This window comes from Mobula hypostoma, chromosome 11 (assembly GCF_963921235.1).
Source record: "Mobula hypostoma chromosome 11, sMobHyp1.1, whole genome shotgun sequence".
NCBI lineage: Eukaryota > Metazoa > Chordata > Chondrichthyes > Myliobatiformes > Myliobatidae > Mobula > Mobula hypostoma.
Window position 1 is genome coordinate 9,169,714 of NC_086107.1, and position 288,358 is coordinate 9,458,071.

The window sequence follows — 288,358 nt, forward strand, 5'->3', positions numbered from 1 at the left end:
TCTACATCAGGTCTCACCGATATACAGGAAGCCACAATGGGAGCACTGGACACAGTATATGACCCTAATAGACTCACAGGTAAAGTGTCACCTCACCTGGAAGGACTGTTTGGGGCCCTGAATGGTAGTGAGGGAGGAGGTGTAGGGGTAGGTGTAGCACTTGTTCCGCTTGCAAGGATAAGTGCCTGGAGGGAGATCAGTGGGGTGGGATGAATGGACAAGGGAGTTGTGTTGGGAGTTTGTTTGGCACAGCCTCAGAAAGGACGTGCGTGATTGGACTGCAGCCTGTGTGGAGTGCCGGCTGGCAAAATTTATCTGTCATGTTCAGGCGCCATTGGCACCTCCCTGAGTGACTGTTTGACCATGTCAATGTGGATCTTGTAGGTCCTCTTCCATCCCCCCCCCACTTCCCACAGTTTCACCTACCTTCTTACCACGGTGGACTGCACGACCAGGTTGCCAGAGATCATCCATCTAGCATCGATGATGGCCGCAGATGTGGCTCAGACGTTCATCAGCATAAGGGTTGCTCAGTTTGGCACCCCATCTGATATTTCCTCTGACCACAGTTCTCAATTCATTTCAGACCTCTGGGCTGCGAGGGCCCAGAACCTCGGCATTAGGCTACATCACACCATGGTGAATTACCCACAGTCCAATGACCTATTCGAGAGGTTCCACTGCTGCTCAAAGGCTGCTCTGGGGGCTTCGCTGACCGCTGAGAAAAATGAATCTCACGGTTGTATATAGTGACATATATGTACTTTGATAATAAGTTTACTTCAAACTTTGAACTTTGAAAACATACACTCAACATTTTAGGAACATCTTCTTCCCCTCCACCATTAGATCCCTGAAAGACCCGTGAACCATGACCTCACTACTTGGCTTTCTTTTTGCAATACCTAATTGCTTTTTGTATTTCTTATTGTAACGTATCGGAATTCTCTTAAGTATTACACCGTATTTCTGCCGCAAAACAAGAGATTTCACAAAATATGTCAGTGATAATAAGCTGATTCGATTCTGATGAGGAAAAATGGTATTGGGAAGACAGATGTGGCAGGATTGTAGTCCTGAAACTGTGGAAGTCATTAAATAGATAGCCAGTATCTAGATATACTTAATGGTGTGCAAGAAGATGGCGTTATCCCCTTGACAGAAACTTGGCTTTAGACTGGGAATAAAGTACTCCTGGCAACTACATTTTCAGGAGAGAATCCAACAGTGAGAAGGAGCTAAATACGTCTTTATTAACAATGGAACTGCAGCGCAGCTAACTCACAGTACCAGAGATTTGGCCTCTCTCCTTACCTTGAGTACTGCCTGTGTAGATTTCCCACAGCCGCCCTGTGACAAAGTGGGTTTTCTCCAGGTGCTCTGGTTTATTTTTTAAAGTTTATTTAAATATACAGCATAACAGGCCCTACCAACCATGCCATGTTGCAATACACCTACGTGTCCAAATAACCTACTAACCTGCATATCTTCAGAATCAGGTTTAATAACACTGGCATATGTTGTGGAATTCGTTAACTTTGCGGCAGCAACACAATGCAATGCATGATAATATAGGGAAAAACTGTGAATTACAATATCTATATATATATATATATTCTTTTTTAAAAAATTAACTAAGTAGTGCAAAAACAGAAAATTAAAAGTAGTGAGGTAGTGTTCATGGGTTCAATGTCCATTCAGAAATTGGATGGCTGAGGGAAAGAACATAGAACATAGAATAGTACAGCACAGTACAGGCCCTTCGGCCCACAATGTTGTGCCGACCCTCAAACCCTGCCTTCCATATAACCCCCGCATCTTAAATTCCTCCATATGCCTGTCTAGTAGTCTCTTAAATTTCACTAGTGTATCTGCCTCCACCACTGACTCAGGCAGTGTATTCCACGCACCAACCACTCTCTGAGTAAAAAACCTTCCTCTAATATCCCCCTTGAACTTCCCACCCCTTACCTTAAAGCCATGTCCTCTTGTATTGAGCAGTGGTGCCCTGGGGAAGAGGCACTGGCTATCCACTCTATCTATTCCTCTTATTATCTTGTACACCTCTATCATGTCTCCTCTCATCCCCCTTCTCTCCAAAGAGTAAAGTCCTAGCTTCCTTAATCTCTGATCATAATGCATACTCTCTAAACCAGGCAGCATCCTGGTAAATCTCCTCTGTACCCTTTCCAATGTTTCCACATCCTTCCTATAGTGAAGCTGTTCCTGAATCATTGAGTGTGTGTCTTCAGGCTTCTGTACCTCCTTCCTGATTGTAACAATGAGAAGGGGGCATGTCCTGGGAGGTAGGGGTCTTTAATGTTAGGCGCCACCTTTCTGAGTCACTGCTCTTTGAAGATGTCTTGGTTACTATGGAGGCTAGTGCCTGAGATGGAGATGACTAATTTTACAACTTTCTGCAGCTTTCTTTAGTCCTGTGCTGCGGCACTGCCCTCCTTTACCAGACAGTGATACAGGCAATTAGAATGGTCCCCATAGCACATCTGTAGAAATTTTGAGTGTCTTAGGTGACATACCAAATCTCCTCAAACTCCTAACGAAATATAACCACTATCTTGCCTTCTTTATAGTTGTATCAATATGTTAGGACCGGGTTAGAGATATTAACACCCAAGTGTTGAAACTGCTCTTTCTCTCCACTTCTGATCCCTCTATGAGGATCGGTGTGTGTTCCCTCGTCTTAACCTTCCTGTAGTCCACAGTCAGCTCGTTGGCTTTACCAATGTAAGTGCAAGGTTGTTGTCGCGACACCACTCAGTTAGCTGGTCTATCACACTCCTGTACACCCTCTTGTCATGATCTGAAATTCTGCCAATAATGGTTATATCCTCAGCAAATTTATAGAGTGCATTTGAGCATGGCATCAGATGGGTGTAGAGACAGTAGAGCAGTGGGCCAAGCACACAACCCTGAGTTGTACCACTGTTGATTATCAGTGAGGTGGATATTTATTTCCAATTCGCACAGATTGTGGTCTCCCAGTTAGCGAGTCAAGGATCCAGTTGCAGAGGGAGGTACAGAGGTCCACGTACTGTAGCTTATCGATCAGGACTGTAGGAACAATGTTGTTAAATACTGAGCTATAGTAACTGAACAGAATCCTAACAATATCTGTATTTGTGTCTTTGGAATGTGGAAGGAAACTGGAGCACCCAGAAGAAACAGGTGCGGTCACAGGGAGAACGTACAAACTCCTTACAGAGAGTGCCAGGAATTGAACCCACATTGCTGGTGTTGTGATAGTGTTAGCTAACTGTCAGGCTACTGTGCTGATCAATAGTGCCGTTTCCTTCCACATCTCAGAGGCGTCCCTACTGGCAGGTTAATCGGCCCACTGTAAACTGCTCCTAATGTACAAGTGAGTGGTAGAAATGGGAAAGAAAGTGTAGAGACTGGTGAGAGAACGATGAGCATATGGGGAGATAAAGAAATGGGATTAGTGCAGGACTAGTGTAAATGGGCAGCTGATGCTCAGTTCAGACTCAATGGGCTGCCGGGCCTGTTCCTATGCTATGTCCTCCTATGGCTGACTGTGTGACAACTTCAGCAATAAAGGGAGGAAAATCCTTCTCGAAACAATCAGATTTCCAGCATCTGACAAATCTCTTCTGTTTAAGATTGCAGGGAAAACTCATTTACTCAGTGGCCACATTATTAGATACGCCTATAGACCGGCTCATTAATGCAAATAGCTCATCAGCCAATCATATGGCAGCAGCTTAATGCATAAAGGCCCGCAGATGTGGTCAAGAGGTTCAGTTGTTGTTTAGATCAGACATCATATCGGGGAAGAAATGTGATCTTAGTGACTTTGACCATAAAATGATTGCTGGTGCCAGACAGGGTGGTTTGCTATTACTACGTCGACTCAGGCCTAGGGGGCTGGCATCGGCATAAGGCAAGGGTGGTTTGAGTATCTCAGAAAATGCTGATCTCCTGGGATTTTCAGGTGCACAATATCAGGAGTTTACAGAAATTGGTGTGAAAAAAACAATCATCCGGTGGGTGAAAGCACCTTGTAAAGGCAGGAGGTCAGAGAAGAGTGGTTAGCGGAGTCAGTGTACCATACTCATATGGGGTGTAAGAGGTTGCAGCCCCTATTTGAGTATCTGAAGGGGCTGCTGCTCAAGTTCTGGTTGCACTTCAGCTCCGCGCTCCTCATATACGGGCCCCCGGTGCGGAAGGAGCGAGTCGCGAGGAGGATACCTGTATGCTGGTGGGCTTGCTCCTCGGCCTGGCCAAGGTTGTCATTCAGAGGTTTAGGCAGCAGAAAGTGGTGGGTTCTGCCAGGGCCGACTGCCTGCCCCTCCTCCGAGGATACGTTCATGCCCGGCTTGTTCTTGGAGAGGGAGAATGTGGGTCACAGTTAGTACAGTGGGGGATTTCTGGGAGCGGTGGGCCACCCAGGGGATTGACTGTTTTATTAGACAGTAGTAATCATATTTTGATTTGAATTTAGTCACTGTCTTGCAAATACTGAATGTTTGTACTTTGTGTATTTGTTGTGTAAATAAACTTTTATAGTTTTGTAAAAAGATGCTGTCAGGAAGTTAGCAGTAACTCAAGTAGCAGTGATGTCACAAAAGCATCTCAATGCACAGCATGTGAAACCTTGAAGTGGATGGGCTACAGCAGCAGATGATGACGAACATGCACTCAGTGGCCACTTTATTAGGTATAGGAGGTCCTTGGTAACGTGGCCACTGAATGTAGTTCACCAATGTCCATAAAACCAAAAGATATAGGAGCAGAATTAGGCCATTTGACCGGTCTAGTCTGCTCTGCCATTCCATCATGGCTGATTTATTATCCCTCTCAATCCCATTCTCCTGCCTTCTCCTCGTAACTGTTCTTCTGTCCTTCATGGAAGGAAATCTTCCTTCCTTGTGCTGTCCAGACTTACGTGGAACACGACCCGTTCCTTTTTGTATTTAATGTCTTCATTCACTACATTTACCTACTCCACTTGAGGAAGTGTTATAGCCCTTCCGGTAAAGGTAATCCCAAAGCATTGAAAGTTGCAGAATTTCAACAGCAGCATCAAAGGAACAGCAATATCTTTCCAAGTCAGTATGGACATAAGGAAAACCTAGTGGAAGTAGTCCCATGTGTCCACTGTCCTCTTTTGTTGGTTGGAAAGTGCAGCTGAAGAATACTTGGTGAGTAACTGGAATGTATGTTGTTGATAGCACGCATTGTTACCACGATAACCCGCTGGTGGAGGGAGGGAGTGATTAAGGCTCAACAGCTACAAAAGTCAAGTCTTTTCTCAGAGAAGGGCCCCAAAACTGCTCACAATAACCCAAGTGCGGTCTGACCAATGCCTTATAAAGCCTCAGCATATACAACTGGTGTTGTGAAGCACCGTAGGCCACTTGGGTGGGCGGAGAGGAAAATGTGTACAGCTCTTACCTTACAGGCAGCAAGAATTGTTTGTCAAAGAGTCATAAAAGCATCTTTCAGTCCAGATGAAGTGCCCCAACCCGAAACGCCAACTGTCCAGTTCCCTCTGCACAAGAATCATAGAGTACTCCAGCAAGAAGCAGGCCCTTGTGCGCATCTAGTCCATGCTGACCAGATCATCTGCCTAGCCCCATCTACCTGCACCTGGACCATAGCCCTCCATACCCCTCTCACCTTGTGTTGCAATTGAACCTACCTGTATCATTTCCGCTGGTAGCTCATTCCACGCGCACACCAGCCTCCCCCTCAGATGACCTTTAAATATTTCACCTTTCACCCTAAACCAGTGACCTTACAGCCTTGATGAAGGGTGTCGGCCTGAAATGTCAAGTGTTCATTCCCCTTCATAGATGCTGAGTTCCTCCAGCACTTTACGTGTGTTGCTCAGGATTTCCAGCATCTGCAGAATTCTTTTGTGCTTACCTTTAGTGCAAATCTCACCCAATCTGATGGGGAGAGGCCTGCATGCATTCACCCTACCTGTACCCCTCATAGTTTTGTTCACCTCTGTAAGATCTCCCTTCATTCTCCTGTTCTCCAACCTATTTAGGCTTTCCCTATAACTCCCACCTCAGGTTCTCAAGGTTGTCTGAGGTTAAAGTGTGACAGCCTAACTTTTTGAAGATAACATTTGTTTCTGAACAGTGAGATGAGGTGAAGGCCCTGCAGTTTGAGTATCTGATCTCAGGTACAGGTAACTGGCAGAACCGAGGGACTGCAGGAGCTGGGATCTGGCGCACAATGATTTACAGCGTTCAGCGTTCAATTCCCGCTGCTGCCTGTAAAAAGGTGTACAAGTTTAGCGAGGAGTGAGCTTGGTGTGTTAGCACTTGTGGGCTGCTCCTAGCACATCCCCAGACTGTTGGTTGTTGATACAAACGACACATTTCACTGTCTGCTTTGATGTTTGTGGCACAAAAATTGCTAATCTTTATCAGATCTTCCACACAACTGCTGTGAGAATGGTGACTTTTTTCCCTCTCTCTAATTAAGTCCTGATCAATTTTTTTTGACCCCGTAACGGATAGGTTAACGACATCTGTCAGTCAAGAGTCACTCTGTTCAGACCAAGCTCAGGAATGGGCTGTGCTATGTCAGTTCAGACACAATCCCAGGAGTCTGATTTAGTGCCTACCATCACTTTCTGTTTGCTTAACCAGGAGTTCTGTCAGGGTGAGCCTAATCCTTTAATGGTGCTTGATACTCACAGGAGGCATCTTCAGATATTCCGCTATTGTAAGTTGCCAAGTGTTCAGTCCACTTATGCTTTACTTTAACAATAAGCCGACACTAAGTATCATGCAGTTAAAAATGGTGTTTAATATTCAATCTAGTAGGCATTCTGCTCAGCAGGGACACTGATCAATTAATCATGTAGAATATATGGACAGCACATTGCTTTTCATTCCTCTGTCTCGGTTGAAGAGTTTTCACTAGAACATTAATCCCCAGCACAGGCTTATCTGGTTGGTGGATGCCTGCATTTGTACGGCCAGTTCATTAGGTTACACCTGTCTGGATTTATAGGAGCCCCGAACCAACTGACCTTCCAGTTCAGCAATGCCTGGAGTTCAGGAAGATCTCATCCCTCATTCACCTCATCCTTCCCCATGAGTAACTTCTGGCTAACAACACTCTGTGATCACAACTCCAACGTCTGGAGCATCATAGCGACTGACAAACAACCAATGTTCAAAAAAAAAACAAATCGTGCAAATAATAACCAAAAAAGTAAATAAAGAATACTGAGTTGTAGACTCTTTGAAAGTGAGTCTATAGGCAGCTCAAAGGCTCTGAGCCCCTATTTCCAAATGACATTCAAGGGAGACGCTGGACCCCTCAGGCCTAAATTGGCAAACAGAGCAATTCCCTCAAACCTACATTTTTACCTTCTTTCTTTTTCTCTCTCAAATGCCTGTTTATAGTCCACCATTGATTCCCCACCAGCTTACCTACACTAGAGTATTGGAATTGGTTTATGATTGTCACATGTACGAAGATACAGTGGAAGACTTGCCTTACGGATCAAATCAGTACACGATGCTTTGAGGTAGAACAAGGTAAAATGATAACAGCACACAGAAGAGGCTGCACAACGCTTTACAGTACCAGCGATCCGGGTTCAATTCCCGCCACTGTCTGTAGGAGTCTGTACGTTCTCCCCGCGTGGATTTCCTCCGGATGCTCCAGTTTCCTCCCACAGTCCAAAGACATGCGGGTTACTAGGTCAATTGGACATTGTAAGTTGTCCCACGATAAGGCCAGGGTTAAATCTGGAGTTGCTGGGCGGCGTGGCTCAGAAGGGCCAGAATGGCCTATTCTGCACTGAATCTCAATAAACAAATAAAATGCAACAGCTACAGAGAAAGTTCAGCACAAGTAAAGAATAATGTGCAAGAGCATAACGAGGTAGATCGTGAGATCGTGAGCCCATCTTATTGTACTAGGGAACCATTCAATAGGGTTAGACGGTGGGGTAGAAGCTGTCCTTGAGCCTGCTGGTACGTGCTTTCAGGCTCTTGTATCTTCTGTCTGATGGGAGAAGGGAGAAGGGAGAATGCCCAGGGTGGGTTTGATTAAGTTGGCTGCTTTACTGAGGCAGAGAGAAGAGTAGATTTAGGGGAGATTTGATAGAGGTATACTAGATAGGTTAAATGTATGCAGGCTTTTTCCACTGAGGTTGTTTGAGACTAGAACTAGAGGTCATGTATTAAGGGTGAAAGGTGAAATGTTCAAGGGGAACACAAGGGGGATGTTCTGCACTCAGAAGGTGGTGAGAAAATTTGGATAGGTTCATTGCTGAGAGGGGTATGGAGGGATATGGTCCAAGTACAGGTCGATGGGACAAGGCAGATTAGTAGCTCAGCACGGACTAGATGGGCCAAAGGACCTCTTTCTATGCTGTAGTGCTCTGTGACTCTTCTATAATAAATGGGACAGTGTTAAACATATGTGTGTTCTCAACGCTTCTGTTTGCTGCTTACTCCTTCGTTTTGTTTACACCGAGCCTAGCATTTGACCTCCAATGAGGTTTAATAACATCTTGGTTCTCTTGTCTTTCTGAACGCATCAAGAGAAAGTCCGATCAGCCTCTTGCTGATTAACAAGCTCTCACTAAAGGCACAGCTCCTCTTGAATGAACGCAGATGGCCTGGTGAAAAATGAACATCAACCACAGGCACCACTTGTATCGGGCCCAGAGTTCACAAGTGGCTAAAACTTTTATCATTCTTCCACAAAGAGAAAGTCTCCTGTTTCAACAGCATTTCACATAATGCACTAATGAATTTTTAACAACATTACAGGCCAGATGCATATTATAGTCTATTAGAGCAGCTGGCAAGTCTGAGCTTGGTACGGGGTTTACAGACAAGTTAAACTAAATCCACAGGGCTGCTTGAAGCACAAGGCATGTGCATCTTAATCCTGCACTCTGATACCTGGGCAAGGAAAGTCAGAAACAATTTAAATTAAGAAACACTTCTTCACACCCCAAATTCTGACAAAATGTCCATAATCAAAAAAATTTTTATTCTGATACAACACTGGAATTTTGAAAGATTCAGGATTCGACATGCACGCATTATGAGTTTCAGTATGGCACAAATAAAACTTAATTTAAGAATAAAGGAAAAGAAAGCCATTTAACACCTAAAACCCATTCCAACATTCAATAGGGTTATAGCTCATATGTTACTGCAGCATGTGAAGACAGACTCTGGCGGATTGAGCGGATGAGACCAATGGAAGGTCCAACGGTCAAGAAGGCGGTCTCTGCAGGCGTCGTGGAACGTGTAGAGCAGGACTAGACACAGAAGATGTCCTTGGACATCCACTGCACCTAGTCCCATCTCCAGCCATCTCAACTCTGTCTTGCCACTGGATCCAGATGGGAATTGGGACGAGAGAGTGAGGTCGACGCTGTGCAACTCTCCCTCACTTAAATCCAAATCACGTGCTAGTCTCGACACCATCATAATGGTGTCGAGGACCTCATCGACGTTGATGATGGATGAACACTAGCTCATATGTTAGCTCAGGTCCACTTTCCAGAATATTTCCTAATTCCTTTGTCTTGAATCAGCCTGTGTCTTGAACCTATCCAATGACCATAAGACCATAAGACCATAAGATGTAGGAGCAGAGTAGGGCCATTCAGCCCATTGAGCTGTCTCCGCATTCCATCATGGCTGACTTATTTTCCCTCTCAAACCCACTCTCCTGCCTTCTTCCCGTAACCTTTGATACACTGACTAATCAAGAACCTATCATTCTTATGACCCTTCGACACTAACTCTGGGCCCCAGCTGCTCAGATATCCTCAGCAGTGCTTCCTCCTTAACCACGCTAAGGCAGGAAGTAGCTACCTGGCCTCCCAACTCTCTTCCACCCGTCAATGAGAGAAGATTTAGCATAGAACATAGAAATCTACAGCACATTACAGGCCCTTCAGCCCACAATGTTGTGCCGACCATGTAACTACACTAGAAACTGCCTAGAATTTCCCTAGCACATAGCCCTCTATTTTTCTAAGCTCCAGGTACCTATCTAAGAGGCTTTTAAAATACCCTATTGTATCCGCTTCCACCACCGCTGCCAGCAGTGCATTCCACACACCCACCACTCTGTGTGAAAAACTTACCCTTGATATCCCTTCAGTACCTATTTCCAAGCACCCTAAAGCTATGCCCCCTCATGTTAGCCATTTCAGCCCTGGGAAAAAGCCTCTGGCTTTCCACATGATCAATACCCCTCATCAATTTATACACCTCTATCAGGACACCTCTTATCCTCCATCACCGCAAGGAGAAGAGGCCAAGTTCAATCAACCTATTCTCATAAGGGACACTCTTCAATCCTTGTAAATCTCCTCTGCACTCTCCCTATAGTACCCACATCCTTCCTGTACTGAGGTCAAAACTAGCCTCCTCGGCACTGAGGCTGACCACACATTTCGCCACGGTAAAGCAGAAAAGACTCCTCCCACTCCAGGCGTTTTCCCTACTCTCCTCCTCCCCCACCCCCCGCCAGAAGGCACAAAAGCCTGAAAGCATGTACCATTAGTCCTGCTGTGCAAAACTATTGAACAGACCTCCTGACCGCATAATCTAACTTGTCGTGGCCTTGCACCTATTGCCTGCCTGCGTTGCACTTTCTATCATAAGGTGGTGGCTGGGAACGGACCCAAGTGCAAGACACAGACACTGAAGTACTAGGGACAGGACTAGGATACAGGCTGAGGGCAAGGACATGGACACGAAAACCAGAAACCTGGAACCGGACTGGACAAGAGAGCTAGGAGCCCGGGCTCAGACTCCGAGCCAGAGACTGGACAAGGACCCAGTACCTGGGTCTTGGCTCTGGCTCGGAGCCCAGAACCAGGCAAAGACGAGGCTTGACAGGCAGGCAGGACGAGACTGAAGTCTTCAGGCTTGAGCCTAGAGGTGAGACTTGGCAGGAGGCAGGAGGCTGGAGTCTTCAGGCTTGAGGCTAGAGGCGAGGCTTGGCAGGAGGCTAGAGGCTAGAGGCGAGGCTAGGCAGGAGGCTGGAGTCTTCAGACTTGAGGCTAGGCAGGAGGCTGGAGTCTTCAGGCTTGAGGCTAGGCAGGGCACAGTTCTCCTGGGCAGGGCGCGGATCACCACCCGACGGAGGCATGGGACAGGAAGGGACAGAACCAACCGCAGGTAACGGCAATATAACCTGGCTTACCTGGGAGGAGGCAAGGGACAGGAAGGGAGCTAGGTACAGAGTGGCTCCAGGACAAGACTGCAAGACAAGGCAAGGCTTCAGGCAATGCAAGGCAAGACAGAACTTCAGGTGAGGCGAGAGTTACCGGCAAGACAAGGCAAGGCTTCTGGCAAAGCAAAGCGAGACGAGAACTTCAGGCAAGGCGAGAGTTACAGGCAAGACAAGGCAAGGCAAGGCTTCAGCCGAGGAAACAGAAGGCAGAGGAAGGGATACAAGGAGTAAGGACAAGAACAATCCAGCAGCCACACCTGGGTCTCTGCAGGTATTTATGTGGCCAGCCCCAACGAGCATCAGCTGCCTCAATTAGCTCAACAAGAACAGAAACAGGGTAGATAGGAAAACCTGGAGCAAGGGTTGATGGACCAGACCGTGAACCGGAATACAGACTTCACGGACCAGACCATGACACTTTCTCTGTAACTGTAACACTCTATTCTGCATCCTGCTATTGTTTTCCCTTGTATCTCCTCGATGCACTGATGTGGTGAAATGATCTGCATGGATGGCAAAAAAAACAAAGTTCTTCAGTCTATCTAAGTACACATGACAGTGATAAACCAACTTTCTATAAGACTGTGGTTGATGGGAAACTTTGTGTTCTCATGTTCCATGCTAATATTCTACCCACTTTCTTATCAAGTATCTGTTTCCATCACTTGGCCGAATTATAATAACTAATTTTGTAATTGATGAAATTGATGAAAAGGGCCAACCGAAAGCCCTGAATGACTACCGTCCAGTGGTCCTGAAATCACACATCAATAAGACCCTAGAGAGGCTGGTCCTGGCTCACCTCCGACCCCGGGTCCGATCAGCTCTCGATCCTCTGCAGTTTGCCGACCAGGAGCACATTGGAGTCGACGATGCTGTCATCTACCTGCTGAACAGAGCCTACTCCCATTTGGATGAGCGTGGTTTGTGATTTCTCAAGTGCCTCATTGTTGGGGGAAAAACTCCGTTAAATGCAGGTTGACACTTCTATTGTATCCTGGATGATGGACTACCTGACTGGCAGACCACAGTTTGTGCGGCTACAGAGCTGTGTGTTAGGAATGGTTATAAGCAGCACTGTCTCCCTTCCTGTTTACCCTGTATACCTTGGGCTTTAGATACAACACTGAGTCACGTCACCTGCAGAAATTCTCTGATGACTCAGCAATAGTTTGGTGTATGAAGGAAGGATGAGAGGATGAGGGCCCCGGTAAAGGACTTTGTCAAATGGTGCAAGCTAAATCATCTGCCCTTCATCACCAGTAAGACAAAGGAGATGCTGATGGACTTTGGGAAGACTAAGCCTGCACTGCTCTCTGTGACTATTGATGCTGAGGACATGGATGTGGTGAGAACCTACAAGTACCTGGGGGTGCAGCTGGGTGACAGACTTGAGTGGAGCACCAACACAGAGGCTGTGTACAAGAAGGGCCAGAATCCCCTCTACTTTCTGAGGAGACTGAGGTCCTTTGGAGTATGCAGGCCTCTCCTTCACATGTTCTACCAGTCTTGTTGTTGCCAGTACAATCTTCTATGCTGTGGTGTGCTGGGGCAATAGCATCAACATGGGTGATACCAACAGGCTCAATGAACTACTTAGAAAGGAGCCAAAAGAAAGCTTATGGGGTGTTAGCTTTCATAAGTCGAGGGATAGAGTTTAAGAGTCGCGATGTAATGATACAGCTCTATAAAACTCTGGTTAGGCCCACTCGGAGTACTGTGTCCAGTTCTGGTCACCTCACTATAGGAAGGATGTGGAAGCATTGGAAAGGGCACAGAGGAGATTTACCAGGATGCTGCCTGGTTTAGAGAGTATGCATTATGATCAGAGATTAAGGGAGCTAGGGCTTTACTCTTTGGAGAGAAGGAGGATGAGAGGAGACATGATAGAGGTATACAAGATATTAAGAGGAATAGATAGAGTGGATAGCCAGCGCCTCTTTCCCGGGGTACCACTGCTTAATACAAGGGGACATGGCTTTAAGGTAAGGGGTGGAAAGTTCAAGAGGGATATTAGAGGAAGGTTTTTTACTCAGAAAGTGGTTGGTGCGTGGAATACCCTGCCTGAGTCAGTGGTGGAGGCAGATACACTAGTGAAATTTAAGAGACTACTAGACAGGTATATGGAGGAATTTAAGGTGGGGGGGTTATATGGGAGGCAGGGTTTGACGGTCGGCACAACATTGTGGGTCGAAGGGCCTGTACTGTGCTGTACTATTCTATGTATGTTCTATGTTAAACTGGACACACTCGAGATTGTGGTAGATCAAAGGACCCTACGGAAAGTCCTGGGCAATTCTGGACAATTCTTCTCACCTTGGCTGAACAGAGGAGCTCTTTTAGTAATAGACTAAGACAACTGCACTGCTCCAAAGAGTGCTATACGAGGTCTTTCCTACCCTCTGCCATGGGGCTCTATAATGAGTCAACCTATAGCTGGGAAAGTGATGACCCCTCCTGTTTGAGGTAATTTTTTTTTTATTCCTTCTTGCTTCTCTTCTAATATTTGTATATCTATGCACTTGTAATGCTACCATGACACTGTTATTTCCTTTGGGATCAATAAAGAATCTATCATCATCAATATTCCAGGCAACCTGCCCCGCCTTAACATGGCTCATGTAAGGGAAAGTTTACTTGGACCCATTGCGTTTGGATGCAGGTATTGGGATCCATCATCATCATAATTATGTGCCATGTCGTATGACGATGGCGATCATGGTCTTCCCATGACCATGATTGCTCTTGGCAAGTTTTTCTACGGAAGTGGTTTGCCATTGCCTTCTTCTGGGCAGTATCTTTACAAGATGGGTGACCCCGGCCATTATCAATACTCTTCAGAGATTGTCTGCCTGGCATCAGTGGTCACATAACTAGGACTTGTGATATGCACCGCTGCTCATACGACCATCCACCATCTGCATCCATGGCTTCACGTGACCCTGATCGGGGGGCTAAGCAGGTGCTACACTTTTCCCAAGGGTGACCTGCAGGCTAGTGGAGGGAAAGAGTGCTTTACACCTCCTTTGGTAGAGACGTATCTCCACCCCACCAGCCAACTGGGATCCAGAAGAAATAATTGCTGGTGTTCCTCCTAAAAAAGGAGTTAAGAGGGTTTTGAAGAACTTCAGAGGGTGGTATGCAAATACTGTGTCCACTAGAGGAAGTGAAGCAGAAAAGGCAGTGATCATCAGAGTCTGTTAGGAAGGGTGATACCACACAATACCAGACTCAAACACAAGAGATTCTGCAGATACTGGAAATACTGAGCAACACGCACAAGATGATGGAGGAATGCATGAAAAGGAGCATTTTATGGAGCGTATTCGATCAGAAGCATTGTTTGTTTATTCTCCTCCATAGATGCTGTCCGACCGGCTGAGTTCCTCCAGCATTTTGTGTGTGTTGCATGCAGTACAAATGTATTGTATGCAACAATACGAAACCAGTCTCCACTTTCCACAGAGATCGCTCCCTCTGTGATTCCTTTGTCCATTCATCCCTCCCCAACAATCTCCCTCCTGGCACTTATCCCTGCATGCAACAGAAATGCTAACATTGCCCATTCACCTCCCCCCTCAGCCTCCATTCAGGACCCCAAACAGCCCTTCCAAGTGAAGCAACACTTCATCTGCAAATCTGTTGGGGTCGTCTGTTGCATCTATTGTGTCCAGTGCTTCTGATGAGGCCTCCTCTTCCTTGATGAGACCCAAGGTAAATTGGGGAACCACTTTATCAAGCATCTCCGCTGCACCTGCCAAAAGGAGAATTTCCCAATGGCCAACAATTTTAATTCTTATCCTGATTCAACAAACAGAATCAATAAACTCATTCATAAGGCCAGTGATGTTGTGGGGATGGAACTGGACTCTCTGATGGTGGTGTCTGAAAAGAGGATGCTGTCTAAGTTGCATGCCATCTTGGACAATGTCTCCCATCCACTACATAATGTACTGGTTGGGCACAGGAGTACATTCAGCCAGAGACTCATTCCACCGAGATGCAACACAGAGCGTCATAGGAAGTCATTCCTACCTGTGGCCATCAAACTTTACAACTCCTCCCTTGGAGGGTCAGATACCCTGAGCCAATAGGCTGGCCCTGGACTTACTTCCATCTGGCATAATTCACATATTATTATTTAATTATTTATGGTTTTATATTGCTATATTTATACTCTATTCTTGGTTAGTGTAACTGTAATGAAACCCAATTTCCCTCGGGATCAATAAAGTATGTCTATGTCTATGTCTATTCCCATTCCAACGTGTCAGACTATGGCCCCCTCTTCTGCTGTGACAAGGCCACTCTCAGGGTGGAGTAGCAACACTTCATATTCCACCTCGGTAGCCTCCAACCTAATGGCATGAACGTTGATTTCTCTTCCGGTAATTTTTTTTTTCTTTTCCCCTCCCTCTTCCCTCTCTATTCTTCAGTCTGGCTTCTTGCGTGTTCTCTTCACCTGCCAATCTCCTCCCCCTGGTGCTCCTCCTTCTTCCATTTCTCCCATGGTCCATCCACCTCTTCGATCAGATTCCTTTTTCTCCTGTCCTTTACCTTTCCCATCCACCTGGCTTCACCTATCACTTTCTAACTAGTGCTTCTTCCCCTCCACCCCACACCTTTTTTATTCTGGCATCTTCCCCTCTTCCTTTCCAGTCACTTCAGCCCACAATGTCAACAGTTTATTCATGTCCCGGACCTGCTGTGTCCATCCAGCATTTTGTGTGTGTTGCTCTGCGTTAGCAGCCTCCGCAGAATCACAATAAGAGTGTATCTCCGAAGGAAACTCACCAGGCTCCTGATGACCAAACCAGTTTTTATAGGTCATCCTGTACAGACGCAGTACAGCTTCGTACGGCAACTGCTCAGCCCAGGACCACAAGGAATCGCAGCGACTTGCGAGTCCACCAGTCCATCACGGAAACCAGCCACCCCTCTATAAACTCTACCTGTGACTTCTCGCTGCCTCAGTAAAGCAGCCTACGTAATCAAAGGCCCCGCCCACCCTGGGCATCTTCTCTTCCTCCCTTCAGACAGAAGATACAAAACCTTGAAATCCGGCTCAAGGGAAGCTTCTGTCCTGCTATTATAAGGCTCTTGAACACACTTCTTGTATGATGAAGATGAATTCTTGAACTCATCATCTACCTTGTCATGACCCTTGCACTTTGCTCTCTGCCTGCACTGCATTTTCTCTATAACTGTAAGTATAATGGTTCGTTCTGCTTTCTGTTATTGCTTTCCCCTTTATATTACCCAATGTATTTATGCTTTAAAATTACCTATATGGATGGCATGCAAAACAAAGTTCTTCACTGCCTCTCAGGACATGTGACAATAATAAGTCAATCACCAATTAGAGTCAAGGAGGAGAACATAGAGGACAAAAGTGAAGACTTTTTATCTGAACACACACAGCATTTGTAACAAGCTGGGACGGCTCGGTAGCGTAGTGGTTAGCACAACGCTTTACAAAGCTAGCAATCACTGACCAGGGTTCAATTCCCCTGCTGCCTGTAAGGGGTTTGACGTAATCACTATATACTTTATACTTTATACTTTATTGTTGCCAAACAATTAATACTAGAATGTATAATCATCACAGCGATATTTGATTCTGTGCTTCCCGCTTCCTGGATTACAAACCGATAGTAAATATTAAAAATTTAAATTATACATCATAAATAGAAAAATTAAAAATGGAAAGTAAGGTAGTGCAAAAAAAGCCGAGAGGCAGGTCTGGATATTTGGAGGGTACGGCCCAGATCCGGGTCAGGATCCATTCAGCAGTCTTATCACAGTTGGAAAGAAGCTGTTCCCAAATCTGTCCATACGGGTCTTCAAGCTCCTGAGCCTTCTCCTGGAGGGAAGAGGGATGAAAAGTGTGTTGGCTGGGTGAGTCGTGTCCTTGATTATCCTGGCAGCACTGCTCCGACAGCGTGCGGTGTAAAGTGAGTCCAAGGGCGGAAGATTGGTTTGTGTGATGTGCTGCGCCGTGTTCATGATCTTCTGCAGCTTCTTCCGGTCTCGGACAGGACAACTTCCATACCAGGTTGTGATGCACCCTAAAAGAATGCTTTCTACGGTGCATCTATAAAAATTAGTGAGGGTTTTAGGGGACAGGCCAAATTTCTTTCGTTTTCTCAGGAAGTAAAGGCGCTGGTGGGCCTTCTTGGCAGTGGACTCTGCTTGATTGGACCAAGTCAGGTCATTTGTGATATTGACCCCGAGGAACTTAAAGCTTTTGACCTGTTCCACTTGCATACCACCGATGTAAATTGGGTCGTGCGGTCCGCACAGTCCACAGATGTACAGGTTAGTAAGTTGTGGGCATGCAACATTGGTGCCGGAAGCGTGGTGACACTTGCTGGCTGCCCAACATAATCCTCACTGATTTTATTTGATGCAAACGAGGCATCTCACTATTATGTTTCGATGTTTTGATGTACATATAATAAATAGAGCAATTTTTTTTATAGCTCAGAGTATTAAGTGGAATTGATGTAATAACCTTTGATAGAGACACAAGGAGCAAGAAGTGACGAAAGAGTACAACAAGCTCCCACAACTGGGGCATTTACCAGAACAGCAACAGTTATTACCCTAAAACCATCAGGCTCACAAACACGGCATGGATAATTTCACATACCACAGCTCTGAACTGACTCCATAACCTACAGACTCACTTTTAAGTTCACTACAACTCACGTTCTCAATAAGTTTTTTTAATTATTTGCACAATTTGTCTTCTTTTGCATATTGATTGTTTGTCAGTCTTTGTTTATGCTCTTCATAAATTCTATGAGCCCTGAGGAAGGTTCTCGGCCTGAAATGTCAACTGTTTATTCCCCTCCATAGATGCTGCCTGACCTGCTGAGTTCCACCAACATTTCCAGCTTCTGCAGAATTTTTAATCTTCATAAATTCTAATGTATTTCTTTATTTTCCTGTGAATGCCCACAAGAAAACATATCAGGTAGTCAATATATGGTGATATATATCAATTTTGATAAGAAATTTGCTTTGAACTTTGATATAAAATATAAGATCCACAAATCATGTTTTTTAGTGTTATTTACTTTTTATTATTATTATAATTTTTGTTAATGCAGTTTGTTTTCTTTTGCAAATTGGTTGTTTGTCAGTCTTTGTTTATGTATGGTTTTTCAGAAATCCTATTGTATTTCATTATTTTCCTGTGAATGCCTGCAAGAAAATGTATCCCAAAGTAGTATATGGTGACATACTTGCACAATATGTTTACTTTGGCTTTGAAAATCAATTGTGGGAATGCTGGTTACAGAGGAAATATTGGCCAAGATTTGTTCTTCTTCCACAACAGAAGCAGAGTATCAAAGTTCAAAGTAAATTTATTTTTAAAGTATGTATGTGACACCATGTACTACCTTAAGATTCTTCTAGCAGGCATTTACAGAAAAATAAAGAAATACAATGGAATTTATGAAAAACTATAAATAACAAAGATGGACAAACAGCCAATGAGCAAAAGAAGACAAATTGTACAAATAGTATAAAAATGTATACCAGTAATATTGAGATGTAAAGTTCTTGAAAGTATTTCAGAAGGGAGGTCAGACAATACTCTTACTAATCCCACAGCTGACACTGTCAGCATACAACCCTCCTTCCGACAAGTAAACCACTTGTTCAAGTCTCAGGAGTGAGATTTGATCCCGCAGTCTCTGACTCAGAGGCAGGAATGGAAAGTAGTCGACATTAGCCAGCAGGCCCTGTGTTCCTGTAAGTAAGACATGGCTCCCTCCTCCTCCCCTTCCCAATGTTACAGCAAGTTAGCATATGCTACTTAAAGCAATAAGACTCTTCCACTGTGAGCAATGGTTTCCCCAGAAACATGACTGTTATAGCGATGAATAGTTGTAGCAGGAATGTATTCCAGCCTGTGAGATATTATTTCCAGTGGGATTTTGAGGCAAATTGTGACCATGATCAAGCATTTCCAGAATTATATATTATTTTTATTTCCCCTCTAACATGAGGATTGAAAAATCTTTCAGACCGGGAGGAGCTGAGAATGAGAACGTTTCTCATATCTCCTTATGATATAGTGATTATTCTGCCCATCAAGTCTAGACTGGCTCTCGGAGTCTTCCTTCAGTTACTTGTTACTCGTCACAAACAAGAGAAAATCTGCAGATACTTGAAATCCAGAGCAACACACACAAAATGCTGGAGGAACTCAGCAGGCCAGGTAGCATTTGTGGAAAAGAGTACAGCTGATATTTCAGGCCCAGACCCTTCAGCAGGACTTGGCCCAAAATGCTGACTGTACCAGACATCCCACCTCTCCCGGAAGTTCCGGGAGTCTCCTGCATATTAATAGTGGCTCCCTGATGCCCGCAAATTATATACAATATCACGGAAATCAATTTTTTTGAGAGCAAGTGAGAGAAAAGCGAGAGAGAGCGAGAAAGAAAGCAAGCCAGAGCACACGAGCGAGAGAGCGAGAGAGAGCGAGAAAGTGAGCGAGAACAAGCGAGCGAGAAAGCAAGTGAGACCGCGCAAGCGACCACGAGCGAGAGAGAGAGAAAGCGAGAGTGCGCCACTGCAGAGTGTTCCAAAAAAAATATAAAACGTACGTCACCCCAGACTACACTAAAGTGTACCCCTGCCTAATAGGGGTCAAAATAATGACAGTGTTGCTCGCTGCACTGTTTGCAACAGTGACTTTTCTATTGCCCATGGTGGGTTAAGACTGTAAAAGACATGTTGAGGTGAGTTTAACAGGTGTCGTTCGTTCATTAGCATAGCTAATGTTATTTAAACTAGCTGGCCAGCTGCTAAGGAGCTACTCTATTTCAAACGTCCCACCTCTCCCGGAAGTCTCCCGCAAATTGATGGTGCTACCTCTCTGAAATGAGTTTTTGCAGGGTGGGATGTCTGCTGTACTATTCCATTGATGCTACCTGGCTTGCTGAGTTCCTCCAGCATTTTGTGTGTGCTACTTGCTACTCATTTTGCCTTCAATTATTTGCAATGATGTAATGCCTTGGCTTTATAAGATCTTGGTAAAGACTGCACTAGGACAATGGTGAGCAGTCCTGGGCCCCATATCTTCAAAAGGGTGTGCTAGCATTGGAGAGGGTGCAGAGGAGGTTCACAAGAATGATTCCAGGATTAGTTCATGAGCCAGGGCCCTAAATTTGGGCCACTGGTACCATCTGGGGGGAATCATTCTTATAGTGATTTTTGGTGAGGTATACACCCCTAGTGCTAGAAAATATGTGATAGCATTGCAGCGGTGGTAGCTTCTTCAAATCATTCTTCGACCATGTGAACGACAAGGCCAGTGACTTGAACCAATAGAAGCTGAACAATCTGCTGCAAAGTCCACTCTTAGCTGAGCTGATAACTCAGTGGACAGACTTTCTGGAACACCTCTGTCACAACAATGGAGAGCGATCTGCATTATCAAAAAGTGATGAGAGATATCATACCTTGACATGGTAGAGAAGATAGTACTTGGGCTTCTGCGCACCTCTCGTGAGGAGGGCTGGGAGTTGCACCTCCATGCTGTAAGAACCCTGATCCCATGGTGCTTTGCCTATGATAAGATGAATTATGCCAGGTACCTGTCCCCTTACTTTGCTCAGATGATGAACCTCCCAGAGCAGAATCCTTCTGTGTATGAAGCCTTCAAGACAGCCCAATTCTCAGTGCAGCAGTCAAGTAACAACCCCTTTGGGCAGATCCCTGTGGACCAGGCTATTGAAGCCACAGTGAACAAAGACACACACAGACTCCTGAAGGCACATCACGGTTCAGCCTGAATGCTGGAGCTATCAAGCGTTACTACATAACAGCTGAGCACCGCAGTGCATTCCTGGGACAGTTAAGGGAGATGGTGCAAGGCAACAAATCAGAGCTTTGTCTTGTTGAGCTACAGCGGTCAAGAATCCAGAAAGATGAGGAAGCAGTTTCACCAGTGGTTAGCCTCATACATGAGTGGGACAACCCATTTGCAGAGAAGCGGGACCTCATTAGCATCTCTACGGCAAAGGCAGCCCCCAAGGTCATTGGCTCCATCCTGATGAAGGCATATGAGACTGGTGAGCAATGCAATTCAACCTTCAAGGATGAGAGACTAGAGGAAGACCCACCAGCAAAGAAATTCCATGACCCAATGAAAACCAACAAGCTGAAAACATTCAGTGATATGTGTAAGAAGAGAGAAGTGAAATCAAGTGGGAAGGCGATCATCTTGAAAGCAGACAGGTCTTTGTTTGGACGCATCATAGTGATGGCACAAGGGTGCAGTCTACGTATGGAGGATATCCTTTCTCATCCCCTTGGACCGTTGTCCTGGGTCCTGTCCACACCAGAAGGATTGCTGAGAAAGACAAATAAAGCTACTTTAGCCACAACCTTGCAGAAAAATGTAGCAGTAGAAGAGCAAAACGTTCACTCCCAAGATGTATATGTGTTGCAAATGGCCTCAGGTGTACTGACATGTGTAGACTGTGAGAACCAGGCATCCACCTCAGAGAGTGTGGAAAGTTCAGAATAAGATGTGGAAGACTTGGAAAATTATTATGATTATTATTAGGTTATGAAAGTATGGAAAGCAGTCTTTGATTAAATATATTCATTTTTACAACCAAATGGGGCCTAGGTTATGGCTGTGTGGAACCCCACATTTGAATTATTGTACGTACTGTGATTCTATATGCTATGACAAAAGCTTAAGATTATTTTGATTTGATACAACAATATGGAAAATATCATGACATTGATAAAACTCCAGAAATCTCTCCAAATGAGGGTTTTTACCTTTTGGGGGGTGGGGTAACACTTTCTGCTGTACTGATGTTAATATGGAATATATACAAAAAGTGATTATTTATTTGAAGTAATAAAGCTACCACTGATGCAATGCTATCACATATTTTCTAACTCTTGAGATGTATACCTTGCCAAAAATAACTATGAGCATTATTCCCCTCAGATGGTACCGACCAACCCTACTGGCTCACGGACTAGAATGAAAGGGTTAAAGTATGAGAAGTGTTTGGTGTTTGTGGGCCTGTACCCGCTGGGGGGGCGTGGGGCTGGATCCCATTGATTTACTTTTCTTCAGTTTTCTGTGTTTTCTTTCTATTTGCTCAATTTGTGTGTGGGCGATATGTTACAGTTTGTACCAGGGAGGGGTTGGGGATTTGGGATCTCCGTGTGGGAGATCTGGTAGTTTTTATGTGTGACAGGGGAGTTGGGTTTGACGCTATCGTTGCTGTTTTTTTTTTGCGAGGGAGGGGATTGGGGGTTTGGGGATTCTGATGTTGTAGGTGGGCAGTCTGTTAGTTTTCGTGTCAGATAGGGGGTTGGGTGTTTAGGGTTTGATGTTCCACCTGCCATTTTCTGTGTGAACGATCTGTTAGATTTTTGCGCAAGGGAGAGGTGGGGCTTTGGGGTTTGTGAGTTTTATTTCTTTCTCTTTTCCTTTTTTATGGGGGAAGGGTTGATGTTTCTTCTTTCAATAACTCCTATGGTTTTTCTAAATTTCATGGCTATCTCGAGAAGATGAATATCAGAGTTGTATTGTACATGCATACTTTGACAATAAAATGAATGTTTGAACCTTTAAATCTTTGAAACTTATTGAATATTGGAAGACCTAGATAGAGTGGACATGAAGAGGATGTTCCTTATTCTGAAGGAGTCCAGGACCAGAGGGCACAGCCTCAGAATAGAAGAATGCCCCTTTAGAACAGAGATGATGAGGAATTTCTTTTGCCGGGGGTGGTGAGTCTGTGGAATTCATTGCCACAGATGGTTGTGGAGGCCAGGTCATTGGGTATATTCAAAGTGAAGGTTGATAGGTTCTTGATTAGTAAGGGGATTAAAGGTTGCAGAGACAAGGCAGGAGAATGGAGTTGAGAGGGATAGTAAATGTCAGAGCAGATTCAATGGGCCAAATGGCCTAGTTCTGTTCCTACATCTTATAGTTTTATCGTTTTTTATATTAATGATGTGAAGATGTGGGGAAAAAAGTGAGGAAAAAAGGACCTCAAGCAGAATCAATTATTATCTGTGGTTCAATGGGAATCTACTGTGCAATGGAGTTCAAGTGAAGGAGAACACTTGCTCCATATGGAAGCCAACAGTTATTATCCTTCAACCATCAGGCTCCTGAACCAGCATGGATAACTTCACGCTCCTCAACTCTGAACTGATTTCACAACCTATCGACTCCCTTTCAACGAGTCTGCAGCTCATGTTCTCAGTATAATTTATTTGTTTATTTATTTATTTAATGACACAGAGGGAGAGTGACTAGGGGAGTAACGACAGAGGGAGAGTAACCAGGGGAGTACCGACAGAGGGAGAGTGACTAGGAGAGTTACAACACAGAGGGAGAGTGACTAGGGGAGTAATGACAGAGGGAGAGTAACCAGGAGAGTAACAATAGAAGGAGAGTTACAACAAAGAGGGAGAGTGACTAGGGGAGTAACAACAGAGGGAGAGTAACTAGGGGAATAACAATAGAGGGAGAGTGACTAGGAGAGTTACAACAAGGAGGGAGAGTAACTAGGGGAGTAATGACACACAGCAGCTGAGAGAAAGAGGTGGAGATTTGTTATGGCAGCTGAACTCTAAAGGAGGTACGGATGAAAAGAGAAGAGAAATAAAAGTGGGAGAAGAAATAGTGCCTGAACTGTAAGGTACGTTAAACTAAAATAGAAGGAAATGCTTGAAATACCCAGCAGGCCAGGGAGCGACTGTGGGGGAGAGAAGAACCAAGTTAACTTTCAGCTGGTGATTTTTCAGCACAGCCAGCCTATCCTGATATAAAACTGGAATGGCCAGTTATCTGAATTTTTAAATCCTGAGATGCCTTACGGAAAGGCATCCTGTTCCTTGATCTTACAATGTGGTTCATCAGAATAGTGTAGCAAGCCACATACAGAAAGTCCAAAGCAGCAGTGGGTGGTGGTGGGGGGAAGAATTAAAATGATGGACAACCAAAAGCTCAAGGCCAACCTTGCAGGTTGAATGGAAGTGTTCTCCAAAATAGTTCTCCAACCTGCATTTGGGTTCTCTGTAGTAGAGACCATAAAGTGGACGTTAAATCAAAGTTCAAGGTTCAAGTTTCAAGGTACATTTATTATCAAAGTATGCATGTAGAATACAACTCTGAGATTCATCTTCTCCAGATAGCCACGAAACAAAGAAAACTATGGAAGCCACCAAGAAAAACATCAACCCCCCCCCACCACACACAACCAAATTGTACAAATGGCAACGAACATCAAACCCACCACTCACAAAAAACAAATCGTGCAAACGGCAACAAGAACATCAACCCCTCCCCCCATGTGCAAAAAAAAAACAAATCTTGCAAATGGCAACCAGAAAAGATGGGTGAAAACACAGAATATAAACCACAAAAGGGAAAGAATCCAAGTGAACTGCAGTCCAATACATAAATCGCAGATCCAAAACTTCGATACCATCCTCCGACAACACTGAGGGGGAGAGAGAGAGAGACCAATCGAGCTCAGGGCCTTTCCCTCGGGAGCAGTGAGCAAGAGGCCGTCACACACAGACACTTTCTGGCAGCAGCGAGCGGGAGGCTGGTAGACAGTGCTGGACATTCGCTCACCTTTCACACTCGCCTTGATGTCTCAATCTTCCTCGACACTTCAATCATTGAGGGGTGGAGTCGATCATGGTCTTGCAGCCCATCCATAAACTTCTAGGTCTTGAGGCTACTCGACTCCCGGACTCTTCTCAAAGACAGAAAAGCACCAGGTCGCTCAATTGATCTTCCAACTGTAGAACACAGGCTCCAACTGTACTGGAAACACATTTAAAATAAAAAGAAGACATAAAAGGAGTGAAAGAAACAGTTTTGTAGACTATCACCTGAGGTAAAGTTGTTCGCTGGTGCCAACTTGGCCAGAAACCATTAAGTAACAAGAACACACGTACGGTTGCTAACTTGGAATCATACCAGGGTTACTGATAGAGGAGCGGGAAGAGGCACACGGATAGGTGCTACCATCCCTGCTGTGACATGGGGAGGTACCGAGAGAGTGGAGGAGACAGGAGAGCCAACTTTTAATGAGGTTATGTGAACACAAGAGATTCTGCACGTACTTGAAATCGAGAGCAGCGCACACAAAAAAATGCTGAGAACGCAGCAGGTCAGTCAGCATCAATGGAGAGGAATAAACAGTCGACATTTCGAGCTAAGACCCTCCCACAGGACTGGAAAGGAAGGGAAGAGAAGCCCGAATAAGAAGGTGGGGGGAGGAGAAAGAGTACAGGTGACAGTGATAGGTGAGACCAGGTTAGGGGGAAGGTGTGTGGGTGGGAGGGGGTGATGAAGTAACAAGTGATTCTGTAATGCTGGAAAGGGATAGGTTTATGAGATATATCTGATAGATTCCCATAGTTATTATTATTCCTTCCCTGCATCTTGTATAAATGCCAGCCCCACCCCACTGCACCCCCCCCCATATGCCTATTGTGTCTGTTCCAATGAATGCAGCTACTTCCAATATGGCCTCCTTTGCCCTTACCTCTAGCCTTTCCCCCACAACAATGTATTTCCTGCTTCCCCTCCCTCTCCTCCCACGCAGAGCTAAGATGGGGGATCCAGCAGATCAACGGAGAGAAATAAAGAGTCACCATTTCAGACCGAAATTCTTCAACAGGACCCCGGCCCAAAACATCGACTCTTTATTCCCCTCCGTAGATGCTGCCCGACCTGCTGAGTTACTGCAGCATTTTGTGTGCATTGCTCTGGATTTCCAGCATCTGCAGAATCCTTTGTGTTAAGGATAGGAATCCCCGCCACCTTCTGGTCTCCGAGCCTCCACGTTCATAGAACATTGGGGCAGCATGGAAGAATAACAGCTAGCACAAGACTTTACAGCCACCAGCTGTAAGATTAGGGTTTAATTCCTGCCTCGGTCTTAAGGAGTCTGTACGTTCTCACCATGACTACATGAATTTCCTCCAGGTGCTCCAGTTTCCTCCCACATTCCAACGACATACGGGTTAAGGTTAGTGAGCTGTGGGCATGCTACGTTGGCTCTGGAAGGCTGGCAACAGTGCAGCACCGAAGTGGGAGATCTGGATTGAAGTTCTGGAGCTGCGATTTATGTATAGGTCTGCAGTTCACTTGGATACGATTTTTAACAGTAGATTAACTTCCAGTTCAAATTCAAATTGAATTTGCAACACCTCGTATACCGTCTAGGTGGTCTCCAGCCCCTTGGTATGAACATTGAATTCTCCAACTTCCAGTAATTCCCTCCCCCTCACTTCCCCCATCCCAGTTTCACTCTGCCCCCTCCCCCAGCTGCCTACTACCTCCCTCATGGTTCTGCCTTCTTAAACTACCCATTGTGTTTTCCCCTATTCTTTCTTCACCTTTCCTGCCTATCACCTCCCTGCCTCCCCTCCCCCACCCCTTTATCTTTCCCCTTACTGGTTTTTCACCTGGAACCTACCAGCCTTCTCCTTCCCACTCTCCCCCCACCTTCTTTATAGGGCATCTGCCCCTTCCCCCTACAGTCCTGACGAAGGATTCCAGCCCGAAACGTTGACTGATCGTTTCCACAGATGCTGCCCGAGCTGCTGAGTTCTTCCAGCATGTTGTGAGTGTTGCTTTGACCCCAGCATCTGCAGATTATTTTGTGTTCAAATTCAAGTTTATTATCATTCAGCTATACACATGAATACAGCTAAACAAAGCATCGTTCCTCTGGGGGCCAAAGAACAAAGCACAGAACATATGGTCACACACAACACATTCTGTATGGTTACCATCCAGTGCCTACAGTCACAAAATAATATCAGCACAAGTCCCTGAGTGACAAGAACTGAAAATTGACAGGGTGACATGAAATGTGAGGTGCACGATTTTTGTAAACTATTATAATAAAGCAAACAGTCGTATAAATATGTAAAACAGCATGAAACGTCACAGGGAAGCAGCATCCAACATCAGGGACGCCCGCCACCCAGGCCATGCTCTCTTCTCACTGCTGTCATCAAGAAGGAGGTTCAGGAGCCTCAGGACTCACAACACCAGGCTCAAGAACAGTTACTACCCCCAATCACCAGGCTTTTGAACCAAAGGGGGTGACTTCACTCAACTTCACTTGCCACATCACGGAGCTGTTTCCGCCATCTATGGACTCACTTTCAAGGACTCTTCATCTCACATTCTCGATATTTATTGCTTATTTATTTTTTATTATCATTTCTTCTTTTAGCATTTGCACAGTTTGTTCTCTTCTGCACGCTGGTTGAAAGCCCAAGTTGGGTGGTCTTTCATTGATTCTATTACAGTTATTATTCTAAACAAATCTCAAGGTTATGTATCGCCTGGGTGTCTTTATACACCAGTCATTGAAAGTGGGCATGCAGGTACAGCAGGCGGTGAAAAAGGCGAATGGTATGCTGGCATTTATAGCAAGAGGATTCGAGTACAGGAGCAGGGAGGTACTACTGCAGTTGTACAAGGCCTTGGTGAGACCACACCTGGAGTATTGTGTGCAGTTTTGGTCCCCTAATCTGAGGAAAGACATCTTGCCATAGGGGGAGTACTAAGAAGGTTCACCAGATTGATTCCTGGGATGGCAGGACTTTCATATGAAGAAAGACTGGATGAACTAGGCTTAAACTTGTTGGAATTTCGAAGATTGAGGGGGGATCTTATTGAAACTTATAAAATCCTAAAGGGATTGGACAGACTAGATGCAGGAAGATTGTTCCTGATGTTGGGGAAGTCCAGAACGAGGGGTCACAGTTTGAGGATAAAGGGGAAGCCTTTTAGGACTGAAATGAGGAAAAACTTCTTCACACAGAGAGTGGTGAATCTGTGGAATTCTCTGCCACAGGAAACAGTTGAGGCCAGTTCATTGGCTATATTTAAGAGGGAGTTAGATATGGCCCTTGTGGCTAAAGGGATCGGGGGTATGGAGAGAAGGCTGGTACAGGGTTCTGAGTTGGATGATCAGCCATGATCATACTGAATGGCGGTGCAGGCTTGAAGGGCCGAATGGCCTACTCCTGCACCTATTTTCTGTTTCTATGTGACATATACAGGATGAACTTTGATAATAAAAGTTACTTTGAACAGTAGCAATAATAAATGAAACGTGTCTACTGCAGGATGAGATCGTGTCTGTGAGTTGGGGAGTGGAGGTGGTGGAGGGGCAGCAGGGCATTCAAATGGGGTGTATATGTGTGTTTGGTGGCGGCAGCATATTAACAAGTCGAACAGCCTGGGGCTAGAAGCTGTTACCCAGCCTGACTGGTCTGGATCTTAGCTTTATTTGTCCTAAGTACATCCAAATGCTCATCTGTCACCTTCTCTCCCCCACTACCTTTTTTATTCTGGCATCTTTCCCTTTCCTTTCCAGTCCTGAAGAAGGGTCTCGGCCTGAAAAATAAACTGCTTGTTCATTTCCACAGATGCTGCCTGGCCTGCTGAGTTCCTCCAGCATTTTGTGTGTGTTGCCTTGGATTTCCAGCATCTGCAGAATTTCATCATATGCATCAAATCAAATCAGCAAGAATTGTGCTGGGGGCAGCCCAGACTGGACAGGGTTAATTTCAAAGATGTAATGACAATTATACACCAAAGTAATAAATCCTTTTGGACTCCATATTGGCTGATATTAGACAATGGCAGTCAAAATCACTGGAGAGGGAAACATTGAGACATCTTTCTTTTTTAAAATGGAGATCATTAGATTAGGGGCTGAGAGAAGTGAGAGCCAAGATGGTCGGATTCCTCTCCAGGAAGCCTTATTGGAAGAAGAAGTGGAAAAGAGGATTCAAAAAAAAAAGTTACGGCTTTGGCTGTGGCCCAGTGGAGTTGTGATGCCAGAAGCTGACGCATTATTTCAAAAAATTGCATTTAGCTGCCTTGATGGTAAAGTTACGATCAAGGATAAAGTAGGCTTAAGTGATCAAGAATGCAGGCTGAAGCTTTGGAAGCTCTGAGCAGTCATGTAGGCCAAGACAAGGGGAGAATGTCATGGCATGAAACATAGCAGGATCATCATCACCATCTGCCCGTTTTGCCGCTAGCGTTTAGGGCAGCAAAGAAGGTCCTCCATCTCTGTATATCCTTGGTCAACTTCTCTATTCGCCCCAGGTGTGGTTGTCTTGGCCTTGGTGGTGTTCCGGGCTTCTTTCAGTGTGCCAGTAGCTTTGTCTCGGTTTTCACTATTGTCAGCCATGCAAGTCCAGGTGGAGATTCAAGAATATCGTCTCACACAGATATGAAAGGATTCTTCATTGCTATTTCCATAACAATATTTTTTGACTAGTTAGGGTTGTTAGCCCTGAGCGGAAACCCCAAACCTGGAGGACTGGTGGACCACTTTCAGTCTGGCCTCTACCCTTTGACTTGTTTGGCATGGGTGACCCTACCAAGAGCCTGACTCCGGCTAATGGAGCCTTCCGGGCCACAAGCTTCCAAGCCATGATGAGGCTGTGGTCCCCTTAGAGCAGGATATTATCTATGTTTTTTCTGGTATGAAAGCTTCACCGAGGATCAACACCTTATCATGGTGGAGAGGCTTTTGAGTATCTGGGATCCTGAGAAAGATGCCATAAGACATGGGAGCAGAATTATACCATTCAGCCATCATCTGCTCCACCATTCTATCTTGGCTGATTTATTATCCCTTTCAACCCTGTTCTCCAGGCTTCTCCCCATAACCTTTGACATCCTTACTAATCAAGAACCTATGAACCTCCACTCCAAGTATACGTAATGATTTGGCTTCCACAGTCACCTGTGGCAATACATTCCACAGATTGGGCACCCTACTGATGAAGAAATTCCTCCTCCTTTCTTTGAATTCTGAGGCTGTATCTTCTGGTTCCAGCCTTTCCCATTATTCTACTATTGGAAACCATCAACGAGATCTCCCCCCTTCCCCCAACTCAAACAGGTCCTTTGACCCAGTTGGCCTATGCCGACCAAGATTCCCATCTAAGCTGGTCCCATTTGCCGGTTTTTGGCCCATATGTCTGGAGATCACCTCCTGGTAGGGTTACAAGGTCTGGGGAGAGCAGGTCCAGGCAAAGGGCATCCAACCAAGACCCCAGTGGTGGATCTGGTGGAAGACGATGGCACGTCACAAAGGCAGTGAAGGCAGAGGAAAGTTGCAGCAGTGAAGGGTTCCCAGTTATCTTGCTCTCTATGCCACTGGACCTTGTCCCCATCCGGTCAAGGACTGTGTGGTCCTGGCCTGTACATCAGCCTCCCCACAAAAAAAAAGAACAAAGTCACGCAGAGGCGTCCTCCTTTAAGGGAATAACGCTTAGAAGAATATCATACTCAACTTGAGTGATTGCATTACTACTGCTGGTATGAATTGGGAAAGGTTTGTCCTGCATTTCTATTGTACACTCCAGCACTTTGGGCCATTTCAATTTCCTTTTTGAAGTGTTCTCACAGTGGTAATGTAGCAAATACAGCAGCTCATATATGCACAGGAAGCTCCTACAGACAGCGATGCAGCAACGATCAAATTATTTGAGGGATACACTCACTAGTCAACTTCTCTGCTTTATAATGGCGATTGGGCATCTTTACCATAACACGAAGGGGGCAGGTGGGACTTTGGTATCTGAAAGACAACATCTCCATCTGTGGAGCTGTTCCTCAGTACTGCTCCAGAATTTCAGCTCAGATTTTGTGGTTAGTTAACACACAAAATGCTGGAGGAACTCAGCAGGTCAGGCAGCATCTGTGGAGAAGGAATAGACAGTTGATGCTTTGGACCAAGATCCTTCATCATGGCCGGTAAGGAAGGGGGCAGAAGCCAGAATAAGAAGGTGGTGGGAGGGGAAAGGAGTACAAGCTGGCAGCTGATTGGTGAAACCAGGTGAGGGGGAGGGAAGCTGGGAGAGGGAGGATGGATGAGGTGAGAAGATTAGATTAGATTAGATTATGAGGACACTCAGTCCTCGTTTATTGTCATTTGGAAATGCATGCATTAAGAAATGATGCAATGTTCCTCCACAGTGATATCACAAAAAAACAAGACAAATCAAAGACTAGCACTGACAAGACCACATAATTATAACATATAGTTACAGCAGCGCAAAGCAACACCATAATTTGATAAAGAGCAGACCATGGGAATGGTAAAAAAAAAGTCTCAAAGTTCCGATCGACTCCCGATAGTCCCGATAGCAGGCGGCAAAAGGGAGAAACTCTTCCTGCCATAGACCTCCAGGCGCCAACAACTGCCAACTCTGAGTCCGTCCGAAAACTTTGAGCCTCCGATCAGCCCTTTGACACCGAGTACCGAGCACCATCTCTGCTGAGCGCTTCGACCCCTCCCTGGCCACCGAGCAGCAAGCAAAGCCGAGGACTCGGGGCCTTCTCCTCCGGAGATTCTGGATCACACAGTAGCTGCGGCAGGGAAAAGGGCATTTCAGAAGTTTCTCCAGATGTTCCTCCATTCTCTTACGTCTGTCTCCATCAAACCAGGATTGTGCACGGCACCCTAATTGACAGATTACAGATATCATTCACCGGAGTGGCCGCTGCGCGCTGCGTCGCACCGCCATCTTCTCCTCCTGGGAGGAGATCTGTAGAAGAGGTACAGGGCTGAAGAAGAAGGAATCTGATAGGAGAGGAAAGTGGATTATGGGAGAAAGGGAAGGAGGAAGGGCGCCAGTGGGAGATGACAGGCAGGTGAAAAGACAATATGGGTAAGAGTGGAGCCAGAATGGGGAATGGAAACAGAGAGAAGGGGAAGGGGGAGAAATTACTGGATGTTAGAGAAATCCATACTCATGTTGATAGGCTGAAGGTTAACCAGATGGCGTATGAAGCGTCTCTCCTCCAACTAGTGTTTCGAGTGGGATGAAGCCTCTGTCTCCTGACTCATGAACAAGGTCGTTTCCTACCAACATGCCCTCGAATTCTTTTTATAGCTGCGCAGAACAACCATTCTTGTGATCAGGAAATTTATACAGGACCTGAAAGCTTCATGCCACTTTAGTAAAACATAATCACCATCATTATGTGCCATAGACTTTTGCACAGTGCTGTACTACGTCGGGATTCACTCTCTTGCAGGCATTCACAGTAGATCAAAGAAATACAATACAATCTATGAAAAACTACACACAAAATAGACAAACAATGAACGTGCAAAAGAAGATGAAACACAAATACAAAAAAGAATAATAATAAATAATAGACAAATAAATAAATAAATACTAAGAACATGTAGAAACCTTAAAAATGAGTCCATAGGCTGTGTAATCAGTTTAGTGTTGGGGTGAGTGAGGTTATTTACACTGGTTCATAGAAAACATAGAAATATAGAAAATAGGTTCAGGAGTAGGCCATTCGGCCCTTCAAACCTGCACCACCATTCAGTATGATCATGGCTGATCATCCAACTCAGAACCCTGTACCAGCCTTCTCTCCATACCCCCTGATCCCTTTAGCCACAAGGGCCATATCTAACTCCCTCTTAAATATAGCCAATGAACTGGCCTCAACTGTTTCCTGTGGCAGAGAATTCCACAGATTCACCACTCTCTGTGTGAAGAAGTTTTTCCTAATCTCAGTCCTAAAAGGCTTCCCCTTTATCCTCAAACTGTGACCCCTCGTTCTGGACTTCCCCAACATTGGGAACAATCTTCCTGCATCTAGCCTGTCCAATCCCTTTAGGATTTTATAAGTTTCAACAAGATCCCCCCTCAATCTTCTAAATTCCAGAGAGTACGAGCCTAGTCGATCCAGTATTTCATCATATGAAAGTCCTGCCATCCCAGGAATCAATCTGGTGAACCTTCTTTGTACTCCCACTATGACAAGGATGTCTTTCCTCAGATTAGGGGACCAAAACTGCACACAATACTCCAGGTGTGGTCTCACCAAGGCCTTGTACAACTGCAGTAGTACCTCCCTGCTCCTGTACTCGTATCCTCTTGCTATGAATGCCAGCATACCATTCGCCTTTTTCACCGCCTGCTGTACCTGCATGCCCACTTTCAATGACTGGTGTATAATGACACCCAGGTCTCGTTGCACCTCCCCTTTTCCTAATCGGCCACCATTCAGATAATAATCTGTTTTCCTGTTTTTGCCACCAAAGTGGATAACCTCACATTTATCCACATTAAATTGCATCTGCTATGAATTTGCCCACTCACCTAACCTATCCAAGTCACCCTGCATCCTCTTAGCATCCTCCTCACAGCTAACACTGCCGCCCAGCTTCGTGTCATCCGCAGACTTGGAGATGCTGCATTTAATTCCCTCATCTAAGTCATTAATATATACTGTAAACAACTGGGGTCCCAGCACTGAGCCTTGCGGTACCCCACTAGTCACCGCCTGCCATTCTGGAAAGGTCCCGTTTATTCCCACTCTTTGCTTCCTGTCTGCCAACCAATTCTCTATCCACATCAATACCTTACCCCCAATACCGTGTGCTTTAAGTTTGCACACTAATCTCCTGTGTGGGACCTTGTCAAAAGCCTTTTGAAAATCCAAATATACCACATCCACGTTCTCCGCTATCCACTCTACTAGTTACATCCTCAAAAAATTCTATGAGATTCGTCAGACATGATTTTCCTTTCACAAATCCATACTGACTTTGTCCGATCATTTCACCGCTTTCCAAATGTGCTGTTATCACATCCTTGATAACTGACTCCAGCAGTTTCCCCACCACCGACGTTAGGCTAACCGGTCTATAATTCCCTGGTTTCTCTCTCCCTCCTTTTTTAAACCATACAGGGAGCAGCAGTTCTGTGGGTGAAAACACCTTGTTAATGAGAGAGGTCAGAGGAGAATGGCCAGACTGGTTCAAGCTAACAGGAAAGCGACAGAATCAGAATCAGGTTTAATATCACCACCATACATCATGAAATTTGTCAAACTTTGTGACACCAGTACAATGCAGTACACGATAACAGAAAGAAAAATACACGAATTTCAGTAAGTTATAAATTAAATAAGTCGTGCAAATAAAGAAATAAAAAAGTAGTGAGGTAGCGTTCATGGGTTCAATGTCCATTCAGAAATCGGATGGCAGAGGGGAAGAAGCTGTTCCTGAATCGCTGAGTGTGTGTCTTCAGGCTTCTGTACCTCCTTCCTGACGGTAACAGTGAGAAGAAGGCATGTCCTGGGTGGGGGCAGACCTTTACGATGGAAGCCGCCTTTTTGAGGCACTGCTTCTTGAAGATGACCTAGATACTACGGAGGCTAGTGCCCATGATGGAGCTGACTGATTTTAAATTTTACAGCTCTCTGCTGCTTACTTCAATCCTGTAAATATCTTCCCCTACCACCTTACCAGACGGTGATGCAGCCAGTTAGAATGCTCTCCATAGTATATCGGTAGAAATTTACGAGTGTTTTTGGTGAAATACCAAATCTGCTCAAACCCCTAATGAAATATAGCCACTGTCTTGCCTTCTTTATAACTGTATTGATGTGTTGGGTCCTCAGGGATATTGATACCCAGGAACTTGAAACGGTAACTCAAATAACCATGTTTTACAACAGAAGAGCATCTCTGAATGCACAACACACTGAACCTTCAAGTGGATGGACTACAACAGCAGAAGGCAACGAACATAGACATAGTGGTCACTTTATTAGGTACAGGAGGTACCTAATAAATTGGCCACTGAATGTATATCAAAGGTCTTATATCAAAGTTTGTTGAATGAATGCCTGTTATGGTGAGATGAAAACCTCCATTCCCTCCCACCACCAGCTTCCCCTTGTCTGCAGGAAGTGAAAGAACATCACCGCAGGGACCTTCTTTCTGCTTTGCGGCCAAGTAGATTTCCTTGCAAGGCGCCAATCTTCGTTCACTGTCGGTTTACCAGCAGATAATAAATCACTAGCAATTCCGTGCTAAATTAATTATAATCAATCACCTGACACAATGACTGTTTTCCAGTTTTCTCACAACTACAGGAGTCAAATATCTTAACACTTTCCTGTTGAAAAGTTTGGAACGGAAAACAAATGCAACGTTAGCATTCATTTTGAGAGGACTAGAAGCAAAGGACGTAATGCTGAGGCTTTTTCAGGCATTGGTCAGACCTCATTTGGGGTATTGTGAGTAGTTTTGGGCCCCTAAGAAGGGATGTGCTAGCATTGGTGAGGGTCCAGAGAAGGTTCACAAGGATTATCCCAGGAGTGAAAGCGTTAATGTATGAAGACCATTTGATGGCTTTGAGCCTGTACTCACAGGAGATTGAGCAAATGAGGGGAAACTTACTGAAACCTATCGAATATTGAAAGGCCTCAATAGAGTGGACGTCAAGAGGATGTTTCCACTAGTGGGAGAGTCTAGGTTTAGAGGGCACAGCCTCAGAATAGAAGGACATCCCTTTGGAACAGAGATGAGAAGGAATATCTTTAGTCAGAGAGTGGGGAATCTGTGGAATTCATTGCCGTTAAATACACCCAAGTCATTGGGTGTATTTAAAGCAGAGGTTCTTAGGTTCTTGATTAATAAGAGCATCAAAGGCTATGGGGAGAAGACAGGAGAATGGGGTTGAAAGGGGTAATAAACCAGCCAGGATAGAATGGCGGAGCAGACTCAAAGGGATGAATGGGCTCATTCTGCTCCTGTGTCTTATGGTCTTATGACTCAAACAAAAGTTCATTGTTTTGAATAGTGCAGGTGTAGAAATGGCCCTGGAATTATCACCGATGCATTGCAAGAGTTTCCTCCCAAAACCAACCACCAGAGGCATCTTGGAGAACATCACTGAGCATGCTAGTGCTTGAAGAAAGTTCAAAGTAATTTTATTATCAAAGTACAGAAGTCACCATGTACAGCCTTGAGATTAATTCTCCTGTGGGCATCCACAGTAGAACAAAGAAATCAATGAAAAAGTACACACAAAGTCTGACAGTCAATGTGTAAGAGAAGGAAGGCTGTGTAAATACAAAAAAAAAATATAAATAAATGATACTGAGAGCGTGTCTATTCTCCTTGAAAGTGAGTCCATAGGTTGCGGAATCAGTTCAGTGTTGAGATGGGTGAAGTTATCCAGGAGCCTGATGGATGTAGGGTAAAAACTGTTCCTGAACCCAGTGGTGTGAGAAACCCAAGACTTCATTCTCGATGGCAGCAGCAAGAGGAGAAGTCCTGGACGGCGGGTTCCTTGATGATGGATGCTGCTTTCTTGTGGCAGCGCTCAATGGTGGGAAGGGTTTTGCCTGTGACGGACTGGGCTGTAGCCAATACTTTTTACAGGCTTTTCATTTTCTGGGCATTGGTGTTTCCACACTAGGCTGTGATTCAACCAGTCAAGATACTCTCCACAGTGCAACTATAGAAGTTTTAGATACATACTAAATCTGCACAACCTTCTAAGGAAGTTGGAGTGCTGCTATGCTTTCATTATAACGGCACTTAGGAGTCCCAGGACAGATCTTCTGAAACGACAATGCCAAGGAATTTTAAGTTCTCCACCTCCAATCCACTAATGAGGACTGGCTCATGGATCCCTAGTTTCTACCACCTGAATTCAATAATCAGCTCTTAGCCTCTAGAATAATCACTAATCGATCGTAAGAGTTGCCTGCTAAAGTCAAGATCCAGGGGCATCTTGGAATAAATTGTTGGGCATATATGTGCTAGAAGACAGTCCCATCTTAAGGTGCTTGGAGTTTAAACTGGGGTTAGCAGAGTCCAATCACAAACAAGAGAAAATCTGCAGGTGCTGGAAATCCAAGCAACACGCGCACAAAATGCTGGAGGAACGCAGCAGGCCAGGCAGCATCTATGGAAAAAAGTAGAGTCGACATTTCGGGCCAAGACCCTTCGGACTAGCCTGCTGAGTTCCTGCAACATTTTGTGTGTGTTAACAGAGTCCACGCAGTTGAACGCAATGAGTCCATGAGCTCAGTCAGTGAACAGAAGAACATTGAGATAAGACTGTCAGAAGGCCATTTGGCCATTTTGTACCATTTGTCACCTTTTGCACATTAGTTGTCTGTCTGTCGTTGTGCTTGTTTATTTTACTGATTCTATTAAGAAATGATATTAAATCATTAGAAAGAGGTGACGTAGGATCAGAAGGTGCAGAACCTTTATGGGTTAAGCTAAGAAGTCGCAGGGGTAAAAGGACCTTGATGGCAGTTATATACAGGCCTTCTAACAGCTGCAGGGATGTGGACTACAAATTACAACTGGAAATAGAAAAGGCTTGTCAGAAGGGCAGTGTTATGATAATTGTGGGGGATTTTAACATGCTAGTGGATTGGGAGAATCAGGTCGGCACTGGATCTCAAGACAGAGAATTTGTAGAATGTCTACGAGATGGCTTTTTAGAACAGCTTGTTGTTGAGCCCACTAGGGGATCGGCTGTACTGGATTGGGTATTGTGTAATGAACCAGAGGTGATTAGAGAGGTTGAGGTGAAGGAACCCTTAGGAGACAGTGATCATAACATGATTGCGTTCACTGTGATATTTGAGAAAGAGAAGTCGAAATCTGATGTGTCGGTATTTCAGTGGAGTAAAGGAAATTATAGTGGCATGAGAGAGGAACTGGCCAAAGTTGACTGGAAAGGGACTCTGGCGGGAAAGACGGCAGAGCAGCAGTGGCTGGAGTTTATGCGAGAAGTGAAGAAGGTGCAAGACAGGTATATTCCAAAAAAGAAGAAATTTTCGAATGGAAAAAGAATGCAACCATGGCTGACAAGAGAAGTCAAAGCCAAAGTTAAAGCAAAGGAGAGGGCATACAAGGAAGCAAAAATTAGTGGGAAGACAGAGGATTGAGAAGTTTTTAAAAGCTTACAAAAGGAAACTAAGAAGTTCATTAAGAGGGAAAAGATGAACTATGAAAGAAAGCTAGCAAATAATATCAAAGAAGATACTAAAAGCTTTTTCAAGTATATAAAGAGTAAAAGACAGGTGAGCATAGATATAGGACCCATAGAAAATGATGCTGGAGAAATTGTAATGGGAGATAAGGAGATGGTGGAGGAACTGAACGAGTATTTGGCATCAGTCTTCACTGAGGAAGACATCAGCAGTATACCGGACATTCAAAGGTGTCAGAGAAGAGAAGTGTGCGCAGTCACAATTACGACAGAGAAAGTACTCAGGAAGCTGAATAGTTTAAGGGTAGATAAATCTCCTGGACCAGATGGAATGCACCCGCGTGTTCTGAAGGAAGTAGCTGTGGAGATTGCAGAGGTATTAGCAATAATCTTTCAAAAGTCAATAGATTCTGGCATGGTTCTGGAGGACTGGAAGATTGCAAATGTCATTCCGCTATTTAAGAAGGGGGCAAGGAAGCAAAAAGGAAATTATAGACCTGTTAGCTTGACATTGGTGGTTAGGAGGTTGTTGGAGTCAGTTGCCAAGGATGGGGTTACGGAGTACCTGGAGGTATATGACAAGATAGGCAGAAATCAACATGGTTTCCTTAAAGGAAAATTCTGCCTGACAAACCTATTGCAATTTTTTGAGGAAATTACCAGTAGGCTAGACAAGGGAGATGCAGTGGATGTTGTATATTTGGATTTTCAGAAGGCCTTTGACAAGGTGCCACACATGAGGCTGCTTAACAAGATAAGAGTCCATGGAATTACGGGAAAGTTACATAAGTGGATAGAGCGTTGGCTGATTGGCAGGAAACAGAGAGTGGGAATAAAGGGATCCTATTCTGGTTGGTTGCCGGTTACCAGTGGTGTTCCACAGGGATCAGTGTTGGGGCCGCTTCTTTTTACATTGTACATCAACGATTTGGATTATGGAATAAATGGCTTTGTGGCTAAGTTTGCTGGTGATACAAAGGTAGGTGAAGGGGCCGGTAGTGCTGAGGAAACAGAGAGTCTGCAGAGAGACTTGGATAGATTGGAAGAATGGGCAAAGAAGTGGCAAATGAAATACAATGTTAGAAAGTGTATGGTTATGCACTTTGGTTGAAAAAATAAATGGGCAGGCTATTATTTAAATGGGGAGAGAATTCAAAGTTCTGAGATGCAATGGGACTTGGGAATCCTCGTGCTGGATACCCTTAAGGTTAACTTCCAGGTTGAGTCAGTGGGGAAGAAGGCGAATCCAATGTTGGCATCCATTTCTAGAGGAATAGAGTATAGGAGCAGGGATATGATGTTGAGGCTCTATAAGGCACTGGTAAGATCTCACGTGGAGTACTGTGTGCAGTTTTGGGCTCCTTATTTAAGAAAGGATGTGCTGACATTGGAGAGGGTTCAGAGAAGATTCATTAGAATGATTCCAGGAATGAGAGGGTTAACATATGAGGAACGTTTGACTGCTCTTGGACTGTATTCCTTGGAGTTTAGAAGAATAAGGGGGGACCTCATAGAAACAATTAGAATGTTGAAAGGCATGGACAGAGTGGATGTGGCAAAGTTGTTTCCCATGGTGGGGGAGTCTAGTACGAGAGGGCATGACTTAAGGATTGAAGGGCGCCCATTCAGAACAGAGATGGAAAGAAATTTTTTTAGCCAGAGGGTGGTGAATCTGTGAAATTTGTTGCCACAGTCGGCAGTGGAGGTCAAGTCATTGCATGTATTTAAGGCAGAGATTGATAGGTATCTGAGTAGCCAGGGCATCAAAGGTTATGGTGAGAAGATGGGGGAGTGGGACTAAACGGGAGAATGGATCAGCTCATGATAAGATGGTGGAGCAGACTCGATGGGCCAAATGACCGACTTCTGCTCCTTTGTCTTATGGTCTTATTGTGTTTCTTTGTATCTACTGTGAATGCCAGCATGGGAATGAATCTCCAGGTAGTATATGGTGACATACTGTATCTGTACTTTGATAATAAATTTATTTTGAATTTTCAACTTTGAAAATCATCCATCACTGAATGACAGAGAGGTCTTGATGGGCTGAATGTTCTAATTCTACTTCAGTATCTTGTGATCATATTGTCATAACCTTGTGGGTTCCTCTGTGGAGGCAGTCTATGCTGCAGATACACACCTGTCTGGGTTGAAACCTGCAGGGCAGTTTGAGCATTGTACTCAGTTGTAGACCTGTCTCAGAGAAGATGTGTGGATGTAGTGCCAATGCAACTAAAATAGTAAATATATGAAATAGGGTAGAGGAGCAACACCTTTTATTCCTTTTGGGTAACCTCCAACCTGATGGCATGAATATCAATTTCTCCTTCTGGTAAAAACAATTTCCCTCCCTCTCTTTTCTTCTTCTACTCCCCTCTTACTTCTTCTCACCTACTTATCACCTCCCCCAGCGCCCCTCCTCCTTCCCTTTCTCCTATGGTCCACTCTCCTCTCCTAACAGATTCCTTCCCCTCCAGCCCTTTACCTTTCCCACCTACCTGGCTTCGCCTATCACCTTCCAGTTATCCTCCTTCTCCTCCCCCCACCTTTTTATTCTGGGGTCTTCCCCCTTCCTTTCCAGTCCTGATGAAGGGTCTCGGCCCGAAATGTTGACTGTTTATTCATTTCCACAGATGCTCGCTGACCTGCTGAGTTCCTCCAGCATCTTGTGGTTGTTGCTTTGGTAAATATATGAGGCTGGTATTCCTTAACATCTGATCTCATTGAGACACTTAAGGTGGTTAGTGAATTTGATAAGGTGGCAGGCGTAGTTACATACTGGTTAGCGTAACACTATTACAACACGATCTGCCGCTGTCTGTAAGGAGTTTGTACGTTCTTCCCATGACCCCATGGGTGTCCTCTGGGTCCTGCGGTTTCCTCCCATATTCCAAAGATGCACAGCGAGGGTTAGCCAACTGTGGCCATGCCATGCTGGCGCTGGAAGCATAGCAACACTTGCAGGCTGCCCCCAGCACATCCTCGGACTGTGTTAGTTGTTGACAGAAGCAAAACATTTCTCTGTGTGTTTGGATGTTTCAAAGTACATGCGACAAATAAAGCTAATCTCTTCATCTTCTTTAAACTTTCTGCTCTGGTGTGAGAGATCTGAACAAGACAGCGTAAAATTGAAACTCAACTACAATATTCAAGTTTTATTTTTTAATTTATTTATTTATTGAGATACAGTGCAGAATAGGCCTTTTCGGCTCTTCGAGCCACAGTGCCCAGCAAACCGCAATTTAACCCTAGCCTAATCACGGGGCAATTTACCAGTGTTTTATTTCACTGTGGGAGGAAACTGGAGCACCAGGAGGAAACCCACACATTCACAGGGAGAACAAATCCTTCACATGAAAAAACCCGGAACCTGACCGCGAAATGCAGAGAGGTTTTTGCTGGTAAAGGGTGTTAAGGTTTACATAACCAAGCAAAGTAGATGTGTTTTCAAATCTTAGCTTCATTTGTCAAAAGTACATTGAAACATTGAAACGTACAATGAGGCGACCAGCACAGTCTGAGGATGTGCTGGTGGCAGTCCACAAGTGTCACCACGCTTCTGGTGCCAAAATAGAGTGCTCACGACTTACTAACCCATGTGTGTTCAGAATGCAAGAGGAAACCGGAGCACTTGGAGGAATCTACGCAGTCACAAAAAGAGCGTACAAGCTCCTTACAGATAGTGGCGGGAACTGAATCGATCACTGATGCTATAAAGCATTCCGCTAACCCCTACGGTACCATGCTGCCCATGTTTGGGTACTAAACATACAAGATCAAACTGAATGGGAGAACAGATGAATAACTTAACCTTGCTGCTAATTTACATACTTATTCGTATACAGAAAGAGACCATTTGATCCATCAAGTCAATGCTAGCTCCCAATGGAGTACCCCACCAATACCGACCTTGTGCTTATTTCGTTGTAACTTGCATCTTATTTTCTGCCTCATGCCCTTTCAACCTTTTGTCATTTACCTACTCTAGAAGCAATATAAGCTTGGCAATTAACCTGCCCGTCTATCTTTGGCTGGGGCCTGGGAGGAAACAGGAGCACACAGCAAGGGAGAACATGCATATCTCTCACAGGTATCACCCGACATCGGAATCAAACGCTGACTGAAGAATAGATTGCCTAGAGCACTGTACAATTAGCAAAGGATTTTCTTATTTAGAGACACAGCATGGTAGGAGACGGTTCTGGCCTGACGATTACACCCATGTAACTAACTAACCTACTTACCCATATACCTTTGGACAGTGCGAGGAAACGGGAGCACCCGGAGGAAACTGGAGCACCTGGAGGAAACGGGAGCACCCGGAGGAATACCACAAAGTCACAGGGAGAATGTACAAACTCCTTACAGACGGTGGCAGGAATTGAACCCAGGCCGTCAGCACTCACCTGATCACTGCCATATTCTCTATAACGTTTTTATTTAAGAAGCAAGTTAAAAGACTGAGAACATTTTAAAATACGTGTTTGGTTTTCCTTAAGGTCTGATCTATTTGAGACACTTAAGGTGGTTAAAAAATTTGATGAAGTAAAGAGAGGCAGAAGGCATGGTGTGTACTGGTTAACTTTTTATTTAAAAAAAATTAAACTATTGGCAAAAAAATTTAAAGCGTTAAAAGAAAGTCAGTGAAGCACGTACCTTATTCCAGAGGCTGATCACCCCCATCCAAATAAATGGAGTCACGGTTCCTTGCTGGTGTGCACCCAAGGATGCAGACAAAGCTGTCAGTTTTCCAAGCCTCTATCTGCAGCACCTCTGGACAGCATTGAATTAGACCCAACGATCTCGTGCCTGCCTGTTGCTCCCAAGTGACCAGCTAACCTACTAACCGTTATGTTTTTGGACTGTGGGAGGAAAGCAGGGCAACCAGAGAACACCCACGCAGCCACGGGGAGAACGTACAAACTCCTCACACTGAGCGGCAGTATTCAACCCAGGTCACGGACGTTGTAAAAGTGTTACACTAACCACAACACCACTGTGTCACCCCTACTTAGAACACAGAACAGTACAATACAGGAACAGGCCCTTCAGCCCACAATGTTGTGATGAACCAATTAATTAATAATCAAATAATCAAACCAAAAAGTTTCCTCACAGGTAGATAGGATAGTTAAAGCTTATGTGGTGTTAGTTTTCATAGAGTTTAAGAGTCGCGAGGTAATGATGCAGCTCTATAAAACTCTGGTTAGGCCACACTTGGAGTACTGTGTCCAGTTCTGGTCGCCTCACTATGGGAAGGATGTGGAAGCATTGGAAAGGGTACAGAGGAGGCTTACCAGGATGCTGCCTGGTTTAGAGAGTATGCATTATGATCAGAGATTAAGGGAACCAGGGTTTTACTCTTTGGAGAGACGGAGGATGAGAGGAGACATGATAGAGGTGTACAAGATATTAAGAGGAATAGATAGAGTGGATAGCCAGTGCCTCTTCCCCAGGGCTGTTCAATACAAGGGGACATGGCTTTAAGTTAAGGGGTGGGAAGTTCAAGGGGGATATTAGAGGAAGGTTTTTTACTCAGAGAGTGGTTGGTGTGTGGAATGCACTGCCTGAGTCAGTGGTGGAGGCAGATACACTAGTGAAGGTTAAGAGACTACTAGACAGGTATATGGAGGAATTTAAGGTGGGGGGGGTATATGGGAGGCAGGGTTTGAGGGTCAGCACAACATTGTGGGCCGAAGGGCCTGTAATGTGCTGTACTATTCTATGTTCTAGCCAACTAAACTAATGACTTCTGCCTACACCAGGGATCCCTACCTTTTCAATGTCATGGACCCCTATCATTAACCAAGGGGTCCATGAACCCCCAAGCTGGGATCCCTGGCCTACACAATGTCCATATTTTCCTCTTTTCCTCACATTCATAAGCCCATCTAAATGTCTCAAAAATCCCCAATCAAAAATGCACAAAATAGTGATAAAAAAGGAGTAACCAGAAACATATACTGTGAACTGTAGAGTCCTCTAAAAACAAGTCCAATCCACAAATAGCACTGATCAAACCTTGCCCAAGATCTAAGACTTAAAAACATAGAAAACCTACAGCACAATACAGGCCCTTTGGCCCATAAAACAGTGCCAAACATGTCCTTATTTTAGAAATGACCTAGGGTTACCCATAGCCTTCTATTTTTCTGAGCTCCAAGTACCTATCCAGGAGTCTTTTAAAAGACCCTATCGTATCCACCTCCACCACCGTCACTGGCAGCTCATTCCACGCACTCACCACTCCCTGCGTAAAAAACTTACCCTGATATCTCTGCACCTTCCTTTGGCAGCAGTGAGCGAGAGGGAGAGGGAGACCACTCAAAAGCAGGCAGGTGATGCTGAACACCCGCTCACACCTTCCACTCTTAACCTTATTGATCTCAATCTTGCTAAGTGCTTTAATCAGCGAGTTGGTCGAGTTTTGGAACTCACCTTAGGTTCACACTCCACCATTTGGCTACGCACTTCATTCTCAACCATGCCGAATTCCCTGGGCAACAGTAAAAGCACTAGATTGTTCTGTCAGCCCAAAAACACATTAACAAAATGCAAATTACAGGCTCCAATCACACAAAATGAGTTTGAAGGGCATTTCAAAGATATTGATATCTAGCTAAGAATTTATGTTTTTAAAATTTAATTACTATTTTAATTGCCCTACGTGACCCCACCTCTAGCTAAGAATTTATACTGGAGAAAAGATATCTCCTGTGGAAATGACATTAGTAACAGTAAAATACAATGACAAACAAGCCACATAGGGCTTGTATGTGGTAAAAATAGCACTGAGGGGACATGATTGTCTGAGAAATTACAACTGGATTGGGGATCCATCCACCATTGCATGTCACATCCCTGCAATAGAGTCAACTGAAAGTAAATTAAGAAAGGTACTGAATGATTTCACAGTAGTGTTTAAGGATGGTATTGGAAAACTCAAACATACTGCATCAAGGGTAAAATAGTTTGAAATGAAAATGTCACACCCAAGTTTTACAAAGTTCACCTGGTTACTTACACCATCTGAAATAAAGTAGCCAGTGAGCTAGATTGCACGGAGGCTGGAGGAATTCTTTCCAGGGTTGAGTGGAACCCATGGGCAATGCCAGCAGTCCCAGTAGCCAAAACTCTGTCAGGATTTGTGGTAATTTTAAAGTCACCATCAACCCAGTACTGAAAGTAGATCAGTGCCCTTTGTCCAGGATAGAGGATACCTTTGCAGACCTTTATGGGGGCAAACACTTCAGCAAAGTGGACTTAGCTGAGGCCTACGTACAGACGGAGATGGAAGAAAAGTGCAAAGTGTTTCTCACCATAAACACTCATAACGGGTTTTATCACTATAATAGGCTTATTTTTGGAATAGCATCTACAGCTGCATTTTGATAGAAAGTTATGGGACGAGGTGTTGCAAGGCTCTCCAGGCACTTGGACGGCATCATTGTTGCTAGTGAGGATGACAACGAACATCTCCAAAATCTCAAGACAGTGTTGAAAAGATTAGAAGATTATGGGCTCAAAGCACAATGCAACAAATGTGAATTCTTTAAACCAAGCATCACTTACTGTGGTCACACCATTGAGGCACAGGGCTTCCACAAGTGTGCTGAGAAAATTCAAGCAGTGGTGGATACCTGAAAGCCAAAGTACGTGTCACGGTTGTGGTCCTTTTTTAGGATTTGTCAATTACTATAACGGGTTCCTGTCAAACCCCCTTATGCTACACCCCCTTGAAATAATTGCAACAGTTTGGGTAGAAATGGCAATGGTAAAAGCAGTGTAAGGTGGCTTTTGAAAAGATAAAGAAAATGGTGATGTCAGGCACTGTACTCACACATTATAATCCACATCATCTTGTAAAGTTTGCCAGGCACTGTTTGGGGTGTAAACATGTCCAGAGTCAACTCCAGAGTATCAGAACCACTTCCCATTGTTCCAGAGTCAACTCCTAAAACCACCACAGGGGCTCCAGAACCTGGGGTTGCTTCACTACAACTGCCTAGCAGAGTTACCTCTCTGGTCAGGAAAGATGTTCTCCCACAGGAGTAACAAATTCATCACAGTGATTAACTCTTTAGGTCTGAATGAGGCAATTAAAAATTTACTCTGCTATAGATGTTTTAATAGTAATTGAATTATATAGTATATTGTTTATATAGTTGAGATGCATTCTCTATTGAGTTGGAGTTTACGGCTAATCAGGGAAGAGGGTTGTGTATTTAATATTTTGGTAATATTTGAGTAATGTAAATATATTGCTTTATTAAGCATTCTTTGTTGTTTACACCATACATTGCAGGTTATATGTAAAAATATGTAAATAGCATACGTCATTACTCTACTATGTCATATGTATGTGCCTCGCTTAAAGTAAAAATGAAGTTAGACTCGCATTCTAGACTACCTTGTTTTTCTTCCAATTAGCTTTAATGTTTTTGGAGTTACAAAACATAACACCCACCACTTTCCATGCAAAACATTTGCCCCTCATATCTCTTTTGAACTTACCCCCTCTCACCTTAAAAACATAGCCTCTGGTATTAGACATCTCAACTCTTGGAAAAAGATACTGTCTGTCTACTTGGTCTGTGCCTCTCATAATCTTATAAACCTCTATCAGATCTCCCCTCAGTCTTCCCAGCTCCAGAGAATTCAACCCAGCTTTGTCCTTATTGCCTTTGACTCTGCCTTGTTTCTTTTATTATTTCAGAAATATGTCTTTAGTAGAAAAGCATTTTGGTGGATTCTGTGGTTGTGAATGGTTATATATAAATGCAAGTCTATTTCTTAAATATTGTCCATGTCCCGTTTCCTCACTTACCTTTGGCCACCATTATGAAGTGACATACGTTACGTAAGCGCGGGAGTTCCTGATGTGCAACGTTCATCGTCCAACTTTCCTAAAGAACAGGCAGTTCCGTTCTGTTGCAGATTCAGCCTGGGTGCAGCAAGCTGAACGCAGGAGATGGTGGCAATGGAGCTCAGCAATAATCAGTGCTTGTGTTAATTAGTTAAATAGAATACCATTCGGTTTAAAGACTGGCAGATGACTATAATCACTGCTAGATGGTCATTGCCTTCCCCCGTATGTGTCATTAAAGACCCACATCACCCAGAACATGCCCTCTTCTCATTGCTACCATCACGGAGGAGGCACTGGAGCCTGAAGACACTCAGTGTTTCAGGAGCAGTTCTTCCCTTCCGCCATCAGATTTCCGAATGGACAATGAACACCACTCAATATTCATCTTGCTCTTTTAGCACTATTTATTTAATTTAAAAAAATAAATTTCTTACTGTAATTTATAGGTTTTTAAAATTATTTTGTACTGCTACCACAAAACATTTCACGATATATGGCAGTGATATTAAACCTGATTCTGACTCATATGAAAACCTCCCTGGAGAACAAGGAGAGGGTATTGGGTGAGAAGCGTGTTGAGACACTGTTGACAGATTTTCAGTCTCATGCAAAGTAAAAGCAAAGAAGCCAAGCCTGTGACGTACCTAATTCTCCTGTTTATTCTCTACTTTTAATAACTCTCCCATTTTAGGCACAGCAATACATTATCAGATATATACATAATAATTTCCAACCGGTAATAGTAAATAAGTGAACAAAGAAATTTGGATACAGTACAATCATCACACTACAACATTTCTCTTCATATATACTTGAAGATTCTGAAAGTCATTAAGTTACTTTTTTTTAAAAGAGGTTAATGGTAGTTTGTGGCACAGCCTGCTTCTTTTATTGTTTGGTAACACAACAGCCACATCGCCAGCATGGCTTCTCATTATATAGTGTATAATTTCAAAGCAGAGTCCTTACAGAACACCGCTCGTCAACCTCTCTTATTGGATCTAGTCAAAACTCATCTCAAATGCGATTATCCCAGCTAAAATGAATCTACACAATAGATCAAACGTCCATCGGCAATGCCCGCTAGTTTTAACTTACATCCAGTGGCTACATGTTACATGGGATGGATTTGGGTTTCAGAGTTAAAAAGAGAAACAAAATACAGTAGTATTCAATTGTAACCGCTCCCTATATTTACAATATTTACAGAGAAGCAGAGTGGTGCGGCGCTGCACCACCGAAGCTCTATGTACAGTGTCTCGCTACTGGTTTCTGCAAACGACGGTCACGTGCTTCTTCTAACGCTCTCGTTGGCATGGAGTCCTTCAAAATCTCCCGAGTACAACTACACGTTACATTCCACAAGGTATTCCAGAAAGTGCGTGCTTTCTGAACGTCCTGTGAAGGCGTCGGGGGGTAGTGGAGAAGGGCGGGAACGTGGCGAGGTGGGGCACTCGGGAGGCCGGAGTGTCAGGCCGCTCAGCCTCCAACGGCAGATTCCACGCGGCAAACGGGAGGAAGGGGGCGCCCACCGGGATCCGGGCGTCGGTTCTGCCGCGTTAGCTGCTGAACATTTGAGAGTTGGCATTGGGGCTCGGGGGGCTCCGGGGGCTCGGGGGGCTCGGGGGGCTCGGGGGGGTGGGAGGGTTGGAGAGGAGAGGCCAGCAGTGCGCCGTCACCTTTCTGCGCGGTGGAGTCCCGGTCACCGCTCAGAGGGCGAGCTGTAGCTTGGTCAGGTTTCTCTGGTGCATGTTATGGTGGCGAACCAGCTCGTCGGACCTCGCAAACTTCTTCTGACAGTTCGGCCACCTACAGCTAAAGGGCTTTTCACCTGTTAAAAACAGCAGCTCCAATGAACTTTGAATATGTTGCCAACAAAGAAAATCTACAGTCATTGATTACGCCAAAGCATAATTTATTAAGGATTAGATTTATTAGAGTGTAGCTCCATTCTAGAATATTTTTCTCTGATTCAGAAAGGCAGGACTTTTTGAAGTTAGTCAATTTATGTGCTGCCTCTTGGGAGGTTGTCCCCACCCTCTCTGGATCTGTAACTTTTGACAAGGGGGAGGAAGAAAGAGATTCTGCAGATGTTGGAAATCTAGAGTAACACAGGCAAAATGGTGTAGGAACTCAGCATGTCAGGTAGCGTTTATGGAGAGGAATAAACAGGTGACATTTCAGGCTGAGGCCCTCCATCAGGACTGGAAAGAAAGGGGAAAGAAGCCAGAATCGTGTGGGGTGGGAGGAGGAGTACCGGCTGACAGGTGAGCGGGGAGGTAGGTGGGTGGTGATGAGTCAGCATAAGGGAGTGAGGTAGAACATCTGATTGAGTGATGCCTCACTAGCAACCTGGTGCTGAAGGTCACAACCACATCTGGACTATTGCGAGCAGTTTTGGGGCGCTCATCTAAGAAGGGATGTGATGACATTGGAGAGGTTCACGAGAATGATCCCAGAAATGAAAGGATTAGCGTATGAGGAGCATTTGATGGCTCTGGGCCTGCACTCACTGGAATTTAGAAGAATGGGACAGCAGGAACTCATTGAAACTTACCAAATATTGAAAGGCCTAGATAGAGTGGACAGAGGGAGGATGGTTCCAATAGTGCGAGAGTCTCGGAAGAGTACACATCCTCAGAACAGGAGGACATCCCTTTAGAACAGAAATGAGGAGGAATTTCTTTAGCCAGAGGATGGTGCATCTATGGAATTCATTGCCACAGCCAGCCATGGAGGCCAAGTCATTTAAAGCAGAGGTTGATAGGTTCCTGATTAGTGAAGGTTGCAACAGTTACAGGAACCAGGTTGGAGAATGGAGTTGAGAGGTAATATAAATCAGCCTTGATAGAATGGCAGAGCAGACTCGATGGGCCAAATGGCCTGATTCTGTTCCATGTTTTGTAGTCTTATGGTCAAAGATCACAGAGATATAGAGGGATGTGATGAGAACATGGGGGGAGGGGTGGGATTATAAAACACGGGAATTGTAAAATCAAAGTTCGAAGTAAATTTATTATCATAGTATTCATTTTCTTGTGGGCATTTACAGGTTTGATTACCTTAATCCAGAGGGGACTGGGAAGCAGAGGGTCGGTGAGCGAAGTTCATGAACTAGGATCAGGAGAGCAGAGAGTCGGAGAGATGCCAATTATGGAGTAGAGAATGTGGGAGTCAAGGCAGGGATAAGGTTTGGAAGTAGGAGTGGCACAAATAAGGTGTTTTAAACAGATAATGGCCCACTGATTACGCCTACACACAGAATTTTAAATTTTTGCATTATCTTGCCTACTCACTCTGCCCTCCAATCTAAACATATTCATCTAAGAGGGCCTGTTCTTGTAACTCAGAATTCTAGGTGCATGACTCACGCTTCCCCTTTCTCTAAACTACATTCAATGCTGTTTTTCAAGATAAACTCCTGGAAATGGGTGAGCATTGCACATTCAGCACACTAACAATCGAAACAAGGCTGGTATAGATTCCACAAATGCTAGAAATCCAGAGAAGCACACACAAAATGCGCCTCTCAAAGTGCAACCTCAAGTCCCTGTTGTGAGAGGTGGGAACGGGCAAAGCCAGCCAACAGGATTCTGGTGAAACTGCATAGGCCGCTCCCCTGGACAGTGGATGCAATGGATGACAAAAATGTTGATGAACACCAACCACGTCAACAATGTTGGACAATGGAGACAGGAGGTTATCAGTGACCTACGCTCCACTGGGAGCTGAGGGCCCAAGAAGCAGAAGAAGACATGCAAAATGCTAGAAGAACTCAGCAGGTCAGGCAGCATCTATGGAGAGGAATTAATTGCCAATGTTTCAGGCCGAGACCCTTCATCAGGACAGTAAAAGGCAGGGGGATGAAGCCAGAATAAGAAGGTGGGGGAAGGGAAAGAGGAGAAGCTGGTAGGTGATAGCTGAAATCAGGCAAGGAGGAAGGAGGGTGGGATGATGCAAAAAGCTGGGAGGTGATAGGTGGGAAAGGTAAAGGGCTGAACAAGAAAGAATCTGATAGGAAAAGAGAGTTGCCCATGAGAGAAAGGGAAGGAGGAGGGCACCAGTGGGAGGTGATGGACTGTTGAGGAGGAAGGAAGGGGTAAGAGGGAGCCCAGAATGGAAAAAAGAGAAGGGGGAGGGGAAAGAAATTACTGGAAGTTAGAGAAATCAAGTTCATGATATCAGGTTGGAGGCTACCCAGATGGAATACTGTATGTAGGAAGTTTGATTCGGTTCACTGAAGCAGAGTCAAGGTCTCAGGGAGGAGGTTGGAGAAATCTTTTGGGGTGGTACCAGGGGTGGGGAGCTTCACCTGGAAGAGCAGGGGGAGATTGTTATCAGAGCAGAGGTCATAAAGGCAGATTGGGTAGAGGTGCTCAAATAGCAAAGAGTTTTGACACATTGAGAATGGAGAAACTGAGTCAAGAGGCTGATTATCTGAGGTTGTCCACTTAAGGGAAGCCAATATAACATACTGAGATTCAAGAGACTGCAGATGCCGGAATCTGGAGCAACATACAATTTGCTGGAGGAACTCAGCAGGTCGAGTGGTATCTGAGCAGGAAAAGGAATTTTTACCATTTCATGTTGCATGCCAGTCTTCAACCCAGAATGTCGATGATGACGTTCTCTCCCACAGATGCTCCTCAGCCTGCAGAGTTCCTCCATTAAACTGTTTGCTGCTCAGTTTAAGGCACAGTGTCCCAGAGCCATGGAGCCACTCAGTAGGGAAACAGCCATTCGGCCCAACCTCTCCATGCTAACCAAGATGCCTACTTGAGCTAGTCCCATTGACACGGCACATAATGGTGATGATGATGCTGAAACTGTGGAATTCATTGCCACAGACTCCTGTGGCGGCCAAGTCATTGGGTATATTTAAAGTGGAGGGTGATAGATTCTTGATTAGTGAGAGTGTCAAAGGTCATGGGCAGCAGGCAGCAGAATGGAATTGAAAAGGATAATAAATCAGCCGTGATCAAATGGCGGACCAGACTCGATGGGCCAAATAACTTAATTCTGCTCCTATCTCTTAAGGTCTTATGTATGGCACATGAGCAGGTTGTGCCTATGCTCGCTATATCACAGGAGAAAGATGTGATCTTATTGAAAGAGAGGGATAATAAATTAGCCATGGTGGAGAAGATTCAATGGGCAAAGCGACCTAATTTTACTCCTATGTCTGAAGGTCATTTCTTTATATCTGAAAAAAAATCAAATCACTTCTACAAATGAAAAGTTTTATAGGAAGGCAGCTACTTCAACTTAATAAAAGCTTGAAAATTAAAATATTTCAGGTAGTGGGAAGTCATAACAGAAAACAGATCAGCCATGATGAAATGGGGGAGCAGACTCGATGGGCTAAATGGCCTGATTTTCCTCCTATATCTATGGTCTTATATGGGGACATATGTATACTTTGATGATAAATTTACTTTGAACTTTGAACTTTGTATTGAAGAGGGATGCAAAGTAGCATAGTGGTTAGTGTTACGCTTTACAGCGCCAGCAATTGGAAGATCAAGGTTCAATTCCCACCGTTGTCTGCAAGGAGTTTTGATGTTCTCTCCTTAGCCATAAAGAGTTCCTCTGGGTGTTCCGGTTTCCTCTCACATTCAAAAAAAGCTGTATGAATCATGCTGGAAGGTTGTGGGCTTGCTATTTGCCGCCAAAAGCATGGCCACACTGGACCGTGTTGGTCATCAACACAAATGATGCATTCATTTCAGGATATATTTCAATATATACATGACAAATAAAACTAATCTAATCTGTAATTGTTGGGGAATGGAGCATTAACCACATTAAGACACAGTTGTCAGATACTAATATGTCAGGAACAACATCAATCTCCTTCTCCTCTACACTAGGGTCTTGTCTCACTGTGGTGTTGAGACAAAAGAATGTCAGATCAAAGAAAAGCGCCACTTTTCCAAGACTATGGCTTCCTCTTGCACTAGAAAGAGAGTTATTCAGTTTCAGAGAGATACAGACACTCATGGAATGAGTGTTGAGTCATGTTAAGATGTGGGAGAAAATTTGACTGGATGGGTCATGTCCTTGTATAAGCTTAGTATTTCCTGGATAGTCTATTGTGCAACATCTTCAGGCAAGGAAATTATTGTAGGCAACATAAAGTTGGAACTTTATTCACTGGAGCATGGGAGAATGAGGTGAGGAGGAGGATCTTATGGAAGAGTTAAAAACATGAGAGTGTTTATAAGTGAATGTGCACTGTCTTTTTCCCAGGATTGGGGAATCAAGAACTAGGGGGAAATAGGTTTAGAGTGAGATTCAAAGTATATTTATTATCAATGTATGCAGTATACAACCCTGAGATTTGTCTTCCCCACAGACAGCCACGGAACAAAGAAGAACATTGAACCATATTCAAAGAAAAAAGAAGAAAAATCGGAGAGATTTAATAGGAATTTCAGAGGCAACATTTTCACCCAGTGGATGGTCAGAATATGGAAAGAGTTGCCAGAGGAAGTGATTGGGGAAGGCAGCATACTTATGTTACTTTAAGATACAACACGGTAAAAAACTCTTCCAGCCCAGTGATGCTGTGCTGCACAATTACACCCAAGTGACTAATTAACCTGTGAACCCTTATGCCTTTGGAATGTGGGAGGACCCCCATAGTCATGGGGTGAAATTACAAACTCCTTACGAACAGCGATGGAATTGAACCTGGGTCACTAGTGCTGTAATAGTGTTGTGCTATTGCTGTGCTACTCCACAGCTCTATTAAGATCAATTAAAATGAACTTGGACAGGGACATGAATGGGAAAGCCACAGTTAAGGCTAGGGGCCAAACACATGCATATGGGATTAGTGTAGATAGGAATCTTGTTCAGCGTGGACCAATTGGACTGAAAGACTTGTTTCTGGGTGTCAGGCGCTATGAATCTATGACACCATAACACTGTAATTCCACTGCCTGTTTGCCTAGATACTATTTTAAAATGGATTGGACCTCTATTAAAATGGAGTGAGGGAAATTAATATACATCTCAAGCTTTCTTACAAAGACAAGGATGTTGCCATGTCTTGAGAACGTGAGTTATAGGTTAGGACTTTACTCCCTTGAGCGTAGGGGAATGAGGGGAGTTTTAATGGAGGTATACAAACTTATGAGGGGTATAGATAGGGTAAAATTCAAACAGGCTTTTTCCACCAGAACCAGAGGTCATATGTTAAGGGTGAAAGGTGAACTGTCTAAGGGGAACTTGAGGAGGAGCTTCTTCATTCAGGGATGGTGAGAATATGGTATGATCTGCCAGTGGAAGTGGTAGATTCGAGTTCAATTTCAACAGTTAAGAGACATTTGGAGGTAGCGGGGTGGGAGTGGGATGGAGGGCTATGTTCTGGGTGCAGGTTGATGGGACTAGGCAGATTAATAGTTTAGACTAGATGGGCCAAAGAGCCTATTTCTGTGCTGTAGTGGTCTATGACTCTAAGACATGATTACAAGTAATATCCATTGATTTTCTTTTTAACTGTGTGTTACAGAAAGTTTGGGGAGAGATGGTGCAATATTTAACTATTTGGGTTAGCCAAATGCCCATGGAATTGGGTGCAATATTGGTGAATACATCCTGTCTGATACTGAGTTCAATGGAGATTAAAGTTGGTCTGAGTGTAAAATTGGTGTTGCATCTTTTCCCAACATTGAGTATGACATCCCAAGGACCCTGCTCCCTGTGTCTTAGGGCAACTATTATATTACTTTATGTTAGAAGATCATAGTCAGGCTGCCCATAAACCATGTAACTTTAAAAGTCCTGCTGTATACTCACTTTAGGTTTTACATATTAAACAAAAGCTAAATAATTTATACATGCTTACATTAAATCGCTGTCAAGAAAAAAGCAAGTCAAATTTACCATATTAAACAGATTTAATATTTTGCATTAATTAATGACGCAAGAGGCTAGAGCAGAATTTAACCCTTTGAGAACTATGTTACTTTAGAGTAAAAAAGCCAGAAGCACAATTTACTCGAAACAATGTTGAAATTCCCAGAAGAATTAGGAAAAAAATTAAAAATAACTTTCGATTCCTTAGATGAATTCTCGGAAGGTTGCAGATGGTGAGTAAGATTTCTTGGTAATCATGGGTGTTTCCAATAGGCCCTAGAAGTACGAAACCTACCTCCCATGGTCACTTGGAGATCCAGTAACCTGGATTAGGTTGGTCAGTTGTACTCTAGGGCACTGCCGGTGGGCTTCTTAATGGAGTTCAGTCCTACCATTTGGAGCTCAGAAACCTATCGTATATTGAAAGGCCTTGATAGAGTGGATGGAGAGGATGTTTCCTATAGTGGAGAATCGGCCAGAGGATACAACCTCAGAATACATGGAAGTCCCTTTACATTAGAGATGAGGAGGAGTTTCTTTAGCCAGGGGGTGGTGAATCTGTGGAATCCATTGCCACAGATGGCTGTGGAGGCTAAATCATTGGGTATATTTGAAGTGGAGGTTGATAGGTTCTTGATTAATAAGGGTACAAACGTCACAGGGAGAAGGCAGGAGAACGGGGTTGAGAGAGATATATCAGCCATGATGGAATAGCAGAGAAGACTCAATGGGCTGAATGGCCTAATTGTGTTCCTATGTCATATGGTCATGTGGTCATTTAATGCCATTTCTATAAAAATGCCAAGCACTACAGATGGGTAAAGGTGGAGAACTCCCACTGGGCACTGGGAAGAGGTTTACCCAGTATGTGGGGTGGGGTACTCAGGTGTCTTAACTACCACCTCCTTTCTACAGACTCAAAGGGATTCCCGAGTCTTTCAACATGCCAAGCATTTAGTTCCTTGATCTGTGGTAGGTAGAAAGTGTCCTTGCAGACAGAGATACATATTGACAGGGAGAGCTTCTATTACTTAGAAAATCAGTCCCCACACTCATTAGGGTAGTGGTGGGTCTGATCAACAGATGAGGTCAAGCATTATTATTATTTATAGTTTTTAAATTGGTTAGGGAACAGATTGCCATGTGCGGTATTTAGGACCAGAATCCTACAACTGACCTCTGTTCGAGGCCATGTTCTAGTCTTAGAATTTGACTTGGTTTCCAAAGGGTTTTCTACTGAGTGCACAGTTGAGGGAGATGTGGAGAGGGGCTAAATTGGGGTGAAGTGGGAGAGGGGCAGTCGGGAAGAGGTGTTGAAGAAAACCAAAACTAGCGCGTCTGTTTCAACCCCTGCTACATTCGGCCTTCCATGATGGCCCTTCATGGAGAGGCATTGATGGTGGTCATGGAGAAGGTGCAGCCCCAACCATCCTGCCCTCCCAGTTCAAGGAGGCTGCGTTTCGACCAGCAGCTCCTGCGGGGAAAATAGAGGGAATCAATTGGTGGTAAAACTCGAAAGAAACCTCACTAAAACCTTTTTTTTAAATTTAATAAGGTTAAACATTTTAGGTCCAAAATGAACATATAGTGCTCAAAGGGTTCAAGTATTACAAAAGCGGCAGACAAATATTAGCTGTTAAAACATTAAAGTCTGCGATTAAGAAAGTAAAAGTCAAAAAAAATTGTTTACGCACTTGTTTTACCTGTATGAGTTCGGGTGTGAGTCTTTAAGTGGTCAGAGCGAGAGAATTTACGCTGACAAGTTTTACACTGGAATGGCTTTACCCCTACAGGAGAACAAAGAGCAAAATGATTTGAATTAGGTCACCACAATCACACACAGACACACAGTATAAGAGGGTTTGCTGAATGTAGAGTCAATGCCAGTAACAGGCAGGTTCTCTATCAGAGTAAAGACACGATAATGTTCTTGAAGGAATTCAGCAAGTTAGACAGTATCTATGGAAGAGGGGAATAAACAGTTGACATTTTGGGCCAAGTCCTTTAATTAGGACTGGAAAGGAAGGGGAAATACTTCATCCCCTTGCCCACCTTTTATTTCAGTCCTAATGAAGGTTCTCGGCCCAAAATGTTGATTGGTTATTCCCCTCCATAGATGCTGCCTGGCCTGCTGTTCCTCTAGCATTTCATGTGTGTTGCTCAAGATTTCCAGCACCTGCAGAATCGCGTGCTTAGGATAGTGTTCTTGCACAAGAGTCTGGACACATACACTGCCATTGGTAACAAGTGCTCATGATCGTGCTATCATGCACCGCCCCTGGGAAGAACTATGGATTGAACTCCAGGATGACGTTGTTCACTGGTAAATTGGTTTCTTATTGCTACATGTGCCAAGGTACACTGAAATTTGTTGTTTTGCACGCCACGCATAGAGATCACTTCATTACAAGGGAAAACAATAACAGAATGCGGAATAAAGTGTTACAGTTACAGAGAAAGTGCAGTGTAGTCAGACAATAAGGTGCAAGGCCATAACATGGTAGATTGTGAAGTCAGGAGTCCATTTTATCATACTATGGGACTGTTCAATAATTTTATAACAGTGGGGCAGAAGTGTGGTGTGGTGAGCGTTGGCTCTCTGCATGACTCGGAGGGATTTCTGCCAGTTCCTGACTCATTCAGAGCTTACAGAAGGAAATGAATAGCAAAAAATCATGAGTGCATTAGCGCACAGTATGGGCCCTACGGCCCACGATGTTGTGCCAAACTTTTAACATCAATCAAACCCTTCTCTCCTCCATAAATCCTCCATTTCCCTATCATCCATGTTCCTATTAACAGTTTCTTGTGTCCCTAATTTATCTGCCTCGGCCCCCACCCTGGCAGACATTCCATGTACTCTCTGGTGTAGAAGACTTACCTCTGACATCCCCCCTATATTTTTCTCCAGCCACCTTAAAATTATGCCCCATTGAAATAGCCATTTCTGCCCTGAAAAAAAAAATCCCTGGCTATCTGCTCGATTTATACCTCCCATCATCTCGTACATCTCTGTCAAGTCACCTCTCATACTCCTTCACGCCAAACAGAAAAGACCTAGCTCGCTCAGTCTGTGGCAGCGTGTTCCTGAGCACGTATCAATTGCAGTGTCTGCCTGTGCCAGGACGGCGAATAATCAGACAGCTACACAAATAGGGATACGGGCCAAATGAGGACAAAAGGAGGATTAATTTAGATGAGCATATTGGCTGGCATGAGCTACTTAGGCAGGAGGACAGGTTTCCATGTTCTATTTACTCAATGACTCTCAAAGTTGAGGGAATGGGAATCAAAGTCTCTTTGGGGGGGGGCTTCTGCTGTTGCTTACATGGTGGGGGGGATTGGCGCTTCTGCTGGCATGAGTGGGAGGGGAGGGGGTTGATGTTTTTGCTACTGCTCGTACGAAGGGTGGGGGAAGGGGATTTCAGAGCTTCAATGTTTCTATCATTCATTCTTTGGAGTTTCTTGTTTTGTGGATGTCTGTGAAGAGTACAAATTTCAGGTTGTATCCTGTATACATTCTCTGATATTGAATGAGCCACTGAACCTTTGAAATAGGAAATGAATTCTGGGGTATTACATACATTTCTGGTCGCCGCATTATAGGAAGGATGTCGAGGCTTTGGAGAGGGTTCAGGTGAAGTTTACCAGGAAGCTGCCTGGATTAGAGGGCATGTGCTGTAAAAAGATATTGGAGAAACTTGGGTTGGTTTCTCTGGAGCAGCAGAGTCTGAGGAAAGATCTGATAGAGGGTTATAAGACTATGTGAGGTGTAGACAGAGTAGACAGACAGTATCTTTTCCCAGAGTTGAAAGGTCTAATGCCAGAACGCATTCATTTAAGGTGAGAGGGAGGAATTTCAAATGAGATGTGAGGGGCAAGTTTTTTTTACACGGAGAGTGGTGGGTGTCTGGAATACACTACCTGGGGTGGAGATAGAGGCAGAAACATTGGAGACTTTTAAGAGGTGTTTAGGTAGGCACATGAATGCGAGGAAAAACGGAAGGATACAGGCACACAATGTGCTGAAGGAGCTCCGCAGGTCGGACAGCATCTATGGATGGAAGTAGTCAACATTTCAGGCTGAGACTCTTCATCAGGACTGTTTATCACTCAAGATTTCCAGCATCTGCAGTACTGCAGTTAAATATTTCAAGCACAAAATCAGTGCACCGCAGGTAATAACAACAAATGTTTAAGAGCGCAAGATCGCACATCCACACGCTGCCAAAACCAATGCGAGACTGGCGGGAGTGAGACTGTGAGGCGGGCGCAGGTGACTTGTATTGGCGGGAAAGCGGTGCTTCTCGTCCCAACAGCCTTGCATAACTGTGAGTTTTGGACGCATATAAGGAGAAGTTGGTAGAAATAGGTTCGACGCATAACAATGAATCCGCATTGTCTGAAGACGCATATAATGAGCATAGGGTGTATCTCTTGTAGTCTATGGCAGGATACTGACATTATGTAGGCAGAAGAGATTAGTTCAGTTGGCCATTTGATTACTACTTTAATTGGTTCAACACAACATTGTGGGCTGAAAGGCCTTTTCTTGTGTTGTACTGTTCTATGTTCTAAAACAGTAAGTGTAGGAAACACTCAGTAGGTCAGGGAATATCCGTAAAAGAGAAAAAATTAATGTTCCCAGTTGTAGTCAGTTCCCCAGAGCTTAACATCCAGTAAGTACTGGAGGCTGCAACCGATTAGTCATCGGATGCTTCTCTTAGAACTTGTCCAGACAGTGGGCAGAGCAGATGCAGGGTGACATAACCTTAAGACCCTTCTCCATCTCGCTACTCTGACCATGGCTTCTTACACTGTTCCACAGAAGCCCAATTACCAGAATTGGCCTGAAACATTAACACTGTTCCTCTCTTCACAAACACTCAGTGGCCACTTCATAAAGTACACTTGTACACCTGCTGGTTAATGCAAACATCTAAACAGCCAATCATGTGGCAGCAACTCAATGTATAAAAGCATGCAGACTTGGCCAAGAGGTTCAGCTGTTGTTCAGACCAAACATCAGAGTGGGGAAGAAATGTGATCAAAGTAACTTTGACCATGGGATAATTATTGGTGCCAGACAGGGAGGTTGGAATATCTCAGAAACTGCTAATCTCCTGGGATTTTCATACACGGTCTCTAAAGTTTAAAGAGAATGGTGCTGAAAACAAAGAAAAAACACCAGCGAGTGGCTGTTCTGGGGGTGGAAATGCTTTGTTAATGAGAGAGGTCAGAGGAGAATGACCATACTTGTTCAAGCTGACAGGAAGGCAACAGTAACTCAGATAACCGTATGTTACAACACCGGTGTGCAGAACAGCATCTCTGAATGCATAACACGTCGAAAATTAATTGGATAGGCTACAGCAGCAGAAGACCATGAACATACACTCAGTGATCACTTTATTAGGTACAAGAAGTACACAATAAAATGGCCACTGAGTGTATATTGTCTGATTTGCTGAGATTTTCTGGCATTCTCTTTTCTCATTTCATTTAGAAGTTTGGTTTCCCTGTTATTGACAGCTGGTGAGTAGTACTAAACTGGCAGAAAGGGAGTCACAGTTATTCAGAACAGAAACAGTCATTTCAGCCCAACCCGTTCATGCCAACTATGACATCTATTTATTTAGCGATACAGTACTGTAACAGGCTCTTCTGGCCCAACGAGCCCATGCCGCCATTTATACCCAGGTGACCAATTAACCTATTAACCAATATCTTTGAATTGGTAGAAACCCGGAGCACTCAGAGAAAATCCACATAGTCATGCAGAGAACGTAAAACTCCATACAGTCAGTGGCTAGAATTGAACTCAGATCGCTGGCGCTGTAATAGAATTATGCTAACCGTTACACTAATGTGCCACTCCCGAGTATCTATCCCAGCTAATCAGATTTGTCTGTATTTAACCATATACCACCATACCTCTCCCATTCCCCTGCCTGCCTAAATGTCTTTCAAATGTTGTAATTGTGCCAGCCTGTACAGTGTCCATTGGCATCTCATTCCGTATACCCATCACCCTCTGTGTGAAACACTTGTCTCTCACATTCCTCTTAAATCTTTCCCCTCTTCCCCTTAGATACATGTTCTCCAGCTTTAGACTCCTCTACACAGGAAAAAGACTGAGACCGTCCACCTCATCTACACCCCTCATAATTTTATAAACCTCTACACGAACACTCCTCAGCCTCCTATAGTCCAGGGAAATCAGTTCCAGCCTATCCAGCTTCTCATTTTAACTCAAGCCCTCCAGTCCTGGTAACTTCCTCAAAAATCTTTCCTGCACCCTTCCCAGCTTAATGACATCTGACCAGCACTGTACAGAATACTCTACTCTATGTGGAGACCAGCACTGTGCACGATACAGGTGTGGAGATCAGCACTGTGAACAATACAGGTGTGGAGATCAGCACTGTGCGCAATACTCCAAGTGTGTTCTCACTATCTAATTATACTTGTAATCGTTGTTGCACAAAGTTGCAAACTCAGTCAGCTCCTTCACGGACACTAGCCTCCCCAGCAACTATGAAGGTCTTCAAATGGCGATGCCACGAAAGGAAGGCATCCATCAGTAGGGACTCCCATCATCCAGGACATATCCTCTTCTCATAGCTACCATCGGGGAGGAGTACAAGAGCCTGAAGAAACACACTCAACATTTTAGGAATTACTTTTCCCCCACCACCATCAGATTTATGAACAGATAATGAACCCATCAACACAATCTCACTACTTTTGATCCTTATTTCATATAAATAGATTGATAAATCGGTAGACAGATACTCCCAAGTCTAAATGGGAAACACCTGAGAAGGTCGTGGAGAATGACAGAGCTAAGATCCTTTGGGACTTCCAAATATAGACTGATAAGCAGGATTGGACAACCATCCAGACAAGGAACAGAAGAAAGAAATAGTAATAGACGTGGGAATCTAGAATATGAGAAGCTGGAGAAATGCCAGGGTTTGAAAGAGCAGGTAGAAATGACGTGGAAGGTTAAAGCCAGAGTAATCTCAGTGGTGATAGGAACACTTGGAGCTGTGACACCTGGACTGGGAGAGTGGCTCCAACAAATCCTGGAAACATTTGTGATCTCGGTCCAGAAGGGTGCACAAATAGGAACAGCAAGGATACTGCACCGTTCACTACTACCATCTGCCTGTCTCGACACTTTCAAGAATTATGTTCCTGCTCCCTAGGTCTCTCTGTTCTACAACAGTCTCCAGGGACCTACCATTTACTACGTAATCCCTGCCCCTGCAACACCGCATACTTGTCCAAGTTAAATTAATTCTAACGACGTTCCTACGCTTGCCTCTCCAGTTGATCTACACTGTAAGTGCTGGTTCCTCACAGCTCCTGGGAACGGGTGCTTCCTGTGTGCAGTTCGCATGACTGCTTTCCTCCCACATCCCAAAGGCACTCAGTGTAGCTTAGCGGCAAATCGAATGACAAGAGAGGTGTCCTGAAGAAGGGTGTCAGCCTGAGACGTTGACTCCGTTTCTCTCCACAGATGCTGCCTGACCTGTTGAGTTCCTCCAGCATTTTGTGTGCGCTGCTGTGGATTTCCAGCATCTGCAGAATCTGGTGAACGCAGCAGGCCAGGCAGCACCTCTAGGAAGAGGTACAGTCGACGTTTCGGGCCGAGACCCTTTGACGGCCCGAAACGTCGACTGTACCTCTTCCTAGAGATGCTGCCTGGCCCGCTGCGTTCACCAGCAACTTTGATGTGTGTTGCTTAAATTTCCAGCATCTGCAGAATTCCTCATGTTTACGTATCTGCAGAATCTCTTGTGTTGATGTGTACACGTGAAGTCACAGGGAGAAAGAGGGCAAAGAAAAGGGGGAAATGGGACTAATTGGATCATTTCCTGGGAATCAACACGACGGGCCAAATTTATTTTATTTATGGAGACACAGCGTGGAATAGGTCCTTCTGAAACTTCAAGCAATGCCAGCAAACAATCTCCTGATTTAATCCGAGCCTAGTCACAGGGTAATTTACAATGACTAATTACCCTACCATCCGGTACGTCTTAGGACTTTGGGAGGAAACAGGAGCACCCAGAGGAATCCCCCATGCAGTCATGGAGAGAATGTAGAAATTCCTTACAGACAGCGGCGGGAAATGATCCCAGGCCACTAGTACTGTAAAACATTGTGCAAACCACCATGCTGTTGTACCATCCCAACGCCTCCTGTTTTGTTGTTCTCACATATCGTGTATAATGGCAACATCACACCGCTTTGAGGTTCAGCTCCACTGAAGCCACAAAATAATTTCTAAGGAAGGCCATTCAGCCCATCATGTGTACAAGCCCATAGATACACCTGGAGAAAATCTGTTCAAGAGGGATCTGTTCTACATGAGAACAACTTCCGTTGTGCCGCAGAGAACACGCGGCAGGTGCGAGAGGAGAGGCTGAACAATCAAAAGACCCAACCACTGACCACAGACACCACTTAACCTTGCCCACACTGAACCAGAATAGGTGGATCCCGATCCGCCTCTGCAGCCACCTGAGGACTCACCTGTAGACAATCACTTTGGAAACCATCGTACTCGACTTGAGTGATTGCACTAGTACTATAATGTGTCTGCTGAAGTTTAATTTAAATGGAGAGATTTTAACCCACAACTCAGTAACTTAATCACCGCACTGCAAAATTGGCTTTCACCACCACATTACGCAATGCAGAGCACAGCACAGTTCTATCATTAAACAGCAAATGTATCTCCACAAACCTGGTGTAACTTTTAATGCAAACCTCTTCTTCTAGTTATTTACCCTTGTGTTTCTTTCCAAGTCTCCTTCCTTTCCTCTCCTCGCTCCAGATCATGTTTCTCTCAACATTAATTCTCTTGCCAATGATGCCTCTGGTAAATTTTTATTTCAGATTTGCAGCATCTGTAACACACTCAGTGACCATTTTATTAAGTTTCTCCTGTATCTTATAAAATGGCTTTTGAGTGTCTGCTCGTGGGCTTCTGCTGTGGCCCACCCAACGCTCAACGTGTTGTGTGTTCAGAGATGGCCTTCTGCACTTCGTTGTTGTAACACATGGCTATCTGAGTTACTATCGCCTTCCAGCTTGAACCAATCTGGCCATTCTCCTCTGACCTTTCTCATTAACAAGGCTTTTCACCCACAGAACTGCTGCTCACTGGATTTTTTTCACACCATTCTCTGTAAATTCTCAACACTGTTTGGCATGAAAATCCAAGCAGATCAGATGTTTCTGACATACTCAAACCACCCAGTCTGGCACCAACTATCATTCCACTGTCAAAGTCACTTAGATCTCATATCCTCCCCAATCTGATGTTTGGTCTGAACAACAACTGAACCTTTTGACCATGCCTGCGTGCTTTTATGCACTGAGTTACTGCCACATGATTGGCCGATTAGAGATTTGCGTTAACGAGCAGGTGTACAGGCAAACCTAATAAAATGGCCATTGAGAATATATAGCTTCTGCAAGTACCCTTATGGGTCTGTGTGACATGAACTGGTTTCAATGGTCTGATAGCCTAAAGAGGCATCTTGCAGAGTGAAAAACTGTCTCCTGAAGGAACTCTGTGGGTCAAGGAGCATCTGTGAAAGGGTGAAGGAATTGTAGATGTTTCAGGTGTAAAGTCCTGGTACAGGCAAAACGTCAATAGTTCCTTGCCCACTAAGTCCAGAACACTGTCTGTCCCCCCAGATTTCTCCATCTGCAGCCTCAGTTTTCCAGAATATTTTGTTTCCTCATTAACATCATTTCCAAAGTATGTGTTCTTCCCTCTCCTAATACTGTGGCAATTTCCTCTCTCCCTGTCATCTCCTCTGCATGTCAATGTAAGGGAGAACGAGTCATTACCCCGTACAACATCAAAAGAGGCTAGTCTGTGCCAGCCCTCAGAGTGACCCCATCAATCACATCCACCTGCTGATTTCTCTGAACCTTGTCCTCTCTCACGTGCATGTTTCCGCTTCCCGATTCTCCAGACACGCATCTACACATGTTCGCCTGTCGACATGTCTTTGGCAAGTGTGATGAAACGCAGAGGAAAGCCAAGAAATAAACACAAGAGTTTCTGTCAAATGCTGGAAATCCAGAGTAACACACGCAAAATGCTGGAGGAGCTCAGCAGGTCAGGCAGCGTCTATGGAGAGGAGTAAAGAGGTGATGTTTTGGGCCAAGACCATTTATTATGACCAAGTCGTCATAGGGAGAACATACAAGTCATTGCCTTCTTCTGAGCAGCATCTTTTCAAGACGGGTGACCCCAGCCATTATCAATACTCTTCAGAGAATGTCTGCCTGGCGTCAGTGGTCGCATAACCAGGACTTGTGATATGCTCATACGACCATCCACCACCTGCTCCCATGGCTTCACGTTGACCCTGATTGGGGGTGAAGCAGGTGCTACACCTTGCCCAAGGGTGACCTGCAGGCTAGTAGAGGGAAGGAGTGCCTTACACCTCCTTTGGCAGAGACATATCTCCATCCCTCCATCCTGGTAGCGCTTAGTTCAGTGTACGTAAAGACTTCAGTGCCAAGTAAATGTGAAAACTTTAGGAAGGGTACAGAGGAGGTTTACCAGGATGCTGCCTGGATTAAAGAGCATGTCTTATGAGAATGGGTTGAGTGATCTAGGGCTTTTCTCTGTGGATGAGAGGTGACTTGATAGGATGTATAATTTGATAAGAAGTGTAGACACACTTTTTCCCAGGGTGGAAATGGCTGATAATGCTGATTAGAAGAAAGTACAGGGAAGATATCAGAGGTAGTTTTTTTTACACAGAGGGAGGTGCATGGAGTGTTCTGCCAGAGGTGGTAGGGAGGCAGATACGATGGGAAAATTTAAAAGGCTCTTAGGTGGGCAAATGAATGAAAGAAAAATGAAGGAGGGAATGGTTTGATTGATCTCGGAGTGGGTTAAAAGTTCAGCACAACATTGTGGGCTGAAGGGCCTGTACGGTGCTGTACTGTTCCATATTCTATGTTCTTACCAGTGTGTCTTCGCTGGTGTCGCTTCAGCTGATCTGAACGGGAGAATCTTCGTCCACAGTCCTTGAAATCACACTGGTAAGGTTTCTCACCTAATCAGAGATAAACAAAGAGTGGTTACACTTCGTGTTGTTATCTGAGTGATGTGTTTAAACATGACTGATGATCACAGTGAATGGTGGTGCTGGCTCGAAGGGCTGAATGGCCTACTCCTGCACCTATTGCCTATTGTCTAGTGACTGAATGGTGAACTCTGTTTCTCTCCACAAAGCTGCCTCACTTACTAAGTGTTTTTCATAATTGTATTTCAGGTCATACTGCATGTCAGTGATAATAAAGCTGACTCTGATTTGAATTTCCAGCTCCTGTTACAATTTGTATTCGGGCTACTTAAAGTTTCTTCACTTCAAAGCTTATGATTGTAACGATAATTTAGTCAATTAGCAGAGTAAGTGTTAGAGAGAAAAGGCATTAAAAATTGGCATGACAAAGATTTAAAGGCACACAAGAGAGAGAAAAACTGTAGAGTTTTAAACAAATCAGTGAAATAGAGTTGTACAGAGGAGAAACAGGCCCTTCGGCCCATCTTGTCCATGCCGACTGTGACTCTAATCCCATTTGTCTGCATTTGTCCTCTATCCCTCTAGTCCTTTCCCATCCAAGTGCCTGTCCAAATGATTTTTACACATTGTAGACACTTCCTCTGGCAGCTCCTTTCATATACACACCACCCTCTGTGTGAAAAGCCTGCCCCTCAGATCTCCTCAAAACTCCTCTTCCTCACACTAAAACTATTCCCTCCAGTTGCAGACTCCCCAAAGCAAGGAAAATTATCTACCCTATGCATGCTCCTCATAATTTTACAAACCTATATCAGGTCACCCTTCGGGTTGGTTACTTAAAGTTGTTATACCTGGGGGATGAGGTGGGGATATTTCCCACTACCTATTAAATGCTCACAATGGTGTGCGTCTCAAATAGCTTCTGACAACTAAGTCAAGCTCCTGGCCTTCAGGTGTGACATAGCCACTAAACTCAGTGGATCCATTACTTCTGACAGGGGAAGGGCAAAGGCAGGTTACAGGCACCTTAAAACCAGTCACCTCAGATGGGGATTGTCAGCCAAGGTTGGCAGCTCAGCTAGGAGAAAGGAAACTCTGATCTCAAACCTCTGGTGCCTTGCAGATATACCCACTCATGGGAAGGAGTTGGGAGTGAACTCTGAGGCAAAACCTGGAGCAGGAGTCCCTAAGGCAGTGCCATGTAGAGTTCAATGCTGACTGGTAACTTCAGCGACACCTCTGGTGCCAAACTGTATTGGTCTCTGCCATTCCTCTGGATTCATCAGCGACGTGGAGAGGGGGAGCCTGCTGCACAGAAAACAGCTTGCTCTCCATATCGTACTGCCCTGGCTTGTATATCATGTAGACAACAAGGACACAACATCCATGGTTGACTCTGACCAACGAAGATCCTCAATAAGGTCACCCATCAACCTCCTGTGTTCCAGTGAGAATCAACCCAAATTATCCAATCTCTCTTTATAACTGCAGCTCTCTATTCCAGTCAATATCGTACCGAATCTCTTCTGCACTATTTCCAATGTCACCACATCCTTCCTGTAGTGTGCTGACCAGAACAGTATACAATACTCCAAATGCAGGCTGAAGAATACTTTGTACAGCTGCAACAAAATATCACAACTCCCAAAATGCCTCAGCCTATTTAGGGCAAACCACCTCACTATCCTATCGCCTGCGTCACCACTTTCAGGGAGCTATCAACATGTGCGCCAAGGTCCCCCTGGACATGAACTCTCCTGAGGTTCTGGCTATTGACTGCACAGTATTTAATATACCCAAATGCACTATGTCAATGTGCCACAGCAGAATGGGGGGGGGAGGGGGGTGAGTGGAGAGGTAGAGATGGTGGGGTTTGGGGGTGAGAGAAAGAAAGTTGAGAGAGAGAGAGAGTTGAGAGCTGATTGACAGAAAGAGTTAGAGAGAGAGACAGAGTAGAGAGAGTCAAGTGAGAGAGAGAGAGAGTTAAGTGAGAGAAAGATATGGGGGGAGAGGTTAAGCGAGAGTCAAGTGAGAGAGAGAGCTGAGAGAAAGTGAGTTGAGAGAGAGAGAGAGATGGTAGAGAGCTGGGACAGAGTTGTTGAGAGAAAGAGTTGAGTTGAGAGAGAGAGAGCTCAAAACACAGCCTTATGATTGGCTGCCAAGTGTTTCAATATTTACACTCTCTCTGTAGTTAGAAATTTTGCCTTCCTGTGATTAAAACCAATAACTAAGATAAATTATTTCAAGGTTATCTGATTAATTAAATAGACAATTAGTGACTAATTGAACACTATGTAAATATAAAATGAGATGAGGAGTATAACAGGCAGGTATACTGAGAGATAAGACCAGAAGACCATGAGATATAGGAGCAGAGTTAACCCATTTGGCCCATCTCTCTGCTCCGCCATTTCAACATGGCTGATCCAATTTTCCTCTCAGCCCCAATCTCCTGCCTTCTCACTGCATCCCTTCATGCCTGATCAGTCAAAAATCTATCAAACTCGTCTTAAATATACATAAAGACTTGATCTCCACAGATGCCTGTGGCAAAGAATTCCACAGATTCACCACCCTCTGGCTAAAGAAATTCCTCTTCATCTCCATTCTAAAAGGACACCCCTCTATTCTGAGGCTGTGTCCTGTGGTCTTAGACTCTCCCACCTTAGGAAACATCCTCTCCACATCCACTCTATCAAGGCCTTTCACCATTCGATAGGTTTCAATGAAGTCAACCCTCATTCTTCTGAATTCTAGTGAATACAGGCCCACAGCCATCAGACACTCTTCAGCTGACAAGCCATTCAATCCTGGAATCATTTTTGTGAACTTCCTTTGAACCCTCTCCAGTTTCAGCACATCCTTTCTAAGATAAGGGACCAAAACTGCTCACAATACTCCAAGTGAAGCCTCATCAGTGCTTTACAAAGTTTCAACATTACATCCTTGCTTTTATATTCTAGTCCTCTTGAAATGAGAACATTGCATTTGCCTTCCTCACCACAGACTCAACCTGTAAATTAACCTTTAGGGAATCCTGCACAAGGACTCCCAAGTCCTTTTGCATCTCAGTTTTTTTTGTATTTTCTCTCCATTTAGAAAATAGTGAACCATTTCACTTCTTCTACCAAAGTGCATGACCATATACTTCCTGACACCATATTTCATCTGCCATTTCTTTGCTCATTCTCCTAATCTGTCTAAATCCTTCTGTAGCCTCTCTACTTCCTCAAAACTACCTGCCCCTCCAGCTATCTTCATATCATCTGCAAACTTTGCAACAAAGTCATCAATTCCATCATCCAAACCATTGACATATAACGTAAAAAGAATTGGTCCCAACACAGACCCCTGTGGAACACCACTAGTCAACCACAGCCAGTCAGAAAAGACTCCCTTTATTCCCATTCTTTGCTTCTTCCCAGTCAGCCACTGCTTTATCCTTGCTAGAATTTTTCCTGTAATACCATCGGCTCACAGCTTGTTAAGCAGCCTCATGTGTGACACATCATTAAAGGCCTTCTGAAAATCCAAGTACATAGCATCAACCGATTCTCCTTTGTCCATCCTGCTTGTTAATTCTTCAAAGAATTCCAACAGATTTGTCAGACCGGATTTTCCCTTAAGGAAACCATGCTGACTACACCCTATTTTATCGTGTGCCTCCAAGTACCCTGGGACCTCATCTTTAATAATTGACTGCAACATCTTCCCTCCACTGAAGTCAGATTAACTGGTCTATAGCTCCCTTTCTTCTGCTTCTCTACCTTCTTGAAGAGTGGAGTGACGTTTGCAATTTTCCAGTCTTCCAGAACCATTCTAGATTCTAGTGACTCTTGAAAGATTATTATTAATGCCTCCATAATCTCTTCAGCCACGTCTTCCAGAACTCTGGAGTGTACACCGTCTGGTCTAGATGTTATCTACCTTGCAGTTTCCCAAGAACCTTCTGTCTAGTTGTAGTAACTTCACACATTTCATGCCCCCCTGACACCTGGAACTTCCAATATACTGCTAGTGTCTTCCACAGTGAAGACTGATGCAAAATACTTGTTCAGGTTGTCCACTATTTTGTTGTCCCTCTTCAGCATCATTTTCCAGCGGTCCAATATCCACTCTCGCTTCTCTTATACACTTAATGTATCTGAAGAAACTTTTGGTATCTATCCTCTTTAATATTATTGGCTAGCTTACTTTCATATTCCATCTTTATCTTCTTAATGACTTTTTTAGTTGCCTTTTGTTAATCTTTAAAAGCTTCCCACTAATTTTTGCTCTATTATATGCCCTCTCTTTGGCTTTTTTGTTGGCTTTGACTTCTCTTGTTTGCCATGGTTGTGTCATCATGATGGAGATGGAGAGGGAGTCGAGGATTATGGAGCAGAAACCAAGAGTTCTACTGTGCCTTAAGAACACAGAGAACAAGGCAGATGAGCAATGCGTTTCTCCTTCTGAGTTAGTGTGGAATTATGGTAATGATTTAATAAAGGGATAACATCTCCGTCACACTGTCAGTCAACACAGGTGCATCTCAAAGATGCATGCTTAGCCCACTGATCTACTTTCTCTACGCTCATGACTGTGTGGTTAGGCACAGCTCAAATGCCATTTATAAATCTGCCAATGAATAAATTTGCAGAATCTCAGATATTGAAATGAGGCATAAAGGAGTGAGATAGATCAGCAGATTAAGTGATGTTGCAACATCCTTGCACTCAACGTCAGCAAGACCTAGGAATTATTTGTGGACTTCAGGAAGGGCAAGTCCTCATTGAGGGGTCAGTGGTGGAAAAGGAGGGCACCTTCAAGTTACTGAGCATCATCATCTTGGAGGATGATGTATCCTGGGCCCTAAGTATTAATACACAAAGAGGGCACACTGCATATTGGAGTTTGAGGAGATTTTTAAAGTCACTAAAGACTCAAGCAAATTGCTATAGATAGACGGTGGAGAGCATTCTGAGTGGTTGTATCAGAAGTATGACTGGTATGGAGGCTGTAATGTGTAGGATTGTTAGTGGATTCAGAGAGTTGCAGACTGACAACCCTCCCCACTAACGATGACATCTGCAAAAGGTGATGCATCAAGAAGGCAGCCTCCATCATTAAGGACGCTCTCCATCCAGACATGTCCTCTTCGCGATACTACCATAAAGGAGGAGGTACAGGAGCCTGACGATAAACATTCAATGGTTCAAGAACAGTGTCTTCCCCCTCTACCATCAGATTTCTAAATGGTCCATGAACCATTAATATTACCTCAGCATGATTCTTTTGCACTTTATATTTACTGTGGACTTATTTTTGCAACTTATAGCAGTTTTTATGTCTTGTACAGTACGGTAGAATAGAACTGAACACTACAGTGTAACACAGGCCCTTCGGCCCATAGCATTATGTCAACCTTATTCGAGATTCAAGATTGTTTTATGTCATTTTCAGTACACAAGTGTAAAGGAGAATGAAATAATTGCACCTTGAATCTAGTACAACACAAAAAACACAATAAGATAAAGAACAAAATAGTAATAAAAACACAATAAATGTAAATCCATGATAGCTTATATACAATGATTAATTGTAGGTCCATAAAATGGTGCTAAGGCACAGGTGTGTCTGTAGATAACTAACAGGAAATGATAAAGTAGTGATGGTTGGTGTGGACGGGTGGGTTTGTGGGTGAGTGTGTTGCTCAGCCTTACTGCTTAGGGAAAGGAAATGTTTTTTTAGTCTGGTGGTCCTGGCGTAGATGCTACATATCCTCTTTCCAGATGAGAGTGGGACAAACAGTCCATGAGTGGGGAAGGGTGGATCCTTCATAATGTTACTGGCCCTTTTCCAGCACCTTTCTGTATATATGTCCTTTACGACGGGTGGCTGGTACCAGTGATGTGTTGGGAAGTTTTGACTACCTGTTGCAGAGTCTTAAAAACTTCTGCAGTTCAGTTTCTGTATCATGCAGTAACGTAGCTTGTTCCGATGCTCTCTACTGCACACCTGTAGTATGGTATGAGTTTAGACTACTCTAAAATCAATTTAACCCTTCACTCCAACATAGCCCTCCATTTTTCTATCATTTAGGTACTGCTTGAGTGGCAGGATGGAGGTACATCTCTACCAAAGGAGGTGTAAGGCACTTCCTCCTTCCACTACCCTGCTGGTTGTCCTTGGGCAAGGTGTAGCACCTGCGAGGTCACCCACTCAGGTTCACATGAAGCCATGTGAGCAGGTGGTGGATGGTCGTACGAGCAGCTGGTGCACATCACAAGTCCTAGTTATGCGACCACTGACGCCAAGCAGACAATCTCTGAAGAGTACTGATAATGGCTGGGGTCACCATCTTGTAAGGGCACTGCCCAGAAGAAGGCAATGGCAAACCGCTTCTTGTAGAAAATTTTGCCAAGAACAATCCTGGTCGTGGAGAGACCACGACCGCCTACGTCATATGATATGACACATCATGAATGAACGAGCAATGTATTGCTACATCAAGGCAACAAATTTCATAACATACGTCAGCGATAATAAATCTGATTCTGATTGAAGTTCAAGTTCATTGTCATCTATCTGTACACATATACAACCAAATGAAACAACGTTCTGACGTCCTTTTGTAGTTGGTGGATGGACATTTGAAGCCTGGAGTTAATGCAGCCTGTGGAAGGTTCAGGACATGGTCTGGGGGGCGGAGAGGGGACAACGACTGTGTAAAATGTCTCCAGCTTAACTTCAAGCCCAGAGTTTCCAAGCTAAGAGGGCAGCTGGAGTCACCTTACAACATCTGGATGGCTGAGGGGTCCCAAGAGGTGGCCACCACATTGACACAGAATAAACAGATGGCATTCCAGAAAAATCAGCAGAATTAGAGTTGGCTTTTTATTGCCACACGCACCCAGACACATACGTACATAGGGGTGTATGGGGTGTCCAGGGGAGGGGAAGCGCCTCTGGAGAAGGGGCTTGTCGTGTCCATTTCAGGGCAGCTCACTCACCGTTGGTCCCTACCGGACACTCAGCCCTCACTTGCCGCTCCAAGTAGCTGTTTGCTTGAGACTACGGCCGCAGCCTGGTACACCGCTTTGACAGGCAGGCTAAACCAGGCGGGGATAGCCGGCGGCCTCATACCCCGGTGAGATAGGGATATGTCTGTCCGAGCCAGGGAAGTCAGCTCTGGAGGACTGGGCGGATGAGATCTACAGTGAGATCCAACAGCCAGGAAGGCACTTCTGCAACACTCTGTTGAGAGCGAAGGACATGACAAGGCACAGAAGACGTCATGGTCATCCACCACAACCAAAAAATTCCCCAGTTTGTGATGCTTGCTTGTACCACTGGACCCGGACTCCGAGGTCAAGAGAACGGAACTGCGCCAGGGCAACAGCTTAAAAACTTTGAAAACTTTCCCGCACGGGTCTCCTGTCATCATCAGACACAATGGACGACCATTAAAAAAACCACAGATACAGTGAATAGCTTTTGGTTGCATGCCATGCAGTCAGGTCTTTCCATCGAGGACGTAAAATGGAAAATATGAACATAGTGTCATAGACACCATATTCTGCCAGCTTGTTCACTTTTCCACTACTCCTTTCTGCCCACTTCTTTTCCGGTCTTGATGAAGGGTCCTTGCCCAAAATGTCAACTGTTTATTCCCCTCCATTGATGCTGAGTTCTTCCGGCATCTTAATTTAGCACAGAGTGGGCTCTTCCAGCCCTTCGAGTTGCACTGGGCCACAACCCCCAAATTAACCCTCGCCTAATCACAGGACAATTTACAATGACCATTTAACCTACTAACCGGTACGTCTTTGGACTGTGGAAGGAAACCGGAGCACCCGGAGGAAACCCACGTGGTCACGGGAAGGTCGTACAGACTCCTAACAGGCAGCGGTGAGAATTAAATGCGGGTCGCTGGTACCGTAAAACATTGTGCTAACTATTATGCTACCGTACAACACACAGATTTTGTGTGTGCTCCACAGAATATGTTGTTATGAACAATGCAAGTCAATAAGTGAACTTCGTGCGCTACAACAAGGTAGATTGGGAGATTAAGAGTTCATCTTTTTAGCGTACAAGAGGTCCGTCTAAGAATCTGATAACAAGGGGGTAGAGGCTCTCCTTGAGCCTGGTTGGATGTGCTCTCGGGCTTTGTGTCCTCTGCCAATGGGAGGAGGAAGAAGAGAGAATGACCGGGGAGGGTGGGGTCTTTGATTATGTTGGCCGCTTTCCCGAGGCAGGGTGAAGCATAGACGGAGTCAGCGAAGGAGAGGATGTTTGCGAGTAATTTCAGGAGTTTTCAGAGGATATGCGGCTCCCGAGTTGATTCCGCACACTGAAACCTGTTGAAGGAGCTTAGTTCAAGAGTCTACACAAATAGGATGAGCAAGCGTTGTAGGATATTCCACAGTTTGGGAGCATACAAGTAACTCTGTAAGCTCCAGTGCCTCTCTGGTGCTGGAGTGAAGGTTGTCATACAGAGGGTGTGGAACATTCTGGAATGGGAAGAGACTGACTCTGTAGCTGTTACACTTTATTTTGCACTCTGTTCTTGTTTAACTTCAGTCACTGTTGTAATGTATTGATCAATGTGGACAGTATGCAAGAAAAGTTTTTCCATTTCCCCATTCCGGATCTCCTCTCACCTCTTCTCTTTTCCTCACCTGCCCATCACCTCCCTCTGATTCCCTTCCTCCTCTCTTCGACAGTCCACTGTCCTCTCCTAAGAGACTCTTTCTTCTTCAGCCCTTGACCTTTTCCACCTATTATCTCCCAGCTTCTCACTTCATCCCCCTCACCTGGCTTCACCATCACCAGCTTGTACAGCTTCTCTGCGCCCCCCCCCCCACCTTCTTATTCCGGCTTCTGCCCTCTTCCTTTCCAGTCCTGATGAAGGTTCTTGGCCCAAAACATCGACTGTTTATCTCCTTCCATAGATGCTGCCTGACCTGCTGAGAGTTACTCAAGTTTTCCACTGTACGTCAGTAGAGGTGACAATAATAAATCATGTTACCAATTTCCTATGTGAGCACTGAGCGACACGGACAGGGATGCCAGGTGAGAAGAGCAAAGCAAATGGTTTTAAAGGAGGAGGAAGGTTGTGGTGAGGAGAGGAAATTAAGGGAGGACGTTCCTGGATTGTGTCTGGCAACTGATGGCACGGACGGTGAACTGGATGATGAATGAACAATGAACAAGTGGCCAGGATATTGTGAATGCAGTTTTCACTTGGCTTTGGACAATTAACGATTACAGTATAACCACAATAATCTGACAGCTTGGGTGTCTTTGGTGACTTTTGGATGTTACTGTATTTAATATCCAAACACACTCTTATTTCACTTTTTTTTTACAGGTTACACAGTGATACACAGAACATGGAACGCTACAGCACAGTACAGGCCCTTTGGCCCATGATGTAGTGCCAAAATTTTAACCTACTCTAAGATCCATCTAACCCTTCCCTCCTATGTAGCCCTCCATTTTTCTGTCAGTCATGTGACTATCTAAGAGTGTCCTTAATGTATAGGCCTCTACCATCACTCCTGACAGGGTGTTCCAAGCCTTCACCACCCTGTCTAAACAAAAACTTACCTCTGACATCCCCCCTTATAATTTCTTCAAATCACCTTAAAAGTATGCTGCATCCTATTAGACATCTCCACCCTGGGACAAAGTCTCTGGCTGTCCACTCAATCTATGTCTCTTGCCTTCTTGTACACCTCTATCGAGTCACTACTCATCCTCCTTCACTCGCTCAACCTATCCTCATAAGACATGATCTCCAATGCAGGCAGCATCCTGGTAGATCTCCTCTGCACCCTCTCTGTTACTTCTACATCCTTTCCTTACTGAAGCAAACAGAACTGAACACAATACTTCAAGCGTGGTCTAACCAGAGCTTCAAAATTATCTCACAGCTCTTGAACTCAGTTCACCGACTTATGAAGGCCAACACACCATACGCCTTCTTAACCATTCGATCAACTTGCACGGCAACATTAAGGTGTGAATGGACATTGACTCTACACTGCTAAGAATCCCACAGTTAACCCTGTATTCTGCCTTCAAATTCAATTTGATATAACAAATTTTCCGGTGAACTAGTAAGTTTGATGGCAGTGGGAAATATACAAGCACTTGGGACTGCAGTCCCAGTTTGACCTCTGATTCTGTACTGGAATTGGAGTCTGGGATACTCCAATTCAGAATACAGGGACTGGAGTATTTCTGACTCCAATCCCAGTTCTAGCCACCCCTCATTACTCAGTCAGACCCAGGTCCATTCTACAGTCTGGATGTAAGTCCTTCACCTGAAACATCGACTGACCATTTCTCTCCTTTGATGATGCCTGTCCCCCTGAGATCCCCCAGCATTTTGTGTGCTGTTCCAGATTAAGTTTCACAGCCCACTGTACTCTGTACCCCCAAGCACATTCCGTATTAATGCCAGGTATCCAGGGCACTAGTGCAGTGTGTAACCTGTTATCAGTTCTGAAAATTCAGATCCGGATCATTGGACCTTGGGAAAGGATATGATTCCTACAAGTGTTGGAGAATGAGGGGAGATTTGATAGAGGTATACAAAATTATGAGGGGTATAGATAGGGTAAATGCAAGCAGGCTTTTTCCACTGATGTTGAGTGAGACTAGAACTAGAGGTCATAGGTTAAGGGTGAAAGGTGAAATACTTAAAGGGAACCTGAAGGAGAACCTCTTTGCTCAGAGAGTGGTGCGAGTGTGGAATGAGCTGCCAGACGAAGTGGTGAATGCGGGTTTGGCTGCAACAGTTAAGAGAAGCTTGGATGAGTAAATGGATGGGAGGGGTATGGTCCAATGGGACTTGGCAGAATGACAGCTCGACATGGATTAGCTGTGCCGAAAGGCCTGTTTCTGTGCGGTGGTGCCCTATGGCTCTATGACTCCCATTATCTCAGCCAGTCTAATGCTCAACCACCATTAGTACTGAAGGTCTAAGCATCAATCTAAATCCAGCTACAAGTGGGTTCTCACTGTGCTGTGTTGAACACAGAGCCTAGAACAGCACAGCAGAAGAACAGGCCCTTTGGCCCACAATGTTGTGCTGATCCAACTAAGCCAAAGATACCTAACTCCCTTTACCCACACATGCTCCCTATTCCTCCATTCTCTGCAAACTCACTTGCCTTCCTAAAACCCTCTTAAATGCTCCTCTTACACCTGCTCATCACCCCTTGTAGAGCATTCCAGGCACCCACCCCTCTCTGTAAGCAAAAACTGCTCTACTCATCTCCTTTGAACTTTCCCACTCTCTATTTAAATGCTTAGCAGTCTATCTATGACTTTCATCATTTAAAACCTTCTATTAGGTCTCCTCTCAGCTTCTGCTGCTCCAGAGAAAATGACCTAAGTTTGTCCAACTTTTCCTTATAGCTCATACCCTCAAATGAGCGTATAGCTCAAATGAGGAGAAGATGGCGGCGCGACGCAGCGCACAGCGGCCACTCCAGTGGTGATATCTGTTATCTGTCAAGTAGGGGGCCGTGCACAATCCTGATTTGATGGAGGCAGACATGAGAGCACGGAGGAACATCTGGTGAAACTTCTGAAATGCCTGTTTCGCTGCCGCTGCTACTGTGTGGTCCAGAATCTCCGGAAGGGAAGGCCCCGAGTCCTCGGCTTTGCTTGTTGCTCGGCGGCCGGGGTGCGGTCGAAGCGCTCAGCAGAGATGGTGCTCGGTGCTCGAAGTTTTCAGAGTCGGCTGTGGTCGGGTGCTTCCAGGGTGCTGCATCGGCAAGTTTGCGGCACTGGAGGTTCATGGCAGGGAGAGTTTCTCCCTTCTACGGTCTACGTGACATAATGGGTTTTCGGGACTTTGAGACTTCTTTTACCGTGCCCATGGTCTTTCTTTATCAAATTCCGGTATTGCTTTGCACTGTTGTAACTATACGTTATAATTATATGGTTTTTGTCAGTTTTAGTCTTGGTCTGTCCTGTGTTTCTGTGATATCATACTGGAGGAACATTGTATCATTTTTTAATGCATGTATTTCTAAATGACAATAAATGAGGACTGAGCGTCCTCATAATCTAATCTAATCTAATGCCCTCTAATCCAGGCAGCATTTTAGTAAACCTCTTCTGCACCCTTTCCAAAGCCTCCACATTGTTTCTGTAATGGGGCTTTCGGAACTGAATGCAATACAGATGTGGCCTGACCATTGGCTGCTAAAGTTCACGTATTACCACAGATGCTGCAGTTCAAAAGTACCTCAGTATTAGTAAAATGTTATAAGACTTCCTGAAGTCACAAATGGTAATATATAAATCACAAAGTCTACTCTGAGCTGCTTTGCCTTGCTTATTTCCCATTTTTATCTGTAATTTAGGTAATTTACAGCCCATAAAATTGAACTGAAGTGATCTCTTCAGATGTGTCGGCCTCTCAATGTCCACCGCATGCTATTGCTATCATTTCGCTTCCCCCCTCGCTCTGATCTGCCTGCACCTTCAGGCAGCCGCTGCTGGTCACCTCGCCTATTTCTCGCATCCACTTGGTGGCGTGTCAAAAGTCAAATGGCTGTATTTGCTTTATTGTAAAAACACGGAAGATCATACGGCCAAGCGAAAATGGCCGGGGCTCGGTGGGGTGGGGGTGGGGGTGGGGGGGTCGTTCGTGCAACATTTCAGAGTTGCTTCAGCTTAATTGATTTTGTGTCATCTACAGAAACTGTCAGAGGTGCTGAAAGTGGTCAATTACAGTTTGACCACAGAACCTCCTCCAGGGACTGCGGCTCTTTGCAAGTTAGTCCTTGACATATTAAAACAAATTCTGGTAGCACACTGCAGCGACAAAAAAAAAACCTTTGCTAATGTTCCTGCAATTAAAACAGTTTGAATTTTTCTACATATCTTTGATTCTCCAGCATTTTTATGAAGTCATATGTTTTAGATATTAGAATGAAGTAAAAGGCTATGGATTGAATTAAAACTTGGAAGATAATGTATGCTCTTTTTTTAAGCAATATTAAAGTGTTCATGTTTTAAAACATATGGCTTGGGCTGTGTCAGATGTTATGCTTGGCTATCGTAGGCAATATCTCAAGATGAACTGACATTTACCCACTGCTGTCTTCAGACTTTCACAGCACTGCCTTCAAGGTTCAGGTTTTCTGACGTGTTTTCACAGCAACTAAATGTCAATTGGAGGTCAATTTCACTCAAGCAAAATCCAGAAAGAAAACTTTCCACATACCCAGGTGGGATAGCTTTTGAGTGGGGCTGTACTCCTTCAGTACAAATAAATTAACTGGAAGATTCTTATTGGATGAGACGCATCAAGAGATATGGAGCTATGAAGAGCCGACGGGGCTGTGTAGAGATTGGCCGTGATCAAGTTGAGTGGCTCAATAGGCTTATTGACCTGGTGTCAAGTTCATAAAGTTTTCATTTTCCTATTGGTAATTTATTTTTTGATATGGACCCAGTACATAAAGGGGTATGAAATAGGATGACAAAATCTTAAGAAACAGATGTGTGTTGGCTTCATCCATAAAGAGGGGAAGTAAGCACATCCAAAATGCTGCCATCATCTCCAGTTCACAATAGCTGCTTCAAAGAAAATGTCTATGGGATCTTTCTGGAAGATTTATTTCTATTTTGTTTGGTCCCAATGCATCTCTGAAAACATCATCTGACAATCCTATGGAATTTTAACTGAAACTGCAGTCCCATCTGTGTCTACAATCCGGCAGAAGGATTTTTTGCTTCAGATGACAAATTACCCTTCCTTTCGACAGCCCGTCACTTGCAATCGTCCCCCGGTTCGTTCAGTATGGGTTTCCTCTGCCTTCAGGAGGAGGACGGAGAGCTGGTTGGGGTGAGATTTAGAGGAGCTGCTACTGCGAGTTGCAAAAATGTGGGCAGGGCTATTGAGGAAGGTGAACTCCAGGGTGGAGATGGAGTCCTCTGTTGTGGGGGCAGAACCTTAGATTGAAACATTCGGCCTTCAACCATTAGGAAACTAGTTAATCTTACGGCCTTCAACCATTAATCTAATGACTATAATGGGTTCCTCGTGAACCTGGGAGCATAGAAATGGGATCTGATTTTGGCCTCATCTTGTCCATTGATTCTCTCATATATCAGCTTTAGATGTACGTAGTGATTCAGCTTCCACAGCAGTCTGGCTCAGACATTTATAACCTTAGAGCACAGCAACAGACCCTTTGGCCCATCTAGTCCATGCTGAACTATTATTTTGCCAAGTCCTGTCGATCCGCAGTTGGACCATAGCCCTCCATACACCTCCCATTCAAGTACTTAACCAAACTTCACTTAAGTGTTGAAATGGAACCCACATCCACCACCTCTGCTGACAGCTCGTCCCACACTTACACCACTCTCTGGGAGAAGAAGCTCCCTCTCAGGTTCTCCTTTTACCTTTCACCTTTAACCTATGACCTCTAGTGTAACCGCAGGGCAAAAGTTACTGCTCTCCTTAGAATTAAATGACCATCCCCCCCAACTTGAAACTATGCCCCCTCGAGATGTAGATTACCCCATGCAAATGGAATCTTTCTCCCCATCACAGTAGTGTAGCATTTAGCATGACAGTATTACAGTTCAGAGCGTTGGGAGTCCAATACCAATGTCCTCTGTACGGAGACTGTATGCCCTCCCCGTGGAATGCATGTGTTTCCTCTGGGTGATCCGGTTTCCTCCCACAGTCCAAAGGCATACTGGTTGGTCGATTAATTGGTCGTTGTAAATTGTCCCGTGATTGAGCTAGGGGTTAAATCGGTGGGATGCTGGGTGATGCGACTTATAAGGCTGGAAGGGCCTATTCCGTGCTGTATCTCGAAACAAACAAATAAATAAACTCTCCTGTGGATGTGATACGTTGCATAAGCTCATCTCTCATTCTTCTAAACTCTCAGGAGCTTGAGCCCAATCTGCTTAATCTTTTCTTGTAAGTTCATTCCCTCATGGCTGGAATCAATCCAATAAATGTGCCTCCAAGGTAAGTACATCCTTCCTGAAATAAGGAGACACACTGTACCCCAGTATTCCAGATGTCCAACTAGAGTACTGAACAATTGTAGTGAAAAACGGCCTTTGTTTTCCACCATCTTTGCAGTGAAGGCCTTTATTCCACTGTCGTATCATTGAATGGAGAGGCCTACAAAAAGTAGTGGATACAGCCCACTCAGTCACTGGTAAAGCCCTCACCACCGTTGAGCACATCGACATGCAGCGCTGACACAGGAAAGGAATGCCCCACCATCCAGCTCAGGCTCTCTTTTCACTGCTGCCATCAGGAAGAAGCTCTAGGAGACTCAGGACTCACACCACCAGGTTCAGGAAAAGTCATGACCCCTCAACCATCAGGCTTCTGAACCAGAGGGGACAATTTCACTCAACTTCACTCACCCCATCACTGAATAGTTCCCACAACCGATGGACTCACCTTTAAGGACTCTTCATCTCGTGTTCTCGATACTCGTTGCTTATTTATTATAGTTATTTTGTTTGTTTTTCTTTTTGCATTGACACAATTTGTTGGCTTTCTGCACATTGGTTGTTTGTTTTGTTGAGTTGTCTTTCATTGATTCTATTATGTTTCTTTGTATTTACTGAGAATGCCCACAAGAATATACATCCCAGGGTGCTATATGGATACATAAATGTACTTCGAAATTAAATTGACTTTGAACTTTGTACTTGTGATCAACTTTGAGCCCTGTATCTAAGAAAGAATATGCGGGACTGCCGATGGTCCAGAAAAGGTTCACAAGAATGATCCCAGGAATGAAAGAGTTAATGTATGAGGACTGATTGATGTCTCTGGCCTGTACTCACTAGCGTGTAAAACAATGAGAGGGGATCTCATTAAAACCTATCAAATAATGAAAGTCCTCGATAGAGTGGACATGGAGAGGATGTTTCCATTAGTAGGAGATTCTAAGATGAGAGCACAGTCTCAGAATAAAGGGAGGCCACTTTAAAACAGTGAAGAGAAGGGATTTATTCAGCCAGAGGGTGGAGAATCTCTGGAATTTGTTGCCACATACGGCTTTGGAGGCCAAATCATTTGGGATGTTTAAGGCAGAGATTCATAAGCTCTTGAGTAACACATACAAAATGTAGGAGGAACTCAGCAGGTTAGGCAGCATCTATGCTGAGAAGTTTCAAGCTGAGACCCTTCATCAGGAGAAGAGTCAGGAGACCCCAAAACATCAACTGCTTATTCTTCTTCATAGATGCTGCCTGACCTGCTGAGTTCTTCCGGCATTTTGTGTGTGTTACTCTTGATTTCCAGCATCTGCAGAAACTCTTGTGTTTTTGATAGGCTCTCGATTGGTAAGGGCATTAAAGATTATGGGCAAAAGCAGGAGAATGGGGTTGAAGAAAAATATTCAGCCATGATTGAATGCCAGAGCACACTGGTCAGCCCAAACCTGCTACTATATCTTATGGTCTGACTTGGATTTTCTGTGGCAGCCATGGCATGGAAAGTGACTTGGGGCAAAATAATGTGGAAAAGGGGTAAATTAAATAGGTGTTATTCCCCCTTATAAATATTCCCATCAGCATGTAAAGGGTGCTCACAGGCGCTTCCATAGGGAAATGTAACGTCTCTGGGAACATCTGGTTCTTGCAACTTCAAAGTGGGTTGGGAGCTTGTGCATTGTGAGTACACTAAAGGTCTACATTAAATGGAAAAAGGAGTGCACTGCCCCACAAAGCCCACCCCCATCCCTAGTGAGGGCTCCTCCTGCACCGGCTGTGAAAAAATTGCAGTTCCACCATCAGCCATCCCAGAACCCACCAAGCCAGGTCATCCTCAATCCCTTGGGTCTGTCCGAGAAGAAGAAAGTGTAAACACAAGGGATTTTGCCATCTTGCTGAAGGGTTTCGGCCTGAAACGTCGGCTGTTTACTCTTTTCCATAGATGCTGCCTGGCCTGCTGAGTTCCTCCAGCATTTTGTGTGTGTTGCTTTGGATTTCCAGCATCTGCAGATCTTCTCTTGTTTGGGGTTCTGCAGACGCTGGAAATCCAGAGCAACACGCACAAGAAAGAAGAAAGGATAGACCTCATTACATAGTGATGCAGTTTCTACTTCCTGCCCTTCCACTCTGGGGCTTTAGTAAGCCACATCAGGCCTAAAAGAGTGACAGCCAGATGCCAGTCACTCTGTGTTGGGAGGTGTGGTAATCTGAAGATGATCTCAAAGGATCAGATATAGATTCATTCCACCGTTCCTGAAGTTGATCTAGGGGGAATTTTTATCAAGTTCTGTGTTGTTATTCATGTCCACGAGTGTGTCCCACAACACACTCTTTCATCATTTTCTGGAATCATTTTAACTTTGATCAGTTTTGCAATCACATCAAGCTCAGTTTACACCTATCTCCTCTGCAGTGACCTTGAAGCAAGCCTTGAGCACGGCTATAGAATGAGGGCCAAGACCTTGAGGTTAAAAAAAGGAAGAACAATTGTCAATCTCTGTGTGACATTTGTCCCTCTCATGTGACTAATATAGAAATAGTATTCTGTTCCATAGCCAATGCCAGTGGAAGGATATCAAATTTCCTTTGGAATTGCTTAAGATGCATATTTATCCTAATTTTTCAGCATGAACTTCCATCTAGCAGTAAAATTCCAATGGATTTCCTGAAAGCAAATAGTGGTGCCAAAATTTAGACTCAATATTTTGAATCATACAGCACACATAGAGGGACATTTCCCCCTCGTGCCTGTTGTAGCACCATGAAATTAAGATAATCAGAGATCACTTGCTTGTTGTTTTTCTCCAGCTCATTTTTAATATACTTCCTTTCCAGTGCTAAGCCGTTTTCGAAAGAAAAGACGCATTTTGATTTGTGTTTTTTTTTGTTTCTTGAACATGTCACAATGTAAAACATTTCTTTAAAAACAATCGTTAATCTCTCTTCTTTTGTCTTAAGTTAATGTGTTCTAGTTGTCTCCCTGACCAATAGTGTTACCACAGTTTGGTTTAGAGTCAGAAAGTCATAGAGAAGTACAGTACAGAACTGGCCCTTTGGCCCATCTAGTCCATGCCAAGCCATTTAAACTGCCTACTCCCATCAACCTGCCATAACCCTCCACACCCCTACCATCCATGTACCTATCCAAATGTCTGTTCATCGTTAAAATCGAGCTCGCATGCACCACTTGCACCAGCAGATCGTTCCACTCTGTCAGTGGAAGCTTTTGTCAAAGGTTTCTCATTAGATATTTTAAAAGGCAACGTCTACAGATAGAACACTGTACTGTATAATCATTTTAATGTTTCAACAGTACCCATCACATCAGTCTTAATGAGATACATTCTTTTTTGAGATAACTGGGGAATAATGCTAACAATCACAGAATCTTCGTAACCCAGAAGAATGTTAACCATGGAGAAAGCAGTTCACCACATCATCCCAACTATAGTATTTGCATGATTACTTTCTGTTTTAAAATAAAGAGAAAAATCAAAACATTTCTTTTGCAAAGGAGGAGGACCAATCGTCCTTCACTGTTAAAATTAAAAATAAACATTGGCTGGAGAATGGTCAAAAGTCACCAATAACTCAGGAGTGGAATGCAACTCTGTGACAGCTTCGAGAGGAAATGCCAGCAAAGTGTGGAAAAACATTCCCATAAAATCATCACTTTCTGGAACGGGTTGGGTCCAAACCTTCTGAGAGGATGGTGAAACATTTTGTTGATTGCATAATAATAGATAGACAAGAGGGAGGGCCCAATGATGTTAGAAGATCACAGTGCCCCAGAAGTGCAAAACTTCACAAATCAATCTCTCCTGAAAGCACTTTTTATTTAAATACACTATCAATTATCTTAAAAATGTTACCTCCTGTAACTAATAAAGTGGCTACTAAGCGTATGTTCCTGCCCTTCTGCGGCTGTAGTCCACCCATTTCAAAGTTCAACATGTTGTGCATTCAGAGATGTCCTTCTGCACACCACTGTTGCATCGCCTTCCTATCAGCTTGAACCAGTCTGGCCATTCTCCTCTGACCTCTCTCGTTAACGAGGTGTTTTTGCCCACAGAACGACCACTCACTGGATGTTGTTTGTTTCATGTACCATCCTCTGTCATCTCCAGAGACAGTTGTGCATGAGAAACCCAGGAGGCCAGCAGTTTCTGAGATACTGAAACCACCCCATCCGGAAGCAAGTCATTCCATGGTCAAAATCACTTATACACACATAAAAGTTGCTGGTGAACGCAGCAGGCCAGGCAGCATCTCTAGGAAGGGGTAGAGTCGACGTTTCAGGCCGAGACCCTTCGTCAGGTTGCGGCGTTCACTGCTTGCACTCTCACGCCCTCACACCCTCTCCATGAACTGTTTGTTCTTCTGCCATCAGGCAAACGTTACAGGAGCATCAAAACTAAAACCACAAGGCTACTAAACAGCTTCCTCCCACAGGCAGTCAGACTGCTAAATAGCTGCTCTACCTGACTCTGCTTTGGACACTTTTAACTTGCATTGGACACTTATAACTTGATTTTAACTGACATGTGGCTGTTGTGTTTTACTATTTATTGTTATGTTTATTATTTAGTGTTGCCTTTGTTATGTTATAATTGCGCTGCTCCTGGGGAACGCTGTCTCATTCTGCCCTGCAGAGCTGATGTATGGTTAGAATGACAATAAAGTTTTTTGAATCTCTCTGAAATTCCAGCATCTGCAGATTTCCTCGTGTTTGCATCAAAATCACTTCGATCACTTTTCTTCCCCCTCCTGTGGTTGGTCTGGACAGCAACTGAACCTCTTGGCCTTGTCTGTGTGCTTTTGTGCATTGAGTTGCTACCACGTGATTAACTGATTAGGTATTTGCATTAATGATCAGCTGAACAGGATACCTAATAAAGTGGCCACTGAGTGAACATCCAATAGAAAAACCTCTGCTTCACACAGCTCTGAAGTCTGAAACTAGAGGGCTAAGGTGAGAGGGGAAAGATTTGAGGGGCACTCTCTTTATATTTAAGTGGCAGGTTTTCCACACAGGGAGTGATGTGGGTATATTGAAGGAAGTTCTAGAAGTGATTACCACACTTGAAATACTGTGTATGGTTTTGGTGTCTTTAGTTAAGAATTGGAGTCAGTCAAGAAGAGATTTACTGGGCTAATTCCAAGGTTCCTTTACTACAGCTAAACTTGTCAGAAGTATGCACTTTGAAGTTTCAAGGAGTTATCTGGTTGAAGCATATAGATTCAGTCCCCTCTGAATGCAGCTGTGATATTGTCTCTGATTAGTAATACAACTCCCACCTCTTCTTTTACCCCCTCTCTATCTTTGCTAAAGCATTGAAATCCTGGGACATTAAGCACCCGTTCCTAACCCTCTCTCAACCAAGTCTCTATAATGGTCACAACATTATAAATCCATCTGCTTATCTGTGCTCTGAGTTCATCACCTTTACCCATTATACTCCTTGCATTAAAATACATACACTTCAGCATAGGTTCACAGAGTTGCTTTCTGCACAGTGTAACAGTCTCGTATTCAGCAGCTTTGGCCTCTGCTGTGACCAGTTGGATATAACAATCCAACCTGAATTACAAATCATTCCCAAATAAAGGATCCTCGGCCCACGTTGTCCATATCAACATCGGACACAGAATTGTACAGCACAGGAACGGGGTCTTCGGCCCACACTGTTGTGCCGGATTAATGACATTAGTAATCAAATACCTAACAAACATTTTCATTCCGATTCCATTCCCGTTCTGATGTGTCGATCTATGGCTTCCTCTTGTGCCAAGATGAGGCCACCCTCAGGGTGGAGGAGCAACACCCTATATTCCTTCTGGGTAGCCTCCAATCTGTTGGCATGAACATCAATTTCTCTTTCCAGAAAACAATTTTTTCCCACCCCCTCCCTTCTTCTTCTATCCCCTTTTACCTCTTCTCACCTACCTATCACCATCCCCTGGATCCTGTCCTCCTTCCCTTTCTCCTGTGGTCCACTCTCCTCTCCTAATAGATTCCTTCCTCTCCAGCCCTTTACCTTTTCCACCTACCTGGCTTCACCTATCACCTTCCAGTTATCCTCCTTCTCCTCCCCCCAGTTTTTTATTCTAGGGTCTTCCCCCTTCCTTTGCAGTCCTGATGAAGGCTCTCGTCCCAAAATGTCAGATGTTTGCTCATTTCCGTTGATGCCGCCTGACCTGCTGTGTTCCCCCAGCACTTTATTGTGTCGTGCTTTGGTAAACATATGAGGCTGGTATTCTTTAACGTCTGATCTCATTGAGACACTTAAGGTGGTTAATGATAGATAAAATGAACAGCAGAGACCTTCTACCAGGGCAGCAGTGGCTAATACCAGGTGAGATCCTTTGAAGGCGATTGGAAGAAAGTTTAGGGGAGATGCCAGAGGTAAGTCTTTTACACAGGACGTGGTAGGAGCCGAGAGTGTACCGACAGGAGCTGATGCATTAGGGACATTTAAGACAGGCACACAGATGAAAGAAAAAATGGGGGGCTATGGGCTATTGTAGGAATGAAGGATTAGATTGATCAAGGAAGAGGTTGAAAGGACAGCACAATATTATGGGCCGAATGGCCTGTTCTGCGCAATACTTTCCTATGTTCCATGTAATCACCCACAATGCAACTGAAAGGGGGAGCAGGCTTAACAGCCAGGTAGCCTCCACCTACAACAATCCCTTTCATCCGTGTGAATGCAATAAGCCATCACGAACTTCTACAACCAGTTCTGCTCATAGATCTGAACATTCCCCACTGCATTACACACAGCACAAGTATCACAGTCTCCACAGGAATAGATGGAAGAAGGCAGCTGGTGGGGGGAAAAATAACTGGACTTTCTTTAAATTGCCAGGGCATCAAAAGGAATGGGGTGAAGGCAGGGGTGTGGGGATGACTGGAAGAATTGGATCAGCCCATGATTGAATGGTGGAGCAGACTCGATGGGCCGAATGGCCTACTTCTGCTCCTACATCTTACGGTCTCGTGGTCTAATTTGTATATTAGTGCACAGATGAGTAATTTGTTAGATGTTTGGAAGGTGTAATATTTTTAGGCATTTTAACAAATTATTTTTCATGCTACTGAATAGTGATGCACCTCCAAGAGGACCACAACCTTGACATAAGGTTTGCATGCCTCAGTGACCTGGAGAGCGAAATTGGCTGGAATCAGGGCTTTATGCTGTGACCCCTCTTGGTAGGGTCACCTATGCCTAACAGGTTAAAGGGTAGAAGCCGGACCTGTCCTCCAACTTCAGGGGTTCAGCCGAGGGTTAACAACACTGACTGGCAAAACAATTTTTTTTATGGAAACAGCAATGAAGAATTCTTCTACGTCTGAGTGCGACGGTATTCCTGAGTTTCCAGCTGGAACTTGCATGATTGCCAACTGTGGAAACCGAGTTACTGACGTGATGAAGGAAGCCCTGAACACCATTAAAGACGGGGGACCTTCATTGCTGCCCTAACCGCCAGCTTTGTGATGGGCAGTAGAGAATAGTGACCCTGATAAAAGCAATTGTTCTGATAACTGAGGCAGCACGGCACTGAAGGGATTCCCCCAACGCTTTACAGCATTGGCTTAAGGTCAGGGTTCAATTCCCGCTGCTGCTGCCTATTTAGGAGTTTGTACATCCTCCCTGTAACCCCATGAGTTTCCTCTGGGTGCTTTGCTTTCCTCCCTCATTCCAAAGACGTCAGGGTTACTGTTTGTGAGTCGTAGGCATGCTGTGTTGAGGCCAGAAGCATGGCGATACTTGCTACCCAGAACAACTCTCATCAATTTGATTTGATGCAAAACAACGTAACTCACTGTATTGTCCATGTACATATGACAAATAAAGCCAGTCTTTAATCTTTATTTTCAACTCACAAGCCTGGGAGTCTGGCCACACCGGCTATCAAAACCATTCTGTGAGAGCAGCCACAGTGTGCAGAGAAAGAGCCTCACAGCTTGCTCAAGTGCTGGGAGCTAAATTCCTAACGGAAAATTGAGCCAAGGGTTGCCATGGAAACAATCCCAGAGCAGTAGAAGCTCCGCCTCAAATTTTGCCTCAGTGTTTGAGACCATTAGGGGATCAGCTATTTTGGATTGGGTATTGTGCGAGGATGTAATGTTGAGGCTTTATAAAGCAATGGTGAGGCCTCACTTGGAGTATTGTGAGCAGTTTTGGACTCCTTATTTAAGAAAGGATAGGGTTCAAACGAGGTTCTTGAACTTATTCTGAGATTGTAGGGCTTGTCATTTGAGGACCATCAATGGGCTTCTACTCATTGGAACTCAGAAGAATTTTGAAAGACCTGGATGGAGTAGAGAGATTGTTTCCTATGGTGGGGGAGTCACACTCACCTACCAGTCCTCTTAGAGGGGTCAGCAGCGAGCAGTTTCGTGTCCAATCGAAGTGGACTGGAATATTAAAACTGGATTTTTGTGCAGCCTAATTGACGCATCTTTGGTTTATTTATTTATTTTGTATGTAGAGGTAGAGCACAGCACAGGCCCTTTCAAACCAAGGAGCCACACCAACCAGCAACCCACTGACTTAATCCCAGCCTAACCACAGAACAATTTACAATGACCAATTAACCTACTAAGCAGTACATCTTCGGAATGTGGGAGGAAGGCAGAGACCTAGAGGAAACCCATGCATTTACAGGAAGGGTTGGACCAACTCCTTACAGACAGCATTGGAATTCAGCTTTGAACTTCAGCCCCAAGATGTAAAGCATCACGCTAACTGACGATAGCAGTTCTTTAGCCAGAGGGTGGTGAAGCTGAGGAATTCATGATGGAATGGTGGAGCAGACACGATGGGTGAATGGCACCATTGGTATGATATATATAAAGTTTTAAGAGTGTTTTGCAAAGCTAGAGCATACTTGAGCCATTTACATCATAAACCACGCAATGTTTTTAACCTGGATTGTGAATGACCAAATTATAAATATGTTCTTATATGATGTATTATGCAGAGTGCACAGAAAAATCTCCCCTTTATACTAGTTCAAAGCACTGAGGCAACTAGCCCTAGAGTTATGTTTTTAATCGATATATGTAGTATCTACAGCTTGTCAGCAAGCTTATTCCGCTCGAGTTTCCCACTGGAGTTCTCAATTCCTGTTACTGACAACGCTCCCCTATTCTTGCCAATATTTATTATCGGGATTCTCATTGGGAAAATGTTTCTCAACTTGACAAGTCGACCTTTCACTTTTTTTTTATGATTATGATATGAGATTTAATTTGTAGCTCAAGTCAAGAAAGTGCTCGACCATTCAAAAAAAATCTATTATATTGGTTTACAATCTTGAACTGAGTACATACGGGACAAATCTTGGCCGGTATTATCATATAATAAATTCGACTTCCTTTGGGGTTTAGAAGTTAGGGATTTTATAATTGGCAGGCATTTAAACCATTAATGGCCATAACATTTGGCTAAGTTTCAAATAGGAAATTTGGATTTCAAGGTAATATGTCCCAAATCCCCCATATGGTGGAAGCTATCCTGGATAAATACCTTCATTCAGGAGGCAACTATAACTCACTCTCAACGTTGTCACGCGTTCAGATATTTATTGCACAATCCCTAATAGATTCTACCTGGAAAGGATTGAGTTCTAAATGGGATAACGGCCCAGGAATAGAAGATGAAGTTGTTTTTGATGTTACCTTGTCCTCAGGATGCTGAATTCAAAATAAAACCTAAGCAGATGAGATTCTGCAGACGCTGGAAATCCAGAGCAATACACAAAAGTGTCGAAGAAAGCCAACGGGTCAGGCAGAAGAGGAGAGGAATAAAAAGTCAACATTTCGAGCCAAAACCCTTCATCGGGACTGGAAAGGAAGGGGGAAGAAGCCAGAATATGAAGGTGGAGGGAGGGGAAGCAGTACACGCTAGAAGATAATAGGCGAGTGGGAAGGTGAGGGGAGGAGGGGATGAAGTGTGAAGCTATGAGGTGATTGGTAGAAAGGGAAAAGGGCAGAAAAGAAGGAATCTGACAGTAGAGGAGTGTGGACTGTGGGAGAAAGGGAAGGACGTGGGGCAAAGTTAAGATGGCACTGAACAGTGACTCCTTTGCCTACATCTTCAGAAACAGCTCTATTTCCATCTTTAATATCTCAATTTTTCCCTTTCAGGGTTCTTTTGAAGAGCCTAACATGGAGTTACAGGCTGACCAGTTCTTTGCAGGAATGGGACCCGTTCTTGACGTTTCAGGACTGGCTGTGTTCGGCACGCGAAGGGTTCAGCCTGAGAGTCTGGCTCGGATTTGGAAGCCTGGGTCCTCGGGTCTCTGGAGATGGGCAGATCGAGGGTCAGTGTCACGACAGGAGATCCGTATGTCATCGAGGGAGTCAGAATATCTGCTGTCTGCCCAAAGACCCGGGATCTTTGAGATCTTCAGGCACAGAGCTCGAAAAAAGCGACGTAACAGACTTTTAACATCGTAAACCAGCGAGTTGTTTGTTATGTCTCCCCACTCGCTGGGAAAATGGAGACACCTCCCTCTCGCTTACTAGAGAGAGAGAACCTGTGGTTTGTCGAATACCAGGTGACACATGAAGTCTTTGGGGTAACTGCAAGTCTGTGTCTTTGCTATTGCTTTGCTCACCCTTGAGTGCTCAGTGGTGGGTGCCAATGCTTGTTTTTGCCTGTTGGGTGAGGGGGGATCATTGCTGCTGCCACTTACGCGCGGGAGGGAGGGGAGCTGGGGGGGGGGACTTTGGGGTTCTTACGTTTAACCGTCATTTATTCTTTGGGGCACTCCTCTTTTCGTGGATGTTTGTGAAGAAGCAGCATTTCTATATTGTCTACATTTCTCTGGCATTAAATTGAACCTTGGAACCAGAGACAGGTGATAGGCAATTGGGGAGAAGAGAAGGGTAAGAGGGGAGCCAGAATAGGAAATGAAAAAGCAGCAAAGGGGGAGGAGGGGGACGTTACCAGAAGTTGGAGAAATTGAAGTTCATGCTGTAAGATTGGAGGCCACCCAAACAGAATATAAAGCGTTGCTCCTCCAACCTATAGTGGCCTCACCATGGTAGTAGAAGAAGCCAGGGACTGACATGTCAGGATGGGAATGGGGAGTGGAATTAAATTGGGTGGGTACCAAGAGATCCCCCTGATTCATCTACCCTGAGGTCAGGAGGTTATTTTCCAGGCAGCAAGTGGTGGCTGGCAGGATGGGAGCGGGCTTGGCTTCATTATTCAATCTCAGAGGAACTAAACTGTCCCATTAGAGATGATTAAAGATTAAAGGTTGGCTTTAATATATATAGAAATATGTTGTTTTGTGATGCGCTGGGGCAGACTGCAAGAGTCACCACACTACCAGCACCAACACAGCATGCCACAACTCACCAACCTACTGACCTGTACATCTTTGGACTGTGGGAGGAAACCAGAGCACCCAGAGGAAACCCACATGGTCACAGGTGGAACATATGGAACACATTTGCAATCCCTAGCACAGTTTTAATACCAGTTTGAATGGTACCGCTCCAGCTCAGCCCCATTCAGCTAGAGCTCATGTTTTCTAGATGGAGCTGAGCCTGGCCCCTACTTCCGGTAAACTTGATGCGCGTGACTGGATCTTCATTCAACCTGGTTAGTTACAAGAGAAGCCCCGACAAGCCAAGACCACACAGTGCTTACCTGTGTGCTTCCTGCTATGCATCTGCAGGTGGGAGAGCTTGAAGTAACGCTTGTTACACCCGGGGTATGGACACATGAAGGGGCGCTTTTCATTGGCTTCTGTGTTGGCTCGGACAATGGTTGGAGCCACGCCTGGAACTCTCCGAACATCCTGAAACAGTAAAAATGCACCGCATTACATTGGCACTGCATAACCTTCGTACTTAGTCCATTCTTAGATTCGAAAGCAGTAATGGTATAATAGAGTCACAGAGCACTACAGCACTGAAACAGGCCCTTTGGCCCATCTAGTTAATGCTGAACTATTATTTGACCTAGTCCCACATGGGATGTTGCACAGGCATTATTATGATGCACGTCCAAAATACTGAGCAGTTTCCCATTCTGTCATGGTATGAACTGACCGTGTAGGTTTTCCTAATCCTTTCTTACAGCTAAGAGTAGAGAAAAATATTCAGCCTGGCATACATTTGTGTGCTTATATCCAATAACCCCTCCTTATTTCCCTTTCAGAAGTTGTTCTGGAAAATACTCCACCGTCCTTCTGGATTGTGCACAATGAACTATAAAACTTTTGCTCATTGAAGTTTCCGATGATAGATCAGACAATCAAGCCTGGACCCACAACACTTCCTCGCTAGTCAAGAAGGCACAGCAGCATCTACCCTTTCTGAGGAGACTGAGGCGTGCAAGGCTCCCCGCCCCCATTTTGGCAACTTTCTGCAGCAGCAACATCGAGTGTGTCCTGCCCGGATGTATCATTGTGTGGCACGGGTGCTGCAAGGCATCAGACTGCAAGTAAAAACAGTAAAAAACTGCCGACAGGATCACTGGGGTCTCCCTTCCTCCCCCCCCCCCCCCAATTTATGACATTTACCAGGAGCATTCTAGACAAAGGGCCCGGGGCACTTTTGAGTATCCCTACCACAAGTAATCACTTTGACCCTCTACGGTCAGGAAGGAGGTATAGGAGCAGCAGAACTAAGACTGCCAGGCTTCCCTCAGTCTGTGAGAGTAATGAATACCCTGCCGCCCCCGAGGTCTCAGCACCAGGACAGTGCACTGTTGGTTGTTTACCCGTGCGGCGCACTTCACATTCATTTTGAATAGAACTTTATTAACTTATATGTGGTAATATGTTGGTTTTGTGTGCTGTGTGAGATATATGCTCTGTGGATATACTGTGGTCCGGAGGAAAGTTGTTTCATTTGGTGGAGTATGTGTACAGTCGGGTGAACTTGAACTTCTTTGCTCGACAGTTCTGGGAGTAAAACCAGCCGTTCCAGCTGAACCGACTCCCAAAGGGAACAGTAAACAAGAGATGCTGGAAATCCGGAGCAACACCCACAAAGTGCTGGAGGGACCCAGCAGGTCGAGCAGCGTCCATGGCAGGGGCTTCCAATCTCTTTTACGCCATGGGCCAATACCATTAAGCAAGGGGTCCATGGACCACAGGTTGGAAACCCTTGCTCTATGGAGAGGAATAAACAGCCCCCATTTCAGACCAAGACAGGTTATTCCTCTCCATGAATGCTGCCTGACCTGCTGAGTTCCTCCAGCATTTTGTGTGTGTTACTCCCAAATGAAACATCTCTTTACGTACTCCTTCAAAATCAATCAGAATTTTAAATCTCCGTCTAACATTCTTTGCTCTCAGCAGAACAATCCCAGTCACCCTGGTCTCTCTACACATTTTCAGCTCATTTTTCTGGCTTTATATATAGCAGTGTGTATTTGAATAAGCTTAAGTCTGATTCCCTTGCTATTTTAATCACAACCTGTAATTATTTGAAATCACAAAGCCTTGAGGGAAAACTGAGGTGTAATAAGAATTTCAATTATTTAATTTGCTGAAACCAGGGATTCATTCCCTCCAGTCCCATGTTGAAGTTTAGCCAGATCTTCCCATTACTCAAGTTCAGAGCATAGAATGCAGAAGAGTACATGTCCTCCAGCTCACAATGTTGTACCGACCTATAGAAACCTACTCAATGATCAACCTAGCCCTTTGCTTCTGTGAAAGCAAATGAAAGTAAAGCCCTTTCCTCTGTGAAAGGCCTTAACTGCAGGGTTTACTGCTCCGTTGTGGAGATATTCATCATATACCATAGATTCATGGAGTCATACAGCACAGAAACAGGCCATTCGGCCCACTAAGTCTGACTATCATGCACCCATTTATATTCATCCTACATTTTATACCTCCCACATCCCCAAAACCTCATTCCAGATCCAACCACTAACCAGCATACTAAAGGCAACTTGACAGCCTGCAAGGCTCCGGGATGTGGGAGGAAGCTAGAGCACTCAGAAGTAACCCATGTGTCCACAGGGAGAACATGAAAACTCCACGCAGACAGCGTCGATGTCAGGATTGGACACAGATCGCATGGTAGCGTAGTGGTTAGTGTAACGCTATTACAGTGCCAGTGATCCAGGTTCAATTCTGCCGTTCTCCGTCAGGAGCTTGTACGCTCTCTATATGACTATGCGGGCCCGGTCATGTGGGTGTAATTGCATGGCACAGGGCCTTTGGGATAGGGGAGCCTGTTACCATGCTGAAATCCTAAATATAAAATAGGTTAGCATGGCATGATTACAGCTCGGGGCCTCAGAGTTCAGAGTTCAATTCTGGTGCTGTCTGTATATTCTCCAGATGCTCCGGTTTCCTCTCACACTCCAAACATCTACTAGTTAATAGGTTAATCAGGTTAATTTTATTTATTTATTGAGATAAGTATGGAGTAGGCCTTTCAAGCCCTTTGAGCTGCACCACCCAGCAACCCGATTTAACCCTAGCTTAATCACAGAACAATTTACAATGACCAGTTAACCTACCAACAGTACATCTTTGGACTGTGGGAGGAAACTGGAGCACCTGGAGGAAACCCATGCGGTCATGGGGAGAAAGTACAAACTCCTTACAGACAGTGGTGGGAATTGAACCCAGGCCGCTGGCACTGTAAAGCATTGCGCTACTGTGCTGCCCCAATGAGTGGGTTGCTGAACAATGTGCTGTGCTGGGCTGGCAGGGTCTGTTCCACGCTTGATCTCGCAATGAAATAAAACAAAAATAGAGGAGTGCAGCGGGTAGTGCTGCTGCCTTAGAACACCAGTGACCAAGGTCTGAACCTAACCTTTGGTGCTGTGTAGGTAGAGCTTTCATGCTCTTCCTGTGACCACTCGCTCCTCTCCCTCACCCAAAGGACAAACTGGTAGGTTATTTAGATACTATAATATACCCTGTTCAAAGTCAAGTTTATCGTCAAATCTTTGAGTTCCTGTACATGTATGCATAGGTGCAACAGGGAACTTTCATGCAACAACATCACAAGCAATTAGCATTAGAGACACAGCGTTCACAAAATTAAAGATAAGTTACGTACAGTTTTTACAAGAAACAACACAACTACAATAAAAAAGTCCACTGTGGAGAGAAGCAACCGGGCCATGGACAGTCCCAAGCCAGGCTGCAAAGGGAGGAGGGATTGGCATGAGGCTAGTCACGCCATCTCGTAAAAGCTCAGTGCTATAAAAACACCAAACCCAAGTTCCAAAGACCTCATCCCTGGAAGAAGGATCTGCGAAGATGAGTTACAGCTGGGGACCAACTTGAAAGACTATCTCAGGACAGCTGTTGGAGAGCTGTTGGAGGCAGCCCATGCCCCAGTTGGGTTGGTGGGCTGAAGTAAGTCAGTAATGCAAAGCGGTCAATTTGTTGCTATACTGAGGCAGTGATTATGGTTGTGCAGGTTGTTTCAAGGGAACAGGCGATTTCCCTGCACTGCCAGGGATGGTGGAAGAGGCAGATACATTAAATACATTTAAGAGACTCTCGGACAAGTACATGGATGAAGGACAATTGGAGGGTTATGTGAAGAGGTAAGGGTTGGTTTAATTTTAGAATAGGTTAAAAGGTCAGCACAACATTGTGGGCCAATGGGTCTGTGTTGTGCTGTACTTTTCTAGTTTCTATGTTCTATCTGTTCTATTTTTGAACCCAGTGGTGTGGGACTTCAGGCTTCTGTACCTCCTGCCCAAATGTACCGAAAGACGATGGTCATGACCAGCATATGTGAATCTTTGATGATTGATGTGGTTTTCTTGAGCCAACACCTCATGTAGATACTTTTAATGGTGGGGAGGGATACCCCCGTGATGTAATGGCCTGAGGCTGTGAAAGAGAATATAATGTAAGGAAATATGATCCGAAGCCTCAAACCCAACAGGCTAAATGGCCTAATTCTGTGCCACAGTAAGTAAAAATTAAGCTATACCAGACACCCCTACTACACAGGGGACAAGGGCAACAGGTGTTTGGGAACATTGCTCTCTGCTAAGACGGAAATACTTTCAGAATCAGAATCATGTTTGTTAACACTGGCACTGTATGTCATGAAATTTGTTGTAATACAACAAGAGTATATTGCAATGCATAATAATAAAACATTATTATAAATTACAGTAAGAAATATATATATACACACACATACACAGAGATAGATAGATATATGAATATATAGCCATTTCCTCTCTAGGAAAAAGTCTCTGGCTGTCCACACAATCTATGTCTCTTATCATCTTGTGCACCTCTATCAAGTCATTTCTCAACCTCCTTTGTTCCAAAGAGAAAAGTCCCTAGCTGACTAAGCCTATCCTCATAAGACATGCTCCGGTAAGTCTCCTCCACACCCTCTCTAAAGCTTCCACATCATTCCTGCCTCTAACACTGCCAGGTGTGAACCAATGGGTTCAGACCAGAGTTCTCCACACCAATACTCCTCAAATGAAGCAAGGGAGGAGGAATGCTGGAGAGATTGCTTCATATCAATATAATTGAAAGAGTTGACAGGAAACTTACAGGGAAGTTTCCAGGACTTGAGGACCTGAGATACAGGGAAATGTAAAATAGGCTAGGACTTTATTCCCTGGAACGTAGGAGAATCATGGGAAATTAATAGAAGTATATAAAATGATGAGGGGTGTAGATAGGGTGAGTGCAAGAAGTCTTTTACATTGACGTTGGATGAGACAGGAACCAAAGGTCATAAGCTAAGGATGGAAGTTGAAATATTTAAGAGGAACCTAAGTAGTAACTCCTCCACTCAAAGGCTGGTGATTGTGTGGAATGAGCTGCCAGCAGTAGTGGATGAGGGTCTGATTGCAACATTGAGAAGTTTGGATAAGTACATGAAGGGGAGAGGTATCAATAAGCATAGGCAGAATAATAGTTCAACAAGGCTAGATGGGCCGATATATCTGTGCTCTATGAGTATAATCGATAACTTGTATGATGGGCTAGTCAAAAGAGGAAAACCCGAATAGATTTAATCTCAATGAAAGTTCAAAGTAAATTTATTATCAAAGTACAAATTTGTCACCATATACAACCCTGTGGTTTGTTTCCTTGTAGGCATAAATGGTAAATCCAAAAGACACAATGGAATCAATGGAAGATCGCACCCAAGAGGACAGCTAAACAACCAATATGCAAAGAACAACAAAAGAGAAAAAATAATAATAATAAATAAAGAAACAATAAATGAGATTAAGAATCCTTGATTGTGAGTCTATAGGTTGTGGGAACAGTTCAGTGATAGGGCAAGTGAAGTTATGTCTTTCAGTTCAGGAGCCTGGTGGCTGAAGGTTAATAACTGTTCCTGAACTGGGTGGTGGGGTCCTGAGGCTCCTGTCACTTCTTCCTGATGGCAGCAGTGAGAAGAGAACATGTCCTGGGTAGTGGGGTCCCTGAGGATGGATTCTGCTTTCCTGTGACAACACTCTATGTAGATGTGCCCAATGGCAGGGAGGGCTTTTACCCGTGATAGACTGGACCGTATCCACCACTTTTGGTAAGATTTTCTGTTCAAGGGCATTTGTGTTTCCGTACCAGGCCATGATGCAACCAGTCAATAAACCCTCCACCACATATCTATATAAGTTAGCCGAAGTTTTAGTTGTCATGCTGAATCTTCTTCGCAAACTTCGAAGGAAGTAAACACACAGCCCTGCTTTCTTCATAATTCTCAAGTATTAAGAAGACTAAGAGATTCTCCCATTGATGATTCCAACTTCAATCAAAAATAGGAATAGTGTAAATGGGGGCTTGATGGTTTGGCACAGACTTGGTGGGCCAATCTGACAAGATGTCCCTTGGTGGCCTGTAACTCTCTGTGACTCCATGATATGCATAGGTTTTGAATGGGATGTCAAAGGTCAAACTGTGAGGCTGTTTCCCCTTGAGGGAGTATCTGGTATTAGGGTACACAGCTTCAGAATAAGGGAATAAGATGTAGATGAGGAAGAATTTCTTCTCTTGGGCAGCCATGAACCTTTGCCGTTCACTATCCAGAGAACTATCCAACAATGAGATGGATAGATTATTAAAATGCTTTACTATGGAGGTCGTGGAGGAAAGTAGAGACCTGAAATCAGATCAACTCTGATCTTATTGGATGGCAGAGAAGATGAGCAGTGCTGTATTCTGCTCCTCCTTCTTATGCCCGTAATCCAGAAAGCACGTTAATTTTTAGAGTCCTGCGGATCAGTCTCCTCCTTTTAAGATTAAATGCAGGAGATTCTGCAGATGCTGGAAATTCAGAGGAACGCACTCATATACAAAATGCTGGAGGAACTCAGTAAGTCGGGCAACAGTTATGGTGTTTTAAAGTATCTATAGTGCAGGAATGGGGGTTAACAGATGGAGGGGAATGGGGGGCTGACTAGAATGGTGAATCAGATTAACTACCTGGGGAAATGGGGCTGAGAGGAATAATAAATTAGCCATGGTGGAATGGCAGAACAGACACAATGGGCCAAAAAGCCTAATTTTGTTCCTATGTCTAATGGTCTTATAGGAAGAATCTTTTAAGATGGCGCGAAGTTTTTGTCTTAATAGCCCTATAGCACTTTCCAGAAGGGAGTGTATGGAAAAGGCAGTTCGCTGGGTGAGTAGTGTCTCGAAAAATGCAATGGATTATAACCTCTCTTCTCTTTATTATGCATCGCCCTATCCTTGCAGCCTGAAGCACCATCTGTTTAGAAGAGTGTAGAAAGCAACTCTATAGTGTCAGCGGGGTCAAAGTGTTCACATTTTCATTTTCCATGGACAAAAACCATGGCACAGATAGAAGTGTGTTGTAAAGTCAGGGTGTGAATCATGGTCTCCCTGTCAGAGAGGAAGTCATAAATAACCTGCTCTATCAGTGGTTGTGATATATCAGAGAGAAAGGTTTCACTGAGAAGATAATGTAATGATTAATATTCAGAATGAAGTACAACAAGTGCAGATAAAATCAGTACTGATTGAAACTATTCTGCCAATTTCTCAACTATCTCCAGCAGACTGGGGTGATAGTTGTAAATCTTCAGACAGCTGCCATGTTGACTGGTTTGCAAGCCGATGATAGAACGAGTGTCAAATCCACATTTTTTTTTCAATCTGCTGATACAAAACAGGATCTCTTCTCTGCTGCTCCCTAGGCACCGGGAAAACCTCAAATTAGAACCATCTGCATACACAAGTGGTCTTGTAGTTGCGTCTACTTTTCACACTGCCTGCAGTCGGCTTTCTCAAGGGGTCAAGTGCAAAAGGGTTGGGTTGGGTTTCTCAGAAAACAGCAGAGAAACATATGGCGGAACATAAGCCAGTATTACTCACCTGAAGCCCTCGGAAGACACCGTGCGTGTGTATTCTGTACTGCGTGCTACAGCTATACAACATCGGAGCGTTGTGATTGTCAGTCTCGTATCCCGCTGTGTGGCTGAAAACAAATGATTGGTCAGTCAGGACAGGATGGCAGAACTATGATCACATTTCCCCCTCCATTTACTAAATCCTAAAGACTTTAAAGATGATCTTTATTTCTCACATATACAGTGAAATTTCATTTGCGTGATTGACCAACTCAGTTCGAGGATGTGCTGAGGGCAACCCGCAAGTATTGTCATGCTTCTGCCGCCAGCAGTTCGCTTTTAAGAACATGGTGACAATTATTCCTATAACAACAGAATGTGAGGCAAGTCACATTAGAAATTTATGTGGTTCTTTTCGCCATTTCAGGATGATTCAGTCTTTCACAGAGAACGATATTTTTTTTAAACACAGGTCAGTTGCTGTTGTACTGTAGAGAAATGTTACACCAAAGTACCCGCTGCAAAGATCCAAAAGATTCAAGATTCAGGATTCAAGCTGAACACATAAACTGCTGGAAGAATTCATCAGATCAGGCAGATCTCGGGAAAGGAATACAGAGTTGATGTTTCAGGCCAAGGCCCTTTATCATGACCTTTGACCCTTGGATCAAGATTCAAGATTGTTTATTGTCATCCTTCAGTATGAGTGTAAAGGAAAACAAAATGATTGTTACTCTGGATCTGATGCAGCATAAAAACCACAATATATGAAAAAATCAAATCAAATCTATAACACACAATGTACAGTAACTATGCATACGATTATCTTATATATATAGTGTAGCACATGGCCAAGTAGTTAAGGCGTCAGTCTAGTGATCTGAAGGTCGCTAGTTCGAGCCTCAGCTGAGGCAGCGTGCTGTGTCTTTGAGCAAGGCACTTAACCACACATTGCTCTGCGACGACACCGGTGCCAAGCTGTATGGGTCCTAATGCTCTTCCCTTGGACAACATCGGTGGCATGGAGAGGGGAGACTTGCAGCATGGGCAACTGCCGGTCTTCCATACAACCTTGCTCAGGCCTCAGTCATCATCAAAAATCGATGGACAGCCAAAGAAGATATATATATACACACACATAGACTGACTGTATGTTCATAAAGTGACGCTAGGTGCAGGAGTATCTGAACATGAGGTGAGTCTGACAGGAAAGGACGAAGTGATTCTTGGCTAAAGGAACTCTTCTAGGTAGCAACACGGTATATGAAAACAGGGTAAAGCAGTGACTGTCAAGAGTAGGTATGAGGTGTGGGGAGTAAGTGTAACTTCATGGGGGAGGGGTGAATGGTGCTGAGGGGGCTGTAGAAAGGAATTGCCCCAAAAGCAGCACAATTATCATCTACCAGGCCACCTGTTTTAGTGAAGTTGTTTGAAGGACAAACACTAGCTAGGACACGAGGGAGAACTTCCATCCTCTCCTACAAAAGGCATCATGGAATATTTTGCATTAATGAATTCACTCCAACTTTTACTAAAATCCTCGAAGTTTCCCTTGGTCCTATGGAACAGAGAACAGTTCCAGCACGGGAACAGGGCCAGTGGCCCACTATCTATGCAAACCATGATGCCATTTTAAATAGTGGAGGGTCTCGGCCCGGAGTATCACCTGTCTGTTTCCCTCTGTGGATGTTGCTGAATTCCTCCATCATTTTGTTTCTGTTGCTCAGAGGTAACTATCCAAACTTGCCAACCTCTCCTTATACCTAATACTCACTAATCCAGGCAAATTCTGAGTTCTTCTGCACCCTCTCCACATCCTTCCTGTAATGGAGCAACCAGGACTGCAAACGTTATTCCAAAATCTGGCCTAACCAAAGTTCTGTAAGACCATAAGACATAGGAGCTGAATTGGGCAACCATGCACTTAAGGTGAGAGGGGGTAAGTTCATAGGAGATAAGTGGGGCAATTTTGTTTTAAACAGCGAAGAGTGGGTGCCTTCAATGTGCTGCCTGGGGTAGTGGCAGAAGCAAATATGACAGAGGCATTCTAGAGGCTCGTGGACAGGCACAGGAATGTGCAGGAAAAGCAAGGATACGGACATTGTATAGGCAGAAGTTAGTTTATAAACACCAGAAAATCTGCAGATGCTGGAGGTCCAAATCAACACACCGAAAATGCTAGAGGAACTCAGCAGGTCAGGCAGCATCTACGGAAATGAGTAAAGCAAAAGCCGAAACCCTTCATCAAGACTGGAAAGGAAGGGGAAGAATAAAAGGGTGGGGGGAGGTGGGGAAGGAGGATCGCTAGAAGTTGATAAGTGGAGCCAGGTGGGTGGGAAAGGTAAAGGGCTGGAGAAGAAAGAATCTAATAGGAGAGGAGAGAGGACCAAAGGAGGAGGGGACCCAGGGGGAGGTGATAGACTGGTGAGGAGAGGTAAGAGGCCAGAGAGAGGAATAGAAGAAGAAGGAAGGGGGGGGGTGGGAAAAAATTGTTTTCTGGAAAGAGAAATTGATGTTCATGCCAACAGATTGGAGGCTACCCAGAAGGAATATAAGGTGTTGCTCCTCCACCCTGAGGGTGGCCTCATCTTAGCACAAGAGGAAGCCATAGATCAACACATCAGAACGGGAATGGAATCGGAATGAAATTGTTTGTTAGGTATTTGATTACGAATGTCATTAATCTGGCACAACAGTGTGGGCTGAAGTCCCCAATCCTGTGCTGTACAATTCTATGTCCGATCTTGATATGGACAACGTGGGCTGAGGATCCTTTATTTGGGAACGATTTGTAATTCAGGTTGGATTGTTATATCCAGCGGGTCACAGCAGAGGCCAAAGCTGCTGAATACGAGACTGTTACACTGTGCAGAAAGCAACTCTGTGAACCTATGCTGAAGTGTGTGTATTTTAATGCAAGGAGTATAATGGGTAAAGGTGATGACCTCAGAGCACAGATAGGTAGATGGATTTATAATGTTGTGACCATTATAGAGACTTGGTTGAGAGAGGGTTAGGAACGGGTGCTTAATGTCCCAGGGTTTCAATGCTTTAGAAAAGATAGAGAGGGGGTAAAAGAGGAGGTGGGAGGGGGGAGATTTCCATTACCAGTTAAGGACAATATCACATCTGCAGTTAGAGGGGACATATTAGAGGGCATGTCTACTGAGTCTATATGGGTAGAACATAAAAATAAGAAGGATACAATCACTCTCATGGGATTGCACTACAGATGCCCCAGTAGCCGCCGAGATATTGAAGAACAGGTTCAGGAAAGGTGTAAAAGCAATAGGGTTGTTATCATGGGGGACTTCAACTTCCCTAATATAAAATGTGACCTTCTGAAAGCAGGAGGTTTAGGTGTGGTAGGATTTGTTAAGTGCATCCAGGAGGGTTTTGTAAATCGATATGTAGATAGTCCATCAAGAGGAGGGGCTGTACTAGACCTGGTGTTGGGCAATGAGCCTGGCCAGGTGACCAACCTTTCAGTGGCTGAGTGATCAGGGAACAGTGACCACAGCTCCTGGAGCTTTAAGATAGCTATAGGCATGGACCTTGCAAGAGAGTATTAAATTGAAGCAGGGCAATTTATGAAAGCAGTAGGCAGGAACAAGGGAGAGTTAATTGGGAAAAGATGCTTTTGGGAAAGACCACATCTGACATGCGGAGAGTATTTAAAGACCAACTGCACAGAGTACAGGACAGGTGTGTTCCTGTCAGAAGGAAGGACAAGGATGGCAAAATAAGAGAAACTTGGATGTGGAGAGAGGTGATGAATTTATTCAAGAAGTAAAAGGAAAAGTATGTAACGCTTAGGAAGCTAGAATCAAATAGAATCTTTGAGGATTATAAAGAAGCCAGAAGAGAACTCAGGAAGGGAATTAGAAAAGTCAGGAGAAGCCATGACAAGTCCTTGGCAAGTAGGATTAAAGAGAATACAAAGGCATTGTATACATTTCATCAAGAGCAGGAGGATAACCAGGTAGAGGTGGGACAACTCAAGGATAAAGGTGGGGTACATTTTTTTGGATATGGAGGACAGGGGTGAGGTCCTTAATGTGTATTTTACATCAGTATTTACCATGGTGGATAGGGAGATCAGTGCCAAGAATATTATTATGCTAGGGCATATAAAGGAGGAGATCGTGTTGTGTCTCTTAATGAGCATTAAAGTGGATAATCCTCAGGGCCAGATGGAATATGCGCCAGGTTATTGAAAGAGACACGAGAAGAGATTTCTGGGGCCTTCACTAATATCTTTGTTTCCTCTCTAGCCACAGGCAAGGTCCCAGAGGACTGGCGAATGGCCGATGTTGTTCCAATAATCCTTGAAACTATAGACCGGGGAGCTTCATGTCAGAGGTAGGGAATTTACTGGAGAGAATTCTTAGGTGTAGGATTTCTATGTATTTAGAAAGCCATGGCCTAATTAGGGCAAGCCAGTATGGCTTTGTGTGTGGCAAGTTGTGTCTTACTAACTTGATTGAGTTCCCTCACGAGTGACGAGGGTGGTTGATGAAGGTACAGCTGCCGATGTTGTCTACATGGATTTTAGTCAGGCATTTGATACGGATCCTCATGGGAAGCTCATCAAGAAGATTAAGATGCATGGTGAATTGGCCGTTTGGATTAAAAACTGGCTTGCTCATAAAGGACAGGGAGGTGGTTAAAGGGACTTATTCTAGCTGGAAGTCTGTGATTGTTGGTGTTCTGCAAGGATCTGTACTGGAACCTCTGCTGTTTAGACCATAAGACAGAGTAGCAGAATTAGGTCGTTCAGTCCATCAAGTCTGCTCCACCATTCCATCACGGCTGATCCTGAATCCTACTCAACCCCATACACCTGCCTCCTCGCCATATCCTTTGATGCCCTGACCAGTCAGGAAACTGCCAACTTCTGCCTTGAATATACCCATGGATTTGGTGTCCACCACAGTCTGTGGCAGAGCATTCCACAGATTCACCACTCTCTGGCTATAAATATTCCTCCTTACTTCCATTCCAAAAGGTCACCCCACAACGTTGAGGCTGTGCCCTCCAGCTCTGGATACCCCGACCAGAGGAAACATCCTCGCTAGATCCACCCTATCTAGTCCTTTCAACATTCGGTAGGTTTCAATGAGATCCTCCTGCATTCTTCTAAATTCCAGTGAGTACAGACCCAAGGCTGCCAAACCCTTCTCTTATGTTAACGCCTTCATTCCTGGAATCATCATCATGGAGGCGGAGTTAAGATGGCGCTAAACGGCAACTCCTTTGCTTGCATCTTCGGAAACAGCTCTACTTCCATCTTTAATATCTTTATTTTTCTCTTTCAGGGTTCTTTTGAAGACCCTGACCTGGAGTTACACGCAGACTTCGGTTCTTTGCGGGAGTGGGACCCACAGGGTTTCGGGACCAGCCGTTGTTTGGCACACCGAGGGTTCGGCCTGAGAGTCGGCCTCATGTTTGAAAGCCTAAGATCTCATGGCTCTGGAGACAGGCAGATCAAGGGTCAGTGTCACGGCAGGATACTCGTGCGTCGTCGGGGAGGCCAGAAAATCTTTCGCTCTGGGCCCGAAGACCTGAGATCTTTGCAATCTTCGGGCACAGAGCTTGTTAAAAGCGACAAAACGGACTTCTAAACATCATAAACCTGCGGGTTGTTTTTACGTCTCCCACTCACTGTGAAAATGGGGGACACTTCCCTCTCCCTTATTAGGGAGAGACGGAACCTTTGGTTTGTCGAATGCTGTATGAAATGCGACAGTCTTTGGGGTAACTGCAAGGTCTGTGTCTTTATTATCGCCTAGCTCACGCTTGTGCTTGGTAGCGGGTGCGCTTCTTTTGCGGGGGGGGCAGGGAGGGGGGTGGGGAAGGGGGTATCATTGCTTTGCGGCCGCTTACACACGGGAGGGGGGAGCTGGGGGGACTTTGGGGTTCTCACATTTAGCTGTCGTTCATTATTTGGGGCACTTCGCTGTTTTCGTGGATGTTTTGCGAAGAAAAAGCATTTGACAATGTATATTGTATACATTTCTCTGACATTAAATTCGACCTTTGAACCTTTGAATGAACCTCCTCTGGACTCTCTCCAATGACAACACATCTTTTCTGAGATATGAGGCCTAAAATTATTGACAATACTCCAAGTGCGGCCTGACTCGTGTCTTATAAAGTCTCAGCATTACCTCCTTGCTTTTATATTCTATTGCCCTTGACATAAGTGCCAACATTGCAGTTGCCTTCTTTACCACAGTCTCACCTGTAAATTAACTTTCTGGGAGTCTTGCATGAGGACTCCCTCTGCACCTCTGATGTTTGAACCTTCTCCCCATTTAGATAATAGTCCACATTATTGTTCCTTTTAACAAAATGCATCATCATACATTTCCCAACATTGTATTCCATCTGCCACTCTTTTGCCCATTCTTCCAATTTGTCTAATTCCTGCTACAATCGCATCTCTTCCTCAGCACTACCTACCCCTCCATCCATCTTCATATCATCTGCAAACTTTGCCACAAAACTATCAATTCCATAAGACATAGGAGCAGAATTAGGCTTTTTGGCCCATTGAGTCTGCTCCATCATTCAATCATGGCTGATCCTTTTTTCCCTCCTCCTCAACCCCAGTTCCCAGCCTTCTCCCCGTAACCTTTGGTAATTCCATTATCAAAATCATTGACAAACAATGTGAAAAGTAGCGATCTTAATACTGACCCCTGAGGAACACCACCAGACACCGGCAGCCAACCAGAAAAGCGCCTCTTTATTCCCATTCACTGCCTCTTGCCTGTCAGCCATTCCTCTATCCATGCCAGTATCTCTCCTGTAATGCCAGAGGATTTTATCTTGTTAAGCAGCCTCATGTGTGGCACCTTTTCAAATGCCTTCTGAAAATCTAATTAAACGACATCCACTGCCTCTCCTTTGTCCACCCTGCCTGTTACTTCCTCGAAGGACTCTAACAGATTTGTCAGGCAAGATTTCCCTTTACAGAAACCATGCTGACTTTGACTTATTTTATCATTAGTCTCCAAGTACCCCGAAACCTCATCCTTAGTAATAGACTCCAACACTTTCCCAACCACTGAGGTTAGGCTAACTGGCCTATAATTCCCTTTCTTTTGCCTTTTTCCCTCCTTAAGGAGTGGAGTGACATTTGCAATCTTACAGTCCTCTGGGACTATGCCAGAATCAAGTGATTCTTGAAAGATCATGACCAATGCTTTCGTAATCTCTTCTGCAACCTCTTTCAGGACTCTGTGATGTAGTCCATCTGGTCCAGGTGACTTATCCACCTTAAGACTTTCCAGTTTGCCTAGCATCTTTTCCTTTGCAATAACAATGGCACTTACTCCTACGCCCTAACACTCACGGACTTCTGGCACACTGCTAGTGTCTTCCACAGTGAAGACGGATGCAAAGTACCCATTACGTTCATTCGCCATTTCTTTGTCCCCCATTACTACCTCACCAGCACCATTTTCCAGTGGTCCAATATCAGCTCTCACCTCCCTTTTACTTTCAATATAACTGAAAAAACTTCCAGTATCCTGTTTTATATTATTGTCTAGTCTGCCCCAATATTTCATCTTTTCCCTTCTTATAGCTTTTTAACTGCCTTTTGTTGGATTTTAAAAACTTTCCAATCATCCAACTTCCCACTCACTTTTGCTAGCTTATGTGCCCTTCCCTTGACTTTTAGGCGGTCCTTAACTTCCTTTGTCAGCCACGGTTGCCTACCCCTGTCATTTGAGAACTTCTTCCTCTGTGTGATATATCTATCCTGCATCTTGTGAGCTATTCTCAGAGACTTCAGCCACCTCTGCTCTGCCATCATCCCTGCCAGTATCCTTCTCCAATCCACCTGGGCAAGCTCCACTCTCATGCCTCTGTAGTTCCATTGCGATACTGATGCATGTGATGTATCAGTATCATGTTGTTTGTGATGTATATAAATGACTTGGATGAAAATATAGATGGATGTTAAGTTCACAGATGATACAAGGATCAGTGGTGTTGTGGATAGCATAAAAGACTGGCAAAGAATACAGCAGGATATAGATCAGATGCAGAGAAATGGCAGATGGAGATTAACCTGGCCAAATGTGAAGTGTTTCACCTTAGTAGGTCAAATGTAAAGAGACTATACACTGTTACAAGCAAGATCCTTAGCGGTATTGATGAGCAGAGGTATCTTGAGGTCCAAGTTCTTAGCTCCCTGAAAGTTGATAGGCTGGTTAAGAAGTCTTATGGAGTGTTTGCTTTATTAGTCGAGGCACTGAGATCAAAAGTCAGGAAGTTATCCTGCAGCTTGTTACCCATTTTAGAAAGGATGTCGAGGCTTTGGAGAGGTTTCACAAGAGGTTTACCAGAATGTTAACTGGATTAGAGAACATGTGCTATAACAAGAGGTTGAACAAACTTAGGTGTTTTTTTTTCTGGAGCGGTGGAAGCTAAAGGAGATCTGATAGAGGTTTATAAGATAGAGTAGACATACAATATCCTTTTCCAAGAGGTGATAGGTCTAATACCAGAGGGCATGCAATGGAGGTGAGAGGGGGTAATTTCACGGGAGATGTGAGAGGCAAGTTTTTACACAAGGAGTCATGGGTGCCTGGAATGCACTGTCTGGGGTCGTGGAGAGGCTGAAATATTAGGGAAGTTTAAGGGGCGTTTACATTGGCCCATGAATGTGAGAAAAAAAATGGAAGGATATGGGCATTGTGCAGGCAAAAGAGATTAATTAGCTATTTTAATTACTAATTTAATTGGCTTGGCACAACATTGTGTTCCTGCACTGTACGGTTCTACATTGATGTTCTAACGCTAAACTGACTCCACAACCTGTAGATTCACTTTCAGGGACTCTACAACTCATGTTCTTTATTCATTTACTTACTTTTTTATTCATTATTAGCACAATTTGTCCTGTTGTGCACATTGGATGTTTATCAGCCTTTGTTACGTGTACTTTTTCATAAACTCTACTCTATTTCTTTATTTTGCTGTAAATACCAAGAAGAAAATGGATCTCAGAGTAGTACGTGGTGATATATACTACTTTATGGTAAGATATACTACTTTATTTATTTACTATTGATTTCTTATTGCTATTGTTTGCTTTCTGCGCATTTTGTCTACTTTTCACATTACTTGTCTGTCTTTGTGTGTAGTTTTTCATTGATTCTGTTGTATTTCTTTATTCTACTATGAACGGCTGCAAGAAAATGAATTTCAGGATAGCATATGGTGATGAATATGTACATTGATAATAAATTTACTTTGAAAATATACAGTACATACTTTGATAATAAATATGTCCTTGGATAATAAACTTACTTTGAAGTTTGAACATATACATACTTTGATGATAAATTTACTTTGAACTTTGACATTTTTAAGGGAAGTATTTGCATGGCCAATTAGAGGAGAAAATTTAAAAGAAACGAGGAAAAGAGCATTTTATTTCACAGTGAGGAGGCAGGAAGCTGACACATAAAAACCAGCTATTCCCGAGCCAGCAGTTTGTAATCGCCGCGCGGCCTCCCCTTTCAGCAGAACCGTTCACAGGGCAGGTAGCTCACATCACCCTCTAAATCCACTGCTGTCAAAATCACTCCAAACTTCACTTTAACCCTTAAAAATTGAACATGAGTTATATTCAGCTATTGATTCTAATCCCTGGGGATCTTTAAATATGACTTAAGTGATGGGCTGCCAAAGAGATTCAGCCGTCTATTTATGCATGTAATATAATCTGTCTGGGCTAATTTTCTTTCCTTGAAAACAGTAACCTGACCATGACACAAGTTTACTGCTCACTTTTTTTGACTGCATGAATGTATAAAATCAGCATGAAGATTTACTCAGTAGACTTATAAACAGAATCCGAGAACGATACAGCATCGAATCACTGAATCGTAAGAATGGACGGCCCAGGAAAAGACTTCAGCCATCAGTGCAGATGGTGAAGAAGTTGGATCTGTTTTCTTTGGGTTTTGGAAGATTGGGGGTGATCTAATTGAAAGACACACTCAGTGGCCAACTTATTAGGATCATCCCGTACCTAATAAAGTGGCCTCTGTGTATATGTTTGTGTTCTTCTGCATTTGAAGCCCGTCGACTTCAAGGTTTGACGTGTTGTGCATTCAGAGATGCTCTTCTGCACACCAGTGTTGTAACGCATGGTTATTTAAGATATTGTCACCTTCCTGTCAGCTTGAACCAGTCTGGCCATTCTCCTCTGACCTCTCTCATTAACAAAACACTTTTTCCCACAGAAATGCCATTCACTGGATTTTTTTTTTTTGTTTTTCACACCATTCCCTGTAAACCCTAGAGGCTGTTGTGTAATAACATCCCAGGAGATCAGCAGTTTCTGAGATACTCAAACCACTCCGTCTGGCACCAACAATCATTCGATAGTTGAAGTCACTTAGATCACATTTCTTCCCCACTCTGATGTTTGGTCTGAACAACAACTGAACCTCTTGACCATGTCAACATACTTCTATGCATTGAGTTGCTGCCACATGATTGGCTGATTAGGTATTTACATTAACGAGCAGGGTACCTAATAAAGTGACTACTGAGTGTACATGATCCTAATTGGCCATGACAGGGTTGATATTGAGAAGGTTTCCCCCTTGGAAAAGATGTGAACACAGAGAAATAGTTGCAAGATAAAGGGAGAGTCATTTAAAACTGAGGTGTGTAAGAATCCCTTCCAGCGGAGAGGGTGGTGAGTCTTTCTAGTTCCAAGCTCCAGAGGGCTTTGGTGGCTCGAACATTGCAGGTGTTTAAAGAAGAGATGGATGATTTTTGGATGGATTGGATATGGGGAACTAGCTCAGAAGAGAAGTTCTGGTCTGGGATAGATCAGATGTGATCCATATTCACCACAGAGCAGTTCTGAGGGGCCACCACCGTGCTCTTGTTTTCTTGTACAGGTCGACCTTCACTAATCCGACTACCTGTAATCCAGTTCCTTCGAGAATCTGGCTCTGATTATGCTTAATGTGAGCCTTCTGTAATTCGGCATTTTCACTAATCTGGCACTCCTCATGTCCCAATGGTGCTGGATTAGTGAAAGTCGACCTGTATTCTTACACGTATGTTCCTGTGCACTGACCTCTTGGAAGAGCTATCTGCTGGCAGATATGTTAGGGACATAAAAGAAACTCTAAGATCGGCAATGGAAGATAGAAAAAGAGAGAGGCATGTGAGAGGGAAGGGTTAGACTGATGCTAGAGAAGGTTAAAAGGTCAGCACAACACCGAGGATGAAGGGCATTTACTATACTACACCGTTCTGTGTTCTCTACTGTTTCCCGAAAGATGGATTTGTATTTTCCCTTTTCAAGCACTAATCCCATCATTAGCTCATGGTGGAAAGCAGCCTCGCCTCTGTGGACTCTGTCCGCACTTCCCACCGTCTCAAGAAAGCAGCCAGCATAACCGAAGACGCCTCCCACCCTAGACTCGCTCACTTCTTCTCCTTCCATTGGGCAGAAGATATAAAAGCTTTAAAAATGTGTGTGGCCAGACTCAAGGATAATTTCTATCTCATTGTCATAAGCCTTTTGAACAGACCTTTTGTAAGATAAAGTTGAATTCTTCCCCTTGAGGAGTAGAAGTACTCCTTCCCCTCCCCCACCTTCCTATTCTGGCTTCTTCTCCCTTCCTCTCCAGTTCTGATGAAGGGTGTTGAACCAAACATTGATTGCGTATTCCTCTCCATAGATGCTGCCTGTCCTGCTGAGTTCTTCCAGCATTTTGTGTGTGTTGCTCTGGATTTCCAGCATCTTACAGAATTTCTTGTGCTTATACTGATTCAAGCAGCAGTTCAAGGTAATTTGGATCACTGATTTAGAAAATGGTAACCTCGTTCTGTCTCCTGACATTGTTCCCAAACAGATCAAACAGTAGCAATGGGATAGCCATACTGGAGGAGCAAATGCACAATTTCTACACAGAATGACTTAAACAAGTCTGTGGCACCAAGTGATTCCACAAGCAACAACTTGGGATGCAATTGTCTCCCTGATTGGAGTAATGATTACTCCATGGGATAGTGACCCAACAAATTCTGCACTGAAGCAATGTAACGAAAAACTGCACCGAACATCAAAAGCAGAGTCAAAGATTTAGGGTTGAGGAAGAAGGAGCTGGAACTTGGAAGTTGGGGCTATCCAGCAGAAGGCACAGTGGGTGATCATGGAGCAGTTACATGCAGGGATGCCTACGAGGCCAGTACTGGAGTGCAGGGATCCAGGAGAGATGTGGATCAGGAGAAAGATTCAAAGATGGAGAGGGGTGAGACCTGGGAGAGAGATGAAATAAAGGAGGGGAGATTTGAAAAACAAGGCATCGTCAATGCAGGAGAGCTTGCACAGGAATAACTGGCCAAGCTTACAGCGCAGGCAAGGATACAGACAGCAGAGTGTTGTGTTATATATTAGTAGGCAGCCACCGATCCCAGGGGATCATGGGTTTGCGCCTCTGGTGGACTGTGTCCTCTCCAGGGCGCGAGCCTGGGTGGGCGGGAAGATTTGAAGAACTGACTGTTGCCCGTGCAGCGGGCTCCCCCTCTCCACGTCACTGACGTAGTCCAAGGGAAGGGCAAGTGCTGATACAGCTTGACACCAGTGTCGTCGTAGAGACTGCCAGAGTGAAGTTGTAAACAACATCAAACTGCCTTAGGGACCCCTGCTCCGAATTTCTTCCTTGGGGTTTACTCCTGAAGCCTTTCCCATGGGTGGGTATGGCTGCAAGGCAGCGGAGGTTTAAAATCAAAGTTTTCCATCACCTAGGCGGGCTGCCGTCCAAGGCTGACGAGCCCCTCCCGCACGAATGTATTAAATATTAATATATGTTAAAGATTCCTGATATATTCCTCTGTATGGCATTACTCTATTGGTAAAAATGAAATGAAATTCTGAGGTGATTGTAGAGGCATTAGTAATGATCTTTCAGGTATGACTTGATCTTGGAATGGTTCCAGAGGACTGGAAAAGAGCAAATGTCACTCCTCTCTTCAAGGAGGGAGACAGAAGAAAGGAAATTATAGGCCAGTTAGCCTGACTTCAGTGGTAGAGAAGATGTTGAAGTCCATTATTATGCATGAGGTAAGATTATAAAACTTTAAGACAGACCAGCAGAATTAAGCCATTTGGCCCATCGAGTCTGCTCCACCATTTCATCATGGCTGATCCAATTTTCCTCTCTGCCCCAATCTCCTGCCTTCTTCCCATATACCTTTCATGCCCTGACCAATCAAGAATTTATCAACGTCTGCCTTAAGCAAACATGAAGACTTGCCTCCATAGATGCCTGTGGCAATGAATTCCACAGATTCATCACTCTTTGATTAAAGAAGTTCCTCCTCATCTCCATTCTAAAAGGATACCCCTCTATTCTGAGGCTCTGTCCTCTGGTCTTAGACTCTCCCACCATAGGAAACATCCCCTCTACATTCACTTTATCAAGGCCTTTCACCATTCGATAAGTCTTAATGACGTCACCCCTCATTCTTCTGAATTCAAGTGAATACAGGCCCAGAGCCATCAAACACTCTTTATGTGACAAGCCATTCAGTCCTGGAATCATTTTCATGAACCTCCTTTGAACCCTCTCCAGTTTCAATACATCCTTTCTAAGATAAGGGACCAAAAACTACTCATATTACTCCAAGTGAGCCTCACCAGTGCCTTATGAAGTCTCAACATTACATCCTTGCTTTATATTCTAGTCCTCTTGAAATGAATGCTAAGTTGCATTTGTCTTCCACATCACAGACACAAACTGCAAATTAACCTTTAGGGAATCCTGCACAAGGACTCCCAAGTCCCTTTGTGCCTCAGTTCTTTGTATTTTCTCTCCATTTAGAAAATAGTCAAGCTTTTGATTTCTTCGACCGAAGTGCATTGCATACACTTCCCAACACTGCATTTGATGTGCCATTTCTTTGCCCACTCTCCTAATCTGTCTATAAGCCCTTCGGTAGCCTCTCTACTTCCTCAAAACTGCCTGCCCTTCCACCTATCTTCATATCGTCTGCAAATTTCACACAAAGCCATCAATTCCATCATCCCAATCATTGATAGATAACGTAAAAAACAATCAGTCCCAACAAGGTGCTACAGATGAGCCTGCTTAAAAAGATAAGAGCCCATGGTATTATCAGAAAGATTGAAAATTGGCTGACTGGCAAGAGGCAAAGATTGGGAATAAAGGGGGGCTTTTCTGGTTGGCTGCCGGTGACTAGAGGTGTTACGTAGCAGTCGGTATTGGGACCACTTCTTTTCTCGTTATATGTGACTAACCTAGATGACAGAATTGATGGCTTTGTGGGTGATATGAAGACAGTTGAAGGGGCAGGTCGTGTTAATGAAGGAGGGAGTCTGCAGAAGGACTTAGGCAGATTGGAAGAATGGGCTAAGAAGTGGCAGACAGGATGGAGTGTCGGGAAGAGTATGGTCATGCACTGTGGTAAAAAGTGTAGAATAAATGGGGGAAAATTCAAAAATCAGAGGTGCAAGAGCACTTGGGAGTCCTAGTGAAGGATTCCCTAAAGTAACAGTCAAGAAGGGGAAAGGGGTTAAGGAGCCAGTGAAGAGTACGCCATGACCATCCCCCTCAACAACAGGTATAGAAACATAGAAAATCTACAGCACAATACAGGCCCTTCGGCCCACAAAGTTGTGCCGAACATGTCCCTACCTTAGAAATTACTAGGCTTACCTATAGCCCTCTATTTTTCTAAGCTCCATGTACCTATCCAAAAGTCTCTTAAAAGACCCTATCGTATCCGCTTCCACCACCGTTTCCAGCAGCCCATTCCACACACTCACCACTCTCTGAGTAAAAAACCTACCCCTGACATCTCCTCTGTACCTACTCCCCAGCACCTTAAACCTGTGTCGTCTTGTGGCAACCGTTTCAGCCCTGGGAAAAAGGCACACGACCTCTCATCATCTTATACACCTCTATCAGGTCACCTCTCATCCCCCATTGCTCCAAGGAGAAAAGGCCGAGTTCACTCAACCTATTCTCATAAGGCATGCTCCCCAATCCAGGCAACATCCTTGTAAATCTCCTCTGCACCCTTTCTATGTCTTCCACATCCTTCCTGTAGTGAGGTGACCAGAACTGAGCACAGTACTCCAAGTGGGGTCTGACCAGGGTCCTATATAGCTGCAACATTACCTCTCAGCTCCTAAATTCAATTCCACAATTAATGAAAGCCAATACACTGTATGCCTTCTTAACCACAGAGTCAACCTGCGCAGCTGCTTTAAGCGTCCTATGGACTCGGACCCCAAGATCCCTCTGATCCTCCACACTGCCAACAGTCTTACCATTAATACTATATTCTGCCATCATATTTGACCTACCAAAATGAACCACTTCACACTTATCTGGGTTGAACTCCATCTGCCACTTCTCAGCCAAGTTTTGCATCCTATCAATGTCCCACTGTAACCTCTGACAGCCCTCCACACTATCCACAACACCCCCAACCTTTGTGTTATCAGCAAATTTACTGATCCACCCCTCCACTTCCTCATCCAGGTCATTTATAAAAATCACGAAGAGTAGGGGTCCCAGAACAGATCCCAGAGGCACACCACTGGTCACCGACCTTCATGCAGAATATGACCCATCTACAACCACTCTTTGCCTTCCGTGGGCAAGCCAATTCTGGATCCACAAAGCAATGTTCCCTTGGATCTCATGCCTCCTTACTTTCTCAATAAGCCTTGCATGGGGTACCTTTTCAAATGCTTTGCTTAAATCCATATACACTACATCTCCTGCTCTACCTTCATCAATGTGTTTAGTCACATCCCCAAAAAATTCAATCAGGGTCATAAGGCATGACCTGCCCTTGACAAAGCCGTGCTGACTATTCCTAATCATATTATACCTCTCCAAATGTTCATAAATCCTGCCTTTCAGGATCTTCTCCATCAACTTATCAACCACTGAAGTAAGACTCACTGGTCTATAATTTCCTGGGCTATCTCTACTCCCTTTCTTGAACATGGGAACAACATCCGCAGCCCTCCAATCCTCCGGAACCTCTCCCGTCCCCATTGATGATGCAAAGATCATCGCCAGAGGCTCAGCAATCTCCTCCCTCGCTTCCCACAGTAGCCTGGGGTACACCTCATCTGGTCCTGGCAACTTATCCAACTTGATGCTTTCCAAAAGCTCCAGCACATCCTCTTTCTTAATATCTACATGCTCAAGCTTTTCAGTCTGCTGCAAGTCATCACTACAATCACCAAGATCCTTTTCTATAGTGATTATTTTGACCATAGTATATCATTTTGGATACTGTCGGAGGCGGGGTGGAGTGGGGGAGATGAGCTAACAGTGGTCGGGTCTCTGGAACTAAGTCTGCCTCTGTGACTCAGATGGGAAGCGGGGGGGAAGAGGCACCCAGTGGTGACAGGGGATTTGTTAGTTAGGGAAATGGACAGGAGTTTCTGTGGGTGAAAACAAGATTCTTGGGTGGTATGTTGCTTCCCACGTGCCAGAGTCTGGGATATCTCAGATCGAGTCCTCAGCATTCTTAAGTGGGAGGGTAAACAGCTAGGAGTCATGGTCCATGCAAGTGCCAATGCCATTTTAGGACAAGTGACAAGGTTCTGCATAAGGGGTTCAGGGAGTTAGGTGCTGAGTTAAAAGGCAGTACCTCCAGGGTTGTGTTCTCAGGATTGCTACCTGTACCACATGTTAGTGATGCTGGAAATACAAAGATTATAAAATTTAATATGTGGCTAAGGAATTGGTGTTGGAGGGAGGATATACAATTTTTGGATCATTGGGATCTCTTCTGGGGAATGTTGGTCCTGTACAGAAGGGGAGGTTTGTGCCTGAACAGGAGGGGACAAATATCCTCGTCAGAAGATTTGTTAATGCTGAATGGTGGGGTTTAAACTAGAGTGCGGGAGATGGGAACCGAGTGCCTGAACAGTTAGTGGAGAGGTTGTGGAAGCAGATGTTGGTAAGACCTCAGACAAAGTTAGGAATCAAAAGATTGAGCATAGTGTGACAAAATCGAAAAGGGTGAATACAGGACTGGGTGCAGTACAAGGAATAAGGTAGATGAACTTGCTGTACTGTTGCAGATTGGCATGTATGATGTTGTAGGCATCACAGAATCATGACTGAAAGATTACAGCTGGGAGCTTAATGTCCAAGGATACACATTGTATCGAAAGGACAGGCAGGAAGGCAGAGGGGCTGGTGTTGCTCCGTTGATAAGAAATGAAATCAAATCATTAGAAAGAGGTGACATGGGATTGGAAGGTGTTGAATCATTGTGGATCAAGCTAAGGATTAAAAGACCCTGATGGGAATTGTATACAGACCCCCAAACAGTAGTAAGGATTTAATCTACAAATTGCAATGGGAGATAGAAAACACATGGCAAAAGGGCAATGTTACAATAGTCATGGGGGATTTCAGTATGCAGGTAGATTGGGAAAATCAGGTTGGTACTGAAGGAGGAGGAGGAGGAGGAATTTCTAGACTGCCTACGAGATGGCTTTTGGAGCAGCTCATAGTTGAGCCCACTAGAGGATCGGCTATTCTGGATTGGGTGTTGTGCAATGAACTAGAATTGCTTAGAGAGCTTAAGGTAAAAGAACCTTTCAGGGAAAGTGATCATAACATAATCGAACTCACCCTGAAATTTGAGCAGGAGAAGCTAAAGTCTGATGTGTCTGTATTACAGTGGAGTAAAGGGAATTACAAAGGCATGAGAGGAGTTAGCCAGTATTGATTGGAAAAGAACACTGGCAAGGATGACAGCAGATTAGCAATGGCTGGAATTTCTGGAAGCAATTTGGAAGGCACAGGATATATACATCATAAAGAGGAAGAAGTATTCTAAAGGAAAGATGACACAACGATGGCTAACAAGAGAAGTCAAAGCCAACATTAAAGCCAAAGAGAGGGCATATAATAAAGCAAAGACTTGTGGGAAGTTAGAAGATTGGGAAGCTTTTAAATACTAACAGAAAGCATCTAAAAAAGTCATTAAGAAAGTAAAGATGGAATACAAAAGTAAACTAGTCAATAATATTAAAGAGGTTACCAAAAGTTTCTTCAGATACATAAAGTGTAAAAGAGAGGTGAGAATGGATATTGGACCACTGGAAAACGATGCTGGAGAGGTAGTAATGGGGAACAAGGAAATGGCGGACAAATTGAATAAGTATTTTGAATCAGTCTTCACCGTGGAAGTCCCTAGCAGTATGGTGGAAGTTTCAGGTGTCAGGGGGTCATGAAGTGTGTGAAGTTACCATAACTAGAGGGAAGGTTCTTGGGAAACTGAAAGGTCTGAAGGTAGATAAGTCACCTGGACCAGGTGGTGTACACCTCAGAGTTCTGAAAGAGGTGGCTGAAGAGATCACGGAGGCATTAGTAATGATCCTTCAAAAATCACTGGATTCTGGAATGGTTCTGGAAGACTGGAAAATTGTAAATGTCACTCCACTCTTCAAGAAGAGAGAGAGGCAGAAAAAGGAAACTATAGGCCAATTAGTCTGACCCCAGTGGTTGGGAAGATGTTGTAGACAATTATTAAGGATGAGGACTCAGGGTACTTGGAGGCACATGATAAAATAGGTCATAGTCAGCATATTTTCCTCAAGGGAAAATCCTTCCTGACAAATCTGTTGGAATTCGTTGAAGTAGTAACAAGCAGGACAGACAAAGGAGAATCAGTTGATGTTCAGAAGGCCTTTGACAAGGTGCCACACATGAGGCTGCTTAACAAGCTATGAGCCCATGGTATTACAAGAAAGATTCTAACATAGATAAAGCAGTGGCAAACTGGCAGCAGGTAAAGAGTGGGAATAAAGGGAGCTTTTTCTAACTGGCTACCAGTGACTAGTGGAGTTCCACAGGGGTTTGTGTTGGGACCGATTCTTTTTACGTTTATATGTCAATGATTTGGATGATGGAATTGATGGCTTTGTTGCAATGTCTGTAACAAGATAGGTGGAGGGGCAGGTAGTTTTGAGGAAGTAGAGAGGCTACAAAAGGACTAAGACAGAATGAGCAAAGAAATGGCAGATGGAATACAGTGTCAGGAAATGTATGGTCACGCACTTTGGTAGAAGAAATGAAAGGGTTGACTATCTTCTAAATGGAGAGAAAATACAAAAAACTGAGAAGCAAAGGGACTTGTGAGTCATTGGACAGAATTCCTAAAGGTAGGTAGGTTACAGAGTAGGTTACATGGTTGGCACAACATTGTGGGCCGAAAGGCCTGTAATAAGCTGTAGATTTCTACGTTTCCATGTTTCTAAAGGTTAGTTTGCAGTTTGAGTCTGTGGTGAGGAAGGCAAATGCAATGTTAGCATTCTTTTCAAGAGGACTAGAATATAAAAGCAAGGATGTAATGTTGAGGCTTTATAAAGCTCTGGTGAGGCCTCCCTTGGAGTATTGTAGCAGGTTTGGGCCCCCTATCTTTGTAAGGATGTGCTGAAACTGGAGAGAGTTCAAAGGAGGTTCACAAAAATGATTCCAGGATTGAATGGCTTATCATATGAAGAGTGTCTGATGGCTCTGTGCCCGAATTCACTGGAATTCAGAAGAATAAGGGGTAACCTCATTGAAACCTATCAAATGGTGAAAGGCCTTGATAGAGTAGATGTGGAGAGGTTGTTTCCTATGGTGGGAGAGTCTAAGACCAGAGGACACACCCTCAGAATAGAGGGGTGTCATTTTAGAACAGAGATGTGGAGGACACACAAAATGCTGGAGGAACTCAGCAGGCCAGGCAGCACCTATGGAAAAAGAGTACAGTCAACATTTCGGGCCGAGACCCTACAGCAGGAATTTCTTAAGTCATTGGGTGGCAGATCTGTGGAATTCTTTGCCAAGGGCAGCTATGGAGGGCAAGTCTTTATGTGTATTTATGGCAAAGGTTGATAGATTCCAGATTGGTCAGGGCATGAAGGGAGAAGGCAGGAGATTGGGGCTGAAAGGAAAATTGGATCAGCCATGATGAAATGGCGGAGCAGACTCGATGGGCAAACTTGCTTAATTCTGCTCCTATAATTTATAGTCTAATGGTCTTAAAGCTTAACCTGTTGGTTGAGCCAGTGGTTAGGAAGGAAAATGCAATGTAAGCATTCATTTTGAGAGGACTAGAATATAGGAGCAAGGATGTATGCTGAGGCTTTATAAGACATTGGTCAGATCACATTTGGAGTATTGTGAGCAGCTTTGGGGTTTGTATTTAGAAAGGATGTGCTGGTATTGGAGAAGGTTCAAAGAAAGTTCACAAAAATGATTCCAGGAATTAAAGGGTTAACATACAAGGAGCGTTTGATGGCTCTGGGCCTGTACTCACTGGAATTCAGAAGAATGAGAGAGGATCTCTTTGCAACCTATCGAATGTTGAAGGGCCTCTATAGAGTGGATGTGGAGAGGATGTTTCCTACAGTCAGGTAGCCTAGGATCAGAGGGGCATCCATTTAAAATGGAGATGAGGAGGAATTTCTTTAACCAGAGGGTTGTGAGTCTGTGGAATTCGTTGCCACAGTTGGCTGTGAAGGCCATGTCATTGGGTATACTTAAAGCGGAGGTTGATAGGTTCTTAATTAGTCAAGGTGTCAAAGGTTACGAGGAGAAGGCAGGAGAATAGGGTTGAGAGGGATAGTAAATCAGCTGTGATGGAATGGCAGAGCAGACTCAATGGACCAAATGGCCTAATTCTGCTCCTATGTCTTGTGGGCTCCATACTGAATAATTCTTTGTATGGGAGATAACAGGAGCACCCAGAGGAAAACTACAGGGAGAACATACAAACATTTTACAGACAGCGGTGGGAATTGAACCCCAGTCTTTTAGCCAGTGCTTTGTAGTCTCCTGCTTGATGGTAGAAAGTCAAAGAGGATGCTGGATGATGGGTGGGATCCCTATTAATACTAAGGGTCGTGCATACGCAGCACTCCTGATAGATGTCCCCGATGGATGGTAGGGTGACCCCTATGATCCTCTCAGCTGTCTTCACAGTCCGATGTAGGGGCTTCAGGTCCGACACTCAGCTGCTCTCCTACCAGATGGAGATGAAACTTGTCAGGATGTTCTCAATGGTGATCCTGTAAAACACAGTTAAGATGGGGTGGTGGGAGCCTTGATTGTCTAAATCTTCTTAGGAAGTGAAGGCGCAGCTGTGTCTTCAGGGAAGTGATATTGAGGGACCAGGTGAGGTCATCCATGATGTGAACTCCCAGGAACTTGGTGCACGTAACTCTCACTCTGGAGGAGCCAAAATACGTGCACATTTGCCCATCACAGTCTCCCACTAAGACCATGTGATAATGACCAGATTATTTTTTAAAATAAAGTCAGCGGAGGGATAAACATCTCCAGATCAGCAGGGAGAACATCTGCCTGTTCCTTGAAGCAATGCTGTGGGATTTTTATGGTCAGTGAGGGGAGTCTAGTTCTTGGTTATACATTTCCTAAGAATAGCATCCTCAAAGTTGCAACACATTCTCAGTACTTCCCTTCAGTACTTACAGATCAGCTTTATTTGTCACATGCACAACTAAGCTACAGTGAAATGCGTTATTTTGCACCAAAGACCAACAAAGTCCAAGGATTTGCTGGAGGCAGCCCACAGAGCATGCCCACAACTCTCGAAAACCTAACTGTATGCCTTTGGAATGTGGCGGGAAACCAGAGCACCCGAAGGAAACCGTTCTGTTTTCTCTGTTTTGTAACTTCGAAACATTAAATTAATAAAGCACGCGAGTCCAGGAATACGGGCCTAGTTTGTTCTTTGCTTTAAGCGAGGCGCGCACGCATCACGTGGTAGCGTGATGCTGTATGCAATTAATGTATTTTTACCTGTAACCCAGAATGAATTATTTAAGTGAACCAGAATGTTTAATGAAACAATATGTATACAAGATTACTCAAGTATTACTAAAATACCAACTCATGCAGTTATGGAAAGAACCTACAGACCGCGGCAGGATTTGAACCCTTGATCAGTGATCGCTGGTGTTATGAAGCAATCGTGCTGACTGCCATGCCACAGTACCATCCACTTAAGCCTCTGGAGAGGGGATGTGCTTTCACATCCCCTTCCTGGCGGTGCTGCCACATTCCCGATCCCCTAATTCTATCAATTCCACCATTGTCACTTTAGCATTTCCTTTTGACCACTATTCTCGGCACCATTCCACTATTTTTCATCCAAGTTCAAGTTTAGTTGTCGTACAGTCATACATATGAATACAGCCAAACGAAAGCACATTCCTCCAAAACACAGTACCAACAGTCACACACAGCACATTAGCACATATAATTACGATAATCGTAAAACATACATTCACAAAAAATAAAGCCCAAGTCCCTGAGTGTAATGGCCTGTGGATTGATGGTGCATGGGATATTGTCCCAGAGCCCCATTTCTGCTAGAACTGATATGCAGCCGTCCTCATCACACACCAGTGCAGCCGCAGACGAATGCTATTAATCTTGTCTTACCCCAAGCGAACACTGGAGGGCAGCAGGAACAGGAGGCGCCAGCCCTCAACCCAGCACGGACATCCCCTCGGCCACACCACTTCTGGCGCCTTCTCCCCTGGGCGGCTGTATCAGGACAGACTGTGATGTGCCTGTCCATCAGTGTATCTCTTGTCATATTTATCATTGCCATGTATAATCATTTAAGCTCAGCATATCATGAAAACCAGCCTCTTCCCCATGGACTCTGTCTATATTGCTCACTGCCTCGGCAAAGCAGCCAGCATGATCAGAGACCCCTCCCACTCCAAGCACCTTCTCTTCTCCCTCCACCATCAGAAGGTGCAAAAACATGAAAGCACATACCATTATGCTCAAGAATGACTTCTATACCACAGTTATATGATGACTGGATAGAGATCTTGTACATCAAAATGGACACTTGACCTTACATTCATCATGACTTGCACCTTATTGTCTACCTGTATCTTCTCGGTAACTGTAACAGTCTATTCTGCATTCTGTTATTGCCTTTCCCTTCTACTATCTTGTTGGACGGGTGGGATCAACTGGTCTGTACGGATGGCATGCAAAACAAAGTTTTCTACTGTATCTGAATAATACAATAACAAACCAACTTACCAATTTACCATTTAGTCTGTGAGCTTCACGCGAGCAAAGAATTCCATTGCACCTGGTGTATATAACTACAGACTAGTCAGAATCGAATTGAAGTGATATTTGCCACTGTAACGGCACTGCAGATCAATGGATCTAAATTGAAAGATCTCGGGGTGTCTCATAATGGAATATTAAGCAGGTTTGTCTGTAGTTGCTAGAGTTGAGAAGAATGAGACATGAAGGAGTTTATGTGTTTATGAGCAAGGACCAAAGGAGGATGAGGGATGACTTGATAGAGATGTATTGGATGATAAGTGGCATTAATAGACTAAATAGCCAAAGTCCTTTTCCCAAGGCAGCAATGGATAACACAAGAGGACATAATTTTAAGGTGATTGGAAGAAAGTGACAGGTAGGTTTTTCACAGAGTGGTGTGTGCTTGGAATGCGCTACCATGGGTGGCAGTAGAGTCATAGAGAAACAGTCCTTTGGCTCATCTGGTACATGCCAAAACCATTTCCCTACCTATACTCCTCATAATTTTGTATATCCTGTAAAACCTCCTCTAAAGAATACAGTCCTAACCTATTCAATCTTTCCTTATAACTCAGGTCCTCCAGATCCGGCAACATCCTTGCAAATTTTCTCTGCACTCGTTCAACCTTATTTATATCCTTCCCGTAGGTAGGTGATGAAAACTGCATACAATACTCCAAATTAGATCTCACCAATGTCTTCGGCAACCTCAGCATAACATCTCGTCTTCTGAGCTCAGTACATTGATTTATGAAGGTCAATGTGCCAAAAGCTTTCTTTTCGACCCTATCTAACTGTGATGCCACCATCAGTGAATTATGTACCTGTAATCCCAGATCCCTTTATTCTAACACACTCCCCAACGCCCTACTGTTCACTGTGTAAGATCTACCCTGGTTGGCCCTACCAAAGTGCAAAACCTCGCACTGTAGAGGCAGATACATGAGGAACATTTAAGAAACAGGCACGTGGATGAATGAAAAGTGGAGGATTGTGTGGAAGGGAACGGTTAGATTGATTTTGGAATAGATTTAAAGGTTGAGACAACTGAGGGGCCTAACTGTGCTGTACTGTTCTGTGTTCTGTGTTGACAGGGTTGTTACTGAGAGCATGCTCCCACTGATGAAGACAGATAGAATTAAGAGGTATAGTATCGAGATAAGTGGTTGACTAATTAAGAATGAGATGAGGATTTTTTTTTAAACAGAAAATACTCTGCAGATGCTGGGATCAAAGCAACACTCACAACACACTGGAGGAACTCAGCAGGTCGGGCAGCATCCGTGGAAAAGATGAGTCGACGTTTCGGGCCGGAACCCTTCGTCAGGACTGAAGAGGGAGGGGCAGAGGCCCTATAAAGAAGGTGGGGGGAGGGTGGGAAGGAGAAGGCTGGTAGGTTCCAGGTGAAAAACCAGTAGGGGGAAAGATAAAGGGGTGGGGGAGGGGAAGCAGGGAGGTGATAGGCAGGAAAGGTGAAGAAGGAATAGGGGAAAACACAATGGGTAGTAGAAAGAGGTGGAAACATAAGGGAGGTGATAGGCAGCTGGGGGAGGGGGCAGAGTGAGATAGGGATAGAGGAAGGGAGGGAGAGGGAATTAGCGGAAGTTGGAGAATTCTATGTTCATGCCAAGGGGCTGGAGACTACCTAGACAGTATATGAGGTGTTGCTCCTCCAGCCTGAGTTTAGCCTCATCATGGCAGTAGAGGAGGCCATGTATGGAGTTGGATGATCAGCCATGATCATACTGAATGGTGGTGCAGGCTCGAAGGGCTGAATGGCCTACTCCTGCACCTATTTTCTATGTTTCTATGTTTCTATATCCGAATGGGAATGTAAAGCAGAGTTGAAGTGGGTAGCAACGGGGAGATCCTGTCTATTGTGGCGGATGGAGCAGAGGTGCTCGACGAAGCGGTCCCCCAATCTGCATTGGGATTTTTTTTCTCTGAGGGTCATAAATCTTTGTAATTCTCTACCCAGCGAACTGTGGAGACTTACCTTTCGGGTTTATTCAAGGCTGAGGAACATTTTTTTTTGGAAACAGAAGACCTGAGGGTGAAGAGAATCAGGCGAGCACATGCAAACCAAAATAAACCGGAAATGTACTCAGTAGCCACTTTAGCAGGTACCTCCTGTACCTAATAAGGTGGACACCAAGTGCATGTTCATGGTCTTCTGCTGCTGTGGGTTTGATATGCTGTACACTCTGAGATGCTCTCCTGTACACCGAGTTACTGGCACCTTCCTGTCAGCTTGAACCAGTCTGGCTATTCTCCTCTGACCTCTCTCATTAACAAGACATTTTCGCCCACAAAACCGCTGCTCTCTGGATGTTTTTTGTTTCTCGCACCATTCTCGTGTAAACTCTAGAGACTGTTGTGTGAAAATCCCAGGAGGTCAGCAGTTTCTGAGATACTCAAACCACCCCATCTGACACCTTCAATCAGTCCACAGCCGAAGTCACTTAGAAAACATTTCTTCCCATTTCTGATATTTGGTCTGAACAACAACTGGATCTCTTGACCAGGTCCGCATGCTTTTCGCCCTGAGTTGCTGCCATGTGATTGGCTGATTAGACATTGGCTGTTCACAGATGCTCAAAAGGCTGAATGGCATGTCCTGCTCCCATGTTCTCATGCTGTTGAACCCTAAGATCATGTGATAGTCTTCAGGTGCACGCTGCAACGACTATGCCCATACGCGGCTCCCTCCCACGGTGAGGATGCAGATCCACCATCAAGATGTCCAACGTCTCCTGTCAGCAGAGGGTGATTCTCACCAGATGAATCACACTGCAAAAACTTGTTGACATCTTTGGGCCATGCTCCTGCTCTCCACAAGACAGGAACTGTTTTATCCCAGGGCCAGCCAAAAATAGTACGATGCAATGCTGGTGAATTGTAATTGCAATCAAAGTGTATTTGAAGTACTTTTTTTCTAACGTTGGCTACTAAGTGACAAGTTTGTCTTTGCCGATGCTTTCTTGATTAACACACAACTGGGAAAAATGTTAATAGGCCTCACTCCTCCAGATAAAATGTCTCTGGTAACCATGGTGATGATGATGTACTGGACATTTTAACCATCATTTCGATAAGCCAGCTAAATACCTTGGCTTCACTTGTTAGTGATGAGGCACTGTCTAGAATCAAATCCTCATTACTGTTCTGAAGAAGCCATTGCTTGGATTAATTTTCAAACTTTTCTGTCAAAGTATAACTTGCAAAAGATTAAATTCTTTAAAGGGAGTGGACAGAAAATAGCTAATTGTGTATGTTTGAAGATTCTTGGAGGCATTTAGCTTGGTGCTGCAATACATTAATATAATATCATGTCCGATTTTCTCAGAATTCCCCAGGGCTGACCTCTTCCTTTATTTTATAACTTGGAACTCTGTCAAGGTTGATGTGCTTCTTTCTCACAGAACAGACATAACAGCGTCTACCATTACATGAACAACTCTTGGGTAAGGACCCAGTAGCTTTGAAAAATAATTTTTTTTAATTTAGCTGACATGTGCTTGAAAGGCAGCTGGAATTAATGCAGTCACACTGTCAACGTGTGTGCCTGCGCACGTGTGACATCTGTCTGCTCCTTTTCCTGCTGGTGAAGCAGGAACAGTATATCTGGGCGAAGAATTTCAGTGTGGAAGATAGAAGCTCTCCCAAGCTAGACACTGATCACTCTGTTGGACGTGCATCTTAATACCATAAGATATAGGAACAGAATTAGTCTATTTGGCCCATCAAGTCAGCTCCACCATTCCATCATGGCTAATTTATTATCTCTCTCAACCTATTCTCCTGCCTTCTCTCTATAACCCAGGAGTTCCTAGCCTGAGGTCCATGGATCCCTCGGTTAATGGTAGAGGTCCATGGCATAAAAAGTTTTTTCAACTCCTGATGTAACCTTTGACGTCCTTACTAATCAAAAACCTATCAACCTTCAGTTTAAATATACACAATGACTTGTCCTCCACAGCTACATGTGGCAATGAATTCCACAGATTCACCACCCCCTGGCTGAAGAAATGTTTCCACATCTCCGTTCTAAAGGGATGTCTGTGTATTCTGAGCCTACGCCCTCTGGTCCTAGACGTTCCACTATAAGAAACATCCTCTCTAAGTTCGCTCTATCTGGGCGTTTTAATGTCCAATAGGTTCCAATGAGATTTCACCACCCCCCCCCCCACATTCTTCTGAACCCCAGTGAGTACAGGCCCAGAGCCATCAAACACTCCTCATACGTTAACCCTTTCATTCCTGGGCTCGTTCTCATAAGCCTCCTCTGGGCCCTCTCAGTTTTTGCTGTAAAATGTAATCCCTAAATCTTAAATTTATGGATAAAATGTTAAGAAAAATAGATCAGGCAACCTTACAGTATTAATTCACAACCGCCAAGGCATTTAGCATTGCATTTCCAAAGCACCCTCCATAACCTTGTCATAATAAAGTACTTTACTCCTTATGAAATAAATTAAATATTATAATGTAAAAACACAACAGCCAGCCTGCGCACAGAAAACTCTCACAAACTGCAATGTAATAATAACCAAATAATTTGTTATTGATTATTTTTAGTTTGGAGATGAATTCAGAACATAGAACATAGAGCATAGAACAGTACAGGTCCTTTGGCCCACGGTGTTCTGCTAACCTTTTAACCAATTTTAAGATCAATCTAACCCTTCCTTCCCACATAGCTCTCAATTTTCTATCATCCATGTGTCTATCTAAGAGTCTCTTACATGTCCCTAATGTATCTGTCTCTATCACCATTACATGCACCCACCACTCTCTATGTAAAAAAACGCTACCCCAGACATCCCCCTTACACTTTCCTTCAATCACCTTAAAATTACGCCTCCTTGTATTAGCTCTGGGAAAAAGTCTCTGGCTGTCCACTTGATCTACGCCTCTTATCATCTTGTACTCCTCAATCAAGTCACCTCTCATCCTACTTCACTCCAGAGAGAAAAGCCCTAGTTCGCTTAACCTATCCTCATAAAACTTGGTCTCCAGTCCAGGCGGCATCCTGGTAAATCTCCTCTCTAAAGCTTCCACATCCTTCCTGTAATGAGGTGACCAGAAATGAACACAATCCTCCCAGTGTAGTTTTATAGAGCTGTAACATTGCTCCTGAGCTCAGTCAACCGACTAGTCCACCACATGCCTTCTTAACCACTCCATTAATATGCGTAGCAACTTTGCAACAACACCACTCACAGTACAACTCTTGGAGTATACCTGGAGAAGATCTTGAACCTCCAAAACTTCTGATTCAGAGTAAGAGTGCTACCAACAGACACTGATACTACTGAATACTGAATAATAATATTCAGAAGTAGTTTTTTTGCACAGAGAATGGTGGATCCATGGAAGACACTGCCAGGGATGGTGTTGGAGGCAGATACATTAGGGATATTCAAGACACTCTTGGCTAGGCATATGGATGGAAGATAAATGGAGAGCTATCTGGATGTGAAATGCCTTGATGTTTTTACACCTCGCTGACAGACAGATAGATTTAATATCTAATCTCCCAGCTGGGTGTAAAACATCAGGGACAACTATGGAGATGAGCAAGGCAGGACAGGTCCTAGTTTATACATTGATAGGGTGAGAGCTGGGCTGAGAAGCGGCAGGTGGAGTCCAATCTTGAAAAAGTCTGAAATGACTTACTTTAGAATGTAAAACCTTGAAAGACAGAATACAGTGTCAATAGTGGGATTCTCAGCAGTATGGAGGATCAGAGGGATCTTGGAATCCACAGCTATTGATCCCTCATTACTGAGTAGGTTAAAAGATCAGCACATCATCATGGGCCAAAAGACCTGTGCTGTGCTGTTCTGCTGTGTTCTGTGTTGTCTGTTCTATGTTTTAAAGCAAAATGGTCCTGACAAAAGAAAAGCCCATAGTTGTAAACAGAACAGGTAGTGGGAATGCATAGGAAGTTGTAGCATCATCTGTTTCCTGGAGAGAAGCTAGTTTATCAAGTTTATATTGCCTATAGCAATACACTCAGTGAAAACATGCTATAGAAGGAAACTGAGAGTTGTAGCTTCATCTCCAAGCCCAGCCTTCTGAAATCACCCAGACCAACAGAATAACTTCTGCTCTACACTGCCATCATGTCATACACATAAATTATAATGTATTTCTTTTTATTTCCTGTGAAAGCTTTCAAGAAAATGAATCTCAGTAGTCCATGGTAATGTCAATTTACTTTGATAATAAATTTAAGATTAAAGATTAGATTTATTAATCACATGAAAATTGAAACATCGAAACACATGATGAAACGTGTTGTTTTGTGTCAAGGACCAACACAGTCCGAGAATGTTCTGGGGGCAGCCTGCAAGTGTTGTCATGTTTCCGGTGCCAACGTAGCGTGCCCACAACTCACTAACTCTAACCCTTGTGCCTTTGGAACGTGGGAAGACACTGGAGCACCCGGGGGAAACCCATGGGGCCCACAGAGAGAATCTCCTTACAGACAGTGGTGGGATCACTGGCACTGTAAAATGCTATGCCAACTGCCATGCTTCCATGCCACCCTCTGCACTACCCTAGGAGCATTGAACTATGAAGAAAAACAGGCCCTTCTGCCCACCAAGTGTATTCTCACCTCCGTTGATATTAACCCCATTTACAGCTCATTGTTCTTAGCTTTTGTTTCAAGAGCTCATCCAGATACTTAAATGTTGTGAGAGTACTTCACCACCTCCTCAGATGGAGCATTCCAAAATCACTCTCTGGAACCCCTCTAAACTTTGCCCTAAATCTATACTAATGTCTCTGCTATGAGGGAGAACTGTTTCCTACCATTTATGCTCCTCGTAATTGTTTATGCCACTAACAGCTCCCAGAGTCTCTTCTGTAAATGGACTCCATCACTCCAGTCTCTCCTCAGAAAAGGAAGGCTCTACTCCCACTGAACGTCCTAGTGAATCTTCTCAGTCACACCCTTCCTATAGCGTAGCAATGAGAACTGCACACCGTACCCTAACTGTGTCTTAACCAAGGCTTTATAAAGTTGTACCGTAACTTCACTGCTCTGATATTACGAGCTCTGGCTACAGAAGTGTTCAGGACAAAAAAGTGGGCAGGAAAATTAGTGCGGACACAACCCAACCTGCAAAAGAACTTCCTTTTCCAGAAACACACATAAGAGTTGCTGGTGAACACAGCAGGCCAGGCAGCATCTCTATTTTGAAGTACAGTCGACGTTTCGGGCCGAGACCTTTCGTCAGGACTAACTGAAGGAAGAGCTAGGAGATTTGAAAGTGGGAGAGGGAGGGGGAGATCCAAAATGATAGGAGAAGACAGATGGGGAGCGGTGAGAGATGGTTTCACTGAACTCCCATTGAAGAGAAGATTTAAACTTCTTCAGTGTAGACATCACCGGAAGAGGCTTCGCAGTAGTGAATTTAAAAATGCAAACACGAGGAAATCTGCAGATGCTGGAATTTCAAGCAACACACATAAAAGTTGCTGGTGAACGCAGCAGGCCAGGCAGCATCTCTAGGAAGAAGTACAGTCAACGTTTCAGGCCGAGACCCTTCGTCAGGACTAACTGAAAGAAGAGCTTTTTCCAGAAGCTCCCTTCTGAAAACTTCAGGCCAGCTTAGAAGTTTCATCCCCTAGGCAGTTAATCTGATCAACCGTTCTAGTTAGCCCTGCCCCACTCTATCTAGTAACCCTATCATTGCACTGTTAACACTTCAACCCAATTTTTATAATGCTGTTTACATTGTAAATACAGTACTTATGTATTTATGCAGATTTTATTCATTATCCTTACTTCACTCTCTAACTTTATGTACCTTTGTAATTGTTGAATGTTGTTTCTTTGTTGCATGTTGTACCCTGACCAACACACCGCAGTGAATTCATAAAGTGTAAATGTACTGTATATGGTGAATAAAGTTGATCCTTGATGAAGATAAAAATGCCGTGTTCACCAAATCATTTTCTTCCTCTGTAACCTCGGGAATACTTGGACTTATACACCAAGCTTCCTCTATTGCTCAAAATCCACAAGGGCATTTCTATTCATTGTGTGTGAGTCGTTCCAAAGCATATCACCTCATACTCCTCTGGATCAGACTCCATCTGCCACTTGCTCAGAGCCGAGATCAGGCTTTGGTTGTGTTGCGAGGACGTGGCTGGGGATGAACCCAAGTGCAGGACACAGGCGCTGAGGCAGAGTCGTGAGGCGCTATCACCACCGCGAATGAGGAACCGGTATCCAGGAGAGTCTTTACACAGAGACGAGGGTCACGTAGAGTATCCAGGAAACGATGCAGAACTTAGAACTGCCAGTTATCAGGAAGCAAGGTCTACTCACACTAGAGTCAACCAACAAACTGGCAGCTCCTTGTTGTAATCACAGGGTCTTTATCCTGCATTTTCTGATGGAAAGCAGGTGTGTGTAGTTAGTGGAACCTGGGAATGATTGGAAATTCAACGAGGGGATTGAGGCCCAATTCCTGAGGTAACTAGCAAGGTGGGGATTGCCAGAAGGGACCATGACAGGTTGCCTCTCCCCAGTTTGTTGGAGCTGGATCCTGTGGCATAAAGCTCACCTTTCTGAACCGTCAACTTTTCCAAAAAGAGCCACAGGGAATGGTGGGACAGAGATTTTGGAAAGGTGGACTCTGTGTTTAGGAGCTGCTGCTTTGGGATCTGGTCAATATCCATCTCGTGGACAAGGACATCTTGATGAGAATGTTCTGTACTTAAATTAGGAAGCTACAGATTGTTTAGTTTTGCTTTGGAAAAGCACAAAAGCCCAGCTGTATATTCACTCACTCAAGTACGATTCTTCGACAGGGTGGATAAATCAGGTGGAGGTAGTTGGCAGGCCTCATAACCTGGTGAGATAGGGACATACTATCCCAATATGGAGAAGTCATCTCTGGCGGACTGGGCAGATGAGGTCTACAGTGAGATCCAATGGCCAGAAAGGCAGTACACTCATTGGAGAGCAAAGGACATGAGGCTCAGAAGATGTCATGGTTATCCACTGCTACCCAGGTAGACCCCAGTTGTGACGACTGGACCCAGACTTCTGAGGTCAGGAGAATGGAACTGTCCCAGTGCAATGGCCTTTTCACTTTAAAAACTCTCCCACACAGGATTCCTGTCATTGTCAGATATGACTGACAACCACCATCATTCTGCAAGCTATTTTGCATAAATTGTTGGATATAATGAAGTTGAGGTGTCATTTCTCATCTTCATTTATTTACCAACACCCCTCCACGTGTGCATCTTTGCAATAATTTCCCTTTGTTACATAATCTCATTCATTCAAGCCTTATGTATGGGCATTGCCGCAGTAGAAAACGTTGAATAATTCAGGGTGGACACTAACATAAGAGTTTATCCCCAAATCTGCTGACTATGTCCCCATCACCTTTAACAAACTTTCATCCCTTTCTCACAGAGTTCAACTTCGCACGGATTGATTGCACCTCTAGGGACTGGCATAGGTTTGATAGGCCAAATAGCCTCCATCTGCATGATAACAGTTCTGATATTCTGTAAGGATAACTGGGATTCACAGTCCAGCTCAACTTAGCTTAAAACCAGGCAACACTTTCTACAATACTACAGTTCAATGCTTCAAAGGCAGGCCAATTTCAATGTTAAGTCAATACTTCTGTAGAGAACTGAAGATTGATGTGTTAACAAAGGCAAACAGGACCTGTTTGGGGAATCACTGTTAGGAAGTGTGTGAGTGTGCATGTGTGCGTGTCTTGATGAAGTCCTGATAAAGGGTCTCGGCCCGAAACATCGACCGTACTCTTTTCCATGGATGCTGCCTGGCCTGCTGAGTTCCTCCAGCATCTTTTGTGTGTTGCTCAGATTTCCAGCATCTGCAGCTTTTCTCTTGTTTGCATGTGTCTTTGTGTGTGTGTGTGTGTGTGTGTGTGTGTTTGTACAGTATGTGTGCTCCTTTGAGTACGTACATGTGTGTGTGTGTATGCCAGTGTGTGCTTATGTTCCTGTGTGCATGTGTGTGGATGTGTGTTCGAACATATATGAGTGTCCTTGCATCAGTGTATGTAAGAGTTTGTGTGTGTGTGTGTGTGCAGCAGAGGAAGAAGCAGAGAAAGAGGGGGTTTAAAACATAAAAATGGTGGAATGCAGAAGAGGTCTGACGCGTGAATTAACCCTGAGAAGCGTGAGTGATGCCTGCACAGGGAAGAAAAAAAAGTGCTGATAGTTGTAAACTCCTGAACCGCAAACTCCAAGGTGGCCGCTGATGGATGGCCAAGCCCCGCCTGGTCTGACAAAAGCAAGAGAAACGCGACGGAGATGTGATGAATGGAAGCGGTACCTGCTATTTTCATAGCCAAGGACTCTACCCCTTCTATCATCAGTTAAAGAGAAAGTTTCAGTGTGAGCCAGCAGGGCACAGGAGATCAGCTGGAATGCAGGGGACCCCTCCACCGCCGTTTACCTTTAATAATGCAGTGCTCAGCCAAACTCCGCCTCGCATACATCAGCATCTTTCGACAGTGTTATCCATTATCGCGTCTGCCTTTCTTTTATTCTGCCACAGCGATGCCTCCATATCAGGCTCGCAAATTATTAAACTCTCCTGGAGTTTCTCCCCATCAGCAGCTGCCTCCCCGTGCTGGTCCGTGCCACAAACTCTGCAATTCCACAAATTCTTCTCCTAATGCTCCTGTAATTAATTCCTTCAGGAACCCGATTTGGTGCCTTATTGGGAGGTGCCAGGCCGACACAGTTGCTGCAGGAGATTTTCCATCACCGTCTGTCGTTCTGACATTCCATTTATAACTGTCTCAGCCGCAATCCTGATGGGGGTTAGTTTTTTTTTTGTTTTCTTTTACCCAATACACTTACTCATCAGATCTTTACCCCCTTGTTTTTTACAGTTACTCAAACCTCAGTGGTTTAGTGGACTCCACACCGATCACTGAAAAACTTGAAGAACATGGCAAAAACCTTGTTACACGTCCCTCTTCTCATCACGACTGTCAGGGAGGAGATCCAGGAGCCTGGAGAACAACACTCAATGATTGAGGAATAGCTTCTCCCCCTTCTCTCCTCCTCGCTGACAATCAACACTGGCGCACCTCAAAGACGCATGCTGAGAATGCTGCTCTACTCCCTCCACACTCATGACTGTGTGACTGTGTGCTCTCTTCTCATTGCAACCATCAAGCAGGAGGTACAAGACCCTCAAGATATACTAATCATTTCAGGAACAGCGTCTTCCCCTTTAACAACAGATTTCTCAAAGGACAATGATCCCATGAACACTATCTCACTATTTTTACTCTGTTTTTACACTATTTTATTTTTATCGTATACATATTTTATGTACTGCTGCTAACAAACAGTTCCTTGAGGTTGCTATAGCCGATAAGATAGGCTATAGCGAGGATAAGATCCCAATGACGTGCGACTCAAAAGTCTCTCACAACCAAGCCCAGCTCCTGGCCCTCACGTGTGGCTTAGCTACCAAGCCCGGTGGAACTGTTTCCACTGACAAGAGAAGGGGCACAGGCGGGTTACTGGCACCTTAATACCAGTCGCTTAGGGCAAATGAGGCTCGTCAGCCGTGCTTGGCAGCTGCTCAAGGAGAAGGGAAACTTTGACCTCAAACCTCCGCTGTCTTGTGGCTATACTCACTCATGGGGAAGTCTTTGAGCGTAAACCCCAAGGGAAAATCTGAAACTGGAGTCCCTAAAGCAGCCCTATGTTGAGTTCAATGCTGACTGGCAACTCCTGCGACACTGCTGGTGCCAAACTGTATCGGTCTCTGCCGTTCCTTTCGGTTCATCAGCTGCGTGGAGAGGGGGAGCTTGCTACATGGGCAACAGCTCGCTCTCCCTATTGTACTGCCCAGGCTGGTATGTCTAGACAGCTAGGACACAACATCCATGGTCAACCCTGACAAACAGAGGCCTATTACTGCTGCAAAACAACAAATTTCACAACATACAGTACGTCAGAGATAATAAACCTGATTCTGAATGATTCAGGAATGGATTCCTCCCCCCGCTATCAGATTTCTGAACAGTCCATGAAACCATTAACACTACCTCGTTATTCCTTTTATTTTGCACTAATTTTATGTCTTTGCACTATGCTGCTGCCACAAATCAACAAATTTCATGTCATTTAAATCAGCTTTAATAAATCTGATTCTAAATGATTTTCTTCCATGGTGTGAGACATTTTGGACATCTGTTGTCATTAGGAGCTTACAGAAACTTAACACACTTAACTCCATAAATGGAGGCCATTTATTCAACAATTCAATATGATGTAACTTGACCTTTTCCGAATCCTTTTTATTAACCTCAACTATATGGACAGAGGAGCGGAGTTAATGACATTAATGATTGTATCCGATGTAATATAATAGCCCAGCTTTGTTTAGTTTAGTTTTGTCTAGTTCAGTTTAGTTCTTTTTTTTCTAATTTGGGTTTTTTTCCCTGACATTTTTTTATTTTTCTTTTTATCATGTTTAATTACATTAAGAGTTTGGGAGGCTTGGTATACTTGTGTTATCTATAGTTTATATTCGCATTTGCTAATTACCTTTAATGTAATCCCAATCTCTTTGTACTAATATTGTTGTTATGTTTATGAATTTGAAAATTAATAAAAAGATTGAAAAAGAAAGAAACTTAACACACTACATAATGTAACATTTACTGCCAGTTCACTCAAATGTTTTTTTTTGCGTGGTTGGATTTTTCTGTTATCTTTTATGTGTTTGCTATTTTGTATGTATGAAGACTAGGCCTCAAGCCGTGGTGTCGCCTGCTTTCAGCTGCCAGGAGAAAGGTGTTGGAGCCGGCGCATTCCACTAGGGGCAGTGCAACACAGCGTCCAGGCTGGAGCTGTTACTGTCCCCTAGTGTTCACTCAGCAGAAGGCAAGCTGCGTTGTAGTCGACTGCGGCTTTCATGGGTTGGGTCTGGACTATTTTTTCTTGAGGGATTGCACTCAGGTGCAAACATCCAAACATTTCTTAAAAGTCCATAATGTATCTGCCTCTACCACCACCCCAGGCAGCCACCACTTGCTGTGTAAAAAATTTGCCCATCAACACATCCTCTTTGAAATTGGTCCCCTCGCGTTAAATGGATAGCCTCTGGTATTAGGAATTTCAACCCTAGGAGAAATACACTCTCTGTCTACTCTTTCTATGCCTCTCATAATCCTATATCAGCTTCCATTGCTCCAGAGAAAACAACCCACGTTTGTCCAACCTCTCGTCTCATCAATTTTGTCTCTCTTTCCATAAATGCTCCCTGATCTGTTGAGTGTTTCCAGGATTTTCTCTCTATATTCTTCTTAAGGGAATCACTTTATTTTTCATTCTGGCCTGGATATTAAACATGCGAAAGCCTGTCTAAGTGTCCATAAGTACCCCCCTGAGATGTACATAAGACCATAAGGCATGAGTAGAATTAATTTGTTCGGCCCATTGAGTCTGCTCCACCATTCTATCATGACTGATTTATTATCCCTCTCAGCCTCATTCTGCTACCATTACCCATTCTCATAATTTTTGATGCCCTTGCTAATCGAGAACCTATCAACCTCTGCTTTGAATATACCTAATGCCTTGGCCTCCACAGCCGTCTATGGCAATGAATTTCACAGATTCTCCACCCTCAGGCTAAAGAAATTCCTCCTCATCTCTGTTCTGAAGGGGCATCCTTCTTTTCTGTGGTTGTAGCCAATGGTCCTAAACTCCTCCACTATAGGAAACATCCTCTCCACATCCTCCGCTATAGGAAGCTATAGAAAACTCCCGCAATATAGGCCTAGGGCCATCAAATACTCCTCATACATTAACCCTTTCAATCCTGGGATCATTCTCGTGAACCTCTTCTGGATCCTCTCCAGTGTCAGTACTTCCTTTCTTGGATAAGGGGCCCAAAGTTGCCATAATGTCCATTGGGGAAGTTAATTAGAATCACAAATTATAGAGCTTTCAGCCCAATGCTAGCACCTTGAGGGACCCAGTCCAATCAATCTTGTTCCTATCCTCCTTTAACAGCTCCGGAAATCTTTTCACGTAGGCTCCAATTAGCACTTAATCCGCTGTATTCAATCAGCCCTGCCCAGATCCTAAAAGGCATAGACTCATGGATTCATACAGCATGGAAATGGGCCCTTTGGCTCAACTGGTCCATGCTGATCCATCTGAGGTAGCCCTAATAACCTTCTAAACCCTTCACTTTTACTTATTTAGAGATACAGTATAGTAGCAGACTCTCCCAGTCCAATGACCCCGTGTCACCCAATTACACCCCCGTGACCAATTAACCTGATAACCCCTTTGTACTTGGAATGTGGGAGCAAATACTTGGTTAACAGATTCTGGAACAGCGAAACCCAACCGTTCTGCTATCCATGTACCTGTCCGACTGTCTTTTAAAAGTTGTTATAGCTGCCTCAGCCTCTTCCTCTGGCAGCTCATTCCATATGCGAACTGTGTAAATAGTCACACAAGTTCCTATTAAATCTTCCTCCTCTCACCTTAAACCTATGCCCTCTGGTCCTTCAAAGAACAACCTTGCCACAAACCTCTGCGTGTATTAGGAATTTGCTATGGTGTGTCGGTCAGGGCCTGAGATGCAACAAAACACAACACATTCAACAATTATGAAGAATAGAGAAAGATATATAAATACAAAAGCTAATAAAGTTAGAGGTTAAAGGACAGAAAAGGAATAAAATGTGCTTAAACACAAATACCAGCATGTGTTTACAATGTAAGCAGCATTACAAAAAGTAGTTTGAAGTGCTTACAGTGCAGTGTGGTGATAGGGATAATAGATAGAGGAGGTGGGTGTGCGGACTAATTATCATGGTTAACCGGGAGGATGAAATTTTAAGATGGTGTGAAGTGATATCCCTAAAGCACTTTCCAGAAAGGAGTTTTTGGAAAAGGCAGGTTGCAGGGTGGGTTGTGTCCACAATAATTGTTTCTTGCCCAGGACATACACCAGTCCTGCAGTGATGGTAGACTGCAGTCAGTGAACTTTCCTGCTGACCTGCCAGTTCGCTGGAGTTTTCGTATACTGTTAGAGAATGCGCACCTAACCAGCCCTAGGAAAAGAAAGAGAGAGTGCATTCACCCTGTCTATGCCCTTCATGCTAGGGTTAATGCAAATCATTTAAAACAAAATAGTAAAAATAATTTGGGGTGTATTTAATTTTTGAAGGACGCCATGAGTTCAAACACTTCACAAGCTCCGTTAATTCATTTTCACTTCTATACTTAATTGTGATCCACTCTGCCTGCATGTTAAGCCTATGTGCTCTGCAGAAGCCCACTTACGCTGCTATTCCAGTAATAACAGCAATTGTGAGAAGTACATTAAACAGAGAGGCAATAAAATATCCCATCCCTAAAATTAGGTCCAATTGTAAAATGAATTCCTAATCCTCAAATGTAACCCAAGCTCTAATAACAGTACTACCTTTCAACAATATATCCCGAACCCTGATCCTAATCCTGCAACAGCTTATTAAAACAAAAACACACAGCTCAATTTTCGAGGCAGAAGGGGGATTGGGGAAAACCTCTTTCCAACTAAGAACAATAGTTTCTGTTATCCAGTTGAAAGTTGATTAATGCAGGGAGTTATTATATTCTAAAATTCACTACTAAAGCAAACACACTCAATGTTTTTCCTAGGTGCCAGATTTTCCACTAACCCCACAACATGTTTTAGCGTTTCTGCAGAGAAAACAAAAGCGGTGAGACAATCTTCTTAATTTAATTTCCATTGTGATTTCCAGAACTGTTTCACCCTTGGCTAGGATCCATGGCTAGCATTTAAAACAAAATGTTTCCCCTTTCTACCCAGGTACTGTATCCTGTAGAGAAGGTCACCCGAGTCACTGCTTGGATGAGATGTTACGTTTGAGGTTACACTGAAAGCAATATTTATAGATTCTGTGGGAGACTAAGTCCACTTTTCACCAGGACCAGCTTCAAAAGCCTCCCTGTCATCAACCTACTACACACCATCCATCTTGATAAGCTTCTTTCCTTCCTTTATTACATCATTATCTCCTTCCCTTGACGTCGACGGCACATATACTCAAAGTATTTTTGGACATGTTCATTTCACTGGGCTGTGTTGCACTGAAACATTCAAAATTTCCTAAAGGATTTGACTGATGAGCATGGGAGGTGATTCCCTAGTGGAAGGACACTGGGACCAGGAAGCACAGTTTCAGAACGGTGTGCTGGCAGGGAGTCATGGGGGCAAGGTCCTATAGGACTGAGATGAAGATATGTTTGTTCAGCAGGGGACTGAAACTTTGGAGTACTGTACCCTGAGAGTTATGCTGATTGGAAACACAGGTCAGGATATTAAAGAGATAGGATGTAATAAGGATAGCACTGGTAAAATACCAGCCATGAATTTAATGGCTGGTGGAGAAAGGTCAAAGATCAAATGGGGTTGTTCCTGCTATATATGCAATGAATGATTAGATATATCCAATGAATGCGATGTGACATCTCCCAACAATTAGACTATTTGTTCAGTCTTCACAGACAAGGTTGTTCCTCCTTCTATTTCTTAGCATGATGATTCCCATTCTACAAATTCTCAGGCACAAGATGATGGGGTATCTTGAGTGGTTGCATCATGGCCTGGTATGGAAACACCAATGCCCAGGAATGGAAAATTCTACACAAAATGGCGGAAAGAGCCCAGCCCATCACAGGAAAAGCCCTCCCCACCACTGAGTACATTTACAAGGAGCACTGCCACAAGAGATACAGCATCCATCATCAAGGACCTCAATCATCCAAGCCATGCCCTTTTCTCACTGCTGCTATTGGGAAGGAGACACAGAAGCCTCAGAACAGGGGTCCCCAACCTTTTTTGCACTACGGACCGGTTTAATATTGACAATATTCTTGCGGACCGGCCGACCGGGGGTGGAGGATGTTCAAGTAGGGTTAAACTCACCTCAACATGTCTTTTACAGTTAGGGTTGCCAACTTTCTCACTCCCAAGTAAGGGACAAAAGTAGCAGTCAAATCCCGGGACACTTGTGTTTACCCCAGGAAAGACTACCATGACCATGAAGCCTTGCGCGGGCACCTGTGTCCGCATGCGTGACGTGCGTATATGTGATATTTGTTCCCACAAATCGGTTTTGGCTTAATCTTCCCAACTACACTGTACATACATCATTTCTACTTTATATAGACTGTGTATCTTTCATATCATTCCTGCTTTAACTATGTGTTAGTGTTATTTTAGGTTTTATGTGTTATTTGGTATGATTCGGTAGGTTATTTTTTGGGTCTGGGAACGCTGAAAAATTTTTCCCATATAAATTCATGATAATTGCTTCTTTGCTTTATGCCATTTCGGCACGAAAGGCTTCATAGGAACGCTCTACCTTAGTGGGGGAAATACGGGACGAGGGCGGTCCCGAATGGGACAAACCAATTTAGCCCAACATATGGGATGTCCCGGCAAATACGGGACAGTTGGCAACCCTATGTTCCAGTTCAACAGTGCGTGACAGGGAATGAGGAAAGGTGCAGCTCACTCATATCATTTCCTCGCGGCCCGGTAGCACATGGTTGGGGACCACTGCCTTAGAACCCACACGTTTATTACCCTGCAAACATTAGGCTCCTGAATCAGAGTGAATAACTTCACTCACCTCAACCCTGAACTGATTTCACAACCTGTGGACCCACTTTGAAGGCCTCTACCACTCATGTTCTCAGTTTTATTGATTTATTTATTATTATCAGGTTTTTTTCCCTGTATTTTCACAATTTGTCTTCTTTTGCACATTGATTGTTTGCCAGTCTTTATTTGTGTGTAGTTTTTTTTTTTGAATTGATTCTATTGTATTTCTTTGTTCTACCATGAATGTCTGTGAGAAAATGAATCACAGGGTCATATATGGTGGCATATACCTACTTTGATAATAAATGTACCATAGTAATGCCGGTATTTATTGTTTATTCTCAATTACCTCTGAATTGAGGAGGCACTAAAGAACCAACCACAATAGTGGATCAGGAGTTGCATGTAGGAGGACTGTTCAAGGATCGTGTCTCTGGAGGACATCAGTAAGGCACATAGGCTTTTGTGAGAAGGTACTATTTTTATGATTACTACTACAAAGATTCTTTCATTAAAATTCTAGACGTGCTTAATTGAAATGCAAGACACTGCAGATGCTGGAATCTGGAATCACAATCAATTTGCCGGAAAAACCCAGTGCGTTGAGAAGAATATGTGGGGACAGCGTAATTGCCGAGGTTCTGGGTCAACACCCTGCATCAGGATAGATGTAATTAATTTAGATATTATTTAATTCATTGATTTGTTTCATTTCTTTAAGTTAACATTGCAGCTGAATGTTGGTGGTGTTGTGGATAGTGTAGAAGATTGTCATAGGTAACAATGGGACATGAAAGGATACAGAACTGGGCTGAGAAGTGGCAGACAGAGTTCAACCCAGTAAAGTGTGAAGTGATATACTCTGGAGGGTTGAACTTGGAGACAAAATATAATGTTAATGGCAGGACTCTTAACAGTGTGGAGAAACAGAGGATTCTTGGAGTCCACATCCATAGATCCCACAAAGTGGCCAAAGAAGGGTGTATATGTATTGGCCTTCATTAGTCAGAATTCAAGAGCTCTACAAAACTCTAGTTAGACCACAGTTAGAGTATTCATTTCTAGTCAGGTCATTATAGGAAGGACATGAAAACTTTTGAGAGGGTGCTGAGAAGATTTACCAGGATACTGCCTGGATTGGAGAACATGTCTTCTGAGGAAAGGTTGAGCAAGCTTGGGCTTTCCATTTTGAAGGATGAGGAGACTTGATAGAAGGGTACTAGACGATAAGAGACGTAGATAAAGTGGACAGCCAGAAACCTTTCCCAGAGTGGAAATGACTAATACTAGAGGGCATAATGTTAAGATGTTTGGAGGAAAGTATAGGGGAAAGTCAGAAGTTGGCTTTTTACATGGTGTTTGGTAGAATGTGGAGACAGAGGTAGTGCTGGAGGCAGATACATTAGGAACACATGAGGCACATGGGTGATAGAAAAATGGAGGCTTATGTGGGAGGAAAGGGTCATATTGATCTTGGAGGAGGTTGAAAGGTAAGCACAGCATCGTGGGCTGAAGGGCCTGTACTGTGTTGTAATGTTCAGTGTTCTATGTTCAGGCAGGATGGGAATTGAACTCATGTGTCTGAATTAATTGCCTGGATATTTTTTCCAGTACAAATGGAAATACTGGATACTAGCAGTTTATGAGACTGATTCTGGGAGTGAAGGGGTTAATATATATGGAGTGTTTAATGGCTCTCAGTCTAGATAGAGTGGTTGTGGAGAGGATGTTTCCTATAGTGGCAGAGTCTACACCAGAGGGCACAGCTTCAGAGTAACAGAAATAGTGCCACAATGCCAGTTATTGCCACAGTTCCCCAAATATAAGCTACTACAAACCATGGTGGTTGCAATAATGATCCTGACCTAGACAAGCTGCCTACAGGACTGCAAGAAAGCTTGAATTGTTCCTTGAATTAACAATATTATTATATTTATCACAGCTGAACAGCAAAATAACTCCTTGAGCCTCGATGGCCATAATTCCGTTGGTAGCATGCCCATCTCTTGAGATAGCAGATCAATGGCTCAAGTTCCATTCTGGAGACCTAAGCATAAAAATCTTGTCCTTGCAGAAATCGTAAAGAAAGAGCAATGGATGATGGTGAACCGAAGTGTAGAATAAGGGCTGGAACTAACTCTGAGGTCTGGAATAAGCTCAGACACAAAATAAACAAGACAATATAAACAAAATCCAAAGGCTAAATCACAAACAGCAATACTAGACATGGAACTCTTATGATTGAGCACTGAGTGCTCAGCACAAGGCCTTTAAGGACAGACTTCCCATGAAGGAATGCAGCAGGCAATAATTGGCATACTGAATCTTAAGGGGACAACGGCAGCTAACCTTGCTCTGGGGAAGTGGAGCGCAGAAACTTGGATGCCTGCTGCTCTTCAGTGGGGACTATTACAGTAACATGAGGGCTCTGTACCGTTGGAGATGTGTTATACAAGTCCCTGTCTATTCCTTTCATGGGAGTATGATGAAGAAAAGATTGGGCATTCGCCTACTAACTTGGTTACTAGTTACCATACAGCAACGTCACCAATACAGGGAATTTGACCATTATCACTTGGCTGCTTGTGAGAACTCGCTGTGTTCAAAGTGTCCTTCACGTTTCTTCAATGCAGGAGTGACTGTCTTTCTAAAGTAATGCTTAGCTCTCAAGTATTGGGACTTGGCTTCTCTGAGGTTCATCACCTGCCATGATGGAGGGACTTGTGAGTTCCTGAGATCTCAAGGGCAATGCCGCCTGGAGTTTAGCCATCCAGTGCTTAGCTCATGGTAGGGTCACCCACGGCAGAAAGGGAGAGGTTCCAGACAAAGAGCGATCTAACACCTCAGTAGTGGAGCCGGCAGAAGATAATGCCACATCAGAACAGTGGTGAAGGCAGAAGAAGGCTGCAGCCGTGTAGGGTCCCCAGTTGCCTTGCTCTCCATGCCACTGGACTCTGACCCCGCTCTATCAAGGGCTGTGCAGTGGCCACTCCTGCATCAGCCTCCCAACGTTAAACGAAGTCACGCACAGGCACTCTCCATTCAGGGAATCCACCCTAACGTCCCGGTTAAGCCACATGGCGATCAGCAAGTGTTGAAGGCAGTGTGATTGTGAGGTCTGAATTCCCTCAGAATTTGTGGATCTCGGATCTGCCTCTACAGCTATCTGAAGACTCACCAATGGAAGCCCCCTCAGGAGAACATCACACTCAACTTGACAGTTCGCTCTACTATTGGGGATTGGAAAGGCGCTACAGAGATGAAATTCCTTCTCCTCTCATTTTCTGGATTGTAAATATATAAGTATAAAGAAGGCTGACACACTTTCAAGTATCCATCTAGACTTTTATGTCAACCCTTGAACTGAATGACTGAGAATGATAAAGAATAAAAATACATTAATCATATGCGTGAGAGATTCTGCAGGTGCTGGAAATCCAAAGCAACACACACAGAATGCTAGAGGAACTCAACAGGTCAGACAGCATCTACGGAAATCAATAAACAGACAATTTCATCTTGTCCTCAGGGTGCTGAATTTTTTTTTAAAAATTCTAAACACAAGGGATTCTGCAGATGTTGGAAATCCAGAGCAACAAGGCAAAAATGCTGGAGGAGAGGAATAAACAGTTGATGCATTGGGCTGAAACCCTTCATCGGGGCTGGAAAGGAAGGGGGAAGCAGCCAGAAAAAGAGGTGGGGGAGGGGGAGGAGTGGAAGCTGGCAGGTGATAGGTGAAATTAGGTGAGCGGGGGCAATGAAGTAAGTAACTGGAAGGTGATAGGTGAAATTAGGTGAGCGGGGGCAATGAAGTAAGTAACTGGAAGGTGATAGGGAAGAGGGAAGGGCTGAAGAAGAAGGAATCTGAGAGGCGAGTAGAGCGGACCATGGGAGGAAGGAAAGGAGGCGGGACACCAGAGAGAAGTGACAGGCAGGCAAGGAATAAGAGGAGAATCAGAATAAGGAATGGAAAAAGAGAGGTGAAGAAGGGAAAAATTACCAGAAGTTAGATAAGTTGATGTTCATGCCGTCAGGTTGGAGTCTACCCAGACGGAATATCAGGTGTTGCTCCTCCAACCTGAGAGTGGCCTCATCCTGGCAGTTGAGGAGCCCACGGACACCTTTGTTAATGAGTCATCTTTGACTGCACCAAGACTAGAGATAAAATTGTGTCTGATTTGCTGCTAACTGTATTCCTGTCACAACCACAGACTCTACCCCGGGCGCCTTTGCAGGTGGGTTGCAGAATGGGGTCGACAATCGCATTCGTGGGGATGCACATTCCAGCCATTGTGGTGGTATTTAACTCCCCTCCTCTCTTTTCAGACTTGTTGAGTGTTGACCAAAAGTCAACGCTCCCTATCTACTTTTGTCCTTGTTCTGGGATGGAAGACTACCATTTAGATTGACGCTGTAAAAGAGTGATATTTAGTTAGGACTGTTACTGCTTACGAGCTGCATTCTTGGTGTCAGCTTTCAGTTTGAGAGTTTTAGTTAATGGCTTTGTTGGCCTAGCGTTTATTGGTTTTCCTTCCTTTAATTCTGCACAGTTCTTATGAAATGTCAGTGTAACTATTCATCCACCTCAGTGTCTCTCCCTCTGTACTTGGGCCATTACCACACGTTCCTGTCAATTCATGCTGCATTTCAGTATATTTCTGCAACTTACTGGGTTCTGATTTTATTAATGGCTATTACAACAAGGGTCTAATGGGGCAGCAGCGCTGAGCACAATACAGGTGGCCCAGGTTCAATTCCTACCACTGCCTGTAAGGAGTTTGTACGTTCTCCCCGTTGACCGCGTGGATTTTCTCCAGGCGCTCCTGTTTCCTACCACAGTCCAGAGACTTACCAGTTGGTAGGTTCATTATTCCTTTTAATTGTCCTATGATTAGGCTCAAATTAAATTCGGGGATTGCTGGGCAGCATGGCTCGAAGGGCTGGAAGGGCCAATTCCACACTATCCCAATAAATGATAGCAGAATGCTATTATTTCAGAGGGTTCAGAGGGTCAGAAGTTAAATACAAATGCTAGTGAGCACTAAAACAAAAATTTGCACTAGCTGATAAAGGAATATTTTCCTTAATCGAGGAAAACCCTTGTATTGCTTCCACCGACCCCATTGATACCAAAACTCAATCTGCTGACATTGGAATAGATTCAGGGGCTGGACAAACAGTCTTGAGTGAAGAGCATGGAAAGAAGGTAGGATATTGTTGCAGGAGATGCAGAGAAAGAATAAGTTATCAATGGTTTTGACCTAATGGGATTGGGTGTAAAAGAGAGAACCATATTACACCCTTCATGGAGATTAGGGTTGAAATAACAATGATCATTGCTCAGGAGGCTTTGACAGTAACAACACAACAACATCTCTTACTCATTACTGTATCAGCAAGACCAAGGAGCTGACTATTAACCTCAGGAGGAGGAAACCAGAGGTCAATTCATTGGAGGGTCAGAGGTGGAGAGGACTGGCAACTTCAAATTCCTCGAGGACTTGTCCTGGGCCCTGCACGTAAGTGCAATTATGAAGAAAGCACATCAAGGCCTCTACTTCCTTGGGAGTTTGCGAAGATTTAGCATGACATCTAAAACTTGGACAAACTTCTATAGGTGTGTGTGTGTAGTGAGGAGTATACTGAACCACTGCATCATAGCCTGGTATGGATACACCAATGCCCTTGAATGGAAAATCCAACCAAAAGCAATGGATACAGCCCAGTCCATCATGGATAAAGCCCTCCCCACCATTGAACACACCTTCACAGAGCATTGTTGCGGGAAAGCAGCATCCATCATCAGGGATCCCCACCGCCCAGATCGTGCCCTCTTCGGGCTGCTGTCATCAGGAAGAAGGTACAGCAGCCTCAGGACTCACATCACCAGGTTCAGGAACAGTTATTACCCCTCAACCATCAGGCTGTTGACCCAAGGGGAGATGGCCGCAAGAAAATGAATCTGAGACATACAAGGGGTGATTGATACATTCATGGCCTAAAGTAGAAGGAGATGAGTTATACAGCTCTTGTTACATGCACTTGCAGGTCAATTCTTTGAGTGATTATGCAGAAGGTTTGAAGTTAATACCTCATTTCCTTCTACCTTAGGCCACGAACTTATCAATCACCCCAGTGAGTTATTAACTTCAAACTTTCTGCATAATCACTTAAAGAGTTAAACTGCATGTGCATGTAAGGAGAGCCGTATAACTCATCTCCTTCTACCTTAGACCATGAACTTATCAATCACCCCTGCTATGGACACCTTCAGGAGGTCCAAGATCCGTATGCTCCACGACCGCTGGACTAAGTGTGTAAATGTAGGAGGGGACTATGTTGAAAAATAAATGTGCTAGGTTTTCTAAAATTGACTCCTTCTACCTTAGGCCACGAATGTATCAATGACCCACTGTATATGTACTTTAATAATAAACTTACTTTGAACTTTGACAGTGTGTGAAGGTAAACTTTTGCCAGAGATTGCATTCTGTTCACTAAAATCGTCGATTTGACCCTCTGTACTGATCGCACCAACTTCCTGACATATTGTCTCGACCGGTACTGGTTTTAGATTGCAGAATAAGACAACCCAAAACCCTTGACGAGAGTGTGATCAAGCAAATGAAGAGACTCTGAGACTTGTGAGGAGGAAATATGTGGGCCGAAGGGCCTGTCCCTGTACTGTACATGTCCCTGTACTGTCCATGTTCTATAAGCTAGGATATTACTCTCAACGAGGTTAGTTTTAAGGTGTGTCCTAAAAGAGGAAGTAGATGATAAGCTGGATAGGTTTGGACAGGGAATTCCAGATGGTGACAGCTGATGCATCCTTGCCAGTGGTAGAATGATCTTGTTGCATGGAATCAGTGAACCTCACGGTGTGAAATTAGGCCATTCATCTGATGGTGAATTTGCCCGATCAAGAGGGCAGGACGTGCAGGGGCCCAGAGAAGTTATAGTGCTGGAACAGATCACAGAGATTTTTTTTGGAAAAACAGATGTTAGGATTTTAATATCAAGCATTGCTGGACTGTGAGCCAATGTCAACCAGAGATCTCGAGTATGTTGGATAAAGAGACCCAGTGCAGCCAATTCCAAGGGCAAGGTCTGCCACCTTGCTTTGACACTCAGCTAACAACTGGAAACACTGAGCCACTTTCTGAGGGAACCAACTCAAACTCAGAGGATCTTTGAGCTGCAGGCCTGATGAAGAAATGCTGTGACACCTGATAATGCACAGTAATAAATAACAATTATTTATTGTTATATAATAACAATATATTATATAATATATCTTCTCCTGCCTTCTCTCCATAACCTTTGATGCCTTTACTAATTAAGAACCTATCAATGTCCGTGATAGAGGCTACGCAGAGACTCTTGGATAGGCATGTAGGATTTTGTGAAATAATCACACGAGTCACTTTATACGCAAAAGCTGCAGCCCTTTACTTCCATTTCGAACCAACCAAAAGCAGTTGCCTTACACTGACCCCGTTACATGAGACATCATCTCTTAAAGTGAGCATAACAACTCAATGGTGGTGCTTGCGAATTACGTAGATCAGTTTCTATTAAGAACAATATGTGTCATCTGTCACCCATTACATTACCCTACAGGCACGTGACTATGCGGAGAACGGAGGGATATGGACCATGTGCAGGCAAAATGGATTAGGTTCTTCTTAGGTTAATTAGTTTTCCACTACATTGTGGTTCAAAGGCCTTGTTCCTACTGTTCTATGTTTGAAACTAGCACTCCCTTCAGGGTCCTGCAGAGCATCCTTACCTATAATTAGAAAGAAGATGAAACCTAAGATGAAATAAGTAAATGAGCAAAAAGGAATTTTACTGGAATTGTGATTTCTGTAGAATAATATTTAATCATTTCCCAGAGCTTGTCGTCACTAGAAATTATTGCGGAATTCTGATCCTGGTGAGGCCTCATCTGGAGTACTGTGTGCAATTTTGGTCACCTACCTACAGAAAAGATATCAATAAAACTGAAAGAGTGCAAAGAAAATGTACTAGGATGTTGCTAGGACTTGAGACCCTGAGTTATAGGGAAAGGTTGAATAGGTTAGGAGAACAACAGGAGATTTGACGGGTACATCCAGAATTTTGAGGGGTATAGATAGGGCCCATGCCACTGGATCTGGGAGGGGATGTCGAGAGGGTGGGTCGGGGCCTGTGCAACCCCCTACTCACCTAAAATCCACTCACACACACACTGTTCCTTTCTGAGGAGTGGGGTACCGTATCAAGCCCCACTAACTGACTGAAAGAAACTATTATCATCCTATGGGATGGATAGCCAGAGAGAGAGAGATAGATAGGGTAAATGCAAGCTGGCTTTTTCCGCTGAGGTGGGATGAGACTAGAGCTAGAGGTCACAAGTTAAAGGTTAAAGGTGAAATGTTTAAGGGGAACATGAGGGGGATCTTCTTCACCTAAAGGGTGGTGAAAGTGTGGAACAAGATGCTAGCTGAAGTAGTGGATGTTGGGTTGGTCTCAACATTTAAGAGAAAATTGGATAGGTACATGGATCGGAGGGATATGGAGGACCAATGGTGTGGGTGCAGGGCGATGACATTAGGCAGATTAATGGTTCAGCATGGACTAGATGGGCCGAAGTGCCTATTTCTGTGCTGTGATGTTCTGTGACTTCATGACTTAATGACATGCTGGGGGCAGCCTGCAAATGCCACCGCACAATCCAGTGCCAACATAGCATGCCCAGAATGCTCAGAACGACACAGAACACAAGGTAAATGCAAGCAGGCGTTTTCCACTGAGTTTGGGTGAGACTAGAGTAGAGGTCATGGGTTAAGGATGAAAGGTGACTCCAAAGGAGATTTGTTTTCCTTTGTTGACGTACAGGAAGGTGAAGGCTGAGATTTGCCCTTTCAGTGATGTATTTGTTTAGTTCCAGTCCACGGACGGCACATGTCTGCAAATGTCGTCCTTACAGAGCAGGGCTTCCTAACCGGGGGTCCACAGACCCCTCAGTTAATGGTAAGGGTCCATGGCATAAAAAAGGTTGGGAACCCTTGTTACATGGAGTATCCAAATTCGTGTCTTACAAAGATCAAAGCAGTGACACGACATACATCCCCAAACCTTTCTCATCCAGCTTAGAAGAGACGTAAAGACGTTACCTGTTGTACGGAGACCTTAACAGCAGGGCCTGGCTTCCAGCACAACTGTCTGTTGAGTTGTGGCAGCCGTACACTGGCGGAGCCACTGGGTACTGTTGCTCTCCTGTGAAATAAGTGACAGAGGCAAGTTTACTCGTAGCCTTGTCAGGCAATTGTAACGTATGAGCTGCTGTGGAACGACTTAAAGACAGCGTTAAAGTAGCGTAGATGTGATCCAGATCGTACATGACACTGTGCTTGACTCCAGTGGGCACAAGTGGGATTTAGCAAATGCATAACATTTTTGTCCTAATTGCCAGTACCCAGGATTGTATGACAAGCTCAGTTCGGCCTGTCTGAGCAATGTATCCCATCTAAAGTTTCAGTCAACAGGGTATGAAGTACCTGCACATACTCTGACAGAGAATATGAACTAAAGCAGTCTCCAACTATCAGGATGAATTAAAACAAGATTAATGACAAGCCCAAAAAAGATTCATGCTGCTACATTTTGAGATGAGGAGCACCACTACACTGAGAAACCAAAGTGTTTTTTTTCTTGTGTTTGGATGGATTAGATTAATGGGTTGCTTTTCCAAATTTTTTTCAGTATTACTTTTCTTTTTTCCTTCTATAAGGGACGGCACAGTAACGTGGTGGGTTAGTACAACACTTTAGAGTACCAGCGCACGGGGTTCAATTCCCGCCACTCCCTAGAATGAGTTCTCCCTGTGGATTTCCTCCGGGTGCTCTGGTTTCCCTGCAGAACCCAAAGGCGTGCTGATTGCTAGGTTAATTGGTCATTGTAAATTGTCCTGTGATTAGGCTAGGGTTAAATAAGGGGATTGCTGGGCAGCCTGGCACAAAGGGCCGGAGGAGCCTATTCCACACTGTATCTCAATAAACAAATAAATATTTGTCGACAAGGGGCTGAAATAGCCCAGAAACTCAGATTCTCTCCAATTGCTCCCAAAATATTCACAATATTCAGAACATCTCTCAATATACAACTGTACAGACAGCTGGACAGATAGATCACAAACCCATGAACACTATCTCACTTGTTGCTCCTTTTTGAACTGCTTACTTATTTTTTTCAAACTTCCTATTGTAGCTTCCTTCTTTCAGCATATATTTCTGTATTTTCATGTACTGTACTATACTGCTGCCACAAAACAACACAGTTTACAAAATACCTCAGTCAGCCTCAGGTCCCACACCACCAGGTTCAGGAACAGTTATTACACTTCAACCATCAGCTCCTGAGCCAGCGTGGATAACATCACTCACTGTAACACTGAGATGATTCCACAACCTTTGGTCTCACTTTCAAAGACTCTACAACGTATTACAATTCTCTGTATTATTATTTATTGCTATTATTTGTTTTTTCTGTATTTGGACAATTTGTCTTCACATGGCACATTGATTGTTTGTCGATCTTTGTTTGCATGTAGCTTTTCATTGATTTTATTGTGTTGCTTTGTATGCCTGCAAGAAAGTGAATTTCAAGGTTGTATATAAAACTGATTCTGAATTCTGATTGGTAGTTGGAATCAGAAAATGTCCCAGCCCAATGTCAATTTTATTTTGTGAAACATTGTTTAAACTTTATCCTTCTGCATGCCCAACCATCCACATGGGAAAAAGTAACTGTCCTTAATTTGTCCAAATTCTGCCTTTATTTAAATCAAATCAATTAACAAAAATATTTATATTGATCCCAAACAACCAACTGTTAATTGAATGATGGTCAACTGGAAATTCAAAGTTCAAAGTAAATTTTATTATCAAAGTAATAATATATGTCACCATATATTTTCCTTTGGACATACTCAGCAAATCTATAGAATAGTAACTGTAAAAGGATCAATGAAAGATCAACCAGAGTGCAGAAGACAACAAACTGTGCAAATGCAAGTATAAATAAATAGCAATAAATTAGCAAGAACATGAGATAATGAGATAAAGTGTCCTCAAAGTGAGATCATTGGTTGTGGGAACATCTCAATGATAGGGCAAGTGAGTGTCCCCTTTTATTCAAGAGCCTGATGGTTGAGGGGTAGAAACTGTTCCTGAACCTGGTGGTGCCAGTCCTGAGGCTCTTGTTCCTTCTACCTGACAGCAGCAGCAAGAAAAGAGCATGGCCTGGTTGGTGGGGATCTCTGATGGGTGCTGCTTTCCTCCGACAGCGTTTCATCTAGGTGTGCTCGATGGTTGGGAGGGCTTTACCCATGATGTACTGGGCCGAATACACTCACTTTTGTAGGATTTTCTGTTTAAAGGCATTGGTGTTTCCCTACCAGGCTGTAACACAGCCAGTCAATGCACTGTCCACCACACATCTATAGAAGCTTGTCAAAGATTTAGATGTTATGCTGAACCTCCGCAGACTCCTAAAGAAGTGAAGGTGCTGCCGTGCTTTCTTCACAATTGCACTTACGTGCCGGGTCCAGTACAGGACCTCTGAAATAGTAACACCCAGGAACTTAAAGTTGCTAAACCCTGTCCACCACTACTCTACATTGTTCGATTCACTACAGTATCAAACAATGCCAAGCTAAAAATTAGATATCGACACATTAAACATCATCTTGATGGGTCATGTTGACCTTCTCAAATTGAGTGTTAAGATATGACCAAGTCCAACTCCCCCACTAAGACTTCTGTCGTTATCATAACATTATAACAAGTTTCTCTAGAGCAAGACTCTCACAAATCTCTACAGATGAACAGTGGAGATCATTCTAACTGGTTGCATCACTGTCTGGTATGGATGGGCCACTGCAGAGGGTCGGTAAAAGCTGCAGAGGATTGTAAACTTAGCCAGCTCTATCGTGGGCAGGAACCTCTGCAGCATCCTGGACACCTTCAACAGGAGATGCCTCAAAAAGGCAATATCTATCAGGAAGGATTCTCACCATCCAGGACATGTTCTTTTCTCTTTAGCACCATCAGAGGGAAAGTACAGGAGTCCGAAGGCACACAACATTCTGGAAACAGCTTTCTCCTCTCCACCATCAGATTTCTGAATGGACATGAACACTATCTCACTATTTTTGTACTCTATTTTCTCTACTTATTTAATATATATACACATATACAGTGCCTATAAAAGGTATTCACACCCCTCGGAAATTTTCATGTTTTATTGTTTTACAATATTGATTAACAGAGATTTAATTTGCTTTTTTTGACACTGATCAACAAAAAATGACTTTCGTGGCAAAGTGATCTAAATTAATTACAAATAGAAAGCACAACATAATTGAAGTATTCACCCCCTTTAAAATGACACGCCAGATCATCACTGATGCACACAATTAGTTAAATGGAGATCTGCTTTTGGAAACCTGTGTGCACATTTGATTGTAGTAAAGATACATCTGCATCTGGAAGATCCAACTGCTGGTGAGTCAGTATCCTTGGCAAAAGCTACACCATGAAGACAAAAGAACACTGCAAGAAACTCCATGAAAAGGTTATTGAAAAGCAGGAGGTGGATATAAAAAAATTTCCAAGTCACTAAATATCCCTTGGAGTACAGTTAAGTCAATCATCAAGAAATGGAAAGATTATGGCACAGCTGTAAATCTGCCAAGGGCAGGCTGTCCTAAAAGACTGAGTGACCGTGCAAAAAGGGGTCTAGTGAGGGAGGCCACCAAGAGACCTGTGACAAGTCAGGAGGAGTTACAAGCTTCAGTGGCTGAGATGGGAGATACTGCTCATACAACAACTGTTGCCTGGGTGTTTCACCAGTCACAGCTTTATGGGAGAGTGGCAAAGAGAAAGCCACTGTTGAAAAAAACTAACATGAAATCTCAGCTAGAGTTTGCCAGAAGGCATGTGGGAGACTCTGAAGTCAGCTGGAAGAAGTTTCTATGGTCTGATGAAGCCAAAATTGAGCTTTTTGGCCATCAGACTAAACACTATGTTTGGCATGAGCCAAACACCACACATCAACAAAAACACACCATCTCTACCATGAAGCATGGAACATGCCGTGGGGATGCTTTACTGCAGGATGGAAGGCTTGTGAAGGTAGAGGGTAAAATGAATGCAGAAAAATACAGGGAAACCCTGGAGGAAAACCTAATACAGTCTACAAGAGAACTGTAACTTGGGAAAAGATTTGTTTTCCAGCAAGATAGTGACCCCAAGCATAAAGCCAAAGCTACACAGGAATGGCTTAAAAACAGCAAAGTTAATGCCCTGGACTAGCCAAGTCAGAGTCCAGACCTCAATCCAATTGAGAATTTGTGGCTGGACTTGAAAAGGCCTGTTCCTTCACAATCCCCATGCAATCTGACTGAGCTTGAGCAGTTTTGTAAAGAAGAATGTGGAAAAATTGCAGTGTCCAGATGTGCAAAGCTGATTGAGACCTATCCACACAGACTCAAGACTGTAAGTGCTACGCAAAATTGCATCTACTAAATACCGACTTGAAGAGGGTGAACACTTATACAATCAATTATTTTGTGTTTTATATTTGTAATTAATTTAGATCACTTTGTAGAGATCTGCTTTCACTTTGACATGAAAGAATCTTTTTCTGTTGTTCAGTCAAAAAAGCTAAATTAAATCCACTGTGATTCAATGTTGTAAAGCAATAAAACATGAAAACGTCCGAGGGTGAATACTTTTCATAGGCTTAGCATATCTTATTGTAATATATATTTTACGTATTGCAATATACTGCTACCGCAAAACAACAAATTTCACGACATATATCAGTGATATTAAGCCTGACTCTGTTTCTGATCCATTACTTAGAAAATCAGCCTACACAATTACAATAGCCATTTTTGGAATATAATGCTCATGCAACTCTGAAGAAAAAGTGAAGAATATTTGAGATATGTATCTGTGTTGATTCTATAGCAGCGTTTTAAAAGCAAGCAAATTACTTGTCCATAATGAAGTGTAAGTTGAAGTTAACTTTATACCTAGAAGCACACTCTGGTCAGGTTGGATGATGGAAGATAGGAGAAGGGAACAGGATGGAGCTATCTGGACCCCAAAGCTTGTTCCACAGTGAATGACTGGTAAGTGACAGACTCGCGTTCAAGGACGCTACAAATCATGTTCTCAGTATTAACATATTATTTGCATAAATTGTCCTGTTCTGCAAATTAGTTGTTTGTCAGTCATTATCTATACTTTTTCACAAATTCTACTGCAGTCCTTTATTTTCCTGTAAATGCCTGCAAGAAAATGAATCTCGGGTTGGTATGTGGTGACATATACGTAGTTTGGTAATAAATTACTTTGACTTAGAGTGACCTAACTCCTTCTCCCCATATCCCTATGTGGCTGACAAAGCCTATCAACCTCAGATTTAAATTAACAATTGAGTCAACATCAAATGGTATCAATGTTGAGTTATAAGCGTCTACCACCATTTGCATTTGAAGATCCAAGTCCTGCTACCAATGTCTGTGGGTTCCTGTTGACATTCATTGAATTCACCTCAAATTAGTCTCTCAGCTCCATCAGCCAGGCCTTCAATCTACACAATTTACATTTCTGCTTACATTTTTTTTAGCCAGAGGGTGGTGAATCTATGGAATTTGTTGCCACGGGCAGCAGTGGGGGCCAAGTTATTGGGTGCATTTAAGGCAGAGATTGATAGGTATCTGAGTAGCCAGGGCATCAAAGGTTATGGTGAAAAGGCGGGGGAGTGGGACTAAATGGGAGAATGGATCAGCTCATGATAAAATGGTGGAGCAGACTCGATGGGCCGAATGGCCAACTTCTGCTCCTTTGTCTTATGGTCTTATGGTCTAAAGCTGAACTTAGACAAATTCACTGACAGATTCAAGAGGTTGATTCCGAGAATGAAAGGGTTAATGTATGAGGAGTGTTTGATGGCTCTGGGCCTGTACTCGCCGAAGTTTAGAAGAATGTCGGAGGATTCATTGAAAGCTATCGAATATTGAAAGGCCCATACAGAGTGAAAGTAGGGAGGGTGTATCCTGTAGTAGGAGAGTCAAGGACCAGAGGGCACAGCCTCAGAGTACAGGGACGTACACTTAGAACAGAGATGAGAGGGAATTGCTTTAGACAAAGGTTGGTAAATCTGTGAAATTCATTGCCACAGACAGCTATGGAAGCCAAGTCATTGGGTATACTTAACGTGCATGTTGGTAGGCTCTTGTTTAGTCTGGGCATCAAAGCATATGGAGAGAAGGCATAAGAAAGGGGCTGAGAGGGATAATAAATCAGCCATGATGGAGTGACAGAGCTGACTCGATGGGCTGAATGGCCTCATTCTACTCCTATGTCTTATGGTCTTGTGGACATGTGGCATTGAAAGAAACACCAGTTATAGGCGTGTGCACTGTGATCAGGGGAGTCGGCAATTACCGACTGAAGCCTGAACAAAATCTGTTCCCTAATATCACCGTACTCCTCCTCATTACATGAGAGATCGAGGCCCAGATCGGCTACAGGTCAGATCTGATGTATGATTTGAGACCCGAATGATTTCAATTTTATTTGTTGGGCACAAATCAAGCTTTTAATTGCTTCGATGTGTTTTATTGCTTTTAATTAACTTTTTAGTTTATATAGCTTTTATTATTCTTTACTTCAATTTTAATGGGTTTTAGTTGTTGCTGAATGTAAAAGCTACTCAAAGTCAAAGTTGTGAAGTCAATGGAGACAGTGGGGTGGATAACTTCACCCACCTCAACACTATGGACTCACTTTCAAGGACTCCAGAACCCACGTTTGCAGTATTAATTAATTAATTAATCATCTCTATCTATCTATTTATCTATTTATTTATTTATTTACCTATTTACCTATCTGGCTGTCTGTTTATTTATTTATTTATTTATTTAGTACACACAGTTTCCCTTCTTCTGCACATTGGTGTTTGTCAGTCTTTGTGTGTAGTTTTTCATTGATTCTATTGTATTTGTTCTGTTGTGAATGCCCGTGAGAAATTGAATCTCAGGGTAGCATACAGTGACATGTACATATTTTGAGAACACGGATGCTGCTCGACCCAATAAGTTCTTCCTGCAGATAGTTCCTTGTCAGAGTCAATGACTGGGTTGAGAGCAGCACCCTCCCCCCTTGCTCTTTACCCCACTGCTCTAGGAGGGTGAGCGTCCATACTGTGGCAGCCGAGAATCGGTCACCACAAGGACCTTTTTGCTGGACTCAAGACCAAGTGAGATCAGTGCTACCTCAGGCTGGTTAAATGCTAGTGTGAAGCGACCATTTTAACTAGTGGCACTGACGGGTGGGGTCTGACACATTGCACTCCTAACTTCACACCTACAAGGCCCACCTACAATCTTTACAATCTGAAAAGAGGATGCTGTCTACGTTGCATGTCATCTTGGACAATGTCTCCCATCCACTACATAATGTACTGGTTGGGCACAGGAGTACATTCAGCCAGAGACTCATTCCACCGAGATGCAACACAGAGCGTCATAGGAAGTCATTCCTGCCTGTGGCCATCAAACTTTACAACTCCTCCCTTGGAGGGTCAGACACCCTGAGCCAATAGGCTGGTCCTGGACTTACTTCATAACTTACTGACATAATTTACATATTACCATTTAACTATTTATGGTTCTATTACTATTTATTATTTATGGTGCAACTGTAACGAAAACCAATTTCCCCCGGGATCAATAAAGTATGACTATGACTAGAGGTTGACACCCCACCTGCTATACTAACTTATACCCAATAGAGAGGGGCACGTTTCTGTACAGTAAAAGACATTGGAGCAGAATTAGGCCATTTGGCTCATCAGGTCTGCTCCAACATTCTGTCATGGCTGATTTACTATCCCTCGCAACACCATTCTGCGGCCTTCTCCATGTAACCTTTGATGCCCTGACTAATCAAGAACCTATCAACCCTCATTTTAAATGTACCCGATGACTTGGCCTCCACAGCCGCATGTGGCAATGAATTCCATAGAATGACCCTCCTCTGGCTAAAGAAATTCCTCATCTCTTTTCTAAAGGGAAGACTTTGTATTCTGAGCTGGGTTATCTGGTCCTAGACTCTCCAGTATAATAATATTCTCTCCACGTCCACTCTATCTAGGCCTTTTAATATTCAATAGGTTTCAATGAGATCCCATTTCATTCTTCTAAACTCCAACGAGTACAGGCCCAGAGCCATCAAACGTTTTTCAAATGTCAACCCTTTCGTTCTCAGAATTACTGTGTGAAACTCCTCTGGAGCCTCTTCAATGCAACATATCCTTTCTCAGATAAAGGTCCCAAAACTGCTTACGATACTCTCAAGTGTGTCAGGTCAATGCCTTAAAAAACCTCAGCATTACATTCTTGCTTTTTTATCTGACTCCTCTCAACACCAGGCAGACCGATTGGGCAGAATGGCTGCTAATTGATTGTTAAAGTCACCAAAAACCTAGTACAAACATTTTTAAACATTCGATCAGCTGTTGTAACTTTATTTATTGACGATCTGGAAAACTTTCTGTTCTTTTACAATGAAGTGAATTGTAACTTTTGGTACATTGTTGCATGTTTGACGTGACTTTAACAATGAAAAGTCTTTCTCAATTACTCCTCGGACAGACTGTGGCATATTTTAGTTTCTTGCATCGAACACCACAGCATAGTACAGACCTTTGGCCAGCAATGTTGTGCCAACCTGTTAACGTACTCAGGGATCAATTTAGCCCTTCCCTCCTACATAGCCCTCGACTTTTCAATCATCCATGTGCCTGCTACCAGATACTAAAAGGCCCAGACAGAATGGATGTGGAGAGGATGTTTTCTACAGTGGGGAGTTTAGGACCAGAGAGAGCCTCAGAATACAAGGATGTTCCTTTAAAACAGAGATGAGGAGGAACGTTTTTAGCCAGAGGGTGGTGAATCTGTGAAATTCATTGCCATAAACGGCTGTGAAGGCCAAGTTACTAAGTATATTTCAAGCAGTGCTTGATAGGTTCTTGATTAGTAGAGCATCAAGGTTACAGGAAGAAGGCAAAAGAATTAGCCATGATGGAATGGCAGAGCCAAATGGGCCAAATCTGCTCCTATGTCTTATCATCTTATGGTCTTATCTAAGAGTTTCTAATATATCTGCCTCTACCACAGCCCCTGGCAGAAAGTACCATGAACTCAACACTTTACATGTAAAGAACTCACTTCTGATATCCCACCTCCAATCACCTTAAAAATGCTTTCCTCCAATCACCCTAAATTGATGTCCCCTAATATGAGCCATTTCCACGCTGGGAAAAAGTAATGGCTGCCCACTCGATCTGCGCCTCAGTCCGTCACAGGTAAAGCATTCCCACCGCTGAGCACGTGTACATGAAGTCCTGTTGCAAGGAAGCAGCATCCATCATCAGGGACTCCCACCACCCAGCTCAGGCTCCTTTCTCACTGCTGCCATCAGGTAGAAGATACAGGAGCCTCAGGACTCACACCACCAGGTTCAGGAATAGTTATTACCCCTCATCCATCAGGCTCTTGAACCAGAGGGAATAACTTCACTCAACTTCACTTGCCCCATCACTGAAATGTTCCCACAACCTATGGACTCACTTGAAAGGTCTCTTCATCTCATGTTCTCGATATTTATCGTTCACTTATTTACTTATTATTATTTCCCCTTTTTGTATTTGCACAGTTTGGTGTTTTCTGCTCTTTGGTTGAATGCCCTAATTGGGTGGTCTTTCATTGATTCTGTTATGGTTATTATTCTATAGATTTATTCAATATGCCCTTAAGAAAATGAATCTCAGGATTGTATATGCTGTCATATATGCATGTTGATAATAAAATTTACTTTGAACTTTGATAATCTTTTATTAACAGTGGCCGCAGTGTGAAGTTTTCATCAGAATAACTGAGGAAATCACTGTCCCAGGTCAATCAATGGCAGGAATAAAGCAATAAAAAGAAATGTCTCTTTAAGTTTCTAAACTGTTAAAAAGCAAGTAGAAGATCTTGACCAATGAATGTTTCAAAATTTATGGCACATAATCTACAGTTACATCATGTTATATCACTGCAATCTATTCAAATTTATGCAGAGGTATTTGCCTAGTTATATCAATAAGATTGAAAGTCTGCAGAGCAAATTTACAAGGATGTTGCCAGCACTGGAGGAACTGAGTTAAAGGAAAAGTTTGTGTAGGTTCGGACTTAATTCCCTAGAGCATAGGAGAATGAGGGGGATCTTGATAGATGTATACAAAATTATGAGGGGTATAGATAGGGTAAATGTAAGCCAGCTTTTTCCTCTCAGGTTGGGTGAGACCACAAGAAGTCATGGATTAAGGATGAAAGGTGAAATGTTTAAGGAGAACATCAGGGAGAACTTCTTCAGTCAGAGGGTGGTGAGAGTGGGTTACGAGCTGTTAGACGCGAGCCGTCAGAAGTGTTGGATGCGATTTCGATTTCAACATTTATGAGAAATTTGGTCGGGTACATGAATGGGAGGGAGCATGGTCCGGGTGCAGATCGATGGGACAAACTAGATCAATAGGTTGGCATAGACTAGATGGGCCAAAGGGTCTGTTTCTGTGCTGCAGTGTTCAATGTCTCTGCGATTATATCTATCATGTCATGGAGTAATCTGAAGATACGCACACAATGTGCTGGAGAGCTGTAACAATTGTCAGCTGAATGTGCACTCGGCGCAGATTCAGAGCAGAGTATTTATAAAAGGCAATGTTGTTTCAGTCTTTTCTGGCGGAGGGCAAGTGTAAACCTTTTCGTGTGAATGAATGATCAGCCGGCAGCTGCAGTGATATTGGAGCCTGGTTTCGCACAAATGGTACCGGAGTGGAATTGTAATTTTAATTTATAGATACAGCACGGAACAGGCCCCTCCAGCCCACAGAGCCACATCGTCCAGCCACCACGAACCTAATCACAGGACAATTTACAATGACCAATCAGCCTACCAACTGGTAATGCTTTGGACTGTGGGAGGAAACTGGAGCATCATGCAGTCACGGGGAGAACAGACAAACTCCCTACAGACAGTGCCGGAACTGAACTCAGAACTCTGACGCCCCAAGCTATAGCGGCTTTGCTCTTACCGCTGCTGGGTGTAAAACTGGCAGTGAACCTCTCCGTTGCTCGGCACGAGTAGCATAACGCTACTGCAGCCCCAGCAATCTGGGCTTGACTCCCACCGCTGTCGGTAAGGAGTCTGGACGTTCTCCCTGTGACCGCGTGGGTTTCTTCTGGGTGCTCTGGTTTTGGGTTAGTAGGTTAATTCGGGTTAGTAGACACTGAGGCTGTCTACAAGAAGGGTCAGAGCCGTCTCTATTTCCTGAGGAGACTGAGGTCCTTTAACATCTGCCGGATGATGCTGAGGATGTTCTACGAGTCTGTGGTGGCCAGTGCAATCATGTTTGCTGTTGTGTGCTGGGGCAGCAGGCTGAGGGTAGCAGACACCAACAGAATCAACAAACTCATTCATAAGGCCAATGATGCTGTGGGGATGGAACTGGACTCTCTGACGGTGGTGTCTGAAAAGAGGATGCTGTCTAAGTTGCATGCTATCTTGGACAATGTCTCCTATCCACTACATAATGTACTGGTTGGGCACAGGAGTACATTCAGCCAGCGACTCATTCCACCGAGATGCAACACAGAGCGTCATAGGAAGTCATTCCTGCCTGTGGCCATCAAACTTTACAACTCCTCCCTTGGAGGGTCAGACACCCTGAACCAATAGGCTGGTCCTGGACTTATTTCATAATTTACTGGCATAATTTACATATTATTATTTAACTATTTATGGTTTTATTACTATTTATTATTTATGGTGCAACTGTAACGAAAACCAATTTTCCCCGGGATCAATAAAGTATGACTATGACTACAACTATTACTAATTGGGCAGCATAGGCTCATTTGGCCGAGAGAGCCTGTTACCGTACTGTATCGCGGGGGCGGGGGGGAACAGACAGGGAGGGAGGAAGGTCAGTGTTCGATTCCCGCTGCTGATCATAATGATTTTGTACATTCTCCCCATGACCATGTGAATTTCCTCCGGGTACTCTGGTTTCCTCCCGCATTCCAAAGACTTATGGGTTAGAAGGTTAAAGGGTCACATGGGTATAATTGCGCAGGGTGGGCTCGTTGGACCAAAAGAACCTGTTACAGTGCTGTATCTCCCTATTGTATTCTTCTTTCTATCGACTTCACTTAATGTTAAAATGTGCGGGATGTGGTGGCTGGAGTAATGGAGAGGGGAGTTTAATGTGACCACCTGATTTACGCCTTACCAGTATTGTAAATTCTAACCAGAGTAACACTGTTTATAGTTAAAATTACTTCTCCTACTATTGTACATCTTCAGGTGAAGGTTGTTTAATGTGCTGGCAAGCACACAGCATCACACTTGCTTTGTAAACCAGGCTCAGACCACACTTGGAGTATTGTGAACTGCTTTAGGTCCCTTATCTAAGAAAGGATGTGATAGCATTGGAGAAGATCCAGAGGAGATTCACGAGAATGATCCTGGGAATTAAAGGGATAATATATGAGGAGCATTTGATAGCTCTAGGCCTGTACTGGCAGGATTTTAGAAGAATGGGGCAAAGGGGAAATCTCAAATATTGAGAGGCATAGAGTAGATGTGGAGAGAATGTTTCCTATTAGACCATAAGACCATAAGATATAGGAGCAGAATTAGGCCATTTGGCCCATCGAGTCTGCTCCGCCATTCAATCATGTGATCCTTTCTTCCCTTCCTCAACCCTATTCCCTGGCCTTCGCCCTGTAACCTTTGATGCTGTGTCCAGTCAAGCTCCTATCAAGCTCTGCCTTAAATATACCCAATGCCTTGGCCTCCACAGCTGCCTGTGGTAACAAATTCTACAAGTTCATCACTCTCTGGCTAAAAAAGTTTCTCCACACCTCTGCTTTTAATGGACACCCCTGATGCTATGCCCTCTTGTCCTATACTCCCCCACCATGGGAAATATCCTTTCCCCATCTACTCTGTCTAGGCCTTCCAACATTTGAAAAGGTTTCAATGAGATCCGCTCCCCCATCCTTCTAAATTCCAATAGGTACAGACCCAGAGCCACTAGGCGTTCCTCATATGATAACCCTTTCAATCCCAGAATCATCCTTGTGAACCGCCTCTGGACCCTCTCCAACGCCAGCACATCTTTTCTTAGGTGAGGAGCCCAAAAATGTCCACCATACTCAAGGTGAGGCCTCACCAGTGCCTTATAAACCCTTAGCATCACATCACATTTATTGGGAGACTCTAGGACCAGAGGACACAGCCTCAGAATACAGGGACATCACTTCAGAACGGAGATAAGGAGGAAATCCTGTAGCCAGGGGTGGTAATTCCAAAATTGAATTAAAAGCTGTATAACATGTCCAGTAATGTAATTAGTATCGAAATACATAATACAAAATTCTATCATCCTATATCAGGCTATGTTGGGTAGCAAATTCACTTGAAACCCTTCCCTTTGCTCCACCAACCAGGCTTTTAACCTATTTAACTTACACTTCCACTAAAATGGAAATTCAGACAAATTCATTGAGCTACAGTCTACAAGTTTCTCCTGGAGTCTATGAGAATCACAAACTTCAGGATCAGCATCAGAATCAGGTTTCTATATATATATTTCTTATAAGTTTATTATTTATTAGGTACCTCCTATAACCTAATTAAGTCACCACTGAGTGTATGTTCATGGTCTTCTGCTGCTGTAACCCATCCACTTCAAGGTTTGACGTGTTGTGCATTCAGAGATGCTCTTCTGCACACCACTGTTGTAACACGTGGTTATTTGAGTTACTGTCACCTTCCTGTCAGCTTGAACCCCAGAGAGCAAAAACATTTCTGAATTGGCTCACTGGGTATTTTTTCCACCATCAGTGACAAAAATCACTGCTTTTTGAACACACAAGCACACACTACTGATGTTATTTAAAAGCCGTTCACTCTAGGCATGGTGTAGTGTCTAGTGGTCTCACAAATGCTAGTTAGGTACTATTTGGCAACAGTCTCCTGCCCCAATAAAGTGGCAAGATGTCCCAAATAAATTAACACGATCCCGCCTATTTTCTCGATTAGTATTTGTTCTTGAAGAGTTGTTCCAAATAATTGGCTGCCCCGATTAACTGGAATCCATTCTGTATATGTACAGTATATGAATTTGAGCGTGAGTGGGTCTTCAGGCTCCTGTACCTCCTCGCTGATGGTAGCATTGAGAAATGGCTCGCCCTGGGTGATGATGGCCCTTAATGATGAATGTCAACTTATTGAACTAAATAAAAACACAGGGCTTACGTGTTTCCTTACAACACTGTAAATAAATCGTATAGTCACTTTCAGCTCTTAAGGACTGAATGTGGATCACCAGAGGCTGTAGTAAGTTCCTGCAGATATTCTGTGGAGAGAAGCCCGCGTGTTGCATTGCCGACCGCTATGGAGGGGCAACTGCACAGGATCAGAGAAAGCTGCAGAGGGTAGTAACCTCAGCCAGCTGCATTATCCACCAGCCTCCTCACCTTGAAGGATGTTTTGAAAGGGCAGTGCTGTCTCCTTCAGCATCCATCATGAAGGCTTCACCACCCGGGACATGTCCTCTTCACCACCCGGGACATGCTCTCTTCATCACCCAGGACATGTCCTCTTCACCACGCTGGACATGCCCTCTTCACCACGCCGCACATGCTCTCTTCACCACCCAGGACATGCCCTCTTCACCACCCGGAACATGCTCTCTTCACCACCCAGGACATGTCCTCTTCACCACCCGGGACATGCTCTCTTCACCACCCAGGACATGCCCTCTTCACCACCCAGGACATGTCCTCTTCACCACCCCGGACATGCTCTCTTCACCACCGGGGACATGCCCTCTTCACCACCCGGGACTTGCCCTCCTTCACCACCCGGGACATGCTCTCTTCACCACGCCGGACATGTCCTCTTCACCACCCAGGACATGCCCTCTTCACCACCCAGGACATGTCCTCTTCACCACCCAGGACATGCCCTCTTCACCACCCGGGACATGCTCTCTTCACCACCCAGGACATGCCCTCTTCACCACCCAGGACATGTCCTCTTCACCACCCAGGACATGTCCTCTTCATCACCCAGGACATGCCCTCTTCACCACCCAGGACATGCTCTCTTCACCACCCAGGACATGCCCTCTTCACCACCCAGGACATGCTCTCTTCACCACCCGGAACATGCCCTCTTCACCACCCAGGACATGCCCTCTTCACCACGCCGGACATGTCCTCTTCACCACCCGGGACATGTCCTCTTCACCACCCGGGACATGCTCTCTTCACCACCCAGGACATGCTCTCATCATCACCCAGGACATGCTCTCTTCACCACCCAGGACATGCCCTCTTCACCACCCAGGACATGCCCTCTTCACCACCCGGGACATGCCCTCTTCTCATGACTACCATCAGGAAGGAAATACAGGAGACTGAAGGCACAAACTCAACATTTTAGGAACAGCTTCTTCCCCTCCACCATCGGATTTCTGAACAGATCGTGAACACTACTTCACTATTTTTGCTCTCTTTTTAATCTACATTTCTTATTCTTTAGTAATTTTTTATGTATTGCACTATGCTGCTGCCAAAAGACAACAAATTTCACAACATACGTTGATAATAAACCTGATTCTGATTCTGATTCTGATTTAATCAATCTATTAACTGTCACGAACTACTCAGATACAAACGTATTCTAGACTCTATAAAAATAGTGTTTAGGGGCATTTAAATCATGAAGAGCTATCTCACAGTCCAGAGTAGACCAGGACATTGTAAAAGGGTTCCTAGATAGTTTTGCACAAAGCTAATATTCATTCAGCTATTAGTATTGATAGAAAGGAGAGGTTTGGCATTTAACAAAGATATTTAACCTCGATGTGTGGAGTACTGAAGTTTTACCTATACTGTTCTGCTGGGTGATGGGGTCCTCGTGCTTGAAGGCATGATTCGAGAACTGAGGAGTGTGGTGGTTGGGAGTGTGACCGTAACCCGGGGTTGTGTCGAAAGTCACGGCACTATAACCTGAAACAGACACAGAGACATACAGTGAGGAATTGATGATGCTCTTAAATAGAATTCTGCAATTTTCCAAACATTTAGCATCCAAGTACATTTAAAATACGTGGTCGATGTATTTGGTAAAAGCAATAACTGATTTTCACACTGCAAGATCCCACAACTAATCAATGAAATAAGATCATAGGACTTTGGAGTAGAATTAGACCATTTTGGCCCATCAAGTTTGCTCCGCTTGATTTATTAACCCCAACCCCATTCTCAAAGCCATTCACCTGCCTTCTCCCTGTAACCTTTGACGCCATCACTGATCAAGAATCTATCAACATCTGGTTTAAACTTACCCAGTGACTTGGCCTCCACAGCTGGTTATGGCAATGAATTCCACAAATTCACCACTCTCTGGCTCATGAAATGCATCTGATTTTAAGGATTTTGGGTGAGGGGTAGATATTAGCTCTACATTACGGATTCATTTATTAATCACATGTATATCTAAACATCACCATTCTCCTGAGGACTGCGTGGGTTTCCCTGGGTGCTCTGGTTTCCTCCCACATTCCAAAGCTGTACAATTCGGGTTGGTAAGCTGTGAGCATGCTACATTGGCGCCAGGAGCAAGGCAACACTTGCGAGCTACGCCCAGCACAACCGTCAGACCGTGTTGGTCATTGACGCAAAACAATGCACCTCAATTATGTTTTGGTGTGAATGTGACAAATAAAGCTAATCTGTAAATCTTAAAAATAATTCGGTAGACATGCGATTAATAAACAAATGAATTGGAATCCGAATCTTTCCTTTATCAGAACCAGGAATGTGTCCAACTAATCTGCCAATAAGAGAAAGATTTAAAAAATCAACCCCATAAGTACCAAGTAGTTGGTACGATGTTCTCCTAAGGGGTTATTCCCTTAATAGAGAACTCAAAGTTCGAAGATTCAAAGTACATTTATTATCAAAGTATGCATGCAGTATATAACCCTGAGATTCATCTTTCCCCAGACAGCCATGAAACAAGGAGACACCATCGAACACATTCAAAGAAAACATCAAACACCCAACATGTAAAAAAAAGAACAAATCGTGCAAACAGCAAAAAGCGAGCGAATATCACATGAAATATTAAACATCAAATCACAGAGTCCTCGGAACAGTCTAGGTATGTTCAGTTTAGTTCAGGTCAGTTCAATCTAATGCTGTGTGATGCGTTGACAGCAGGCCGCAGAGCTAGTCTGCCCGGATCAATATCGCACAAAACATCTGCTTGCCTTCTGCTCGAGAACTGGAGCCAATCATGGGTTTGCGTTCTTGCCATTAGTCACACTCCATTCTCAACCGTGCTGACTTGCCTCGAGGACAGCAAAAGCACCAGATCGCTCAGCTGGCCAGAAACACGATATCAAAATGGAAATTACAGGCTCCAATCACAAGAGCATTTAAAAGAAGTAGTTCTGTGAACTGTCTGCAGGACGTCACCATTAGTCGCGTTGGTTAATGGTGCCATCTTGCGTGACTTTGTTCAACATGGGGAGCTGTTACACGGGCAGCCGCCACATGGTCAATGACAGACCAGGGTCAGGGTCCAGTGGCGTGGGGAGCAAGATGACTGGGAGCTCTTCACTGCTGCAGCCTTCCTCCATCTTCACTGCCATTGTGATGCGTCAACACCTTCCACCAGATCCACTGCTGAAATCTTGGTTGGTGCACTCTTTGCCAGGAACCTCCCACTTAACCTTACCACCATGGGTGACCCTACCAGGAACTAAACTCCAGACAGCATTGCTCTTGGGATCTCAGGAGCTCGTAAGCCTCTCCACCATGACAAGGTGACGGTCCTCGGAGAGGCATCATCACCTTATTGCGGTGGAGATCCCATGGGCTGGAGCGTGAAAGTGCGGTGGTGTAAAGTGGGGGACAATGAACCAGAAGCCTGACTTACATTGTTCCTATTAGAGTTGGGAGAACTAAAATTCATTGAGACTCCTTATTAGTTGCTACACACTGTGTCAGGTCTATCCCAAAAACAGGACTTGTCCGTCTATGCAGTGGTCCTCATTACTGCACAGAAATCGACACAGCATTTAGATAAAACAACTATTCAACCTGTGCATTAAACTTAAGATTCAAGATTCAAGATAGTTTATTGTCATTCTTCAGTAAAGGAGAACAAAATTATTGCTACTCTGGATCTGATGCACAATTAAAACACATTAAGTATAAAGAATGCAATAAATATAGTTACTTAAACATTGTGCTTTTAGGATTGCTCTTTTACTTATAAACACAATGTTTGGGTAACTATTTGGCTATGACCGTATTTACATCAGGTTAGCTGAAATGCAAAGACTGACCGCATGTATATAAAGTAACGAGGGGTAGGAGTATCTGAGCATAAGGATGACACTCGGACAGGGAATGATCGAGTGACAAAGTGACTCTTGAAAAGAGAAACTCTTCAAGGTAGCAGCAGGTCTTCTGGAAACACAATAGGACAGCGACTCTGCCAGTGTAGGTATGAGGTGTGGAGTGCAAGCAGAAATAGGCAGTGCATGCCTCTTTACATTTACACTCCACACAAAATTAATTTAAAGATTAAATTCTTGCCTATAAAATAATTGCCATTGCATTTCACAGCAGCTTGCTCCCAAAAGACCGTGGATTGTTTCTGAAAGAGGCGGAAAGGAGTCACGTAGAGTCAGTAGAGCATAGGAGGCCACTGGCCCATAGAGTCAGCAAGAGTTCTCATTGTTACTAGTCCTCTCACTGCCGATCCCCTACCACCCTGCAATTTCTTCGTCTTGTAAGCGCTGAGCCGATTTGGAGAGCAGAATCTAGGCCGGGCGTGATTGGCGGTGGCGGGGCCCAGTTCCTCGTGCAAACTATGATCCACTGTTCAAACACTGTGAACGCCAGCCCTGAAAGTTTGGGGGCTCCTCGCTCCACGATGCTAAGGCTATGAGACTGCCCCCTGCTGCTGGGCTTCGTCTCTGCGAACTTTGCGGTGACTAGCCCCGCTAATATGATTAACAGAATACTGAGGCTTTGGGCCTTCTCCGGGGGTTTAGAACTAAGGACTTAATTTGGTTCGAAATGCTGTTGTTTGTATGATTTGTGGTTTTTTCCTCTTTCTCTGTGGGCACTGGGATTGATCTTTTTTTTAATTGGCTTTTTTCAGGTTCCTTGCTTTGCAACTACCTGTTAAGCAAACAAATCTCAAAGTTGTATATGTTATACATACGTTGATAATAAATGCACTTTGAATCTTGAATCTTGAATCTCTACATGCACTCAAGTGGCCATTTTATTAGGTACACTTGTACAACTTCTTGTTAATGCAAATATGTAATCAGCCAATCATGTGGCAGCAAGTCAATGCATAAAAGCATGTCGACATGGTCAAGAGGTTGAGTTGCTGTTCAGGACAAACATCAGAATGGGGAAGAAATGTGACCTAAGTGACTTTGCCCATGGAATAAAAGTTGGTGCCAGAAGGAGTAGTTTAAGTATCTCAGAAACTGCTGATCTCCTGGGATTTTCTCACACAACAGTCTCAGGAGTTTACAGAGAATGGTGTGAGAGTGAAAAACATCCAATGAGCGGCAGTTCTGAGGGTGAAAATGAGAGACGTCGATAGAGAACGGCCAGACTGGTTCAAGCTGACGGGAAGGCAATAGTAACTCAAATAACCACACATTACAAGGCGGTACATTATTATTGTGTACATTACTATTCTGTACATCATTATTAGTTAAGTCTGCACACTGCTAAGTGTGTTTTTAAATGTAATGAAATAATTTCCCACTCCGGATCAATAAAGTACTAATTATTATTATTAATAGTGTGCAGAAGAGCATCTCTGAATGCACAACACATTGAACCTTGAAGTGGATGGGCTACAGCAGCAGAAGACCACAAACATACACTCCATGACCATGTTATTATGTACAGGAGGTACCAACGAAGGTGGCCACTGAGTGTAATTCACCAATTCCCCTTTAAAAGCCGTGACTGAATCCATTTCCACTGCCCTCTCACTGGGTTTCTGATCACAGTTGCTCGCTGAGTGCCAAACATTTCCCTCTTATCACGATTGGTTCTCCTTCCTTCGGCAGAAATCTGAATTCTTGGGTTTCTGATTCAATGGAAACATTTTCCTATTGCTTACTTTGCCTGAACTCTTGATGACTTCAAGCAGTCACTCTTTATTGTTGTAAGAGCACAGGACAGGCCCTTCGGCCCACAATATTGTGACAGCCTTTTAACCTACACCAAGATCAATCTAACACTTCCCTCCTACACAGCTCTCCATTTTCCTTTTATCCCTGTGTCTATTCAAGTGTTTTTAAATGCCCATAATGTATCTGCCTCTACATCCCTGCGTATAGAAACTATCTAAAACCTGGCTGGAGGAGGGGCAGGATGGCTGATGCAGGTACCGGGGTTTAGATGTGTTAAAAGGAACAGAATGGGAGGTAGAAAAAGGAGGGGAGAAGCATTACTGGTTAGGGATAGTATCACGGCTATAGAAAGGGAGGGTGCCACAGAGGGAGTGTCCACTGAGTCGGTGTGGGTGGAAGTCAGAAATAGGAAGGGATCAGTCACTGTGCTGGGAGTAGTCTATAGGCCCCCAAATAACCCTCGGGATACCGAGGAGCAGATAAGCAGGCAGATTTTAGAATGGTGCAGGAAATACAGGGTTGTAGTAATGGGTGATTTCAATTTCCCTCATACCTGTCAAGTAGGGTACCGTGCACAATTCTGATTTGATGGAGACAGACGTGAGAGTACGGAGGAACATCTGGAAAACTTCTGAAATGCCCGCTTCGCTGCCGCTGCTACTGTGTGGTAACCAGAATCTCCAGAGCAGAAGGCCCCGAATCCTCGACTTTGCTTGTTTCGGCGGTCGGGACGAGGTCGGAGGCGCTCGGCAGAGGATGGCGCTCGGGAGGCTGTATCAGAGGGGGTGGTCAGAGGCTCGAAGTTTTTGGATGGACGGACTCGGTGTCGGCTGGGGTCGGCTGCTTCCAAGGCATCGGCAGTTGTCGGTGCCTAGAGGTTTATGGCAGGGAGTTTCTCCCTTTTGCCGCCGCTATCGGGGACTCGGGAGTCGATCGACTCGGGGACTTTGAGACTTTTTTTACCGTGCCCAGGGTCTGTTCTTTATCAAATTATGGTATTGCTTTGCACTGCTGTAACTATATGTTATAATTGTGTGGTTCTGTCAATGTTAGTCTTTGGTTTGTCCTGTTTTCTGTGATATCACTCTGGAGGAACATTGTATCATTTCTTAATGCATGTATGCATTTCTAAATGACAATAGACGAGGACTGAGTGTTCTCATAATCTAATATTAATATTATTGACTGGTACCTCCTGACTGCAAGGGAGATAGATGGGGCTGAATTTGTCAGGTGTATTCATAAAGATTCCTGACACAGCATGTGGACCAGCCAACGAGAGGAGAAGCCATACTGGATCTAGTTCTGGGTAATGAACATGGTCAGGTGGCAGACCTCTTGGTGGGGGAGCATTTTGGTGAGAGTGACCACAACTTCCTTCGCTTCAGCATAGCTGTGGAAAAGGATAAAAGCAGACAAAGTGGGAAACTGCTTAACTGGGGAAGGGCTAACTATGAAGGGATGAGGCAGGAACTAGCGAGAGTAAATTGGAAACAGATGTTCAAGGGTGAAAGCACAGAAGTAATGTGGAGGAAGTTTAGGGACCACTTGTGCTGGGTTCAGGATAGGTTTGTCCCACTGAGACAAGGAAAAAATGGTAGGAAAAGGGAACCGTGGCTGACGAAACACGTGAGGCAACTCGTCAAGAGGAAGAAGGAAGCATATGTTAGATCTAAGAAGCAGGAAGCAGGAGGGGCTCATGAGAAATATAGGGTAGCCAGGAAGGAGCTTAAGAAAGGACTTAGGAGAGCTCGAAGGGGACATGAGAAGGCCTTGGCATGTAGGATTAAGGAGAACACCAAGGCGTTCTATGCGTATGTGAAGAAAAGAAGGATGACAAGAATGAAGGTGGGGCCACTAAAGGATAAAGAAGGCGACGTGTGCCTGGAGGCAGAGGAGGTTTGGGGGGGTTTGGTGGGGGGGGGGTTTGCTTCAGTATTCAGAAGTGAAAAGGACCTTGATCAGGGTGAGGTCGAAATAGAACAGGCCTGTGTGCTGGACAATGTGGAGATTAAAGATGAAGATGTGTTGGATCTTCTTAAAAACATCAAGATTGATAACTTCCCAGGGCCGGACGTGATATACCCCAGGCTGCTGTGGGAAGTGAGAGAAGAGATCACTGGAGCAGTAGCTATGATCTTTGAATCCTCTTTGGCTGCAGGAGAGGTGCCGGAGGATTGGAGAATGGCAAATGTGGTTCGCTTGTTTAAAAAAGGTAATAGGGAGAATCCTGGAAACTATAGACCGGTGAGTCTTACGTCGGTGGTCTGCAAACTATCGGAAAGGATTCTTAAGGATAGGATCTATGAGCATTTGGAGAAGTACAGTCTGCTCAAGGATAGTGAACATGGCTTTGTGAAGGGAAGGTCGAGCCTCATGAGCCTAATTGAGTTTTTTGAAGAGGTAACAAAAGAAATTGATGAGGGATTTTAGCAAGGCATTTGACAAGGTTCCCCATGAGAGACTCATCCAGAAAGTCATGAGGCATAGGATCTGTGGAACCTTGGCTGTTTGGATAAACAATTGGCTTACAGGAAGAAAGCAGAGGGTAGTAGTGGAAGGAAAGTATTCTTCCTAGAGGTCAGTGACTAGTGGAGTGCTGCAAGGATCTGTCCTGGGACCCTGCTCTTTGTGATTTTTATAAATGACCTGGATGAAGAGGCAGAAGGATGGGTGAGTAAGTTTGCAGATGACACAAAGATTGGAGGAGTTGTGGATGGAGCTGTAGGTTGTCGAAGGTTACGAGAAGATATAGACAAGATGCAGAGTAGGGCAGAAATGTGGCAGATGGAGTTTAATCCAGATAAGTGTGAGGTGATGCATTTTGGAAGGACAAACCAGAAGGCTGAGTACAGGGTTAATGGTCGGTTACTTAAGAGTGTGCAAGAACAGAGGGACCTTGGGGTTCAAATCCATACATCCCTCAAGGTCGCTGCACAGGTTGATAGGATAGTTAAGAAGGCCTATGGGATGCTAGACTTCATTAATAGAGGGATTGAGTTCAAGAGTAGAGAGGTCATGTTGCAATTCTACAAATCTCTGGTGAGACCACACTTAGAGTATTGTGTTCAGTTCTGATCACCTCATTATAGGAAGGATGTGGAAGCTATGGAGAGGGTGCAAAGGAGATTTACCAGAATGTTGCCTGGATTGGAAAACAAGTCTTATGAGGCAAGGTTAGCAGAGCTGGGACTTCTCTCTTTGGAGTGTAGAAGGATGAGAGGGGACTTGATAGAGGTCTACAAGATTATGAAAGGCATAGATAGGGTGGATAGCCAGTACCTGTTTCCCAGGGCACAAATAGCAAACACCAGAGAGTATATGCACAAAGTTAAGGGAGGGAAGTTTAGGGGAGACATCAGGGGTAAGTTTTATACACAGAGGGTTGTGGGTGCCTGGAATGACTTGCCAGGGATGGTGGTGGAGGCTAAAACATTAGGGGTATTTAAGAGCCTCTTGGACAGGCACAGGGATGAAAGAAAAATAGAGGGTTACGGGGTAGTGTAGGTTTGGTACTTTTTTTAAAGGCATATATGGGTCGGCACAACATGGAGGGCCGAAGGGCCTGTAGTATTCTAGTGACTAGTGTCTAGTGTCTTTTAAGAGACTCCTGGATAGGTACATGCAGCTTCCAAAAATAGAGGGCTGGGGAGCCTAGGTAGTTCTAAGTAAGGACATATTAGGCACAGCTTTGTGGGCTGAAGGGCCAGTATTGTGCTGTCGCTTTTCTATGTTCTTTCTACGTTCTATGTTCTATCTCTGACATATTCCTCGGCTATACTTCCATCCCATCACCTCAAGATTATACTCCCTTGTTAAGCAATTTCTTCCCTGGGAAAAAGTTTCTGGCTCCCGTTCAGGGTCACGTGAAGCCATGGGAGCAGCCGGTGTATGAAGGGTGATTGATAAGTTCATGGCCTAAGGTAGAAGGAGTCAATTTTAGAAAACCTAGCACATTTATTTTTCCCACATTTACACACTTAGTCCAGCGGTCGTGGAGCATACGGATCTGTTCTTTGTAGAAGTCGGCGTCTTCGACCTCTGGAAGTGGTCCACATCAGGGGTGATTGATGTGGCCTAAGGTAGAAGGAGATGAGTTATTAACTTCAAACCTTCTGCATTTTCACTCAAAGAATTGAACTGCACGTGCATATAATAAGAGCTGTATAACTCATCTCCTTCTACCTAAGGCCACGAACTTATCAATCACCCCAGCTGTGGACCACCTGGAGGCCCAAGACGCTCTCGTTACATGCACGTGCAGTTGAACTCTTTGAATGGTAATGCAGAAAGTTTGAAGTTAATAACTCATCTCGTTCTACCTTAGGCCACGAACTTATCAATCACCCCTGCTGCGGACCACTTCTACAAAGAAGGGATCCGTATGCTCCACGACCTCTGGACTAAGTGTGTACATGCAGGAGGGGACTATGTTGAAAAATAAATGTGCTAGGTTTTCTAAAATTGACTCCTTCTACCTTAGGCCATGAACTTATCAATCACCCGTCATATATCACAAGTCCTACTTGTGTGACCACTCTATGTTTGAGGCTGAACAAAACTATTTCTGGTTTTGTATTCCAAAATCATACGACTTTATTACATAAGGCGTACTATGGCAATTTCGCATTTCACCGTCACCTACGTCAAGAGATTCCCCACTGCGGTGAGGAAAGAGGGTTGTTCCATTTGGCTTGCTGGCTTGTTGCTGGTCCACACTCCACACTGCATTGTGACAAAAATCACTGACCCATTCCTCCATCCAAGGGAAAACAATGGAGGTTTTGAAAGAGGAAGTTGAGGAAGGTGCAGGGAGCAATGGTCAACATGGTCTGACTCTGGGCCTAGGACCAATGATGGGACGCTGCTAAATATGGAACATGTGAGTCATTGAGAGGAAACCTCAAGCAGTAAAAGCAAAGATAAAAGGTGGAAGGAAACTGAAACAAAACAGAATAGCAATGAGGTACAAGGAAAGAAAATAGTGGATAAAGATCCTAAGGAATAGAAATTCTGTCCGGTTACACCATTTGTGCTCCAAAATAAGCTTAAAAATGTAGAAAGTGCCCATAGAAAGATACATGCATTGTGAGTCAAGTTAAATAAAGTTACAGACCACAAGACCAAAAAATTTGAAGCAGAATTAGGCCATTCGGCCCATTAAGACTGCTCCACCATTCCATCAAGGATAATTTATTAACCCTATCAACCCCATTCTCTTGCCTTTTCTCCACAACTTTTGACGTCCTTGCTAAACAAGACCCTGTCAATCTCTGCTTTAGATACACCCAATGACTTGACCTTCACAGACGTGCAGCAATGAATTCCAGAGCATCACCAGCCTCTGGCTAAAGAAATTCCCACTCATCTCCATTCTAAAGGGATGGCCTTGAATTCTGAGGCTGTGCCCTTTTGTTGCGGACTCCCCCACTATTGTAAACATCCTCTCCACATCCACTCTATCCAGGCCTTTCAATATTCGATAGGTTTCATTACAATTCTCTCCGCGTTCTTATAAACTCCAGCGAGTACAGCCCCAAGGCCAAGACATGTACATCATACGTTAACACTTGCATTCCCAGAATCATTCTCATGAACCTCTCCGGACCCTCTTCAAAGGTTTCTTTGATAAGGAGGCCAGAACTGTGCAGTGGTCAGTATACTTACTGGTTGCATTACAGCCTGGTATGGATAAACCAATGCCCTTGAACAGAAAAGCCTACAAAAAGTGCTGGATGTAGCCCATCATCACAGGTAAAGCCCTCTCCATATTGAGCACATCTATTGAATTGACTTTATTTCTTACATCCTTCACATACATGAGGAGTAATAATCTTTACGTTACATCTCCATCTAAATGTGCAATGTGCAATCATAGTAATTTATAATAGAACACTCAATGTAATATAGAGTACACCCAAATCAGCGTGAGTTCATCAGTGTGATGGCCTGGTGGAAGAAGCTGTCCCAAAGCCTGTTGGTTCTGGCTGTTATAGAAACATAGAAACATAGAAAATAGGTGCAGGAGTAGGCCATTCGGCCCTTCGAGCCTGCACCACCATTCAGTATGATCATGGCTGATCATCCAACTCAGAACCCTGTACCTGCCTTCTCTCCATACCCCCTAATCCCTTTAGCCACAAGGGCCATATCTAACTCCCTCTTAAATATAGCCAATGAACTGGCCTCAACTGTTTCCTGTGGCAGAGAATACCACAGATTCACCACTCTCTGTGTGAAGAAGTTTTTCTTCATCTCAGTCCTAAAAGGCTTCCCCTTTATCCTCAAACTGTGACCCCTCGTTCTGGACTTCCCCAACATCAGGAACAATCTTCCTGCATCTAGCCTGTCCAATCCCTTTAGAATTTTATATGTTTCAATAAGATCCCCCCCCCCAATCTTCTAAATTCCAGAGAGTATAAGCCTAGTCAATCCAGTTTTTCATCATATGAAAGTCCTACCATCCCAGGAATCAATCTGGTGAACCTTCTTTGTACTCCCTCTATGGTAAGAATGTCTTTCCTCAGATTAGGGGACCAAAACTGCACACAATACTCCAGGTGTGCTGCAGTACCACTTCCCAGATGGTAGCAGCTGGAATAGATTGTGGTTGAGATGGTCTGGGTCCCCAATGAGCCTACGGGCCCTTTTTACACACCTGTTCTTGTAAATGTTCTGAATCATGGGAAGTTCACAACTACAGATGTGCTGGGCTGTCCGCACCACTCTCTGCAGAGTCCTGCGATTAAGGGAGGTACAGTTCCCATACCAGGCAGTGATGTAGCCAGTCAGGATGCTCTCAATTGTGCCCCTGTAGAAAGTTCATACCAATCTTCCTCAATCGTCTGAGGCGAAAGAGGTGTTGTTGTGCTTTTTTCACCACACAACTGGCATGCACAGACCACGTGAGGTCCTCGGTGATGTGGATGCCGAGGAACTTGAAGCTGTTTACCCTCTCAACCCCAGATCCATTGATGTCAATAGGGGTTAGCCCGTGTCCATTCCTCCTGTAATCCACAACCAGCTCCTTTGTTTTTGCAACATTGAGGAAGAGGTTGTTTTCTTGACACCACTGTGTCAGAGAGATGACTTCTTCCCTGTAGGCCACCTCGTTATTGTTTGAGATAAGGCTAATCAATGTAGTGTCATCGGCAAATTTAATTAGCAGTTTGGAGCTGTGGGTGGCATGAGTATACAGGGAGTAAAGGAGGGGACTCAGTACGCGGCCCTGAGGGGCTCCTGTATTGAGAGCGCTTTCGCAGGAGAACAGCATCTTTCATCAAGGACCACCAGCATCCAGGCCATGTTTTCTTCTTGCTGTAGCCAGAAGGAGGTACAGGAGCATCAGGTCTCAGACCTTCAGGCTATTGAATCAGAGTGGATAACTTCACTCCCCCACCACTACACTGATTCCACAACCTATGGACTCAATCTCAAGAGCTTTACAAATCATGTTCGTAATATATATACATACACATATATACATACATACATATATACTTTATACTTTATTAGCGCCAAACAATTGATACTAGAACATACAATCATCACAGCGATATTTGATTCTGCTCTTCGTGCTCCCTGGAGTACAAATCGATAGTAAATATTAAAAATTTTAATTATAAATCATAAATAGAAAAGGGAAAGTAAGGTAGTGCGAAAAAAACCCGAGAGGCAGGTCCAGATATTTGGAGGGTACGGCCCAGATCTGGGTCAGGATCCGTTCAGCAGTCTTACCACAGTTGGAAAGAAGCTGTTCCCAAATCTGGCCGTACGAGTCTTCAAGCTCCTGAGCCTTCTCCTGGAGGGAAGAGGGACAAAAAGTGTATTGGCTGGGTGGGTCGTGTCCTTGATTATCCTGGCAGCACTGCTCTGACAGCGTGCGGTGTAAAGTGAGTCCAAGGATGGAAGATTGGTTTGTGTGATGTGCTGGGCTGTGTTCACGATCTTCTGCAGCTTCTTCCGGTCTTGGACAGGACAACTTCCATACCAAGTTGTGATGCACCCTAGAAGAGTGCTTTCTACGGTGCATCTATAAAAATTAGTGAGGGTTTTAGGGAACAGGTCAAATTTCCTTAGCTTCCTCAGGAAGTAAAGGTGCTGGTGGGCCTTCTTGGCAGTGGACTCTGCTTGGTTGGACCAAGTCAGGTCATGTCTCCCAGGGAATACATAAATTACACATTATTTATTTATTTTCTCCTTTTTGTATTTGCATAATTTGTTGTCTTTTGCATATTGGTTATTTGTTAGTTCTTGTACACAGTGTTTCATTGATTTTATTGTGTTTCTTTATAATTACTGTAAATGCCCAGAAGAAAATGAATCTCAGAGTAGTATATGGTGACATATAGGCACTTTGATAATGAATGAACTTTGAATTTTATGTTCCATTCCTCTCAAAATTAATGCTAACATTGCATTGCTTCCAAGTTTGATATATCCAAACAAGAATGGAGAATGGGACACATGTTAATGTAGAATTTAAAGATTTAGTTTAACATTAATTTGTGAGTTGAGGCCATTACTGGCAGGACGTTAAATGCCAGCTGTCTCCAAGATAGTGCTGGTGAGTGACCTACCTGGATCATTGCAGAGTTTTTGCTGGTGTCCCTACCACACTCTTTCAGGGGAATAGAGTTATAGGGTTTAAACCCAATGACGATGAAAGAAGAGGGATATAATCCCTGGTCAGGAGAATGTGTGGCTTGCAGGAGAACCACCACAATGTTTAAAAATTAAACATCTTCTTAGTCCCCTCTTCAAGGACCCCATCATCCAGGCCATGCCCTCTACTTGCTATTATTATCAGGAAGGAGATGCCAGCGTCTTTGGTCCTACATCACTAAGTTCAGAAATCATCAGGCTCCTAAACCAGTGTGGATACCCTCACTCACCTCAATACTGAACTGATTCCATAACCCATGGGCTCACTTTTGAGGACTCTACAACTCAATATTATTTATTTATTTTTATTTAATATTTGCATGATTTTAATTCTTTTGTACATTTGTTGTTTGTCAGTCTTTGTTGTTGACAGTTTTTCATAAATTCTATTGTATTTCTTTATTTTCTTCTACATGCCCACAAGAAAATGAATCTTAAGGTAGCATATGCTGACATATTTACTTTGAACTTTGAAGTTACTGGACAAAATTACTTCTGATTAACAATATGATAACAGCAATTGTTTACACTGGTGACACTTGTTATGCAAAGTAACCAGGTATACAGTACCGTGCAAAAGTCTTGAGCACATAAACGGATATAGCTAGGAGCCTAAGACTTCCGCACAGTGCTGTATTTGTCAATATGGAGTGGAGAGCAAGTTGGTAAATCTGGCAGGAGCGGAGGATGTTGGGAATGGTGAGGATGGAGTGCCGCAGGATGGGTGTGGGACAGGTGCCAGAGAAGGAGTGGACGGGTGGTGCAAATCCAGATACTTCCAGTCCTGAGATACCAGGCAAGGTCATTTGATCCCAAACAATCGGTTTATTAATCATTACAGAATGTCTCTCTGGTGCTTCTCGCTCCCTCCCCTCTCCCTTCCCCTTTTCTCAACCATGATTCCCCTCTCCCTACCCCCTTCCCATTTTCAGTCCACAATAGAGACCCATATCAGCACTCACATATGTCATGAAATCTGGGGATTTTTTTGCAGCAGCAGTACAGTGCAATACATAAAATCACTACAGTACTGTGCAAAAGTCTTAGGCATCCTAGCTATATATATGTGTCTAAGACTTTTGCACAGTACAATATATTAAGAAAAATGAGAAGGTTTTGTGAAATTTATGAGAAAAAAAGTAATCATGAAAGTGGTAATATACAGGAAAAATAGTTTGTGTATCTGTTAAATCATGCATTTGGCTGGGATGATGTCTTAGATGATAACATAGGAACATGGGTAGTTTACTCTATAATTGATAGTGCATTGTTAGTTATACAATGGTCATGGTTCTAATATTGGGCGCCACAGTTGCAAAATCACTAGCACAATGCTATTACAGCCCAGGTTCAGAGTTCAATTCCAGCACTGTCTGTAAGGAGTTTGTACGTTCTCCCTGTAAACCACATAGGTTTCCTCTAGGTGCTCCAGTTTCCTCCCAGAGTCCAAAGACCAGTTGGTGGGTTAATTGGTCATTGTAAATTGTTGTGTGATTAGTCTAGGGTTAAATAGGTGGGTTGCTGGATGACGTGGCTCGTTGGGCCGGAAAGGTCTGTTCCATGCAGTATCCCCACATAAAGTAAAATAACACATAGCAGTCAAAGACATCAGAATTCATAACTTTAGAAATAAAACAAAAAAATGGATTTAGCTTTGCTTAGGAGAGAATAGCTGTAATTAGACCAGAAAATAAAGCCAAGTTCTGTGTGCAAGTGGTCAAAGCAGTAGTTAAAGATTAGTGCACGGTACAGATAATTATCTTTCTCATTTCTATTATAATTAAAATGACGCAACATTTCCCTTTCCTCACAGAACTTAGTTCAGGTCAGTCCTTTGCGGCTGACATCACCAAAGTTCCCGAGCTGTAAAGAAACTGCTGTCCCAAATGAGGAAAACAGCCGATCAGGCTGAATGGCTGACTATCTCATAAGATAAGAAACAATTGCTGGGACCAACTGTCATACACAGCCCTGTACAGGCTTGTTAATGAAAGACGGAGGCGTGGAAGTCACAGCTACAATAGGAAGACAAAACATACAAATAATTGGCGAGGTTTCCCATTTGGCTTTAGAGTAGAATTGACATCGCCCAAAGAAATGATTTACAATGATGAATTGAGAGTGATTAAATATTTTTTCGACTTCAAGGGAGGGAGAAAGAATGGAATTGGATCAGATGAATTAACAAATGTGCATTTATATGGAGTATTTCATGACTTCAGAACATATCAAAGTACTTCACATCTAAAAAAGTACATTGTCATCCTCTCTGTTACAATACAAAGGTATAACTAGAGAAAAAAAACCCCAAAGATATGACGAAGCTAACAGAAAGAGTTACAGTCCTTATTAAGTAACTGTAGAAGAATATGGGGTTAATGGCAGGACTCCTAGCAGTGAGGAGGATCAGAGGTTATCTTGGAGTCCGAGCTTATAGATCCTCAAAGCTGACACGCAAGTTAATAGGGTTGATAAGAAGGTGTATGGCCTTCATTAGTTGGGGGATTGAGTTCAAGAGCCGCGAGGTAATGTCGTAGCTCTATGAAGCTCTGGTCAGACCACACTTGGAACGTTGTGTTCAGTTTTGGTTGCCTCATTATAGGAAGGTTGTGGAAGCTTTAGAGAGGGTGCAGTGGAGATTTACCAGGATGCTGCCTGGATTAGAGAGCGCGTCTTATTAGGAAAGGTTGAACGAGCTAAGACTTTTCTTCCTGGAGCAAAGGAGGTTGACAGAGATGGTGTACAAGATGATAAAAGGCATAGATCAAGCGGAGAGTCAGAAACTTTTCCCCAGTGCAGAAATGGCTAAAACGAGGGGATATAATCTTGGAGGAAAGTACAGGAGAGATGCCAGACTGAAGTTACTTACACAGAGCACGGTGGGTGCATGGAACATGCTCCTGGGGGTGGTGGTAGAGGTGGCTGCATTAGGGACATTTAAGAGGCTCTTAGATAGGCACATGGATGAAGAGAAAATGAAGGACTATGTGGGAGGGAAGGGTTATATTGATTGTAGAGTGGGTTGTCAAGGGCTGACAGAAAGGTACTGTGATGTGTTCTATGTTCTAACAAGCCTTACAGCAAAGTGAGAACCACCCCTCAATCTCCCCATCTACTTTGTCGAGGTTCTTGCACCTTATTGCCCGTCCTCACTGCATTTTCCTCTGTAACTGTATCACTTTATTCAGCACTTTCTAGTAGCTTGTTATGGCATGATCTGCCATGATGACATGCAAAACAAGAGCTTTTCACTGCAATAATAAACAAAACTCCATTCTAGTACCAACCAGAATGATCATATTAGTCATCCTATTTGTACAGTCCCACACTTTAATTTATTAAAGTTAGATACATTTATTAATTACATGCTCGTTGGGGAAGTTCAGTAGTACATCAATGCAATCGTTGTCTCTAGCAACTGGATCTTCCCAAAATGGTAATATCATTTAGCGAGGGACTGTAGTGGAGTGGTTAGTGTAATGCTTTACGGCGCCAGTAATCGGAATATTGGGGTTCAATTCCCACCACTATCTGTAAAGAGTTTGTACACTCTCCCAGTGACTGTGTGGATTTCCTCTGGGTACATCTTTAATATGAGTTAGTGACAAATGACGCATTTCACTGTATGTTTCAATGTACATGTGACAAGTAAAGCTAATCTTTAAATAATTGTGCTCTGTGATGGGCAGGCCAACCTCCTGGTAGATTCCTATTGTCTGACTGTTTAGACACAATAGTTTTAACTGTAATTATGGGGAATATTCTACTTCTTCCATCAGCATCTCAGGGGCATTGTTTGTTGGAAGTAGAAATGTGCTTTAAAAATGCTTCCAGCTATCCATAGTATTAAGCCTAGAACAGTTGTCATGGGCATTGTACAAAAATGAAAGATGGGGAAGAATGGAACTTTGGTAAAGTTCCTGTCTATATCATTACAAACGGGAAAGGTGTCAGAGAATTGGAAAGTGACCCAGATGAAAGCAGCCCAGACTGTACCCTAGAAGAACTAATTGCATCAATCCAGTATATCTGAAGCCTCAATTCTTTTTGGTTGGACATTTGCAGCATTTTCTGCATTTATTATAAGACATAGGAGCAGAATTAGGCCATTCTGCCCATCAAATCTTATCTGCCATTCCATCATGTCTGAGTTATTTTTCCTCTCTACCCCATTCTCCTGCCATCTCCCCGTAACAATTGACATCCTCACCAATCAAGAAATTATCAACCTCCACTTTGAATGTACATAATGACTTGGTCTCCATAGTCATCTGTGGCAATGAATTCCACAGATTCACCACTCTCTAGCTAAAGAAATTCCTGCTCATCTCTGTTCTACAGGGACAACCTTCTATTCTGAGGCTGTGAACTCTGGTCCTAGACTACCCCACTATAGGAAACAATGTATGAAAATTTATCATATAGCTTCTTTGCTGGTCTATGAGTAAGTTATAATTCCTCAACAGTCAGGAGACATGTATGCTTAACTTTTGGACCTGTATATTAGCTGGTCTTATCTGGGACACTATCAGAAGCAAGTTTAATATCACTGGCATATGTTTTGTTGTGGCAGCAGTACATTGCAAAGCATAATGCTAAAATTATAAATTACAGTAAGAAATATATATTCAGTGGATTCCAGTTAATTTGGATACATGGAGACCAGTACATTTATGCCCAATTAAGCATTGCCCCTATTAGCCAAAATTTCAAGGAAATAGTTAAAAAGGTATAAAAAAGACAAACCACTGTGTAACTGAGTAACAAAGCATGTATTTAAATGAAATACCGAACAACTTAGAACATTATCAATACAACCACAGTACTATAAAACTGCATATTAGTTCTTAATAGTTTTCAACAGAGCATATTGCATTCTTTTGATTGAACTGTAAATGAACAAAATCAGTGCAGATAATGTACTACCTTCATACAATGCTATCGATAATTGCATCCTCCAAATCTTCATTTTCATTGTAATGTTCAAGATGATTGTCAATACCTTCAAATTCTTCATAGTTCCTAACTTGTTGAAGTAGTGAAATCATTTCATTTTCACTCCCAGCCGTTTCTGGCATCTCAAAGCCTGAACACTTGAAACCACAGTGAGGAAACAGTTCTGAATTATCTTACTGCTTATTTCTCACCAACTATAGTGGCAAAAATCACTGTGTTTTGAACACAAACACACACCACTGATGCAATTTAAAAACTGTTCTAAGCACAGTACAGTACTTAACAGCCACACACAATTTTACGTGACTGTCACTAGTCAGAAACTGGTCAGCAACAGTCTCCTGTCCCAATTAAGAAGCATAATGTCCCAAATAAATGAAGGGAAGTCCAGATATTTTCTTGATTAGTTTTGTTCTTTATGAGTTGTCCCAAAAAAGCAGCTACTGCAATTAACTGATGACCCAATTAACTGGAACCCGCTGAATACATTAAAAAAAGTATTGAAAAAAGAGACCAAAAAAAAAGCAAACTTTAGTGAAGTAGTATACATGGGTTCATTGTCCATTCAGAAATCTGATGGTAGAGGGGAAGAAGCAGTTCCTGAATCATTGAGTGTGTTCCTGATGGTAGCAATGAGAAGAGGGCATGTCCTGGATGATTGGGGTACATAATGAGGGATACAGCCTTTCTGAGTCATTGCCTTTTGAAAATCCAACCAAGCATCCTAATAGAGAAAGGAAAGGAAAGACTGATTAAAGCAATTCTCTTGATCTCTGTCTTTTGGCTATTAGAATATGTTTGCAATATTGATTTAAGCTCGGAATGAGCTATGCTTTGCTGTTTCATGGCAGAGACTCAGGGTGCAGAAATGAAAAACTTCACTTGATTTAAGTCAGAGAGAATTCAAGATTATTTCAGGGTGAGTCACTTCTTTCAGAAGAGGAAAGTCAAGAAGTAAGCAGACTGCGGGAATAAATGTCTGATCTTCACAACATTGATGGTTAATGTGCCAGTGTAGATCTCCATGTCTCAGAAACACTAATGACCAAGAATAGAAAAGCATAAAAAGGTGGTAGCTGCAGCCCAGTCCACCCGATGAAAAGTCTTCCCCACCATTGAGGGCATCTACAAGGAGCACTGACAGAAGAAGGCAGCATCTATCAATCAAGGACCCCCATCACCCAGTGAATGCTCTCTTCTCACTACTGCCATCAGGAAGGAGGTACAGAAGCATTAGGTCCCACACCACCAAGTTCAGAAACAATTATTACCCTTCGACCGTCAGGCTCCTGAACCGGCGTGGATAACTTCACTCACCTCAACTCTGAACTGATTCCACAATCTACGGACTCTATAGCTCATGTTCTCAGTATTTATTTGTTTATTTTGTATTTGCAGTTTGTCTTTTGCACATTATTTATCAGTCTTTGTGTGTAGTTTTTCTTTGATTCTGTTGTATTTCTTTGCTCTACTGTGAATGCCTGCTAAGAAAATGAATCTCAGGCTAGTATATGGTGACATATATGTACTTTGATAATAAATTTACTTTGAACTTTGAAAAAAAAACATATTGTTCTGTGACCATAAAGCATCACTAAAGAAAGACAACATGGGGAATATTATGTATCCCGTTATTATTACTCTCATAACATACCTGGTGAGGTCCCTCACAGGAGACTTCATGTTAAGCTTCATTTTGAATGGTTCTAGTCAATCTATTGAACCTCTTGGGAACCTTATAAGTGTAGCCTTGACTTTTGCCAATGTTATGACAAATGAGAGGCTTCTCCTCATTCCCTTGTATCATTAAAAGAAAGCACCACCTGGGGAAAGAGGCTTTATGCGTCTGTCTAACGTCCATGAGCAGAATTCCCTCATGTTTGAACTCTGCACAAGGTTTAGGAGTTAATTGCAGTCTCTAACTGAAGGTACTCAACAGGGAGACATAGAGAAGATGGCTGCTTGTGGAAAATGAGAAGAGAATATGCATATATAATGTTTGTGGGATATGTGCTTAAAATTTCCTGTTTGTCTTTACATTTTCAGAACATAGAACTACAGGATTTCACACCACAAACTTAATTAATGGAGCTCTTCAGGCAACATTTATATATTGCTCCTTGGTCTTAATCAACAAAATGGCCTTCATAATTTGCAAATTGTCATTCTTCAGAAAAATATATTCCCAGCCATTTTATGTTTCGCATTTGTAAAGGATAACATTACATAGGATATAGAAAATCATAGCACTTTAACGAGTGCCAAATAATCTTTTACTCACAGTGCCATCTTCTGCATGTGGACTCCATGGCCACTTTATTAGGTACACCGGCTCACTAATGCGAAAATCTAAATAGCCAATCCTGTTGTAGCAATTCAATGTATAAAAGCATTCAGCCAAAGTCAGGAGGTTCTGTTGTTGTTCAGAGCAAACTTCAGAAAGGGGAAGAAATGTGATCTAAGTGATGTTGACCATGGAATGATTGTTACTGCCAGACAGGATGGATTGAGAATCTCAGAAATTACTGATTTCCTGGGGTTTTCACACACAACTAGAGTCACTAGAATAGTGCAAAAAAACAACAAATATCCAGTGAGCCGCAGTCTTGAGGGCGATAATGCCTTGTTGATGAGAGAGGTCGGAGGAGAATGGCCAGACTGGTTTAAGCTGACAGAAATGTGACAGTAACTCAAATAACCCACATTACTACAGTGATGTGCAGAAGAGTATCTCTGAATGCACAACACATCAAACTTTGAAGTGGATGGGCTACAGGGGCAAAAGGCAATGAACATGCACTCAATGGCCATTTTATTAGGTAGCTAACAAAGCGGCCAGTGAGTGTATGTGACGAACATTTGGAACACAAATATCCATGCAAATGCTAATGAGATTGCAAAAATCCAAGCAATTTATTGCAAGATGTTTAAGGTGGAAAAGCCAGAAGGAAAGTGTTGTGGGGGGGGGGGGGTTGTGGGGGGGGGGTTGCTTTTAACAGACAGAGTTGCTATAGTCTGGAATAAACCAACTGAATGTGCAATAGAAAGTGTTTAGATAAAGGGGATCTAAATATGCGTTTGAAAAGTGGTAAATAAATGAATTTCTGTTGGGATAAATACAAGGAACATGATATTATTTCAAAATACAGGCAAGACCGTGACAGAACAAATGACTTCCTTCTGTACTGTGCTGTATAGTACATAGAACATAGAATAGTCTATCACAGGATCCAGCCCTTTGGCCCACAATGGTAAATTAGTAATTAACTAGCCAACTAAACTAATCTCTTCTACCTACACAATGTCCATATCCTTCTATGTTCCTAACGTTCCTTACCTATCTCAACATCTCTTAACAGTCCCTAATGTATCTGCCTCTACCAACACCCCATATATGGTTCTCGGCTTCTTTGAATATGTCCACTTGGCAGCTTTCACAGCTGCACTGACCAACCATTTCTCCGAGAAGGAACTTTTTACACAGCCTGAAAACTGCGCAGCACTTTGATAAAACATTACATAAAAGACAATCCCAGCTGCCCGGCAACAAAGGCTACGTGCGTTGGGGGCATTTTAATACTGCGCGGGAAAGCAGCTTAGAGGGAACAGTGATACTCAGTTACTGATAGTGTAGCATCCCTCGGCATTCCCCTCCCAAATAAACCTTGTTCGCTTTTACACTGCATTCTCCATCCCCTTTGATAATCCGAGTCACCGTTCTTGTTAAAAATAACTTGGCCTTGGAAGCAGAACACAAGAATACATCAAGTGGCAATAAAAGTAGAAGTAAGAACTCCATCAGCAAACTTGGTTGCAGCTTTGCCAAGAACACATATGATACAAATTGGTGGCAGTGTCTGAGACTAAGGAAAAGCTATACGAGAGTGTTCAGTGGGAGAAATAGAATATATTAATCGAACCGGCCTGGATAACTTCACTCACTTCAACTCTGAGTAAGTAAGGGCCACTACAAAGAAGGCACGGCAGCATTCCAACTTTACTAGAGACTTGCACAGACTTGGCGTGAGGTATAAAACTTTGACAAACTTCTACAGCGGAACGGATCCTGACTGCTTGCATCACAGCCTGGCATGGAAGCACCAATGCTCAAGTACGGAAAAGCTTACAAAAAGTGCTGGATACAGCCCAGTTCACCACCGGAAAAGCCCTCCCCGCCAATGAGCCCATTCACAACGAAGGCTGCCAGACCATCAGGTTCAGTAACAGTTATTACCCACCAACTATCAGCCTCCTGAACCGACGTGGATAACTTCACTCACCTCAACACTGAACTGACCCCACAACCTATGAACTCACTTTCAACGACTCCACAGTATTATTTAGTTCTCAGCATCATTACTTATTTTAATTATTAGCACAATTTGTCTTCTTTTGCACATTGGCTGAAAGTCAGTCTTTATTATTTATAGTTTTTCATCAATTTTGTTGCATGTCTTTATTTTCCCTTAAATGTTTGCAAGAAAATGAATCTCGGGGCCGTATATGGTGACATATATGTACTTTAATAATAAATTTACTTTGAACTTTGATATACTACCTTGAAATTGATTCACAGGAGAATAAAAATGTACAATAGAATCAGTGAAAAACTACACACAAAGACTGACAGATAACCAATGTGCAAAAGAAGGCAAACTGTGAAAATAGTAAAAAAAAAGTAATTAATGATAATAAATAAGTAATACTGAGAACATGCGTCGCAGCCTTGAAATTCAGTCCATAACTGCGTTCAGTGACTAATTTAGTGCTGAGGTGAGTGAGGTTACCCATGCTGCTTCAAGAGCCCGATGGTTGAAGGGTAATACTGTCCCCGAACCTGCTGTTGTGGGACCTCCGGCAGCAGCGAAGAGAAAGAATGGTTCGGACGGTGAGGCTCCTTGACGATGGATGCTGATTTCTTGTGGTGACATATGTGTACTTCGATAATAAACTTATTTTCACTTTTAAAGTCAGAACTGTGTAAAGACGGATAAGACGGTATGGTAGCGGTTAGCGCGACACTATGTTGCTGGGGGCGTTCTGGAGTTCAGAGTTCAATTCCACGCCGTTCCGTACGAAGCCTCTGTACGTCCTCACTGAGAAATGCGTGGTTTTTCCTCAGGTGCTCCGGTTTCTTCCCGCAGTCCAAATATGTATCAGATAGGTTAATCGGTCATTGTAAATTGTCCCGTGATTAGGTTAGGGTTAAACGGATTTATCGGGGGCTGCTGGGGCGGCGTGGCTTGAAGGGCCAGAAGGGCCTAAAATAAAATAAATTAAATTAAATTAATTTCCAAATTGAGGAAGATGTTTATATCATGAATAGGGTGAATAAAGTGGCTTTATTCCAGATTATGAGTTACCTATTAATATTGCATAAAATTAATTGATGAGAACTGCTATCTAGAGGTGACAGGGTCACATAATGGGAATATTATTTGAAACCCACTAATCCTACACTGATTTATAGTATGTGTATTGTAAATCAAAGCGTCATTTAGTTTGCGCATTGTCTACTTGAGTAGTTCTGCTCAGATTGTCCTTGTACCTAAAGAACCTCCCGTCCCGTGACCTTATGTTCCAATTCTAGAAAGACTACTCTCCAGGAGATCAGTATTTCTACTATCAGTAGGTGCATCAAACAATGGGACCAAGCTACAGAATGGAATCAAATCTTTGATTTTGATGACTTTATAGTCCATTGTTGGTTACAGTGAACTCTCGCCTTCACGGGTGTAGTCAGAAACATTCAGTTATGAGACAGCTCTCCGTTCCTCTCCCAAGGCAGTCTGTTATTCTTTACGTAGTCAGACCTCTCTGGCTCATTAAGCAGTACATACATCACTTTCCTTTGCACGACAAAATCCAGTTTCATCTCCAAGTATTTGGCGAGAAGAGGGCAAACTGATAAGATCATACATGGGATTAAGTCGGAATGTCATTTTGCTCCATTCTGACAGGCATCGCATTACACGAAGCAAATCTTTGCAAAAGCCTTATGAAGGAAAGTAATTTAGGAATGGTAGTTGACTCGCTCATTTAAACTCTCCCCGCATTACAGCAGAACTCCGCCAAGCCCGGCCTCGAAAGAAGGTTTGGGCACGGGGCTAGAAACCCCATTCCGTAAAAACCCAAAGCTACAGGAACACCATTAGAAACTCCAAAGACCTCATCCCTGGGAGAGGAAGGATCTTTGAGGATGGGCTGCACCTGGGGATAGCTTTAAATTCTGGCTCGGGACAAAGGACTTTGGCGAGCTGCTGTTGGCGGTGTGTACTCCAACAGGGATGATAGGCTTAAGAAGAAGAAAACATTATAGTAGGGCAATTAATAATAGAAACAGAATGATGCAGTGCTTGGTTAGAAACACTGGTTATTATTCCAATGCGGTGTCATTAGATTACTGTTTTGGGGGAAAAACGCCTCAAAGAGAAAAGTAATTATAAGGCGTTAAAGGTTACCAGGAAACGGCCGGAGAATGGGTTTGAGGAGATAAATCAGCCACGATGAATTGGCGGAGTAGATTCGATGGATCGAAAGGCTCCTATGTCTTACGGTCTTATAATGGTTGTTTGTCCTGAACCCCGGTGTTATGAAAGCAAGTCGATGCTTAGATTGTTATCAATATTTTTCATTTTATTTGAAATGAGATATAATACAAACACTTCAAACTGCGGGTGATGGTGACAATCTTGAAGCTGGTAAGACCGTCCAGCAAATGTGTAGGAACCCAATCAATTTCACCAAATTTAGAGAGAAAATGAGGAGCTCGCAAAGCGCGCCAGGGCAAAGTACCTTCAGGGTATGTCTCAACTTCGGGTAAGTTCTCACCAGGCTTCATAAGACCAAAATAAAATTAGATTCCGCACACGCGTATATCCTTCCCTCAAGAAAACGGCGGGAATAAAATCATGGTTTGGCGTTAAGCGACAAATCGGGAGATAACCCCCATATTAGAAGAAATTCTTTGGAGAACTCGGGATAAGCGGAGACAAGATAATATTGTAGCTGTTACTCCACCCATTCACAAAATGTTCTGGAAAGTTGTGGAAACAACGGGCTCTTTAAAGTAGTCTTTGACCAACCTCGGATACTTTTGCAGCGTCAATGCGTAAGGACCTAACTTATCAAAGTTAGAAATCTCATTTCAACAATAAACCTGATCCTTCAGTGAGTCCCTTGACCTTACAACCAGGGAGTTCATCCTGCCCCATTAATATCCTTTGATTTTCAATTACACGGCTTTCAAAATTCGTTGAGTAAATAATCACGTAGCAGTTACAATAGGGGTTTTAAATCTAGGAGAAAACACCACCAGCTATCTTTTCTTCCGCGTCTCTTTATTCACCAATGATTTTGTTCTGCGCGATATTATTTTAGTCACAGAATTACCTCCCTGTAGAGTTTTAGGGTCCCTGTTTTTCTCAACGGTAGCCGGTAGACGTGTTTGGGTAAATCGCGAACTTTTAAATGTTTATGATCCCTCGGTCTATATAGTCGCATCTTTCTTCAGAGTTCGTCCTTGCACTGTTTAATTTAAGGGCAAGAAGCACTGTGGAAATACAACTCTCTAATTTTACACCTTCCTTCTGCACGGCTCTGAAACTTGGAATCGTCGTTCGGCTTTAATAAAAAGAGCGGTTTTGGAATCATAGCGAAACCTCAAATAAAGGGCACACACACACACACACACATGCAGAATTTTTACTAAGTATTGATAATAATCACGCTGTTGCAATGGTTTTAGCAAAAACAAACAAATCGCGTTGTTTCGTCGCAGTTGGTTAAATTCCGTGCGCTATCCAATACAATCTGTCCACTGGATTAATACATTGGTTCCTATCGAATGTCCAATAGCCATTGGATAACTAACATCGGTGGGACAATTCAGGCATGCAAAAACAGTGTCACAACTGTCTGCAGGTCGATGAATTGAGTGTCGCAGCTGGGACAATATTTGCAGTAAATTTGCAATTATTTAAAAAGCCTCAACTTTAATTCTTCCGACTTCTAATTGTGACAAACAAGATTTGCGGTTTTGGATTGGTACTTGTTCTCTTCTCGCAGTTTTGAATAGTTCGTCAATTGCGATTACTTTCTTAACTACCAACATTCTTTATGTTTTTATGGTTTATTTCTAATAGGTAATAAAATATCGGTGAAGTTATTTCAGACCCCGCGTCTATTCGAGTCCGCGCTGAGGTGAAAACAGGATGCGAATTTTCATTCTGCGCCATGTGAGGATGATTTATCCTAAAATAAAGACGTAGAGTGCTTCGTTAGAGAAACTCGGTTTAAAATAAAACGAAAGGGCAGTTAAAATGGCGAGATTCCTCTTCTGGTAAATAGTGCATTTGGAAACATCCTTAAAGCGAGGCGGAAAACCAGAACGCGCAAAATGCCAAAGCCGAATATTCTGGGGCGGGGTTATTTGCGAAACTGCGAAAAGAGAACGAATACCGATATCTTGTTTATAACAATCATAAGTCGGAATCAATAAAACTAAGACTTTAAATAATTGCAACTAGAAAAGGGCAATGCCCCCAAATTTCAGAGCAAAACGGGTTCCACTGCAGGAATAGCTTTAAAGCCAATGTCTTTAATTAGTGAAAGTTGTTGCTTCATCTGTTCCGAGAACATTTATTCGACGTTTGTCGCTTCAGGTGTCTATTATCTGCGACATCTTCGCTCTGAGCTAGTACTGTGGACGCGGAAATAACACCTGCGACTTAAAGTTGCAATGCCTGGTTATTCGTAATTGGTTTAGTAATTGTCACATGTACCTATATACTGCAGGTCGCTTTTGTTCGCGTGTCATCCAGACAGGCCATTTCATACTGGAGGAAAAATAAGAACAGAACGCAGAATGAAGTGTTACAGTTACCGAGAAAGTGCAAGGCAGGTAGACAGATAAAGAGGAAGGTTCACGTCCAGGTACATTGAGAGATCGAGAAAATCAGAATCAGGTCTTGCGGCAGCAGTACAGTGCAACAAATAAAATATACTATAAGTTACAATAAAAATATATAAAATAATTAAATTAGTGCAAAAATGGAGTTTAGCATTTAGGATAATTCTCTACTTTACAAGGACTTGGTTTGATGGTGTTTGCAAGGTTTAATTTGTAAATGTGCGCAGTATTACATGCAATGGGAATGAATTACAACACTGTTGTATTGGTACACGTTCCTTCTCGGAAAACCGTTGAACTGCGTTCAATATAAAGTAGACCGACCCTTTTATGGTGTCAGAATTGAAACATAAAAGGAACGATGATTCTAAATAAATTTATAACAATGAGGCTTCTCTCGAGAGTGGTTGTCTTCGCGTTTGTTATTCTCGCAGTCTTCACCTCCGCGCCGACAACGTGCAAGGCGCGGTGCGGGATTCATTGGGGATGTGCTCCGGGTCACGCCCGAGTTTACGTCGGACAACACCTTTTACCGAGTGGCAAAAAGGAGCCTCCGCCGGTCCACCGTTTTGTATACAAGAAATGAACTGCCTGCGGCCACCGAAAGCAGACTGGCTCACGGTGCGAAAAAAAACCCTTTACTTTCCAAAGCGGAAGTGGCGGAGAAACTTGAGTGTGACCCCTCGCCCCCAATTAACACATACTTTCAATTATCTCGTCTGTTTTTTTTTAAGATAGCGCCAGATTCCCGATCTAATTAAAATTGTGCCGCGGCGTGTATATGTGAGTGGTGTATGTGTTTTTAAAGAGTTATTTTCGATCATAAACTCATCCGGGGGTAAACTTGAACTGAGGGCAAGGGCTCATTCACGGCCATTTGACTGATGATTCAATAAGGTTGAAAATCGGGCGTTTCTTTTTTTTCTAGGAGTTACCACAAACACGTCCTATTCGTGTAATCACTCAGGTTATAATTTTTTTTTTACCCGGGTCAACAACAGAATCAAAAGCAATATTCGAGTTTCCCTGTAACACCCAACAAGCACATCTACACACAGAGTGGTCAGTCGGACTGGCTGCGCGCCTCTAGTTTCGGGGTTAAATCCACAGGCCAACAGCAGATGGGCGGATCCGTTGATATTCCGGAGTACGGACTCGGGCCGTGTTACCTCTCCTCGATCCAGTGATTCACTAATATCAACTGAGCAACCAGCTCAGTTATATATATATATATATATATATATATATATACACACACACTTTAAAGTGGTAAGGAAATTAATCCGAAATATGCACAGTGTCAAAAATTTAAATTTATGCCGAAGTTAATTTAAGAGGATCCCGCTTTTAAATGTCATGAATGATTCGTTACTTCGGGATATAGTTGTTTCGGATACAATCCTCAATTGCACCGGGACGAAATGTAGAATAAATATCTAAAATGCGAAATATTTCGAAATGAATAGCGGATCTTCAATTCTCCGCAGCTGGTAGTCTGTGTTACTGTTTCTGAGGTTCGGTATATTACGAAAATAAATATACCTCAAATTTAAGGAGGTAAAACTACGGCGAATCCACCGACAATATCAGCGGAATTGCACCAAATGATGACAGAGTTGAATTCGGTTGTCAAACACAATCCTTCACAGCGAGTTGTTTGGGTTGGCATTGTAAAATCTTATTCCTATAACATGGGAGAATCCTTCGGAATTACGGGCTACGTTATATTGTTCATTTATCAAATTACTTTGGCGATAATAATCAATAGGTTATTTTGTTTCGATCCGAAACGGGGCCGTTTATACAGGTAAAATCACGTTATCGTAGTTTAAAACATCCCCATCGAGCAACTAATGGGCCTAAACGAGGCGGGCTTCAACTTCAATGGGAAACGAAAATTCGAAAATTAACACAGGTAAACAAAACGTAACACAGACCCGGAGCTTGGAAGTCTGTTCCTAATTAACCCTTTAAGATAAATCATACATTCTGCAGTCCAGTTTAACACATGAATCCGCAACGTTATTCCCGCTCCTGTTGTAGTTTTAAGATTCCATAAGATAAAGCCTTATGGAATTCAATTGAGTGAATCTTTGATGCTTTTACATTCTTACTTCCCAATCTGGCAGTAAGTAGAACTTTGCATAGACAACACACGTCTGTTTAGTGGCTGTATTTTATTTCACGAATTTCTTTATCTTGTCTGTATTTGGGAGGAATAACGGCAGCCTTTGGCAGGCCAGCACACTGGGAAATACCACAGAGATTACAACGAAGCCCGTCTGTTTTTAAAAAGCAAAGCAACTCAAGCGTTGGCCTTCAAAGTTGCTCCGAGCAGCAAGATTAGATTCTTTGTTCTTCCGGTATTCGTTGGTCTCTCAATTTTGGGGGGGGGGGGGGGTTGCCCTCAATACTTCCCCTGCCCCCACCTTTAGTCCCGAACAAATTGCTTGATAACCAGGTCCCTATTTAATTAAAAGGTCTTATCGGAGATGTCAAGGAGGGAATTGATTGGAATGTGCTGAAAAATCGCTGATCTTCCCCAGATTTTTGAGGCCCTTGTTATTCAGGAAGGGAGCGCAGCCGAGTCCTGAGCGAGGGAGGCGTCCCGTTTCAACACCATTCGCTGGCCAGACTTGGCAGAAGGTAGAATCTTCACACCAAGGTAACGTCTTTCCCACGGCCAGCATTCCAGCCAGACACTGAACCTTGAGGTGCCTTCCGCCAGATCTACGTCCGTGGCAGGATACGAAGGCCGCTCAGCCCACCTGGTTCGGTCTGCGTGGAAACTTCCTCCCGCCCTAAACAGAGCAGTCTTCTGCGGCGACGTCATCGGGAGCCGAATAGTGTTCACCGCTAGTCACAACAGCCCTCATCTCAAACAAAATGTTTCTTTCTAAAGAAGACGTAAGCATTTCCCAATTGGCCAATTCAAACGGTTTCAGAATAAATAAAAGCAGAAAATACTGGGAATATTTCACAGGTGAGGTGGCACCTGCGAGTGTTTTCAAAATTTTTCTATTTCTATTTCAGATTACCAGTGTCCGTAGTTACAGTGAGCATCTAAAGTTCATACATAAATGATTCAATTACCAACACTTTACTCTGCAGTAACAGTGTCTGCTTGATCAGACATTCTGGTCGCCCGTTCACCTCATGTCCGTCGTTAAAAGTCAGATGCTAGTGAAAATCCTATTTATCTCGGAATGGTGAGGAGGAATTCAACATAACATTGTTATTTTTAAATCAGTGACTGGAATAAAACGATCGCCTGGGTTTATTTTTAAATGAGGATCTCCAAAGAAAAGTGAAACATAATAACCCAAATAATCAAACCATTCGCTCGAGGTCCGCTAAAGTAAATGTTAATACAACGCATTTTATAAGGTCCTACGGAGAGGAATAAAAAGCTAACGTTTCGGGCCAAAATACTCCATCCGGATTCAATGAAAGGCCTCGGCCCGAAACGTCGTCTCTTTATTTCCCTGCATAGATGCTGCCTGGCCTGCTGAGTTCCTCCCGCATAATGCGCGTATGACTCTGGATTTCCAGCATCTGCAGAATCCCTTGTGTGTTTATAAGGTTCGAGATGTGAATTATAAGTTTAAATTTAACTCGCTCAGCTTCCTTCCCGCATTACAACTTTCACAACAGCGATATAACTTGCATCTCTTAAATAAACTCTGGTTATGGAGCCGCAACTTTCACCAATGCCCTCTCTGTACAAAACCCGAGTGGACCCCGCGTAGTGAAACTATTGTCTTGGGGTTATAGACGTTTTAAGATCGCGCGCTATTTCACCTTTATTTGGCCGCAGATTCCAATCACTTGGGTTCATGTCACGCACTGACCCCGCAAATTGCTCTTTTCAAGCGAGGTTATAGGAATCGTTTTTAAAAAAAATGAACTACGACCCGTTGGCGGTAATGTTAGAGGTTTGTATGTCTTATAAATATTGAGACGAGGTTAATATTTTTGCGCAACCTCGGCATAGTCAGTTAAAGAAAACAAGAAACGAGTTCCACTCCCACAATTCTGTTTCTCCCTCCGTTATTTGGAAATCGAAAATATCACGAGAATGAAATCAAAACAAACATGAGATCATTTGTACAAGACTGGCACAGTGGGAACGAGACAAGGAAAATAATCAGCAATACCTGTTATATTTTCTTCACTGTGCATTAGATTTTGTACCGCATATTGCCACGTCTCTAAAGGGGACATTTATAAATCTGCGCACTGCTTTTCGCTCTTCTGGAACAAACGCCTCTGTATCCAGGTGAGCGATGGTATGAAGTTTACAATAACAGTTCTGTCAAATTTTCAGAGCGCGTTCAAGTAACTTTGCGCTGGCTCTGACAATCGGACAACCATTTAAATTGTGAATTAAAATGGGTTGGAAATCGGCGGGGGGGTGGAAGGAACAGAAAATGTTAGGAACACTCCGCAGATCAGGCGGCATCCGAGTGTCTCCAGAATTTTTTTTAGTTTAATTGGTTCTTTAACCGAGTTGTGAAGTTTCTGTCCGGAAATATTCTGGGGCAAAGCAGGCACACCGTTAGATACCAGATGAGAGTTGTTGTTACTCTTTAAATAAAAGTGTTCAGATTTTGTTTTCGAACTTTGCCCGACTTCTGCCGACAAGCTTCGCCCGACTTCAGGCGGGAACAACTCATCCCAGTGCCGACCTGGGAAATCGTTGTTCCCTGTCGGGAAAGTCGGATTTGTGCTCTCAATTAGTTTTGCTATGAACTCCCTCCTCTCCTCAACAAACGCCCACACATCTTGCTCCTTTTGATTCATCGTGAACTGACTTACTGCAAACCGAAGCTGCTCTGTCGCGACACAAGCCGCCGCCGGAGTGAACAGGGTCTTGGGACTGGTTTCACGTCAGTTTTGTGACATTCACGTGAAGACAAAACCTATTTCTACAATTAAAATCGTCCTAACAACGCAGAATATGAACCGTTTCTTGTTGACTGGAGTTCTTTTATTGTGAGTGTGTTGCTTGGCTAATAATCAAAACTTTTTAAAAATTGTTTCTGTTAACTATACCCCCTTACCTTGATTCCTGCTTGCTGTCTGCGAGTCAACGCAATGGTTAAGGTAGCCACCGTTGGTGAACATCCTCGCCTGGCTGGGTGGCGCTTGACTCGGAGCGGGGGCCCCGAACGCTCCGTAGCGACAAGCCCCTGCCGTGCCGGTGAACTGGCCGGAGAAGTGCACGGTAAATGCGCTAAGGCAGTGGTCATCGTGCGGTTCCGTGGAGCTCCAGCTCGGCTCCTGCTTGATGAAGGAAGGGTGGCCGATCGGAGCGCTATAAGAAGCGCCCGGGTGGAAGTCCAGCACTGGGGTCCACTGAGGCGCGCCGCTCCCCGGCATCGCGCAACTGCCGTTACCCGGAGTCAGCGTGGAGACCGCGGGTAGCAAAGAGTTCAGGTCCCGCACGTCGGAGCCCATGGTATCCACCGTCTCTTTAAACCAAGTCGAATCAATCGTTTATTTATTTTTCTCTCTCTTTCTTTAAATGAGCCAAACTTCTGTCCCCCCCTCCCTCCAACAATCCCAGCACCAGCTGCTCGGTCTCCAGAAATTCCACACTCCTCAACAATGGAAGGGTTATTGTTTTGAGGCATACAGCGGCGTCGCTGATGGGATGGCGAGGTGTGGGTGTTGGCACACCAGCCACCTACGGCCACATGTGTCGGATCGGATTGGAGACTCCCGGCCTGAAATACTGGAGGAGGTGGAGTCTGCAACTTCTGACCAGAGACCTCCTCCCTAGTTGAGTGGGAGAACACCCCCTGCCAGCTCCCCCTCCCTTCCTGAGCTGGTTTGGGCGATGAGGATGCATATAACCGGGGAGGGGGAGAAAAGGAGGAAGGGTGGGGGTTGTAGGAGCGGCGGTGATGGGGTGGGTGGGTGGGATTTAGCCCTAACATTGAATGAGGCTGCCATTCACGTCAGAAACGCCGTCGAATTCGATCAAGGTTGCCCCTTGTTTTCTGAAGAGCTTCTTCCAAAAACGGAACCCGCGCATCAGACGAGTAAGTGGGCTTGCCCATTCGGCCGCAAAATCTACTTGAACATTTCTTTTTGAACTGGAAGAGAGATGTATCAAATCGAAACCGGGCAGTTTATAATCTCTGCAAGAAGTTATGCCTTCGTATCAGGGTATTTGTTGGAGATTTAAACCCTGTGGTTGATATTCCAAAGAATAATTTATTTTAATGAAAAAAAATCCTTTATCACTTAATTCACAATTCCAGTAACATCTTGAGGATGAGTTCTGGTGTCCCTGTCAGTTATGAAGCAGTGTGTTATAGTTTGCTGTAAACTGAGCTAATTGCAAATCGAGGCACATGGAGCTAAAACTTGACTTGAATATTGTCTAATCTTAGCCTGCACACGACGGGGTTATTGACCGGCGTGCTGGTAATTTGGAACAAGGGGTTGATGTAAATATGAATGAATCATTAGCTTTATAGTGTGTTTGTGTGTGTGTGTGTGTGTGTGTGTGTGTGTGAGAGAGAGAGAGAGAGAGAGAGAGAGAGAGAGGGAGAGAGAGAGAGAGAGAGATGGAACAGGAGAGAGGCATCAGTTCCAAGTGACAGACCCCAATCCATTAAAGAAGCGGACAGTGTATAAACGGCATTTAAAACGTTAATGAAGTCTCCACTGGCGGGCGATTACTTGTTGCCTGACGTGTTTTCCTTTTAATTTTCACACGGTCCAGGAATCCGACGGTCAGTTAAACAGAGCTCGTTAAATTTGTTGTCTTTTCAAAATAAGTGGTTCAGGTTAATAGGGATTGGAGTTAGTAGACAGGTGAAATCCACACCAGCGGACAGCTAGTGCCAAGGGTTGAGGGAAACGTGTGAGATGCGCGGTTGAGTTTTGTAACTCACTTTTATGTTTTTTTTAAATGCGGTGTTAATTTGCTAACATATAACCAATACTGCGGTGGAGTATGTTTGACGGAATCAGTGGAAGATTATACAGAGTAATTCAGTAAATGAACCTGCACTCCGTTAATGTGTATAACGCACAAATGAAACACGCTAAGCTGTAAATTATATTCTTTCATATCTTACCGCAGCTCTAATCGCATGCATTCATAAACTTCACGGCCAAAATGTTTGAAGAGTAAAACAACGTTGCGGTACTGTGTAAACCAGGTTACTTCAGATTAATTTATAAAAATCAGACATTTCCCCCCTTCGTAAGTTATAACCTAGAACCGAGATGTACAATAATATTTTCGAATCGTCGGGCAATGGCGATGTTCAATTTTACCTGTTAGGATGCATATTTATGAATTTGTACAGTAATAACTGATAGAAGAATGGTCCGTTTTAAATAATATTCCCCGGAGCACCCACAGACAAACGCTGTGCTAGAACATAGACACACTGATGAAGGCTTGTGCCAGTGAAGTTACAAAATGGCACGGTGGCTTTATTGTTACGGCCTAAAAACAATAATCACATCAAAAGTTCAAAATAGTTTTCTGAAGGTTTGGGAAGGACGCATTAATCAATATCCACGAGAAAAAAGCTACCGAAAGACCACGATCATTTCTCTGCTTTTCAATGTGCTATGCGCCTCACATTAAGAGCGGGAGGATGTATTAAGTGTGTGTTGCTTGGATCTATTAAGTGATGGCTTTTTCGTTTAAAAATGGGCGTCTTTTTAATTTTGATATACGATTAAGAGGAAGAAAAATAAGATTGTTTCTGTCACTACCCGCTGATTTCTGTTATACCTTTAAATCGAGTTAAACTGTAGGCATAACATAGCAGATAATTGCATGCTTTATTGAAATTATTATTATCATTGCTGTAATAAACTATAATACACATTGACGGTCAGAGTTTGTATGTCATTTTCCACTGATTCTGCTGTATTTCTTTGTTCTATTGTGAATGCCTGCAAGAAATCTAGGGGGTAGTACGTGGTGACATATTCGTACTTTGATAATAAATTCACTTTGATTATTATTACTATTACTGCTACTATTTTGCTTACAGCTAATTAAACCACACGATCCTTCGATAACTTGCTCCGACTTGGGACTGGCATTGCAGTTGGAAGGAAAGCACAGGAGGATTTTGAATGGGAAGACAGATCGGCCAGGTGTACGACGGATTTTGTAACTCACAAGCCTAACCAAATGTGAACGCGTCGGGTTATCTGGGGGGGGAAATAGGTATAATTCCCCATAGAAAGTAAAACACTTCAAAATTATTTTAAAACGTTTTAAGCGTTTGATTGTTTTTAAATGACTAGTTAAGAAAAAATACGGAGAAAATTTAAAACGGGAAATATTAATTTAATCAAAAATCCAAATTGAATGGTGAAACTTAAGATTGCAACTTAAAACTTTGAATGATTTGAAGCTCTTTTTTCCTTTGTTTAAAGCGAATAAAAACTAGATTAAGAACGAATCTTGCAGGTTGAGGAATGGCGGGGTGGTGAATTTGAAATGATCCTTTGGCGAGAGAGAGTGTGCAGAAAGCTGGGTTGATATGATTGCAAGTTCAGAATTAATTACACAAAAATAAACACTTTAAAATGGCAGTGATGTCGGTAGAGCGAGAGTTGCAGAGAGCTGGAGCATTGTCCGAAAGCAAATTTATTTTCGCGTGCATTGGGAATACTAAAACCTGTATATAGGTACTGTCTGAGGCGCTCGGTGCGGTAAGGGGGATTGGGTTGCGCCTAGTTTACCCAAGAATCACTGAACTCGCTGCTGTCTCAATATGTTATTCGGAGAGGCATTTGCAACTTGCATCGCCTTCTCGGGACCTCCTCCCCCGCCTCTAACCCACATCCTTAGTGAAATTTGACATTTTGTTTTCAATTGCCGCTTAGTCGATTTTCAGAACCCGTAAACTATTACGGCACCAAATCGAAGTTTGCGACTGAATCTCTTCGTTCAGCGAACCTCTTTTCGTTCAGTCCCCCCCCCCCGTTCTGAACTCATTGCAAGGAGCGTTAAGGACCCCCTCGCCCCATCTCTTCAAATGATATTCCATCGCCCCGATCGAAGTACAGTAACCCGTTAGCACGGCTGCGCGTGAAACGACATACGCCCTTCTCCTTAGGCGGCGGGACACTGCGCCCTGTTTCCACGTTCTCCAGAAGACAATCGGTGCACCTTTCAAGTTATTGCACAAAACCCGAGTCTTTTTTGTAAATTATTTACTACGAGTGACTTTTTAAAATCTCAAATTTTAACAGAACTGAGCATGTTTTTAACGACGGAGTCAATCCGCATGGTTAAATCAATTCCTCTATTATCAGTGAACACATCCTAGGAACACAATTTCAACGACTCGACGACTCATGCTCTCAGTATTATTTATCCATCTATTTATAAATTAATAATATTTTGCATCTGCACAGTCTGTCTTCTTTTGTACTCTGTTGTTTGTCAGTTTTTGTGTGTAGTTTTTCATTGATTCTATTGTATTTCTTTGTTCTACTGCAAATGCCTGCAAGAAAATGAATCTCGGGATTATATATCGTGACATATACGTACGTTGGTAATAAATTTACTTTGAACTTTGAACACACTACCCGTCATCTATTCATTTCTACAGTGTTTAGAACCAAAGGAAATCGACAACTTTTTTACGCCACCGTTCCGGGCCTTTCATTTAAGGGCTGTCGGGGTGAGCGAAAGATGAAGCGGGTCGACGAATGGCCATTTGTGGAGCTTATGGGAGCATCAAAAGGAATCTCTTAACTCTTCTCCGGCGAAATTCCTCTGATGTTAAGGGGGTGTGTGAGTGAGATTGTGGGGCTGTGTACGTTTTACATAGCATTTAAGTTGTAAAGCAAAGTCTTGGTCTGGATGGGGGAATTGTCAAGCAAGGTTCCCCATGCAATGTTAGACTATTTCAAAGAATTTAAATGCTTGGTCCAAATTTTGCGCTTTGCTCTGTCGGAAAATTGCAGACTTGCTTGCGACGTTCCAAGGGCAAAATTGCAGTTTTCTAAAGAGCAACGTTGCGCCAATGCACGATGTGATCGGAGCTTTAGCGCAAGGTCGCAGTTGCCTCAAAGCTGAATGAAACAAAACTTGGATAAAACAGAGGATGGGGAGGGGTTGCAGGAATTTACCCCGCCCGCCACCGCCAAGAAACGGCAAGCACTGGCCGCAGCCACATTTTGAAATGGTTAGAATTCCGAATTCCCAGCTCGAGTGCCTTGGGAATGTGCGGAGCCCAGTGGCTAAACCTCAAACGTCCAGAATGCGTGGATGGTACACCGGCTAGTAACCGCGTGGGTTTCTTTCCGAGAATCCTCGGTTCTTATCACTAAGAGACGGTGGTAGAAAATCATCCACTGGTCCTATCAGGTGGTGAAGGAAAGTTAAATGCAACGTTTGTAACAGTGGGGACGAAATGGCGGGAGACCTTTCCCAGGACATCCGACATCTCCTCTCGTCAATCTAAACTTTAAAGTTCAACTGCACCTTGCAGCTGGAAACTGGGATAAAATGAGAAAATGCCCAGTTGGTTAGGGACATCAGTGGAGAGAAGCAAAAAGTTAATACGAAAAATCTTGAACCTGGAAAGTCAACTGCACAAATATTAAACACAATTGAGTCCTGCCCGAAATGTCCAATGTTTACTCTTTTCCATAAATGTTACCTGACCTACTGAGTTCCTTCAGCATTTTGCGCGTGTGGCTTTGGATTTCCAGAATCTGCTGACTTTCTGGTGTTTGAGATTCTGCAGACGCTGGAAATCCTGATGAAGGCATGATGGATTTCGGCTGAAATGTCCACTGTTCATTCCCCTCATTAGATACTGCCTGATCTGTTGAGTTCCTCCAGCAATTTGTGTGTGTGTGTGACTCTGCACAATTACCACCTAACATGCTGTGTGTTTCCAATTCCCTGTATTTTAAATTTCATATTTCCAACAAATGCAGTATTTTTAATTGACATCAAAGCCGGTGTTGACGGAGGCATCTCTCTGGTCTATCTGCTGGCAGGAGAAACTTGAGCTTGGATATATAGTGTGGCTGTTGGCAACCCCTAGGACTTGTTAGTCTGGGTCTAACTCCAACAACTGGGAAATTGTGCATCTAATGTTGAGACTGGGTCTGTCTAATGCAGGTATACCTGTATCTTCATAGAGATGGCCTCATGGGTAAATTCCAGTTGCTGCCTTGATACTGCAGGTAGTATTACTTGCTTTGTAAGTAAATATTCAGTATTTACTACATACAATATTTTATTTGTTTTCACAACTTAAGGATATTCCGAACTGTGTTACAGCTAATAAAGTCCATTTGGTATGTAACAATCACTGATGCTGCCTGAACCACAGAGTGTTTGCAACGTTATCTGTTTTCATTTATTCCTCATTTGTTCAGACAATTGACAAACATGGAAATACCTCCATCTTCTTAAAAAGAAAGATTTTATTTGAGATCAGGGCTATTTTGTTTCGCTGTGTATATTCCAAATGAGTTATTTTTGCTTGGTGACATCACCACTGTGCGTTGGAGTACTAAGATTGGGAGGAGAGTTCAATACAGCCTGTACCAAATGGGTCGAATGGCCCACTGTTGGACACTGTAGGAATATAATTGTTGATTTGTTGTATGGTATGGTCACCCAAAAGCAAAATAGTAATATTTTGACAATCTAATTTCAGGGGTGTTAGCAGAGAGGTCACTCTTTAATGCTTACTTGCAACTGAGGGCAGTTTAATTTTTTTTATTGGAAAGACAAAATCTTTGATAATATATCAGAGTTGGGTGAACATGTGCAATCAGAATCATGTTTATTATCACTATCATGTCATAAAATTTGTTGTTTTGCAGCGGCAGTACAGTGCAATACATTAAAAACCTTACAGTAATTGACTGTATTGTCTCTCCATTGCACTGGAATATGCACAATTTGTATACAAATGCATAAGTAAAAATTGGAATTGCATTGCTTACAAAATGCTTATTGTTCATTTACAAATGAACCATGCAAATTTACCAAAGTTCATCAAATTTCAATTAGCTTATTGTTGTATGCTTGCTTTAAAGATTTTTTTAAGGACTAAACATTAGCTTTATTTGTCACACGTCCATCAAAACATACAGTGAAATGTGTTGTTTGCGTTAATGACCAACACATTCTAACCCACAAGCTGGCCCACAAGTGTCGCCATGCTTGTGGTACCAACATGGCATGCCCACAACTTGCTAACCTGTACGTCTTTGAAACGTATGTGGGAGGAAACCAGAGCACCCGGAAGAAACCCACACAGAGACAGGGAGAATGTAGAAACTCCTTACAGGCAGTGGTGGGAATCGAACCTGGGTTTCTGGCGCTGTAATAGCATTACACTAACCACCCTGCTACTGTGCCAATCCACATAAAACAGATCATTTAAAATTACGGCTTGTTTGTATGTCTTTAACCCAAATTGATATCCCTTCATATTCTGTAATCCTGTTTCAAGGCAGCTGTGATAACAAAAACTCTGACCTAAAAATTAATTGATTTCATATCAAAAATATAATCCACTCTCTTATCAGATTCCTTCTTTTTCAGCCCTTTACCTCTTCCACCAATCCCCACCCAGCTTCTCCAACCATCCTCACCTACCCACTCCTCTTCCCCCTCACCTATCACTTGCCAGCCTGTACTCCTTTCCCTCCCCCGCCCACTTTCTTATTCCCGCTTCTTCCCCCTTCCTTTCTGATCCCAATGAAGGGTCTCAGCCCAAAACGTCAACTGTTTATTCATTTCCAAGGATAAGTCCTCCCAGCATTGCTCTGGAATCCTAGCATCTGCAGAATCTCCTGTATTTAATCCAAGGAAGGTTTGAATTCATTAATTTGCTTTTCTCGTGGTCTCACTTCATTACTAGACCAACTCGTTGTAACTCCTTTATTCATTTCTGGAACTGATAAAGCCAGGAATGTCAAGGAAGAGATGGACTGAGTGTAAACTCAGCTAAAGGAATATAATTCTAAGACCTAATAAGGGAGAAAGAAACAGCCAAAAGTTAAAAAGTGGCCTGACAGATTGCAGTTTACTCTAAAATGAAAAGTTCTCAGTATTAATACATCATTCTGTAATCTCTGCTCACATACAATGACTTTGAACATGCCGTCAACTGGCGCATTCCAGGCTGCACGTGTATGGCCTAAGGGACACACTGAGGCTTGATGCAGCCATTGCAAGGGCTTGGTGGGGAAGCACCACAGTGCGGAGTTTTACTGCTGCTGGAGAGGGAGGGGCACGGTTGATTGAGGAAGCCCCTCAATTATAGTGGTGTACCACCTGACGGGGCCATATGAGTGGCAGACCATCAGACCATAAGGTATAGGGGCAGCATTAAGCCATTCAGCCCTTTGAGTCTGCTCCGTCATTCCTGAGTGGCTGATTGATTATCTCTCTCAACCCCATTTATCCTTTGACATCCTTACTAATAAAAAATCTATTAATGTCCATTTTAAATATACCTAATGACTTGGCCTCCACAGCCATCTGTGGCGATGAATTCCACAGATTCACTATACTCTGGCTAAAGAACTTTCTCCTCATCCCTGTTCTAAATGGATATCCCTCTATTCTGAGACTGTGCCCTCTGATCCTAGACTACCCCCACTATAGAAAACATCTTCTCCACATCCAGGGTGTGTAGGAATGAAAAAGAACAGTACAAAACACATTGGCTCTGAACACAAAGAATGAAAAGCCATTGAACGGTTTATTCATGCTAATAATATTTAAATATGAATAAAGTTTATTTTGCTTAAAAATTCAGTGAGTTTGAAAAGGTCTGCGCTAGCTTCCTGCACCATCATTTCCACACCTCTAGCATGTGCTACCACATCATCCTACTGTTGCCTCAGGTCTGGTCAAAATGTTTCCTGCAGGTGGATTCCTTCCAGAGAAAGGTGCTTATGGAGATACTCAGTGAAATAAGACCGAGTTTCACTGAGGTAAGTGCAATAAATTAAGAAGGAAGTCAAGAGAGAAAGGAGGTCACAGCAAGAAGCACTGAGCCTCATTCTGCAAAAGAATCAAACCCAAGTGCTAGGGATGGTAGAATAATATCCCATAAGCCACCACTCTGTCCAGCCACCTTTTATTAAAAAGTATTTTTATCACTTTGGAGTCTTTTCCACGTAAGTATCAAAACAGTGAGCAAATATAAAAATCTCTGCATTGACCATTAAATAATATAAAACTTGCATTTGCATATGGCCTTCAACAACATTAAGAATTCACAAAAGACAGCACAACTGAATTTTTGAAACTTGTGGTGGGCTAGAAAACATGGAGACCAAATCAATCACAGCAAGATTCACAGGTTGATAATGTTCTTACAAGGATGGATACGAACAGCGTTCTATTTTGTCGTGATTGGTGTTGTTCTGTTGAGTATCTGGGCATACTATGTTGGTGCTGGAATGTGTAGTGACATTTGGGGGCTGCTCCCCAGCTCATCCTCGGGTTGTGTGCATTTCACAGGGTGCTTCAATGTATACGTGACAAATCAACTTCAATCTTGATTCCTGAATAAACCGAACACATTAAAATACTTTTCTTTCAGCCAATGCCAAATGAATAGCTGTGGATTTCCAGCATTTTGTTTTTACTTGACGTGAAAGTGATGTGGTCCACATTCTACTTAAAAAAAGTGCAAGTTAACTCACTTTACCTTTATGCTAGTCAAACAGTCCAGTGAACTGAATTTCAAATGTTTGCCAGCTGATTCCAGTTCAGTGTACATGCCAGGGAAAGTCACAGTTACAATTTACTGTGTCCTAATCGGGAACTAACTGAAATTAAATACACTCACTGGCCACTTTATTAGGTATAGAAGTGGAAATTAGTGTGGTCTTCTGTTGTTGAAACCCATCCACTTCAAGGTTCGATGAGTTGTGCATTCAGAGATTCTCTGCTGCACGCCACTGTTGTAATGTCTGGTTATTTGAGTTTCTGTCGCCTTCCTGTCAGTTTGGACCAGTTTGGCCATTCTCCTCTGACCTCTCTCATTAACAAGGTGCTTTCATCCACAGAGTTGATGTTCACTGGATGTTTTTTGTTTTTCTCATCATTCTTTGTAAACTCTAGAGACTGTTGGGCATGAAAATCCCAGGAGGTTAGCAGTTTCTGAGATACTCAAACCACCCCATCTGGCACCAATAATCATTCCACGATCAAAGTCACTTAGAACACATTTTTTAAATTATGAAGACATGTAGTCCTCTTTTATTGTCAATTAATAATGCATGCATTAAGAAATGATACAATATTTCCTCCGGTGTGATATCACAAAACACAGGACAGACCAAGACTGAAAAAAACTGACAAAACCAAATAATTATAGCATATAGTTACAACAGTGCAACAATACCACAACTTGTTTCCCGTTCTGATGTTTGGTCTGAACCTCTTGACCATGTCTGCATGCTTTTATGCATTGAGTTGCTGCCATATGATTGGCTGATTAGATATTTTCATTAACAATCAGGTGTACTGGTGTATCTAATAAAGTGGCCACTGAGTGTATTTAACCTTTTTGTATGTTCTATAAACTAAGGAAGAGTAGATAAGATGGTTCTTCTGTTTCTGCAGGATGGTAGTTAAAAATACAGCTATTTTATTAAACATTTAAGTAGTGATTTAGTTACACAGGGCTTTTTAACAAACAAAATGGAATGCATATTTGGTGTTCTGCCAGTTTTTCATGATGGATGGAGATTTCATACTATACAATTGCAAAAGAATGTTCTGGACTCATTAAGTTTCTTAGGAATAATGAAACAGAAGTAGACCAATCAGGTTGTCAAACCCATTCCATCATTCAACAAGATTATTAGGGTCTGTATCTTAACTCCATGTATTTACTTGGCAAATTTTTATTCTACTTAACAAAAAAAAACATCCACCTGTTCTGAAATGTTTAAATGAACATTCCACCTACTAAATGGGCTTGGATTTCGTAAAAGATTAGAAGAAGCAGGTGCCTGGTGATCTGTGCCGTCTGTTTCAGAACTGTGTGGCCCTTTGATTCCTCCTCACTCTCAAAAAAACCATGAAAAATACAGCCTTGGCAGCTTTTTGGGAAGAGAGCCCTACACTTCCACCACCCTTTGTACAAAGAAGTAACACACACAAAATGCTGGAGGAACTCAGCAGGTCAAGCAGCATCTATGGAGAGGAATAAACCGTTGATATTTTGAGTCTTCATCAGGACTGGAAAGGAGGAGGGAAGAATACGAAGATGGGGTGGGGGGGGAAGGAGTATAGGTGATAGGTGAGCTTAAAACTTGAAAAGTTTAGAGCTAATCTTAAGGTTATGCTTTCTAATTCTGAACTCTGCAACTCAATGAAATGCTTTCACTTTATCAATCTTATCAAATCCTCAGATCATCCTAAACATGGCTATTAGATCACTGGTAATTTTTTCTTCATCTCAAATGAACACATCAGTGAATGTTCAGACGACTCCCCGTCACGAGCACTCGCCTCCCCAGTATCAAGGACACCTTCAAAAGACAACGCCTCAAAAAGGTGGCATCCATCATTAAGGACCCCCATCACCCAGAACAAGCCCTCTTCTCATTGCTGCCATCAAGGAGGAGGTACAGGAGGCTGAAGACAAACACTCAACATTTCAGGAAAAGCTTCTTCACCTCTGCTGTCAGATTTCTGAATGGACAATGAACCCAAGTTCACTACCTCATTTTTTTTTTTGCTTTTTTTTACACTTTTACACTACTTATTGAGTTTAATTTTCTTATAGTAATGTATAGCTTTTTAAATTATTATGTATTGCTGTCACAAAACTACAAATTTCCTGAGTTATGACAATGATATTAAATCTGATTCTGATCCTGATTCCTCCGTACTGCAGTATACCTCAGAATCAGAACCAGGTTTATTAGCACTGGCATATGTCGTGAAGTTTGTTGTTTTGCAGCAGCAGTGCATTGCAATACATAATAAAAAAAACAAACTATAAATTACAATAAGAAATACATTTTAAAATTAAATTAAATAAATAGTGCAAACATAGAGAAAAAAAAGAAAAAATATTGCAGTAGTGTACATGAGTTGATTGTCCATTCATAAATCTGATGGAGGAGGGGAGGACATTGTTCCTAAAACACAGAGTGTGTGTCTTCAGGCTCCTGTACCTCAAATACAAGATATTTCTTATTGTAATTTATTGTTTGTTTAATGCATATTACATATATATATATTTAAAAATTAAATCAGTGTACAAACAGAGAGTGAGGTAGTGTTCATGGGCTGGCTCATTGTCCATTCAAAATTTACCACACCGTGTACTTCCTACTATGTGTCAAAAAAAACCTCCCTCTAACACTATCCAACACTTTCCTCCTATCTCCTTAAATGTATGTCCTCCCGTATTAGCCATTGCCAGTACCAAGCTCTATGTTCACACCAGCTGAAGCAGCTCCAGTTCGAGGGACTAAATCACCTGCAATGGGCTTTGTGACTTTAGGAGAATGAAGCTCACCTGGACAGCAGATTCTGACTACCAGTGGTGAAGGTCTGTGTCAGCATGAGCCATTCCAGGTGAATCAGAATCAGGTTTATTATCGCTGGTGTACAGTGTGCAATGAAATGTGTTTGTTTGGCTGCGGAGGTACAGTGCAAGACATAAAAATAAGTCACAAAAATAAATAAATAGTGCAACGGGAGTCATGTGTTCATGGAAAAGATGATCTCACAAACCTGCTTGAATATTGATGCAAAGCTGTTGCACTACATGCCCATTTGCTCTGAAAGAGGCAGTTTGATAAAGATGCATGGCAGTGTAATGGTCAGTGCAATCGCCTCACGATCACAGATTGGGGTTTGACTCTGACCACTGTGGGTTTCTTCCTCTCGCATTCCAGCACGTAGGGCCAGGGTTGGTAGCTCGTGGGCATGATATGTTGGCGCCAGAAGCAAGGTGACGTTTGCGGGCTGCCCCCGTGCCCCCTGTCGACAGTGTTGGCCGTTGGCACAAAACAATGTATTTCTCTGTATGTTTCGATGTACAGCACATGTGACAAATGAAGCTAATGTTATAAAGATCTCTTTAATCCTTAGTTGAAGTTTTAAAAAGTAACAACACAGGGAAAATGAGCAACACACAGAAAATGCTGGAGGAAATCAGCAGGCCAGGTAGTATCTATGGGAAAAAGTACAGTTGACGTTTTAGGCCAAAACCCTTCGGCAGGACTGGAGAAAAAAAGCTGAGGAGTAGAATTAAAAGGTGGAGGGAGGGGTAAGAGAAACACAGGGAAAAGATCACTTAAATTTCATCATAGAAAATGTTTATTAGATTCAGCATAGCTATCCCACCAAGTCTGCTAGCAGTAGACAATTTTTTAACAATGGTACTCTGCCTGTCAGGGGAACATAACCTGCATTTATCTAGCACCTGTTACAACCTCAGGACATCTCAAAGCACCAACTAATAACCTCTGAATCATATTCACTATTGTAAAAAAAGGCAGGAAATTTGTACATTCTGAGATCCTACAACCATATAAGATGATCAGTTAATTGGTTTTAATCATATTGGCTGAGGATTAAAAACTGGCCCAAATGCCAAGAAAATTCCTTCACTTTATTCCGTATGAGTGGGCAGACAAGGCCATGGTCCACTCGCCTGGAGGGAATGCAGTGGGGTGGGGTGGCTGTATGCCAATGGCATTTGTCAGCTGGGAATAGGCTCTCAGATCCTGTACCAGGTTTATCTTGGAATCGAATCGGGGAGTCCAGTGACTTATATGGAGATTGTTGGAGATGTTTGATGGCGCTGGGTCTGTACTCACTGGAGTTGAGAAGAATGAGAGTGAGCTTGTTGAAACCTACCGAATATTGAAAGGCCTCGATAGAGTGAATGTGGAGAGGATGTTCTCTACAGTGGAGGAGTCCAGGACAAGAGGGCGCAGCCTCAGAATAGAGGGGCATCCCTTTAAAATGGAGATGAGGAGGAATTTCTTCAGCCAGAGGATAGTGAATCGGTGGAATTCATTGTCACAGGTGCCTGTGGAGGCCACGTTTTTGGGTATATTTAAAGCGGAGGTTGAGAGATTCTTGACTAGTAAGGGCATCAAAAGTTAAGGTGAGAAAGCAGGAAAAACGGTTTGAGAGGGATAATAAATGATGGAATAGTGGAGCAGACCCAATGGGCCGAATGGCCTAATTCTGCTCCTATGTTTATGGTCTCATGTTTTAAATGAGATACAATGGGCATTCAGAAATATTTAAGTTATGGGTCACTTTGACAAAGTGCAAAGCAGGATCATGGTTTTTAGCCTATCAAAGACTTGTGGAGGAGATTTGCAATCACAATTTATTGTCCTGTTATTTGGAGCCTTGGTCTGGAACTCTGGGATGCTTTGGGCTGAAAGTTCAGGCGTTTTGATTCAGCTGAGGTAAACTTAAAGAGCGGTTGGAGATGTGGCAATATGTCTTTGCTAGAAAACCTGGACCCAAATCTTGTTGACCACAGAACCTCCTACACTGCAGCTCTTTCTCAGAGAGACACAATGATGTGCTTAAATCACCAGACAGAGGTTTGAATCTTCTGACTCAGGGGAGAGGGCTGTTGAACCTTTGACACTTGACTCTGACGTTGAACTCCGAGCTTATTTGCTTGAAGCCACTGGCAGACAAAATCGAAGGGAGTGTGGTACTCTGCAGTGAACAAAGCCATCGTTTCTGGGCTGTTTGCTGAATTAAGCTGACATATGCAACATAAGTTTACAAATGAGTCTAATTTGAATATATGCAACAATGTGTAGTTATGTGAGTCAGAGGACAGATGGGCAATCCAAGGATTCAGTTGATATCAGAAATGTCCGCAGAATACACAACTTTATAAAACTTCCAGCAACTTCCGGTTGTTTCTGCATATATCCTGCAATACTCTGAATGATGGCCTTCTTGAATTCTTTTTTAAACATTGACTCTTCTGACAAAAGCACACTCATGCCCTCTAGCTTTCGGTTTAGAATCAGTGCTTGCAATCTAACATTATCGGGAGCTGATTCTAGCTTGCCACATACACTCTGTGGCCACTTTATTAGGTACATCTGTTTGTTAACGCAAAAATCAACTCAATGTATAAAAGCATGCAGACGTGGTCAAGAGGTTCAGATATTGTTCAGGCTAAATATCAGAACAGGGAAGAAATGTGATCTAAGCGACGTTAACCGTGGAATGATTGTTGGTGCCTGTCGTGGTGGTTTGACTATCTCAGAAACTGCTGATCTCCTGGGGTTTTCATGCACAACAATCTCTAGAGTTTACAGAGAGTGGTGCAAGAATGAGCGGCAGTTCTGTGGGCGAAAATGCCTTGCTAATTAGAGAGGTTAGAGGAGAATGGCCAGACTGGTTCAAGCTGACAGGAGGGCGATATTAACTTCAATGACCACATGGTACAACAGTAGTGTGCAGAAGAACACTTCCGAATGCACAACACGTGGATCCTTGACGAGGATGAAATACAGTAGCAGAAGACCATACAAACCAGGTTCTATTCCAGTGGTCACTTTGTTAAGTTTGTTCGTTCGTTATGTTCGTATGACTTGGGCGATCATGGTCTTTCCAACGTCTATGCTTGTTCTTGGCAAATTTTTCAACATAAGTAGTTTGCCATTGCCGCCTCCTGGGCAGTGTCTTTACAAGACAGGAGACCCCAGCCATTATCAATCCTCTTCAGAGGTTTTCTGCCTAGTGTCAGTGGTCGCATAACCAGGACTTGTGATATGCACTAGCTGCTCGTACGACCATCCACCACCTGCTCCCACAGTCTCACGTGACCCTGATCAGTATCTCCATTCCACCACCCAACTTTATTAAGTGCACTCCTGTAGCTAATGAAGAGGCCTCAGGGTACACTGTCCTACCCTGCATTCACCCTTGCATCGTCCTTCTTCAACAAGCCAATTATCAATCCTATGAGCAACAAAAAGAATTTATGGATGTTTTCATCCTTTAGTAAATAATTTTCCATATTCTAATGTGGAAACTTATTCACTAAAGGATAAAAATATCTAGAAGTGAGCTGCATACATCCTTATCAACAGTACTACTGGGATACATTAACAAGGTGAAGCAGAATGAAGATGCTGCTTTAAGTTCTGTTCATGTCTCATTCTAATGAAAGGGAATAACTAAAGAAAAATGGAATTTTACATCCCTACAGTAAATATAGGGTGTCAGGGTGAAGATAAGTCTCTACCAAAGGAAGTGTAAGGTGCTCCTTCCCTCCGCTAGCCTGCTGATCACCCTTGGGAAAGGTGTAGCACCTGCTTAGCCCCCTGATCAAGGTAACGTGAAGTCACGGGAGCAGGTGATGGATGGTTATATGAGCAGCTGGTCCATATCACAAGTCCTGGCAGACAATCTCTGAAGTCATTCCTCCCTCCAACCCCCACACCTTCCTCTATTCCTACTACTTCCCCCTGAGTCCCCTCACCCTTCCCTTTCTCCTACGGCCCACTCTCCTCAGTGGGCTAGCAGAGGGAAGGAGCGCTTCACATCTCCTTTGGTGGAGGATCTTTCTTCTCCAGCCTTTGACCTTTCCCACCCATCTGGCTTCACCTATCACCTTCCAGCTGACCTCTTTCCCCTCCCCCACCTTTTTATTCTGGCATTTTCCCCCTCCCTTCTCAAGCGTGAACAGTCTCAACCCCAAAGTTGACCCTTTATTCTTTTCCATCCACAGAGTTTCTCATGTTTGTGAATCTCTGAAGAGTATTGATAACGTCTGGGGTCACCTGTATTGTAAACACACTGGCCAGACAAGGCAATGGCAAACCACTTCTGTAAACTGGTCCCCTACATGTCAATGAGAAACTTTCAGATCTTAAAGTGCAGGACACTATCGAAATCCCAGAGAGTATCTCTCCATAGATTTGAGCACCACACTCACGTTGGTAGTTCAGTGGAGTACTGTGGGAGAACTGCCTTGTCAGAGATATCAAATTCTAGAATTTTAAATCAATATCCAGCCACTCCCCCAGCTGGATATTAAATATACCATGGCCCTATTTTGAAGTATAATAGTTGAATTCAGAACCAGAATCAGGTTTAATATCACTGGCATATGTTGTGAAAATTGTTAAATTTGTGGTGGAAGTCCAATGCAATACATATTAATAGAGAAAAAAACTGAATTCCAGTAAATGTGTGTGTGTGTGTGTGTGTGTGTGTGTATAGATACACACATACATTTACATATATATTAGATAGTTAAATTAATTAAGTAGTGCAAAAAAAAAGAAATAAAAAAGTAGTGAGGTAGTGTTTGCGGGTTCAATGTCCATTCAGAAATTGAATGGCAGAGGGGTAGAAGTTGTTTCTGAATCATTGATTAGATTAGATTAGATTCAACTTTATTGTCATTGTGCCAAGTACAGATACAAGGCCAATGAAATGCATTTAGCATTTGACCAGAAATGCAAAGGATAGTGTTATTTACAAAATAACTGTGAATAAAAAAAGTGCTACAGCACACAAATATAAAGGTACTGAGACAGTACAATACGGATGCAATACTGCTTAGTGCTGTGAGTGTGTTCCATCAGGCTCCTGTACCTCTATCCCAATGCCAACAATGAGAAGAGGGCATGACCTGGGTGATGGGGGTCCTTAATGATGGACTCTGTCTTTCTGAGGCATCGCTCCCTGAAGGTGTGGGGGATCCCACGAGGGCTGGTGCCCATGATGGAATTTTACAACTCTCTGCAGCTTACTTCGATCCTGTGCACTAGCCCCACAAATTTTCCCCACAATTCCCACTTCCCACCTGCAGGCTGCCCCCAGCACATCCTCAGATTGTGCTGGTTGTTAACAGAAATTACACATTTCACTGTACATGTGACTAATAAATGAATCTATTATCATCTATACTACTGTGGGCAATATTTACCATTGTTACGCCATTTGCCCTTTCACCCATTGGCATCTGTGGGATCTTGCTGTGTGTAAATTTGCCGTCACATTACTCATATTACAATGGAGATACAAGACCTTTCATGATAAGGAGAAGTGAAAACTGGAGAAGCATGAAAGATCCTAGGAAAGAAATAAGAATGAGAAGAAATGCAATAAGTCCTACGTTAAAATGAAGAAATGTTACTAAACTAAGATTTCATTAGGTCTTGCCCAGGCTTTCAAGACTCAAGATCGTCGATTCTCATTCTTCAGTACACAAGTGTAAAGGAGAATGAAATGTTTGTTACTCCAGATCTGATCAAAAATGCAATAAGCATAAAGAGCACAATAAAGAAAATGCAAAGAAAACACAATATTGAAGCAATCCTATAAAACACCATATATAACTGAGTAGAACCATAGAACCATAGGGTGTGGCCATAGGTAACATATACATAGACTAATTGTATGTACATAAAGTGACACCGGGTGCAGGGGTATCTGAATGTGAGGTGACTCAGACAGGAAATTATTAAGTGACAAAGTGAGTCTTGACAGGAGGAACTCTTGTAGGTAGCAGTTGGGCTTCCGAAAACACAATAGTCAAGTCAAGTTTATTGTCAATTTAATTATGTACATGTATATAACATATATAAGCATATAATGTATTTAGAAACAAGACAATATTTCTTCAAACTAGGGTGTAAAGCACAATAGTACACAGAACACACATAACATGATAAGTTATGAAGGTAAGGATAACAGGTCAGTGACTGTGTCCGTGTAGGTATCGGGTGGAGAATGTAAGCATAAAGTAGCAGTGCATGGGGGGATGAAGAGTGCAGAGGGGCTGTGGGAAGGAGTGACTGATGTGTGTGTAGTGGTGGTGGGGAGTGGATGGAGGTGTTGGTCAGCCTAACAGCGTGAGGAGAAGTAACTGTTTTTGAGTGTAAGTGGTCCTAGCAATGGATGCTTTGTAGTCTTTTCCCTGCCTGAGGGGGACAAATAGTCCATAAACAGGGTGAGTAGGATCCTTTATGATATTGCTGGCCTTTTTCCGGCATCTTTCGTTATATACACAAAGAAAATCATAAAGATATGTCAAATGTTCCGTGACATTCAGTCACATACCTACTGCCTGCTTTTCCCTTTGAAATGACGACTAAATGGCAATAAGGAATTAATTCTCCTTTTAACATTCAGGGCCAGATTATTTTTAAAGTTCTGGATCATGGATTTGAAAAAGCATTTTATGCCAGATTTAAGAAACTGCAAAGAAGCCAAAAACTTGCACCTCTCAGTTTAGTCAGATCTCCGAGTACCAGATATGTGATATTTTAACAGCATAATAAATCTGTTGACTACAATAAAACAGCTTGCTTCTATTCCCCATTAGGCTTGCATAGTGTTCTGCTTTCAGCAGGAGCAGACCCAGCTGTGGTAGCCTGCTCCTTGTATCACCTTCTGCAGAGCACCCTTTATATGAGCTTAATGTTCATGTTTAGTGTCTCATCTTGAAGATGGAGGTCAGTTGTAGTAAAGCAAAAAAAAATGTCCTTTCGAAGGTTTTCTCCAATTGATTAGCATTAAAACTTTAGTCTTTTTGCAGTCTCTAGTTGGGCATTTTGTTCTAGCAGGGGTTTAGTCTATTCTGGAGGTATACAAAATTATGAGGGGTACGGATAGGATAAATGCAAGCATGTTTTTGTATCCCCAGTGAGGTTGGGTGAGACAGGAACCAGAGGTCATGGGTTAAGGGTGAAAGGTGAAATGTTTATCGTGAACATGGGGGGGCAGGGATCTCCTTCAGTCAGATTGTGGTGAAAGTGTGGAACGAGCTGCCGGCAGAGGTGGTGGATTGCAACATTGAAGAGAAGTTTGGAGAAGTATGGTGATGGAGGGATATGAAGGGGTATAGTCCAGGTGGGACCAGGCAAAGGAACCGTTCAGCACAGACTAGATGGGTCAAAGGGACAGTTTCGGTGCTATAGTGTTCTATGACTCCATAACTCTCATATCTGAGTTACAGAGATTAAAGGTTTAATTTTAACTCTGGTGCTGAAGCCCTATTATTTTTACTTCTTATTGAGATACAGCACGGAATAGGCCCTTCAAGGCCTTTCAGTGCACCACCCAGCAATCTCCAATTTAACCCTTCCAGGCCTTTGAGTGCACCACCCAGCAATCCCCGATTTAACCCTTCCAGGTCTTTCAGTGCACCACCCAGCAATCCCCGATTTAACCCTTCCAGGCCCTTGAGTTGCACCACCCAGCAATCCCCAATTTAATCCTTCCAGGTCTTTGAGTGCACCACCCAGCAATCCCCAATTTAACCCTTCCAGACCTTTGAGCTGTGCCACCAGCAATCTCCAATTTAACCCTTCCAGGTCTTTGAGTGCACCACCCAGCAATCCCCAATTTAACCCTTCCAGGCCTTTGAGCTATGCTGCCCAGCAATCCCTCAACTTTAACCTAATCACGGGACAATTTACAATGACCATTTAACCTACCAGCCAGTACATCTTTAGGTTGTGGAAGGGAATTGGAGCACCTGCAGGAAACCCACGCGGTCACAGGGAGAACATACAAACTCCTTACAGACAGCAATCGGAATTGAACCTGGGATGCCTGTACTGTAAAATGTTGTGCTAACCAGCTCAGAAGGAGATACATATGAAGGTACTGGTTTTCAGATTTTCTTATTCATGGATGGTGACCAGGGGCTAAGATAGAATTGACTGTCCATTGATCATCCTTCAAGCAGTTAAGATTTAATCCCAACAATAGACCAGGTGGTGTATAACCCATACAGCTAACAATGGTACACTTCCTTCCCCAATAAACATCAGTTAAAGAGATAGATTTCTAAGACATTATTGATGCTGGCTTCTGAATTCTTTTTTTATTTAAATACTTGAGTCTTTAAGTCACAGAATAATATGGCATGAAAACAGGCCCCTCAGCCCAACACATCCATGCCAACCGTGTGCCCAGCGTACTCGTCCCACTTGTCCGTGTTTTGTTCATATCCCTCTGAACCCCTCCTCACCATGTGCTTCAAAGCTTAAAAGTCGAAAGTAAACTTATTGTCAAAGTTCGTATGTCTCACTATATACTACCCTGAGATTCATTTTCGTGTGGGCATTCACAGAAGATACAAAGAAGTGCAATAGAATCAGTGCAAAACTACACACAACCGAACACTAACGAGTGTCCAATATGGAAAAGAAGACGATCTGTGAAAATGCAAAAAAAAAATGCATACATACATATCGAGAATTTATTCAAATGTCTTTTAAATTTTATTATTCTATCTGCTTCAACCCCCTCCACTGGCAGCATATTTTCATATCTGTCATCCACCATGTTTTGATCTTATCTCTCAGATCCCTTTTCAATCTTTCACCTCTTACCTTAAACCTATGGCCCCTAATTTTTTATTTCCCCTACCTGGGATAAAGAGATTATGCACATTATCCCACTGTACTTCCCATGATTTTACACACCTTTACAATCTTCCATATTCTAAGGAATAAAGTCCAACCTCTTCCTGTATCTCAATCCCTCGAGTTGTGGCAGCATCCTCGTAAATAATCCCTCCACTCTTTTCACTATCAATACACAAGCTTGTGCCCTTCAGATTAACGCTATGTATATTTGTTTACATTTATGTGTGTCTTCTTACCATAGATTCAGAACACAGAAGAGCTCAGCAGTGCACATTTACAATTAGGTTTTCGTAAACACAAAATACTCTGCAGATGCTGGGGTCAAAGCAACACTCACAACACGCTGGAGGAACTCAGCACTCACAACACGCTGGAGGCGTGTTCCCACTCCCATTCAGATACTCCCAGTAGCCACCCGCTTCAACTCTGCTTCCCATTCCCATTCAGATATGTCCATACATGGCCTCCTCTACTGCCATGATGAGGCCAAACTCAGGTTGGAGGAGCAACACCTCATATACCGTCTAGGTAGTCTCCAGCCCCTTGGTGTGAACATAGAATTCTCCAACTTCCGGTAATTCCCTCCCCCTCCCTTCCCCGATCCCTATGTCACTCTGCCTCTCCCCCAGCTACCTACCACCTCCCTCATGGTTCCGCCTCCTTCTACTACCCATTTTGTTTTCCCCTATTCCTTCTTCACCTTTCCTGCCTATCACCTCCCTGCTTCTCCTCCCCCACCCCTTTATCTTTCCCCTTACTGGTTTTTCACCTGGAACCTACCAGCCTTCTCCTTCCCACCCTCCCCCCACCTTCTTTATAGGCCCTCTGCCCCTTCCCTCTTCAGTCCTGACGAAGGGTTCCGGCCCGAAACGTCAACTCATCGTTTCCATGGATGCTGCCCAACCTGCTGAGTTCCTCCAGCATGTTGTGAGTGTTACAATTAGGTTTTGTAGTTTGAGTTCATCACATTCAAACCTGCAAGGAAATGGCAGCAATTCCGGAGAAATGGGTGAAATCCGAACGAGGCTCTCACCTCCATGAGGTGTGCTGAATGGACAGGGGATTTTTGGGATGAGGGGGGTGAATGAACCAATATAAGTGGGAAGGGACAAATAGAGGGAGAGAGAGGGAGAGAGACAGAAAAGAGTGAGAAAAAAATAAAGCAAGAGACATGGAAGACAATGATGATAAAGAGAGAGGGAGAGAGCATGGGAGAGAAGAGAGAGGAAGAGAGAGAGCTTGAGGGGGGGAGAGAGAAATAAAGAAAGAAAGACTGAGAGGGAGAGAGAAAAGAATGAGAAAGAAAAAAAGAAGACGAGGCATGATGGTAGAGAGAAGGAGACAGAGAAAGAGAGGGAAAGAAGGGAGCAGCAAGAGAGGGGGGAAGAGAGAGAGGAAGCAACAGGAGTTGAGTGAAATAAAAAAGAGAGAGAAAAGAGTGAGAAAGAAAAAAGAAATCGAGTTGTAAGGGATTGATGACACATAGAGGGAGATAGAGACACAGGTGGGAGCGAGGGAGAGAGCGAACGAGGGAGAGAGAAAGCGAGAGCAGGCAAGTGAGAAGGAGAGAGAGGGGAGAGAGAAAGCGAGAGTGAGCAAGTTAGAGGGGAGAGAGAGAGGGAGAGAAGGTGTATGCACAAGAGAGAGAGAACTTTGTTTACCATTGCCACAGTGGAACTTAAATAATGGCTCTGATTTATCGAATACTAACCCAGTATTTTACCATTAATATCACATCACAGAGATGAGATATTAAAGATTCACCATGTTATTTATATGATAGGAACAAAAGATCAAGTGGCACTTATTAACAAGCAGTATCCTGACTTACACTTGGCCCTCAGTCCAAAAAGCTTTACTGATTGTTTATTACAGAACAAAGAACATAGAATTTACAGCACAGTACAGGCCCTTCAACCCACAATGTTGTGCTGACCTTTTAACCTACTCTAAGATCAATCTAACTCTTCCCTCCTACATAAACTTTCATTTTTTCTATCATCCATGTGCCAATCTAACAATTTCCTAAATGCCCCCAATGTATTTGACACTACCACCATATCTGGCAGGGCATTCCACACACTCACCAGTCCAAAACTTACCTCTGACATGGCCCCTATAATTTCCTCCATGCAATCACCATGAAATTTTGACCCTCATATTATAATTATTATTGGGTGGTGGGGTGGAGATGCGTCTTAGCTAAAGAAGGTACAAGGCTCCCTCCCCCCACTAGCCTGCAGGTCACCCTTGGACAAGGTGAGGAACCTGCTTAGCCCCCTGACCAGTGCACACAAAACCATGGGAGCAGGTGGTGGATGGTCGTATATCACAAGTCCTGGTTATGCAACCACTGATGCCAGGCAGACAATCTCTGAAGAGTATTGATAATGGCTGGGGTCATCCGCCTTGTAAAGACACTGCCCAGAAGAAGGCAATGGCAAACCCCTTCTGCAGAAAACTTTGAATAATCATAGTCACGTAGACCATGACCACCCACGTCATCCAGACACAGCACGTAATGAAGAGTATTGACAATGGCTGGGATCTTTAGGAGAAAGACACTGCCCAGAAGAAGATAATGGCAAACTACTTCTGTTGAAAAAGTTGCCAAGAATAATAATGGAAGATCATGATCACCCATGTCATACAGTATGGCCAATAATGAACGAACGAATGAACATGTTATAGTATTATATACTATAATTGTTACACCAACCAAAGGGTTATTCAGCCCTTCTGGGATCATGCTGTGCACAAGCCAGACGCCCGAAGTACAACTGTGCCGGTGCTGTAAACACTAACTGACTACAAGAAGACTTAAAAGGTCAGAAATATGTTGGGTTTTAGTGAGTACAAATACACCTACCAGGCCATCTCCTCTGCAATGCCTCCATGCAAGTGAATAAAACCTGTCAAAACACCGAAATCCAAGACCACCCTGATTCCTCGTCAAAAAAACTAGCCAATGGCCTCTCCGCAGATGGGCATAGAACATGATGCTGGGTGAAGGCAGAGACGTCATAACACATGCTGCACAAGCAGATAGATGGGAATGAATAATGAAATGAAATGTAGTTAATTTCACCTTCAGTTTATCATTCAGAAGGCTCATGTGACATTTGTGAAGCACTTGAATGATGGTCTCATAGTCTACACTATCATCAGGATCTCAAATGAATTATAGCCTGATATAACTTACCTCTGGCAACCCATATTCTGCAATTCTGCTTTTTCTGCTCTTAGAAAGAAAACACTATCTCTGCACCTGCCTTTAACCGGACATCTCGAACCAATTTGCACAATTCTCTCCAGGTTTTGGAGGCAGTTTGATGAAATGTGAGGCAGGATGGTGGAGGAAATGATTGATGTTGATCCTCTAGCGAGGATCTAGCCCTCCCTGCAGCAGGGGAAGGATTTTTCAAACAGTTAGTAACAGTATTTCAATGTAATCCTGACTCTCTGGCACCTTCCTACAAATGCAAACAATCGACTTCATCTGGAAAGGCAAACACATTGTGGTTGATCCCGTTGTGTAACAGACAGTGACAAGTCCTCAACTCGAGACACTGGAAGCACGGGCAACACTTGCGGGCTGCCCCCACACAACCCCACTAATTTAATTTGACACAAATTACGCACTTCGCTTCATGTTTCAATGTACATGTGACAAATAATAAAGAAAATCTTTAATCGTTTATGTACAATGGAAGATCATTTGAATATTCTTCCCATTCTCCCCATGAAAGAAGTTCCGGAAAGAAATATCCACCATCAAGGACCCCCAACATCCAGCTCATGCTTTCTTCACACTGCTGCCATTGGGAAGGAGGTACAGGAGACTTAGGTCTCACAGCACTTGACTCAGGAATAGTTACTACTCCTCAAACACTAGGCTTCCAAACCAGAGTGTGTGACTTCACTCACCTCAACACTGAACTGATTCCACAACCTATGGACTCACTTTCAAGGCCTCTACAACCCAATATTAATTTCATTTGTGTTTTTTCTTCTTTTGCATGTCAGATGTTCATGTCTTTTTTAGTGTAGCTCTTCATAAATTCTATTGTATTTCTTTATTTGTGTGGGCATGTGGCCAAGTGGTTAAGGCATTGGACTAGCGACCTGAAGGTCGTGAGTTCGAGCCCCAGCCGAGGCAACGTGTTGTGTCTTTGAGCAAGGCACTTAATCACACATTGCTCTGCGACGACACTGGTGCCAAGCTGTATGGGTCCTAATGCTCTTCCCTTGGACAACATCAGGGTCATGGAGAGGGGAGACTTGCAGCATGGGCAACTGCTGGTCTTCCATACAACCTTGCCCAGGCGTACGCCCTGGAGAGTGAAGACTTTCCAGGCACAGATCCATGGTCTCGCAAGACTAACGGATGCCTTTAATTTCTTTATTTCCTGTGAACTCCCCCGCCCCACAAGAAAATGAATCTCAGGGTTGTATATGGTGCCATAAATGTACTTTGATAGTAAATTTACTTTGCAACTTTGATATAAAATATAAGATCTACAACTCATGTTTTCAGTATTTATTTATTTATCATTCTTATTATTGTTGTATTTGCATAGTTTGTCGTCTCTTTCACATTGGTGATTTGCCAGTCTTTGTGTGTGGGTTTTCATTAATTCTATTGTAGTTCTGTATGATCATGTAAATGCCCACAAGAAAATGAATCTTAGGATAGCATATGGTGACATAGCTGTACTTTATTAATAACTTTACGTTGACTTTGAATGTAGACTGCAATAGAGGCAAGCGTACAAACGCTTCAGGCTAAGTGTTTTCATGAATCACACAAAGCTCCATCACCAGTAAGCATCATCCCCCACACAGCCACCTCCTCATTCCAGCACACTACATAAAACCATATTAACACTTAAAGACTACTGAATGATCACCAGGAGCTGCTACATACTGGAGTTGTGTCTTTCCGAAGTGTTGTGAAGATAGATCTCACCATTTTGCCTCATACATTCCCTTTAGAGTCAGAAGGTCATAAAGCACTGCAACACAGGCCATTCGATCCATCTAGTCCATGCTGAGTTGTTATTCTGCTTAGTCGCATTTACCCACATCTGGACCGTTGCCCACCATACACTTCAAATCCATGCACTGTACGGATCCAAATTTCTCTTAACTATTGAAATCAAACCCACGTTCACTACTTCCACTGGCAGCTCATTCCACACTCTCACCACCACCTGAGTGAAGATGGTGAACCCTCAGGTTCCCCTTAAATATTTCACCTTTCATCTTCAACCTACAACCTCTAATTCTAGTCTCACCCACTCTCAGTTGAAAAAGCCTGCTTTGCTTTTACCTCATAATTATCAGGATTTACCAGAAGCTAGAGAAATCGATGTTCATTCCATCGGGTTGGGGGCTACTCAGGCAGAACATAAGGTGTTTCCTCCTCCAACCCTAGTGTGGCCTCATCGTGGCAGCAGAGGAGGCCCTGGACTGACATGTTAAGTGGGAATGGAGAGTCAGATTGAAATGGGTGGCCACTGGGAAATCTCACCTTTTTGTGTGGACAGAGCAAAGATGCTCGAGCAAGCAGCCTCCCCCAGTCTACATCAGGTCTCGCCAATGTGGAGGAGGCTGCCCTGGGGGCATCGGGCCCCAGGTGAAGTGCTGCCTCACCTGGATGGACTGCTTTGGGCCCTGAGCGGTGGTGAGGGAGGGGCGATGACTGTGAAAGTCATTTTGGAAAATGCTTCAACACTAGAACTTTTTATCAAGCACCAACATCTCACAGGAAGATAGAGTATCAGTAACATCTAGCTGTGGGCTATTTTCTAGTTCTGTCTTAAGCATCTGTGTAGCAAAGGATTCAGAACTGAATTTAGGACTACACAAATTTATAGGGTCCAAGGAGGACATACAGCCTAAAGTAGATTAGTTAGACCATAAGGGCAGAATCAGGCCATTCAGCCCATCGAGTCTGCACCACCATTCCATCATGGATGATTTATTATCCCCTCAACCCTATTCTGCTGCCTTCTCCCCGCAACCTTTGACACCCTTACTAATCAAAAAACTATCATCCTCCATAATGAATATACCCAGTGATTTGGTCTCCACTGCCATCTGTGGCAAGGAATGCCACACATTCCCGATTTTCTGGCTAAAGAAATTTCTCCTCATCTCTGTTGTAAAGGGACATCTTTATATTCTGAGGCCATGCTGTCTGGCGATAGACTTCCTCACTATAGGAAACATCCTCTCCACCTCCACTCTATCTCAGCCTTTCAGTATTTGATAGGTTTCAATGAAATCCTCACCCCATCATTCTTCTGAACTCCAGTGAGTACAGGCCCAGGGCCATCAAACACACCTCATCATTAACCCTTTCATTCCCGGAATCATTCTCTTGAACCTCCTCTAGACTCTCCTCAGTTTCAGCACATCCTTTCATAGATAAGGGGCCCAAAACTGCTCACAATACTCCAAGTGCGATCTGATCAATTCCTTATAAAGCCTCGGCTTTATAAAGTTCTCCGCTCTGTGTTAGTGTTCATCGAGGTATTTCTCTCAGTATTATGTGAGTAATAATCCCCTACAGGTTACATGGGAAGAACTGATGCAGCAATTTCATAAATCACTTGTCAGGCTTTGCCTGGAACTCCTGAGCTCAGTTCTGCAAAGATATGAAGAGCTTTGGGAGATTTACTGGAAAGATTCAGAGGAAAGGAGGTTTCTGGAGGATATGAGATTGCTCCCCTTAGAATAAACACAGCTAAGAGGACACTTAATGGAAGAGTTCATAATATTTGATAGAGTAGATTAAGTTAAACTGCTTTCCCTGCCAGCAGGTTCTGCAACCAGACGACGCAGACTTAGATTTAAGGGAATTGGCAGAAACAGTATTGAAGAGGCGAAAGTTTAATGTGCAGTGTGTTGCCGGGATCTGGGATGAACGCCTGCCTAAAAGGCTGATGAAAGCTGGCTCAACGGTGTCTTCCCAAAGGAACGAGATAGATATCTAAAGGAAAAAATTGCAGAGCTTTGGAGAAAGGGGAGAGGAACGGGACCAATTGGACGGCCTTTTCACAGGGGTGATAGGCCAGGGGGAAAAAGCTCAGGGTCTGAAGTTTTTCAGTAATTGAGGGTCAACTGCTCATAAATAATGGGTATTAGAACAGTACAGCATAAGAACAGGCCACTTGGCTCTCAATGTTGTACCAAACCAGCTAAAAAGCAAATCAAAAACACCCAAACACTACTCTCTCCTGCCAACACCACGTCCATCTCCTTCCACCCTCCTTATATCTATGGGCCTATCCAAACGTCTTTTAAAAGCCTCTGATGTATTTGCCTCTACCACCATACCAGGCAGCACATTCCAGGCATCCACCACTCTCTGAGTAAAAATCTTACCCCTCACATCCCCCTTGAACCTACCCCCTCTCACCTTATAGAACACAGAACATTACAGCACGGGACAGGCCCTTGAGCCCACAATGCTGTGCCAACATGTTAACCCACTCTAAAATCAATGTAACCCTTCCCTCCTATTGTCCATGTGGCTATATCCAAGAATTTCTTAAATGCTTAATTTATTCTCAATAAACGAAACTGTTGAAATAATATATTAAACTCATGTTTACAGGAAACCAAATACGCTTTCACAGTTATAAACTCCAAGGTCCAATAAATTGTATCAAAATAAACTTAATGGCTGTCAGACAACTTGGGTAAAGATTTGTATTTATATAGCACCTGATTATATCTCTGAGGAGGATTAAAGTCCTTCACATGAATCAGTATTTCCATCACGCAGTCCTCTGTTGTAGCCAAGTGTGGCAGCTGTCTTCCACACTGCAAGATCCCACTACCAGCAATGAAACGAGTGGCAGGTTAAACTGTTCTGTTTTTTGATTAATGGAAGGATGGTGGCCAGGTTGTGAGGAGAACTTCCTGTTGAAGAGATTTTCAAGCATCTCCAGATAGGACTTTGGTTTGAACATCAAAGCCAAAGGATATCTGTCTCCAGATTGAGTGAAGACTCACTGGACCATGACTCACAACCTTTGAGTTCTGGAATGATAGCAGAGTCAAGCTGAGACGCAAACCTCCCTGAGCAGTTTGTGGATTAGTTGCTCCGACACAATCTTACACTCTTTCCAAACAAAACATTTATAAATGAAAATATCTATTTCACTTACCTACAGAGATTTTGGTATACTGTTCCTTGCCTTGTGAATTAGACAGGTTATTTATTAGGAAGGATTGTACCTCGTGCTGAATAGCTATAAAAGGACTTCTGTAATATTTAGTCACAGGTGGTAAAAAACTAGTGATAAGAGAGAGCCACCTCCGCTTGGCCGTTTTACATGACTTAACCATATATGAAACATTTCCAGTGAGTGGAATGATACTACATCAAAGCACAATTGGCAATTATAAAAGTACCTTGATAGACTTAGGCAGTATATGCTGAGATTTGTTTTCCAAACACATTATAGTTTTTATTCAATAACTTTTATGTGACTTTTGTGAATGATGCACATAACAGAACAAACATATGGCACTTGTCTTATCCCAAAACATTATTATATTTCAATTGAGTTGATGTTGGTAGCCCTGAATTTCAAAACTTCAAAGTAAATTTATTATTAAAGTGTGTATAGTATATGTCACCATGTACGATCTGAATTTTATTTTCTTGCAGGCCTTCACAGTAAAACAAAGAAATACAATAGAATCGATGAAAAACTACACATAAAGACTGACAAGTGACCAATGTGTAAAAGACAAACTGTGCAAATAAATATAAATGCAACTAATAATAATAATAACAATAAATAAATAATACTGAGAACCTGAGTTGTAGAGCCCTTGAAAGTGAGTCCACAGGTTGTTCAGCATTGAGGTGAGTGAAGTTATCCACACTGTTTCAGGAGCCTGATGGTTGAAGGTAATAACAGTTCCTGAACCTGGTGGAGTGGAACCTAAGGCTCCTATGCCTCCTGCCTGATGGCAGTGGTGTGAAGGGAGCATGGCTTGGGTGGTGGGGCTCCTCGATGATGGAAGTTGCTTTCCATAACTTTGGTCATGGGGAGAATCAGAACAATATAAAATGATCTTCCATTGTACAGAAAATACTAAGGATTAGCGTTATTATTTGTCACATGTACAGCGAAACATGCAGTACAATGCATTGTTTACATCAAATAGTTTAGGACTGTATTCTTTAGGACATAGAAGATTGAGAGGAGACTTGATAGAGGTATGCAAAATTATGAGAGGTTTAGATAGGGTAAATGCAAGCAGGTTTTTTCCACTGAACTTGGGTGGGACCTCAACCAGAGGTCGTGAGTTAAGGGTGAAAGGTGAAAAGTTTAAGGGGAACATGAGGGGAAACCTCTTCACTCAGAGGATGATGAGAGTGTGGAACGAGCTGCCAGCACAAGTGGTGCACACAAGCTCAATTTCAATGTTTAAGAGAAGTTTGGATAGGTACAATCTTCCATCCTTGGACTCACTTTACACCGCACGCTGTCGGAGCAGTGCTGCCAGGATAATCAAGGACACGACCCACCCAGCCAGCACACTTTTTGTCCCTCTTCCCTCCGGGAGAAGGCTCAGAAGCTTGAAGACTCGTACGGCCAGATTTGGGAACAGCTTCTTTCCAACTGTGATAAGACTGCTGAACGGATCCTGACCCGGATCTGGGCCATACCCTCCAAATATCCGGACCTGCATCTCGGTTTTCTTGCACTACTTTACTTTCCATTTTTATATTTTCTATTTATGATTTATAATTTAAATTTTAATATTTACTATCGATTTGTAATCCGGGGAGCGGGGAGCGCAGAATCAAATATCGCTGTGATGATTGTACGTTCTAGTATCAATTGTTTGGCGACAATAACGTATAAAGTATAAAGTACATGGATAGTAAGGGGATGGAGGGCTATGATCCCAGTGTAGGTCGTTGGAAGTAGGCAGTTGAAATGATTTCAGCATTGACTCGATGAGCCGAAGGGCCTATTTCTGTGCTGTACTTCTCTATGGCTCTATGACTCTAAATCAAATCAGTGAGGATGTACTGGGGGCAGCCTGCAAGTGTCAGCCATGCTTCCAATGCTAAAATAACATGCCCACGACTCTCCAAGTCTAACCATACATCTTTGGTCTGTGGGAGGAAACAGAGCACCCGGGGAAATGGTGCTGTCACGGGGAGAATGTACAAGCTCCCGGCAGAGGGCAGCAGGAATTGTACCCTGATCTCACAACTGGCTCTGTAGTAGTATTACCCTGCCGCGATGCCACTGTGCCCACCCTCGTTAGCTATGTGCATTACACTTGATTCAGCTGACAGCACTCTTGTCTATGAATTAGCTTTAACAACGACAAGCCTGGCTTCGGAGTTCAGGAAACGTAACCTAGCTTAATTCCCATCTAACATGCGAATCCTTAGACGTGCAGGGTACAGCAGCGCTGGTCTTAAATCCATCTTATAGAATTCCGACATCACGGATCTGTAACGGACCCGTTGGTCCCAGATTGGTTTACTGAAATCTTCCACGAATCGGAACTTAAGATCCGAAAAATCAATGAAACCTTTAGATCGAGCGAATCGAAACAGTCTCTCCTTATCTTGAAAGTAATGAAAACGTAAGATAACATGCCTAGGTCTATCTGACCTAGACGAGTATGATGGGATTCTGTGAACACGATCCAGTAGCGGTGGTTGGTCAGGAAATACAGTAGGGAATGCATCTTTTAAAAGTTGGGAGAAATATTTCATAGGGTTGTTAGCTTCCACGGCTTCCCTGACGCCAATCATTCGTAAATTCTGCCGTCGCATTCTAGATTCCAAGTCAGAGTTTTTAAAAGTCAAAAAGTCAAGTTTCTTCTTCATTACATTAATTGTTTCTTCGACTTTCCCCATCTTAAGCTCACTTTGTTGCGCGGATTTTTGAAGACCAGATATAGCCGACTGATGTTCCGCAATACATGTTTGCATCTTATCAATTAAATCGGCAATTTTCTGGAACTTAGTTGAGATTTCCATATGAATCAGGTCTTCGTTTTTTTGATTCTCCATCGGATGCCCAGAGTTATCTGGATCAACTTTCATCTTCAACATCTTAATTGCCTTTTTTTAATTTTCTCCGTTGATCGGAGGCTGTGAATTGGTTGGTTTTAACTTTTCTGTGCCCTATTTGGGCAGAAAAGTTTACTTTCGATTTCTTAATATGGCTGCTAAACTTTCTTTTTAACTGCGTCATTTCTTTCTTTTCCCAGGGGATTCTGGGTGGTTACTTCCCTTTTGTCATCTTACGTATTTCCTGTGCGGCCTTAAATTTTGTAGTTTTTTTTAAATTTTATTCTGTTTTGCTTTTTATAATCATTTTATGTTAATAATCCTATTTTTTTTGTTGCTGTGTCTATTCATGAGTTTGAGGTTTATTGTGGTTTTTTTTAATATATACTTTCCGGCTTTTGTTCTGTTCTGTGTGTATTTTAATTGAGCTAACTTTTTTTTACTTATTTTTTTTACTGTTTTACAATTAGCTGATCCTTTTCATATTTATACCTTTTTTTTAGGGAGCGTATACCGGAAGTCATGGGGGTAGTTTTAGCGCTTGCTTCTTTCTGGCGGGTCTGCTTTAGATTTCGCCTTGGGGTCCTGGGGTGGGGGGCGGTGGGAGGGGCTTCACGTTTTAGTTTGTTTCTCTTTGGGCTATATACATTATTGAAGTATTGGTTACGTCCTTTTCCCCGGTATCTTTTGTATGTTCTGTTTCCTCTCCGGGTCTGTGGGTCGCGCCTATTGTCAATCCTCCTTGTTATGGGTTGACTTTAGGATTTATGGAGTCTATTATTAATTTTGTCTCCTGGAATACTAATGGTCTTAATCATCCTATTAAAAGGAAAAAAGTTTTTAAAGTGTTCCGGAGACTTAAAGCACAAATTTTATTTTTACAAGAGACCCATGTACGGAGGGGGGACAGACTACGTTTTTTCAAATTTTGGAAGGGACAACAATTTCATTCGAACTCCAATGCTAAGATTCGAGGCGTCTCTATTTTTATAGACTCCTCAGTTACTTTTATACAACAGGATATTATCTCTGATCCGAATGGTAGATTTTTATTGGTTAGTGGTTTATTATTTAATAAAAAAGTAGTTTTGGTTAATGTTTATGCTCCTAATATGGATTGTCCGGAATTTTATAAATCATTGTTTGATCAGTTTCCGAATTTGAACGAGTTTTCATTGATTTGGGGCGGAGATCTTAATACCTGTTTATCTCCAGCTTTGGACCGTTCGGCTCCTTTACGGACTTTACCTAATAAATCTGCAAATTTGATTAATTTTTTCCTTTCTGATTCTGGGTCGACGGACATTTGGCGTTTTCTGCATCCTCAGGAAAAAGATTTTTCCTTCTTTTCACATGTTCATCATTCCTATTCAAGAATTGATTATTTTTTCATTGATTCTCGTCTCATTTCTTCAGTGATTAAATGTGATTATGATTCTATAACCATTTCGGATCATGCTCCACTTAAGCTTTCTATTAAAATTATGGCCAATATACCAAACAATAGACAATGGCGTTTTAATTCGCTGTTGCTTCAGGACTCGGACTTTGTTAATTTTATGAATGAACAGATTGAGCTTTTTTTTACAATTAACCATACAGAAGATATTTCGGTTAACACTCTTTGGGACACTTTTAAAGCCTATATTCGGGGTCAGATTATTTCGTATTCCGTTGCTTTGAGGAAGAAACAGAAGCAGGAGGAGATGGTAATTGTGGACAAGATTAAAGAAATTGATAAGAAATATGTTATGGCTCCTTCTGAGGAGCTATACAAACAAAGAACTGAACTTCAAATGGAACACAGTTTACTACTCTCGTCCTCGATTGTAAACCAATTAAAGAAAACAAGAAGTGATTTTTATGTTCACAGTGATAAAATTGGCAAGCTGCTGGCTAATCAATTGAAATCTAATTATGTTAAATCTCAAATCAATCAGATTTATAACCAAAATGATCGATTGATATTGGATCATGTGGGGATTAATCAAACCTTTTGTGATTTTTATTCTTCTTTATACCAATCAGAGTCTCCTCGAGATTCTAAATATATGAATGATTTTTTAGATAAGTTAGACTTCCCTCTGATTTCACAGGATATGTCTTCTTTATTAGATACTTCCATTACAATGGATGAGATTAAGAATGTTATTTTTTCTATGAATCTGGGGAAAGCTCCTGGCCCTGATGGGTTTACCGTTGAATTTTATAAATGTTTTGCTTCTTTATTGATTCCTTGGCTCTATAAGGTTTTTGAGGCTTCTTTGAAACTTGGTAAACTTCCGGAATCTTTTAATAGAGCATCAATTTCTTTAATACTAAAGAAGGATAAAGACCCTGCTCAATGTGCATCTTATAGACCAATATCTTTATTAAATGTTGATTCTAAAGTTTTTTCTAAGTTATTAGCAAATAGACTAGAAAAAGTACTTCCTTCTATTATTTCGGAAGACCAAACGGGTTTTATTAAAGGTCGTTACTCTTTTTATAATATTCGTACATTGTTAAATATCGTTTATACTCCCTCACAAAATGTTCCTGAGTGTGTTATTTCTTTAGATGCCGAGAAAGCTTTTGATAGAGTAGAATGGCCTTATTTATTTAAGGTGCTTGAAATGTTTAATTTTAGCTTGAAATTTATATCCTGGATTAAACTGTTATATTACTCCCCTGTAGCCTCGGTTCGTACTAACTCCTTAAACTCACCTTTTTTTCCTCTCTTTCGTGGTACTCGACAAGGCTGTCCTCTTAGTCCCCTATTATTTGATATTGCATTAGAACCTCTTGCAATTGCTATTCGAGAATCTTTAAATATTACTGGGATAACTCGGGGATTAAAGTCCCATAAATTATCACTCTATGCTGATGATTTACTTTTATATATTTCTAATCCTGAGAGATCCATTCCTGCTGTTTTAGAGTTATTAGCACAATTTGGTCTTTTCTCAGGTTATAAATTAAATCTTAGTAAGAGTGAACTTTTTCCGATTAATAAACATCTTCCCTTATATTATAAATTTCCATTTAAATTGATTAATAATTACTTTTCATATCTTGGGATTAAAATTACTTGTAAACATAAAGATTTATTTAAGACTAACTTTTTACCATTAATAGACCATATTACTCAACTTTCATCTAAATGGTTTCCCTTATATTTAACTTTGATTGGTCGTATTAATGCAGTTAAGATGTTTTTTTTGCCAAAATTTTTATATGTGTTTCAGGCATTACCAATTTTCGTTCCTAAATCTTTTTTTGATAAAGTTGACTCTAAAATTTCTTCATTTATTTGGCAGAACAAGAATCCGAGACTGGGTAAAATACATTTACAGAAAGCTAAGAGAGATGGAGGTTTAGCATTACCTAACTTTAGATTTTATTATTGGGCTATTAATATTCGACATATGAAATTTTGGTTACTTGATCGGGACATACTATTTATTCCTAAATGGGTAGCATTGGAATTACAATCTGTTCAGGGTTATACACTTGGTTCTATTTTAGGTTCCTCTCTTCCTTTTGATTCGAAACGTCTTAAGCAGGTCTCTAACCCGATAGTTAAATATGCTTTGTGCATTTGGTTTCAATTCAGAAAATTTTTTGATCTTAATCAATTCGGGTTAGCGATTCCTATTTTAGGTAACATATTTTTTCCTCCCTCTTTTACGGATCGCGCTTTTCAAACTTGGAAGACTAAGGGTATTTTACGGTTTTTGGATTTATTTTTAGATGGTTCCCTTATGTCTTTTGAACAATTATCTAACAAATATAACTTATCAAGAATACATTTTTTTAGATATTTACAAGTTAGAAATTTCCTAAGTACTATACTTACTTCCTTTCCAATGCTTCCTCCTATATATATTTTAGATTCGATAATTAACCTTAATCCATGTCAGAAAGGTGCATCGGCTATGATTTATAATATTATTATGAAACTTAGGAAAGCTCCATTTGATAAGATTAGGGTAGATTGGGAACAGGAATTGGGGCTTACCATTTCTGTGGATGATTGGGGGCAGATTTTACAATTAGTTAATACTTCCTCTATTTGTGCTAAACATTCCCTAATTCAATTTAAAGTGGTTCATAGAGCACATATGTCCAAAGATAAGTTAGCGCGTTTTTACTCGCATATTAATCCTTTCTGTGATAGATGTTCGGGGCAGATAGCCTCTTTAACTCATATGTTTTGGTCTTGCCCTACTTTGGAAACTTTTTGGAGAGATATTTTCAATATTATTTCTAAGGTATTAAATATAGATATCTCTCCTCACCCTATTACTGCTATCTTTGGACTACCTAAAATTTCTAGTAATCTTTCCCCTTCAGCCCGTAGAATGATTGCATTTCTTACTTTAATGGCGAAAAGATGTATTTTACAACATTGGAAAGAGCTTAATGCTCCAACTACCTTTTTTTGGTTTTCTCAGACGATTTTATGTTTGAATCTGGAGAAAATTAGAAGTAACCTTTATGATTCTTCATTTAAATTTGAACAGATTTGGGGACCTTTTATTCGATATTTTCATTTAATGTAATATTTACCCTTCTTGTTTTCTCTTCACTGTTTTAATGGAGGTCGGGATTGAGGACGTGATTTTAAGTTTAACTCTGTTTGGTTTCAAGTTAGCCCATTGCTTTGCTTTGCTTTTAGTTAGTTGCACGGTGGGTTTTTTTTTGGGGTTTTTTTTTTCTTTTTTTCCATTGATATATATAAAATCTAGTATACTATTATGTTATCTTGGTTTCTTATGCTTAAATTACATTGTTTGTAGTATTTTCTTTTTGGTATTGTTATCTTTTGGAATTTTATTATACTTTAACATTGTATTAATGTTTATATGGCTTACCTTTTTTGTATACTTACTCAATAAAAAGATTTAAAAAGAAAGAAAGAAAGCTTAATTCCCGAGTGCAGTGCAGTGTTGAAAGAGACTTCCTTTATCGGGACCTTGAAAACCTATTTAGGCCTACATTTCTGAAATGAATTTGTGAGCAGTCCCAGAGACCAGATATACGTCAGCATGGTGGAGGATTACAAATACCTGGGGATACGAATTGACAATAAACTGGACTGGTCAAAGAACACTGAGGCTGTCTATAAGAAGGGTCAGAGCCATCTCTATTTTCTGAGGAGATTGAGGTCCTTTAACATCTGTTGGACGATGCTGAGGATGTTCTACAAGTCTGTGGTGGCCAATGCGATCATGTTTGCTGTTGTGTGCTGGGGCAGCAGGCTGAGGGTAGCAGACACCAACAGAATCAACAAACTCATTCGTAAGGCCAGTGACGTTGTAGGGATTGAACTGGACTCTCTGACGGTGGTGTCTGAAAAGAGGATGCTGTCTAAGTTGCATGCCATCTTGGACAATGTCTCCCATCCACTACATAATGTACTGGTTGGGCACAGGAGTACCTTCAGCCAGAGACTCATTCCACCGAGATGCAACACAGAGCGTCATAGGAAGTCATTCTGCCTGTGGCCATCAAACTTTACAACTCCTCCCTTGGAGGGTCAGATACCCTGTGCCAATAGGCTGGTCCTGGATTTATTTCCATCTGGCATAATTTACATGTTATTATTTAATTATTCATGGTTTTTATATTGCTATATTTATACTCTATTCTTGGTTGGGGCAACTGTAACGAAACCCAATTTCCCTCGGGATCGATAAAGTATCTATCTATCTATGTATCTATCTGAGTTGGATGATCAGCCATGATCATACTGAAAGGCGGTGAAGGCTCAAGGGGCCGAATGGCCTACTCCTGCACCTATTTTCTATGTTTCTATGTTTCTATCTATCTATCTCTCCAATAAAATGAGTGGGATTTCTACAATTGTCATTTACACCCCCCTGCAGACCCATATTTTGTTTCTTTACTCGGCTGGTTACATCTAATTTGCTCATTTGCTCACCCCCTTCAGCCATTTAATCACAGAATCATAGAAATGGAAATTTATGTCACTGAAGACATGCTGGCCTCCATCATACAGGGCAGGGAGTTGGTCAGCATGGTAATGTGATGCTATTACAGCAACAGCGACCCGGGTTCAACTCCCTCGCCACTGACCGAGAGGAGTTCGTACGTTCTCCCCGTGACCGCGTGGGTTTCCTCTGGGTGCTCCGGTTTCCTCCCACAGTCCAAAAACACAGAGATTGTTCGCATGAGCGTAATCGGGCGATGCAGACTCATTGGGCCAGAAGCCCCTATCACCTTGCTGTATCTCTAAATAAAAACTTTAATAATATATAGGTTGGGATGTTATGTTGCAATTTTACAGGCCATTGATGAGGATGCATTTGAAATATTGTGTTTAGTTTGGGTCACCGTGCTATAGGAAAGATGCTGTTAAGATGAGTGCCATTAAGACCGTAAGATATGCAGTTGAAGTCAGAAGTTTACATACACCTTAGCCAAATACATTTAAACTCAGATTTTCACAATTCCTGACATTTAATCCTGGAAAACATTCCCTGTCTTAGGTCAGTTAGGATCACTACTTTATTTTAAGAATGTGAAATGTCAGAATAATAGTAGAGAGAATGATTTATTTCAGCTTTTATTTCTTTCATCACTTTCCCAGTGGGTCAGAAGTTTACATACACTTTGTTAGTATTTGATAGTGTTGTCTTTAAATTGTTTAACTTGGGTCAAACATTTTGAGTAGCCTTCCACAAGCTTCTCACAGTAAGTTGCTGGAATTTTGTTCCATTCCTCCTGACAGAACTGGTGTAACTGAGTCAGGTTTGTAGGCCTCCTTGCTCGCACACGCTTTTTCAGTGCTGCCCACAAATTTTCTGTCGGATTGAGGTCAGGGCTTTGTGATGGCCACTCCAATACCTTGACTTTGTTGTCCTTAAGCAATTTTGCCACAACTTTGGAGGTATGCTTGGGGTCATTGTCCATTCGGAAGACCCATTTGCGACCGAGCTTTAACTTCCTGGCTGATGTCTTGAGATGTTGCTTCAATATATCCACATAATTTTCCTTCCTCATGACGCCATCTATTTTGTGAAGTGCACCAGTCCCTTCTGCAGCAAAGCACCCCCACAACATGATGCTGCCACCCCCATGCTTCATAGTTCAGATGGTGTTCTTCGGCTTGCAAGCCTCACCCTTTTTCCTCCAAACATAACGATGGTCATTATGGCCAAACAGTTCAGTTTTTGTTTCATCAGACCAGAGGACCTTCCTCCAAAAAGTAAGATCTTTGTTCCCATGTGCATTTGCAATCTGTAGTCTGGCTTTTTTATGGCGGTTTTGGAGCAGTGGCCTCCTCCTTGCTGAGCAGCCTTTCAGGTTATGTCGATATAGGACTCGTTTTACTGTGGATATAGATACTTGTCTACCTATTTCCTCCAGCATCTTCACAAGGCCCTTTGCTGTTGTTCTAGGATTGATTTGCACTTTTCGTGCCAAAGTACGTTCATCTCTAGGAGACAGAATGCGTCTCCTTCCTGAGCGGTATGACAGCTACGTGGTCCCATGGTGTTTATACTTGCGTACTATTGTTTGTACAGGTGAACGTGGTACTTTCAGGCGTTTGGAAATTGCTCCCAAGGATGAACCAGACTTGACATCATTTTCTGACCTCAATCCGATAGAAATTTTGTGGGCAGAACTGAAAAACCGTGTGTGAGCAAAGAGGCTTACAAACCTGACTCAGTTACACTAGTTCTGTCTGGAGGAATGGAACAAAATTCCAGCAACTTACTGTAAGAAGCTTGTGAAAGGCTACCCAAAACACTTGACCCAAGTTAAACAATTTAAAGGCAATGCTACCAAATATTAACAAAGTGTATGTAAACTTCTGACCCACTGGGAAAGTGATGAAAGAAATAAAACCTGAAATAAATCATTCCCTCTACTATTATTCTGACATTTCACATTCTTAAAATAAAGTAGTGATCCTAACTGACCTAAGACAGGGAATGTTTTCTAGGATTAAATGTCAGGAATTGTGAAAAACTGAATTTAAATATATTTGGTTAAGGTGTATGTAAACTTCTGACTTCAACTGTAGGTGCAGAAATAGGTAATTTGGCCAATCAAGTCTGCTCCACCATTTCATCATGGCTGATCTGTTTTCCTCACAGCCCCAATCTCCTGCCTTCTCCCCATATCCCTCCATACCCTGACCAACCAAGAATCTATTAACTTCTGTTTTAAATATACATGAAGACTTGGCCTCGTCTCCATTCTAAAAGAACACCCCTCTGTTCTGAGGCTGTGTCCTCTGGGGTCTTACACTCTCCCACCACAAGAAAGATCCTCTCCACATCCACATTATGAAGGCCTTCCACCATTCCATAGGTTTCAATGAGGTCACCCCTCATTCTTCTGAATTCTAGTGAATACAGGCCCAGAGCCAACACACGCTCTTTATATAACAAGCCTTCCAATCCTGGAATCATTTTCGTGAACCTCCTTCGAACCCTCTCCAGTTTCAGCACATCCTTTGTAAGATAAGGGGCCCAAACCTGCTCACAATACTTCATAAAGCCTCACCTGTGCTTTATAAAGTCTCAACGTTAACATCCTGCTTTTATATTCTAATCCTGCACAGGGAGTCCCAAGCCCCTTTGCATCTCAGTTTTTTGTACTTTCTCTCCATTTAGAAAATAGTCAACCCTTTCATTTCTTCTACCAAAGTGCATGGCCATACACTTCCTGGTACTGTATTCCATCATTTATTTGCACATTCTCCTAAACTGTCTTAGTCCTTCTGTAGCCTCTCTACCTCCTCAAAACTACCTATCGCCCTCTACCTATCTTCATTTCGTCTGCAAACTTTGCAACAAAGCCATCAACTCTATCAGCCAAATCATTGACATATAATGTAAAAAGAGTTGGTCCCATTAAAAGGGCAGCATGGTAGCATAGCAGTTAGCTGGCAGCTTAAGAAGAAGGTGGGTTGTGGGTTGGTAGATATCCTTAAAATCTGCCAGTAGGTTTAGTGGAACTGTCATCACTTCATCTGACCGAAGGTCCATTACATCAGACGCCCTTCATCTTACATGGCCATTGGAACATGAACTTTCTGGCAATCTGGCTTCCACAGGTTTACAAACAAACAAACAAACAAATAAATACTTGGAGACTAGGGGCTGGAAAAGCCCGAACAAATCAGGTTCTCTCCCATTGTTCCCAAAATGTTCACAATATTCAGAACATCTCTGAACTGTACAAACTGCCGAAAGGACAGATTTCTGAATGGACCATGAATCCATGAACATCTCCATTTTCCTCCTCTCTTCTCAGTCCTGAAGAAGGGTCTCTGCCCGAAATGTTGGCTGTTTATTCCCCTCCATTTTTCTTTCATCATGTGCATATCTAAGATTTTCTTAAATGCTCCTAATATATCTGCCTCTACCCCATCCCTGGCAGAACAACCATGCACTCACTGCTCGCTGTATAAAAAAAACTTCTGAACTCATCCCCACACTTTTCTCCAATCTCCCTAAAATTATGCCCCTCATGTTAGCCATTTCCGCCCTGGGAAAAGGCCTACTACTACTACGTCGACTCAGGCCTAGGAGGCCGGCGTCGGGCACAATGATAGACTCCCCACTTCTCCCTCTCCCTCATCAGTGTGTTCAGTTCATCTACATTAGCCTCACCGCTGTCTTCTAGGAGCATGTTGACCGTAGTCTTGGGAGGGCGCCCAGGGTTCATCCTCCCGTGCTTGGGCTCCCATATGATGACTAGGCTGGCAGGTAGCTCGCGGTGGCGTAGACAGTGCCCCGCTAGTTGCAGTCTTCTCGCCTCGATTTTAGTGGTGAGCATCGGTAGGTCTTTATAGAGCTCGACGTTCGTCATGTGCTGTTGCCAACTCACGTCAAGAGCCATCCAGAGCATTCATGTATAGCAACCATCTAGAGACTTTTGCATAGTCTTGGTGAGTGGGAAGAGGCCCTGTGCATTCATTTAATGCCTCTTGTCATCTTGTACGCGTCTATCAAGTCATCTCTGAAGTTTAAGTTCAGTTTATTGTCAATATGAACACTACCAAATAAAGCCAGCCAGCCTCCTCTGCTCAAAGGGAGTTGAGGTTATTGAGGAAAGGTCCTTCAAAGGACTACTACAGGAATAAAGGAGATTTGAAAAGCAAGTTTTTTTACACAGAGAGTTGTTGTTATGTTACTGCCCATTACACCACTGGCGTTTAAGACATCAGTGAAGGTCCCCCATCTCACGCTTCTTTCATCATGTCAGTAGCTCCCTCTCGGTTTTCACTACTGTCAGTCATGCAAGTTTCAGGTGGAGACTCAGGAATACCGTCACGCTCAGATGTAGAAGGATTCTTCATTGCTGTTTCTGTAACAACTTTGTTTTATTAGTCAGAGTTGTTAGCCCTGAGCTGAACCCCCAAACCTGGAGGACCAGTGGACTACTCTTAGACTGGCCTCTACCCTTTGACCTGTTCAGTGTGGGTAACCCTACCAAGACCCAAAACATAATGTCTTGACTGCAGCCAATGTAGCTCTCTGGGTCATAGCCTCAAAACTATGGCAAGGTTGAGGTCCTCTTGGAGGACAGAGAGTGGTAGGAGCCTGGAAAGAACTGCCAATCGCTACGTAAAAAACTTGCTTTGCAAATCTCTTTTATCACCGTGGTAGCCCTTTGAAGGGGAGGCGGTGGAAACGGATATGATAACGATATGAAAGAGGATTTTAGACAGACAACTGAGCAGGTGGGGAGTGGAGGGATATGTACCATGTGCAGGTAGGTGGGAATAGTTTAAATTGGCATCATGGTTGGCACAAACACGATGGGTTGAAACGCCTATTCCTGTGCTGTACTGTTCTCTGGTCTATGATAATATGCCAAAATGACCTTCCTCTTTACTGTATGAATTCATGCTTCTAAATTTTTCATACCACATGCTTCTAATTAATATCTGGAAGGTTTCTATCCAAAATGTGTTCTAAAGAATGGCTGTTAGCCAAATGTGTGGGGGCACCTCAGTGATGCTGGTTGTTAGAACAATGTGTGCAGTGTGACTTTGCGTTTGTGTATAGTGCCGTGTTACCTTAATCTATGTTATCTGTTTGTCTGTCAGTTATCCTGAGCGGGATTCAGGATAACAAACATGCATTTATAGAGTATCCTGTTCAAATAGTTCCAATAATACTGTGCATTTGTATAACCTTGATCCGCATTCCCCACATTTGCTTCCAAAGGAAGTTTTATCTTAATCATAACATAAGAACATTTCAAATCGTTTATGTCAAGGACTCATACTGTTGTTTCCATTGCCGATTAATAGGTTATTTCCTGAGCCTCTGTGACATAACTAACTGTTCTTTTATTTGTCCTAAAGATGTGTCCGCTGAGGATGCTCTTATTTTTAGTGCTGTGAGCCCATAATCTAGTGCACTGTGGTGTGAGTCATAGAACACTAAAGCACAGAAGTCGACCCTTCAAATTCAAATCAAATTCAAGTTTAATTATAATTGGACCATACATGAATTCAGCCAAATGGAAGTGTTCTTCTGGGGCCAAGGTACCTTCAAAAAAAGCGAGCAAAAAAAAACATATTCACACTAAAAAAAATAATATATTTGGCCCATGTAGTTGATGATGAATTATAATTCTGCTTAGTCCCATTTCCCTCTATACCTCTCCCATCTATGTACCTATCCAAATTTCTCTTAAATGTTGAAATTGAACCCACATCCACCAATTCTGCGGGGAGCTCATTCCACACTCTCACCACCCACAGAGTGAAGAACCTCCCCCTCTCGTGTTCTCCTTAAGCAGTCACCTTTCACCTTTAACCCTTAACCCACGACCTCTAGTTCTAGTCTATGTGATGAAAAATTACCCCAAGGCCCCATTGATCCATTAAGCGGACCTGCGAATCCCATGCAAAGAAGGGAAGGGCAGCTATACCTGATGACCTAACCAATAGTTGTCCTTCAATCCACAATATTAAAAATATTACTTGGTTGTTCTTACATTGCTAATCGTATTTCTGTTTGACATTGCAGCATTTAAATTGGCTGATTAACCTTCCAACATTACAGCAGTGAAAAGGCTTCAAAACCATATTATTGGCTGTAAAGTGTATAATGGTGACACTATATAGATAAAAAATTAATAAGATTTATATTTCCACAGGATGTGCAAAAGGGCTCTCTGGTCAATTGTTTATTGTCATTCTTCAGTGCATGAGAGTAAAGGAGAACAAAATGTTTGTTACTCTGACTCCGATGCAGCAATAAAAGCAATATGAAAGCAATCCTATAAAACACAATGTACAAGTAACTGTTTGAGTGTGGCCGTATTTACATAAGATGAACTTATATACACACAGTATGTCAGGCCAGTGACAGATTTCTACAGTATAGTGATTTAGAGGAGCCCAGTCTGTCATTGTGTTCTTCTGCTGGGCTTCAAGTGAAGACCGGTAGTGGTGTGTAGCCTTACTGGGAGTCTACAGCATTATGCTGTCAATTCACAATAGGATCTTGCTCCAGCTCAGATCTGGAGCAGGATCTCGGCCTTCATAGATTTCAATGGGAGCTTGAGGCCTGAAGATTTAGAGGCAAGAGAAGAGATCAACTACATTTTAATCATTCAGCTTTAAGTTTTTAATTCATTGAATTTTTAAAATAAAATTTTTACTTTTATAAATTAGATTAATATTTTTTATTTCTTTATTTACTATTTGTGGTAAATATACAATGACGTGTGGCTTATGTATATAAGCATCTGATATAATAAATGTACTTTAAACTTCGATATGTTCAAGTTTGTAAAGTTTTAAAGTTGTCAAAGGTTCCAGGGAGAAGGCCGGAGAATGAGATTGAGAGGACAAATAAATCAGCCATGATGGAAAGGCCGAGCAGACTCGATGGGCTGAATGGTCTAATTCTGCTTCTATGTCTTATTTCCTTACTAATTTACTGAACAGTGATACACACTATATTCTGTAGACCAAGTTTCAAGTTTAGCTGAGTTTCTTTTCTTAATGTTCCTAGTATAAATTAATTAAAGCTATATTTGTTAGTACAAGAAAAATCCAATAATTTTCACTTTCAATAGTTTTTAAATCTCTCTGTATGTCAGAGATGTTTAAATTATGTCAAGTTCAATGACAGCTTTGACAGAAGGCAAATCACCGCCATGCGGTTTTGCCAGCTGTCAAATCCTGTCAGCAGTGTTTTGGGAGGGGGTCTCTAAATCACACCTCCTGGTGGGGAGCTGAGCCAGTGAGAGCTTAGAGCTGGATGTACGGGCGTGGAGGGTCAATGAAATCGACTGAGCAGGAAGGGGCCACAGGAGGTGATTCCAAGCAATGGGTTGGGTTCATCGTAAAGAGACAATAAATTATTTACATTAGGGACATGACTGTATCGTGAGAAAATGATAAGTTTGATGCATTTCTGATTACAATGAGTCTTTAGAGTCTGGACAAAAATCAAAAAGCACTGAGAAAGCTACAAAAGGACCAAATGTTGTCAACTACAGGAAACAGAGAAACTGCTAAAATATTGAATATTAATAATATATGAATAATAATTTTGAAGTAAAGTCACTGTTGAACTCAATGCTGATGCAGAAACCTCTCTCAAACAACCTTGTGAAATTGGCCAGAAAACCTGGATTCTCTTGACGCTGGTTGAAATATTATTACTTCTCAGGACATCAGAATGCTTACATTTTTCAGCACAGTGGAATGAGATGTTCTAATCTGTCCGCAAGGGAAGATGCACTTAGACTTTGGTGTCTCATCCAAAACGTGTCACTCCTGATAGTGCAACGTTCCCTCAAGGGTGCATTTGAGTAGCAATCTAGATTTTGTACAGAGCTATCACTATAATGCACGACCTCCTGCTTCAAAGGCGAGAGTGAAACTTTCTGACACATAAGTGACACCTAAGAAATCACTGAAGATTAACTTTGATTGTCGCATGTACATCAAAACATACAGTGAAGTGTGTCAGTTGCGTCAAATCAAACCAATGAGGGTCTGCTGAGGACAGCCTGTAAGTGTCGCCACCGATATAACATGCCCACAACCCGTTAACCCGGACTCGTACACCTTTGGGATGTGGGAGGACACTGGAGTGCCCAGAGGAACCCACACGGTCATGGGGAGAGCATCAAATTCCTTACAGGAAGCGTCAGGAATCGAATCCCGATTGGTGATCACTCGCGCTGTAAAGTGATTGCGCCAATCGCTACGCCACCATGCCAATCCTATTAATAAGAATGAGTAAACTTAAATTCAGATAATTCTGTTGTCTAGTTTTGACTGCCAATGGGCCCAGTGTGAGAGTATAGGATGGAGGTAACACACACAAAATGCTGGAGGAACACAGCGAGCTAGGCAGCATAGTCATACTCTAGTCATACTTTATTGATCCCATCTATGGGAAGGAGTAAACAGTCGATGTTTCAGGCCGAAACCCTTCTTCTGGACTTGAAACGTCGACTGTTTATTCATTTCCATAGGTGCTGCCTGGCCTGCTGAGTTCCTCCAGCATTTTGTGTGTGTTACTTTGATCTCCAGCATCTGCAGATTTTCTCTTGTTTGTAAGAGTGTAAGATGGAATTGTGTTTCTTGGCTGCAGTATAATTTTCTTCAGGTACGATTCATTGCATCTTCAAATCACCACTCCTTTAGCTCTCAAATTTAGTTTAGTCTAGGGACCAACAATTACTAACAATCATTGACATAGGTTCGAAGTTCAAAGTAAATTTATCATGAAAGTACGTTCAGTAGATAATCTGAGTAGGATGGAGCCAGTAAATAATGGGGCTGGAGGGTAGTGGGAATAAGCTCCCACTATCTATTAACCACTCCCAATGGCATGTGTCTCAAATAGCCTCTGACAACCAAGTTCAACTGCTGGACTTCATGTGTGGCTAGGCTACTAAGCCTGTTTCTGCCGACAGGAGAAGGGGCAAAGGCAGGTTACTGGTTCCTTAGAACTCTGGACTGATGGGGTACGTTGGCCATAGTTGGCAACTCAACTAGGAGAAGGAAAACTCTGATCTCAAACCTCCGCTGTACCTACTCATAGGGGAAGCTTCAGGAGTAAACCCTGTGGAAAAAATCCGGAGCTGGAGTCCCTAAGGCAGCCCTACGTTGAGTTCAGCACTGACTGACAACTCAGTCTCTGCCTTTCCTTTGCATTCACCAGCTGTGTGGAGAGGTGGTGCCAGCAGCACGGACAACAGCTTGCTCTCCATATCATACTGCCCTGGCTTGCATAACATGTAGACAGCTAGGAATATCCACACTCAACAGTGACCAACAGAGGCCCTCAGTAAAGACAGAGGGTCCAAATATTGAACACCGTTGTTCAGGAGCACAAGGTATATTGGCAAACAGAACCAAGGTGGAGAGAGAAAACTATTTTCCCTCCTGTGATCAATAGCGATGAGCTCAATGGAAAAGGGAATTCTCTTGGTCCCTCAACTCTTCCTTTGAACTCTGGCCTCTTCTTTCAAGCATCCAAGGTAGTCAATCTCTGAAGGGAATCACAAGTATTTCTAGACAGGCCCTTTGCTCTTTCCTTTGTCAGTTCAGAGACCAACTGTAAAAACAGGCAACCAACCAGATATCTGTCAAAACTTATAACCAACAGCCTCGGAGAGCAGAGCAACCACAGACAGTAGATGGATAGTGAACGTGACCCTAAGTAGGAATAACAGCTGCCAGTAACTCATTCTGTAGATGAATACATGGGAGCCATGTCAAGTTGCCATTCCTCTATTTAGACAGGAGAGAGTGGCTCAAATATTTGCTGAAATTGATTAAACAAAGACTATCTTTTATGTTGCTTTCATGCAAGACTTGACTGATTTCTCTCACTGAGTTCGGGCAGCAGATAGGCTGGTGCAAAGACAGTGCATTTCCCTCTGAGCCAAGATAATCTTCCAAATGCCCAGTTCAAAAAATGGGCATCATTCATTAACAGAAGGCCAAAGAGCATCGTACACAAAATGCTGGAGGAACACAGCAGGCCAGGCAGCATCTGTGGAGGGGAATAAACAGTCGATGGTTTGACCTATGATCCTTCATCAGGACTGAAACAGAACAGGGTAGAAGCTTGTTTCTCCCCTGCCCCCTCCTTTTTTTGCTCTAACTTCCATTCTTTTTTTCCAGTCCTGATGAAGGGCCTCAGCCTGAAACGTTCACTGTTTACTCTTTTCCATAGATGGGGTGGGGGGGGGGGTCATTGCTCAAAAAGAAATAGCTCCATACATTACACTTCCTCCCCATTTCGATTAATGCAACATACACTATATATGTACAAAACATTCAATTTCCCTTCACAAATCCATATTCCAAATAAACATGCTTTCACAATGACGGTCCATAACTAACTTCACAGTTCTAGAGGGTCAGTCTTTTGGGTGGTGCTCTGTTTCTTTCAGGATAGCGCCTCTGGACCTGTGGAGTGGCATCAGGGTTGGCAAGTGTCTTGTCAATGATAACGTTCTTGTCGTGTCTCTGGACCTGTGGAGTGGCGTCAGGGTTGGCAGGTGTCTTGTCAACGATAACGTTCTTGTCGTGTCTCTGGACCTGTGGAGTGGCGTCAGGGTTGGCAGGTGTCTTGTCAATGATAGCGTTCTTGTCGTGTCTCTGGACCTGTGGAGTGGCGTCAGGGTTGGCAGGTGTCTTGTCAATGATAGCGTTCTTGTCTTGTCTCTGGACCTGTGGAGTGGCGTCAGGGTTGGTAGGTGTCTTGTCAATGATAACGTTCTTGTCTTGCCTCTGGACCTGTGGAGTGGCGTCAGGGTTGGCAGGTGTCTGGTCAATGATAGCGTTCTTGTCTTGTCTCTGGACCTGTGGAGTGGCGTCAGGGTTGGCAGGTGTCTTGTCTAAGACGGTGTTCTCAGTTTCTGGTGTCATGTTGCTGCCAGTAATCATCATCACTAAGAGGTAAGTCCAGTGACTGCAATATGTCTGCTTTGTTGGATGCAGACAACTCAGTTGTGGTCTTCGGTTGAGCATCCAGTATCTGATCCACATGACGGCTCCACGTCTGATCTCCAACATCCACTGAGTACATCAGTGGTCCTGTTCTTGTAGCTATGCTACCGAGTGTCCGTTTGTCTTCTCAGTGATCATGCACTAGGACTTCCTGTCCAATCTCCTTGCTGCTTCACTTCTTCTGTGCTTATTCTGCACTTCCCTCTGTAGATCTGGTTTCAGGAGGTCTATGCGAGATCTCAGATTCCTGTTCATGAACAGCATTGCAAGTGTTTGATTCGTTAGCGCATGAACTGAGTTCCGATACCTGAAAGGGAGGCTGTCCACCATGTGCTGTAGCAAAATGGCCTCCTTGTCCATCATTTTAATGGACTTCTTGACAGTTTGGATAAGCTTTTCAGCTAACCCATTCGTTGCTGGGTGTTGAGAGCTGACTTGAAACGTTTGATGCCATTTTTCTTCATGAACAGTTGGAATTCAGCTGTATCCAGCTTCATTTTCAGTTTTACACTGGACACATCAATTGTGATCTGTATGATTTTGTGATCTGCTTCAGTTACACTACGCAGTTCTAGGCACGACAGTTCACCTTTGTCAGACTCTATGTTGTCTGATTCTGTTTTACATTTGGTAAATTTATGCATTTGCTTAGTTTTGTGTTTTAGACTTATCACTCGGTTGTGTTTTTTATCTCTCTATGTGACCTTGTCTGACACTTTCGGCAGACTTTATCTTTGAACCAAAAGTCATTTGCATCATGGGAGGATTTGCCACATTGATAACATCTTTGGCTTTTTACGCCCTTCAGGAACACTTTAACCTCCTTTTCTGTAGCTCTGCTGTATCCTTTGCTGCAGTCTATCGATATTGAAATGGTCAATGCCCATTCTAAGGTTAGGTCTCTTTCAGATAGTAGCCTTTTTTGAGTGCTTTAACTCTGCATGCTACACACCAGCCTGTCCTTTAATGCATCAGAAGATCCATCTCTAAAGTCACAGTACTGGGAAAGTTTGCACAGTTCTGCAAAGTATTCAGAAAGGCTTTCATCTTTTGACTGGTTCCTTTTGTAAAATCTAAACCTCTCAGCTACTACCAATTTAATCAAGCATCTTGCTTGCTTCCTTTGCAGGGGCTTACCATATTGCGTAAGAGACCGTGTGTCCGTAGACCCTTTAAGCTAAGATAAGAAGTGTAGGGGCTTCTTTTGCTCCTCCATGTTGTTCAACGTACAATACAGTTCAACCTTCTCGATATACAATTCCCTGCCTTCCTCAGCACTATCAAATTCACCAACTTTCCCGAATGAAGTCATTGCCATGTTATTTTCACTTTAAGTTCAGCGTGTCTTTTACGGTTACTATACACTGTACTCACGCCTTTGTTAGCATCTGTGACAGCTTTCTCTGTACTGTTTAACTCTTACTATTTCGTCCCGTAATCGTGCCATTCAAGTTCATGGTATTTTCTGACATTCATGTTCGTTGCCATCGCCAATTTGTTGGATCTGTGCATGACTAAATATATATTGAATAAAAGCACGCATTCGAGTGATGGCTTTAACTGGTGTATTCCCATTCAGTAAGAGCGAGAGAGAGAACAATGTGCATGCATTGACATCAGCACATGCGCAGAAAGCAGACCAAAATGTCGTGCTAAGGGTAGTGGCCATTGCTCTAAAAGAAATAGATCCACACATTACAAGCCTCCCCAACAACGAGGACATCTTCAAGGAGCGATGGCTCAAAAAGGTGGCATCCAGCATTAAGGACCCCCATCACCCAGAACATGCCCTCTTCTCGTTGCTACCATCAGGGAGGAGGTACAGGAGGCTGAAGGCACACACTCAGCAATTCAGGAACAGCTTCTTCCCTTTTTCCATCAGATTTCTGAATGGACATTGAATCCATGAATACTACCTCACTATTATTTAATGTAACTTTTTCATATCTATATACTTTTTACAGTAATTTACTGTTTTTATTATGTATTGCAATGTACTCTGCTGCATAACACAAACTTCACAACATATGCCAGTGATATTCAACCTGATTCTGATAGTATCACAATCACTGTATGACGTTCTCCTAAGGGGTTGTCTATTGGTGGGTCCTCAGGTGGCTGTAGAGATGATCAAGCATCCACACATACTGGTGCCAGTTCATGACTAGGAGCTTCCAGACTTCACAATCCTGCCCCCTTCACCACTTGCTGGTCGCCACCAGACTTAAACTGGGATATTAGGGTGGAGTTTCGTTATGGAGAATACCAGTGTGGGACTTTGTTTAACATGGGGAGGCTGATGCACAGGCAACCCCCACATGGTCCTTGACAGGGTCCAGGGGTATGGAATGCAAGATGACTGGAGAACTTTCACTGCTGCAGTCTTCCTCCATCTTCACTGCCGCTGTGATGTACCATTATCGTCCACAATCTCCACCGTTGAGTTCTTGGTTGGATCGTTCTTGGTCTGGAACTTCCCCCTTGTCTCAGCTCCACGAGCATCTTGACCAGAGGTTAGATGCCAGATGGCACTGATCTAGCGATCTCAGGAACTCACAAGCTTCTCCAGCACAACAAGACGATGATCTTCAGAGAAGATAAGCAGTGTACATTAAGACCTATAAAGCACAAGACTGTGGACTTAGAGGGCAGACAGGCCAGTATTGAATTGAGAGGTTGAATGGCTTCCTGTTCTGCTTTAATAATCCAAGTGACTAAATGGGCACTTGCATCCTGATCTGCTTTACCCCCATCCTCAATCTCCCCTCCCATCCTTTGAAAATTCTTGCATAACACCATCGTCAACAGAGCCAAGCATCAAGAGCTGTTGTACAATGAATTCTCCTGCAGAGGTTTAGCAGAAGAAAACACATTTTAGGAATGTTTTAAGAACAGCTTCTTTCCCCCCACCATCAGATTTCTGAATGGTCCATGAACCCATGAATACTACCTCACTGACGAAGGGTCTTGACCCAAAATGTCGACTCTTTATTCCTCTCCATAGATGCTGCCTGACCTGCCGAATTCTTTCAACATTTTGTGTGTATTACAAATAAGAGAAAATCTGTAGATGCTGGAAATCAAAGTAATACACACAAAATTCTGATTAAGTATTTCAGCCCGTGTATGGAGTAAAGCCAGATCTAACATATAGAGAGGCTTTGAGGAAAGAGAAGCAGAATAAACGGTGTAAAGACAGTAAGGTAGAAGGGCTGAAGTGTGTGTACCTCAATGCAAGAAGCATCAGGAACAAAGGTGATGAACTGAGAGCTTGGATACGTACATGGAATTATGATGTAGTGGCCATTACAGAGACTTGGCTGGTACCAGGGCAGGAATGGATTCTCAATATTCCTGGATTTCAGTGCTTTAAAAGGGAGAGAGAGTGGAGGAAAGGGGAAAGGCATTACTGGTCAGGGATACTATTACAGCTACAGAAAGGGTGGGTAATGTAGCAGGATCCTCTTTTGAGTCAGAATGGGTGGAAGTCAGGAGCAGGAAGGAGCAGTTACTCTATTAGGGGTATTCTATAGGCCCCCTGGTAGCAGCAGAGATACAGAGGAGCAGATTGGGAGGCAGATTTTGGGAAGGTGCAAAAATAACAGGGTTGTTATCATGGGTGACTTTAACTTCCCTAATATTGATTGGCACCTGATTAGTTCCAAGGGTTTAGATGGGGCAGATAAGTGTGTCCAGGACGGATTCCTGTCACAGTATGTGGACAGACTGACGAGGGGGAATGCCATACTAGATCTAGTACTAGGTAATGAACTGGGTCAGATCACAGATCTCTCAGTGGGTGAGCATCTGGGGGACAGTGGCCATCGCTCCCTGGCCTTTAGCATTATCATGGAAAAGGATAGAATCAGAGAGGACAGGAAAATTGTTAATTGGGGAAAGGCAAATTATGAGGTTATAAGGCTAGAACTTGCGGGTGTGAATTGGGATGATGTTTTTGCAGAGAAATGTACTATGGACATGTGGTCGATGTTTAGAAATCTCTTGCAGGATGTTAGGGATAAATTTGTCCCAGTGAGGAAGATAAAGAATGGTAGGGTGAAGGAACCATGGGTGACAAGTGAGGTGGAAAATCTAGTCAGGTGGAAGAAGGGAGCATACATGAAGTTTAGAAAGCAAGGATCAGATGGGTCTATTTTGGAATATAGGGTAGCAAGAAAGGAGCTTAAGAAGGGGCTGAGAAGAGCAAGAAGGGGGCATGAGAAGGCCTTGGTGGGTAGGGTAAAGGAAAACCCCAAGGCATTCTTCAATTATGTGAAGAAAAAAAGGATGACAGGAGTGAAGGTAGGACCGATTAGAGATAAAGGTGGGAAGATGTGCCTGGAGGCTGTGGAAGTGAGCGAGGTCCTCAATGAATACTTCTCTTCGGTATTCACCAATGAGAGGGAACTTGATGATGGTGAGGACAGTATGAGTGAGGTTGATGTTCTGGAGCATGTTGCTATTAAGGGAGAGGAGGTGTTGGAGTTGTTAAAATACATTAGGACGGATAAGTCCCCAGGGCCTGATGGAACATTTCCCAGGCTGCTCCACGAGGCGAGGGAAGAGATTGCTGAGCCTCTGTCTAGGATCTTTATGTCCTCGTTATCCACGGGAATGGTACCGGAGGATTGGAGGGAGGCGAATGTTGTCCCCTTGTTCAAAAAAGGGTAGTAGGGATAGTCCGGGTAACTATAGACCAGTGAGCCTTACGTCTGTGGTGGGAAAGCTGTTGGAAAAGATTCTTAGAGATAGGATCTATAGGCATTTAGAGAATCATGGTCTGATCAGGGACAGTCAGCATGGCTTTGTGAAGGGCAGATCGTGTCAAACAAGCCTGATAGAGTTCTTTGAGGAGGTGACCAGGCATATAGATGAGGGTAGTGCAGTGGATGTGATCTATATGGATTTTAGTAAGGCATTTGACAAGGTTCCACACGGTAGGCTCACTCAGAAAGTCAGAAGGCCTGGGATCCAGGGAAGTTTGGCAAGGTGGATTCAGAATTGGCTTGCCTGCAGAAGGCAGAGGGTCGTGGTGGAGGGAGTACATTCAGATTGGAGGATTGTGACTAGTGGTGTCCCACAAGGATCTGTTCTGGGACCTCTACTTTTCGTGATTTTTATTAACGACCTGGATGTGGGGGTAGAAAGGTGGGTTGGCAGACGACACAAAGGTTGGTGGTGTTGTAGATAGTGTAGAGGATTGTGAAAGATTGCAGAGAGACATTGATAGGTTGCAGAAGTGGGCTGAGAAGTGACAGAAGGAGTTCAACCTGGAGAAGTGTGAGGTGGTACACTTTGGAGGGACAAACTCCAAGGCAGAATACAAAGTAAATGGCAGGATACTTGGTAGTGTGGAGGAGCAGAGGGACTTGGGGGTACATGTCCACAGATCCCTGAAAGTTGCCTCACAGGTGGATAGGGTAGTTAAGAAAGCTTATGGTGTGTTAGTTTTCATAAGTCGAGGAATAGAGTTTAAGAGTTGCGATGTAATGATGCAGCTCTATAAAGCTCTGGTTAGGCCACACTTGGAGTACTGTGTCCAGTTCTGGTCGCCTCACTATAGGAAGGATGTGGAAGCATTGGAAAGGGTACAGAGTAGATCTACCAGGATGCTGCCTGGTTTAGAGAGTATGCATTATGATCAGAGATTAAGGGAGCTAGGGTTTACTCTTTGGAGAGAAGGAGGATGAGAGGAGACATGATAGAGGTGTACAAGATAATAAGAGGAATAGATAGAGTGGATAGCCAGCACCTCTTCCCCAGGGCACCACTGCTCAATACAAAAGGACATGGCTTTAAGGTAAGGGGTGGGAAGTTCAAGGGGGATATTAGAGGAAGGCTTTTTACTCAGAGAGTGGTTCGTGCGTGGAATACACTAGCTGAGTCAGTGGTGGAGGCAGATACACTAGTGAAATGTAAGAGAGTACTGGACAGGTATATGGAGGAATTTAAGGTGGGGGGTTATATGGGGAGGCAGGGTTTGAGGGTCGGCACAACATTGTGGGCCGAAGGGCCTGTTACGTGCTGTACTGTTTTATGTTCTATGTTCTATGAAATGTCAACTGTTTACTGTTTTGCATAGATACTGCCTGGCCTGCTGAGTTCCTCCAGCGTTTTAAGTGTATTACTTTGTGTGTGTTCTCTGGATTTGCAGCATCTGCAGAAGATCTTGAGCTCAATATTTTACGCTTTTTTGAGTGACTTAGTTTTTTATATATTCTTATTGTAACTTACAGTAGTTTTATGTATTGTGCAGTACTGCTGTCACAAAACATTTGTCAGTGATAATAAACTTGATTCTGATTTTGATTCACACGTGAAATTCTAATCCCGGTTCCATGAATTAGACAAATAAACTGGCTGGACAACTTAACCTCCCCATAAGATCCTATAAGGACAGAAAATTATCCAAATTCCTGAAGACAGTGGCTCAGGAATGGCAAGAAGTTGAGGAAAGCTACTCCTGTCTGTGGATTCCAGAAGCGATCGGCCCTCTGAAGAGAACTTTGAACCATCCATCTAGAGAGCAGGGCCCCTTGAACATAGAAGGATGGAGAGTGGGGAGGGAAGACAAGGTGATGAAGCTAACTGCAACTATAGATGTAGTTCTAGTTAGCAGGCTAGGGGTTCCCAACCTTTTTTGTGCCATGAACCCCTACCATTAACCAAGGGGTCTGTGACCTCCAGCTTGGGAACCCCTGCTCTGGGCTTCAACCAGAACCAGAGGTTTGATGTTTCCTCCTCTCAGAATCAGAATGAGAATTCAGTTTAATATAACTGGCATATGCTGTGAAAGTTGTTGTTTTGCAGGAGCAATACATTACAATACATAATAATAAAGACTATAAATTACAATAAGAAATATATATATATTAAAAATAAATTAAACAAGTACTGCAAAAAGAGAGCAAGAAGAAGATCAAAGATAGTGAGATAGTGTCACTTGGATGGGTTCGTTGTCCATTCAGAAATCAAAGAAAGGAGGTAAAATGTTGAGTGTGTTTCTTCAGGCTCCTCCCCCTCCTCCTCGATGGTAGCAATGAGAAGAGGGTATGTCCTGGGTGATGGGGGTCCATAATGTTGGATGCTGCCTTTCTGAGGTATTGCATTTTGAAGATGTCCTCAATGGTGGGGAGGCTAGCCAATTCCTCACCGAAATTCCTAACACGGGCTTTAGAACCATAGAAACCATAAAACCATAGAAACTACAGCACAGAAACTTGCTACTTAGGATTTAGGGCACATCTTCAGCCCACCTTGTGCTGGTTTGTATAAAAACTGTGAAATTATTTATTTTCTATTTAGAGATATAGCAGAATAGCAACCCTTCTGTGCCAATGAGCTCATGATATCCGATTACATCCATGTGGCCAAATAACCAACTAACTCCTACGTCTTTGGGATGTGGAAGGAAACTGGGACACCTGGAGGAATCCATGTGGTCACGTACAAACAGAGAGCAGCAGAGATGAAGTTGAGTCCCTAGTACTGTAATAGCATTGCAGTAATACTACCGTGCTGCTCTACGTGCAAGATTATGTACAAGAAACCTGGGTGAAAAGGCTCTACGTTCTCAGGATCACAAAACATCAGTCCATGAGGAATCCCTTTTGAGAACAAAGAAAGATGAGGAGGACTTATTCTTGTAGGGACGCCTCTTGCGCCTGAAGAACTCTGTTTCTGACTGTTAATGATAATACGCTTCCTCCTCACCTCTGTGAAGCTGTTTTGTTAATGTTATGGGGAAGTTTGGACACCGGCTAGAGACTGAAAGCAAATAATATTTATCAGCATTCTCACCTTCCTCTAACCAGGTGATTGATGTGACTTCTCTTAATTTCACTTGGGTATTGAGGAGGTAATGGGGGAAGATAATCATATATTGATGAGTTTCTCTTGAGGTATAGTCATAAGTGGGTGGCAGGGTGGAGATACCTCTCTACCAAAGGAGGTGTAAGATGGTCCTTCCCTCCACTAGGCTGCAGGTGACCCTTGGTCAAGGTGTAGCACCTGCTTCGCCCCCGATCAGGGTCACGTGAAACCATGGGAGCAGGTGGCGGATGGTTGTATGAGCAGCCGGTGTAGATCACAAGTCCGGGTTATGCGACAACTGACACCAGGCAAACAATCTCTGCAGAGTATTGACAATATCTGGGGTCACCGGTATTGTAAAGGCACTGCCCTGAAGAAGGCAATTGCAAATGACTTCTGTACAGAACATTGAATAATCATGGTCATGTAGACCACGATTGCCCAGGTCATTCAGACACGGCACACAACGATGATGATGCTGATGGTCATAAGATGATCAGACAAGCTGGGCAGGTTATTATGTTAACTTTTTACTTGTTGAGGGATGAATGGTGGCCCAGATTCCACAGCCTCCTGTTCTTTCATGTATCACTGAAGTTTGCAGTGAAGAGTCCACAGCCAAACAGTTGCTGTTACACTGTACAGTATTGTAAGGCAAACATAGGATTTAGCTCAGTATTCTTCTACCCAAACCTCCATGAGGACCAGATCTTGTCGTAGGGTTTGGAGGCTTGCGAGCCTCAGTGACTCAGAGAGCTGTGTTGGCTGGAGTCAGGGCTTCATGCTTTGTCGCTTTGTAGGGTCACCCATGGCCAAACAGGTCACAGGGGGTTCAGCTCAGGGTTAACAACCCTGACCGGTAAAACAAAACTGTTACGAAACAGCGATGAAGAACCCTTCTACATCTGAGTGTGATGGCATTCCCGAGACTCCAGCTAGGACTTGCGTGGCTGACAGTAGTGAAGACTAAGCGGAAGCTCTGGATATGATGAAGGAGGCTCTGGATATGATGAAGAAAGCCCTGAACACTGCCTGAGATGGAGGATCTTCATTGCTGCACTAAATGCCAGCAGCATAATGGTCAGTAAGTAAGTCCTCTACTCAGAACAGTTGCTGAGCTGTGAACCATGGAGTTATAAAGTCATAGAGCACTACAGCACAAGAACAGGTCCTTTGGACCATCTAGTCTGTGCCAAACTGCTATTCTGTCCAGTTCCATTGATCCACACCTGGACCATACCGCTCCATAACCCTCCCGTCCATGTACTTGCACAAATATCTCTTAAGTATTGCAATTGAACTCGCATCAACAACTTCCACTGGCAGCTCGTTCCACACTTTCAACACCCTCCAAGAGAAGACATTCCCCCTCAGGTTCCCTATAAACATTCAGCTTTCACCCTTAACCTATAACCTCTAATTCTAGCTTCACTCAGCCTCTGTGGAAAAAGCCTGCTTGCATTTACCCTATCTATACCCCTCATAATGTTGTATACCTCGATCAAATATCCCCTCATTCTCCCACACTCCAGGTAATAAAGTCCTAATCCATTCACTCTGGTCCTCAAGTTGCAGCAACAACCTTGTAAGGTCAAAAACAGTCAAATGGACAACTTGGTTGGCATAAGCAACTGGATTGGGCCCAAAGGCCTGTTTTCATGCTGTATAACATTATGACTAACTTTACATGAGTAACGTGTATTATGGCTCTCAGAGGTGGACTGTTCCTCTGTTACCTAGCCAGTTGTAACAATTCTTCTCAATCTTATCACTCTTTTCAAATTTCTCCATCATCTTATCTCTTTCTGTCTCTGTAATTTCACCCAGCCCTCCACATCCCAAGCTCTTTTCTACTCTTTGGTCCATCTTGCAGTCTCTAATTTTCCTTGCTCCATCTTTAACAGCCATACCTATCAACCTAAAGGTTAAGATATATATTAACTTTATTCATCATGTGCACATTGAAACATACAGTGAAATACGTTGTTTGCGTCAACAAGTAACACAGTTGGAGATGAGCTGGGGGCAGCCCGCCAGCGTTGCCATACTTCCAGAGCCAACCTAGGATGCCCACAACTCACTAACCCTAACCCGTGTGTCTTTGGAATGTGGGAGGAAACCCAGCACCCTACGGGAGTGTGCCACGCTAATCTAACCTACCTAGGCACTAATACTGGAGTTTTCCCCTGCTCTTGACCTCTCCACCTCTTTATCTCTTTTTCCCAACTTCTTTATGGAGGAGAAAAAAAGTAATGATGATTGTTTCATCAATGATCATTATTAAAAAAGTGCTATCTGATCAAAGTCACAAAGATCATGAATTGGCTGCCTTGCTTCCTAGGCAACAAACGAAGCTAGCTTTCAACTCTGCAGATAAAGATCATTAATTTGAATACCCCAAATATATCCAAAATCCCTAAGCTGACATATTCGGGATTCTGATAGAGAATTATAAGTTTCCAATGATTTTGCTCATTTGCTCCTGTGTTGCTGCGTTCTGCTTCGTAGACCCTATGAATAAATGATAAATACCATTGTAAACTTCTGGTTTAAGACGATGCTGATGAACCTCAACGACTTCGGGCCGGTGGCTAATGAAACAAGGAAAACAACTGAATACTTTGTAAATCACACTTTTTCAGGCAAACAATCATCACAAGAAATAGTCTGTAACTTCCCTTTGGACTTGAAGGCGATTTGATGTGGCAGAACCAAGGCGAGGTGAGGCGAGGCAGCAGGCCTGTTACTGGGAGCGAGGAAGACCCAAGGTTTGATCAAGCGTCGTGTTACCGGCCAAATCGTGGCAGAGAGGTCTGGGTTCCAGAACGTACTGAAGCGACTGAACCTGATGCCTAGACTGAGACTTAAGCGCAAGGCCTGATCGAGATGGTGGAATCCTGGTCCCAGAATGTATCGAGGTGATTGAACCTGATGTTTGGACATTCATTTGGGTGACAGGCCAGATTGAAAAGGTCAGGGTGTTGGGGCTTGAAGCAACAGACAGACTGGTTCAGCTTGCTACTCTGTGACTGGGCTCGGTTCTGTGCTGAACTATGGAACTCTGTTTGTGGACTCCAGTTCAGAACTTCATTTGCTTATGGTTATTGTTTTGCATGATGTGTGTTTTTTCTCTCTGTACACATTGGCTCTTCTTTTTTTATATGGGGTCATTTGGGTTTCTTTGTTTTGTGGCTGCCTGTAAGAAGACAAATCTCAAAGTTGTATATAGTACGAGGGGTAATTGATAAGTTCGTGGCCTAAGGTAGAAGGAGTCAATTTTAGAAAACCTAGCACATTTATTTTTCAACATAGGCCCCTCCTACATTTACACACTTAGTCCAGAGGTCGTGGAGCATACGGATCTTGCACCTCCAGAAAGTGTCCACAGCGGGGGTGATTGATAAGTTCGTGGCCTAAGGTAGAAGGAGATGAGTTATACGGCTCTCGTTACACGCGCGTGCAGTTCAACTCCTTGAGTGATTATGCAGGAAGTTTGAAGTTAATAACTCATCTCCTTCTACCTTAGACCACGAATTTATCAATCACCCCTCGTATACATACTTTGATAATGAATGTACTTTGGACTTTGAAATACCATTAATACGTGCTTTTCTTGTAAAGTGTGTTTACTTCTCTCAGCAAGTTATGAGTCTTTGGAATTTTTCAAAGAGCAGTGGATGCAGTTGTGGTTCGGGCTAATCAGACTATAACTGCAATGGGTTATTGGAGCATTGTTCTTATGTATCTATATTTTGGGAGAAAGTTCAAGTCTAATTGTCATTCAACCATACCTGAATACACATGGATACAGCCAAACCCACCGCTGCCTGTAAGGAGTTTGTATGGTCTCACTGTGACCACTTGGGTTTCCTCCGGGTGCTCCGGTTTCCTCCCACAGTCCAAAGACAGTAGATTAATTGGTCATTGTAAATTGCCCCAGGATTAGGCTAGGATTAAATCGGGGATTGCTGAGTGGCTCAAACAACAAGAAGCGCTGGTTCCATACTGAATCTCAGTAAATAAATAAATAAAATGAAACAGTGTTACTCCGGTGAAAAACACAGTACCAACAGTCATACACAGTACAAGGCACACATAGCACATATAAAATAGCAGGTATATATAAGATGACAATAAAATACAGTCACACAAAAATATATATCGTCTGCAGCCAAACACAATCCAGCTTGCCTTCTGCCAAGTGAACACTGGGGGGCAGCAGCACTGACTCCAGCATGGTCGCCGTGCTACACCTCCTCCAGCACTCCGATGGAGCACCCAATTCCGATGCCTCCCCCGGGCGGTTGTAAACAGGTAACCCCACAGCCTCAGGCCTAGTCCTTGCTATGACCGAGGCCACGCAGCTCCCTGCTGAATTGGACTTGCGCCAATGTCCAACAGGGTCTTGCAATCACAAGAAAAGAGACTAAAACGATCGCTCGCTGTTAGACTGCACACCCCTTTCGCGCACCAGTGCCTGTCTGTTGCAGGCAGAATCACGGTCCACATCAAATCCAGCTCTGACAGTCTCTCCGCCAATGAGCAACTTGCTGATGGGATAGATCTGCAGTAACTTAAGTTCTTAATGTTCATCTAGGTCTCTGATTGTAAAAAAATACATTTTAAAAAGACAATAGAAACTTTGGTTGACCCCGTATAAGCTGCTGTGTCCGAGTGTGCTGCTATCTTACCAGAACTACAGTACAACCTACTCCTTTAGTTAGACCATAAGACCATAACACAATAAGGTATAAGGGCAGGATTAGGCCATTTGGCCCATCGAATCTGCTTCGCCATTCCACCATGGCTGATTTATTTCCCCTCTCAACCTCATTCTCCTGCCTTCTCTCTGTAACTTTCGACACCCCTACTGATCAAGAACCTATCAACCTCCGCTTTGAATATACCCAAAGACATGGCCTCCACAGCCGTCTGTGGCAATGAATTCTGCAGATTCACCACCTTCTTGCTAAAGAAATTCCTCCTCACCTCTGCCCTAAAGGACATCCTTGTATTCTGAGGATGTGCTGCCTGGCCTTGAGTGTCCCACCTCTCCATGTCAACCGTACCTGGGCCTTTCAATATTCAATAGGTTCCAGTCCTGAGCAGCATATCATAAACTTGCTAAGTTTAAAAACTAGTGAGGGAGATGGTGGGAGCCCTGATAAACATTTGTAGTTCCAATCAACTTCAGTTTACAATCATACCCAACAAACACACTCTTCATAAAGTGAGAATAAGAATATTACAAAGACAAAAGCAAATTATGTGCCTTTATCTGACCACAGATTCCTCCATCAGCATGCTGTGATATGACTTTGATTGAACTAATCTTTCTCCTGTGAGGGACACTTAATACTTTCAGACCTATTGAAAACACACTCAGTAAACCCCATTTGTGAGGTGTCATTAAAATCTTTATTGCCCCGCACTTTATCAAGCTCGGTAGAATCGAGTTCAGTATTTTGAAACTTACAGCTGGTGGACAGTGAAGCAGTTTTGCACGGTCTACTGAGCACTCGTTCTCATTAAATCTTCATGATTCTGGAACCAATTAAATAGAGGATATGTCTCAATTTGTTCTCCATTAATGCCACATTGGCTAGTGAGGCAGACCCTGTACCCAGTGAAGAGATCGCAAGCACATGAAATTGATGAACTGAGAACTACCACTATTCCTGACTTCCCCATCTGGAGTTCCAGTCTGAGGTTACAGACGAGGGCTTTTGACCCAAGATTCAACTCTTGCAAACACAATAGACCCCTTTAGATGTTACACTCCATTCATGGTTATAAAAACACGCACACTGCTTAAAACACACAGATGCACACATGGCATAAAAAACAGAAAAATACATTGTACAAAACACACACACACTGCACAAAATATATACTCACACTGATTAAAGCATTAATGTCGTACACAGGACATACAATTATACAATTCATAAAACGTACACCGGACACACAATACTTAAACTATATGCATTATTCACAACTCTCTCTCTCACACACACACACACACACACACACACACACACCCTTAGGTAAATTAAAATCATTCTGCAAGAACATATACACTCTCACTCAATGTCAGCAAGACCAAGGAGATGGTTATTGACTTCGGAAGGAGAGAACTAGACTCCATGAGCCACTCCTCTTTGGGGATCACAGGGGGAGAGGGTTAGCAACTTTCAATTGCTCAGTGTTACCATTTCAGAGGATCTTTCTTGGGTCCAGCACATAAGTGCCATTACAAAGAAAGCATGATAGTGCCTCTACTTTCTTAAGAAGTTTTTGTGAAGATTCGACATGTCATCTAAAACATTGACAAACTTGTATAGATGCGTGGTGGAGAGTATATTGACTGGCTGCCTCGTGGCCTGGTATGGAAATCCCAATGCCCTTGTACAAATAGTGGATATGGCCCAGTCCATCGCAGGTAAGGCCCACCCCACCATTGCGCACATCTACACAGAGCATTGTCACAAGAAAGCAGCATCCATCATCAGAGACCCACCACCCAGGACATGCTCTCTTCTCATGCTGTCATCAGGAAGGAGACACATGAGCCTCAAGACCTGCACCATCGGGTTGGGGAACAATTATTACCCCTCAACCATCAGTTTCTTGAACTAAAGGGGATAACTTCGCTCAACCTCACTCACCTCAGCACTGATCTGGTCCCTCAAACTATGGACTCATTTTCAAGGATTCTCAATATTTATTGCTTATTGATTATTATCATCACTATTTTCTTATTTGTCTTCTCTGTTTTTGCAATTGCTCAATTTCTTGTACTTACTGTGAAACTCCAGGTTGTATATGGTGACATATATGTACCTTGATAACAATTTTACTTGGAAATGCACAGAGACCGCACAAAACACACTGGTGCACAAACCATGCATATTATTCGAAACACGCACATCATGCACAGTTCAGTCAGAGCCCAAAGAACCACAGTCTCCAAGTACACAGAGAACTCAAAACAAAGGAAACATGCACACCATATATTTACGCATTAACTTATGTACTTGTGACAGGGAAACACGCATGTTAACATACTCTTGTACTCAAACATGCCTATACATTCACTTATTAGTTCAAACACTCACTGTCGAAGTGTCTGCAGTTTGGGAACCATGTACGTTCTGGCTGTTTTATATTGATTTATTAAAGATTACTGCAATGACATATTTTGGGAGCATAATTTAACTTTATTCGTTTATTTGTTGACAACTATCACACAGTTTATACGGCAGCTTACCTGTAAACATGTTACAGGATGAAATTATCTAAGGCCATGAAATGGGATGGAATAAGATTGGGAATCAAAGGAATTGCGGGCATTGGAATAAAGGGAATGGGGGTGGAGGAGAAGAGACCGGAGGGAATGTAATTGGAGAACATGGAGATGGACAGTGTAAGAATGGAGCACATACCAAATATTGATGTGGAGAGGAGGTTTCCTATAGTGGGAAAGTCCAGGACCAGAAACTAGAACTGAAATGAGGAGGAATTCCTTCAGACAGGAGTGGCGAATCTTTGCCACAGACAGCAATGGAGGCCGAGTCATTGGGTATACTTAAAGTGGAGATTGATTGTTTATTGATTATTAATAGTGTCAAAGAGCGGTGGGGTGGAGATATGTCTCTACCAAAGGAGGTGGAAGAAACTCTTTCCCTCTACTAGCCTGCTAGCCTGTAGATCACTCCTGGGCAAGGTGTAGCATCTGCTTAGACATCCCCCCCCCCCGCCCCCAACCTTCAGGGTCACATAAAGCCATGAGAGCAGGTGGTGGATGGTCGTACGAGCAGCCGTTGCATATCACAAGTCCTGGTTATGTGACCACAGACGCCAGGTAGACAATCTCTGAAGAATAATGATAATGGCTGGGGTCACCTGTCTTGTAAAGGCACTTGCATTTCTATAGAAAAATTTGCCAGGAACAATCATGCTCATGGAAAGATGGCATGGCACATTACGGATAAACGGCGTCAAAGGTTACAGGGGGAAGGAAGGAGAATGTGATTGAGAGGAATTGTAAATAAGCCAAGATCGAAAGGCAGAGCAGCCTCACTAGCTGAATGGCATAATTTGCTCCAATGTCTAAAGGTCTATTAGGGAAACTGAGGCATGGAGATTGAAGCTATGGGGTTGGAGGGGATAGGATTAGAGTCCTGAAATTAGAGGCCATGGGATTGAAGATCCTGGGATTGGAGGGGGTAGGATTCTAGGGTATATGTCAGAAAATGCCTTCTAGCTGTATGGAGATTATTTGTTGATATTTACCTTAGCTGTTTAACTTTAATGTTACAGGAACAGATTTACTAATGTTAGACTGCTCCTGTATGACAGAATGCAACCATATAATTTCAAACAAAAATGGACAATCGGGGAAGATTGGAACTCCCCGGAGCCATTTATAGGTTCAGGGGTTGAGAGATTATTGAACATATATCTCCCCTCACATTAAAATCAGGAAGATGGAGGTTAGCTCGAAAGTCAGTATGATTCATTAAAATAAATATAAGTGCTTTTTCTGCCTGTCTGACAGTGGTGAGAATCGTCTCAAAGTTACAAAACACAGCATTTTCTCGTCAAAACTATTTGTCTTACTGACCAAAACCATTAGCTTCCTGATCTCTATTTCTGTACAAATAATACGAACTGTTATTTTAATCAATTAAACATTATTTTTTAACTTGATATCAATCTGCTGGAGATTTAACCCACTGTACTGTGCAAAGAATTATGTGACATGATGCAAAAATGTTATTATTTCTTGATTGTAGTCCAAATTCTTATGATTTATTTAGTTACCGGCAATAAAATTGGATAAACATAGATAGCCAATATAAGCTATGTGTCTGCTGATAGCTACGTGCTTCATTTTTTCACAAGGCCATTATTAACTTACAGTGGATTTTTTACAACTCTTTGCAAGGAATTCAACTAACTTCCAAAACCTCTCTTTATTTAACAGAAGTATTCTGACAGGTGCTTCTGTCCCTTTTGATTCAGATTTTTTTTAGATTATGAAGACACGTAGTCCTCTTTTATTGTCATTTAGTAATGCATGCATTAAGAAATGATACAATATTTCCTCCGGTGTGATATCACAAAACACAGGACAGACCAAGACTGAAAAAACTGACAAAACCACATAATTATAACACATAGTTACAACAGTGCAACAATACCATAACTTGATGAAGAAGTCCATGAGCACAGTAAAGTTCAAAGTCTCTCAAATGTCCCACATCTCACGCAGGTGGGAGAAGGAAGAAAAACTCTCCCTGCCATGCCGACCACAGTCCAACTCTGAGTCATCCGAAAACTTCGAGCCTCTGATCAGCTCTCCAACACCGAGTACTGAGCGCCATCTCTGTCCGAACGATTCGACCTCTTTCTCGGGCGCCAAAAGCAGGCAAAGCCGGGGATTTTGAGGCCTTCCCTCTGAAAGATTCCTGACCACGCAGTAAGGACAGCAGCGAACAAACTTTTCAGAGACTTCTCCAGTTGTTCCTCTGTGCTTTCACGTCCATTCTCCATCAAATCAGAATTGTCCACAGACCCTATTTAACAGATACGATATCATTTTTCACCAGAGGGCTGCGCACGTGCAGGCGCGCTGCTCTCTCTCCTCCCTCCTAAAGTTCAAAGTAAATTTATTATCAAAGTATGTTTATGTCACCATGTACAACCCTGAGATTCATTTTCTTGCAGGCATTCACAGTAGAACAAAGACATAGAATAGTTTCAATGAAAAACTGTGCACAGAGACAGACAAACAACCAATGTGCAAGACAAACTGTGGAAATACAAATAATAATAATAATAATAAATAAATAAAACAAGTAAAGCTAAGAACATGATTTGCAGAGTCCTTGAAAGTGAGTCCATAGTTTTGTAGAATCAGCGTATAGTTGAGGTGAGTGAAGTTACCCACAGTAGTTCAGGAGCCTGGTGGTTAAAGGGTTATACTGTTCGTCACCCTGGTGGTGTGGGACCAAAGGCCCCTTGTACCTCCTGCCGAGTGTGGTAGTGAGAAGAGAGCACAGCCCAAGCGGTAGGGGTCCTTGACGATGGATGCTGCTTTCTTGTGGCAGCGCTCCTCGTTCGTGTGCTGAATGGCAGAGAGGGCTTTGCTTGTGATGGAATATTGCGATATACTGTAGGGTCACAAGCCATATCAACAATTTGTCTGAGTGAGACGCAGAGGAACAGCCGTAAACATTTTGAATGATGCAACAGGTCCAAGGTGGAATATGGCCATGGGCTGTATGATGTTCTCATCGTACCTCACCTATGGATTATATTAAAATGCCAAGAGTGCTGAAACAGGTGAAGAGAAGGAGTGTTTAAACATAATTTATTTACTTTTGAGATACAGCATAGAGTAGGCCCTTCTGACCCTCCCGTTGAACTACAGCACCCAGCAATCCCTCAATTTAATTAGATTAGATTAGATTATGAGGACACACAGTCCTCTTTTATTGCGTGAGATGCATTAAGAAATGATACAATATTCCTCTGGTGTGATATCACAAAACACAGGACAGACCAAGACTGAAAAACACTAACAAAACCACATAATTATAACATATAGTTACAACAGTGCAACAATACCATAACTTGATGAAGAACAGGCCATGGCACAGTAAAAAAGTTCAAAGTCTCTCGAATGTCCCACATCTCACGCAGACGGGAGAAGGAAGGAAACTCTCCCTGCCGTGCCAACCACAGTCCGACTCTGAGTTGTCCGAAAACTTCGAGCCTCCGATCAGCCCTCCGACGCGGAGTGCCGAGCACCATCTCTATCCGAACGATTCGACCTCAATCTCGGTCACCAGCAGCAGGCAAAGCCGGGGATTTTGGGGCCTTCCCTCCAGAAGATTCTCGATCACCCAGTAGCAGTAGCAGCAAACCGGGCATTTCAGAAATTTCTCCAGATGTTCCTCTGTGCTTTCACGTCTGTCTCCATCAAATCAGAATTGTCCAGGGCCCCTAATCCTAGACTAATCACGATTTACAATGACCAATTAACCTACCAACTGGTATGGCTTTGGAATATGGGAGGAAACCAGAGCACCTGGAGAACACCCACGCAGTCAGGAGAGAAAGTACAAACTCCTTACAGGTAGCAGTAGGAATTGAACCCATGTCTGTAGGTCTGGTAACAATTCTTCCATGCCATGTGCTTTCATTGCGCAAGAAGGATCCGTCAATTTGCTTCATTGCTTGACTCCACAGCAGGCTGACAGAAGATCATTGATTGGGATGGGGATTGTAGGGCTCCAGATGTACCGAGATGCAGTGAAACGCTTGCCTTGCACACTGTTCACGCAGATCAATTCATTACACAGTGCACTGAGGTAGTACAACGTAAAACAATAACAGAACGCAGAATAAAGTGTAACAGCTACAGGGAAAGTGCCGTGCAGGCAGACAACAAGGTGCAAGATCATAACAAATTAGATTGTGAGGTCAAGAGTCCATCTTATTGTACTAGGAAGCCATTCAATAGTCCGTTTCTCTCTACAAAAGCCTGAAAGCATGTATCACCAGGATTAAGAACAGCTATTTCACTGTTAAATGGTCCCCTAGTACAACAGGATGAAGCTTTTGTCTCATAATCTGTCCTGCACCTTCTTGTTTGCCAGCAATGCATGTTCTCTGTAACCAAAACACTTTATTCTACATTCTTTTATTGTTTTCCCTCAATGTACTGATTTAATGAAGTGACATTACTTTCTTGCTTTATTGAGATTAGATTATTAGATTAGATTATGAAGACACGTAGTCCCCTTTTAGTGTCATTTAGTAATGCATGCATTAAGAAATGATACATTATTTCCTCCGGTGTGATATCACAAAACACAGGACAAACCAAGACTGAAGAAACTGACAAAACCACATAATTATAACGTGTAGTTACAAACAGTGTAACAATACCATAACTTGATGAAGTCCATGAGCACAGTAAAGTTCAAAGTTTCTCAAATGTCCCACATCTCACGCAGATGGGAGAAGGAAGAAAAACTCTCCCTGCCATGCCGACCACAATCCGACTCTGAGTCGTCCGAAAACTTCGAGCCTCCGATCAGCTCTCCGACACCGAGTACTGAGCGCCATCTCTATCCGAACGATTCGACCTCCTTCTCGGTCGCCAAAAGCAGGCAAGACCATGGATTTTGAGGCCTACTCTCTGAAAGATTCACGACCACACAGTAACGACAGCAGCGGACGGGCGTTTCAGAAATTTCTCCAGATGTTCCTCTGTGCTTTCACGTCCACTCTCCATCAAATCAGAATTGTCCACGGCCCCTATTTAACGGATACGATATCATTTTCCACCGGAGAGCTGTGCACGCGCGGCGCGCTGCCATCTTCTCCTCCCGCCGAAGCATGGAATGGGTCCTACTGGACCTTCGACCCGCAGCACCCAACAACCTCTGATATATCTCTAACCTAATCACGGGACAACGTACGATGACCAGTTAACCTCCTAATCAGCACGTCTTTAGGAGAAAACCAGAGCATCTGGGAGAAAACCCATGCATTCCACGGAGGGGATGTACAGACTCCTTACGGATTACATCGGAATTGAACTCTGAACTCCAATGACCCGTGCTGTAGTAGTGTCGCGCTAACTGCATGCTACCATGGGGCAACCCCCATGGTATGATCTGCACGGATGGTATGCAAATTTGTTTTTCACCGTACTTTGGTACAATGGCAATAATAAATCAATTTAACAATATCGTGCTTCATTCCCTGCAGATAGAATGCTATGTCAACAGTTTAATGGTATAGTCCACACAATCTAATTCACCCTCACTTTTGCTGTTGACCAGAGCATTTGTCCCCTCCAAGTGTTTACTCAGGATACTAAAAGATCAAAACAAGCCTGCTTCCACGGCCTTTTTAGGTGGCACTTTACTCATGGTTTAAAAAAATCAATCTCGTCATCTCCTCCCTGGCTTTTCCCACATACTGCAACTGAATCCCATTCCCGGTAACCTCTGGAAATCTTTTCCATTTTCTTGCTGAGCCCCCAATCCTAGTATTAATGATAATGCTCAGAATTCATTAAAACGCTGTGATTCCTCAATTGAAAATCAAATCAAGCTGAAGATCAAGTTTATTGTCATCTGACCTAACATATAAATAACCAGATGAAATAATATTCCTGAAGACCATCGCTGAAGCCGTCAGCGCAGGAGTTGAGTGGGCGAAGCGGTCCCAACCCTCCAAGCAGACCATTGCCTTTGTCAGAGCTGGGGAGCAGCCAATACCTGCCAAAAGGACATCTGCAGACATTCTGACCTCTGCAAGGGACTGGCAGCTGTTGGTGGACCTCGAAGGGCAGCTGAAGTTCCCCAACCATATCGCAGCCACCACCCTGCAACCAGACATTGTCCTAGTGTCTGAGTCTACTAAGCAAGTGGTGCTGCTGGAGCTGACAGTCCCATGGGAAGATAGCTTGGAAGAGGCCTTTGAAAGGAAGCTCTCCAAGTACGCAGGACTGGTCAGCAACTGTCAGCAGGCTGGATGGAGAGCGAGGTGTCTCCCAGTGGAGGTTGGTTGTAGGGGATTCGTAGCCCATTCCTTAGTTAGAGCCTTCAGCATTTTGGGCATCGAGGGAGAGAGGAAGAGGAGAGCCATCCGCAGTACCACCGATGCGGCAGAGAGGGCCTCAAGATGGCTGTGGCTCAAAAGAGGGGAGCCATGGAGTCATAAGTAGCTAGCCATCTGGACACAAGCTGGGGTCTGATCAGCCCCGGCTGGGTCACCTGGAGGAGGTTGTTTGATGTTGAAAGACCCGAAACACCCGATGATTCCAGGAACATCACTGGAGATGTGTCCAGAAGCATCAATAGATGTATGTACACAGCAATGGATCACAGTGCCCACTCAAAGCATACATCACACAAACACAGCATATAAAACAAAATATCACCATGAGTAAGTTAACAAAATACAATTCGAAGTGCAGCACAGGTAAAGAGTAAACAGCTCACTGTCCCAGTATTTGCAGCATCTGCAGAATCTCTTGTGGTTCGGACAAACATCGAATGTTGAAAAGAGGACCAATGCTGCAGTGCATCACGCAGCTGACAGAGCAATTGCTTTGCATGGACAGGGACCTGGCTTCAGTCCTGGTTGCTGTCTGTGACGAGTTTGCATGCTTTCCCTATGACTGACTGGTTTTCAAATGGCTGCTTCAATTTAATATCTCTGGCATATGTCTTAAGATATTTTGCTTTATGGCAGCAGTACATAGCAATACATAATAAAAAACCATAAACACGAGGAATTCTGCAGATGCTGGAAATTCAAGCAACACACATCAAAGTTGCTGGTGAACGCAGCAGGCCAGGCAGCATCTCTAGGAAGAGGTACAGTCGACGTTTCGGGCCGCGACCCTTCGTCAGGACTAACTGAAGAAAGAGCTAGTAAGAGATAGTAAGAACTAGTACTGGCTCTTCCTTCAGTTAGTCCTGACGAAGGGTCTCGGCCCGAAACGTCGACTGTACCTCTTCCTAGAGATGCTGCCTGGCCTGCTGGCTCTTCCTTCAGTTAGTCCTGACGAAGGGTCTCGGCCCGAAACGTCGACTGTACCTCTTCCTAGAGATGCTGCCTGGCCTGCTGCGTTCACCAGCAACTTTGATGTGTGTTGCTATAAAAAAACCATAAATTACAATAAGAAATATATACATATTTTTCAATTTATTTATAATTATTACACACACACACATAGGAGCCACGTATCTATTTTCTGTCTGTATTGTATTTTGTGTTGCACATTTATTATGGATAATTTGTCACGTGGTATGAACAAACGAATAGTTACGTACTCACGCTTTGTCTCAGTTAGTTGCTTAGTTTAGTCTAGTGGAGAGTGGCTGAGCCACAGGGAATGATATTTTTATTTTAACTTAACTATTTAATTGACATATATACTTAATATAACTCATTTTCTCTTTATTTATTCATCATGTGTTTCATTGTGCTTCCACCATACAGTTAACAAATTTCACAACATATGCCAGTGATATTAATCAGATCCTGAATTCTGAATTCTTTTGTTGAGCACTGAAATAAGTTAATTAGCTATGCTAACTTGGTTATTTTGCTAACTAGATCGCTAATTAGAACACTTTTAGGATGCTTAATCATGGTAACCAAATGCTAATATCACTATTAGACCACAAGTTAGACCATTATATCACTAATATAGTTTCTTTACTTTTTCTTAAATCACCGCAAGATCATTCATCTTTGCTGGTTTTGTAATAAAGGATTGAACATACTTTTTTCAATCTGGAAATTCGTTATTTGGAAGCATTTCCTACAGTGTTGATTACCCTGGCTTAGCCTCCCAGCAGTTTTGGTTTATTTTCAAGTAAGATCTACTATATATATATATATATATATATTTATAACTAAAATAAGTAGTGCAAAAGTGAGCAAAAGAAAAACAATAGTGAGCAAGTGTTTTTCCGAATCTTGAGCCCTCGCTCACTCAAACAATACTTATAAGACATGCTTTTTAATCTAGGCAGCAAACTGGTAAATATTCCTCTATCTTTGGCATATCTTTGCCAAAAATAAAGTTTACCTTAAATTATTGCAAACAGATGTAAAAGATGCTCTGTCACTGTATTGAAGAAGAGTATGTGTGTTCCCTGAAGTGACCAGGTCAATACTTGGTCATCAGTCAATGTCACCTCTAGTTCAGATCATTCAGGAACAGAATCACAATCAGATTTAGTATCACTGGCATATGTTGTGAAATATGTTGTTTTGCTTCAGCACTACATTGCAATACATAATAACAGAAACTATAAATTACAATAAGAAATATATACATAGAACATTAAATTAAATAAGTAGTAAAAATAAGAGAACAAAGAAAAAAAAACAGAGTTAGTGTTCATGAGTTCATTGTCCATTCAGAAACCTGATGATAGAGGGGGAGAAACTGTTCCTGAAATGTTGAGTGTGTGTCTTCAGGCTCCCGTGCCTCCTCTTTGATGGCAGCACTGAGAAGAGCCATGTCCTGGGTGATAGGGATCCATAATGGCAGATGCCATCTTCCTGAGGCATTGCCTTTTGAAGATCGGAAATAGTGGCCACCTATCGAGGCCATCTTTAGCTTCCTCTCACATCCCAAAGAAGTGGAGGTTGGTAGGTTAATTGGCCATAATGGAAGAGCTGAGGTGAATGTGGGGAAAATAAGATTAATGCAGGATTACTGTAATTAGCACTCAGTACTGATTCTGGGGTTGAAGGACCTGTTTCCACGTTACGTATCTCCATGAGTTTATGGCTGAAAATAAAAGGAATGTTTGTGACTGAGTGGAGATTGGGGAATCAGGGTGACTCCAATGTTGTCGATGCTGATTGAAGGAGGATGAGGAGTACTGCTTAATCATAGCTGACCTGTGCAGACGACTGTGGGCTGGACACATTTCACAAGGGAAGATCAATGGCTAAGAAAGCAAGATGCAGTCAGAATCAGGTTAATTATCAATGATATATGTCGTGAAATTTGTTGTTTTGTAGCAGCAGTACACTGTTGTACATAATAAAAGCACACTCATAATACAAAATCTGCAAGTTGCAATAAGAAATATTGAAAATAAATAAATTAGTGGTGCCAAAGGTGGATAAAATGGTGAGGTAGTGTTCAGAAATCTGATGGCAGAGTGGAAGAAGCTGTTCCTAAAATAATGAATGTGTGCCTTTGGGCTCCTCTACCTCCTACCCAATGGTAATAATGAGAAGAGGACATCTCCTGGGTGTTGGGGATCCTTAACGATGGATGATGCCTTGTGAAGATGTCCTCGATGGTGGCCAACCCCTTATCAGAAGCAAGAAGGAAAGCAGAAACCATGGGGGGGAAGTGAGGAAAAGATAAAATGTGAACTTAGTGGTTCTCTCCACAGATACTGCTTGACCTGCTGTGTAGCTCCATCATTTTCTGTTGTTTCAAATTTTCTGTTAACGTGGTTCTCACTTTTTGGTTACTGTTATACTCTTTGCCACTTCACTTGCAAGACTGCCTACTGTGAAAAAGTTCTGCCCCTCTCTTCAACAGAGCCACCACCTCTCCCTGATACTTTTCAGAACCTTATAAAGGTTTGCAAGAATTTCCTTGCTCTAAGATTCAGCACATTTTGCAGCTCCAGCGACTGGGTTCAATCATAGCAAGTTCAGCAAGGAGTTTATATGTTCTTCTCATTACCATGTGGGTTTCCTCCACGTGCTCTGGTTTCCTCCTACATTCCAAAGACATTCAGGTTAGTAAGTTGTGGGCACGCTACGTTGGCACCGGAAGCATGGTGACACTTGCGGGCTGCCCTGAGCACATCCTCAGACGGTGTTGGTTGTTGGCTCACTCTACCTTTCAATGTACATGTGACAAGTAAAGCTAATTTTTCATCTTTCCTGCTCATAAGGAGAAACATCCTCCTTGCTCTTTAACAACTTCCCCTTTGGCACACACAAGGATTTTAAGTACACAAATTCATAGGTATCGTCAATTACCATTTGGGGAACTGCTCTATATGCAAAATTGACTGTTTTGTTTCCTATGACAGTAATTAGATTCTAAAATAGACTTTTGCTGACTGTATTTTAGGATGTTCTGAGGTTGTGAAATGTGTAGCATAATAGGCAAATCTTTTCTGCTTCTCTCTTTATTTATCTTTTCCTTTTTTCTATTTTTAATCTCATTTTCTACGTTCAATTCCTTTTTCCTTTCATTCTCTTTCTGCATCATTTTCTTTTTATCTTTTCACTTTCTTTCCTTCTCCTTTTCACTCTTTCATTCCTTTTCCTTTCTTTTATTCTCTGTTCCTATTTTCTTTCTTCCATACTTTCTTTCTATCTTCTTTTATTCTTTTTTCCTTCCTTTCATTCACCCATCTATGATTTATTTATTCTGATTCTTTATTTTTTAAAACCTTTTTTCTTCCTTTTCCTTTAACTTATTCACCTTCTGCAGCACCAGCCTACAGATGAAGTACCCCTCTTTTAATCTTCCATCTGTCTGACCTTCCCTAGAAAAATATTTGATATATCTCACTCAAGAACACAAATACATGAATTATTGTTTTTTTGTTTTATTACCGGTTATTTACTTAAGCCACTTTTAGACAACTTTAGCAAACAAGAATGGCATGTGCGTCAAAGCTCTGAGTCCCCAAAGTGATCCCACAAAAGTCCCCAAAGGATAGAAAGATATTTCTTAATTATCCGTGTAGACATTAACCATAATAGCATACAAAAGTAATTGCTCCCTTGGAAGTACATTGAATTTATCTTCAAAAATGAAAGAAGATGGAGAATGGCTCTCAAAATAGATACTATTGGGTCTATCTTGCCCCTGAGGTCCACAGCGGAAAAGGCTTTCCTGTGTTTCCATCTTTCTTTGGAACAGCCTCAGATTATCAAGCTGAAGATGCATTATCACAAGTGGCCTGGGCCCCAGACAGAATGTCTGGGATGGTTTAAAGCAGAGGTTTGAGCAGCTTTAAGGCAGAGGTCTCAGTCTTGGTATCTTTTCACTGCAACCCTGTTTCTCTAACTTTTGCCAAAAGATAAATAGTGGGAGTTACTAATGTTTTGACCTCTGAACTTTAACTTATTGCTTGCATCTTGTCTATAAAGTTTAATGGATGCATCCGCCTTTACTAAAAAATGCCAGGCTTCAGGATTCAGTTTCCTTTATTCTGTTAAGTATTTTCAATTTTAAAATATAAACCAACGGAGGTTGGAATTGTAAAATACTAACATACTCTTTTATTCCAACATCAGTGAATGCTCCCCCAGCTGACATTCAGTTTAAAGATTCACCCAAACCAAAACAAAAACTGCTGAACTTTGTTCAGTTGCGATTCCCAGATTTCTGCAGATGTACCTTTAGATGTGTAAGTTTGCGAAGAATCGAATCACGGAGATTGCTGCTACTGAATCTGAACTGATTCTATGACCTATCGACTTAGTTTCAAGGACTCTTTACAACTCAGAAAAGTTCGAAGTAAGTATGTATATCTCACCATATACAACCCTGAGATTCATTTTCTTGCAGGCATTCACAGTTGAACAAATATATAAAATAGATTTGATGAAAATCTACACACAAACACTAATAAACAAAATAGAAAGACTATGGAACACGAACAGGGTATACATTGTCCCGATAGTAATATCAACAACTGGTGTCATCCCATAGTCACTACACAATAACATTAAACAATTAGGGCTACACATATCTACAGTGGTATGCAAAAGTTTGGGCACCCCTGGTCAAAATTTCTGTTACTGTGAATAACTAAGCGAGTAGAAGATGAACTGATTTCCAAAAGGCATAAAGTTAAAGATGACACATTTCTTTAATAGTTTAAGCAAGAAAACTTTTTTATTTCCATCTTTTACAGTTTCAAAATAACAAAAAAGGAAAAGCGCCCCAAGCAAAAGTTTGGGCACCCTGCATGGCGGTACTTAGTAACACCCCTTTTGGCAAGTATCACAGCTTGTGAACGCTTTTTGTAGCCAGCTAAGAGTCTTTCAATTCTTGTTTGGGGGATTTCCCCCCTTTCTTCCTTGCAAAAGGCTTCTAGTTCTGTGAGATTCTTGGGCTGTCTTGCATGCATTGCTCTTTTGAGGTCTATCCACAGATTCTCGATGATGTTCAGGTTGGGGGACCGTGAGGACCATGGTAAAACCTTCAGCTTGCGCCTCTTGAGGTAGTCCATCATGGCTGCTACTGTGCGATCCAGAACCTCTGGAGGGGAAGGCCCCAAATCCTCAGCTTTGCCTATTGCCTGTTGCCGGGGCCGGGTTCAAAGAGCTCGGCAGAGAAGGTGCTCAGTGCTCGGTGTCGGAGGGCTGGTCGGAGGCTCGGAGTTTCCGGATGGACTCAGAGTCGGCTGTGGTCGGGTGTTTCCAGGGTGCTGCCTCGGCAAGTTTGCAGTGCTGGAGGTTCATGGCAGGGAGAGTTTTTCTTCCTTCTACCATCAGCGTGAGATGATGGGACTTTCGAGAGACTTTGAGACTTTTTTTTACCATGCCCATGGTCTGTTCTTTATCAAATTACAGTATTGCTTTGCACTGTTGTAACTATATGTTATAATTATGTGTTTTTTGTCAGTTTTTCAGTCTTGGTTTGTCTTGTGTTTCTGTGATATCATATTGGAGGAACATTGTATCATTCCTTAATGCATGCATTACTAAATGACAATAAAAGAGGACTGCCTGTCCTCATAATCTAATCTAATCTAATCTTTAACCTCAAACAACAGGAATTCTGCAGATACTGCAAATTCAAGCAACGTACATCAAAGTTGCTGGTGAACGCAGCAGGCCAAGCAGCATCTATAGGAAGAGGCGCAGTCGACGTTTCAGACCGAGACCCTTCGTCAGGACTAACTGAAGGAAGAGTGAGTAAGGGATTTGAAACAACATACATCAAAGTTGCTGGTGAACGCAGCAGGCCAGGCAGCATCTATAGGAAGAGGCACAGTCGACGTTTCAGGCCGAGACCCTTCGTCAGGACTTTGAAAAGCTGGAGGGGGAGGGGGAGATGCAAAATGATAGGAGAAGACAGGAGGGGGAGGGATAGAGCCGAGAGCTGGACAGGTGATAGGCAAAAGGGGAAACGAGAGGATCATGGGACAGGAGGTCCGGGAAGAAAGACGGGGGGGGGGCGGGGGTGACCCAGGGGATGGGCAAGAGGTATATTCAGAGGGACAGAGGGAGAAAAAGGAGAGTGAGAGAAAGAATGTGTGCATAAAAATGAGTAACAGATGGGGTACAAGGGGGAGGTGGGGCCTTAGCGGAAGTTAGAGAGGTCAATGTTCATGCCATCAGGTTGGAGGCTACCCAGACGGAATATAAGGTGTTGTTCCTCCAACCTGAGTGTGGCTTCATCTTTACAGTAGAGGAGGCCGTGGATAGACATGTCAGAATGGGAATGGGATGTGGAATTAAAATGTGTGGCCACTGGGAGATCCTGCTTTCTCTGGCGGACAGAGCGTAGATGTTCAGCAAAGCGGTCTCCCAGTCTGCGTCGGGTCTCACCAATATATAAAAGGCCACATCGGGAGCACCGGACGCAGTATATCACCCCAGTCGACTCACAGGTGAAGTGACGCCTCACCTGGAAGGACTGTTTGGGGCCCTGAATGGTGGTAAGGGAGGAAGTGTAAGGGCATGTGTAGCACTTGTTCCGCTTACACGGATAAGTGCCAGGAGGGAGATCAGTGGGGAGGGATGGGGGGGACGAATGGACAAGGGAGTTGTGTAGGGAGCGATCCCTGCGGAATGCAGGGGGGGGGAGGGAAAGATGTGCTTAGTGGTGGGATCCCGTTGGAGGTGGCGGAAGTTACGGAGAATAATATGTTGGACCCGGAGGCTGGTGGGGTGGTAGGTGAGGACCAGGAGAACCCTATTCCTAGTGGGGTGGTGGGAGGATGGAGTGAGAGCAGATGTACGTGAAATGGGGGAGATGCGTTTAAGAGCAGAGTTGATAGTGGAGGAAGGGAAGCCCCTTTCTTTAAAAAATGAAGACATCTCCCTCGTCCTAGAATGAAAAGCCTCATCCTGAGAGCAGATGCGGCGGAGACGGAGGAATTGCGAGAAGGGGATGGTGTTTTTGCAAGAGACGTTTTTTTAAAGAAAGGGGCTTCCCTTCCTCCACTATCAATTCTGCTCTTAAACGTATCTCCCCCATTTCACGTACCCTGTCTCTTGCAAAAACGCCATCCCCTTCTCGCAATTCCTCCGTCTCCACCGCATCTGCTCTCAGGATGAGGCTTTTCATTCTAGGACGAGGGAGATGTCTTCATTTTTTAAAGAAAGGGGCTTCCCTTCCTCCACTATCAACTCTGCTCTTAAACGCATCTCCCCCATTTCACGTACATCTGCTCTCACTCCATCCTCCCACCACCCCACTAGGAATAGGGTTCTCCTGGTCCTCACCTACCACCCCACCAGCCTCCGGGTCCAACATATTATTCTCCGTAACTTCCGCCACCTCCAACGGGATCCCACCACTAAGCACATCTTTCCCTCCCCCCCCCCTGCATTCCGCAGGGATCGCTCCCTACACAACTCCCTTGTCCATTCGTCCCCCCCATCCCTCCCCACTGATCTCCCTCCTGGCACTTATCCGTGTAAGCGGAACAAGTGCTACACATGCCCTTACACTTCCTCCCTTACCACCATTCAGGGCCCCAAACAGTCCTTCCAGGTGAGGCATCACTTCACCTGTGAGTCGACTGGGGTGATATACTGCGTCCGGTGCTCCCGATGTGGCCTTTTATATATTGGTGAGACCCGACGCAGACTGGGAGACCGCTTTGCTGAACATCTACGCTCTGTCCGCCAGAGAAAGCAGGATCTCCCAGTGGCCACACATTTTAATTCCACATCCCATTCCCATTCTGACATGTCTATCCACGGCCTCCTCTACTGTAAAGATGAAGCCACACTCAGGTTGGAGGAACAACACCTTATATTCCGTCTGGGTAGCCTCCAACCTGATGGCATGAACATTGACTTCTCTAACTTCCGCTAAGGCCCCACCTCCCCCTCGTACCCCATCTGTTACTCATTTTTATGCACACATTCTTTCTCTCACTCTCCTTTTTCTCCCTCTGTCCCTCTGAATATACCTCTTGCCCATCCTCTGGGTCACCCCCCCCCGTCTTTCTTCCCGGACCTCCTGTCCCATGATCCTTTCGTATCCCCTTTTGCCTATCACCTGTCCAGCTCTCGGCTCTATCCCTCCCCCTCCTGTCTTCTCCTATCATTTTGCATCTCCCCCTCCCCCTCCAGCTTTCAAATCCCTTACTCACTCTTCCTTCAGTTAGTCCTGACGAAGGGTCTCGGCCTGAAACGTCGACTGCGCCTCTTCCTATAGATGCTGCTTGGCCTGCTGCGTTCACCAGCAACTTTGATGTACGTTGCTAATCTTTAACCTTATGCCTTTTGGAAATCAGTTCATCTTTTACTCGCTTAGCTATTCACGGTAACGGAAATTTTGACCGGGGTGCCCAAACTTTTGCATGACACTGTACGTAAATCTCAGAAAGCCTCAATACTAAACACCACTAGAATAGTCCAAAAGTCCCTAGTAGTTGACAAATGAGTGTGCTTGGCTATGCCAGCTTGAGCTATGAAAAAAGTGATGACTAAATAGTAAATGAATAATATTGAGAACATGAGTTGTAGAGTCCTTGAAAGTGAGTCGAGATGTTGCAGAATCTGCTCAGAGTTGAGGTGAGTGAAGTTATCCACACTGGTTCAGGAGCCTGACAGTTGAAGGGTAATAACTTTTCCTGAACCTGGTGCTGTGGGTCTTAAGGCTCCTCCATCTCTTCCTGAAGGCAGCAGCAAGACCAGAGCATGATCTGGATGGTTTGGGTCCTTGATAATGGATACTATCTAATTGCAGCGCCCCATGTAGTGGTGGGGAGGGCTTCTTCTGTGATGGAGTGGGCTGTATGAGTTTTATCCATGAGTTTTTGTGGGTTTTTCCTCAGTATTATTTATTTCTTTGCACAGTTTATCTTCATTTACACACTGGTTGTTTATTGGTCTTTGTTTTGGTAATTCCATTGCATTTCTTTTATTCCTGTAAATTCCTGGACTGGGCTCAATCCATCACTATTTGTAGGCTTTTTTCATTCCCGGGCAGTGATGAAACCAGTCAGGATACTTTCCACTGTGCATCCTGACATACAACCAATGTGCAAAAGAAGACAAACAGAGTAGATGAAAAATAAATAAATAAATAAATAATACTGAGAACATGAGATATAGTCTTTGAAAGTGAGTCCACAGGTTGTGAAGTTATCCACTCTGGTTCAGGAGCCTGATGGTTGAAGGGGAACCAGTAGGCTCTCCTGGACCAAGTAAGTACACCCATGCTTCTTACTCCCTCAAGAGGCTAAGGAAATGTTGCCGTGGACCCTCACAAACCTTTATAGATGCTCTCCAGGATGGAGGAGAAGATGGCGACGTGACGCAGTGCGTGCGGCTGTTCCGAATTATATCGTATGTGTTAACTAGGGGCCGTGCACAATCCTGATTTGATGGAGACAGCCGTGAGAAGCACGGAGGAACATCTGGAGAAACTTCTGAAATGCCCGCTTCGCCGCCGCTGCTACTGTGCGATCGAGAATCTCCAGAAGGGAAGGTCCCAAATCCTCGGCTTTGCCTATTGCCGGGGCTGGGGTCAAAGCGCTTGGCAGAGATGGTGCTCGGTGCTCGGTGTCGGAGAGCTGGTCGGAGGCTCGGAAGTTTCAGACGGACTTAGAGTCGGACTGTGGTCGGGTGCTTCCAGGATGCTGCATCGGCAAGTTTGCGGTGCTGGAGGTTCACCGTCTGTGTGAGATGATGGGACTTTTGAGAGTTTGAGACTTTTTACCATGCCCATGGTCTGTTCTTTATCAAATTACAGTATTGCTTTGCACTGTTGTAACTATATGTTATAATTATGTGGTTTTTGTCAGTTTTCAAGTCAGTTTGTCATGTGTTTCTGTGATATCATTCTGGAGAAACATTGTATCATTTCTTAATGCATGCATTACTAAACGACAATAAAAGAGGACTGCGTGTCCCTCATAATCTAATCTAATCTAGAAACCATCTCTCCAGATTTGTCACACCTTGGTAAGGCAACTGCTCTGCCTGTGACTGCAAGAGCTGTGAATACATCTTAGCACATAATGGAACCAGACTCCCCCACCCATACTCTCTTTTGCCCCTCCCATCAGGCAGAAGATAGAAAGGATTGAAAGCACGTGTCACCAGGCTCGAGGACAGCTTCTATCTCACTGTTCTAAGACTTCTTGACCTCCCAATCTACCTCGTCAAGGCCTTGCATCCTATCGTCTACCTGCACAACACTCTCACTGTAACTGTCACTATATTCTGCATCCTGCTGTTGCTTTACCATTGTACAACCTCAAAGTTCTCAACTCTACCCCATTACATGTGACAGTGATAACCCAATTACCAGTTACCAATCCACTAACTAACATTACTGTGCTGCTACCACCCCCCATCCTGTTTATTGTAAATCTATTCCATTTTTCCCAATTCCTCCATCATATCTGCCTTCTTCTCCCTCCACTATAGCTGGCAGAGCCCTAATAATGTCCACTCCACTTCCCACTCTTCTGCCCTCATCCATCTCTCTGTTACAGAACTGCAACTGTTCCACTTGTCCTTGACTTGCATCTCAGCAACCTCCACATTCAAAGGATCTTCCAAAGTTGGAGAAGACCGTAAGACAGAAGAGCAGGATTAGACCATTCGGCCCATTGAGTCTGCTCCACCATTCCATCATGTCTGATTTATTATCCTTCTCAACCCCATTTTCCTACCTTCTCCCCATAACCTTTGCCACCCCTACTAATCAAGTTCAAGTTTATTGTTGTTCAATAATACTCATGTATACAGTGAAAGGAAATATCATTCCTCTGGGACAAGGTGCAAAACATGGTACATACAGCCATACACAGCACATACAGTCATGATACAGGACATATCGTAACACTGAACAAAATACAGTCACAAAATAATATTAGCACAAGTGCCTGAGTGGCATGGGCTGAAGACTGATGGTGCATGAGATGTAGTCCTGTAGCCATGTTTCTGTAAGAAGAGGAATACAGCAGTTCCTCATCTCATGCTGAGTTAGTTGCAGACAAAGGTAATCCAGTTTGTTTTCCAAGGAACGAACATTGGAGAACAGAACCGATGGGAGAGCTGGCCTTCGGGGATTAGCCTTTTAGCCTCGCATGGACTCCAGCATGCTCTATCACACCACTTCCGGCACCTCCTCCACTGGGTAGTTGTAACAAGCGACGCTGTGGTATAAGGGCCTGGAGGGCCCAGTCCATGCAATAACTCAAGACTATATAGCTCCTCTGCAACTGGTCTTGCTAATGAACCGGACTTAACAGTATTTTGTACTATTAGTATCCAACAGGCCCTCGCGATCACAAACAAGAGCCTATCAACTCCGCTTTCTTTTTTTTTTGGCGTGTGCCTGCATGCACGCATCTGTGTATGTGCATTTGCGTGTCCGTGCGCGCGTCTGTGATGATGGATTTTTCATGGCTCTTTCCAAGGCGCAGAGCGAGAGAGAGAGAGAGAGAGAGAGAGAGACTGTGTGGCGAGTCACTCCTCACACAGACATTTTCACAGTATTTTCCCTTTATTTTACAGTGTCGAGTTGCGATCTCGACACTCAACCCGGCACGGATGGAAAGCGTACTCGGGAGCGGACCCGACTAGTTTCGAACAAGGGAACCTCCGCTCCCAGGTCCGGCGCTGATGTCGTTGCGCGACCAGCCGGCCCTCAACTCCGCTTTCGATATACCCAGTGTCTTGGCCACCACAGCCACCTTTGGCGATGAATTCCACAGATTCACCAGCCTCTGCCTAAAGAAATTCCTCCTCAATAATGAGAGTGATATGGAGAATGAATGTGATAGGCAACTGAAAGATATGGGTCACTCTAGATAACTGATCCACAAAGCCTTATCTTAGTTTGCAATCGGTTTCTCCAATGCAGAGAGATCACAGTCAGATGCCCTCTTCTCACTGTTACCATCAGGAAGAAGGTACAGAAGCCTGAAGGCACACAGTGAGTGATTCAGGAACAGCTTCTTCCCCTCTGCCATCCGATTCCTAAATGGACATTGAATCTGTGAGCACTACCTCTCAACTTTTTTCTTTTTATTTTTAACGTTACTTATTTTAACTTAACTATTTACAGACATATGTGTATACTTCCTGTAATTCAGTCTTTTTCCCTACATTTATTTATCATGTATTTCATTGTACTGCTGCCATAAAGTTAACGGATTTTACAACATATGCCAGTGATATTAAACCTGATTCTTATCCTGATCACCAAATGCACAGCACTGGATTGAAAGACATACGTGCAAACGCACAGGGGAGAGTTGAAGCCAGCACAGATTAGACATGAGCACGTTGAATGCCAGTAGGTTCGAAGGGCCAGGTGGGTGACCGTAGATCATGTTTTATCCGGCTGTTATTACAACTCAGCTTGGCACTGGATATGAAGGATATAGAAGATATAGGGGAATAGCTACAAGCTTTGGATGTATGGCTATGGTGCCGGAGTCAGCTCAGCTGAATAAGGAAGAGGTTACACTGATCCTCAACTACAGTTGCTTTATTTCTGAATCGTGTTCGGTGCTAATAAACCAATCCCAATTCCAATTCATTTCCGTGACCAGGCCAGGCAATTTTTATTCAGTTCTCAGCTGGGGTGTGAGTGTAGGATTAAAACTGATGCTTGCAATGCTGACTCAGCAACTTGATACACAGTGGAGCCGCCAACTATTCTCAGAATGGGGAATACAATATACACACAGCATATTAGAGCCTTGAAAAAAACCACAGTGACATTCAGAGATACTTAAAAAACTATCAGTTATATTTGTAACTCAACTCCACTCTCCTGCTTCATTCAGGACTAAGGAGCATATCATTCTCATCCTAACTACTCTGAATTGGCTTCCCGTATCTTTTAGAATCGATTTTAAAGTTCCCTTCCTTGTTTTTAAAGCTCTTAATGGTCTAGGACTGGACTACATCACAGAATCGCGTTCATTTTATGATCCTGCTCGAGCTCTCAGGTCTTCTTCTACCCGTCTCTTAAATTTAAGCAATCTTCCTCAAAGTACAATTTACAGGTCAGCTTTTTTCAACTACTTTCCTAATCTGTGGAACTCAGAACCTAAAACTATAAGAGATACAGATTCAGTTGACTCTTTTAAGTCTTTAACCTTGCTTTTAACTAACATCTTTTTGTCTTTTATTTTCACATTTGCACTTTATCCCATTGTAAAGCACTTTGAACTACATTATCTGTATGAAAAGTGCTCCATAAATAAGTTGCTATTATTATTGTATAATTCTGTACACCTTGAGTTGATCCTTGCCTTGAATGTACTCAGTGACAATGTACCCTCAGCCTCCGGGTATAAAGATCACGTCCCTCTGAGTAACAAAATTCCACTTTGCTTGACGAGCCCATGGGTAATCCTTGGTTCTGGACTCTCAGTTAGGGGAAGAATCTTTAGGGGAAGCAACCTTTTAACATCTGATCTGTCCAATTCTTTCAGAACCTTAAGTGTATCACTGAGATTACCCCTTGTTATTTTATAACAGACTCAGATTTATTCATACACCAAAACGCACAGTGAAATGCATCGTTCACATTCACAGGCAACACCACCTAGGGCTGTGCTGGGGACAGCCCTCAAATGTCACCATATATTCCAGCGCCAGCATAGCATGCTCACAAAGCTCAACAGAACACACGGAAAGTAGCAAAATGGGACACAGCGACCACAAAACAAGCCCGTTTCCTCTCTCCCACCCACACACGTGGACAGTCCTCCAACTCCAGGTCAGGCCTTCGGACCTAGGGGCCTCCAAGCTTTGGCCATCAGGCTACGACTTCCAGATGACCTGTCGACCCTCCGGCTTCGATCTCCGTCATTGACAAGCTGATGATGGGACCCCACGCCTCCGTGCACTCCAACTGACTGCCTCCTGACTCAATCCTCTTGTTCATTCTTTTTGCTAAAGAAAGTTTGATGTAAATTTATTATTAAAGTGCATACAGTATTTGTCACCATATACTACCCAGAGATACATTTACTTGCAGGCATTCGCAGTAGGTACAAAGAAGCACAACAAAATCAATGAAAAACCACACACAAAGACAATCAGCTGGTGTGCAAAGACAAACTTTGCAAATACAAAATAATAATTATAAAAATAAAAAAACACACTTAGATTAGGACAGAAGAAGGAAGAGGAACGGACATAAAAAAATTTACACGGTAGTCAGATAAAGCTTCAAAGGATATATTTTCATCAACAAAAAATGAATTCAGCACTCCAGGCGAGCAGGTGCAGTTCTGATAAGAAGTACACACCACTAAACTTAAACGAAAGTACAACCAAGAAAAATGAAGAAATTATCACTATAGAAGAAAAAGCTAACCAATAGAGGATCATGAGCCTCCATGGAAGATATCCCCATAATCTGAGCAGACTAGATGTTGACAAGGAAGCGTCAAATGCCTGGCTCAGTGTTGGAGACTCTTCCCAGAAGCAGAAAGATTCCATGTGGCAATACAGGACCAGGTGGTTAACACACAAAATAAAAATCAAAAATACATAAGAAAAGACTAACAAATTCAAGACAATAAATGCAGAAAATGCCAAGAGAAACCAGAAACAATCCAACACATGACAGGATCCTGCAGCAGTTTAACTCAATCTGATTATTTACACTGGCACAATCAAGAAGCAAACATCATTCACCAAAATCTTGCTTTAAAATACAAACTCATAAGGGAAACCAGACCTTACTATAAATGCAGGCCTAATCCACCTTCAGAGTTAGAGTCCCACAAATTATATTACGATCGATCAGTTATCACAGATAGGACAATTCATAATAACTGTCCGGATATAAAAATATAAGATAAACAAGCAAGAGCAACTTACATAATAGATATAGCCATTATAAACATACATAGCAGACAGAAATTAGTAAGTGAAAAACACCAGAAATGTGTTGAATTAAAAGAGGAAATTGAAAGACTATGGAATATGAACAGAGTATACATTGTCCCAATAGTAATGTTGACAACTGGTATCATCTCAAAGTCACTACACAATGGTATTAAACAATTAGGCCTACACAGCATCATCTATGCAAAGGAAGGAGGAAGAAGTCAGTTTAAGAAGATGGGGGAAGGGAAGGAACACAAGCTAAAAAGTGGTAGGTGAAGCCAGGTGGGTGGGAGGAGGGGGGTGAAGTAAGAAAAGGTAAAGGGCTGGAGATGAAGGAATCTGATTGGAGAGGAGAGTGGACAATGGGGGAAAGGGAAGGAGGCAATAAGTTGGTGAGGAGAAGATAAGAGTTAAGAAGGGGGACAGGGTGTGGAATTAAAGAAGAGAGGAGGGGGAAAATTATCAGAAGTTAGGGAACTCGATTTTCATGCCATCAGGTTGGAGGCTACCGATAGAGAATATGAGGTGTTAATCCTATAACCTGACAGTGGCCACATGGTGGCAATACAGGAGGCCATGGACCCACATGTTGTTATCTGCGCTGGTTCAGGTACATGATAGTTGAAGGGTAATAATTGTTCCTCAGTCTGGCAGTGTGGGACCTCAGACTCCCGTGGCATCAGCAAGAAGAGTCTGTGCCCTGGATGGTGGGGATCCTTGATGATGGATGCTGCTTTCTCATGGCAGTGCTCCTTGTAGATCAGCTCAATAGTGGGAAGAGACATTCCTGTGATGATCTAGGCTGTATCCACTACTAAAGTCCGGCAGTTGTGTATATAAGGATGAACAGAATATTAAACGCATGGATCACGATTCACTCATCCTCCGAGGACTCCGTTGTTGGAGTTGATCATGGAAGTTGCGTCCTATCTGTACACAAGCCAGGGCAGTACAACATGGAGAGCAAACTGCTGCCCGTGCAGCAGGCTCTCCCCTCCATACAGCTGATGAATCCAAAGGAATGACAGAGACCGATACAGTTTGGCACCAGCGGTGTCACAGGAGTTGCCAGTCAGCATTGAACTCAATTAGGACTGCCTAAGTGACTTCAGCTCTGGACTTTTCCTTGAGGTTTACTCCTGAAGCCTTCCCCGTGAGTGGGTATAGCTGCAAGGGCAGCAGAGGTTTGAGATCAGAAGTTTTCTTCTCCTGGATGACCTGACATCCATGGCTGATGTACCCCATCTGTCCAGAGTTTTAAGGCACCAGTAACCCACCTTTGCCCCTTCTCCTGTCGGTAGAAATGGTTCCACTGGACTCAGTAGCTAAGCCACACGAGAAGGCCAGGAGCCGGACTTGGTCGTCAGAGGCAATTTGAGATGCACACCACTGGGAGCATTCAGTGGGCAGTGGGAGCTTATCCTCACTACCACCGCACCACTCCCAACTCAACTATGACGACTTTATAAGACCATTAGACCATAAGATATAGGAGGAGAATTAGGCCATTTGGCCTGTCGAGTCTGCTCCACCATTCCATCATAGCTGTCTAATTTCCTACCTTCTCCCCGTATCCCTTCATTCCCTGACTAGTCAATAATCTATCTACCTCTGCCTTAAATATATCCAATGACTTTGCCTCCACAGCCACCTGTGGCAACAAATACATTAGATTCACCATTCTCTGGCTGAAGAAATTCCTCCTCATCTCTGTTCTAAAAGGATGTCCCTCTATTCTGAGGGTGTATCCCCTAAATTCTCCCACCATAGGAAACATCCTCTCCATATCCACTCAATCTCGGCCTTTCAACATTGAGTAGGTTTCAATGAGGTCACCCCTCAATCTTCTGAATTCCAGTGAGTACAGACCCAGAGCCATCAAAGCTCTTCATATGACAAGCCTATCAATCCTAGAAACATTTTTGTAAACCTCCTTTGAATCCTCTCTAATGTCAGCACATCCTTTTTTTTTAGATAAAGGGCCCAAAACTGCTGACAATACTCCAAGGGAGGCTTTATAAGGCCTCAACATTACATCCCTGCTTATCTACTCTAGTCCTCTCGAAATGAATGCTATCATTGCATTTGCCTTCCTTACCATCAATTCAATCTGCAAGTGAACCTTTAGGGAAACCTACACAAGGACTTTCAAATTCCTTTGCAGCTCTGAGTTTTAAATTTTCTCTCTATTTAAAAAACAGCCTACGCTTTTATTTCTTCTACCAAAGTGCATGACCATACATTTCCCAGCACTGTATTCCATCTGCCACTTCTTTGGCCATTCACCCAATCTGTCCAAGTCCTTCCGTAGCCTCTCTACTTCTTCAAAACTACCTTCTATCTATCTTCGTATCATCCACAAACTTGGCCAAAAGCCATCAATTCCATTATCCAAATCATTAACGTATAACTTAAAAAGAAGCAGTCCCAACATAGATCCCTGTGGAATGCCACTAGTCACTGGCAACCAACCAAAAAAGACTCCTTTTATTCTCGTTCTTTGCCCCATGCCAATAAGCCACTGCTTTATCCAAGCAAGAATCTTTCCTGTAATACCATGGGGTCTTAACTTGTTAAACAGCCTTATGTGTGGCACCTTGTCAAAGACCTTCTGAAAATCCAAGTGTACAACATCCACCGATTCTCCTGTGTCTATCCTATTTCTTCAAAAAAATTCCAGCAGACTTATCAGGCAAGATTTTCCCTTGAGGAAACCATGCTGACTATGGCCAATTTTATCACGAGCCTCCAAGTACCCTGAAACCACATCCTTAACAACCAACTCCAGCATCTTCCCAACCACTGAGGTCCGACTAACTGGCCTATAATTTCCTTTCTCCTGCCTCTCTCCCTTCTTGAAGAGTGGAGTGACATTTGCAATTTTCCATTCCTCTGGAACTGTCAGAGTCAATTGACGCTGGGACCCTCGCTCCACTGCAGCAATATAGAACAGCTCAATAATTGTTACTGCACATCCCAGCAAAGTAAAGACCTGTTTTCCCACAATCTCAAAGCTTGGAACGAGTAAGCTATCAAGGAGTTCAGCCAAGACTTCTCACAGAGGAATGTTGATTATATAGAATAAACAGCCACACTGTACAGGGAAAGAGAAGAAAAAAATAGATTTATTCAGACTACAGCCTGACATATTTCTGAGTTGCGAGAGGGATGCAATCAATGCTTCATGATAAGATAAGAGAAGTCAGATGTAGGGTAGGGAACATGAAGAATTTAGAGCTGTGATACAGTGGATATTTTAGCTGCAGTGTAAGGAGGGGATTAAAACTGAGGTTTGTAAAGCTGATTCAGCAACCTGAACTACAGTGAAAGACTGAGGTGCCCAGTTGGTCATTGTCCTGAAATCTGCATTCTGACATATTCAAACACTGAAAGAATTGAAGCAAATATTCTTAATATTTCCTTATTTTAAAAAAATTAAAGTAAAATAACACATGAAGTTCACTCACTTTACACCGCACGCTGTCGGAGCAGTGCTGCCAGGATAATCAAGGACACGACCCACCCAGTCAACACACTTTTCGTCCCTCTTCTCTCTGGGAGAAGGCTCAGGAGCCTGAAGACTCGTACGGCCAGATTTGGGAACAGCTTCTTTCCAACTG

The 288,358-nt window shown here is 43.3% G+C and overlaps 1 protein-coding gene across 4 annotated transcripts; it reads right to left on the reverse strand.

Annotated features, from left to right (window-relative positions):
- Positions 1-47,351: 47,351 nt before the first annotated feature.
- wt1b (WT1 transcription factor b) lies at positions 47,352-198,594 on the reverse strand. 4 transcript variants are annotated; one of them, XM_063061640.1, is made up of 8 exons: positions 197,958-198,593; positions 166,066-166,188; positions 150,161-150,263; positions 100,198-100,300; positions 92,538-92,688; positions 65,812-65,901; positions 56,506-56,589; positions 47,352-48,770 (listed from the first exon to the last, which is right to left on the reverse strand). In XM_063061640.1, exons 1-8 carry the CDS (start codon positions 198,352-198,354, stop codon positions 48,649-48,651), a joined length of 1,173 nt encoding a protein of 390 aa, XP_062917710.1. In that variant the 5' UTR covers positions 198,355-198,593; the 3' UTR covers positions 47,352-48,648. The 4 variants fall into 4 exon arrangements, with proteins under 4 accessions (XP_062917710.1, XP_062917709.1, XP_062917713.1 ...); XM_063061639.1 differs by having other exon boundaries at positions 56,497-56,589; XM_063061643.1 differs by lacking the exon at positions 47,352-48,770 and adding an exon at positions 48,778-56,276 and having other exon boundaries at positions 197,958-198,594.
- Positions 198,595-288,358: the final 89,764 nt, after the last annotated feature.

Coding starts and splice junctions, on each gene's coding strand:
- wt1b (XM_063061639.1), bottom strand. CDS start 198,354: ATGGGCTCCGACGTGCGGGACCTGAACTCTTTGCTACCCGCGGTCTCC. Junction 166,189..197,957: donor GACAGCAAGCAGGAATCAAG/GTAAGGGGGTAT, acceptor TGTCTGTTTCAG/GTTATAGTGCCGTGACTTTC. Junction 65,902..92,537: donor GCATAGCAGGAAGCACACAG/GTAAGCACTGTG, acceptor ATCTCTGATTAG/GTGAGAAACCTTACCAGTGT.